Here is a 230248-nt window from a genome sequence, read left to right on the forward strand (position 1 = left end):
CATCTGGTCACATGACATCTATTGTTCATCTGGTCACATGACATCTATTGTTCATCTGGTCACATGACATCTATTGTTCATCTGGTCACATGACATCTATTGTTCATCTGGTCACATGACATCTATTGTTCATCTGGTCACATGACATCTATTGTTCATCTGGTCACATGACATCTATTGTTCATCTGGTCACATGACATCTATTGTTCATCTGGTCACATGACATCTATTGTTCATCTGGTCACATGACATCTATTGTTCATCTGGTCACATGACATCTATTGTTCATCTGGTCTCATGACATCTATTGTTCATCTGGTCACATGACATCTATTGTTCATCTGGTCACATGACATCTATTGTTCATCTGGTCACATGACATCTATTGTTCATCTGGTCACATGACATCTATTGTTCATCTGGTCACATGACATCTATTGTTCATCTGGTCACATGACATCTATTGTTCATCTGGTCACATGACATCTATTGTTCATCTGGTCACATGACATCTATTGTTCATCTGGTCACATGACATCTGTTGTTCATCTGGTCACATGACATCTATTGTTCATCTGGTCACATGACATCTATTGTTCATCTGGTCACATGACATCTGTTGTTCATCTGGTCACATGACATCTATTGTTCATCTGGTCACATGACATCTATTGTTCATCTGGTCACATGACATCTATTGTTCATCTGGTCACATGACATCTATTGTTCATCTGGTCACATGACATCTATTGTTCATCTGGTCACATGACATCTATTGTTCATCTGGTCACATGACATCTATTGTTCATCTGGTCACATGACATCTATTGTTCATCTGGTCACATGACATCTATTGTTCATCTGGTCACATGACATCTATTGTTCATCTGGTCACATGACATCTATTGTTCATCTGGTCACATGACATCTATTGTTCATCTGGTCACATGACATCTATTGTTCATCTGGTCACATGACATCTATTGTTCATCTGGTCACATGACATCTATTGTTCATCTGGTCACATGACATCTATTGATCATCTGGTCACATGACATCTATTGTTCATCTGGTCACATGACATCTATTGTTCATCTGGTCACATGACATCTATTGTTCATCTGGTCACATGACATCTATTGTTCACCTGGTCACATGACATCTATTGTTCATCTAGTCACATGACATCTATTGTTCATCTGGTCACATGACATCTATTGTTCATCTGGTCACATGACATCTATTGTTCATCTGGTCTCATGACATCTATTGTTCATCTGGTCTCATGACATCTATTGTTCATCTGGTCACATGACATCTATTGTTCATCTGGTCACATGACATCTATTGTTCATCTGGTCACATGACATCTATTGTTCATCTGGTCACATGACATCTATTGTTCATCTGGTCACATGACATCTATTGTTCATCTGGTCACATGACATCTATTGTTCATCTGGTCTCATGACATCTATTGTTCATCTGGTCACATGACATCTATTGTTCATCTGGTCACATGACATCTATTGTTCATCTGGTCACATGACATCTATTGATCATCTAGTCTCATGACATCTATTGTTCATCTGGTCACATGACATCTATTGTTCATCTGGTCACATGACATCTATTGTTCATCTGGTCACATGACATCTATTGTTCATGTGGTCACATGACATCTATTGTTCATCTGGTCTCATGACATCTATTGTTCATCTGGTCACATGACATCTATTGTTCATCTGGTCACATGACATCTATTGTTCATCTGGTCACATGACATCTATTGTTCATCTGGTCACATGACATCTATTGTTCATCTGGTCACATGACATCTATTGTTCATCTGGTCACATGACATCTATTGATCATCTGGTCACATGACATCTATTGTTCATCTGGTCACATGACATCTATTGATCATCTGGTCACATGACATCTGTTGTTCATCTGGTCACATGACATCTATTGTTCATCTGGTCACATGACATCTATTGTTCATCTGGTCACATGACATCTATTGTTCATCTGGTCACATGACATCTATTGTTCATCTGGTCACATGACATCTGTTGTTCATCTGGTCACATGACATCTATTGTTCATCTGGTCACATGACATCTATTGTTCATCTGGTCACATGACATCTATTGTTCATCTGGTCACATGACATCTGTTGTTCATCTGGTCACATGACATCTGTTGTTCATCTGGTCACATGACATCTATTGTTCATCTGGTCACATGACATCTATTGTTCATCTGGTCACATGACATCTATTGTTCATCTGGTCACATGACATCTATTGTTCATCTGGTCTCATGACATCTATTGATCATCTGGTCACATGACATCTATTGTTCATCTGGACACATGACATTCTTCTGTCCATCCTGGAGAGGGATCCTCCTCTGTTGCTCTCCTGAAGGTTTCTTCCCTTTTTCCCCCATGAAAGGGTTTTTTCTATCTCTGGGGAGTTGTTCCTGATCCGATGTGAGGTCAAAGGTCAGGGATGTCGTATGTGTACAGATGGTAAAGCCCTCTGAGGGGAGTTTGTAATTTGTGCTATTGGGCTATACAAAATAATCTGAATTGAATTAAATATACATAGTTTTGGGAGACCAAAAACTAGACTCAAAAGTTACATTGAATTAATGAAAACTGAAAAAACACAATAAATAAACAGATGTTTTCATGTTTAATTTTGCCAGTTAGTATCCAGGAAGTAAACAAAAAAGACAATCTATATAATATCTATACTATATATATATATATGTGTGTGTATGTGTATTTGTATATGAGGGCACGCAGAACGAGTAAACAGTAAAAATCTAAACCGAGCACATAGTTTAGGAGTAATAGTTTAGGAGCACATAGTTTAGGAGTAATATTGAATTACAAGTTCAGGAATATGGGAACTCCTCGTGACTGAAAGAACGAGGTTGCTGATACAAGTGAGGGAGCAAGGCTCAGTCTTAGAGATAGGGTAAGGAGATGAGTTTCATCAGGAGGGCTCAGCCTTAGAGTTGGGTCAGGAGATGAGTTTCCTCTGTAGGTGGGCCGGGCTCAGCCTTAGACATAGGGTCAGGAGATGAGTTTCCTCTGTAGGGGGGCCGGGCTCAGCCTTAGACATAGGGTCAGGAGATGAGTTTCCTCTGTAGGGGGGCCGGGCTCAGCCTTAGACATAGGGTCAGGAGATGAGTTTCCTCTGTAGGGGGGCCGGGCTCAGCCTTAGACATAGGGTCAGGAGATGAGTTTCCTCTGTAGGGGGGCCGGGCTCAGCCTTAGACATAGGGTCAGGAGATGACTTGGAGTTGAGCCGCTACTCCTTTGAGTCCAAAGTAGTCAGCTGAGCTCGTTCGGGCATCTCATCAACATGCTTCCTGGGCGCCTCCCGCTGGAGGTTTTCTGGGCACGCTCCACTGGGTGGAGACCCCGGGCTGGAGGGATTATATCTCTCTGCTGGCCTGGATCCCCCAGAATGAGCTGGAAAATGTTGCGGTTGAGAGGGAAGCGTGGTCAGCTGCCGCCGCCACCCGACCCCTGTTTAGCGGCTGATAGTGGACGGATGGAATATGCAACTGATATTCAGAATTAAAGTAGGGAATTAGGATTAATTAAAAACAAGCCAGGCTTATATATATATATAACCACTCAAATAAGACTTGTTCAGTGTCATATCTGTCGTGGTCTCTCATGTGCAGCATACAAGATGACACATCATAATATTAGGTTTTCCTAATGCTGATAATGAATCCATGCTTTTAGTGAGCATACTGTAAACAACAAGTTACTTTACCTCAAAACAATGTCACTTTTCATCAGGAGTCGTATTGTTCCCATCAACAAACTTGTTTCCTTATTTGTTTTTGCACGGTTTATAAATCCATATTATTGATTAGCTTTCGGAATCTTTTTGCTTGCTATATTCAATGTTTATTCACATACTTCAGCAGCTATAACAAATGATCTAAGAGTAAAAACAATGTACAATGTCTTTGTAAGTAACATTTTTGACCCTTTAATTTAGACTTTCTCCAATCAGATTATATAATATGTTCATAGACTGCAGTAGGGGCAGAAAAGGAGCAAGATTTACATCCAGAACAGGGACCAGGGTTATCAGAAAACAGCAAACATCTCAATTCAAACTAAAACACCAAACACAACCTTCATCATCCATTCATCTCAATATATCACAATATCTTTCACTTCTTTATACGTCTTCTAACATGAATCACAATGATCTGTTCACACATGAGGGGGTAAACTTTTACAGCAGCATGGTCATTGAGGCGTTGGGTTGGACTCGAGGCACACAGACCGCCGAGTAGCAAACATTCAGTCAAAGGAACGGAGGGACTGGCCAGCAGATCCAGTCTGAACCAGTTCAAGTACAAAACAGAAAGTCAAAAAACTAAATTATGAAACAGTGATACATGTAGAAATACATGTTCAACACACACATTGCATCAGTCATATCATGTTTATGACTTAGAACCCATCCTGAGGGGACCATGAATATGTATATTTATTGTTGTGGGAATCCACCCAAAGGTCGCTAGGATGCATCCTCTGGGGACCGAGAACATCTGTGCAACCCATCTCACAGTTAGAGATAATAATCCTTTATTAGTCCTGCAGTGGGTAATTAGGGGATTACAGCAGCATGGGGTACAGACATAGTCAAAAAGATATTTAAGTTGCTAAAAAATACATAACAAACAGCCAATTGCTGACAGGCAACACACCGACACACACAGAAGGGTCCTTCCCGTCCAGAGCCTGCAGGGAAGAGTTTAAAGAAATCTATTAGGACATAGTTTTACTTTGCAAACAATCTGTACCTTTATAAACCTGCAATGTGTTTCTCTCTCCACAGAACACAACATGGTGTGTTTGAAGTACACAGTTCAAAAGTTTGGGGTCACTTAGAAATGTCCTTATTATTCAAAGCACTGTTTTTATCAATGAAGATACATTAAATGAATCATAAACTCTCTACATGTTAATGTGTAAATGACTATTCTCTGGTGTTAATGAAGTCTCTACAGAGGTGTGTAGAGGCCCATCTCCAGTGTTCTCATGATACATTGTGTTATCGCCTTAGAAGACTAACGGAGGGGTAGAAACCCCGGGAGAACCATTTTTATGTGAGCGCAGCTGAAAACAGTTATGCTGGTGAAGCTATAAAACTGGCCTTCCTTTGAGCGACAAACTTGAAGAACAACATTAATATTTACAATAAAAATCATTATTTATAACCTCGTCAATGTCTTGACTATATTTTATATTCATTTTGTAATTCACCTGATAAATAAAAGTGAGTTTTCATGGAAAACACAACATTGGCTGGGTGACCCCAAACCTTTAAACGCTAGTGTAAATGACAGCAACGTCCAGCTTGACCGAATTCTGTGTTGCAGTCCCTGGAAACCCTTAAACCCCGTGAGAGCCTGGAGCTCAGAAGAGGTCCCGCTGACTCCCTCTGATTGCACTTGGATGTCTGTCCACACTCAAAGGCTCCACATGGTCGGAGAACATTGTTCCCTGACGTTCCTCACACACACAGCGTTGCATCCAGCCTGTAGGGTTTAAACTAAACCCACTCCTCCTGCCTGGAGGCATCAGGCTTCAGGGGATCAGTTTCCTTTATAAACATAACTGAACCCTCCGGTATGCGGCCCACTCAGATGAGAAGGGGAACTCCAAATGTGCTGCTGCTATGTTGCATGTTGTGTTTGTGTAATTGCTGCGCGGAGGCCATGTGAACCTGGCGTCTCACTCTCTGTGTCTCCAAATGACCGGTCCTATTAAAAGACGAGCTGCCACGCTTGATGTCCAGCAGCAGCTGAAGCGGTGCGAGTTTACACACAACGAATGCCTGCCGCCGTGCGACCTTTCACACTCGATGGCCACGGTGCGCATTCAAACACCTCGGCAGTGAATTATCTTATATCAATATAATCCTCTGCATCGCTGCTGAGCGATCAGACTTCACAGCTTGTGAGCGTGGATGCCTCGCCCAGGTGCTCAGTTGCAGACTTTTACAATCACATGGTGTCTTCTCCTGTTGCATGCTGGGCCACGATCACTTACCTTCTTAATGGCCTTTTCCAACTGACTACTAGAGAATTCATAAATAGACCTACTAACCTGCATTTGGGCGAGGTGTTAAATTGTCGCATGGGGAGTGTGCCACCGATACGTTATGTAATTACAGGCATGGTTGGGGTTAGGTAAGGGCCTATGGAGACACAGTGATCACAATTAATTAATGAATAGGACATTGGGGAAATTAATAATCATTCAATTCAATTCAGTTTATTTTGTATAGCCTGAATCACAAATTACACATTTGCCTCAGAGGGCTTTACCATCTGTACTTGTTTCTGACAGTCCCTGTCCTATGAAGACTTACAATGAAACTAAAATAATGCATCTTCACAACAGATGATTGTTATAAAATGTGATTTCAGACTGCAACTTTTTAAAAACTTGTTTTAAAAAACAAGTGATTGTGTTGTCTAATTTGAGCACTTTTAATCTGTATTAATTAGAAAAGAAACACTAAATTAATTATTCTCTGCATTGACCCATCCTTAGTTATTAAGGAGCAGAGAAGACTACAGCAGTGAAGATCCCAGCAACAATGTTATTGATCGAGTTTGTTGAACTCTGACTTAAATGTGTTGTTTAGAATTAAATGAATAAGATCCAGTGTGTGGGCTGCACGGTGGTCTCGTGACAAGCACTGTCGCCTCACAGCAAGAGGCTCCGGGTTCGGATCCCGGTCTGTGTGGAGTGTGCATGTTCTCCCAGTAGCAGCGTGGGTTCCCTCGGGTTCTACGGCTTCCTTCCCACAGTCCAAAGACACCAGCTCAAGTTATAAGACACTAAACTAGGTGAACCCTGTCTAGATGAACCCTGTCTAGGTGAACCCTGTCTAGATGAACCCTGTCTAGGTGAACCCTGTCTAGATGAACCCTGTCTAGGTGAACCCTGTCTAGATGAACCCTGTCTAGATGAACCCTGTCTAGATGAAATTGAACCATGAAATGAAAGCACTTTAAAGTTTGAATATATTGTAAGAAAAGGTTATTCATGCTTCTAATGTAACATGCATTTGTTATTATTATCACAAACTAATCATAAAGTAATTTTATCCACACGACACATGGTTCACTCAGGTCTCCTGAAACCTGATACTACGTACACAAGCTGAACAGACAGAACTCCTCACCTGCCAGGTGTTCATCTGTGCTCCAACACGAAGCTCATGGTGGTCCCGTCAAAAGAGGGCAGAGCTATGATCCGGGGCCCCTGCTGGGAGCCAATGCTGTTGAGGGGCTGCTGGACGCCGGAGAAGCCCTGCGGCGGCCTGTTGGCGGCGGCCTGCTGCTGAGCCCCGTAGGCCGCCATGAAGCAGGGACTCTCCAGGTACACGCCTCCGCCCTCCGGCTGCATCGACATCTGCGACTGCACCAGCGTCCGGGCCTGGATCACGGATGGCGTCGGCATGAAGCCCGGGTAGATCATGTAGGTGTGTCCGTACGCTCCTGGACTCAGGGCCAACGGTGACATGGGCATGGGCACCGGGGTCATGGCAGATTGCGGCATGGGCACGTCCACGTACTGGCCCGTTTCGGGGTCAAAGAGTCGCTTGGTGGCCGGCTGCACGGGAGTGTCCACCAGGTAGTAGCTCCCTGTGGTGGGATCCAGGAGCATCTTCCTCTGGGTGGCCTGGAAGGGGTCCAGAGTGGGATTGGGGGCGATGGCCGGAGAGAAGCAGTACACCTGAGGCTGATTGGTGGATAGGCCCAATGGCAAAGAGTGGTAGATGGCAGCAGGAGGGAACTCAGGTGAAGGTGTGTCCATCACAATGCTGGAGCGCCTAGGGGACCGGTTGAGGTCTTCTAAGACCCTGGCGCCGGATCCCAGGTGTCTTGAAGAAGTGTTTGGTTGAGTCTGATTTGTAAACGTGTACAATGGCGTTGGATCGGTCGATGAGACTTCTTGTTTTCTGCTGCTGGCGAGAGACTTTACCGGAATGGTTAGGTAGTTCTCGCTATCAGCTGAGGCCCTGGAGAGCTCTTGTGAGGACCACTCCACCTTGTTTGGTTTGGATGCTTCAGTGACACTTGGCTTCGTTCGTCCTACTTTTGAGGACACGGGCACTTTGGGGGACTTGGGGACGAAGCTCTTGGTGCTGAACGGTGTCGGAGTGACGGCGGTCGGCTGGGCCTTGAGGCCGAACATGTTTTTGTTCCCCGAGGCTTGCGTTGACCTCCCAACCGGCCGGTCCTCTCGGCTGCCGGGAGTCTCGAAGACCACGGGGAGGTCTTTGTCCTCTTGCCGCAGCGGGCTGCAGCCAGTGCCCGGGAACGTCGCTGGTGCTGGCGGAGTCTTGTTGAGAAAGGAGTCTCTCCTGGTTGTCCGGTCCATGCTGGACGCTCTCCCGCCGGCCTCCTCCAGTCCTCCATGCTCCTCACTGGCTATCAGGGAGAGCACGTGGCTGTCGGTCAGGAGATGCTGCTCCTTCTTCCTTTTCCATTCATTTCTTTCAAATGTATACATCTGCTCCATGGTTTTCACTGCAGCCTGGAGTTTTTCCAAAGGCCCCTGGTTGGTAATTTTTGACTCGAGTTTCTTATCCGCGATGTCTGATATTTTTTCCTGCTTCATTGAAGTCGCTCTGCTTCTGATTATGAACCCAATGTCTCCATCTGAGGAGTCATTGGAGACACCCAGGGGTGCTCTCCCTGTTGCTCTTTGCAGCTGGACACTGTCGTCGCCCTCTGGAGACGACCTGTCCATGTCCAACAGCTCCTCTTTAGAATGTTTCCCGTTATTTGTCTTCACAGACTGACATTTGATCACGATCGGGGACACAGAATTAGGATTCCGAGAGGATATGTGCTTATTTTGCTCTGAGGGGCAGTCGCTGTTATCCAAAGAGACGACTTGATAGGAACTTTTGACCATTTGACGCACGTCTGTCACCTGGTGAATGGGCGTCTGCAGCTTCCCTTTGTTCTCTCTGATGTCTCTGACCATGAAATGTGGCACTTTCTCTGCGGACTCACCCTTCAGTGCTGCAGCCAGCACCCGGCTCTGTGAGTGGTCCGCTCTGACGTCACATCCTATATTAGGAGCGCGCAGTCTGGACACGCCAAAAGGCTCTTTTTTATTGTCTCTAACGCTCCTTAAATTAATTTTAATTTCCGGAGATTTAGATGTGGCCGCGCTCCGCGGGTCCGCGATGTATGACGTGTTGCCAGTGCGCATATCTCCCCTGTCTCCAAATGGGGAATAACTCCTGTTCTGCAGCTGCTGTCCCGCTTCTCCGTCACCAGATAGCATTTGGATACTTGGCACAAACAAATGGGACATTTTCGTCAGTTTGCCCTGTCCCGCGGCGTTCAGCTCCCCCGCGGCCTCTCTGTCCTCAGCCGACTTCTCCGGATCGTGTTCATGATCCTCTGGCAGCTCGAGCTCCTCCTTGTCCTTCCAGCATCTGAAGGCGCTGTTATGGCTGCGGTGCAGCGGGCTTTTGGAAGCTTCCAACCCGCCTTTTTCAGTGGCCGGTTCCATCTCGTCGCGTCTCCGACTGTCGCTCCGGGAGTCACACGAGCCGCCGGCCGCGAAGTCCCCCAACTCATCCGCGCACATTATGGTGAACTCGGCGCTGCTCTCGGAGAACCTGGAGCTCTGCCTGCGCAGCTCCCTGCAGCCCTTCTCCTGGTGGCCGTCGCTCTCCGGGTGCACGGGGCCCGGGGAGAGCGTCGTATGCCGCTCGCGTATCTCCCCTCGTTCCATCTTCCGCTCCTGCTCGTACTGGATCTTTTTAGAAATTAAATTTTTGATCATGCTCGAGGCAAATGTGGCTTTCTTGTGCGTGTCTTCCATGGTGCTGGAGGGCGACTTATTGCTGGCCCCTCTCCTTGGTAAACTGTTGGTCACTTCATCCGTGGAACGTGATCCTGCAGCGTTGTGTGCACACTTAGTGATCCTTTCTCCCCCAGACATTCCTGACTTGGCATTGCAACGGAAATCCAGAGTCTCCGTGAGTGTATTCGCTCCGCTGTGGCCCTGAATGAAGTCCCCCAGCAGCTCCATTCGTTTGTATGAGTGGGGGTCTCCATTCAGAGGGACGAGCTTGTTGGAGGTGGGCGGTTTGATGCTGGCCAGCGCGATGCCCTTATAACATTTATTGTCTCTATTTTTGGCCACTGAGTTTTGATGGGAACCCACACTTTGCTCCAGCCCCCTCGGCATGTTCATGTTGACATATTTCAGGTCAACAAACGTGGCCATGCACCCGTGTATCCCTTTCCCAGCATGCTCTGATGCAGAGGACTCGCTGGAGGTGCAGACGTTGATGGCATCAAAGTACGGATATGCCAGGCTCTTGAAGGATCTGTCGGTCAGCTCGCGCACCTCCTTGTCCGCGTCGTCCGGCTCGCTGGATGCGCAGCTGGAGGACCCGGTGACCTCCTTCCCTCTCAGTCTGCGACCAAAGTGCACGCGTCCGGGCGCGGCTATGAAACACTTCGTCCTGTCACACTCCGCCTCTGCCTCCCCATCACCCCCCCTCAACACATAGCGACTCGGATCCCCGGAGCGCCCGGCATGATGGAGTATATTCCCCTGCTCGTGGATGCTGCCAGGGTCATTTATAGCTCGAGAAGTGGTCCTGATTGACAGGTGGATCTGTGCCGCGCTGTTGCCACTGCGCTGCTGCTGCTGCGGGGGCTTTGACACACTCTCATCTGAGCTGGTGAACTTGGCCCCGGCGGACGGATCACTTTCCAGCAGAGTGCTGACTGCTGCTGCTCCACCGTGAGAGCGAGGCTGGCGGGCGTGCCCCCTCTCCATCACCGCCGCGTCACCGTAATCGACAAAAGAGTACACCTGGTTGTCATTCTTCACGTCCCAGCTGGTGGAGGAGTCCACTCCCAGGTATTCTTCCTCGTGGTCAGAGAGCTCCGAGAGCTGGATTTCGTGCGTGGTGATGTAGTGAGACTCATCCTCCGTTACGCACGGGACGCAGTGGTTGGAAAGCACCAAACTATCATCGTCATCCTCCTCAACATCATCCGACTCACTTCTCCAGCTCAGATCCTTATCTCTACAGTGTAATCCATCACCTCGTGGGGGGTTGTTGCTGTCTTCTCCTTGAGACACCTCGCGCTGCGTCATGACGCGCTCGCCTCCGTCTCCAGATTCCGACTTTGCGTTAAGACATGTGAGATGTGATAGAGCAGAGGAACCCTCCTGGACATTCTCTACACATTTCCAAATGATATAATTATTTGTTGTCTTCGTTTTAATATTGGTTTTATTCTCCACCTCCTGGGTTGACTCCGTTACGCGCAGATCTCCCGCGCTGCTGCTGTAAATAAGGACAGACACGTGGTTTCTCTCACCAAAACTACAGTCCTTCTCCGGATGTGTCCCACCTGATAACTCCAAATCGACGTAATTGCTTTGGTCTTGCTCCTCCGGCGCATCCTTGTGTTTTTGGAACACGTCTTCGAACTCCTGGAGAGCCGCCGGCGTCTCCACGCAGTTTCGCTCTTTCTTCATGGCTCAACCGGCAGGTTTGACGTTACCGCGGACACGGAGCCCCCCTACACCCCCCCACCCCCCCCGGATTCCTCAGACCTTTAGGCTGATGGCGCTGCCAGGTTAGACAGACACTCTGATGACAGAGGACATTCCAGCTCAATGGAACCGAAAGCGTCTCTAAAAAGGACCAGACACATTGCTGAACAACTGTCTCCAGGCCACATGGTTCTCAAGATGGGGTTTGCTGACCAATAGGGAGTCACTGAGAGGACTCCCCTACCAAGTGAGTTCAATAAATGTAATAAACAACAAATATAAATCCCAACTAATGAGGTGCATGAATCCACTTACACACCGATTACATTAAGTATTCATTCCTGACCATGATTTAAAGGGCCAGTGTATCCTTTGGGGGGATCTTGAGCATAAAAGGAATATTATAATCATAACCTGACTCCTGTTGTTAAATATTGTTTTTATGACCTCGGAGTGTGTGTGTGTGTGTGTGTGTGTGGGTGGGTGGGGGTGGGGTGGAGCAAAGTTACAGTGTCGGAAAGTAACTAAGTCAATTTACTGTACCAATATTGACGCATTAGTCCTTTACTTCATTATTACCTTCGCATTCTGAGAATGCGGAAGGTTAGGTTTTGATCGCTGTGTATTTATTTGTTTGTGTGTTATTCGCATTACTCAAAAAGTATTAAACCGAATCGCATGAAATTTGGTGGGACGATTGGTTATTATACGGGGACTATTTGATTATATTTTGGGATCTATCGGGTCAAAGGTCAAGGTCAAGGTCATGAAAAGGTACCAACAAAGTGGCTGCAGCGAAGGTATGCGCTCTACCGAGTGCCCGTTCTAGTTTATATTAGTTTATAATACTTCATCTCCACATGTCAGAGGGGAATATTGTGTTGACAGGAAGCGTCTCTGCCGGACCGACAGGCGACTCACGGGCTGTTTTTAAAAGTACAGGCAGCTCAGATGAATCGCTGATAAACAGCTTGGAGATAAACAGCCACATCGGATTTCCTGATCCGATGTGAGGTCAAAGGTCAAGGATGTCGTATGTGTACAGATGGTAAAGCCCTCTGAGGATAATTGTTGATGTTGGGCGATACACATTTAATTAAATTGAATTGAATTGGAAGATGGTATAGGTCACATAAATAGGTCACATGTAATAAAGGAATGATTATTTTTAGAGAGCTCTGACTTGACACATCTCTGGGAACCCTTGTGTGGTTTCTTGACACTGAAAGTGTTTTAATTCTCAATTCAAATTTAAAATGAAATTAATTGATGGAATTAAAAATGCAGTATGTACAGCACGCTTTACTTAGGCGTCCAGCTGGCGTACCCTCTGAGTGAGGCAACATGGCTTCTATAACAATTAAAGGGATACTCCGGCAATTTAAGATTGCATTTCAATGACGTTGAGGAGGAAACCGGCTCTCCAGCTCGAGAACGTGCTGGATCCACTTCACATGACTCCAGACGCTACATCTCTGAACCAAAAACACAGTTCATATCAATATTTCTAAATATGTCTCTATCAAAGTAGTGTTTTAATCACTTGTTTAGGTTTAGTAAAATATTATGGATTGGGTTTAAATAAGTAGGTTGGACACCACGGACACTGTATAATATTTTTTACTGTCAGAGATCACTATTAAACCCTCTGATAAAAACATAAATATATGAAAATACAGAAATAGGTTCCCCCTAAAATAAAATAATAATATCGGAACAGTAAGACTGAATGTCAACAGAACCTCAACAGAATCTCAGCAGAACCTCAACAGAACCTCTATAGCTGGACATATTTCTCACTGTGAGTTCTTCACCTTTCACATGACAGTCATATGATCCACTGTCAATATGAGACTATTGATACGTGCAGCTTCAACCACAATTTTCACCAATTAATGCTGCAAGCTACATTGAAGATAATTCCAAATATATGATGAGAACAGGAATGAGAGTAACAATGACTTCAGTGTCAGTACATGAGGCGAATATTTAACTTCTGTAGTTTACACTGCAGGAGTCTATGGAAAATAATAACTGGGACTACTGACACTAATTAAGGGCCCTGAACTCACCACCAGGCTCCAGGCACCCCAGTCTTTGAACTCACCACCAGGCTCCAGGCTCCCCAGTCTTTGCTGCCTGCCAACAGTGTAAATACAGCTGATACTGAGTGGGAAACACAACCCTGACCAACTGTTTAATGTGAATGTAACTTCATGACAGCACATTTCAATGTGATTGTAAATTGAACAAATTCATATTTCTAGCACTGTGATATTTGTCTTATTGTCTTATTTGTCTTATTGTCATATTGTCAAATTGTCTTATTGTCGTATTTGTCTTATTGTCATATTGTCATATTGTCTTATTGTCATATTGTCATATTGTCTTATTGTCTTATTGTCATATTGTCTTATTGTCGTATTTGTATTATTGTCATATTGTCTTATTGTCTTATTGTCTTATTGTCTTATTGTTGTATTTGTATTATTGTCATATTGTCTTATTGTCTTATTGTCATATTGTCTTATTGTCTTATTGTCATATTGTCTTATTGTCTTATTGTCATATTGTCTTATTGTCTTATTGTCTTATTGTCTTATTGTCTTATTGTCTTATTGTCATATTGTCTTATTGTCTTATTGTCGTATTTGTCTTATTGTCATATTGTCTTATTGTCTTATTGTCTTATTGTCATATTGTCTTATTGTCATATTGTCATATTGTCTTATTGTCGTATTTGTATTATTGTCATATTGTCTTATTGTCTTATTGTCTTATTGTCTTATTGTCTTATTGTCATATTGTCTTATTGTCTTATTGTCATATTGTCATATTGTCTTATTGTCTTATTGTCGTATTTGTATTATTGTCTTATTGTCATATTGTCTTATTGTCTTATTGTCATATTGTCTTATTGTCTTATTGTCTTATTGTCATATTGTCTTATTGTCTTATTGTCTTATTGTCTTATTGTCATATTGTCTTATTGTCATATTGTCTTATTGTCTTATTGTCGTATTTGTCTTATTGTCTTATTGTCTTATTGTCGTATTTGTATTATTGTCTTATTGTCTTATTGTCATATTGTCATATTGTCTTATTGTCATATTGTCTTATTGTCTTATTGTCTTATTGTCATATTGTCTTATTGTCGTATTTGTCTTATTGTCATATTGTCATATTGTCTTATTGTCTTATTGTCGTATTTGTATTATTGTCATATTGTCTTATTGTCTTATTGTCTTATTGTCATATTGTCTTATTGTCTTATTGTCATATTGTCTTATTGTCTTATTGTCATATTGTCTTATTGTCATATTGTCTTATTGTCTTATTGTCATATTGTCTTATTGTCATATTGTCTTATTGTCTTATTGTCTTATTGTCATATTGTCTTATTGTCTTATTGTCTTATTGTCATATTGTCTTATTGTCTTATTGTCATATTGTCTTATTGTCTTATTGTCTTATTGTCGTATTTGTATTATTGTCTTATTGTCTTATTGTCATATTGTCATATTGTCTTATTGTCTTATTGTCGTATTTGTCTTATTGTCTTATTGTCTTATTGTCTTATTGTCTTATTGTCTTATTGTCATATTGTCTTATTGTCTTATTGTCATATTTGTATTATTGTCTTATTGTCTTATTGTCATATTGTCTTATTGTCTTATTGTCTTATTGTCTTATTGTCTTATTGTCGTATTTGTCTTATTGTCTTATTGTCGTATTTGTATTATTGTCTTATTGTCTTATTGTCATATTGTCATATTGTCTTATTGTCTTATTGTCATATTGTCTTATTGTCGTATTTGTCTTATTGTCATATTGTCATATTGTCTTATTGTCATATTGTCATATTGTCTTATTGTCTTATTGTCATATTGTCTTATTGTCTTATTGTCATATTGTCTTATTGTCTTATTGTCATATTGTCATATTGTCTTATTGTCTTATTGTCTTATTGTCTTATTGTCATATTGTCTTATTGTCTTATTGTCGTATTTGTCTTATTGTCTTATTGTCGTATTTGTATTATTGTCTTATTGTCTTGTCATATTGTCTTATTGTCTTATTGTCGTATTGTCATTTGTCTTATTGTCTTATTGTCTTATTGTCATATTGTCTTATTGTCATATTGTCATATTGTCTTATTGTATTATTGTCTTATTGTCTTATTGTCTTATTGTCATATTGTCATATTGTCTTATTGTCTTATTGTCTTATTGTCATATTGTCTTATTGTCTTATTGTCATATTGTCTTATTATTGTCTTATTGTCATATTGTCTTATTGTCTTATTGTCATATTGTCTTATTGTCTTATTGTCATATTGTCATATTGTCTTATTGTCATATTGTCATTTGTATTATTGTCATATTGTCTTATTGTCTTATTGTCTTATTGTCTTATTGTCTTATTGTCATATTGTCTTATTGTCATATTGTCGTATTTGCATTATTGTCATATTGTATTATTGTCTTATTGTCTTATTGTCATATTGTCTTATTGTCTTATTGTCGTATTTGTATTATTGTCGCTTGTATTATTGTCATATTGTCTTATTGTCTTATTGTCTTATTGTCATATTGTCTTATTGTCTTATTGTCTTATTGTCATATTGTCTTATTGTCTTATTGTCATATTGTCTTATTGTCTTATTGTCATATTGTCATATTGTCATATTGTCTTATTGTCATATTGTCATATTGTCTTATTGTCGTATTTGTCTTATTGTCATATTGTCATATTGTCTTATTGTCTTATTGTCGTATTTGTCTTATTGTCATATTGTCATATTGTCTTATTGTCATATTGTCTTATTGTCTTATTGTCATATTGTCTTATTGTCTTATTGTCGTATTTGTATTATTGTCATATTGTCTTATTGTCGTATTTGTCTTATTGTCTTATTGTCTTATTGTCATATTGTCTTATTGTCTTATTGTCTTATTGTCTTATTGTCATATTGTCTTATTGTCTTATTGTCATATTGTCATATTGTCTTATTGTCGTATTTGTCTTATTGTCTTATTGTCATATTGTCTTATTGTCTTATTGTCTTATTGTCGTATTTGTATTATTGTCTTATTGTCTTATTGTCATATTGTCTTATTGTCTTATTGTCTTATTGTCATATTGTCTTATTGTCATATTCGTCGATTTATTGTCATATTGTCTTATTGTCTTATTGTCGTATTTGTATTATTATCTTATTGTCATATTGTCTTATTGTCATATTTGCATTATTGTCATATTGTCTTATTGTCTTATTGTCATATTGTCTTATTGTCTTATTGTCATATTGTCTTATTGTCTTATTGTCATATTGTCATATTGTCTTATTGTATTATTGTCTTATTGTCTTATTGTCATATTGTCATATTATCTTATTGTCTTATTGTCGTATTTGTATGATTGTCGTTTGTATTGTTGTCTTATTGTCTTATTGTCTTATTTGTCTTATTGTCATATTGTCTTATTGTCGTATTTGTATTATTGTCATATTATCTTATTGTCTTATTGTCATATTGTCTTATTGTCTTATTGTCTTATTGTCATATTGTCATATTGTCGTATTGTCTTATTGTCATATTGTCTTATTGTCTTATTGTCTTATTGTCATATTTGTATGTCATGTCTTATTGTCTTATTGTCATATTGTCTTATTGTCTTATTGTCTGATTGTCGTATTTGTATTATTGTCTTATTGTCTTATTGTCTTATTGTCTTTTTGTCATATTTGTATTATTGTCTTATTATCGTATTTGTATTATTGTCTTATTGTCTTATTGTCATATTGTCATATTGTCACATTGTCTTATTGTCATATTGTCATATTGTCTTATTGTCGTATTTGTCTTATTGTCGTATTTGTCTTATTGTCTTATTGTCTTATTGTCGTATTTGTATTATTGTCTTATTGTCTTATTGTCATATTGTCATATTGTCTTATTGTCATATTGTCTTATTGTCGTATTTGTCTTATTGTCATATTGTCTTATTGTCATATTGTCATATTTGTATTATTGTCATATTGTCTTATTGTCTTATTGTCGTATTTGTATTATTATCTTATTGTCATATTGTCTTATTGTCATATTGTCTTATTGTATTATTGTCTTATTGTCTTATTGTCATATTGTCTTATTGTCTTATTGTCTTATTGTCTTATTGTCATATTGTCATATTGTCTTATTGTATTATTGTCTTATTGTCTTATTGTCATATTGTCATATTGTCTTATTGTCGTATTTGTATTATTGTCATATTGTCTTATTGTCTTATTGTCTTATTTGTCTTATTGTCTTATTGTCATATTGTCTTATTGTCTTATTGTCGTATTGTCATATTGTCTTATTGTCTTATTGTCGTATTTGTATTATTGTCATATTGTCATATTGTCTTATTGTCTTATTGTCATATTGTCATATTGTCTTATTGTCTTATTGTCATATTGTCTTATTGTCTTATTGTCGTATTTGTATTATTGTCATATTGTCTTATTGTCATCTTGTCATATTGTCTTATTGTCTTATTGTATTATTGTCTTATTGTCTTATTGTCGTATTTGTATGATTGTCTTATTGTCTTATTGTCTTATTGTCTTATTGTCTTATTGTCGTATTTGTCTTATTGTCTTATTGTCTTATTGTCGTATTTGTATTATTGTCTTATTGTCTTATTGTCATATTGTCATATTGTATTGTCTTATTGTCATATTCGTATTTGTCTTATTGTCATATTGTCTTATTGTCGTATTTGTATTATTGTCTTATTGTCTTATTGTCATATTCTCATATTGTCTTATTGTCTTATTGTCATATTGTCTTATTGTCTTGTTGTCATATTGTCTTATTGTCTTATTGTCATATTGTCTTATTGTCATATTGTCTTATTGTCTTATTGTCGTATTTGTATTATTGTCTCATTGTCTTATTGTCTTATTGTCTTATTGTCGTATTTGTCTTATTGTCATATTGTCTTATTGTCTTATTGTCTTATTGTCGTATTTGTATTATTGTCTTATTGTCTTATTGTCATATTGTCTTATTGTCATATTGTCTTATTGTCTTATTGTCGTATTTGTATGATTGTCTTATTGTCATATTGTCATATTGTCATATTGTCTTATTGTCTTATTGTCATATTGTCTTATTGTCTTATTGTCTTATTGTCATATTGTCTTATTGTCGTATTTGTCTTATTGTCATATTGTCTTATTGTCTTATTGTCATATTGTCTTATTGTCTTATTGTCTTATTGTCATATTGTCTTATTGTCGTGTTTGTATTATTGTCTCATTGTCATATTGTCTTATTGTCTTATTGTCATATTGTCTTATTGTCTTATTGTCGTATTTGTATTATTGTCATATTGTCTTATTGTCTTATTGTCTTATTGTCATATTGTCTTATTGTCTTATTGTCGTATTGTCATATTGTCATATTGTCTTATTGTCATATTGTCATATTGTCTTATTGTCTTATTGTCATATTGTCTTATTGTCTTATTGTCATATTGTCTTATTGTCTTATTGTCATTGTCTTATTGTCTTATTGTCATATTGTCTTATTGTCTTATTGTCTTATTATTGTCTTATTGTCTTATTGTCTTATTGTCTTATTGTCGTATTGTCATATTGTCTTATTGTCTTATTGTCGTATTTGTATTATTGTCTTATTGTCTAATTGTCATATTGTCACATTGTCTTATTGTCATATTGTCTTATTGTCATATTGTCTTATTGTCGTATTTGTCTTATTGTCATATTGTCTTCTTGTCTTATTGTCATGTCATATTGTCTTATTGTCGTATTTGTATTATTGTCTTATTGTCTTATTGTCATATTGTCATATTGTCTTATTGTCTTGTCGCATTGTCTTATTGTCATTTGTCTTATTGTCTTGTATTATTGTCCTTATCTTATTGTCTTATTGTCATATTGTCTTATTGTCTTATTGTCGATTTGTATTATTATTGTCTTATTGTCATATTGTCATATTGTCTTATTGTCTTATTGTCGTATTTGCATTATTGTCATATTGTCTTATTGTCTTATTGTCTTATTGTCATATTGTCTTATTGTCTTATTGTCATATTGTCTTATTGTCTTATTGTCATATTGTCGTATTTGTATTATTGTCTTATTGTCTTATTGTCTTATTGTCATATTGTCATATTGTCTTATTGTCTTATTGTCGTATTTGTATTATTGTCATATTGTAGTTTGTATTGTTGTCTTATTGTCTTATTGTCTTATTTGTCTTATTGTCATATTGTCATATTGTCTTATTGTCGTATTTGTATTATTGTCATATTGTCTTATTGTCTTATTGTCTTATTTGTCTTATTGTCTTATTGTCATATTGTCTTATTGTCTTATTGTCTTATTGTCTTATTGTCTTATTGTCGTATTTGTATTATTGTCATATTGTCATATTGTCTTATTGTCATATTGTCTTATTGTCTTATTGTCATATTGTCTTATTGTCTTATTGTCTTATTGTCGTATTTGTCTTATTGTCATATTGTCTTATTGTCTTATTGTCTTATTGTCATATTTGTATTATTGTCTTATTGTCTTATTGTCGTATTTGTATTATTGTCTTATTGTCATATTGTCTTATTGTCTTATTGTCGTATTTGTCTTATTGTCATATTGTCTTATTGTCTTATTGTCATATTGTCTTATTGTCTTATTGTCTTATTGTCATATTGTCTTATTGTCTTATTGTCGTATTTGTATTATTGTCTTATTGTCTTATTGTCTTATTGTCTTATTGTCATATTGTCTTATTGTCATATTTGTATTATTGTCATATTGTCTTATTGTCTTATTGTCATATTGTCTTATTGTCTTATTGTCTTATTGTCATATTGTCTTATTGTCTTATTGTCATATTGTCTTATTGTCTTATTGTCTTATTGTCATATTTGCATTATTGTCTTATTGTCATATTGTCTTATTGTCTTATTGTCATATTGTCTTATTGTCTTATTGTCATATTGTCATATTGTCTTATTGTCTTATTGTCGTATTTGTATTATTGTCTTATTGTCTTATTGTCTTATTGTCTTATTGTCGTATTTGTATTATTGTCTTATTGTCTTATTGTCATATTGTCATATTGTCTTATTTTCTCATTGTCTTATTGTCATATTGTCTTATTGTCGTATTTGTATTATTGTCTTATTGTCTTATTGTCATATTGTCATATTGTCTTATTGTCTTATTGTCTTATTGTCTTATTGTCATATTGTCTTATTGTCATATTGTCATATTGTCTTATTGTCTTATTGTCGTATTTGTCTTATTGTCTTATTGTCATATTGTCATATTGTCTTATTGTCATATTGTCGTATTTGTCTTATTGTCATATTGTCATATTGTCTTATTGTCTTATTGTCATATTGTCTTATTGTCTTATTGTCGTATTATTGTCTTATTGTCTTATTGTCTTATTGTCATATTGTCTTATTGTCTTATTGTCTTATTGTCTTATTGTCTTATTGTCATATTGTCATATTGTCTTATTGTCTTATTGTCGTATTTGTCTTATTGTCTTATTGTCTTATTGTGTTATTGTATTATTGTCTTATTTGTCTTATTGTCTTTTTGTCTCATTGTCTCATTGTCATATTGTCTTATTGTCTTATTGTCATATTGTCTTATTGTCTTATTGTCTTATTGTCTTATTGTCATATTGTCTTATTGTCGTATTTGTATTATTGTCTTATTGTCTTATTGTCTTATTGTCTTATTGTCTTATTGTCGTATTTGTCTTATTGTCATATTGTCATTGTATTATTGTATTATTGTCATATTGTCTGTCTTGTCACATTGTATTGTCATATTGTCATATTGTCATTTGTCTTATCTATATTCATATTGTCTTATTATCTTATTGTCGATATATCTTATTGTCTTATTGTCTTATTTGTCTTATTGTCTTATTGTCTTATTTGTCTTATTGTCATATTGTCATATTGTCTTATTGTCATATTGTCTTATTGTCGTATTTGTATTATTGTCACATTGTCTTATTGTCGTATTTGTATGATTGCCTTATTGTCTTATTGTCATATTGTCATATTGTCTTATTGTCATATTTGTATTATTGTCTTATTGTCGTATTTGTATTATTGTCTTATTGTCATATTGTCTTATTGTCTTATATTCGTATTTGTATTATTGTCTTATTGTCATATTGTCATATTGTCTTATTGTCTTATTGTATTATTGTCTTATTGTCTTATTGTCATATTGTCTTATTGTCTTATTGTCGTATTTGTATTATTGTCTTATTGTCATATTGTCTTATTGTCGTATTTGTCTTATTGTCATATTGTCATATTGTCTTATTGTCTCATTGTCTTATTGTCTTATTGTCTTGTTGTCTTATTGTCATATTGTCTAATTGTCTTATTGTCTTATTGTCATATTGTCATATTGTCTTATTGTCTTATTGTCATATTGTCTTATTGTCTTATTGTCTTATTGTCATATTGTCTTATTGTCGTATTTGTCTTATTGTCATATTGTCATATTGTCTTATTGTCTCATTGTCTTATTGTCGTATTTGTATTATTGTCTTATTGTCATATTGTCTTATTGTCGTATTTGTCTTATTGTCTTATTGTCTTATTGTCGTATTTGTATTATTGTCTTATTGTCTTATTGTCTTATTGTCATATTGTCTTATTGTCTTATTGTCGTATTTGTATTATTGTCTTATTGTCTTATTGTCATATTGTCTTATTGTATTATTGTCTTATTGTCTTATTGTCGTATTTGTATTATTGTCTTATTGTCATATTGTCATATTGTCTTATTGTCTTATTGTCGTATTTGTCTTATTGTCATATTGTCTTATTGTCATATTCTCGTATTTGTATTATTGTCATATTGTCTTATTGTCGTATTTGTATGATTGTCTTATTGTCATATTGTCTTATTGTCTTATTGTCATATTGTCATATTGTCTTATTGTCTTATTGTCATATTTGTATTATTGTCATATTGTCTTATTGTCATATTGTCATATTGTCTTATTGTCTTATTGTCATATTGTCTTATTGTCTTATTGTCTTATTGTCATATTGTCTTGTCATATTGTCTTATTGTCATATTGTCTTATTGTCTTATTGTCATATTGTCTTATTGTCTTATTGTCGTATTTGTATTATTGTCATATTGTCTTATTGTCTTATTGTCATATTGTCTTGTCTTATTGTCTTATTGTCTTATTGTCATATTGTCTTATTGTCTTATTGTCTTATTGTCATATTGTCTTATTGTCTTATTGTCGTATTTGTATTATTGTCATATTGTCTTATTGTCATATTGTCTTATTTGTCTTATTGTCTTCTTGTCATATTGTCTTATTGTCTTATTTGTCTTATTGTCATATTGTCTTATTGTCGTATTTGTATTATTGTCATATTGTCTTATTGTCGTATTTGTATTATTGTCTTATTGTCTTATTGTCTTATTGTCGTATTTGTCTTATTGTCTTATTGTCATATTGTCTTATTTGTCTTATTGTCTTATTGTCATATTGTCATATTGTCTTATTGTCATATTTGTATTATTGTCATATTGTCTTATTGTCGTATTTGTATTATTGTCTTATTGTCTTATTGTCGTATTTGTCTTATTGTCTTATTGTCTTATTGTCATATTGTCTTATTGTCTTATTTGTCTTATTGTCTTATTGTCATTTGTATTGTTGTCTTATTGTCTTATTTTCATATTGTCATATTTGTCTTATTGTCTTATTGTCATATTGTCTTATTGTCATTATGGTATTATTGTCATATTGTCTTATTGTCTTATTGTCTTATTGTCATATTGTCTTATTGTCTTATTGTCTTATTGTCGTATTTGTATTATTGTCTTATTGTCTTATTTGTCTTATTGTCTTATTGTCATATTGTCTTATTGTCTTATTGTCGTATTGTCATATTGTCTTATTGTCTTATTGTCATATTGTCATATTGTCTTATTGTCTTATTGTCATATTGTCTTATTGTCTTATTGTCTTATTGTCATATTGTCTTATTGTCGTATTTGTATTATTGTCATATTGTCTTATTGTCTTATTGTCATATTGTCTTATTGTCTTATTGTCATATTGTCTTATTGTCATATTTGTATTATTGTCATATTGTCTTATTGTCATATTGTCATATTGTCTTATTGTCTTATTGTCATATTGTCTTATTGTCGTATTTGTATTATTGTCATATTGTCTTATTGTCATATTGTCATATTGTCTTTTGTCTTATTGTCATATTGTCTTATCGTCTTATTGTCTTATTGTCGTATTTGTATTATTGTCATATTGTCTTATTGTCATATTGTCTTATTGTCGTATTTGTCTTATTGTCATATTGTCTTATTGTCGTATTTGTATTATTGTCTTATTGTCTTATTGTCATATTGTCTTATTGTCTTATTGTCGTATTTGTATTATTGTCTTATTGTCTTATTTGTCTTATTGTCTTATTGTCATATTGTCTTATTGTCGTATTTGTATTATTGTCATATTGTCTTATTGTCGTATTTGTCTTATTGTCATATTGTCATATTGTCTTATTGTCGTATTTGTATTATTGTCTTATTGTCTTATTGTCATATTGTCTTATTGTCTTATTGTCGTATTTGTCTTATTGTCATATTGTCTTATTGTCTCATTGTCTTATTGTCGTATTTGTATTATTGTCTTATTGTCATATTGTCTTATTGTCGTATTTGTCTTATTGTCATATTGTCATATTGTCTTATTGTCTCATTGTCTTATTGTCGTATTTGTCTTATTGTCATATTGTCTTATTGTCATATTGTCTTATTGTCGTATTTGTCTTATTGTCATATTGTCTTATTGTCTTATTGTCTTATTGTCGTATTTATTATTGTCTTATTGTCTTATTGTCGTATTTGTCTTATTGTCATATTGTCATATTGTCTTATTGTCTTATTGTCGTATTTGTATTATTGTCTTATTGTCTTATTGTCTTATTGTCGTATTTGTATTATTGTCTTATTGTCATATTGTCTTATTGTCTTATTGTCATATTGTCTTATTGTCTTATTGTCGTATTTGTATTATTGTCTTATTGTCATATTGTCATATTGTCTTATTGTCATATTGTCTTATTGTCTTATTGTCTTATTGGTATTATTGTCTTATTGTCATATTGTCTTATTGTCTTATTGTCGTATTATCTTATTGTCTTATTGTCATATTGTCTTATTGTCTTATTGTCATTTGTCATTATTGTCTTATTGTCTTATTGTCATATTGTCTTATTGTCTATTGTCTTATTGTCATATTGTCTTATTGTCTTATTGTCATATTTGTATTATTGTCATATTGTCTTATTGTCTTATTGTCTTGTTGTATTATTGTCATATTGTCATATTGTCTTATTGTCTTATTGTTTTGTTACATTCATTTTGTAGATACTTTCATCCGGCGGTACAAAGTGCATTCAACCCTGGAAGTACCAACTAAGAACAACAAAGAATACAGGAATGTGTTTCCTCAGCATAGTCGGTTCAAAGTGCCGCAATAAGACTGTTCAATTCCACTGGTGCCGTCCTGTGTTTAATCCGGGCCTGTGGTCGGAAGGTGGCGTTTTGGGCTCGGGCGCAAGACTTCCACGTGTCACAATGATATCGGTAGGGCACCGTCACAGCTTGAGCATGGCATTCAACTAATCTCGAAAATCCCGCTTATTTGTAGAATAGTCTTAAAACATAAGAAAGGCCCTCGTAATGCCAAACGGCTGTACTCATCGTAATAGAAAAAATAAAAACAACTAGGTTTCTCTTCCTTTTGTAGCCAGGCTGACAATCACAACTCTGTGAGCCGGGCATTCTATAAACTTAGTAGTAATGACTTTGGAACTTCTTTGTGAAAATTTTAACTGTAGGGGCAAAGTGTGTCTTGCCTGTAATTGTAATCTGTTTCTCAAGTGAATAGCATGAGCCGCTGTGCCTGGTGGCGCGGTTTTCTCCTATCAACCATGACCAGTAACCAGCGGTTTCGCGAACCGTACCTGTCTGCGGGCCCCATCCCGGCAGGGCTGCTTAAAGGCGTTTTGCCTTTGGTGGCGTCTGCTAGATATTATCAGTGTGTCTTCTTCAACGGTACGTACGCTCCTTCAAGGTGAGCATTATTAAGCCTCCTGAAGAGCCCTCTGGGTCCAGGTGGCTAACTGACCGATCTCTAACCTCCTTCCTCCAGATCACGAAAGTGGTAGCAAATCAGTTGCTTTCTGCATCATAATAATTTATTTGAGAAATTTCAATCAAATTTTAAACACCACCTTTTGAGCACTGTAGTACAAATGACCTCTTAATAGCAGATAAAGGACTCCTCTCTCTGTCCTGGTCTTGTTAGGACCGCTTTAGTGCTGCATCGACACCATTGGACCACATGACATCCTGTTACAGAGACTTCCGAGCAGTCGATTGGCACTTCAGGCACGGCACTAATTTGGTTTAAATCCTACTTATCAGATCCGTCTCCAGTTTGTATTTGCTAAAGCGATGGCGCCTCGATAACCACCAACGTTAATCACTTGAGTTCCACAAGGTTCAATGTGTTTGACCAATTTTATTTACCTTTATACATGCTTCGCTGGGCAATATTATCAGGAACTTGCTCATAAACTTTCATTGTTATGCAGATGACACTCAACTTTGTTTATCGATAAAACCAGAGGAGCAACCAACTCTGTAAAATTTCAGCATGTCTTTAAAGACATAAAAAAACATGGATGACCTACGCAACCTTGATGTTAAACTCAGACAAAACTGTATAATTTTAATCGGCCCTGAGCTTCCTCAGAGATCAATTATCTGGTGATGTAGATTCTGTAGACGACATTGCCCTGGCATCCAACACCACCTGTAAAGAATCTTGGCGTTATGCTTTGATCGGGACTTGTCCTTTAACCCCACGTAAAGCTAAATCACCAGCTGACTGCATTCTTTCATCTCACGTAATATTTCAAAAATCATTTGCACATCTTGTCTCAAAAGATGCAGAAAATTGTCTAATTCGCAGCTGTCACATTACTTGAGACTGGATTACTGCAGCGCTCGCCCAGCAGGCTGCTCTTAATAAACTCTCTTAGGTCCCTCCAGTTGATCCCAGAATGCTGCAGCTCGTAAGTTCTCACTAAAACTAAGAAAAGAGGATCACATCACTCACTGCACTTCGCTGCTCTGCACTGGCTCCCAGTAAAATCAAAGAATCACTTTGGCAAATTGTTCTCAACCTACAAAGCCTTGATTGGTGATGCTCCATCATGTCTTAAGGAGCTTGTCGTGACCATATTGCTCCACTGAGAGAGCTACATGCTCACCAAATCACGGGACTACTTGCGTAGTTCCTAGAGTCTTAAAAAGTAGAATGGGAGCCAGAGCCTTTGGTTATCAAGCTCCTCTTTATGTGAACCAGCTTCCAATTTCAGTTGGGAGGCAGACACAGTCACCCTGCTTAAGAGTAGAACTTGAGCACCTTCCTCTTGACACCCAGAGTTTATAGTTGGGGCTGAATCAGGGTTTGCCCTGTCCAGCCCCTTGATATGCTGCTGTAGGCTTATAGCTGCCGGGGACGTTTTGTGATGCACTGAAGTACCTATTCTCTTTTTCTCTCCTAAGGATGAATTTTCATCTCTCAATCTAATGCTACTAACTGCTCGGCTTTCGATCCCCGGAAGTGTCCTTCGACTTACGCCTCATGGGGTCATCGGACCCTATGAGGCAACGGCAGATCCTATCTGCCTGATGGATCGCATCCCAGGCCGTGGAATTCCTGCTCATGACTACGCCACTGTCCTGTTGAGAACTCCGCCTACTCCTCCTCCCCACCGCCATACCGCACCGATGGATCGTGAAATCTCATAAGTGGAATATGCCTACCCTGAACTATTCATACACTCTGTCATATTCATTGAATGTGTTTTAACTCTAAATCATCCTTCTGTACACATTACATCTATTGCATCTGTCCATCCTAGGAGAGGATCCTCTGTTGCTCTCCTCCAGGTTTCTTCCCCTTTTTCCTGAAGGGTTATTATTTGGGAGTTTTCCTGGTCCGGATGAGGTTTTGGGGTGATCTATGTGTACAGATTGTAAAGCACTCCGAGACAAATTTGTAATTTGTGAAATTGGGCTATACAAATAAACTGAATTGAATTGAATTATCATGAACATTATCTTGTACATTATCGTGAACATTATCGTGTACATTATCGTATTCAAAATCTTATACATTATCGTGTTCATTATCATGAACATTATCTTGTACATTATCGTGTTCATTATCATGAACATTATCATGTTCATTATCTTGTACATTATCGTGTTCATTATTGTGTATATCATCGTGAACATTATCGTGTACATTATCTTGTACATTATCGTGTACAAAATCGTATACATTATCGTGAACATTATCATGTTCATTATCGTGTTCATTATCGTGTACATTATCATGAACATTATCGTGTTCATTATCTTGTACATTATCGTATATCATCGTGAACATTATCGTGTACATTATCTTGTACATTATCGTGTACAAAATCTTATACATTATCTTGAACATTATCGTGTTCATTATCGTGTTCATTATCGTGTACATTATCGTGTACATTATCGTGTTCATTATCGTGAACATTATCGTGTACATTATCGTGTACATTATCGTGAACATTATCGTGTAAAAAATCGTATACATTATCGTGAACATTATCATGAACATTATCTTGTACATTATCGTGTTCATTATCGTGTACATTATCGTGAACATTATCGTGTTCATTATCGTGAACATTATCGTGTACATTATCGTGTACATTATCGTGTACATTATCGTGTACATTATCGTGAACATTATCTTGTACATTATCGTGTACATTATGGTGTTCATTATCGTGAACATTATCGTGTACATCAGTGGTCGCCAACCCGTCGATCGTGATCGACCGGTCGATCTCGGAGACGTTCCCTGTCGATCTCCAAAATAAAATGAAAATAAAATCAGAAACACATTGTTCCTCGTTCTCGAACATTTTCTGAAGTGTCTTCTGAAACGTTTGCTTCCTGACTGGAAGATCGACATCAGAAAAGATCTCCGCCTGATTTTAATGAACGCCTGAAAACGGGTTATTTCTTTCTTTTTTTCTTTTTAATGGTTTATTTAATAAGGGACAGTGCACATTGATAAAAACATTGCAGTAAATGCCAGAGTTAGCTAAGAGGCTATTTTTCATCTGTAGTCCCAATGTTGCTGATGTTAAGAACAAACCTAAAAACATAAGATTACAAATACAATCTACAGATAAAGCAAATAAAATAAGGGAGAACAATGTTAAAATGGACAGAATAAAAACATAATGTCAGAGATACAACATAAAAGCTTACAGACTAAATGTGACATATAACTGCAAACAGGTGAACGACAAGAGAAGACACGCAGGTGGAGTAAACGGCCGACCAGCAAGTCAAGACATACAGAGACCGGACAACAGACAGACAACAACTGACAGACAGAAAAAATGAAAGTCCAACCTGGGCAGATGGAGGAGGTAGTTACAGTCTAGTGCTGACAGAGCTGGCTAGTAATGTACATTTCTTTGTTTCTGCTTTAAAAGAGTTGAATGATTGTAGCTCTCTGATAGATACTGGAATGTAGTTCCAGTGAACTGCTGCTTGTACTGAGAAAGCAGCATGACTGAAAGCACTTTTCCTGAGAAGATGATACAATCCCCTCTCGCTGCACCTCTTGTGAGCCGATATCCAGTTTGTGTGGTGACAAATTGTTTGAGAGGAGGAGAGGTCAATCCATGTATGATTTTGTAAATCAGACAGACGTGCACATATTTAATCAAGTTATCCCAACTAAGCAAGTTGTATTTTTTTAGTATAGGACAATGATGTGACAGAACTTTTTTCTCTGACAGCCGTGTTCTCAGCTGTGCTCTCCGAGAGAGGGGATGCGTATAGTACAGGTGGGGCGCAGGGGAAATGCAGAAAGACCTTTATTGATAACTTTCCATCTTACACAAGTTCAAAGTACAAGGACATACAACTACGTCATCAATAAATAAATGTTGTAATGCCTGTACCTTAGTGTAAATGTTTACGTTACGGCATTAACAGGTTACGCCTGCGCATGCGCGACAGCCGAGATTCTTGGCGACTTGCCAAGTCTTACCTCCGTGAGTTGGGCTTTTCTGCTGTTGTCCTTCAAAACAAAAGCTCAACATTGAGCTTTTTTTCTTGTCTGATGGAGCAATCTGGTTTACTTGAAAGTGATTGCAATTGTATTTATTCTATTATTTGAAAAAGCTCAGATGCAGGAGTCACAAATGGTGATTCTCATATTTATTATTATTATAATTATTTAAATCTGAGGATGTCTGTAGAGCTGATGTGAACGTATTCACCAACGGGCTGACTTCAGAAGTCCCAGATGAGAAAACTTTCATGAATACCAAATTTGCCCCGAAAAACCTGTCAGTGAAGTTGAGAACATCACCAAATCAAAGACCTCGTCTTATTGTCTTATTGTCTTATTGTCGTATTTGTATTATTGTCTTATTGTCTTATTGTCATATTGTCATATTGTCTTATTGTCATATTGTCTTATTGTCGTATTTGTCTTATTGTCATATTGTCTTATTGTCATATTGTCATATTTGTATTATTGTCATATTGTCTTATTGTCTTATTGTCGTATTTGTATTATTATCTTATTGTCATATTGTCATATTGTCTTATTGTCATATTGTCGTATTTGCATTATTGTCATATTGTCTTATTGTCTTATTGTCATATTGTCTTATTGTCTTATTGTCATATTGTCTTATTGTCTTATTGTCATATTGTCATATTGTCTTATTGTATTATTGTCTTATTGTCTTATTGTCATATTGTCATATTATCTTATTGTCTTATTGTCGTATTTGTATGATTGTCGTTTGTATTGTTGTCTTATTGTCTTATTGTCTTATTTGTCTTATTGTCATATTGTCATATTGTCTTATTGTCGTATTTGTATTATTGTCATATTGTCTTATTGTCTTATTGTCTTATTGTCTTATTGTCTTATTGTCATATTGTCTTATTGTCTTATTGTCGTATTGTCATATTGTCTTATTGTCTTATTGTCGTATTTGTATTATTGTCATATTGTCATATTGTCTTATTGTCTTATTGTCATATTGTCATATTGTCTTATTGTCTTATTGTCATATTGTCTTATTGTCTTATTGTCGTATTTGTATTATTGTCATATTGTCTTATTGTCATCTTGTCATATTGTCTTATTGTCGTATTTGTATTATTGTCATATTGTCTTATTGTCGTATTTGTATTATTGTCTTATTGTCTTATTGTCATATTGTCATATTGTCTTATTGTCGTATTTGTATTATTGTCTTATTGTCTTATTGTCATATTGTCTTATTGTCGTATTTGTCTTATTGTCATATTGTCATATTGTCTTATTGTCTTATTGTCGTATTTGTATTATTGTCATATTGTCTTATTGTCTTATTGTCTTATTGTCATATTGTCTTATTGTCTTATTGTCTTATTGTCATATTGTCTTATTGTCGTATTTGTATTATTGTCATATTGTATTGTCTTATTGTCATTTGTATTATTGTCATATTGTCTTATTGTCTTATTGTCTTATTGTCTTATTGTATTATTGTCTTATTGTCTTATTGTCATATTGTCATATTGTCTTATTGTCATATTTGTATTATTGTCTTCTTGTCTTATTGTCGTATTTGTATTATTGTCTTATTGTCTTATTGTCATATTGTCATATTGTCTTGTCTTATTGTCTTATTGTCTTATTTTCATTATTGTGTTATTGTCTTATTGTCATATTGTCAAATTGTCATATTGTCTTATTGTCTTATTGTCGATTTGTATTATTGTCTTATTGTCTTATTGTCATATTGTCTTATTGTCTATTATTGTCTTATTGTCATATTGTCATATTGTCATGTCTTTGTCTTTATTGTCTTATTGTCTTATTGTCTTATTGTCGTATTTGTATTATTGTCTTATTGTCATATTGTCTTATTGTCATATTGTCATATTGTCTTATTGTCGATTTGTATTATTGTCATATTGTCATATTGTCTTATTGTATTATTGTCATATTGTCTTATTGTCTTATTGTCATGTCTTATTGTCTTATTGTCATATTGTCTTATTGTCTTATTGTCTATTGTCATATTGTCTATTGTCTTATTGTCGTATTTGTCTTATTGTCATATTGTCATATTGTCTTATTGTCGTATTTGTCTTATTGTCTTATTGTCGTATTTGTATTATTGTCTTATTGTCTTATTGTCATATTGTCATATTGTCTTATTGTCATATTTATTTGTCTTATTGTCGTATTGTCTTATTGTCATATTTTGTCTTATTGTCGTATTTGTCTTATTGTCTTATTGTCGTATTTGTATTATTGTCTTATTGTCTTATTGTCATATTGTCATATTGTCTTATTGTCTTATTGTCTTATTGTCGTATTTGTCTTATTGTCTTATTGTCATATTGTCGTATTTGTATTATTGTCATATTGTCTTATTGTCTTATTGTCGTATTTGTATTATTATCTTATTGTCATATTGTCATATTGTCTTATTGTCATATTGTCGTATTTGCATTATTGTCATATTGTCTTATTGTCATATTGTCTTATTGTCTTATTGTCATATTGTCTTATTGTCTTATTGTCATATTGTCGTATTTGCATTATTGTCATATTGTATTATTGTCTTATTGTCATATTGTCATATTATCTTATTGTCTTATTGTCGTATTTGTATGATTGTCGTTTGTATTGTTGTCTTATTGTCTTATTTGTCTTATTGTCATATTGTCATATTGTCTTATTGTCGTATTTGTATTATTGTCATATTGTCTTATTGTCTTATTGTCTTATTTGTCTTATTGTCTTATTGTCATATTGTCTTATTGTCTTATTGTCGTATTGTCATATTGTCTTATTGTCTTATTGTCGTATTTGTATTATTGTCATATTGTCATATTGTCTTATTGTCTTATTGTCATATTGTCATATTGTCTTATTGTCTTATTGTCGTATTTGTATTATTGTCATATTGTCTTATTGTCATCTTGTCATATTGTCTTATTGTCTTATTGTCGTATTTGTATTATTGTCATATTGTCTTATTGTCGTATTTGTATGATTGTCTTATTGTCTTATTGTCATATTGTCTTATTGTCGTATTTGTCTTATTGTCATATTGTCTTCTTGTCTTATTGTCATGTCATATTGTCTTATTGTCTTATTGTCTTATTGTCATATTTGTATTATTGTCTTATTGTCTTATTGTCGTATTTGTATTATTGTCTTATTGTCTTATTGTCTTATTGTCGTATTTGTACTATTGTCTTATTGTCTTATTGTCTTATTGTCATATTGTCATATTGTCTTATTGTCTTATTGTCGTATTTGTCTTATTGTCATATTGTCTTATTGTCATATTGTCTTATTGTCATATTTGCATTATTGTCATATTGTCTTATTGTCTTATTGTCATATTGTCTTATTGTCTTATTGTCATATTGTCTTATTGTCTTATTGTCATATTGTCATATTGTCTTATTGTATTATTGTCTTATTGTCATATTGTCATATTATCTTATTGTCTTATTGTCGTATTTGTATGATTGTCGTTTGTATTGTTGTCTTATTGTCTTATTGTCTTATTTGTCTTATTGTCATATTGTCTTATTGTCGTATTTGTATTATTGTCATATTGTCTTATTGTCTTATTGTCATATTGTCTTATTGTCGTCTTTGTATTATTGTCATATTGTCATATTGTCGTATTGTCTTATTGTCATATTGTCTTATTGTCTTATTGTCTTATATTTGTATGTCATGTCTTATTGTCTTATTGTCATATTGTCTTATTGTCTTATTGTCTGATTGTCGTATTTGTATTATTGTCTTATTGTCTTATTGTCTTATTGTCTTTTTGTCATATTTGTATTATTGTCTTATTATCGTATTTGTATTATTGTCTTATTGTCTTATTGTCATATTGTCATATTGTCACATTGTCTTATTGTCATATTGTCATATTGTCTTATTGTCGTATTTGTCTTATTGTCGTATTTGTCTTATTGTCGTATTTGTCTTATTGTCTTATTGTCTTATTGTCTTATTGTCATATTGTCATATTGTCTTATTGTCATATTGTCTTATTGTCGTATTTGTCTTATTGTCATATTGTCTTATTGTCATATTGTCGTATTTGTATTATTGTCATATTGTCTTATTGTCTTATTGTCGTATTTGTATTATTATCTTATTGTCATATTGTCTTATTGTCATATTGTCATTATTGTCTTATTGTCATATTGTCTTATTGTCTTATTGTCATATTGTCTTATTTGTATGATTGTCGTTTGTATTGTTGTCTTATTGTCTTATTGTCTTATTTGTCTTATTGTCTTATTGTCATATTGTCTTATTGTCGTATTTGTATTATTGTCTTATTGTCTTATTGTCTTATTGTCGTATTTGTCTTATTGTCATATTGTCATATTGTCTTATTGTCTTATTGTCGTATTGTCTTATTGTCTTATTGTCTTATTGTCGTATTTGTATTATTGTCTTATTGTCATATTGTCTTATTGTCTTATTGTCTTATTGTCATATTGTCATATTGTCTTATTGTCTTATTGTCATATTGTCTTATTGTCTTATTGTCGTATTTGTATTATTGTCATATTGTCTTATTGTCATCTTGTCATATTGTCTTATTGTCGTATTTGTATTATTGTCATATTGTCTTATTGTCGTATTTGTATGATTGTCTTATTGTCTTATTGTCATATTGTCATATTGTCTTATTGTCGTATTTGTATTATTGTCTTATTGTCTTATTGTCGTATTTGTATTATTGTCTTATTGTTTTATTGTCATATTGTCATATTGTCTTATTGTCTTATATTCGTATTTGTATTATTGTCTTATTGTCTTATTGTCGTATTTGTATTATTGTCTTATTGTCTTATTGTCATATTGTCTTATTGTCTTATTGTCATATTGTCTTATTGTCTTATTGTCGTATTTGTATTATTGTCTTATTGTCATATTGTCTTATTGTCATATTGTCTTATTGTCTTATTGTCGTATTTGTATGATTGTCTTATTGTCTTATTGTCATATTGTCATATTGTCTTATTGTCATATTTGTATTATTGTCTTCTTGTCTTATTGTCGTATTTGTATTATTGTCTTATTGTCTTATTGTCATATTGTCATATTGTCTTGTCTTATTGTCTTATTGTCTTATTTTCGTATTTGTATTATTGTCTTATTGTCATATTGTCAAATTGTCATATTGTCTTATTGTCTTATTGTCGTATTTGTATTATTGTCTTATTGTCTTATTGTCATATTGTCTTATTGTCGTATTTGTCTTATTGTCATATTGTCTTATTGTCTTATTGTCATGTCTTATTGTCTTATTGTCTTATTGTCATATTGTCTTATTGTCGTGTTTGTATTATTGTCTCATTGTCATATTGTCTTATTGTCTTATTGTCATATTGTCTTATTGTCGTATTTGTATTATTGTCATATTGTCTTATTGTCTTATTGTCATATTCTCATATTGTCTTATTGTCTTATTGTCTTGTTGTCATATTGTCATATTGTCTTATTGTCCTATTGTCATATTGTCTTATTGTCTTATTGTCGTATTTGTATTATTGTCATATTGTCTTATTGTCTTATTGTCATGTCTTATTGTCTTATTGTCATATTGTCTTATTGTCTGATTGTCGTATTTGTATTATTGTCTTATTGTCTTATTGTCATATTGTATTGCTCATATTTGTATTGTGTATTATCGTATTTGTATTATTGTCTTATTGTCTAATTGTCATATTGTCACATTGTCTTATTGTCATATTGTCATATTGTCTTATTATTCGTGTTGTCTATTATACGTGTTGTCTTATTGTCATATTGTCATATTGTCATATTTATACATTATTTGTCTTATTGTCTTATTGTCGTATTTGTATTATTGTCTTATTGTCATATTGTCATATTGTCTTATTGTCTTATTGTCTTATTGTCGTATTTATCTTATTGTCTTGTCATATTATGCATTATTTATTATTATTGTGTCATATTGTCTTATTGTCTTATTATAAATATTTATATTATTATCTTGTCATATTATCCTGTTAATCTTATTATCATATTATCGTATTTTATATTATTATATTATCTTATTGTCATATTGTCTTATTGTCTTATTGTCATATTGTCTTATTGTCTTGTCCATATTAATCGTATTTGCATTATTGTCATATTATTATTAATTGTCTTATTGTCTTATTGTCATATTGTCATATTATCTTATTGTCTTATTGTCGTACTTGTATGGTTGTCGTATGGATTGTTGTCTTATTGTCTTATTGTCTTATTTGTCTTGTTAATATTATTGTCATATTGTCTTATTGTCGTATTTGTATTATTATCATATTGTCTTATTGTCTTATTGTCTTATTTATCTTATTGTCTTATTGTCATATATTGTCTTATTGTCTTATTATCATTATCTGTGTCTTATTATCGTATTTGTATTATTGTCATATTGTCCATATTATCTTATTGTCATATTGACTTATTATCATATTGTCATATTATCTTATTATCTTATTATCATATTTATTATTATTGTCATATTATATTGTCATCTTGTCATATTATCTTATTATCTTATTATCGTATTTATTATTATCATATTGTCTTATTATAAATATTTGTATGATTATCCTAGTCTTATTGTCATATTGTCTTATTGTCGTATTTGTCTTATTGTCATATTGTCTTCTTGTCTTATTGTCATGTCTTATTGTCTTATTGTCTTGTTAATGTAATTGTCTTGTGTCTTATCGTGTTTGTATTATTATCTCATTGTCATATTGTCTTGTGTCTTATTGTCATATTGTCTTATTGTCGTATTTGTATTATTGTCATATTGTCTTATTGTCTTATTGTCATATTCTCATATTGTCTTATTGTCTTATTGTCATATTGTCTTATTGTCTTGTTGTCATATAGTCTTATTGTCCTATTGTCATATTGTCTTATTGTCTTATTGTCGTATTTGTATTATTATTGTCATATTGTCTTATTGTCTTATTGTCATGTCTTATTGTCTTATTGTCATGTCTTATTGTCTTATTGTCATATTGTCTTATTGTCTTATTGTCTGATTATTAATATTTATATTATTGTCTTATTGTCTTATTGTCTTTTATCATATTATTATTATTGTCTTATTATAAATATTTTATTATTATTATCTTATTGTCTTGTCATATTGTCGTATTGTCACATTGTCTTATTGTCATATTGTCTTATTGTCGTATTTGTCTTATTGTCGTATTTGTCTTATTGTCGTATTTGTCTTATTGTCTTATTATTCTTATTATGCATTATTTATTATTATTGTCTTATTGTCTTGTCATATTGTCATATTGTCTTATTGTCCTTATTGTCATATTGTCGTATTTGTCTTATTGTCATATTGTCTTATTGTCATATTGTCGTATTATGTGTGTGTCTTATTGTCTGTTAATAAATATTTATATTATTATCTTATTGTCATGTCATATTGTCTTATTGTCATATTATCATTATTGCATTATTAATCATATTATCTTGATATCTTATTATCTTATTATCATATTGTCTTATTGTCTTATTGTCATATTGTCTTATTGTCTTATTGTCATATTGTCATATTTTCTTATTGTATTATTGTCTTATTGTCTTATTGTCTTATTGTCATATTGTCATATTATCTTATTGTCTTATTGTCGTATTTGTATGGTTAATAAAATTTGTATTGTTGTCTTATTGTCTTATTGTCTTATTTGTCTTATTGTCATATTGTCGTATTTGTATTATTGTCATATTGTCTTATTGTCTTATTGTCATATTGTCTTATTGTCTTATTTGTCTTATTGTCTTCTTGTCATATTGTCTTATTGTCGTATTTGTATTATTGTCATATTGTATTATTGTCTTATTGTCATATTGTCTTATTGACGTATTTGTATGATTGTCTTATAATAATAATAATAATAATCATTTATTTTATATAGCGCTTCTCAAGGCGAAGTCGCTTTACAAGTCCGTGTCCTTACACACAGTCATCCCGGTGCTGGTAAACTACATCCAGTAGCCACAGCTGCCCTGGGGCAGACTGGCCAGAGCGTGGCGGCCAATCGGCGCCTCGGCCCTCCGACCACCACCAACATTCATTTCATCCATACAGGCGGGTGAGGCTGGGTGCATGTCTTTATGATGGTAGAAACGGAGTGCCGGAGGAAACCCACGCAGGCCGCAGGGAAGGAACATACGACTCACAGAAAGAGGACCTGGAACAGGACGACCAGGATTCAGACAGGACCTTCTTGCTGTGAGGCGACAGTGCTAACCACTGAGCCACCGTGCTGCCCATATTGTCTTATTGTCTTATTTGTCTTATTGTCATATTGTCATATTGTCTTATTGTCATATTATTATCATTATTTATTATTATTGTCACATTGTCTTATTATCATTATTTGTATGATTACCTTATTGTCTTATTATCATATTGTCATATTGTCTTATTGTCATATTTATTATTGTCTTATTATATTATTTATATTATTATCTTATTGTCATATTGTCTTATTGTCTTATATTATTATTTATATTATTGTCTCTTATTGTCATATTGTCATATATTATCTTATTGATATTATTCGTATTTAATATTATTATTGTCTTATTGTCTTATTGTCTATATTGTCTTATTGTCTTATTGTATAAATATTTGTATTATTATTGTCTTATTGTCCTTATTATTGTCTTATTAGCCATTATTTGTCTTATTGTCATATTGTCATATTGTCTTATTGTCTCATTGTCTTATTGTCATATTTGTCTTATTGTCATATTGTCATATTGTCTTATTGTCGTATTTGTCTTATTGTCATATTGTCTTATTGTCTCATTGTCTTATTGTCGTATTTGTCTTATTGTCATATTGTCTTATTATTAAATTTGTCTTATTGTCATATTGTCCTTATTGTCTTATTGTCTCATTGTCTTATTATCTTGTATTATTATCTTATTGTCATATTATTGTCTTATTAATGTTGTCTTGTTGTCTTGTTGTCTTATTATGCATTTATTATTATTGTCTTATTTATCGTATTTATATTATTATTATTGTCTTATTATCTTATTGTCATTATTTGTATTATTATCTTATTGTCTTATTCCATATTGTCTTATTATAATATTATTTGTCTTATTGTCTTAATTAATAAATGTTGTATTATTATCTTATTGTCATATTCTTATTGTCATAATCCTTATTATAAGTATTTGTCTTATTGTCATATTGTCTTATTGTCATATTGTCATATTTGTATTATTGTCATATTATCTTATTATAAATATTTATATGATTATCTTATTGTCATATTGTCTTATTGTCTTATTGTCATGTTAATATATTATCTTATTATCTTATTGTCATATTTATTATTATTGTCATATTGTCTGTGTCATATTGTCATATTGTCTTTGTCTTATTAATGTATTGTCTTATCGTCTTATTGTCTTATTGTCGTATTTGTATTATTGTCATATTGTCTTATTGTCATATTGTCTTAATGTCTTATTGTCATATTGTCTTATTGTCTTATTGTCGTATTTATTATTATTGTCATATTGTCTTATTGTCTTATTAATACATTATTTATATTATTACATCTGTGTCTTATTGTCATATTATCTTATTGTCTTATTATTATTCTTGTCATATTGTCTTATTGTCTATATTATCGTGTTGTATTATCATATATTATTGTCATATTGTCTTATTTGTCTTATTGTCTTCTTGTCATATTGTCTTATTGTCTTATTTGTCTTATTGTCATATTGTCTTATTGTCATTATTTATTATTATTGTCATATTGTCTTATTAATAGTATTTATTATTATTGTCTTATTATCATGTTAATATTCTTATTATTATTTATATGATTATCTTATTGTCATATTGTCTTATTGTCTTATTGTCATATTGTCTTATTGTCATATTGTCTTATTGTCATATTTGTATTATTGTCATATTGTCTTATTGTCGTATTTGTATTATTGTCATATTGTCTTATTGTCGTATTTGTATTATTGTCTTATCGTCTTATTGTCATATTGTCTTATTGTCTTATTTGTCTTATTGTCTTATTGTCGTTTGTATTGTTGTCTTATTGTCTTATTTTCATATTGTCATATTTGTCTTATTGTCTTATTGTCATATATGTATGATTGTCATTTGTATTGTTGTCATATTGTCTCATTGTCTTATTGTCGTATTTGTATTATTGTCATATTGTCTTATTGTCGTATTTGTATTATTGTCATATTGTCATATTGTCTTATTGTCTGTTAATATATATTGTCTTATTGTCATATTGTCTTATTGTCATATTGTCTTATTGTCGTATTTGTATTATTGTCATATTGTCTTATTGTCTTATTGTCATATTGTCTTATTGTCATATTTGTATTATTGTCATATTGTCTTATTGTCTTATTCATTATTTGTATTATTGTCATATTGTCTTATTGTCATATTGTCTTATTGTCTTATTGTCTTATTGTCATATTGTCTTATTGTCTTATTGTCGTGTTGTATTATTGTCATATTGTCTTATTGTCATATTACATCATATTATCTTATTGTCTTATTATCATATTATTATTATAAGTATTTGTATTATTGTCATATTGTCTTATTGTCATATTGTCATATTGTCTTTTGTCTTATTGTCATATTGTCTTATCGTCTTATTGTCTTATTAACCATTATTTATTATTATTGTCATATTGTCTTAATATCATATTGTCTTATTATCGTGTTATATTATTGTCCATATATTATCTTATTAATATTATTTATGATTGTCTTATAGTCTTATTGTCATATTGTCTTATTATTATCTTATTATAAATATTTATTTATTATCTTATTTTCATATTTATTATTATTATCTTATTGTCATATTATCTTATTATCGTATTTATTATTAATCTTTTTGTCTTATTATCGTGTTGTCTTGTCATATTGTCATATTGTCTTATTGTCTTATTTGCTATTATTGTCTTATTGTCTCATTGTCATATTGTCTTATTGTCTTATTGTAAATTATTTGTCTTGTCCTTATTGTCTTATTGTCTCATTGTCTTATTATCGTATTGTATTATTGTCCTTATTGTCTATTATATATTATCCGTGTTGTCTTATTGTCATATTGTGTCATATTGTCTTATTATCTCATTGTCTTATTATCGTGTTGTCCTTGTCTTATCTTATTATCATATTGTCTTATTATACGTATTTGTCTTATTATATATTATCTTATTATACGTATTGTATTATTGTCTTATTGTCCTGTTGTCTTATTATCATTATTTGTCTTATTGTCATATTATCATTTGTCTTGTCTTATTATACATTATTATTTATATTGTCTTATTGTCTTATTGTCATGTTGTATTATTGTATTATTGTCTTATTGTCATATTGTCATATTGTCTTATTGTCTTATTGTCGTATTTGTATGATTGTCTTATTGTCATATTGTCATATTATTATACTTGTTGTCTTATTGTCTTATTGTCTTATTGGTATTATTGTCTTATTGTCATATTGTCTTATTGTCTTATTGTCGTATTTGAATTATTGTCTTATTGTCATATTGTCTTATTGTCGTATTTATATTATTGTCATATTGTCTTATTGTCATATTGTCTTATTTGTATGATTGTCGTTTGTATTGTTGTCATATTGTCTTATTGTCGTATTTGTATTATTGTCATATTGTCTTATTGTCTTATTGTCGTATTTGTATTATTTTCATATTGTCATATTTGTCTTATTGTCTTTTTGTTTTATTACATTACATGTCATTTACTTGGATAACTTTCGTCCAAAGCGATTTACAAAATTACATTCAACCTAGAGTACCAACTAAGAACGACAAGAATACAGGAAGTAACATTTCCTCTACATATTCCCACAAAAGTACCACAATAAGAGCTATTTAAGTTCCACTGAAGTGCAAATCTGTGTTTTAATCCAGATATAGTCGGAAAAGGTGTGTTTTTAGTTCCGGGTGAGCTGTAGGACTTCTGATGTCCTGATGTCTCGGTGGGGCTCGTCCTGGCTTGAGCATGTGGGCGTTCAACTAATCTCGAAGAATCCGGCAGTTTGGTGAGGATGGTCTTAAAACATAAAGAAGGCCCTCCGTAATGCCAAGGCAGCCTGTACTCATCAATAATAGAAAAATAAAAAGCAACCCTTGGTTTCTCTTCCAGCACTGTAGCCAGGCTGACGGGAAGTCACAGCTCCTGTGGGCCGAGCATTCCCTATAAACATGAGTGGTAACAACACCGAACTTCTTTAATGAAAAATTTTAACTATTAAAGGACAAGATTAATAATCTCTTGCCCATAACCAGTATAATCTGTTCTCTCCAAGTGGAATAGCCTTGAAACCGCTGTATGCCCACTAGTAATATATTTGGAGGATTTTCTCCTATCAACCATGACCAATTATTTTCAACGGTTTCTGCTTGAACCGTCTACCTGTCTCTTGGACCCCATCCAGCGAGGCTGCTTAAAGCGTTTTGCCTTTAATTGGGTGCGTGTCTCTATTAGATATTATCAATGTGTCTCTGCTAACCAGGCCACGTACACACTCCTTAAGGTGGCTGTTATTAAACCTCCTACAAGAAGAAAGCCTCTGGATCAGGGTGTTGGCTAACTGGAACCGATCTCTAACCCCTCCTTCCTCTCCAAGATCAGAAAGTAGTGGTAAATCGGTTGTCTGACTTTCTACATCATAATAAGTTTATTTGAGAAATTTCAATCAGGTTTAGAAAACACCACAGCACCGAGCGGCAGCACTGGTGAAAAGTACAAATGACCTCTTAATGGCAGCAGATAAGGACTCCTCTCTGTCCTGGTCTTGTTGAACCTTAGTGCTGCATTCGACACCATTGACCATGACATCCTGTTACAGAGACTGGAGCAGTCGATTGGCATTCAGGCCTGAGCACTAATTTGGTTTAAATCCTATTTATCAGATCGATCTCCAGTTTGTATTTGTAAACGATGGCCTCGATAACCACCAACGTTAATCACGGGTTCCACAAGGTTCTGTGCTTGGATAATTTTATTTACCTTATACATGCTTCCTTTGGGCAATATTGTCGGAAACCTCATAAACTTTCATTGTTATGCAGATGATACTCAACTATGTTTATCGATAAAACCAGAGGCAACCAACTCTGTAAGAATTCAAGATGTCTTAAAGACATAAAAAACATGGATGACCTGCAACTACTTGATGTTAAACTCAGACAAAACCGAGTAATTTTAATCGGCCTGGGCACCTCAGAGATCAATTATCTGGTGATGTGGATTCTGTAGACAGCATTGCCCTGCCCTAGCATCCAACACCACTGTAAAGAATCTTGGCGTTATCTTTGATGATGGGACTTGTCCTTTAACTCCCACGTAAAGCAAATCTCAAGGACTGCATTCTTTCATCTGCGTAATATTTCCAAAAATCAGAGCACATCTTGTCTCAAAAGATGCAGAAAAAATTGGTTCATAGCGTTAGTTACTTGAGACTGGATTACTGCAACTCCTTATTGGCAGGCTGCTCTAATAAATCTCTTGGGTCCACTCTCAGTTGATCCAGAATACTGCCTTTCGTGTTCTCACTAAAACTAAGAAAGAGATCACATCACTCCTGCACTAGCTGCTCTGCACTGGCTCCAGTAAAATCAAGAATCCTTTTAAAAATTCTTCTCTTAACCTACAAAGCCTTGATTGGTGATGCTCCATCATATCTTAAGGAGCTTGTCGTACCCATATTGCCCCACTAGAGAGCTACGCTCACTAAATGCAGGACTACTTGTAGTTCCTGGAGTCTTAAAAGTAGAATGGGAGCCAGGAGCCTTTGGTTATCAAGCTCCTCTTTTATGGAACCAACTTCCAATTTCAGTCCGAGGAAGCGAACACAGTCCACCTCGTTTAAGAGCCAGACTTAAGACCTTCCTCTTTGACAGAGCTTATAGTTAGGGCTGAATCAGGTTCACCTGAATCCAGCCCCTTGATATCTTGCTATGAGGCTTATAGCTGCCGGGAGGCCGTTTTAGGATGCACTGAGTACCTATCTCCTCTTTTTCTCTCTCTTGAGGATGAATTTTCATCTCTCAATCACCACATTACCGCTCTGCCTTTCTCCCGGAAGTCGCGCGGCTTTACGTCTCATGTGAGGTCCATCGGACCCTATGAGGCCCGACTGCAAATCTATCTGCCTGATGGATCGTCTGGGTCGATGAATTCCTGCTCAGCGGCTCGCCCACTGTCCTGTTGAGACTCCATGCTCCTCTCCCTGGCCATCTGCCTGATGGATCGTGGAAGTCTCCATCGTGGAATATGCCTGCTATGAACTATTCCATGCTGTCATATTCATTGAATGTATTTTAACTCTAAATCTGTCGCTTCTATTACATTACATCTATTGCATCTATCCATCCTAGGAGGGATCTCTGTTGCTCTCCTGCAGGTTTCTTCCTTTTTCCCCTGAAGGAGTTATTGAATTTTTCCTGGTCGATGTGAGTTTTGGGACAGGGATGTCTATGTGTACAATTGTAAATACTCGAGACAAATTTGTAATTTGTGAAATTGGGCTATACCGATAAACTGAATTGAATTGAATTATCATGAACATTATCTTGCATTATAAATGAACATTATATTACATTATAAATTCAAAATCTTGCCATTATCATTTCATTATCATGAACATTATCTTATTCATTATCTTGTACATTATAGTGTTCATTATCATGAACATTATGTATTCATTATCTTCAATACGTGCTCGTGTACATTATCGTGTTCATTGTGTATATCATAAGTAGACATTATAGGTGTACATTATCTTGTGTACATTGATATAAATAATACAAAATCGTATACATTACTAAATGAACATTATCGTGTACATTATAGTGAACATTATCATGTTCATTATCGTGTTCATTGTAAATTGTGCATTATCATGAACATTATCTTGCTCACATTATCGTTAATGCATTATGCATTAGCATATCATCGTGAACATTCGTGTACATTATCTTGTACATTATCGTGCTTTGGAAGTATATACATTATCTTGAACATTATCGTAGACATTATCGTGTTCATTATCGTGTTCATTATCGTGTACGATATAAGTATTTCATTATACGTGAACATTACTCCGGTATCCCATTATAGTGTACATTATAAGTAGACATTATCGTGTAAAAAATCGTATACATTATACGTAGACATTATCATAGACATTATCTTGTACATTATAAGTGTTCATTATCGTGCATTATCGTGAACATTGTCGTGTTCATTATAAGTGAACATTATAAGTGTACATTATTGTGTACATTATAGGTATACATTATAGTGTACATTATCACATGGTGCTGTCTTGTACATTATAATTGTACATTATAATTGTTCATTATCGTGGCTGATATGATGGCCATCGGTGGTGCTTCAACCCGTCCGATCGTGATCGACGATTAGATCTCGGGCGTTCCCTGTCGATCTCCAAAAATGAAATGAAAATAAAATCAGAAACGCACATTGTTCCTCGTTCGAACATTTTCTGATGTCTTCACAAACGTTTGCTTCCTGACTGGAAGATCGACATCCAGAAAAGATCGCCTGATTTTAATGAACGCGCCACAAGCAGGTTTCTGCTTTTCTTTCTTTTTAATGGTTTATTTCATAAAGGGACTGAATTACATTGATAAAAACATTGCGATAAATGTATAGAAATTATCAAGAGGCTATTTTTCATCTGTGGTCCCAATGTTGCTGATATTAAGAACAAACAACATGAATTACAAATACCATCACAGATAAGCAAATAAATAAAGGAGAACAATGTTAAAATGGACAGAATAAAAACATAATGTCAGAGATACAATGTAAAAGCTTACAGACTAAAATGTGTGATATATAACTGCAAACAGGTGACGACAAGAGAAGACACTTGGTGGAGTAAAGCGGCCGACCAGCAAGTCAAGACAGCCACAGAACCCGGACAACAGACAGATGAACTGACAACTGACAGACAGAAAAATGAAGAAGTCCAGCCTGGGCAGATGGAGGTGGTTACAGTCTAGTGCTGACAGGCTGGGTAATGTGTACCATTTCTTTGTTTCTGCTTTAAAAGGTTGGCGATTACAGCTCTCAGTAGATACTGGAATGTGGTTCCAGTGAACTGCTACTTGTACTGAGAAAGCAGCATGACTGTACTTTTCTGAAGATGAAGTGTCCCTCTGCTTCACACCTCTTGTGAGCCCGATGTCAATTTGTGGTGACAAATTGTTTGAGAGGAGAGGTCAATCCATGTGTAATTTGTAGTGAACTGGACGTACCTATATTTAATCAGAAAGTTATCCCAACTAAGCAAGTTGTATTTTTTTAGTATAGAGACTAATGATGTGACAGAACTTTCTCCCCGACAGCCGTGTTCTCAGCTGTGCTCTCGAGAGGGGGCGTATAGTACAGAGTGGGGCGTGGAAATGAAGACCTTTATTGATAACACATATTACAAGTTCAAGGTACAAGGACATGCTTCATCATCAATAAATAAATGTTGTAATACCTGTCCCTTAGTGTAAATGTTTCGTTACGGCATTAACAGAATTCGCCTGCTTGTGCGCGACGGCGAATTCTTGGCGACTTGCCAGGTCTCTTACCTCCGTGAGTTGGGCTTTTCTGCGGCGTACCTGAAACAAAAGCTCCAACAGTGACTTTTTCTTATCTGATGGAGCAATCTAGTTTATGAAAGTGATTGCAATTGTATTTATTCTATTATTTGGCTTACACAGATGCAGGAGTCACAAATGGGGATCTCATATTTATTATTATTATAATTATTTAAATATGAGATGTCTGTGAAACTGATGTGAACGTATTCTTAATGGGCTGACTTCAAGTTAGATGAGAAAACTTTCATAGATAAATTGCCCAAACCTGTCCAGTGAAGTTGAAAATCACAAATCAAAAAGACCAAAAAAATAAAAAGGGTAAATTTTAAATGTCGTTCAAGTACCACAATAAGAGCTATTTAAGTTCCACTGAAGTGCAAATCTGTGTTTTAATCCAGATATAGTCGGAAAAGGTGTGTTTTTAGTTTCCGGGTGAAGCTGTAGAGACTTCCTGATGTCCTGATGTCAGTGGGGAGCTCGTCACGAAAGCTTGAACGCATATGGCGTTCAACTAATCTCGAAGAATCCCGCTTAGTTTGGCGAGATAGTCTTAAAACATATAAGAAGGCCCTCCGTAATGCCAGAGCAGCCTATTACTCATCAATAATAGAAAAAAATAAACACAACCCCAGGTTTCTCTTCAGCACTGTAGCCAGGCTGACAGAGAGTCACAGCTCTGTGGAGCCGAGCATTCCTATAAACCTTAGTGGTAATGACTTTATGAACTTCTTTAATGAAAGATTTTAACTATTAGGGACAAGATTAATAATCTCTTGCCCATAACCAGTGCCAATCTGTTCTCAAGTGGAATGGCCTTGGAAACCGCTGTATGCCCTGGTGTATATTTGGAGGATTTTCTCCTATCAACCATGACCAATTATTTTCAACGGTTTCTACTTGAACACGTCTACCTGTCTCTTGGACCCCATCCCGGCGAGGCTGCTTAAAGGCGTTTGCCTTTAATTGCGGCTCTCTATTAGATATTATCAATGTGTCTCTGCTAACAGGCCACGTACCACACTCCTTCAAGGTGGCTGTTATTAAACCTCTCCTGAAGAAGCCCACTCTGGATCCAGAGGTATTGGCTAACTACAGACCGATCTCTAACCTCTCCTTCCTCTCCAAGATCCTTGAGAAAGTGGTCGCAAATCAGTTGTGCGACTTTCTACATCATAATAGTTTATTTGAGAAATTTCAATCAGGATTTAGAAAACACCACAGCACCGAGACGGCACTGGTGAAAATTACAAATGACCTCTTAATGGCAGCAGATAAAGGACTCCTCTCTGTCCTGGTCTTGTTAGACCTTAGTGCTGCATTCGACACCATTGACCATGACATCCTGTTACAGAGACTGGAGCAGTCGATTGGCATTTCAGGCACGGCACTAATTTGGTTTAAATCCTATTTATCAGATCGATCTCAGTTTGTATTTGTAAGCGATGGCCGATAACCACCAACGTTAATCACGGAGTTCCACAAGGTTCTGTGCTTGGACCAATTTTATTTACCTTATACATGCTTCCTTTGGGCAATATTATCAGGAAACACTCCATAAACTTTCATTGTTATGCAGATGACACTCAACTATATTTATCGATAAAACCAGAGGAGAGCAACCAACTCTGTAAAATTCAAGCATGTCTTAAAGACATAAAAACATGGATGACCTGCAACTTCTTGATGTTAAACTCAGACAAAACCGAAGTAATTTTAATCGGCCCTGAGCACCTCAGAGATCAATTATCTGGTGATGTGGATTCTGTAGACGGCATTGCCCTGGCATCCAACACCACTGTAAAGAATCTTGGCGTTATCTTTGATCGGGACTTGTCCTTTAACTTCCACGTAAAGCAAATCTCAAGGACTGCATTCTTTCATCTACGTAATATTTCAAAAATCACGCGTTCGTTACTTCGAGACTGGATTACTGCAACTCCTTATTATCAGGCTGCTCTAATAAATCTCTTAGGTCCCATCAGTCGATCCAGAATGCTGCAGCTCGTGTTCTCACTAAAACTAAGAAAAGAGATCACATCACTCCTGCACTAGCTGCTCTGCACTGGCTCCCAGTAAAATCAAGAATCACTTTTAAAATTCTTCTCTTAACCTACAAAGCCTTGATTGGTGATGCTCCATCATATCTTAAGGAGCTTGTCGTACCATATTGCCCCACTAGAAGCTACGCTCACTAAATGCGGGACTACTTGTGGTTCCTAGAGGCTTAAAAAGTAGAAAGAGAGCCAGAGCCTTTGGTTATCAAGCTCCTCTTTTATGGAACCAGCTTCCAATTTCAGTCCGGGAGGCAGACACAGTCACCTCGTTTAAGAGTAGACTTAAGACCTTCCTCTTTGACAGAGCTTATAGTTAGGGCTGAATCAGGTTTGCCCTGGTCCAGCCGCTTGATATGCTGCTATAGGCTTATAGCTGCGGGGGACGTTTTAGGATGCACTGAGTACCTATCTCCTCTTTTCTCTCCTTACGGATGAATTTTCATCTCTCAATCACGTTACTAACTCTGCTTTCTCCCGGAGTCCTTTTGACTTTCGTCTCATGGTGTCATCGGACCCTATGAGACGGCATAGATCCTATCTGCCTGATGGATCGTCTGGGTCGTGGAATTCCTGCTCATGACTACGCCACTGTCCTGTTGAGACTCCGCCCTCCTCCTCCCCACCGCCATCTGCCTGATGGATCGTGGAGTCTCCATCGTGGAATATGCCTACTATGAACTATTCATACACTCTGTCATATTCATTGAATGTATTTTAACTCTAAATCTGTCCTTCTGTACACATTACATCTATTGCATCTGTCCATCCTGGCGACGGGTCCTCCTCTGGTGTTCTCCTGCAGGTTTCTTCCTTTTTCCCCTGAAGGGTTATTTGGGAGTTTTTCCTGGTCCGATGTGAGGTTTTGGGGCAGGGATGTCTATGTGTACAGATTGTAAAGCACTCCGAGACAAATTTGTAATTTGTGAAATTGGGCTATACAAATAAACTGAATTGAATTGAATTATCATGAACATTATCTTGTACATTATCGTGAACATTATCGTGTACATTATCGTATTCAAAATCTTATACATTATCGTGTTCATTATCATGAACATTATCTTGTTCATTATCTTGTACATTATCGTGTTCATTATCATGAACATTATCATGTTCATTATCTTGTACATTATCGTGTACATTATCGTGTTCATTATTGTGTATATCATCGTGAACATTATCGTGTACATTATCTTGTACATTATCGTGTACAAAATCGTATACATTATCGTGAACATTATCGTGTACATTATCGTGAACATTATCATGTTCATTATCGTGTTCATTATCGTGAACATTATCGTGTTCATTATCTTGTACATTATCGTGTACATTATCGTGTATATCATCGTGAACATTATCGTGTACATTATCTTGTACATTATCGTGTACAAAATCTTATACATTATCTTGAACATTATCGTGAACATTATCGTGTTCATTATCGTGTTCATTATCGTGTACATTATCGTGTTCATTATCGTGAACATTATCGTGTCCATTATAGTGTACATTATCGTGAACATTATCGTGTAAAAAATCGTATACATTATCGTGAACATTATCATGAACATTATCTTGTACATTATCGTGTTCATTATCGTGTACATTATCGTGAACATTATCGTGTTCATTATCGTGAACATTATCGTGTACATTATTGTGTACATTATCGTGTACATTATAGTGTACATTATCATGAACATTATCTTGTACATTATGGTGTACATTATGGTGTTCATTATCGTGAACATTATCGTGTACATCAGTGGTCGCCAACCCGTCGATCGTGATCGACCGGTCGATCTCGGAGACGTTCCCTGTCGATCTCCAAAATAAAATGAAAATAAAATCAGAAACACATTGTTCCTCGTTCTCGAACATTTTCTGAAGTGTCTTCTGAAACGTTTGCTTCCTGACTGGAAGATCGACATCAGAAAAGATCTCCGCCTGATTTTAATGAACGCCTGAAAACGGGTTATTTCTTTCTTTTTTTTCTTTCTTTTTAATGGTTTATTTCATAAGGGACAGTGCACATTGATAAAAACATTGCAGTAAATGTGCCAGAGTTAGCCAAGAGGCTATTTTTCATCTGTAGTCCCAATGTTGCTGATGTTAAGAACAAACCAAAAAACATAAGATTACAAATACCATCTACAGATAAAGCAAATAAAATAAGGGAGAACAATGTTAAAATGGACAGAATAAAAACATAATGTCAGAGATACAACGTAAAAGCTTACAGACTAAATGTGTGATATATAACTGCAAACAGGTGAACGACAAGAGAAGACACGCAGGTGGAGTAAAACGGCCGACCAGCAAGTCAAGACATACAGAGACCGGACAACAGACAGATAGACAACAACTGACAGACAGAAAAAATGAAAGTCCAACCTGGGCAGATGGAGGAGGTAGTTACAGTCTAGTGCTGACAGAGCTGGGTAGTAATGTACCATTTCTTTGTTTCTGCTTTAAAAGAGTTGAATGATTGTAGCTCTCTGATAGATACTGGAATGTAGTTCCAGTGAACTGCTGCTTGTACTGAGAAAGCAGCATGACTGAAAGCACTTTTCCTGAGAAGATGATACAATCCCCTCTCGTTGCACCTCTTGTGAGCCGATATCCAGTTTGTGTGGTGACAAATTGTTTGAGAGGAGGAGAGGTCAATCCATGTATGATTTTGTAAATCAGACAGACGTGCACATATTTAATCAAGTTATCCCAACTAAGCAAGTTGTATTTTTTTAGTATAGGACAATGATGTGACAGAACTTTTTTCTCTGACAGCCGTGTTCTCAGCTGTGCTCTCCGAGAGAGGGGAGCGTATAGTACAGGTGGGGCGTAGGGGGAAATGCAGAAAGACCTTTATTGATAACTTTACATATTACACAAGTTCAAAGTACAAGGACATACAACTACATCATCAATAAATAAATGTTGTAATGCCTGTCCCTTAGTGTAAATGTTTACGTTACGGCATTAACAGGTTACGCCTGCGCATGCGCGACAGCCGAGATTCTTGGCGACTTGCCAGGTCTTACCTCCGTGAGTTGGGCTTTTCTGCTGTTGTCCTACAAAACAAAAGCTCAACATTGAGCTTTTTTTCTTGTCTGATGGAGCAATCTGGTTTACTTGAAAGTGATTGCAATTGTATTTATTCTATTATTTGAAAAAGCACAGATGCAGGAGTCACAAATGGGGATCTCATATTTATTATTATTATAATTATTTAAATATGAGGATGTCTGTAGAGCTGATGTGAACGTATTCACCAATGGGCTGACTTCAGAAGTCCCAGATGAGAAAACTTTCATGAATACCAAATTTGCCCCGAAAAACCTGTCAGTGAAGTTGAGAAAATCACCAAATCAAAGACCAGGAGCTGGATTACTGACAGCAGCTCACAGACGGCCTCAGACTGTCTGTCTGTGCTTATGAACTAACTACAAGCTCACAGACAGAGTTCAGTCACAGCCATCACACTGACTGGAGTCACATGACTTGATGGCATTATGATGAGAGCTGAACTTACATGAGTTGCACTGACTGATCATGTTGTCAGTGTCGTGTTGTAATGTAAATAAATACAACATTTATATTGGTAGTTCATCCAGCTGCTCATTGCAAATGTGTTTTTTCTTGTTCATATTGTGTGCGGTGAACAAATATCTTACTTTTTATATTGCACTTACATTCTGTGTTCCTGGTCTCATCAATTTGAAAGCTAGACCAAAGTGTTTTGATTTCATTCAATTAGAATTAGGCCAAATAAAAAGCCTCAAGTCATAAGTCCACTCTGGACAGTCGTTTTCTAGGTATTATAGGTAGATCTTGCCGGTCATGAAGGCGGAGGTCAGGGATCTTGGGCTCAAAAAGGTTGGTGACCACTGCTTTACAGGGTTTGTTAGGCCAGACATGTGTTTATAAGACAATCAATTCCAAATGAAATGGAGCCGAATATCCTGTATTTGTCAGAGCCCATTAACACATACAGCGGCCATTAGCATACAAACCACCAGCCTCAGGACACATGCAGAGACACTGTCTTTCCCCCAAGGTTTAGGCCACACTGCTACTAATTCTCAAAAACAGCCATATATCGATAATAAAGCCCCAGGAAAAGGACTTATAAAAGACTAAAACAACAAATACAAACCACATACACCTTTTTTTAACACTTTTATTTAATATATTTGCTTAATCTCCTCATCCTCTTCCACATCCCTCGAAAAATCGTCATATATCGATAAAAAGGTAATACAAGGTTTTGATCACTTAACTAGGAGTAGGTACGCTATTATTAGTTAGCTCAACGGTGTAAAATAATAGAAAAGGGAAAACAAGGTTTTTATCACTTAACTATGAGCAGGCACGCTATTATTAGAAATTTAAATACTTAAAAGTGTCACTGAATCATTAGGCCTTCTGCTACATCATACGAGGAGACCACAAAAGTGGTGATGTCTGTAAAGTCATTATGGAGGAGCATCTAATTTTACATACACTCGATACTAATTCTAAAGGCAGCCCCAAACAGCCCCCCCCCCCCCCTGAAAAACTAAAGCGCGTGCATGAGCACCCAACACGCGCGCACACACACACACACACACATTAACATACACAGAGGGAATACAAGGTTTAACATACGCACCTCCAGTCTCAGGCCCCTGCAGACAGTCTTTTCCCACAAGTTTTTAGAGCACACAATACAGCAGCAGCACTACTAAATCTTTTAGAACAGTCATATCGATAAAGGTCAGGAAAAGGACTTATAAAGACTAAAACAACAGCCCCTTCAAATAACATACCTCTTTTAACACTTTTATTAAATATACTTATTTAATATCCCCTCCCCTCCTACTCCTACTCCTCCTCCTCACTCGAAAAAAAACACCCATATATCGATAATAAAGGCCCAGGAAAAGGACTTATAAAAGCCTAAAACAACACATACAAACCACATACACCTTAACACTTTTATTTAATATACTTGTTTAATTTAAATTTTTGGCAACAAATTAATTTGTAATTTTTTTGTGCATATACCACACCCCCATAACATGCACGCGCATCTGTGGGGGTTCTATACTACTTATATAAGAGTATTACATATATATATTTAAATATATATATAAGAGGTACATGACCAGGTTCAGTGTGAATACGTTTAATCTGTTGAGCTGATGAGATTAAAGAAATGTCACAAGTTGAAAGCTTTGAGATTGTCGAGTTATTTAATGTATAGTATTTTATTGCATCTGCCTGTTCTAACACCTGTCCGCGAGGAGGCCTACCTTGTCCAGGGAGGGCACGTGCTGCACTTCTCTGGCCATCTGCATAGCGATCTCCATCTCCTTCCTCCTCTTCTGCACACGGCCCCACTGGGCCCGGTCGGAGGAGAACCGCGCCTCCTGCTGGGTCAGCTGACTCGACACACGTCCATGATGAGGTCAGCGTGTGCTGCTGACCAATCGGTGCGTCCGCATTGTGCGTTACCTCGTGGAGGTCGGGCAGAGCGGAGAGATGTTCCGCAGCGTTGAGCAGCAACCATGACCTTTGACCTGACCCCATGTGACCTAAAGGTGCTTCTGTAGGGGCTGAGAGCCTAATGATGTGGTTCAGACCCTCTAGTGCACATGTGTCAAACTCATGGCCAAATGTGGCCCGCCACGTCATTTTATGTGGCCCGCGACGGCATGAAATAAATATGATGCCTTTTATTAAAAAAGGGAGGAAAAAAAATCTTGTGCTTTTATTTTGATGGTCTTTTTTTGTGCAGCGAACTGCGGTCTGTTCACTCTCCTTCATGCTGCGTTCAGCCAGAGGAGAGGCGAACCCTTGCGTTGCTTTCCTACATGTACTCGCGTGAGTTCACTCGCCGGACTATTTGTCCCGTTTTCTTCACTCGCGCCAGAAGCGCCGGAGAGGGGGCGTGGCTTATCGTGGCATATAACAGCTCGTTACCACCATCCACCACGGAAGAAATACACACTCTTTGTTCTGTTGAGGAAGTCCCACACACGTCGGACCATCAAGCCCTCGAGTCTGGGTTAATAATATAAATATTACATATTATATTATCTGTAGCCGTACGCAGCTTCTCGTCTGGATGACGGCTGCTTCCAGACGATCGATATCCTCCGGAGGTTCTGATTCAACGGTCTGACGCCAGTGACGTCACGCGGAGCATTTCAACAGTCTCACCTACTTTTACCGCCCGAGTTTAAAAAATCAGCCCGAATGAGGCGCATTTTTCGCGTCCTGTCATTCACGCGCCCGGCGGACATCCAGACGCGCGTGCGTGTGTGACCACATTGACTTTGTATTAACAAACATCCCCAGTTCCCCTATTATGAATTCCTCCATCAGGTCATGTCAGTGGTCACTAAGGTTGAAGTGAGTGCTGCTTCATGTTGTTCAGTATTTATAATATAGTCAGAAGAAAAGTTAATGTTGAACATGTGAATCTTTTTTAATGACCCTTGTTTAATTTATTTATAGTTTGTGTATAAAAGCTGCTCCTCAAGACTCTGACTTGTAGAGCAGCTTTATGTGTCATAGGTTCAGTGAGACATGAATTACATCTTTTGAGGCTTTTTAAAACCAGACTTTTTTATTTCATGTTTTGCATGAAAGCACTGTTTAGACATGTTTTAAAGTCTGAAGTTATTGAGTAGTAATGTATGTTGTATTACCTTGTGTCCTTAAGATTCACTTGTTGGTTCATAATTGACTGTAAAAGGGAATATTACAAAATAGTTGTGTTGTGCATACTGTGATATTCTGAACTCTCAGGTTCAAACTGCAACATCTTTTCATTAAATACATTTGAGATGTTAAAAATGTCCCTCGATTTAGGTCTCAGCTTGTCATTCAGGGGTGATAGTGCGTCCCAAAGCCAGACCAGTAGAGAACCACAGCCCCAGACCAGTGGAGAACCACTGCCCAGACCAGTGGAGAACCACTACCCAGACCAGTGGAGAACCACCTGTCTCAACTGTGACAAAGCTTTTAACAAAGTTAATGTAATAATGTTTGTTTGATCTTTGATAAAGTAATGTAGGTTAAAATAAGTATAATGAAATTAAATAGATTTATTTTATAATCTTAAATACATTTGCATATTTAGTTATACATTCATATAAGTACACCTAAATAAACAAGAAACAAATGCAAAGACAGTTATTTAACAATATGTTCTGGAGTAGTTAGAATTATACCGTGTTAGTGACAACCGGCCCTTTGAGGGCAGCCATGAGGCGGATGTGGCCCTCGGTGAAAATGAGTTTGACACCCCTGCTCTAGTGGGTCTACCTCATGTGGTTCAGACCCTCTGGTGGGTCTACCTCTCATGTGGTTCAGACACTTTATTGAAGGGGTCCCCAAACTTTTTCCTGAGAGGGCCACATAACATTTCACTTGTCTGCTGGAGGGCCAGCGGGGGGGGGGGGGGATGACAGCAATAGATGTAGCGGGCTAACATTCAAGCTCACCTAACTTCCCAAACGCTGTGGACATCTGAACGCTGATTGGCCGAGACTCGACACGTCCCATCAAAGATGTTTTATTGCGAAGAGCACCACTTCACATTTTCTCCGCGTCTCACTGCAATCTCAACGGCAGCGGGCCAGGTGAACACAATAAATAAATCGGAACACGTCTCTGATATTGTTCAGGGGGCCGGACCAAATGTGGAGGCGGGCCGTAGTTTGGGGAGCACTGGTCTAAAGTCATCGTCTAGCAGTTTCTACCTCATCTGTATACAACCCATTGTTGATCTGCCTAATGTGCCACGATAAAAGTAGCTGCCCTGAATGTATGACACATGCAACGCAGGGTTAAAACCAAATGGATACAAATTGAGTGAAGAGATGATTGCAGAAGTTCAAATTAGTTTATTCAGGAGTTTGAGCAGAGGTTAACACAATAGGCCCAGAGGAGATTTGCCTTTGGTTGATGGAGTCCGTTCCTCTTTGTACTAGAAGAAAAAAGACAAAGTCAATCACCAACTGCATGTAGTTTCAGTTGATAAATGTTTCCCAGATGTCCCTTACCCCGTTTTCTCTCTCGTCTGTAGTTCTTCTGGTGTGCAGGTTGAACACACTGGCCTCTGCATGAACCATCTGCTTGGCTGTGCGAGTCACAAATCTCTGCATTGCAGTGGACAAAGATCTGTAGACGGACAGAAGGGTTTATTACACAGCTACTATGAGATGTGGCCAATACACACAACTCATATTTTACCTCGTTCTTCAGAACCTCCTCATCTTTAGTGAAGGTGAACATCTTCATAGAGAAGCGTTTGATGTGGGATGGGACTAAAACCCTGGCATCTCTCACAACAGGATGGAAGATTGTCACATAGCTGTCATCAGGATTCTCACAACTGGGAGGGATAGAAAACATATTTGATTTATCACAAGTTTTGAGACCGCACCTAGCTTTATGCTAATCATTACCTGTCTACAATGATATCCCAGCTAGGCAGAGATGTCCGGTCTTCATCAAGTGTAGCCCAACAGTTCTCCAAGATGAGCTCCAAATTTGGGTCAGTAGCCTCAACCAGCTCTACCTCAAAATACAGAGGCTGCCTCAGATATTTTACAACTGGATAATCTTCTGCTTGGTAGAAGAGTGTGTACGATGAATCTGGAGGAGGAGAGTCCCATTAGAAAGAGGCATTGCCCAGACTGGGTACAGTCGTAAAACAAGGTTGTGATGAAGTCAACTTTACCCTGGGCTAGCCTCATTTGAACCATCAGCTGTCCTGAGCCGATCTCTGCGGTGGGTTCATAGAGTCTTGGTTTTGAGCTGAAGCCAACAGTCTGAGTCTCGTTGACCACATAGTAGCAGGAAATAGTTTGTCTTGGAGAAAAGAAAATACACTGAGGTGGACCTCTAAAAAGTAGTCGGTTAAAAGTTTGGATCAGTCCCTCTACCTGTACTGAGGACCAACTGGTGATGCTCCTTTGTTGTAAGGCAAGGCAATCTCATTTTCATACAGCATGTAGTGGTCAAAGAACTGAGGACAAAAGGACAGAGGCATTAGCATTTAACAAAATAGTGTGGAGATTTAAGGTGAACCAACACTTACTGTTCTTGTGGTTCCACAGGACGCAACATTGAAAGAGAAATATGCAAAGCGATCACCACTGAATGCCAGGTTGCAAGACTGGTCCTTTAGGGTTAGCCTACTTGGGATCATATTGGTCACAGAAGCCACCTTCACAGCCGTAGCCGTCATCGTTCCATTTGTGTAAATGCAAGTAACGGGAACGCCATAAAGATATAAATGCTACATGAGTAAAGTTCCATCTGTAAACTAAAGTGTTATCTGACAACAGTAAGTGACGAAGCAGGGGCGGGGGTAATGTTTTTACCTACATTAATTAGCGTTTAAACTAGTGCTGTGAAAAATAACGCGTTAACTCAGTTAATTAAATTACAGGATTAATTAGTTGTTGTTTTTTTAAGCATTTAACGCATGTGCAGAATGAGCTTCCAATCCGTCTGTTGTTGGTCGTCTCTCCAGCAGCGTGTCATTCTGTCTCTAGTGTCGCGTTAACACGACTCCGATCTCCGTCTCGCGCGCCGCAGAGCTCAGATGCCGGCGTGTATTTGATGACTTATGACTTATTTGATGACTCATGTCTGTAATATGAACACAACTTTCAAATAAACTTTACCTGCCAAGTTGTGGTGGGGGGCGGTCCAAGGCCATGTAGCCAGACTCCCTACATGGCCGTGCTTCAAAATCTACGTAGACGTTGGTGGTGATCCCATTTGACCGCTCTCAAGCATATCGTTTCTGATCTAGAGGAACCACAACAAGCCGCGTGAGTTTTTTCCCCCAGCGTTTGTGTTGGGAGACATGCCAGATACCCAAATTAACGTATAGAAGCACTACAAAAGTGTAATTTTCATGATATGTCCCCTTTAAGGTCTAATGTTTTGGAAGCAGAATGCCCGCCACATGACTGCCCTGCTGGACAGCTCCTACAGGGAGCTGATCGAGCACAAGAAGAAGAGGAAAGGGTAACAACAATGTAGAATGAGCTCTTCTTACGTCACCATGTGCTTTTGAACACCACCTGACTGACAACACAAGCAGTGACAGAGACCTCCACAGTCAGAGCTACTAACAGTCTAGCAAGGCCAGTGTTTCACCCAGAAGTCATAGAAGTCATAAATCAGTCCGATGGCGTCATGGTAACCCATGCTGAATACACATTAATGGGATCAATTATGAACATATTTTTGTGAAGAGGGGATGAGTGTGATAAACTAAAATGCTTTCCTTTGTTTTTAAGGTGCAGTCCTAATTATAAATTTAAAAAATGATGTTACTTAGTATGTGACAACCTGAACTTTGTATTTTCTAAACTCAGTTTTTATATATCTATCTCCCTCATCTCCCCAGACGCATAGACGATGAACACGTCAAAAACGTGGAGAAGCTGTTGCGGGCAGCAGAAGTGCTGCCAGCGATCACGCAGATGCTGAAGGAGCTCGGGGAATATGCCCGGGCTAACAAAGTCAACACGGTGGCCCTGACTGACCCCCAGGTGACCTCCGTGAGGGCCACATTTCAGTGCCTGGTCTGTCGAGGTTTGTGACTTTAGATTATTTCTGTATACACAAGCCATATTCTGCAGCATTAAATTAAAGTCATTTGTAACCCACTGATTGGCTCAGGGAGGAAACACTTTTAATTGGCTAATCCAGGACCCGAGTCCTAATACATATCCGGGTCAAGGGAGGTCACTTCCTGTTTCGTTTGGGTGCAGACAGCGGTGAGTGCAGCGCGAGTGTACCTCCATTACTTTTAAGTGAATTTTGTGTTGTAGACTGTGCAATGTGCTTACTATATTTTGTGTAAATGTTAGACCCCCATTTTGTTATATTACATGGTTTTTTCTTTTCCTTTGTATTTCCCTGACTGTCAGCGCTTTTGGTTACTGCTGTTAACATTTGTTTGTGTTTTGAATTAACTGTTTTGTGACCTTGTGTACAGGTCAGGTTTTTGAGATGATACAAACTTTGTATCGGATGAAGATGGCGAGCTACCCACGAGTTGGATGAACACAACTGCCCACTGTGACAGTTTCTTTTCATTATAAATATGTGTACTTGATTTATTTTTATGTTCAGTAAAAGCCCTTAAACTCAACTATTTGATTTTGTGTTTTTCGCACACGACTTGAGCTCCATAGCTGAACCTGGAGACATCATAGACTTTGGAAAATAAATCTTACAATTTCTAACTGCCCAGTCCCACGAGTGGGTTCATTCTTACAAACCAACTTCGCACTGCCAAGCTTTGGTCAGATATATTTATATCTATCAATGAATCCGCAGCCGGCAGACACAATGTGTATCAATATATTCAATTAAAGTCAGATAATATTGTTATCATGCAAACAAGAATAAGAATAAGGAGAAAGAATTGTCAAAATAACATGTTTGCCTTTTTGAAAATGGACCCCCTAATATTTCATCATATTCCGTTAAAACAGTAGATGGGAAAACATAAATGTTTCACTTAGCAGTGTCAACAGATATAGAACTCTTTCATGAAAAAGTGCTTTCGACTTTCATTCCATGAATGATAGATAGATAGATACTTTATTAATCCCCAAGGGGAAATTTGTCGTTACAAGTAGTAGCACCAATAAACCAAACACACAAGAATAAAAACAAAAACAAAACACAAATATAAAAAACAGGGATGAAAGATATAGAAGTATACAAAGTAAACAAAACAAAATATATATGTACATATACAACACACATGCATACACAACACACATCAATGACAAATCAAATTCAAGAATATTAAATATAGACAGTGTGCAAAATGCAGAGTGTGTATATGTGTGCAGTGCAAATGAAATGTGTGTGTATGTGTGTAGTGCAAACAAATGAAATGTGTGAAGTGCAGATCAACATAGTGTGGATATGAAGTTATTATTATTGCAGTTATTGCGATCTGGCAAGAGGTGATCTGTTATTGAGCCTCATCACTAAAATGGTTCATCTTGCAGATGTCATGACGACCCGAAGCCTCATTGGGTGCAGGGTGAGCGTTGACCGGTGGTCCGCCACCAACATACACTGCCCCAAGTGCAGGGATGAGACATTTTCCTCCAAGTATTTTGCCATCACAGGGATGAGGGAAGTGGTGGATATGTTCCGGGACACCATCGGCAATTAATTTTTTTTATTTTTAGAAATGGTTCTGTTTCTTTATCATTAGAGTTCCTTGTGTTATTGTGTTACATGTTCAATAAATGTGTTTGAACAGTTTATTATTTGACCTTAACTTGCCCTGCATTTCATTTAGTCATTTGTTTATTCTTGTGACTGAGTAACACGTTGGTTGTTATAACACACACAGCTCTGACTGACTGGTTGGAGGACTGATTCTGAAAACAATTATGTAAATCTGCTTTGTGCCGCTCAGCTGCTCAACTGCAGTGTTATTGAATGTGTTGGTCAAAACCAGATCAATCACATCAGGTATGGGCAGGCACATGCACAGATAGAGCCCTAGTGGTGCTCAAGCACCAGCCCCTTTGCCCTGGATGAGAAAAGTGCCCTTTTTGCTGGAGACACATTTTTTTCATTCATCCGTATTTCAGAATAAAAGTTACTCTCTCGGTCATCAAGTCCCCCCAAATGTGTTTTTATATCCGACGGGGCATTTATTTGAGTTATTGTGAGAATTTCGCCCGCTGCGGCGCTCACGAGCCCCCCCCCTGCCGCGCTCCTCCCTCCTTCTCCTCCACTTAGTGCTCGCGCAGTGCTCCTCGCGCCACCAAACGGGTGCACCTCCTTTTCCTCTGACCCGCAGCATCTGACAAACAGATCATGACGGTGTTTGTCCCCTGACGGTGTTTTGTGATAAATCAACCACAACATTAGCGCTGCTGAAAACATGACGTCACAACTGGTCCGACGTTTCCTAAACAAATAAACAAAAACTCACGAAATCCGTGATTTCAAAGCCTCGTCCAGCTGTTTATGTTTAGAGAATAGAGAGACGGAGAAAGAGGAGAGAGAGAGGAGAGAGAGAAAGAGAGAGCGAGAGAGTTCTTATTCCGTTAGGGCCGGGCCAAATGTGGAGGCGGGCCGTATCCGGCCTGCGGGCCTTAGTTTGAGGACCACTGCTCTTGGCTGTTATGTCCATCAATATCGCTCATTTTGAAAATGAGGTCAGAGGGCAATACGGATCCATATCAGACCAGCGAGGAGGGCAATACGTGGCTGGCATGACGACCCATTAGCCAATCAGAACGCTTGTACTGTTGTTGCTATATAATAATTCATCTTTATTCATAAAGAAAATGTAAGCTAGTGGTCTGATGCTGCCAGAGGAGATGCAGGTCAAGGACAGCTTCATCAGTGTATTGATGCTAATGCTTCAACTCTGTCAGAATTTTTTTTTTGGAATTGGGTGCCCTTTTTTTTGGTTTGAGCACCTGCCCCCCAAAATGTCTGTGCACGTGCCTGGGTATGGGTGATATGTGTGGTTACTCTTATGAACATGTGTTTGCAGTGCATATGCTACACTGCCAAACTTAGCTTTTCCGTTACTACTTAATTGACTTGGAAGCTAAATAAGCACCACATCAAATTCCACTCCACTGAGGTGTGAAAGAGCGAGGGGCGATGGCCCAACTGCTCTGGAGAAATATTACATGTTAGGGGAAAAAAGAAGAGAAAATGATATTATGGTTAACTAGTTTGGAGACATAATACTCTCCAAGTATTTGTTTGTAGCTTTCCGATCTTCGGCGTCTAAGCACTCATAAAGCCCCCCCACCAGAATCAGCTTTAAGTGTGTACAAATACAATGAAAAAACTTATTTCAAAGAATCATATATATATACTAGGGGTGGGCACGTTAACGCGTTAATCTTGCGTTAACGCATCAATTAATTAACGCCGACAATTATACGCAGGTTTTATTATTAATTTTATTATTGTAAAAGTGTGTTGTTCACATGCTTTTATTTTGTAAAAGTCTGCTACTGATTGCTGCGGAACCGGAAAAGAAAGTCATTCGCGGTTTAACAAACATGGAGAAGAGTACGGAGATTTTAAATGGCCATTTTCAATTTAAAGTTCTTAAAAACGGCGGAGTCGACAGAAACAAAGTCATATGTAACCACTGCCAAGATGAATTGTCTTATCACCGGAGTACTTCCAGTCTTAAATATCATTTAAATGCTAAACACACCGTTGATGCCAGCAAATCATACAACCAAACACAGTGGAGCGAGGCTTCGGCAGACTACGCTAGCTGCAGGGAGGAGATAAACCAAGGCAAGAGAAGAGAAGCTAACCAATGCCATAGCAAAGTGGATAGCTACAGGCCGGTTAGTTAGGGTGACCAGACGTCCGGTTCTCCCCGGACATGTCCTGCTTTTGAGACCTTAAAAATGCGTCCGGCAGGGATTCCAAAAACGTCCGGGATTTTGCTTCGTCGGATATTTGTGTTTCTCTGGGTTTTCATAAACTAGTATTTACCCCTTACAAGTTTTGGAAATGGTATCTCCCTTACGTTCCACCTTCTTGCGTGAGCTGACAGAATAGAGAACAGTCATTGGTTGACCGATCTCAGGGTTGCCAGATACACGATAATTATCCTCCAAATACAACCATTTTGAGCCTTTGGTACGATACTTCACCATCTCCAATCTGGCAACACTGAGCACCTTGCCGCCTCCACTAGTTCGTTGTTGTTTGTGCAGCATGCTCTACACTACTCCCAGCGCCGCCGCTCCCATAACGCGCTGTGCGGAGGGCACCACGTCTTGAGGGGGCTCCACAAAATAGGCAACAAAAAAATCCTCATAGTTATAATAATTATAATGCCGATATTATTTCAGTCTAGAAATATTAGGCACCTTTTAGGCATGTATTGTTCATTTTAGTTTAGTTCATATGGCAGTACATTTAAAATAAGTGTCAAGTTCTAGGAATTGACAAACTGCACTGAAAGTGTTTTCTGGTGTCTCACTCTAACAGGGACAACAAATGTTATGGCACTTTCATTCATATGGCAGAACATTTAAAATAGAAGTGCGCTATACACTACTTTTGAATTAATTATGGATTTTGCGTATACAAATGCGATTAATCAGGGAAATCATGAGATTAATCGCGATTAAAAATTGTAATCGTTGCCCAGCCCTAATATATACACATACATACGTATACATATACATACACACACATACATATCAGTGGCGGTGCGTCCATAGAGGGCGCTAGGGCGCCGCCCCTCTTAAAATTTTGAGATGAAAAAAAAAAAGTCAGAAAGAGATGCAGCACATGTTACGTTGGGTGTTTGACAGAGCAGAGCCACTACTGTAAAGACAAGTAGCCCTCCTCTCTTAAAAGTGGTCAAACTTCTCAATAACTCTCTGGTTAAAGTCAATCATGTCTGTAACCAGCCTGCTTCCATTATTCTTGAGGGAATGTGTCTGTTTTTCAGAACTTCTTCGTTGTGTTTCGATGCCAGTTCGGTCTCCTTCTGCTGCTCTGCAAACAGGGTTAGCTTCATGTTGTTAGCGAGTTAGCTCCATGCTCTTAGCTAGATAACTGCGGCAAGATTCATGCTTCTTACACTTGTCTGAAGCTCTTTAGACCCCTCACCCCGTTGTAGTCCAGAGAGTTTCAGTCCCAGGACTTTGGAACAACAGACAGGGAAAACTAAACGGCGCATTACTCACAGAGCCTCCAGCTGACCAGCTCCGTTAGCAACCTGCTCCCGTAGCTCTGTGGAGCTCTCTGGCTGAGGGAACGATACCGGTCTCTGATCTGCCGAATAGTCCAATCACATGAAATAATAAAACAATGTCATTGGCCAGAGCGCAAATTTTTGCGCCCCCAAGATTCACGTTTCATCCGCCAATGAGAAGCCGTCCTTGCCAAAACGACTGTGAAATGTTTGCTCGCTGCCGCACACAAAACGTTGGGCCGGTGCCCCGAAAATGGGGAGGGGCTTCTCTCCGTGATGATGAGTGGCGATATTTTATTTTTTCACATTAACTTAAGTGGTTGTTGTCAGGCTGATGGTCTCCCACACACATTTAGCGCGTCAACACGGTATATTTACTATTTAAATGATTTGGCATGTAATGTTTTTTTTTATCTCAACATTTTAAGAGGGGCGGCGCCCGAGCGCCCTCTATGGAGGCACCGCCACTGGTCGCTAACATATCCAGGTTTAATTATTTATTCTTTATATTGACTAATTCATATTCTTCTAACGTTAATACGAATATGTATCACTGGCTTTTATTTTGACTTTCATTTTAAGCACTTCCGTTCTGTCGTTTTTGGTTTCAGATGGCAGAAACGAAATACGGAGGTGGTATTCCGTTTTTGGTTTCAAACGGAAAACGAAAAAACCACGTGATTTCCGTATTCCGTATTTGGAATGAAACGAAAAAACAAACTAACAAAACGTTGTCACGTCACGGGCTGTCCCTAGTGCCGTCTAGGGTGGGGCAGTGCACGGGAGGAGTAAAAACAGGCAAAAGGTGAGGTTTAAAATGAACAGGAAGGTTTATTCAAACAACAGGTAGAACAGAGGCCCCTCTTTTAATCTGAAAAGAATCCAGATCTTTAAATTGATTGAAAGTATGAAAAATTAACTAAGACTGGTTTTAAGGATTGTACAAGGGTTATTGGCACGGTGACAATTTTCTCCTGTGAAGGTTTTGGAGGGGATTCCCCCCCATGACCTCAAAGTATTATATTTAGGTAGATATAATATATTTAATATAAAGCAGTAGGGTTATATCTGAGAGACAATTGGGAGGTCAAGGGTCAGTCTGCAGAGTACGTGTGTGTGTATGTATGTGAGTGTCTGTGTCTGTCATTCTGTGTGTGTGCGAGGGTGTGTCTGTCTGTGTGCGTGTGTAAGAGTGTGTTTGTGTGTAAGAGTGTGTTTGTATGAGAGTGTGTGAGTATGTGTGTGTCTCTGCCTGTGTGTGTGTGTGTGTACGTATGTGAGTGTCTATGCGTTTCTGTCAGTGTGTGTGTGTGTGTGTGAAACAATGTATTAGTTTGCATGCATATCAGTGGAAGTTGAAGGGTAAATCATGTTTTATTAACAATTCCCAAATTATTTCCCAGATTTCTCCGGGTACCTGCTCTTTTTGTTTGATGAGAAGTGAACATGCCTGTAAATATCCCCATGAAGGGTTTATTGTTTTGAGTTGTTTGACTGTTTAGCATTTTCCTTATTGATTTTGATGTATGTCTTTTATATTGTATTGTTTGAATAAATAGACGTTTTATACTACTTCCGCTTAACAGACAAATCAGACTTTTATTTTGAAAGGTTAAAAGGAAGCGCACTTTTCTTTTAGGTTAAAATGTAAACTTTATGGTTTAGATTACGGACAGATGCGCATTTTATAACAAGTTTAATAGTTGATTTGACCCGTATGGGACTAACTGTTAAGGTGGTGATAGTTTACGAGTTTTAATTAATGTACTGTCACCTAAAGAAAGAAAATAAAGGAGAGTCACCAGCAGTAAGTCTTCACTCCAATTCATATGATCCGTTACAACGCTTATTGCTGTCATAATACGCAGGCGAAACAACATATAACATAATAATAAATAAGACTAGAGGACACTTTTTACAATTCATAACAGCATTGTAGAAAAGAGAGATAACAAACGGCAAAGATACGTTGATCAGAGACGTATTTGTAATTATAATACGTCAAATACAAACGTAATCTGGAGAGAAATACGTTTCAGTCAAACGTAATTTGGAGAGATACGTTTCAGTCAAACGTAACTGCAAATTGTATTTTAAGTCTGGGGGAACGTAATTTTTGTGATACAGGGTTGCCCTGCTAAACTCAGGCATGAAAACGGGTCAGGGGTGAAAAAAGTGAGAAGGATAGGCCAGCTAGGGTGCTGGTGACTTCCACGAACATCGATGTTGGATGATAATCTATAGGTCCTCCATTCTGACACCAAGTCAGTGATCGGGCCCTATAATAATAGTAATATTGTGTATAATATGGTCATTCATGAACCAACTTCCTTTTTTGTTGTTGCCGTGAACAAGTCTTCAAGTCTTGTGCTCTGCTGAGCCATGACTCTGTTCTGCCTCTACCTGGTTGTCACAATCTTCTATACCATACCTGCCATAAATATCATGATCAAGATGAACAATACCATAAAAACAGTACACCATAAATACGATACTGGTATATTTATCTATAATAGTAATAAATAAAATATCTGTATGGTTCACTTTTTACCAACTTTTTCAACACTTAACAAATGGCAGTAATATTAGTATTAGCCTACAAGATATTAATGAAACTACATGGAGCCAACATAGCATTGATTATACACTGAGGCCGTTCTGTATCTGACCAGAGGATACAGAGTTCATCAGGATGAGCAGCTGGAGAGTTACACAACTTTACAGACTGAACTTAAACATTTCACTTCTGGCATCTTTTTTTATTTTTTATTTTTAAAGTAGAAAATTCCGCCACTTAACGCCTGTGAGCGCTGCGCAGTGTGCGCAGACAGCTTGAAACGGAGCAGCGCGTGAGCTCTGATCGCTCTTTTAATGAAGTATCGATCCTAAAAATATGCTAAATCACATCGTTTTTAACGTACGGTACTTTGTTAGTATCGCTACACCGTGCAGCGGGACAGCAGCAGATGTAGCGGACTAACATTCAAGCTAACCTAACTTCCCAAACGCTGTGGACATCTGAACACTGATTGGCCGAGACACGTCCCATCAAAGATGTTTTATTGCGAAGAGCACCAATCCACATTTTCTCCGTGTCCCACTCCAATCTCATAAACGCCGGCCGGCCGATTGACCCCCCCCCCCCTACCCCAAAACAAAATCTCTTCGGATCTACACGATTCACGTAAGTCACCTATTTTGGTTTCAAAACGGCGAATTTCGCCGAAAGGTGAGGGATTCTCATGCCTGTAAACTCCTAGATACAACGGTTAAGTCTAGCGCCGACATGTTCCCTGTGTGCACATCTAATCTAGTCCCTCTGCCATCGTTTAAACAAACCAAATTGTGTTCCTCTAGTAATTCTTCCATTACCTCCCCATTGAGATCTGTTCTTGCTCCACCCCATAATGTACTATGTGCATTAAAATCTCCACATACCACCACCTTGTTGCCACCTATCCTTTCAATTTGTGCCAATCTATTCACCTCTAATTTTTTACAGGGATTATAAAAATGTACAACTATGACCTCTCCTTCCCTTGCCCAGATCTCCAGTTACATATTCGAGCTCGGTCCCTTTCTTCACCTCTCTAAATGTGACGTCTTCACTAATAAATGTGGCACATCCTCCTCCCTGACCACCCTCCCTATCACACCTAACACACGCATATCCAGCTAGTCTGAAGTCCAAATTTGGTTTTAACCATGTTTCCTGTATGCATATGACATCTGGCTTACAAGGCATATCCCCAACATATTTTTTGAATTCTTGTCCATTTGCCAACAAACTCCGAGCATTCCATTGTAGAATTAACATGATGATTAATCCTGTGAGCATGATTCTTTGGTTAACTGCCCCTGTTTCCTAAGCTCTTCCTGTACCGCCATCCCAGTTATTCCGTGAATATTTAAGTATCTTGCTGCACTTTTTACTATTATTTCAATTTTCTCAGATCTCCCTTTTGCCTGGAATGTGCAGTTAACCACTTCTGCCATGAAAAACACAAAGTTCTCCTTATATTCTCATCTTCCCTTTGACTCCTAGTCGATAGTTGCTCACTTGGCTGTTGAGCCGGTTCCTTCCTTATTACATCTCCCCCCCCTCTTTCCCTCTGAGCCCTCTTTGCTGCTTCTCTGCATACGATATATTCATTTCCACTTTCAGCTGCTGCACTACCACTGCCTTCTTTCTCACTTCACACCCACCATAGGCCACACTGTGTGCACCTCCGCAATTTGCACATTTGAGCTCTGTCCCAGCCTCACATTTCCCATAGTCATGTTCCCCTCCACATTTTCCACATCTTTGCTTCCCTTTACACGCTGCCGCAATATGGCCATACTTTTGGCATTTGAAACACCTCAAAGGTGGTGGGACATATGCTCTTACTCTATACCTTAGATACCCCACAGTAACTGAATCAGGCAACACCCTTTCTTCAAAATCTAGCAGCATGACAAACTGTCCACCCTTTCTCCACCTCGTCTTGCCTGCAGACGTTTAATCCCTATAACTTTACCCCCTTTAATACTTGCTCTCAGTTCCTCCACATTCTCTTCCACTGGGATACCGTATATCACACCTCTAACAAAGGGCCCATCATTCAGCTTCTTCACGCTCTCAACCACTATATTGCACACTTTTTTCAGCTTCATTGCTTTCCCTCTCTGCCCCTCGTCCTTGCACTGGATCAACAATCCGCCATCAGCCAGCACCTTCGCCATCACAATCTCGCCAACTTTCTCCTTCAGCGCCACCGGGCTTATTTTCCGAATGTCATTTCCGTCCTTGAATCTCACAATTATTTTGAACCCCTCCTTCTCTGCAATCCTCTCCCTCATCCTCCTGCTTTTCTCTCTCCCGTCCCCACTACTACCAGATCTACTGCTACGACTCCTGGCTCGTTTCTTATTCCCCACTTCAGTCCAGCTATTATAATCCATATCCTCACTCCCACCCTCTCCATCACTATCGCCTCCCATCCTTAGTCCAGTCACAGGTCAGTGTATGTACACTCCGCTGAAACTAATCCTCCAAACTTTCTGTCGTTTGTCACGCTTCCACGCCAGCTACTCCTGCGATCGACTGCTCTGGTCTGCCTCGCCCTCTCTCCTCTCTCGCCAAAAACGTCCAGCTCCTTCCCTCCTTCCGCTCTCCTCTTAAGCTTCCCAGCCCTGCCTCAATTAGTTGTCCTAAGCACCTGCAGCTGGGTACGTGGTGAGGCAGTCTGGGAGCTGTAGTCTCCACCCGAGCGGCCATTTTGTCAGGTGGCCGCTGTACTGGAGTGGGAAGGTAACGTCCCTCCACTACCTGGCCCCTTGTGATGCCACAATGTACACGGACCAGGAGCAATGGCCCATTGAATAGCTTCTCTCTATGAAGGGCTGTGAGAAGCTAACGTGAGAGTCTGTTACCAGGAAACTCTCTGTGTCACGAATCTGCTGCAGCTGTCTGCCTCAAGAGAGAACACCATCCTGGGGGCGTGACCCTTCTCCTCCGCCTGGGATCTCATGGTGGAGCTGCTGAGTGGATTAAACCTTTATCCACGGTAGTGTGAGTCTCCGGTTGACTAGTTATCGACTGTATTTGATGTATTTTGGACTAGTGAGAGAAAGGACATGACAACGATGTGTTGAATGGATGCAGGTCGTCCTCAGAGATCGTCACAATTGGGAATTTACTTTCTTCCCCTATGAAATATTTTTAATATTTCTCGACTCGTTTTATTCTGGGAAATATTTTTGCAGTTTTCACATTTGTGTCATTGTGCTGAGGATGCATAATATATATAATGTGATTGTATTCCACTTTATTAACCCTGTGAAGTCTAACTCATCAAATAATATTCATGAAATTCTGATTTTGGGATATTGAAGGGTTTATTTGATCTTTAGTAAATACACATTTTAACAAAATGTCCTTTACATATATGTTTTTATCAAATTTGATACATCAGGAATATTGGTACAGTTATTGATCACGACAATATTCAGGCCACGTTTACACATAGCCGGGTATTTACAGAAACGAAGATTTCTGCCCCTCCGTTTTCAAAAATAACGTCGTACACACAAGGTCGTTTTCAAAAAAGTTTCTGTTTATATGAACCAGCATAAATACGCCCCGGGCGCCATCATAACTATGCCAAACCTGTAGTCGGCAGTGTAACGAGAAGGATAAAGACATGCAAACCAATCAGAATTCTCAAGACTCGAAACCTCCGAGGAGCTTCCTCATGTCAAGGAGGAAATAACTCGGGCGCACCTGACAACGAAAATGAAGGCAGTCGACACTGGACGTAGGAGCCAGTGTTGCCAGGTCCGCGGTTTTCCCGCGGAATTGGGCTACTTTTGAAGTGTTGCCGCGGGTTGAATTTGTTGTCTGCTGGTTCGGGTAGACCTATTTTGCATGCAAATTACATGAATATCTTTAAATAAAAATCCATATTTTAAATGAAATAATTTATTCATAAACAAATCCTACCAAACTGACTCCAGATCAGCACGTACACACATGGACATTAGACACGTCCACATACACACACTTTAAAAGCAGTGTATATGGTTTGGCACGGGCATATTTTGAGTTCTGATATTGGGCTGGTTTTGTCACACAGACCTGGCAACCCTGGTAGGAGCGGCCAAACTAACTGTAAACATAGGACGCTCACATGACGTGAAGCATTTTTAGTCGCATACTGTGACGTTTGACAACCTAAAACTCCGTTTGACCTAGTTCACACGCAAACACAAAAACTGAGTTTTCAGAAATCTCCACTTTGGCCGGAGTTTTTAGAAATGATCGTTTTCCGTGATAAAACCTCCGTTTTTGTGTAAATGAAAGGCCAAAACGCATGAAAATATATGCGTTTTCCCATCGTGTAAACGGGGCCTAACTTTACATTTCCCACAGTAGACAGAGAAGTACTTTTTGTGTGTGTGTCTTCCCTTGTGTCCCCTGATTGGTCATTCCCTTCAGCTGCCCTCAGCCACTTCTCTGCCTCCTGTGTGATTGCAAGCCCCGCCCTCATTGTTTCCACCTGTGTCTCTTCCCCTGTGTATTTAGTCTGCTCCTCGCTCTGGGCCAGATCCTCTTGGTATCCCCTCGTGTTGCATCGCCTTCCAGCCTGAGCTCCTCATGTGACGGCTTCATTTAGACTCCTCTTCTCTGCCCTCAGATACCTGACACTTACCTGTGCTTACATCTCTGCCTGGTCTCCATGTTGGAAGTGATCAATGGCTTCCTTTCTCTCAGCAGGATATCTACTAGCGTAGGCCTTTAGTGTGGGGGTTGCTTCTGGTTCGGGGGAGGATAGTGGTCTGCAGCACTTGATTCTGCTCTTCCCTGTGCTTGTGGCAACAGAAGCCTGAAACCTTCTCAAACCCTTGGGGTTCTTCTGGTCTCTTCTGGAGAGGGTCCATGCGTTGACCTCTGTGACCGTGTGCCTCCACATGTACATGAACCAACTTCTGAGCTGAACTTGTAGAGCGCAGACGGTACATCAAGGAGGTCGACACCGCGATTAACTAGCTGGAATATTTACCTCCGTGTCCCGGGGAGAAATCGAATGGGTGTCTGTTGCGTTACCAGTAAACTCCGTGTCACGAATCTGCTGCAGCGGTCTCCCTGAAGTAATCGCTGGTTGATCCAATACAAGATCAAATGTGACAATGAATACACAACTCTAGAGTACACAACAGCTACACACAGGCTGGCCTGGTCTCCGGACCTCTGCCACGTCGATGGCGGCCTCCATCCTGCGAGGCACCTGCTACCTTAGCACGTGCATTTACTCGCTGGTTAATTGTCACATCTTCTCTCTGGCCGAATTCCTTCAACTTCCAGAAGCACTGAGAAAAGAAATTACAATTCTGTATTTAACTATCATATCTTTAACTCACAATATAACCTTAAATCATAAACGCACTTGGAGGGTCACATTGTTAAATAGTCTTCTGTCATAGTTAAATATGTCACTGTTTTTGGCTGCTGGGCCTCCGGCTCAAAGTCACAGGTCCCGTTTGCTGATTCCTGGCTCTGATGAGCAGCAGGATGCTCCCTGTGCTTCAGGCGCTGTTGAAGTGTCTGTTTGAGCACATGTCCCCCTCTGGCTAATAGTAATGCTAACCAGCGCCACGTCGAGGCTGGACACCATGCATAAGCCCCAAGGGGAGTGCCATGACTGCTTATGTGCACCACAATGTTTTTGGGGCTCTGAATATCAATTGTTTGAGAATTTCAGGGTCAGTGATTTTTTTTTTTAATGCTCATTTGGATACTCACTGAGATTAAAGATGAACTAGTTCAGTGTCACATATATCTTCAATGGAAAAATATATACTAATAATGCGAAGAAGAGCTGTCACGTTATTTCTAGTCTTTCGAATTTGCTCGTTCACTGTCGATGGAGACGGTTTCTGAAGCCCCCCTGAAACGGGCCGAACGACGCCCCTGTGCAGGGCGGTGCAGTCCATGGGTCTGATGGTCCTTATGCCGAGGATCGATACTCTGGATGCAGCTGTCAGTTAGTTTTACAACTCAAACTCCTGTAGTAGATACCTGTCTCCGGGGACAAGGCGGGGGGCAGTGCAGAGAACTTTACATATTCCAAAAGTACGTGGAAATGTTTACGTTAACGGGTTACGCTTGTGACGGCACAGACGGTTCAGACCATGGAGGGAAAAGGAAGTCATTGTTGGCGCTGGTCAAGAGCGTCTCCAATGTGCAATGAAGTATAGATATGCTGTGAACTACACGAGGGTTTGATGGTAAATTTCATAAAAACAAGGTCCCTGAAAGCACCACTGTGTTCACTCCTTCAGTGGCTCTCACAGGAAACGTGTTGCCGCGTCTTAGCGCTCAGAAGAAAGCTGTCGTATGTCATACAGTACACTTGAAATTGTACACATATTATCCTGCGAAGAGGAGGTGTTTGCTAATGAATAATTTCATCAGAAATTAGCATAGTTAAGTGACATATTTGGAAAGCTGAATGAAATGTTCCTATTCCAGACCGAGCAGCTTCCTCAGACCAGGTTTCACTGAAGCTGAGATGAGGGTCAAGAGACCTGATCAAGATTATTGATTCCTTTGAGAATCTGAGTGAATTTGAACTAATACTGATCCAACTTGATGGCTCTCACATATCTGCACTCGTTAAGTTTAATGCGTTGATTTAAAAATATATTTAGTGTAAAACTCTTTATTGCCGTATATGATTTTTTTTTGTTTCACAGGTTGCACTTATCTTGAAAAGATATCGAGTGCCAAACATGATAAATGCAGCCACAATAAGCTATTTGCCTCGTGAGTTATATTTTGCACAACTTTATTTGCCTTGTTCTCTCAAAGTGATTGCACTCTTTGTTTTGGTCTGATGGAGCAATTTGGTTTAATAAAAAGTCAATGCATTTTCATTTATTCTATTTGAAAGAGCAAGGCTGGAGTCAAAGTTATTTCAATAAACATTCAGCATTTGTTCCTCTGAAGTGGGGCGGCTCGCTTTGAGCAGTACCGCATGCTGCTCGCTGCCCAACAAGGAGACGCTGTGCAGCCACAGCCCTCCTAGGAGCTAAGTTACGCAATAGTTGTCGCTCCACGGTCGTCCTGAGATTAATGTAGCCGCTTCAAGTGATGAGCTAACGCCTTGTACTCTCATGAATGAATTGGGCACGAATTTCTCTGAACGCTGACGTGTCTCTGGCTAAGGCCACGTTTACACATAGCCGGGTATTTACAGAAACGAAGATTTCTGCTCCGTTTTCAAAAATAACGTTGTACACACAAGGTCGTTTTCAAAAAAGTTTCTGTTTATATGAACCCGCATAAATACGCCCCCGGGCGCCATCATAACTATGCCAAACCTTTAGTCGGCAGTGTAACGAGAAGGATAAAGACATGCAAACCAATCAGAATTCTCAACTCGAGACCTTCGAGAAGTATCCTCATGTCAAGGAGGAAATAACTCGGGCGCACCTAACAACGAAAATGAAGGCAGTCGACATTGGACGTATGAGCCAGTGTTGCCAGGTCCGCGGTTTTTCCACGGAATTGGGCTACTTTTGAAGTGTTGCCGCCGGTTGAATTTGTTGGCCGCTGGTTCGGGTAGACCTATTTTGCATGCAAATTACATGAATATCTTTAAATAAAAATCCATATTTTAAATGAAATTTATTTATACACAAATCCTACCAAACTGACTCCAGATCAGCACGTACACACATGGACATTAGACACGTCCACATACACACACTTTAAAAGCAGTGTATATGGTTTGGCACGGGCATATTTTGAGTTCTGATATTGGGCTGGTACACACAGACCTGGCAACCCTGGTAGGAGCGGCCAAACTAACTGTAAACATAGGACGCTCACATGACGTGAAGCATTTTTAGTCGCATACTGTGACATTTGACAACCTAAAACTCCGTTTGACCTCGTTCACACGAAAACACAAAAACGGAGTTTTCAGAAATCTCCACTTTGGCCGGAGTTTTTAGAAATGATGATTTTCCGTGATAAAACCTCCGTTTTTGTGTAAATGAAAGGCCAAAACGCATGAAAATATATGCGTTTTCCCATCGTGTAAACGGGGCCTAAACTTGCACGTCCTGGAACAAGAGAGCGACGCAGGCCGTCTGCTGGTTTCTTTCCCCCTTCCTTCAGTGTCACTCTGGGCTGGCATGGAAGAGCTAGCGATATGGCTCCTTCATCAGCGGCCGATGTCACGGAGACCCCGTAGTGTCGGAGGCAGACGGTCTGATGAATCGCAACAGCGTGACGATGCATTACAATCCAAGAGGCTTTAAGATAGATATATACTTTATTAATCCCCAAGGGGAAATTTGTCAATCTAAGTGTAAATAAACAGAATAATGAATATCTACAAAACTTGCTGTATTTGTTGTTGAGTATTAAACAGACTTTTTGAAATGAAGCTACAAATTTAACATTTATTTTAATGGAACAACTTTAATTCTGATTAAATGAAAACATTTTAATTTAACGAGAACATATAATCAAACAAATACATTAAATATAAAAATACAGATTACCAAAAAAAACAAATCACTCCTCAAACAACTCGGCCGTCTCTACCCGATTACCGATTATTCGTATTTTAATTTTTATCGGCGGCGCCTTCATTTTGGCCGCGATCGGGTCCCATTTCTCCTGGGTGATGCTGAGGGTTCTGTTGTCCTCCAGGAGAACCTCGAGCTCTCCTGGACTCTCCTCCACATCCATCGCCCTGCCCACCTCCAGACTCGTGGAGCTTAACACCTGAAGAAAGACAGCATACGGTCAAAAGACGACAGTGATTCAACATGACGACCTACTGGTACAGCACTTGCTGTCAAGTCCAGCTCCTGTTCACCATTTCCAAAGGACGTGAAGACAACTCAAATTACTGACTTAATCATTCTTTTATTTTTCTTTTGTTCATTGATTGCTCTGCCAGTGAATTAGGTTGTAACCTTTAAGCCAGAACATAAATTACAATTTTAAATTAAACATTTTATACTTTTCATTTTCCAAACTCAAAATGAAATATTCTTTTACCACAAAATCAGCATTTTTAAACACCATGAAATTAAACAAATCATTTCACCATTGCCGTCTTTTGGTTGAACCGTGGAGTGACCTGAAGCGTCCTCTCTCTGCTGCTTGTTTTTGCAAAATGCGTCAGAGCATGGCCACAGGTGCTCCTAATAAGCGACACTGATTGCTGCTGCACTCTGGGAACTGTAGTCTCACACAGCTAGGCCCTCAGATTCAGCTCAACACTTGCCTTGAACATTAATTGTCTTGATTGTTAAATTGATGAAGTATATATTAATCCTCATCATTTTCCTGTACATTTTGAAAATGGAATTGTTCAGCGATGAGTGTTGACAAGGCACTCAAAGACACATAAGCGCTCCAAAATCTAAAGGATAAAATGAAGAATTTATCAAAAGAAGAAAAAAACAGCACAAGCTAGGCATACCTCGACTGTTGAATTGAGGGTTGATTGCAGCTGGGACCCGTAGTCCGACATCGCCCCTCTGAGATGGGACACCCTCACAGGCGTATTGCCAGATTGTGGATGGCTGCCTCCCTCCACAAACAGTGGCACCCGTGTGTCCCCCTGTAAATACAAAAATAGGATTTTACAATGCTGACTATGCATATTAACCCATGGGTCTTTATTAAATAGCCTACCTGCTACAGGGTGACGTTCCGCAGAGGGACCGTGTCCCTCACCACCTTCTTCGTAGAAGAAACCTGAACATGGTGGATTTGTATGTTAATTTTCACATTTCATAAAAAAACTTGAATATTTTTATGTATTCTCCAAGAATGTACTACATTTGTTTCCACATCGCAGTCCTGTTGGACAGAACATGACTTGCCTCCACCACCTCACCCTCAACGGTGAGGAGACCCACGGAATCCCTGCAGGTGCTGAGGGGGGGGTCAGAGCTGAACGCGGATTGACGAGGGCTTCTGCCTCGTCTCTCAGCTCTATTTAATATGATGTCGCTGCTCCGATAAAATTTGGTTTCTTTATTAATGTTTATTTGATACCGGGGAGATGCGCCCCGTAATCCATATCCCCGGATCACGAAGCACCCCCCCCCCTCTCTCACTTTATCTCTGAACTCCTCGCACAGAGTGCCCGTCGGAGATGGACATCATGGAATTTAATTTGGTGGCTCATGCTGTCGCACCTGCCGCCTCAAAATCCCAATTTATGACCCTGTGCTGGACTTTTATCACCACCACGCATATGTGGAGTGGTGGCGGTTTAAAATATGGCACCTGGGGCCTTGTAGAAATGATGGATTTCAACATTCGAAATAAATAAATATACATATGTTCGAAAAAGCCTCCTTTATGTTCTATATTCAGTATTCTATAGGGTCATGTATTCATTGACTATATTTTAGGCTATATGACCCTGAACGACAGACAAGAATCACTTTTTGCCTTCTCAATCTTAAAATGCTTCTCTTCACAACACTTTTAAATCTCATAGGTGCCTTTATAGACATAATTTCAGTCTTCATTAAACCATAGCTTAATTAATTTGACCAAGTTTGATTTTAAAAGGGGTTTGCCTTTTTTACACTCCCTTTTTAAAAATATAAAGACAATGGGACCTGACAAGTGCCAGCTGTTTATACAATGAGTCAAAATTAGCAATATAAAGCTTTATGAATAGTATTATCACATTTTGATGAACAGCAGAACCTACCTTGAAGTGATGGACAGCGATGACGTTTTCCCGCCGCTGGGAGCCTCTTATGTCCAGTTTGTACAAAAAAACGATGAGTCTGACGTCATCAACTCAGCGCTGTTCCATTTACAGAAAGACCGTACTCCGTCCAAAGTACACCAGTATATAGAATATATCATATTTATATATACATTTAATGATTGAATGACATTTGTAAAACATCCATAAATCATAGATCTAACAAGAAGGCCTATTACGCACACATGTGAAGCGGTTTCTGGAAGATGGCAGAATTTCCGACAGTCCCTGAAGGCATCAATACAATCGCACTGCGCACCACCGCACCGTGACTTGCATTATCCTGAAGTCTTGTCTGGTAAGGAGCTAGCTAAGCTATCTAGCTGTTAACGTTTTGAACGGCAGATATACAGGTTTAATTTTTTTAATTTCACAAAAGGGCATTGTAAGTCCAACATGAGAGGACGGGAGACATATACCCCCTGTGGGACCTAGTAAAGTCTTTAGACGATGCTATAGCATAGCTGCTAACACCGGCTTGAGTCGTTAGCATTTTATTTCCAGAGAATACCTATTAGCTGTTTCTCAAATCCAAGTACACTGAGTACTTGTGTTCTTTTGGAGTCTGGACTTTGGTCTTGGGAGTCCAGACTCCAGAGGACTGGAGGACGGTCTTTCTGCGATTGGAACAGCAGCTGACTTGATGTCACATCAGCTGTTCTTGCTCATGAGTTTACTCCAATTATTCACTGTAAATTATTTTTTACAGTCAAACAGAATATGACAACCCTGCTTTTTCATTCTTTCAATATAATTAGGGCCCGAGACGACAGAACAATAGGTCCTCGTGACTACTTCGTGGTAGAGGAACCTGTTTTTCATCAAGTTCTTATTCTCTCCAAACAAACGTCTGTCTGTACACCGCATAACAACCAAGTGAAATTTCACACGCATATCAGGACTTGTCAAAAAATATTTTCGTTTTCGTGTTCGTTTCTAAAAATGTCTCTAGCGCTCCCTCGAGTGTTTGTACGAGATGGGTCGTTTATAAGAGGAAATAAGAGATGAGTTGTCATGTATATCGCTTTTCTCTTTTTAATCATTAGATCCTTTCATTTGCATTATTTGTTTTAATGTTTCTATTGTTTGTGTGACCTTGCACTATGGGCTCTGTTGAATATTTATTGACGCCGTTATAAATAAATATATTTAATGGACTAATAGGTGAATCATTCTAGTGAACAGTAAAGAAATATTTAATTGCGATTCAAATGTTCATGAAAGGAAAACTAATGTATTAGGCTAATAAATAAGTCAAGTACTTCTTTTCTTGAACAATAGCTCTTAATCATTGACATGTGGCTTTGGCCCAACTGAGTGGAAGAAATCACATTTGGAAAGTTGGGCGAATATTTTTATTATAAACAACTTTAAACAATCAAACACAACATATTTACAATACATCTTCCTCGTCCAAAAGAGGCAGGGCGAGCATCTCCTCGTCATCAATGTCTGAGAAACGCAAGGAAGCAGATTGGTAAATGAGTTAATTGCGTATGGGATGAGCAGCAAGTGTAATATGAATGAAATTATTGTTAGAAAACCAGGTCTGATCATATTTACCATCTTGAGATGCTTCTGATTGCTTCAGCTCCTCCAGTCGGCGAATACGCTCATTCTTCATGACTATTTCTGTCACGGGAGTATTAGGGTGGACCCAAATGCACGGCTCGGGAGACAGAACTGGAAAATAATTAACTTTACTCCAAGTACCAGCAGGAACAAAACAGACGGGAGCAGATAAATACACTTTATAACGCTGGAGGGCTTGGTCAAGAAGAACACAAAACAATCTGGCAGATGACAAGTGTAAGTGAGGGAACTTAAGTAGACGGGGACTAATGAGGGAATGGGCAACAGGTGAGATGGGCATGAAGACCAGGTGAAGGGAGTTGGACTGACGAGATGGGAAGCAGGATCTGGAATGACATGATCGTTAGTGAGACGGGATGAAAACAACTAATAAAAAAGGAAGGTATGGAGCTAAACTGTTACAGATTTCATTCTGGAGGAACCGATTGCGCTCCTCGCCCTGCTCTTTAGGCGGGTCAGCACGGCAATGTGAGCGGCCGCCTCGCTGCATGTCTCCAGGCAGGACATGTATACTGGATACAGCCTCATCACTGATGGCATACTGTAGGTGAGAAAATGCAGAATATGAGGAACCATGTATCTTCAATTATCAGGTGCTATGAGGGCACAAGCCGTACTTTAACTCAATCATTGGAAGGCCTGAATTATCGCCTTGCCTTTGGCTCATTGGTCGACTGAAACTTTGAGGGCGATGGGAATGCCATTGCTATGAAAAACAGTTTATGAAGAATACAATTATCTATACATGTATGATGACATTTGCACGACTTTCCTTGCACTGAAATGATCAAAGGATTCAACAGACCATCTGGTGTGGCCTCACTATTAACATGCCCTTGTCTAACACTGAATCTATAACAGTCACTACATGTTTTACTAGATGCATTAGTGTTCTCACACGGCCGTTTACATTGTTTGTGTCCAGGTGCTACTGGGGCAGGTTACGTGTTCCACGTGGTCGCGATTTTACATAACTTTTTGTCAATACCATGAGTATTGGAGACATCAGCACTAAAATGGGTGCCCTGTCGCCACTGACTGACACATGTAGTTGCTACTAGTGAGCAACTCTGCGAGCGCTGCAGCATCGTAGTTCACACACGCCAATATGTCACTACTAGGCAAGTCTTACTGACTAGACGCGTTCACGATCCAGTTTACACACAAGGTTCTTCGATGTTGATGATAATGGCGCGGCTGTGTCCAGATGCCGTCGAGGTAGCTCCGCGGAGATTGTGCGCTCTTTTAGTTTTTGTGTTTATTTTTAATATTTTCTTTGCCACAAACACATCGGCACTAACAGCATACGACCGCAGCACACTTTTGGACATAAACTTTTGCGCAAAACAAGGGTTTTTGTCCACTTTTTCCATCGATCCAGCGTGGCCGGCAGAGATCGTACGAGCGAACCACAACAACAACAGTGGAGCCGCTACTACGGGGGACGACGAAAACATCGAGGGAAATGGAGCGAATTCGGAACAGACTGAGAGTTCAAGCCCACCGTCCACCTCTGCCCAGCATCCTTCTTGCTAACGTCCAGTCTCTGGAAAATAAGATGGATGATGTTAGGGCAAGGATCAGATTCCAACGGGACATGAGGACTGTAACATCTTTTGTCTGGCGGAAACATGGCTGACCCGCTGGTGCGGATCGAGTCATATGCCCAACCGAGTCCTTCTCTGTTTTCCGTGCAGACAGAACGGAAGAGTCTGATAAATCTAAGGGTGGAGGCGTTTGCTTCATGACTAACAACAAGTGGTGCAACCCCAAGAACAATAAGGCTCTTTCTCGTTCCTGCTCGCGAACCTGGAACATCTGACGATCTCATGCCGCCCATTCTACCTTCCCGGAGTTCAGCTCGGTCATCACCACAGCCGTCTACATACCACCACAAGCGGACACCGACGTAGCACTATCGGACCTACATGATGTGTTATGTCGGCATCAGAACAAGTATCCCGACGCGGCTGTGGTGGTGGCTGGGGACTTTAATAGGGCAAACCTAAAAAGTCATGCCGAACTTTCACCAGCACATTACGTGTGCTACCAGAGGAAAGAACGTTGGACCACTGCTATACGCCATTCAAGAGAGGCTACAAGGCTGTCTCTCTCCCTCCGTTCGGCAAATCGGACCATGCCGCCATTTTTCTGCTACCGGAGTACCGACAAAAGATCGCGGAAGCGGTAGTGACGAGGAACGTAGCGGTGGTCTGACCAATCAGAGGCTGAGCTACAGGACGCTCTGCGTGTCGCCGACTGGGACATGATCCAATCCAGTTCCAGTGACGTCAGCGAGTTTTGAAGTAGCAATGAGCCTCATAGCAACGCTAGCGGACACCATTGTCCCCACGGTAAAAGTTAGGGTCTTTCCTAACCAAAAGCCGTGGGTTGATAGATCCATCCGTGAAGCTGTGAACGCCTGTACTGCTGCCTATAACTCCGGTCTTGTATCCGGCAACATGGACGAGTACAAGGCAGCGGTCTATGGACTGAGGAGGGCGGTGAAGGAGGCCAAGAGGAGGTACCGAGACAGAGTGGAATCACAGATGGAGCAGCGCGACACCAGGCGCCTATGGCAGGGGCTACGGACTATCACAGACTACCGGAGCAGACCCCGCGCAATGGTGAGTGCCGACGCATCCCTAGCGGACGACCTGAACTCATTTTATGCACGGTTTGAGGCTAGCAACAACAGCGCTAGCTCGCCGGCTAACAACAACAACGTTAGCGTAGCCGAGGTGAGTTCTACCGCTGGGGATGAACACACACTCTGTGACCGAGCACAGTGTGAGGAGGGCTCTGTTGAGGGTGAACACCAGGAAAGCTGCAGGTCCAGATGGCATATCTGGGCGAGTACTGAAGACCTGTGCTAACCAGCTAGCTCCAGTGTTCACCACAATATTCAACCTCTCCTGGCTGAGTCCGTGGTCCCCGCCTGCTTCAAGAGATCCACTATTGTCCCTGTGCCCAAGAATGCTTCTCCAGCATGTATGAATGACTACCGACCCGTGGCCCTCACCTCGGTGGTCATGAAATGCTTTGAGAGGCTGATAAAGGACTACATCTGCGCCTTCCTCCCTTCCTCCATGGACCCGCTGCAGTTTGCTTATCGCCCAAACAGATCCACGGATGATGCTGTCTCCCAGGTGCTGCACACCACACTCTCTCATCTGGACAGCCAGAGGGGGGGCTATGTGAGACTGCTGTTCATTGATTATATTTCAGCTTTCAACACCATAGTCCCTCCAGACTGGCCGGCAAGCTGATTGAGCTGGGACTGAACACCCCCGTGTGCTTGGATCCTGGACTTCCTGACCGCCAGGCCACAGGTGGTCAGGGTGGGCAGACACAGCTCGAAACCCCTCACCCTGAACACAGGATCCCCAGGGTTGCGTCCTCAGCCCCCTACTGTACTCCCTGTACACACATGACTGTGTGGCCAGGTTCAGCTCCAACACCATCATCAAGTTTGCGGATGACACAGTGGTGGTGGGCCTGATCTCCGACAACGACGAGAAGGCCTACCTGGAGGAAGTTGCTGATCTGTCACTCTGGTGCCAGGACAACAGCCTCATCATGAATGTCACCAAAACTAAGGAGCTGATTGTGGACTTTAGGAGGGTACAACAACAGAGGACGTACTCACCACTGGGGATTAACGGGACTACTGTGGAGAGGGTGAGCGGTATAAATACCTGGGAGTCCACATCACCGAGGATCTGACATGGTCAACGAACACAGACACTCTGGTGAGAAAGGCAAGGCAGCGCCTCTACCACCTCAGGCAGCTGAGGAAATTTAAAGTTTCCCAGAGGATCCTTCAGTCCTTCTACTCTGGAGCTGTAGAGAGCGTCCTGACAGGAAGCATCACAGCCTGGTTTGGCAACTGCTCCGCTCAGGACAGGAAGGCTCTGCAGAGAGTAGTGCGTTCGGCTGAACGCACTATTGGAACTACACTCCCCACCCTGCAGGACTTGTACACCAGGAGGTGCAGAACCAGAGCCGGCAGGATCATGAAGGATCCTCACCACCCCAACAACAGACTGTTTCAGCTGCTGCGGTCAGGCAGGCGCCTCCGTAGTCACGCTGCAAGAACAGAGAGACTGAGACGGAGTTTCTTTCCTCAGGCCATCAGGACTGTGAACTCCGACCTCACCAGGACCCCCACATAGACCCACACAACTGCCCCTTTTAGGCACACACACACACACACACACTTACTGTAAATATTGTGTTTTTTATTGTAAATAGTGTGTACTTGTTGCCTTTGCACATTCCTGCTGAGCATTGCCACTTTCATTTCACTGCACACCCTGTGTGTGTATGTGACAAATAAAACATCTTGAATCTTGAATCTTGAACAGCGCTACAGGTATTCCGTTATTAACTCCCCGTCACACAATGGCCGCTCATCAGCAAGAGCGATGGAGCGGCCATTGTGTAACGGTTAGCTCTAATAAGTATTTCTTTGAGCGTTCTCACTGCTGAACGCATTTGCCGTGTAACGTGACACCGAACAAGAAAACGAATGAATCAAACACATATACATACATAATATTGACGTATTACTTACTTTTAGAAAAGATGCCGTGGAAGTGTGTTGAAATTTGCGTTCAGTTCGGAACGTGATCTTGGACCTCACGTTCCAAACTGCGCGAGACTTGCGCATGTCACGTCATGTCACTCATTACAATACACGTCTTTTAAGAACAGTTACTATAAATATATATGAGCAAGTGTACAGATAAAAGCTACACGTTGTTAGGAGCTTCTGAAATGAACTTAAATACAATTTTCTATAAAAATACGTGTAGTAAAGTATATTTCGCCGGAGGAAAAAGCCAAAAACAACTCTGGGACCCTTAAATCGAAATTACCCCCTCCAAGAAAATATTCAATTTCCCCCAATTTTAGGGCCCTTCCCCTGGGGCCACTGCTACCAAACTTGGGGGTATTCATGGTGACAATCTACTCTTAATTTAGAAAAAGGACCCAGGACTGAGTGCATTTAAAGCAATTTATTTTGAATTTACAGACGCCATTATTCATATCATCCTTTTCGACTCTGCTTTTCCTGGTCCTCCTCCATCTACTCTGCGTCCTGCTCGGCAGCCGAGTCGCCACTGTCCTGGTCCTGGGTGGTGGAGGAGGAGGCAGTCACCTCCTCAAAGTGCCCCCTCAACTCCGTTGCTTGGCTGCGGTCGAGGACCAGAGAATAGAAGCGGTCGAGGTGTTGTGACACATGAACCGGGTGAGCTGGTCCCTGGTTGTTTCATTGTGGATGTTTTTTGCCTGGAAACGGTAAAAGTGACCGTCGAGCAGGCCGATGCAGCATCGCACAGAGGGTGGCTGGAGGACTGCACTTACATGACCAGACACCGCCGTCCTCAGGTCCGTGAACGTAGGCCGTCCAGGCAGGCCCATGTGGGCCCAGACCGTCTGCATGTATCGGACCATGTTTTTCAGCAACCCGCCACCTCTGGTGCTGAACACCCTCTGGCTCTTGGAGCCCAGACGTGTCCTGACCTCAAGCCACCTCTCCAGCCAGGAGAACTCCTCGAAGGTCAGGAAAATCTGGGCTCCACCAACGTCGCTGTTGGTTTTGTGCTCCGTCAATCTACAACACACAGAGAACCGTGAAACATTGAAAATAAGGCAGAGTCGATGAGGCACTTTAGTTTGGCGCTCGGTACCTACAGTGATGACGTAGCCGGTGTCAGTCGGGAGGAGACGGTCATGTTGGTGAGTACTCCCGGCCTGTGTCCATAGATGGAGATGACAAAGGCCGAGAGGTACCCGTAGAAGTCGTCTGTGAGGTTGTAACAGCCGTCGTCCTCCATCCTGGCTGAAAGGGAGGGAGAAAAACAATTTCAGAACCCGCAAAACATGCACTCTTTTGGGCATGACAACCGACTGAAAGACCCGGTCTCTGGAGCTAAATGACTTACTCAGCAGCTCCGGGATCACCACCCTGGCCTGCTCCTGGCACCTCCTCAGGCTCTCCCTGGACACGATGTTGGCCATCTTTTTGGCCTTCACCTTCAGCTGGTGTGTAACTGGGCCTGGCCAAATTCCTCACGGCCATTTGGACCGCCCTGTTTACCCCGTGGATTTGGGCCCCCTTCAACGTGCAGGCCACGGGTGGGGTGTCCTTCAGGAACTGGAAGATGTTCTGGAGGTAAAAGCTGGCCGTCGTGACCTCCTTGCCCTCCCTCAACAGATGTGCTGCATACCTGTGCAAAGAACCACAGCCATCGAGTCACTGTGCATGTGAAACGGACGCTTACTTTGTTACCGCAGGCATGTCGTTTAGAAAGAGCCACGAGGCGAGGTTACTCTTCCCCGCCGATATGTTTTACCTTTGCTATTGTCATTTTAGTAAAACCATTCTGAGTGGAGTTTATTACGTGTAATCCTGCAGAGATCCTAAATCTTTTGTGGAAAATGAAGAGACCAGATGTGTTTTTGAGAAGGAGGGTTTTTAATCAGGAGGAAATTCCCTTGTTCCTCTTATTGTTATTATTGTGTCTACATCAAGAGGACTCAAAATGTGGCGTATCCTTTCCAAGCGGACCAGATCACACTCCCCGTCTCTGGAGACCAGTGGACTCCATCCCTCGTTGTGATCAGGTTGCCGGTTTCTATAGGTGGGATATGTTCGGGGGTTCCTTGGATCACGCTATTAAGGTGGTTCAGGTTCCGCCACTCCTTGGAGCACAGGACGGGGGAAATGTTGATCATTGAGACATGGACAACGGCCGAGGGGAAGGTGTCAAAGGTTATCCTGCGAAGTTCCAACATATCTTTGCCCACCTGGGTGTGATCCGCCGTAGACCTGTCATTCAGGCCGAAGTGTAAGATTACTACCTTGACGTGTGGGGAAACAGGAGTTTTGTGCTTCAGAAGATAGGTAGCTTGGGCAATCTTCGCCCCTGGGAAGCAGTCAACCTGGATTCTGTCGTCATCGATGAGTGGGAGACGGTCCATATTTGAGGCCCCTATTATGAGCACCGGCCTCACTGGTGTGAGGGACCAATTGCGAGCCTTGTCGCCCCGGTGTTCATGCCTCTGGAAAAGTCCTTTTGGTCTAGGGGGCTGGTGGTCCGGGATGGATTCCGCAGTCTTCCGGGATGGTTCTGTGGGTTGTTTGGTCTGTTTGATGGAGTAGAGAAGTGTCCGCGTTTCTTGTATGACACAAAATTCTTAAGGGGGGGTTGGTGTTGGTCTGGTGATACCCTGCGCGGTTGCTTCCGCATAGGTCCTGTTATGGGGAGGGGGGTCTCGGGGGGAGGGTCTTGGGGATCGAGGTTGGAGGTGGTTGGTCGTGGGTGGAGGGTGGGTCATGGCTTATGGGTGCAGTGGTCGAGGGAAGGTCTGGCGGGTTCCTTTGAGGGTCTTTATCCGTGCCGGGGAGATGGGACATGGACTCTGCTGTCGCTCCGGGTTTTGGGTCGGGGTGGTTCCCTGGTAACCTTCGTCCGTGTCAATGGGGGGGTCTCTTTGGGAATGTCCTGTTGTGTTGTAGTCACCGGGGTTGGAGAAGGTGGGTCGTGGGTGGGGGAAGGGTCCTGCTCCATGGGTGTCGTGGTAGAGGGCTGGTCGTCCGGGTCTATGGGTGTTGTGGTGGAGGGTTGGTCGTCAGGGATCCCCTGGGGGTCATTCTCCGTGATGGTACTGGGGAGAGGGGACCTAGAACCAGCTGTCGCTCTGGAACTGGGGCGGGTCTTCAGTCGTGGTCATTCCGTTGATATGGCCATAAGTGCCAACAGCGGGGTCCCCTTGGGGACCTGGGTGATCCTCAGGCTCACGTCCCTAAGGTCGTTTCGAACCCTAGCCATGACCTCTTCGTTGATCCTATACTTGCTCTGGGCCCAGCCCACTGCCACCTGCCACGCTCGTTGGTGGTCGATTCAGGTTGGTCTTTACTCCCGCAATCATGTCCTCATAATGTTTTTTGAGAATTTGGAGGTTCGTCTGCATCCAGTTGGAGGCGTTGCCCCGTAGCATGGTTGCCGTGAAGGTTGTCGGGAGGGCTGGGGAGGCCACTAGTGCCAGGAAGTTCCAAATGCCCCTAAAGGATGGAGGGACCTCGTTGGTCCTGGTCCCCCTCCTCATCTGCATTAGGTGGTGGTGCCCCCTCAGTAGGTTGAATATCAACCTAGTCCAGGTCTGGAACTCGGTCCTTGGTGTCTGCATGTCTGCTTTCCTGTTGTCTGTTCTGCGAATATAAATCTAAGTCTCATTCATATGTTACGTTTGTTCAAATGTTTCCCCTTCGTCCTTGATTAAGGTCTCCGATCCGTCCTAAGTGCTAATTAACAGTCCCTTAGTTTTGGTATAGTCTTCACGTTTTGGTCCCTTTTTTTAAACTATGTAGTTTCTCAAAAAGTGGTTCGAGTAAGGGTTAAGATTAGGGCTGAGGTAAAGGTTTTGAGATTAGGATTAAGGTTAAGGTTAGAGTTAAATCGTAGGGTCAGGGTTGAGGTTAGGTTATGGTTAGGTTCCAGAATATGGGTTGAGGTTAGGTTTATGGGTAAGGTAAAGGTCTATGGTTAGGGTTAGTTTTCGGGGGGTAGAGGTCTACGGTTGTGGTTAGGATTAAGGGTTAGGATTAGGGGTAACGTCAGGGGTTAAGGTTAGGTTTGGAGTAAAGGTAACTAGTTAGGTTTGAGGCAAGGTTGTGGTTAGGTTCAGGGTTAGGTTATGGTTAGGTTTAGAGCTCAAGGGTTAAGGTTATGGTTAGGATTTGAGGTTTAAGGTAGGGTTGGGTTTAGGGCTATCCGGTAATATACAAGAATAGTCCTTTAGGTTAGGGCAGAGGTCGAGTAAAATTGATAGGGTTCAGGTGTTTAAGTTAGGTTTAAGTCAAGGGGTGATCCTAAGTTTAGGCGTGCGTATTCGTAATCGGTGGAGAGTCCAAGATCCAAGGTTAGGTGGATTGGTGTGAACCGAGTCGGAGGTCAAAGGTTAGGTGGATTGGTGTAAACAAGCAGGAAGCAGAACTGTAAGGGGGGGTGTAGATACACCAAGAACCCTTACTCACCTAGATAGGCGGGTCTGCAAACCTACCTGTCACTCCATTAATTGGGAGCGTCAGGAGGTTGGAGGAGTTTTAATGCTAATTCTAGGATAATTTTAGCGTTAATTGTATTTATTTTGACAGCTGATTGTACTGGAGGTCTGTGTATTATTGAGTTAAAATTATTATAATAACTGCAGGTTTTGGAGGTAAGTTTTTAATTAAACCTAACGTGACCTAGTATTAATTGTGATGGTAATATGGTTTTCAGGTGAGTTATTGGTAGTGGATCTCAAGTCCGAGCGTCGTTGCCGTCATAGTTAGAGGTCAAAGGTCAATAGTGGACCCATTCTTTATTTTTAAGATCTGGGTAGTGGATCTCCAGTTTGAGAGTTATGGCCTTCATGTCCAGAGGTCAGAGGTCAGTCTTTTGACCCTCGCTTTATAAGATTAGTCCTCAAGGTTAGGGTGTTTAAGGTAGGTTTAAAACAAAGGGTAATTCTAAGTTTAGGTGGATCGGTGTGAACAAGCAGGAAGCAAGACTGTAAGGGGGGATGTAGATACACCAAGAACCCTTACTCCCCTGGATAGGCGAGTCTGCAAACCTACCCGTCACTCCATAGATGGGAGTGTCAGGAGGTGGAGGGCCTAGTTCTAAATTAAAGGATAACTTAAAGGTAAATTGGAGTAAAGCATGAGGTAAATAGCTCCTAGTCTCCCTTTGAAAATGTATTCACGTTTGACTCATGTAAGATTATAACTGTTAATTGTTCGGTAGGCGAAAGTTTGTATTCATGATGCCACATTGTATTATTGTCTTATTATATTGTCTTCTAAACTCTGCTTTTTGAATAATCTTGAATAAAATATCAAAATTAACAAGTGTTGGATTGGTGGCTAAGCCTGGTGTTTAATTCCCTAAGGGGACTGGTGTAACCGGACAGGAAGCGGAACTGAAGCGGGGGGTGTGGATACACTAAGAAACCTTTCTCACCTTGAAGGGCGAGTCTGCTTACCAGCCCGTCAATCCATTTAGGGGGAGTGCGGGAGGTAGGGCGAGATTAATACTCTTCAATTAAGTACCGAGTAACAGTACTCCTCAGATCCCAGTTGACTAGTTAGTCTTGTTGATGTCCTTTATTGTGGGCATTTTGGCATGGACCAATATGTCCTTCAGGTTAAGGTTTCTCTTGTAGGCCGAAACTATCCTCATGGTTCGTTTCGCATGGGAATTCTCCAGGATTTTCTCGAGGTTTTGTTTGGCCATTCTGGTAACTTCTGTGGAGAAGGAGGAGTAGGTGGTCACCAGAGGGATAATGGTCATCTTGTCATCGGCCTTCGGTTCCTTGGTCTCCCCTGTCTTCTTCTGGATGTTTCTGAGAGACGTCCTGTTGTAGCCCCTTTGTCTTAGGGCATTGAAGAGGGTAAACACCGCTGTGTTGTAGTCTAATTTCTGGGAGCAAATTCTTTCAAAGCGGATCAATTGAGATTTTATTACTCCCTGGAACGTGTGTGTGGGGTGGAAGCTGGAGCGGTGCAAAAGTGCGTGTGAGTCTGTAGGTTTAAAGTAAACCTTAGTGTCCAGTCTGCCTGTGGTGTTGAAGTCAGTACCTTTATAGGTGGTGACATCAAGGAAATCTATTTCCTTAGAGTTGGTTATTGCTTTAACCTTGATCGAGGGGTGGTGGTTGTTAAGTGTGTCCAGGAATGTTTGGAACTCCGACTGAGTAAGGCCAGGTTCTCCATATGTCGTCCAGATAACGGAAGTAGTGTGGGGGTCGCTTAGAGCATAAGGGAAGAATAGTTTCCTCCCACGCGGCCATGTATATGTCCGCGTATGCAGGGGCAAATATCGTACCCATCGCTGTCCCTTTGATTTGAAGATATTGTTTACCGTTAAATTCAAAGTCATTCTTAGTCAGACTTAGTTCCAATAATCTGAGGATATTCTGGTCGGGTCTTGTCAGGGAACTTGTTAAGAGTTTCCCTAATGGCTTTCATGCCCATCTCTGTGTCAATGTGTGTAGAGACTCTCCACATCCATAGTGAACAGCATGCAGGGTTCTTCCACTGAGATGGCCCTGACCTTTTGTAGGAAGTCATAAGTGTCCTTCAGGTAACTTGTGTTGGTTGGAGAGTGGATTTAAGTGATAGTCTAGAAACTCGGCTATCTGATAACTTTCACTGCCACAGTCCGATATTATTGGTCGTCCTGCGGGTGTCACAAATGGGGTTGGCCAGGTTTCCGGGGCCTTGTGGATCTTTGGAAGAAGATAGAATTGTCGTTTGCGCGGTTTTGGCGTAGTTAGGTAGCTCCGTTGCTTTACCGTTATCACTTTGTCTCGTGCCATTGAGCCCAGGATTTTGATTGATTTGTTTAGCTGTCTCCATATATATTGGGGTTTCCAGCGGGATGTAATACTTGGTGTCGTTGAGTTGTCTAAGGGCTTCCTGAATGTAGTTGCTCCTGTCCATAATCACTGTCGCGCCGCCTTTATCTGCTGGTTTTATGATTATGGATGTATCCTCCTTTAGAGTCGTTAGTGCCTGTCTCTCCTCCTGGCTAAGGTTATCCCTCTCCTGCTGTAGTGGAATGTCCTTAATGGCGTTCCGGTCTGCCTCCATCAGGTAGAGAAGGTCAAGCGGGAGTGTTGCTACATCAGGTTCCCAGTCCGATTGTGGTTGGAATGGTGGAGGTTTTGTCCTTGGTTCCCTGCTGAAGTAGGCATGGAGTTTAAGTCGGCGGTGATATTTCTTCAGTTGGGTTAGTGACTCCTGTTTTTGTTTAGGATCGGTCTTGGAAGTCGGGATGAAAGAGACCTTTTTCCAGAAGTTTTTGTTGGGCCGGGTTCAAGTGGAATGAGGTTGAAAGATTAATGACTGATTTGTTCCCCGTTGCGGTTGGGGTTGCAGCCATAGGTGTTGCTCCTAGGAGGTTGCTCCAATGTGTCCAGATTTGTTCCCCAGTTCCCGGGGTCCAGTGGATTCCATCAGTGGACGTGGTGAACCGGTTGAGGGGAGTTCTGTATAAGTGTATTCAGGTACTCTAAATTAGCTCAATCCTCTTGCGTTAATAATGGGTGCGTATTAATCAAAGGGAACCAGATCTTGGCGTATGGGAAGGTTGCTTCCGCCGTTGTTAATAGTTTTTTGAGGGTCCGTTCTAAAGAGGGTTTATCATTATTGGATCTATCATTCAGGCCAAAGTTAAGGATAACTGTGTTGGTGGAAGTGGAGGTTGGGGTTCTATTCCTTAGAAGGAACGTGGCCTGGGTCATGTTACAACCTGGGAAACTGTCAACCTGGACATTGACATCCCTAATTGGTGGTAGGCGAGAGAGGTTGGAGTCCCCAGTAATAATAATGCGTTTTGAGGGGGTGAAGGACCAATCCCCTGGTTTCTTGTCCCTAAATCCGTGATGTTTAAAGGTCCATTGTGGTGAGTGGTGGTTCTGAGAGGGAAGTTCAGGAATCCACCGTTCGTCTGTGGTTGAAGGGCCTGGTAAAACGGGTGTCACGTTTTTCTCCGAAGCTGGTGTTGGTGGTTGTTCTTCCTGGATTAGGGGTAGGCTGGTTGTTTCCCGGGGGTTTGAAGGTCGTTAGATTATATATAAACATGTGTATATATAATAACTATGTTATATACATATATATATATATTTGTATGTATATATAGTTATATTACACATGTAATTGCAAACAATTCGGTCAAAAGTAAAAAGACAGCACTAGTTCAATGTTAAAGTTTATTTAAAATATTAAGTTATGAATCTTAACCCTCAGTCAAACTGGTTTAATGTTAATGTGAATAAATAAACTCTTTGTGCTCTTATCTGGTATCCTGATATTTATGCCAGGTATCGTATAGAAGTTATAATGTTAGTATCGTGACAACCAGGTCGAGGCAGAACAGACTCAAGGAACAGAGTCATGGCTCAGCAGAGCTCACGAGTCCTTGTTGTTCAGGCCAAAGAAAGGGAAGTTGGTTTATGAATGACTTTAACCATATGATATATCATGACAACGCATATTTTTTTATTACTATCATTAGACGGTATTGCCCTGGCATCCAACACCACTGTAAAGAATCTTGGCGTTATCTTTGATCGGGACTTGTCCTTTAACTCCCACGTAAAGCACATCTCAAGGACTGCATTCTTTCATCTACGTAATATTTCAAAAATCAGGCACATCTTGTCTCAAAAAGATGCAGAAAAATTGGTTCACGCGTTCGTTACTTGAGACTGGATTACTGCAACTCCTTATTATCAGGCTGCTCTAATAAGTCTCTTAGGTCCCTCAGTTGATCCAGAATGCTGCAGCTCGTGTTCTCACTAAAACTAAGAAAAGAGATCACATCACTCCTGCACTAGCTGCTCTGCACTGGCTCCCAGTAAAATCAAGAATCACTTTTAAAATTCTTCTCTTAACGTACAAAGCCTTGATTGGTGATGCACCATCATATCTTAAGGAGCTTGTAGTACCATATTGCCCACTAGAGAGCTACGGCTCACTAAATGCGGGACTACTTGTAGTTCCTAGAGTCTTAAAAGTAGAATGGGAGCCAGAGCCTTTGGTTATCAAGCTCCTCTTCTATGGAACCAGCTTCCAATTTCAGTCCGGGAGGCAGACACAGTCACCTCGTTTAGAATAGACTTAAGACCTTCCTCTTTGACAGAGCTTATAGTTAGGGCTGAATCAGGTTCACCTGGTCCAGCCCTTGATATGCTGCTATAGGCTTATAGCTGCCGGGGACGTTTTAGGATGCACTGAGTACCTCTCTCCTCTTTTTCTCTCCTTAAGGATGAATTTTCATCTCTCAATCACACGTTACTAACTCTGCTTTCTCCCGGAGTCCTTTTGCCTTCCCGTGTCATGGGGTCGCCGGACCCCTTGACACGACATAGATCCTATCTGCCTGATGGATCATTGAGGTCTGGGTCGTGGAATTCCTGCTCCTGACTACGCCACTGTCCTGTTGAGACTCCGCCTACTGTTGAGACTCCGCCCTCCTCCTCCCACCGCCATCTGCCTGATGGATCGTGGAGGTCTCCATCGTGGAATATGCCTACTATGAACTATTCATACACTCTGTCATATTCATTGAATGTATTTTAACTCTAAATCTGTCCTTCTGTACACATTACATCTATTGCATCTGTCCATCCTGGAGAGGGATCCTCCTCTGTTGCTCTCCTGAAGGTTTCTTCCCTTTTTTCCCCCCTGAAGGGTTATTTGGGAGTTTTTCCTGGTCCGATGTGAGGTTTTGGGGCAGGGATGTCTATGTGTACAGATTGTAAAGCACTCAGAGACAAATTTGTAATTTGTGAAATTGGGCTATACAAATAAACTGAATTGAATTGAATTGAATTATATCATTAATAATATTTCTACTTCATACATTTTGTTGTAAAACTACCAAAGTTCAGCTAAAAATATTATTAGATTAATCAATTAGTTGCTTATTTTCCATGATTCTTGGTAATCGATTTGGAGTGGTTGTGTGAGATATTGGGTTAAAGTTTTCATCGTCGTGGTACAGAGTTCTTCCAGTTTGTGTTGTCCTGTATCGGGGTGGTGACTTCTCCCTCCACCCCCAATAAAAGGGGGATACCAAGAGGATCTGGCCCAGAGCGAGGAGCAGATTAAATACACAGGGGAAGAGACACAGGTGGAAACAATGAGGGCGGGGCTTGCAATCACACAGGAGGCAGAGGAGTGGCTGAGGGCAGCTGAAGGGAATGACCAATCAGGGGACACAGGGAAGACACACACACACACACACACACACACACAAGTACTTCTCTGTCTACTGTGGGAAATGTAAAGTTAATATTGTCGTGATCAATAACTGTACCAATATGCCTGATGTATCAAATTTGATAAAAACATATATGTAAAGGACATTTTGTTAAAATGTGTATTTACTAAAGATCAAATAAACCCTTCAATATCCCAAAATCAGAATTTCATGAATATTATTTGATGAGTTAGACTTCACAGGGTTAATAAAGTGGAATACAATCACATTATATATATTATGCATCCTCAGTACAATGACACAAATGTGAAAACTGCAAAAATATTTCCCAGAATAAAAGCGGTAGAAATCTAAAAAATATTTCATAGGGGAAGAAAGTAAATTCCCAATTGTGACGATCTCTGAGGACGACCTGCATCGTATTACATAATGCAGTCGCTCTACGTCCCTCTAGTGGTGTGAAGACTTAAAGGACATGTATTACATAATGCAGTCGCTCTACGTCCCTCTGGTGGTGTGAAGACTTAAAGGACATGTATTACATAATGCAGTCGCTCTACGTCCCTCTGGTGGTGTGAAGACTTAAAGGACATGACAATCAGTACACATACGACATCTCTGACCTTTGACCTCACATTGGATCAGGAAAAACTCCCCAAAAACCCTTTAATTGGGGAAAAAAGGGAAGAGGCCCCTGGAAGCAATAGATGTCATGTAACCAGATAAACAGAGTTACATAAACATTCAATGCATATGACAGAAGTGGTTAACGAGAAGACTGATAGACCTGTCCTTCCTTTCCTTGTGACACTCTGTATGTATCCATAACTAACATACTGTCACGAATTCCCCACCTTCCTAGTTAAATTCATCATGCTTACACGTATAATTAACTCTCCTGTCATTCCAGATCCTCTCATCCTCACCTGATTGTCTCTCATTCCCTTCACCTGGTCCTCACACCCTTCTCACCTGCAGCCCCTCCCCTCGTTAGTCCCTCATTCCCTTCACCTGGTCCTCACGCCCTTCTCACCTGCAGCCCCTCCCCTCGTTAGTCCCTCATTCCCTTCACCTGGTCCTCACGCCCTTCTCACCTGCAGCCCATCCCCTCATTAGTCCCTCATTCCCTTCACCTGGTCCTCACGCCTTTCTCACCTGCAGCCCCTCCCCTCGTTAGTCCCTCATTCCCTTCACCTGGTCCTCACGCCCTTCTCACCTGCAGCCCCTCCCCTCATTAGTCCCTCATTCCCTTCACCTGGTCCTCACGCCTTCACACCTGCAGCCCCTCCCCTCGTTAGTACCTCATTCCCTTCACCTGGTCCTCACGCCCTTCTCACCTGCAGCCCCTCCCCTCGTTAGTCCCTCATTCCCTTCACCTGGTCCTCACGCCCTTCTCACCTGCAGCCCATCCCTCATTAGTCCCTCATTCCCTTCACCTGGTCATCACGCCCTTCTCACCTGCAGCCCTCCCTCGTTAGTCCCTCATTCCCTGCACCTGGTCCTCACGCCCTTCTCACCTGCAGCCCATCCCTCATTAGTCCCTCATTCCTTCACCTGGTCCTCACGCCTTTCTCACCTGCAGCCCCTCCCTCGTTAGTCTCTCATTCCCTTCACCTGGTCCTCACGCCCTTCTCACCTGCAGCCCCTCCCTCGTTAGTCCTCATTCCCTTCACCTGGTCCTCACGCCCTTCTCACCTGCAGCCCCTCCTTGTTAGTCCCTCATTCCCTTCACCTGGTCCTCACGCCCTTCTCACCTGCAGCCCCTCCCTCATTAGTCCCTCATTCCCTTCACCTGGTCCTCACGCCCTTCTCACCTGCAGCCCCTCCCCTCGTTAGTCCTTCATTCCCTTCACCTGGTCCTCACGCCCTTCTCACCTGCAGCCCCTCCGCACGTTAGTCCCTCATTCCCTTCACCTGGTCCTCCGCCCTTCTCACCTGCAGCCCCTCCCTCGTTAGTCCCTCGTTCCCTTCACCTGGTCCTCACGCCCTTCTCACCTGCAGCCCATCCCTCATTAGTCCTCATTCCCTTCACCTGGTCCTCACGCCCTTCTCACCTGCAGCCCCTCCCTCGTTAGTCCCTCATTCCCTTCACCTGGTCCTCACGCCCTTCTCACCTGCAGCCCCTCCCTCGTTAGTCCCTCATTCCCTTCACCTGGTCCTCCGCCCTTCTCACCTGCAGCCCCTCCCCTCGTTAGTCCCTCATTCCCTTCACCTGGTCCTCACGCCCTTCTCACCTGCAGCCCCTCCCCTCGTTAGTCCCTCGTTCCCTTCACCTGGTCCTCACGCCCTTCTCACCTGCAGCCCATCCCCTCATTAGTCCCTCATTCCCTTCACCTGGTCCTCACGCCCTTCTCACCTGCAGCCCCTCCCCTCGTTAGTCCCTCATTCCCTTCACCTGGTCCTCACGCCCTTCTCACCTGCAGCCCATCCCCTCATTAGTCCCTCACTATTTAGCTCCCTCACTTCCACTTGTCCTCTGCCAGATTGTCTTGTGTGTCACTGCCAAACTCTCCAGCGAATTCCCAGTACTAGTTCTGATCTGCCTGTTACGACCCTGTTTGCCTGTTCACTAGTGATGGTGAGATGAAGCCTCATGAGCAGTGGCGGGCCGTGGGCCTGGGCCCTGGGCCTTCAGTGAGGTCCTACACAGTCCCACCCGAATTAATCCACCTCTTATTACTATCATTATGATGCCATGGCTCTAGACCAGGGCTGCTCAATACGTCGATCGCGGCGTAGTATTGGTAGATCGCATGACATTTAAAAAAATTGGCCCGCCCCCGTCATTTTCTCTATAGCACGTCTTTGTTCATTTATTAAACTAAACAGCCGTCTGATGTTGATCGTATCTACACAACAGCATGTCATTTCTCTCGGCTCTCCGTCTCGCCCGCTGCAGAATGCGCGCATCGGGAAGGAGAAAAAGAAGAAAAAAGTCACTTGCACTCGTTTGTTCACTAAACAGGGCATTGTCGCACCCAAAGCAGATTTCAAGTATATGCTCGACCAAATCGACATCTTCTCCTCCTTCCACCATTGTGGGTTGAAAAAACAGCTTTGTAGTCCATGATTAATTCCTTTATCAAATTCAGTTTCCTAGTTCTGAGGTTTTGCATCTACCTGCCCATAGGACCCGCCTCTCAATATTGGTAATCCAATCAAAAGACGTGCAGCACTCCGCCTGCTAGCTGGCTCCTGTGCCGGTTCTGGGGCCTTCTCGAAGGCCTAGAGGAGCCAACTCTAAAGCTGATTGGTTGACACAACATCGTCATTCCCATTCACTTCAAGCTACCAGCGCCCGCAATGTTGATTCTGAAGGCCTAAGGGCAGATTTTAGCCCCCTGGCAACACACGATGGCTGAATATGATTGGATAAAAGATCTAACATAAAGACCAGCCCTCCAAATCTCAACCTGGCGCTGGCAGCAGCGCAACCAAGAGGAACGCTATGAAATTAAGAGAATAACTCTTATTCTGGGGAATAATTGAATACATATTTGTGGGAAAATATATTTAGAAAAAAATATATATTCTGATGATGTTTAGGCCAGCAGAGAAGGCCTTGCTGGCCCTGACGGCCCGCCACTGCTCATGAGGCATCGAACCACTTCAGCCAATTGGTTCGAGAAACTGTTCATTTCTCGAAGCTTCATGTGCTCACGAAACCACCTACTGGCCAAGTGCATAATCACAGGCAGCTGTATCTGAACCACATAATGTGATGCATTGCATTTTTGTGTCTGTTATGGCTGTTGGGAATGACCATGAATTACAAAAATGTATGACTAAATCATTTCTGTACATAAATTATAACATATGTGCATAATAAAATATTTTTTAAATGTATTCTGTGTGTAAATGTTCCCAAAATGGTAGTATCATATGATATGGCAGGTTGTGTCATAATGTTATTATGTCCCTTTAGGAAAATGGCATGGGCTTAAGCAGGCAGAGGACAGTGAACGTGTGTGTGTGTAACTAGGAAGAGGGGACTGAATATGCGTGTGTAACTTGGACAGTGATGTACAGGACAAGGGACATTTTATTCATTTTTATTCAGAAATAAGTTTCTCAACAGTTCCATCTTATCACCTATCCTTCTCTCCTCACTCTCCAAACTATCTCTCTCTCTAAACTCTCCAAACTCTCAACCAACAACCCACATGTTGAATGGAGCCTGAGGGGTTTATATTGCTGTCAAACCTCCCGGCAATATCTGAACCACTTCCCGAAGCAGTCACGTGGTACAGCCGGGCAGCGAGGCTTCGGACGTCGTCATTTCTGGCTCCTCCCCTAAATGAAGCAAGCCTCGAGACGCGCTTCGAGGAAACGCCCCCTCCATTACTCGACACACGCTTCAAGCGTCGGCACATCTCGTAACAACACTACTGTTCACCCGACTTGAGATTTTCGCCTGCCCCTTTTGGATTTGATTTGTTGCCCTGTTCGACGGACCACCCGGTTTTGACCCTGCCTGAAAGATTAAGTAAACAGCTTCCTCCTGCATTCCTGTGTTTGTCGTGCTTTTGGGTTCCAGTACCTGTAACCATTACACATACATAACATATCATTAACACTTAGTCATATAATATACAGTTTACAGCTCGGAGACGTCATAAAATAGCCTGTAAAAGCAAAGTAAGACATCTTTTTTAGCAGCTAACAGACGCGTTCATGTAGCTACATGAAGATGTTGCTTCATGTAGCTTCATGTAGCTACATCTAGCTTAATGTGTCTGTGTGTGGCTTCATATAGCTTTATGTAGCTTCATGTAGCTTAATGTGTCTTTGTGTGGCTTCATGTGGCTTCATGTAGCTTTATATAGTTTCATGTAGCTTCTTGGAGCTTTGTGTAGCTCCATGTAGCTTCATGTAGCTTAATGTGTCTTTGTGTGGCTTCATGTGGCTTCATGTAGCTTTATATAGTTTCATGTAGCTTCTTGGAGCTTTGTGTAGCGCCATGTAGCTTCATGTAGCTTAATGGGGCTTTGTGTGGCTTCATATAGCTTTATGTAGCTTCATGTAACTTCTTGTAGCTTCTTTTAACTTCACGTAGCTTCATATAGCTTTATGTATCTTCATGTCGCCTTATGTCGCTTCTTGGAGCTTCATGTCGCTTCATGTGGCTTCATGTCGCTTCATCTGGTTTCCCAGGGCTCCACGGTGAGGGCAGCGCGGCTCATGTTTGCGTGCTGCGGCACATTAAAACATTAAATAGCCGAGAGTTTTTCAGCGTGAGAAATACGATGTGTGGCGGGAGTGCGTGAGTTGAGACCGAAATGCGTGAGTCTCACGCTCAATGCGTGACACTTGAGAGCCCTGGGTTTCATGTGGCTTCATGTAACTTCACATAGCTTCATGGAGCTTCATGAAGCTTCTTGTAGCTTCTTGTAACTTCATGTAGCTTCATATAGCTTTATGTCGCTTCATGTACCGTCATCGTCTCTGCCAACGATGACGGGGAGTACAGAGAACTGAACCAGGACTTTCTGGAATGGTGCCAGCGGAACCGCCTCCACATCAACTCCAGTAAGACCAAGGAGCTGGTGGTGGACTTCCGCCGTGGTAAACACACTCCTCCGGTACCACTGAGCATCCAGGGACTGGACATTGAGTACCTGGGTGTTCACCTGAACAACAAACTGGACTGGGCTGACCACGCACGCACTTTATAAAAGGGACAGAGCAGACTCTTTCTGTGAGGAGACTGAGGTCCTGAAGACCTTCTTTAACTCTGGTGGCATCCGCCATCTTTTATGGAGTGGCCTTCTGGAGCAGCAGCATGGCAGCGGCTGACAGGAAGAGGCTGAACGAGCTGATGAAGAAGCTGATGAAGAAGCTGATGAAGCGTGCTGGGGTGCCCTCTGGATGCTGTGGAGGTGGTGGCAAAGCTCTCGTCCCTGATGAACCTCCCACCCCATGCAGGACACTCTCGCTGCGCTGCACAGCTCCTTCAGCCACCGGCTGATTCCTCCCCGTGGCTGAGGAGAGGAACCACAAGGCCTTCCTTCTTGCTGCTGTCAGGCTGCACAACACACTGCCGTAGATCGCTGGAGATCCTGGCAAACTCTGCACTTTACTTTATTTCCCCCCTGTATATTTAGTATTAGTATTTAGTTTGTAGTAGGCTATTGTGTTTTGTGTTTTATATTTATTTTCATTAATGCTCTGATGTGCACCGCTGCTATGATTTTTGAAATGTCCCCAATGTGGGACAAATAAAGGAATATCATATCATATATCATATGTAGCTTCATGGAGCTTCTTGTAGCTTCATGTAGCTTAATATAGCTTAATATAGCTTTATGTAGCTTCGTGGAGCTTCATGTAGCTTCATGTAATCTCATATAGCTTAATGTAGCTTCATCTAGCTCAGGGGTGCTCAATACGTCGATCGCGATCGACCGGTCTTATAGCTTCATGTAGCTTCTTATATAGCTTCATGACTTCACACCTGAAGATCAGCAGGATCACTCAGCAGGAGAAGAAGTCACAGAGGGAGGGAAGGTGCTGTAATTCAACAACACTGTCACATCACAGATATACTTCACACTTTCACTGTCTTCACTACCAAAGACTGATTACCTTGATTCTGGTCTCTTGTTGGTTCCACCACTAGAGAGCAGTGCATTCTGTTTTATTGACAGAAGGTCAAACATCTCTCTCTCTCTCTCTCTTTGGTAGACATGTGTCTCATATTTCCTCTGCGCAGTAGAGCACCATTGTTGTCCAAAAACTATAGTTTTAGTAAAATACTGAGAATGTGTTCAGAATAAAACACCAGAGTCCAGTTTGAAGTGATGCGGCTGTGTGGTGGTCTTCTTTTAGGGGGCTGGGACTCCCACAGGGGGAAGTCCACTTCCTCCTCGCTGCAGAACCATCAGCACGAGTAAGAACTACAAGAACACAGATATTGCGACATCTCTTTCTTGCTTCCAGTTGTGAAGGAACCAGGAAGAGGCGGGTCTCTGTGCACGGGGAGGAAGCTGCTGCAAGGAGCCACAAACTCACAAACCCACAACAGGATCCAGGACCAGGAGCAGAAACCTCTTCCTGGACCTGCAACAGGAGACATCAGAGGGAGAATGTGAGTGAGAGAGAGAGAAGGAATGTTGTGCTCCTATTGCGTAATACCAGCCCATCATATACAAAGCAAAGACAAGTATTAACAGCTAAATACTGTCAAACTGACCTCGCGTTCAAATGTGTCTGACGGGTTGGTGCTTATTGTGCAGATTCATTTACACGATGTTTTAACTCTGATTGTTTTGTTTTTAATCTGCAGTCAGTTATGAAAAACTACTGTTTTGCACAGTAAATCTATATTTGCACTGATGCCGTGCAATAAAGGTTTGTAGTTCTACTCTTACAGGGAAGAGTCAGGAGTACTAGTGACAGGAGAGATTCATAGAGTAGTACACACGTTACGTTTAGGCTTTAAAAGATAAAGAAACAAGCATCATTTTAGTTTATTGATAACAGCAACATGTACGTAGAGCTCATTGTTTTGATTTTAAAGCATAACATGTGTTGCTGTTGGCCAACAAATGTAACTAATCTTCCTTAAGTAACACCTGCAACCTTTTAATTGATGTATGCCACTTAAATGAAAGTTGAATCAGTAATAATACATTCAATTGAATATTATCCATGGTTTTCTGGGTGCTCATGGATAATAGAGTTCTCTGAGTAATTGTATGGGTGACTTAAAGAGTTTGTGGTATCCTAAACAATAAGTTGCCACATCCTCTAGAAGTAAAAGTACCAATGATGGAAATACAGTAAACAAAAAACTGTACTTAAGTTAAAGTAGTGCAGTATTTGCTTTCGTGCAGAGAGTGAGACGTCCGTGCGTTAGCATAGCTTAGCATAACATCTGGCACAGGGGAAAACCAGCTCCAACACAACTACCATCACCTCTAATCAGCACATCAGTTTAATCCATACTCCAAAAAGAGAGGTACAAGTTATGAGGTATATTATAATTAAACCTCACCGTGTTTCCATCTCATCCAATCAAAGTCCAACAGTCAACAGATCCGTCTGACCTTTTGGACTTTTCCCAGTCTGCTCCAGGAAGCAGCGGTAATGATCGGTTACCAGGGAAACGGGCCAGTCACTAACAAATGGCTGCTGTGGCCGTTTCTCTGCAGGCTCAGTTTCCGGCTGGCCTACATCTTCTCGTACAACCTGTTCCAGTTCTGTGGGCACACGTGGATCCTGGCCAACACCATCGCCAGGTTCCTCATGTTTGGTCAAGGTGAGGTTCACACAGGTGAAAGGGAGAAGGATGCAATGCTGTGCAAGGTTCTTTGGGGCCCCGGATATCCATTGTTTCATATCCATAGTTTCATGTCCATTGTTTCATGTCCATTGTTTCATATCCAGTGTTTCCAATCCATAGTTTCATGTCAGTTGTTTAATATCCATAGTTTCATATCCAGTTTCATGTCCATTGTTTCATGTCTATTGTTTCATATCCATTATTTCATGTCCATTGTTTCATATCCATTGTTTCATGTCTATTGTTTCATATCCAGTGTTTCATATCCATTGTTTCATGTCCATTGTTTCATGTCTATTGTTTCATATCCATAGTTTCATGTCCATTGTTTCATGTCTATTGTTTCATATCCATAGTTTCATGTCCATTGTTTCATGTCCATTGTTTCATATCCATAGTTTCATGTCCATTGTTTCATGTCTATTGTTTCATATCCAGTGTTTCATGTCCATTGTTTCATGTCCATTGTTTCATGTCTATTGTTTCATATCCATTGTTTCATATCCATTGTTTCATATCCAGTGTTTCATATCCATTGTTTCATGTCCATTGTTTCATGTCTATTGTTTCATATCCATTGTTTCATATCCATAGTTTCATGTCTATTGTTTCATGTCTATTGTTTCATGTCCATTGTTTCATATCCATAGTTTCATGTCAATTGTTTTATATTCATTGTTTCATATCCATTGTTTCATATCCATTGTTTCATGTCCATTGTTTCATATCCAATGTTTCCGACAGTTCAATCAGAAAGTGTTGCTCTGTAGTTTTCCTATATTTAGTACAAGAGACAGAATCTCAGGGTCATAGTGATATTTTAAGCTCATTTGGTCTCCATCATTGAGATAAAGATGAATTAGTTCAGTGTCAAATATACCATTCAATGGAAACAAATATGATAATAATATATATTAATGTAAATAAAAGAGATGTTGATAGTATTTCTTGTATTTATCTCGCTCACTGGAGAGTTTCTAAGTTTCATTTGCCTCAAGTAAAGCTAAATGTAAGCAGGTAACAATCATTAACAACTACCGATATATATTATATACTGTATATAGTCACATTCTGTAACTACCTGGACCTACAGCTCACTCTGTGCATCATTTACTTTGAGCTGACCTCATTGGCTGTCTTAGGCCAGTGCAGCAGCCTCCCCCAGGTCCTAGTGCCCAGGGCACTCGGATGAAAGGCTATTGGATTGTAATTTGAAGGAGAAGACATACAAACCAGATCTTACACACATATGTAGCATGTTAGAGATATAATTAACGTGTCCATGTGAGATACAATAGTTTCATTGAATGACATAAAAATAAAAAATAAAGGAAATAAGTTCATTCTCATGAAACGACGTGTGTCCGCGTGACTTTGCAGATGCCTTAGCGGACACGTTCTACTCGGTTGGCTTCATGATGAGTCTGTGCCAGCTGCTCTCCATCCTGGAGCTCTTCCACATCGCAGATGGGATTGAGAAGGCCAGACTCCTCCCACGCTTCATCCAAGTGTGTATCAGACTCGGGAGTGAATCATGTGGATGTTATGTGGAGGCAGATGTGTGTGTGTTCAACGGTTCCACATGCCGACGGGTCTGTTCCTCAGGTTCTGGAGAAGAACCTCCTGCTCATCATGGTCATCATGCTGGAGGAGATACAGAGCAAACCCGTGGTGTGTGCCCAGCTCTTCTTGTGGAACGTTCTGGACCTCGTACGGTGAGCATGTGACTAAAGGGATCTGCATCTGCATTTTCAGGATGTTATTGAAAACTATTCACACTTGTTTGTTTTATGGTGCCTATAATTCTGAGTGTCTATTAATGATTCATATAGTTCGGTATCTTGAGTCTATTTTCAGTCATGCTTTCTGTGAATATTCATATTCCTGAGAAGATGAACTCGTAGCACAGCTGGATAAACCAGTGAGTGGCCGTTACCAGGGAACACAATGTAAACAGTTAATAAGGCCTTAAAACTACTTTCTGACTTCCAAATGACATTGAACTCATCACATGAACAGCTGAGATCTGTTCTGGAGCAAGAAGCATGAAGGGTGACAGAGTCGAATATTTCTATAACTTCTAATAAAACATCTAAACCACTTGGACCTTCAATTCCCGTAAAGCGACCTCTACACTTAACTCATGTGCAATGTGCATTGGCTGTAGCTCAGTAGAGCTGTGGGTTTGTCATGTAATCCATTATTAATATACTAAATAGTACAAAATAGATGCTTTAAATCAGATGAAAGCGTTTCTTAATCCAGGTTCACTGTCCTGTAGAGTTTAAAGAGTCTCTGAACCAGCTGCTTATTAAAGGCAGGTTGAATACATGTACATGCATATGGAGTTTATGAACACACTGGATACAGAGAGCAGTGTGTGTTGTGTGTAACAGTGTGTAGTTGTGTGGGGACAGGTACCCCCACGAGCTGCTGTGTGCCATGGACAGCCCCTCCCCCCCCATGCTGTGGACCCGCTACACCCTCTGCATCCCCCTGTACATCCTGTCCGTGGCCACTGAAGGTGAGATGACTCATCTGCATAACAACTTCATAGCTAATGACATCACAATCGACTGTGTCACCACGTTGGTAGAAAGGAAGTAGAGGGAGCGGAGACAGGAAGTGAGCCGATGATAACACACCAGGAAGTGTGTGAGGAAAGAAGACAAGGTCCGCAAACAGTGTATCAGTAACATACCCACACACACATTGAGATTAATATATATATATAGATAATCAAATTATAACAATCCAAGTACAAAATAAAACATGGTAAAGTGTTTGGCGACCCCTAGTGTGGTCTGGACCCCCATGTTGAGACCTCCTCCTCCTCTTCCTCCTCCTCAGGGCTCACCCTCTACCAGGCTCTGGCCTGTGAGGAGCCGCCAGCAGGTGACTCGTGCTCTCTGAACACAACGGGGTCAACGGGGTCAACGGGCATCGCCCACCCCCCTCTCGCCCTCATGATCTCCCTGCCCATCCTGGCTCTTGGTGAGACGTCAAGACACTCACATTAAGTTATTGGCTGAACAGTTATTCTGTCTTTTGTCATGAGGATTGTGAGATGAACCGGATGAGCTGCATGAGTTTTTAGCAAAAACTGTATTGTCTGCTGATGTATGAGGAAGATGTTTGTCTCTTTGTCTCTTTAATGTGATGTTTGTCTCTTTAATGTGATGTTTGTCTTTTTTATGTGATGTTTGTTTTCTTGGTGTGATGTTTGTCACTTTGATGTGATGTTTGTCTCTTTGTCTCTTTGATGTTTGTCTCTTTGATGTGATGAAGGACCCGTGAAAAACAAACCCATGAACTCCTGAAGGAGGTAAACACTTTAACATGTGGCACCGTGAGCTTTTAGGTTGGACAACAGCTGGCTGCAGCTTCTTCTCCTCCCTCGGGTTGCCAGGTTTGGTTGCTTAAAACCAAATTCTGGCAACCCATAATTAAAAATCCTCAGTTGCAACGGCATGACCCGCCTCCCCCCTCCGCTGATTGGCTGATATTCATACCCAAAAACAACAGTTTCAGCACGTAGCATTGTTGTTGTTTATAGCCAGGTGTCCCCAAACTCTTTCCTGAGGGCCACATAACATTTCCCTTGTCTGCTGGAGGGCCCTGTTGGGTTTGTGTAGACATTAGAGAGACAACATTGCTTTAGTGCTTTAAAGCGTCTTTGTGTATTTAGAAAAGCGCTATATCATTTTGAGTTATTATTAGAGCTTCTGGGTGTGTATTATATTCCGCCTGTGTCCAGTATTTATGCTAGGCTAACGGTCACGTGATATTATTCATTTCATATCTGGAAAGAAAGCAAAGACACGATCTACCAACTACTGAATGGCCCCTCCAGACTAACCTTGATGAAGAGGTTTCTCAAGGTTTCTAAGAAGTTTCTCAAGTCACTGGAAAGTCTCTCAAGTCACTGGTGAGTCAGACTGGTTCACGTCTGTGTTCTCAGACCAACGGAGGCTCATCGGGCCTCAACACGAGCGACAGGCTCCTGGCCGGTGACTCCACTTTGTAAACCTGCACCGTCAGCAGATATAATTCTGTGGTGGATTTGTTCTGAATGCATTTTGTGTGACGTCCTAACAGTTCTGTGTGCTTCAGGGGCGTCGGTGACCGTGTGGCAGCTGCTGCAGGAGAGACGGCAGCAACTGGACCGCTGGAGCCAGAAGATGAAACGGAAATGACACGTTCACATCATGAGGGTCATCTGGCTGTGGGGTCACTAACACTGCTTTTATTCAGAAGAACTTCAACTCTTCAAGCCAGAAACTCAACACCATAACATATTTAAATACTATCAATGGACGCGTTGAGTCTTTGACGGAGCACGTTGAGGCTGGAGAGCGACCACGACGCTGCACTGAGCCTCTCATGCCTCACGGTACCCAGGTCCAGCAGCAGATGCTCCAGCTGTGCTTTGGTGAGAACCTCTGTGTGCGTTGCCACGGTGACAGTCTCCGGGCTACCATCCGTACGCTCTAGTCCACACAGCTTTCTTCTTGAACTCGGCAGAGGACTTCAGAGCCAACAGTCCGGCTGAAACAACAACAACAACAATAATCACAAACAACTCCCCTTTAGAATCAAACCTTGTGTTTCTGTTCTGGTGTCTTCATTATGTTCATAATAACATCCATCAGTGTTTCCTCTTACACTCTTCTGTTTATATTAAGCACATTACTGACGATTATCAAGATGTTATTAATAAGTAAAATATGAATACACGTATTACACTGTAGCTCCATGGAGAAGCTTCATGGATTTTCTCCATTGTTTTGTGGGATGTGCACGGTCCCTCTACGTGGCTTCAGGTAACAATACACATCAATAATATGGTGTAAATAATTATAATAAATAATGTAATGCATACAGTTATGGTTACAGAGTCTCTCCACCTCTCTACACCAGAACAACTTAAACCATTTGAGTATATATATTTGATATCATTGTTAGTTTTAGATGTCGCATTATTTTCATAATCTGATTGATCTGTTATTGTTGTCCTGGAGCAGAGCTGCTCGATGCCTTTCCTTTCTGAAAAACACAGTCTGTACATTTTGAACCCTGCATGTCTACATAAGAGTAATATTTGACATTGTGTTGTCAGCAGTTGTACACACATCTCTTATATAATCATGTTCTGTTGATGATGCTTCCCATCCAATATGCAGCATTTGTTATTATTTTTATAGAATGCCTTAAACAACGGCTAAAGTAATTCCATTCATAATAATTTAGCAACCCTAAATATGTGCGTCCGACTCGTGGGTGTCATCATTAGCAATGCAGGGGTCAGAGGTCAGGGGTCACTCACTCAGCTGTGGTTGCTTCGCTGGTTGTTTGTGGAAGAAGTTGAAGCATCGTCTCTTATGAATGAGCATTATGATGACATAACCCTGACTCGAGAGTCGGAGCTTCCATTGAACATTTTTACTAATATATTCACATTGATATTAAATGTTTTTTAGGGGCACCGGGTGTAGAACCACAGTTCCCCACTGGGACACGTTGGCAGCATGGGATCCATGCGAATATTCGCAACGCGTTTGGTGTGAAGGCAGCATTTGTCCAGCAGAGCGTTGGAGTCATGGTAACTGACATGTTCTGTGGAAAGTGTGTGAAAGAGAAAGAGTCTCCGAGGCTCCGGAGTATTGTCTCTTTACCTTTGGCGGTGCCGACGGTCGTGGCTGACAGACTCTGTTCGGGAGCTTCTGTGATGCTGAACAGCCAGTCGATGAACTGAGACGCAAACACACACATGCACACACACAAACACGCGTCAGGTGGTCGTCTTCTTTTTTTTAAAAGGACAAATGATCAAACTCACCTTGGTCGTCTGGCTGCTCCAGGGCTCCTTGTCCAGCAGCAGCGCCAGGCTGCGGGGCATACCCAGCAGGCACTGCGGCAGGGCGAGGTCCGCGAGCGACTCCTCGCCATACAAAGCGTGTTGCAGAGCGTGGGGCTTGGAGGCGGGTTGCCACGGGAACCACGTGGCCCTGATGCCGAGGAGGAGAGGCATGGCGTGGTCGCCCCAGGAGACCACGGCAGCAGCAAAGACCTGGAACAGGAAGTCTGTGGCCTGCAGGACAGGAAGTGACATATTCAAAGAGTTTAATCCAGGAGCTTATAACACAGTAATAACAGTATGACAGATCATTAAGCATCATTCAGTGTGAAGTCTGGGAAATGCCCTCAAGTGATGTCACTCAGAAGACTACACTTGAAAATGAGCCAGAAGTAAGTCAACCATTTAATCTCTGCTGGAGGCTACATTCAATCAAGTTGCATTGTGGGTAATGTAGTGCCATGTGTTGACAAGGAGGAAGAATTTGTGGAACAAATTGTGCATACTTCTATTTATTTCTTCATATTTTTTCATTTGAATTCTCCTCAGCTTACATGTGAATTCAGATATGTTCTACATGTGCTTTTATTTTATTGTATTTTTCCATTTTAAATGTAATTTTCTTCTGATCTTTGTTACATTTTCTTGATTTTTATACTTGTATTTATTTTTAAATAATATGCTCCTATTATGTGTAGCGTAGTATGTGTACATTATGAACCAATACAACTAAATTAATTCCTACTGCTAATATTGTCAGATTGAAGCCACCATAGCCACTCATATATAAATATTCACTCTGTATGGAGGATGCCCTGACATACAGCATGTGGTGCCCCAGAACAGTGTGATCTTGTAAAGGTGACCCGACAGTACTTTAGATTTTAATCTGATAGTAATGTTTACAACCTGCTTGTCTGTTTCTTGCACCATCGGACTTCATTGTAACAACTGTGTTGCCACACAGTAAATGTCATAACTGTTATTCCTGAACCCCACATGCTGACCCATCCTCTGTGTCATGTGACGACAACACACGGCCAGCTCTAGAAACACCTCGCCGACCCAAGCGTACCAGTTTGGTGTCTCCACATGTGACGGCGGTTGCACCGTAGGCCACATTCCGGATGTGTCCCATCAGCTCCAGCAGCCACTCCATCCGTTTGGAAACGCCTGTCACGAAGAGCCAACACGTAATGTACAGACACACATGGTGCGACGTGGGCAGGAAGATAAAGATATACATAGAAATAAAAAGCTCCTGACCTGTGCTGGGGCTGGCGGCCAGGCGGCACTGGTAGAAGGTCTGGAGGAGGAGCCAGCCGACGCGGCGGCTCGGCCAACCGCGGAGCACGCCGGCGATGACGTCATTGAGCCCCAGGAGGGGAACGCGGCCCTGGGAGGTCAAGTGAGCCAGGACGAAGCAGGTCTTCTCCATCTGAGCCTGAACAGCACAGGTTCACTCACTCAGTTACACCTGGAGATGGTGTTAGCATGCGGCTAGCCACCAGCATGCTAACACCTTTTCATCTGGATCGTCTTGGTGTTCTCATATATATTTTAATCATTATTATTATTAGACATTACTTTTATCGATATCATTACTCCTTTTATTATCATTATTATTCTACTGTATACCATGCTGCTGTGATTATTAGTCGTAATATTACCATCTTTATTCTGCATGTTAATCCTGATATATGATTCACATGTCATATGTATTGAATGTGCTGTAACTGTTGTTTCTGAGGGAAATGTTTTATTTTGTGAAACAGAAAAGAAATGTAACTAAATAAAATAATAGCTTTAAGCTTGCTAGTTGAGGCTAGCTCTCCAAACTATTTTATTCAATATACCATTTCGTAATGTCACGTCCCACTGACCTCTGTGACTCGTGTGATTCTCTCGATCTCGGCATCGGACATCTCAGACAGACATTTAGAGATTCCCACGTACAAATCCACCTCATCATCCTACAACACATGAATTCATCATCATCATCATCATCAGAAGAAGAAGAAACAGGTGGATACTCTTGGTTTATGGTCTGGTGAAATCACAGCGGATTTAATACTGTTTTTACATTTGAAACTATTTAGTCTGAAGTTTGTTTGTAAACGAACATGAAGAGTAAAAGCTGAAAGCAGGGGAACTGTCAGTCATTGGGCTGCACCTCCTCTTGGCTCTGTCTTCCTATTGGCTGTTCAATCAGCATTGATGTCTGAACTGAACGCAGTTTGAATGTCTGTTGACAAATAATGTCTGAGCCCTCTGATGAGAAAACATGAATTAGTGTCAATTGATGTTTGGTAATGAAAGCAGTTATAGTGTCAGTTGATGTTTATTTATAGTTAATAGTTGATGTGTGTAGATGAAAGCAGGTGATGCTCAAGTGACAGACAGTTGAAGTGGGAGCACTGTATGAACTGTAAACATGTACTTGAACAAACATGAATATATTTAATGTGTTCATCAGTTGCAGTAAAGGAAAGTCACTTCAAGTGGAAGAGACACAAGTGATTGAGCCAGATGGACTGAAAGCAACTGACGCGTCAGCTGGCGTGTGAACATTAACAGAAGTTGAAATGTGGGTTGAAGAATAGAAGTGAAGTGTCCTGGAAGCCGGTACCTGGATCTGGTTGGGCAGCAGGCTGAAGATCTTCTCCGTGGTGGAGCTCAGGATGGTCCAGCAGCTGTTGGGGGGGTTTGGGAGCCCCATGGCCCGAGCCAGGCCCTGTAGCAGGGACCGGCACAGGGCCAGACGCTGGGGCCGCAGGTCCTCCTGGAACTGCTGCAGGCCCAGAGTCTCCATGTGGACCTGCAGCTTGTCCTCAGCTACGTGCTTCATCCACGAGCCCAGGCTGTCCAGCAGGTGGGCCCGGGTCTGGTACTGGAGGAGAGAAACAAGTCAACCTCCATTCTGTCTGGAGCAGCGGCTGTCAAGGACAACAACAGCAAAGACCACCTGGTTATACTGGAAACATTGTTTACTTATTTATTTCCGTAGATAGAAATCAGTCTGAAACAGCATTTCATGTGGCTGCATATGGAACTACAGCTTCTCAAAACCAAATGTTATAAGATTTATGACGTTGAACATTTGTGAATAAAGTCCTTGTAGATCTGTAGATTATGAATATTGAGACATATGGCTCCCCATAAAGTTCACCCACTATTGTAGCTCCGTTAAAGAGTTCCCATTACAAGCAGTAAAGTTGATGAAGAAGCGTCTGTGGCTGCCAAGCTCCGCCCACCATCCGAAATAAAAACGCTCTCTGGATCCAGATACATCACAACGATATGCGTCACTCAAGATGGTACAGTTTGCCGCGAGGTTTGCAGCTATAATAAAAGACTGGTGGTCAAAAAAGACTGGTGGCATTACATTTGATATATACAGTGCATCCGGAAAGTATTCACAGCGCTTCACTTTTTCCACATTTTGTTATGTTACAGCCTTATTCCAAAATGGATTAAATTCATTATTTTCTTCAACATTCTACACACAAAAAACCATAATGACAAAGTGAAAACAGTTTTTTGCAAATTTGTGCAAATCTGTTAAAAATAATGAACGAAAACATAACATGTACATAAGTATTCACAGCCTTTGCCATGACACTCAACATGTAGCTCAGGTCCTGTTTCCACTGATCATCCTTGAGATGTTTGATTGGAGTCCACCTGTGCTACATTCAGTTGATTGGACATGATTGAGAACACACCTGTCTATATAAGGTATCACAGTTGACAGTGCATATCAGAGCATAAACCAAGCCATGAAGTTCAAGGAATTATCTATAGACCTCCGAGACAGAATGGTATCGAGGCACAGATCTGGCAAAGGGTACAGAAAGATTTCTGCAGCATGTAAAGTCCCAATGAGCCCAGTGGCCTCCATCATCCGGACATGGAAGAAGTTTGGAACCAGCAGGACTCTTCCTAGAGCCGCCCAGCCAGACTGAGCGATCGGGGGAGAAGGGCCTTCGTCAGGGAGGTGACCAGGAACCCGATGGTCGCTCTGACAGAGCTCCAGCGTTGTTCTATGAAGAGAGGAGAACCTTCCAGAAGGACAACCATCTCTGCAGCACTCCACACATCAGGCCTGTTTGGTCGAGTGGCCAGACGGAAGCCCCATCTCAGTAAAAAGCACATGACAGCCCGCCTAGAGTTTGCAAAAAAGCACCTGAAGGACTCTCAGACCATGAGAAACAAAATGCTCTGGTCTGATGAAACAAAGATTGAACTCTTTGGCCTGAATGCCAGCGTCATGTCTGGAGGAAACCAGGCACTGCTCATCACCTGGCCAACACCATCCCTACAGTGAAGCATGGTGGTGGCAGCATCATGCTGTGGGGATGTTTTTCAGCGGGAGATGAATGCAGCAACGTCCAGAGACATCCTGGATGAAAACATGCTCCAAAGCGCTCTGGACCTCAGACTGGGGCGACGGTTCATCTTCCAACAGGACAACGACCCGAAGCACACAGCCAAGATAACAAAGGAGTGGCTTCGGGACGACTGTGAAGGTCCTGGAGTGGCCCAGCCAGAGCCCTGACCTGAACCCGATTGAACATCTCTGTGCACCGACGCTCCCCATCCAACCTGATGGAACTTGAGAGGTTCTCCAAAGAAGAATGGGAGAAACTGCCAGAAATAGGTGTGCCACGCTTGTGGAATCAGACCCAAGAAGACTTGAGGCTGTAATTGCTGCCAAAGGTGCTTCAACAAAGTATTGAGCAAAGGCTGTGACTACTTATGTACATGTTATGTTTTCCTTCTTTATTTTTAATAAATGTGCAAAAATGTGCAAAAAACAGTTTTCACTTTGTCATTATGGGTTGTTGTGTGTAGAATGTTGAGGAAAATAATGAATTTAATTCATTTTGGAATAAGGCTGTCACATAACAAAATGTGGAAAAAATGAAGCGCTGTGAATACTTTCCGGATGCACAGTATATCAACAGGTAGCTACCGTTTCTGTTGTAATGTTTACGAACAGAAACTCCGAGAGTTTATGGAACAAGTTTGTATTCGTGGAATGTTGGAATTTAGTGGGCGAGGAGTGTTGTAATGTTTACGATATCAGTCTTTTGTTATACCACTAGGTGGAGCTCTAGTATAAATTAACACCAGTTTAGCACTTCAGGAAATTCTGTATGCACGAGTAAAGTACCTGAGTATACCCTGTATTGCAACCTCTGCTATTTCATATAAAGCTTCAACTCGATATTTCATTCTTCGTGGTCCGTGTCTTTGGCTAGGTTACCACAGTTTCCTGTTTTATATCTCACCCTGGAGAGAGATCCTCCTCTGTTCCTCTCCTCAAGGTGTTTTCCCTGTTTTCCCCCTGAAAGGATTTTTTTCTATTTCTTGATAGTCTTTCCTGATCCGATGTGAGGTCGAAGGTCAGGGATGGCGTATATGAATAGATTGTAAAGCTCTCTCAGGGGAGTTTGTAATTTGTGATTTGGGGCCAAATTAAATAAACTGAATTGAAAAGCTTGTATCTGTCTGGACTGACACTTTTGTTACTTATCATCCAACATATAGAGATATATGCAGAAGCTAATATATGTGGGAGGAGCTAAAATGCACACATTTCCCACTCAAGAGGAACTTACACTGAGACTGTGCACTAGAGGCGGCGACAGCCAGGAGCCCAGGAAGAGGGAGGAGCTCTGGGAGGACTGAGCCTGACTCACTGCCAGCAGCACACACTGATGCTGGACATCCTCTCCTGTGGAGGACACACAACATGCTGAGCTTGGTTGTGCGAGCCCTGAGGCAAAGACACACACACACACATACACAGACACACACACACGTGTGTGAGAGCTCTCACCGAAGCTGAGCCTCATCAGAGGAGACAGGATGGCGCTCCAGTTGACGGGCGGGTACTGGAAGCTGGCGCCGACCGACGCCAGAGGAGTCAGAGCAGATTTAACCAGAGCCGGATGAGCAAACTCTGGGCCTGGGTCCACGGCAAGAGAGCCACGAGTTCAATTCATGTCAAACCTTATGTCGCTGAAGATATCATTGAGAAATGTGACGACAAACCTTTTTTTCCCGCCTCTGAGAGGACGTCAACGATGGATCTGATGAGGCTTTTCTCTGAGAGGTAGCTGAAGTCCTGGGGGACTGAGGATATAAAGACACGTCACACCAGGGGGCTTCTCATTGGGAGGATGGGCTCCATCCAGGGGGGCTCCTACCTGCTGTGTGGCTGTGACTGGTGGACATGTGGGCCAGATGCAGATGACCCACCAAACAGGCACTGTTGGACTGGAGACCGATGGCTGCTGAGAAGGTTACGATCTGCAAAACAAGCCAATGTGTCCAATTCATGATAGTCAGAGCAAGCAGGGCTATTTCATAGAAACATGCAGTCAATAGCATAGTAATAACACAGTAATAAGAAAGTAATAACAGTCAATAACACAGTAATAACACAGTAATAACACAACTGACGCATCATTTATTGAAATACTGCAAGCGGGACTCAAGTGTGTGACACCTTGAGAGATCTTGTAGTGTTCAGTGATGATACTGCGGAGACGGTGGGTCACATTCTCACTGGAGAATGAACTGCGTCATGTGACCTACCTGTGTGATGGCCCGGATGACCTCATTCAGACGGCTCTGCTGCTGGGCGGAAAGCTCCGACTCACTCGTTTGCTGCAGCACAGAAACATTCAAGGAAATGTATGATGGAGAAAAATAAATACTTCACCCCCAATACTGAGCCCCGCTTGTCAGACAAAAAGTACTTAAAGCGAGGAGGGATATCGCATTTTAGAAACAGGTTGGTAACAACGCAACAGCAGTCAATAAATCAAATTCTCTGACGAAAAAAGGAAGAAAAAACCTAAAAGTTAGTCATTTTGGTTGTTTACTTTCTTTGTTAAAATGTGGGGGGGTGGCTCCAGTGGGAGGCCTGAAGGGCCGGCGGAGATGCTGACGAGAGATAGTGGATTTTAGAGCGGTGCTTTTCATTGGATGAAAGGGGGGTTAAGGCCCCTCCCACATTCAACATCCTCAGATGCATGTCATAACCCTGAATGATTTAACTGGCCGCCACTATTTGGTTTAGTTGGATGGTTTTGCTACAATTTACAAAAATGTTTCATTCAATAACAATTCAAGCAATTCTCTCTGAGTCTCTATTAGAGCTGAATAACAACTTGAGAGGATGAAGAAGTAGAGCGAGGTGCAGGGTCCATCCATGTACTCATGGTTTCCTTAATGGATTCAGTCTACAGTTTACAAACGTTGTCATGTGGTCCTCCCTCCACCAGGGGTCTACTTTGTTGGGAGGAGAGCGTGTCGCAGCTCCGGGATACGAACCACCGATGAGTGGTGAGCGGTCCCTTCTCACCTGAACGAGGGACGTCTCGGAGCCGACCAGAGCCACCAGGCCGTTGACGGCAGCCAGTCGCTGCATCGTGGGACAACCCTGAAGCAAAGTCCTCCACTGAACATCCACCAGAGCAGTCTCCCCTCATGGGGTCATGATCATGAATATGAGGAGGTGTACGACTGTACTTGTGTTATTAGTGTCCGCAGGTTAAAGATAAAGCATTCAGTCTCTCTTGCTCTCCACGCAGACATTCAACCAAAGCCTGCTGCAACGTGATTGGTCAATACTACTTGGACTACAGATTCTACAAGTTTAATGCTGTAGGAACACGTGATCTACCGCGGCAAAGAGAGTGCAGACGCGGTACCTCGGCCAGTAAGATCTTGACCCAAGCAGCCAGCAGACGAGGGTGGATGTCCTCTGCTTTGCCGTGGCCGGACATCGACAGGCCGTGGATCACCAACCCGAGAGCCAGGGAGAAGCCTGGCGTCTGAGGAGAAACACCACGACGTAGAAAGCAGGAGTTAGACTGTAGAGTCAAACTCATGTCACCGTGGGCGACATCAGGGCCCAAAAGGGTTGTAACTGAAACACTCTATAAACTACTCCACCATATTGTTCAATAACTCTCTTTGCATTTGATTCTTCTTTAGTTAAGTGTCGAAATATTGTACATCAAAAAAGGTTGTCTCTAATAATATAACATAAATCCATTTTATTTGAAACCTTCAAAATAAAAGCACGGGAAATGTTTCTTCAATTTCTTTAAGAAAAGGTGATTGTATGTCTTTCAAGCCGTCAGGGGACACATACAATTATGTGGCAGGCCGAATGCGGCCCGCGGGCCTTATGTTTGACACCTGTGCTGTAGAGGATGCTTCAGAATGGTGCTTAGGACAAAATACAAAATATAATTTCTTCTCTCGCAACAAGAGACTTCACCAGAGGCCTGATTACCTGTTCTTGGTGTATCGAGTCTACTCTGGCCTGATGATTACATCATCCCATGCTTCATTGTTTCTTAATCCCGTATCAGTAAATACATGGCTTAGTAATGAGCAGTGTCGACCTGCTGGCTCTCCTCCGTCAGGGTGCGCAGAGTGGTCATGACCTCCTCCGCCTTGTCAGCGTCTATGAGTCCTCCGTTGAAGGCCGAGACGGCCACACACGCCACGGAGTACGCCAAGACCTGCACAGGCGGGCACAGTCAAAATATAATAAGCATTACACTGTTGCAATCCATTTTCCAATAACGGTTTCAAATTGATACCATGTACACTCTAAAAACTAAATGTCCCAATAAGTCAGATACATAGTGCCAATAGGTGAGATACATAGTGCCAATAAGTGAGATACATAGTGCTAATAAGTCAGATACATAGTGCCAATAAGTCAGATACATAGTGCCAATAGGTCAGATACATAGTGCCAATAAGTCAGATACATAGTGCCAATAGGTGAGATACATAGGTCAGATACATAGTGCCAATAAGTCAGATACATAGTGCCAATAAGTCAGATACATAGTGCCAATAAGTCAGATACATAGTGCCAATAAGTCAGATACATAGTGCCAATAAGTCAGATACATAGTGCCAATAGGTCAGATACATAGTACCAATAAGTCAGATACATAGTGCCAATAAGTCAGATACATAGTGCCAATAGGTGAGATACATAGTGCCAATAAGTCAGATACATAGTGCCAGTAAGTCAGATACATAGTGCCAATAAGTCAGATACATAGTGCCAATAAGTCAGATACATAGTGCCAATAGGTGAGATACATAGTGCCAATAAGTCAGATACATAGTGCCAATAAGTCAGATACATAGTGCCAATTGGTGAGATACATAGTGCCAGTAAGTCAGATACATAGTGCCAGTAAGTCAGATACATAGTGCCAATAGGTGAGATACATAGTGCCAGTAAGTCAGATACATAGTGCCAGTAAGTCAGATACATAGTGCCAATAGGTGAGATACATAGTGCCAATAAGTGAGATACATTGTGCCAGTAAGTCAGATACATAGTGCCAATAGGTGAGATACATAGTGCCAATAAGTGAGATACATTGTGCCAGTAAGTCAGATACATAGTGCCAATAGGTGAGATACATAGTGCCAATAAGTGAGATACATTGTGCCAGTAAGTCAGATACATAGTGCCAATAGGTGAGATACATAGTGCCAATAGGTGAGATACATAGTGCCAATAGGTGAGATACATAGTGCCAATAAGTCAGATACATAGTGCCAATAGGTGAGATACATAGTGCCAATAAGTGAGATACATAGTGCCAATAAGTGAGATACATAGTGCCAATAGGTGAGATACATAGTGCCAATAAGTCAGATACATAGTGCCAATAAGTCAGATACATAGTGCCAATAGGTGAGATACATAGTGCCAATAAGTGAGATACATAGTGCCAATAGGTGAGATACATAGTGCCAATAAGTGAGATACATAGTGCCAATAAGTCAGATACATAGTGCCAATAAGTCAGATACATAGTGCCAATAGGTGAGGCCTCATGGCTCGTACCTCCTGCAGCATGCGGCCCTGCCCACCGCTGTCCTGCAGGTTGGACAGCAGCCGGTCCAGAGTCAGGGTGACGTGGACGTGTTGGTCCGTCATCCCACTGCTGCAGAGCGCCGCCAGCACCAGACCCAGACCCAACACACAGCCGGTACTGAGGGACAGAGGAGGGTCACTGGTATGAACCGTTATCCCCGACTGGTTACTCTGGCTGGGTAGTACCTCGAAGCTCTTACTTGTACTCCAGGTTTGGGTTGAAGGAGCAGCTCTCCAGAGCCTCCAGAGAGCTGCGGAGGAGATCCTCCTTCTGACCCGAGGCCTCCCTGTAGGACAGGAGAGAATCAGGGTCAGCAGCGGATGGCGGGCTACAGCGCGTTTTGACCACGGACGGAGACTCTACCCCAGGCGTTGGTGGTGCAGACTGGACAGCACCATGCCCAGTGCCAGGCCCGAGTGGAACTGGACCGCCTGGGAGTCGTCGGCGGTGGGGAAGCCCGGCAGGCCGGCCTGCAGCGCCGCCAGGACCTGGCCCAGACCGTCCCTCTGCCACACCACCAGCACCGGGACCAGCAGCGACAGCGCCAGGCTTGCACAGGAGCGAGCGATGGCACTGGCTGTGTTCTCCCCGGAGTAGGACCGCTGTGAGGGGAGGAGGGGGCGGGGTCACAGACTCCATTAAAGAGTCAAAAAGACCGGTCCCTGCCGGTGTATTGATCCGAGCTGTGAGGACAGACATGGGTGACACCTACGTGAAGGAACCAGGGGAAGACTTGTCCTCTGGGTTTGTAGCTGCTGCTGCTGATGCTGAGCAGGGTGTTCACCACCATGGCCAACCAGCTGGCTGTGGGCACAAACTCTGGTCCAGCCTACAGGGGGAAGCCAGTGAGCAATATGTAGTGATATATATATATATATATTATATATCTCTCTATATATAGATATAAATATATATATATATATATATAAATATATTTAGATATACACACACACACACACATATATATATATGTTACAAATAATATTTAAATATATATATTTTTGGGGATATATATACTGTATATATATATATATATACACACACATATATATATATGTTACAAATAATATTTAAATATATATATTTTTGGGGATATATATATACTGTATATATATTTTTCTATAGATACATATGAATTTTTTATATTATTGTATATTATTATTATTAAATATATTTCCATATATATATTCCTATATATATGATATATAGAAATATATATATATTTTCACATAAGTTGAAGGTACCTGGGAGTCAGTTCAGGGTCTAATGTGCTTGTCATGTAACGGTGTGTTTTAAAAGATTATTATTACCACACTAGTCCTTTAACTCTTTAATAATAAGTCAGTGTGCCTGAAAACACCCGTTTAAGATCACCTTATCATCATAGCATCTCTTTGATTATTGAGATGATATATATTATATTATGATTCAAACTGTTAATTATAACAATAATGATATGAATTAAACCTAGATCAAATGAACGATTACGTTTTTGTACATTCAGATAAATATAAATGAATAAATATATGAACTTAATAAACCGAGTGTCCAGCATCACTTTCATGACGTTTTTAAAAGTTGGACACATAAATATATTGCATCACAGTGATGTCGTAATAGATTACTTATTACATAACGTGTTACCCCGAGGCCGCCGTCTGCATCAGCTGGCAGGTTGCTCTCATACTTAGCCAGGGCCGCCGCCAGGCCACTGAGGGCCAGGATGGAGTTCCCCTGGACGACCGGACTGTCCCTGAACACCACACAGAACACGTCTCACGTCTCATGTGAACTCAACCACTCAGATGTTGTGATGTTGTGAGGACTCACACAACTCAAATGTTCAGGACTCACTTGGTAGCAGTTTTGATGACGTCTGCCAGCTGATCTCTGGCCCTGAGAGGGACGGAAGGACGGACAGACAGACAGACAGACAGACACACAGACACACAGACACACGGGTGTTAATGCAATGTATTGATACTTTAATCGGGGTGAAAATGGAAGCAGCATTCAGAATCTGATGATCAAGCCTAAAGGTAGATAAATAAACCTAAAAACAATCATGTATTATTGTTATTATTGATAATGTACATGACTTCTTTCTGGATCATAGTAACACAGACACGTCTTCGTTCATTCAGTTCTTTGATTGCTTATAATTTAGAGCAGTTGTTGTTTACTCTCTTTGTGTGTTCACGTCTTGGGGCATAAGTAGCATGATTAGTAGCATCATTTCAAATAAAGACGAAAATAACACTGAAATGATATAATAATGAAATGAAAAATACTTAAATATATTGGTAAATGTAGCTGCGAGCAAAAATAAGAGCCGCTTGTCATAAACACAAACACACTTATATGTTGCTATTGACAGTATTTGTATGATTTTAATTCCCTCCCATTTTAATACAATAATAAAGCTGAAGCCCCTTCAGTGAGTAAACGGTCGTAGCATGTGTGTGTGTGTGTGTGTGTGTGTGTGTGTGTCTCACCACAGCCAGGCACAGTGCTGCTTGTACTGCAGCTCCTGTGGCTCCTCTTTGCCTTGTTTCTGCTGCATCTCCAGATCCGCCCGGCGACCCTGAACACAACCAGGCAACATTTAAGCTTCCCCGTTAGAAATATACAGATATAAGAATGTCACAAGTATGCAGAGTATCAGTCGGACACAAAGCAAAGGGATCAGGTTGATCCTACCGTGTCAAACGCAGAGACCAGAATCCACATTTAATAAATTAACCTTTGCAAACTATCCCGCATGGCAGCCGGTCCAGGACTCCCTCTGACAGATAGAACTAGTGGACCCAAATAATCTGGTATAACTATGAAGCAAGCAACCTACAAGATCACAAATTAATACGATACACTTAAAACATATATAAACTAGAATGGGCACTCGGTAGAGCGCATACCTTCGCATATCACAAGATTGGGCATTGAATTATGAACATTTTGGAATTAGTTGCATGCCAATTGGACAAAAATGTATCGTGCTATGGTAAAAAAAAGAGTTTGGCCTTTCCATGACCTTGACCTTGACCTTTGACCCGATTGATCCCAAAATCTAATCAAATGGTCCCCGGATAATAACCAATCATCCCACCAAATTTCATGCGATTCAAGAACATTTTGACCTGTTCATGACCTTTGACCTTGACCTTTGACCCGATCGATCCCAAAATCTAGTCAACTGGTCCCCGGATAATAACCAATCATCCCACCAAATTTCATGCGATTCGGTTCAATACTTTTTGAGTTCTGCGAAAGATTTTGACCTGTTCATGACCTTTGACCCGATCGATCCCAAAATCTAATCAACTGGTCCCCGGATAATAAACAATCGTCCCACCAAATTTCATGCGATTCGGTTCAATACTTTTTGAGTTCTGCGAAAGATTTTGACCTGTTCATGACCTTTGACCTTTAACCCGATCGATCCCAAAATCTAATCAACTGGTCCCCGGATAATAAACAATCATCCCACCAAATTTCATGCGATTCGGTTCAATACTTTTTGAGTTCTGCGAATTTTGAATCGATCCCAAATAAATCAACTGGTCCCCGAACAACATACAAATAAATAAATAAATAAATAAATACACGGCGATCAAAACATAACCTTCCGGCATTTTCAATGCGAAGGTAATTAAGTTCAGATCCCCGCTCTCCCCAAAGTTCATGTTGAAGTGTCCTTGAGCAAGGCACTGAACCCCCAGTTGCTCCCCACTGCTCCTGAATAACTAAGGAAGGGTCAATGCAGAGAAGAAGTTACCCACAAGGATCAATACAAGTGTAATTGTATTTCTTTCTATATAAATTTAAAACAATTTCTAACTTTATCTTATTTTACTATTTCATTTCTTAAAGTTATGACAGAGTTTGATCTCAGATGGAGGACAATATTCTAATCCATGCTTCTGTCCATCCTGGAGGGATCCTCCTCTGTTCTCTCCTGAAGGGTTCTGACCTTTTCCCCCTGAAAGGGTTTTTTCTATTTCTTGGGAGTTGTTCCTGATCCGATGTGAGGTCAAAGGTCAGGGATGTCGTATGTGTACAGATTGTAAAGCCCTCGGAGGATAACTTGGGGCTATACTAAATAAAGTGAATGGTAAACTGTGATTGGCCCGTGAGGCAGCAGCACAGACCTGTAGGACGGCGTGGAAAGCTCGGCTCATGAAGCCCCTCCAGGCCTGAGGCAGCAGGAGGGCGCGGTGCCACTCGGACGGCTGAATGTTCACCTGCACATCACACACAACGAGCAGGGGAGAGGAGCTTGTTGAGTCGGCTCAAAGTAGTCCAAAGTGAAGAAGAGCAGCGTGAGAGGAAGAGAGGAAGAGGGGAACTGGTCTGGACGCACTTCGTGGACGAGGGCGACCAACGTCTGCTGGAAGCTGCGGCTGCGGCTGACCAGGAAGCGCTCGATGCGTCTGCCCTCACGGTCCGTCTGCATGGGCAGCTCGTAGCAGAGCAGCAGTCCAGCTACACACACACACACACACACACACACTTATGTCTACATAGGGAGCAGGTCCTCTTCACGGATGCATCGGCGTGTTTCAGAGGGGACAAACTCAAGGTTACCTGAAGGTCGCCCTACACACAGGAACATGAACGTGCCATCTGGAACCGACAATGGTTCTTCAGAGGGATGCCATGAAGAACCATTTCTGGTTCCACAAAGAACCTTTCAAACCAGGGTTCTTTAAAGAACCATGTCCTTAAAGAGTTCTTCAAAGAACCAATAAAGGTGTCTCAAAGAACCTTAAAAGATGGTTCTTTAAAAAACCATTTCCAAAATGGTTCTTCAGTAGATGATGGTTCTTAGTAGAACCACAAAGCCTTTTAAAGAACCATGATTGTTCTGCGTGTAGCTTGTGACCCGACAGTAACGGGACCCGGTGGTCCCTGTTGCTCCTCACGTAGTGTTATTATGGTATGGATGGCCTGGAGCGAGGCTAAAGGCCTGACCACGGTTCTACACCCTGCGGCCCACTCATCGGTTCCTCCAGGTGGATGTCGTGAAGCATTCCTGAGGTATGACGTCACATTGAAGCTGCACACAGGTGGATCTGCTCACCAGCGAGTCCAGGCTTCAGCCCGGGCTGCTTGTTCTTCTCGTAGGTCTTCAGCATGAAGGAAGGGATCCCGGCCATGGTCTTGCCCTGGTCGGTACGCAGGTTGCCCGCCCTCAGGGCAGAGAAGTACACCCCCCGGGGCATCTGGCTCATCTCCTGCTTCACCAGAGAGGTGAGGAAGAGCTCGAAGGCTGAGGAGAAACAACGAGAGTCTGTAGATCCCTCACTGGCTTCCCACCACAGACACCTTCCAGTAGGAAGAACCGTCGTGATGTACCTGGGAGAGCAGACACGGGGGTGAGCGCCATCAGCTTCACATAAGATGGACCTGGGATGGAGAGGTCCTTCTCTTCCTCCTCCTCCAATGGTTCATCCTCCTCGTGGTCAGGGGTCTTTGGAGCTGGTCTGGCCTGCAGAACCAACAAGACACTGTTCACAGGAGATCAAACATGATGGGAAGTGTGATACCTTCAGGGGAAGAAAACTGATTAGTAATCTAGAGCTGGTCAAATCCTCATCCATAAATCCAGAGCAGTCGCCCCCTGGTGGTCAGGAGAGAGAATGCAGCTTCAACACATAGACTTATTATTCTGTCCTGATAAACAATTGATGCCAAACACACAACAATAAAACGTTAACCTCCTGGTTACTTTATGAGATATTGGTGGACCAAAGTGGGGCCACCCTCGCCAAGGTGAATGGAGACGATTGAAGCGATACATTCCTCAGTGGGCGCTGGATTTGTGTCAGCGGTGCCGACGTGTACCTGAATGCACCGCGCACAAGCTCCTGACGCCTGGAGGGTCCCCGCCGGTTCCTCAGCCATATACTCGAGTGAACCAGGAAGTTCTATGTTCTAGGAGTGAGAGGCTGAACAGTCTGTGGTCCTTCCTCCAAAAGCATCGTCGTCACATCCAGTGACTGGAAGTAACGGAGCACTGAGGAATGTATTGCTTCAGTCACGATCCACACTGATTGGACGACCACATAAAGAGGTTTTCCCCTTCAGTGTCCCGTGTCATACCGCACACACATAATCATTTGCATTACATACTTGGACAGAAGGTCGTGTGTGTGGAACGTCACATTATAGACTTGAGACTCTTACCGCCTCCGGGAGAAGATTTATGGTGTGGACGGCTTCAGGGAAATTTGCTAAAGCCCTGTAGCCACAGCTGGCCACCTCTGGATCCTGTTGCAAACACACACACAGTGGTTCAAATCAGTATGTACACAGATGACTAAACATTTGCCATGTGAGCCGACCGTAGGAGACGTGGATGTTTCAGGGCTCTGTAGAGCTGAATAATGATCATTCTCTAGGGAACTCAACCACAGGAGACACATTTACATTATTAGACAGTCATCTGATACAATGTTATTATAGAAATACATATAACAGCAGCTTCAAGAATGGACAAACACAATAATGGATGCACACACACACACACACACCTTGCTGACAGCATAATTCCAGAGGAGGCTGACCACCTCCTCCTTCAGTTTCTGGAAAAACAAGAGCATTTGTAAAGCAACGGTAACTTTCTTAATTTTCAGAATGTGTTCAATGTCCGTTGCTGGTGATGTCATAGCACTGGACATGTTTTCAGCTCTATTCGTTATCGATAGAGTACTTTGTTCATGTGCAAACCTGACCACCTGCTGCCAGTCTTATGCTAAGCTAGGCTAACCACAGGTATTATTTATTTGGTATTATCAGTCTTACTTTTCAAGTTGTAAACTTGTAGAATCCACAGACACTCGCTGAATCAATCACAAAGTAGGCATATTAATATAGTCGGCTATGCTATGGCCACATACATCTATCTATGTTATTATCTATTTAAAGACATATTGTGTACTTGTTTTAGAGCAAAAGTGTGATTAGTCAGTCTTTATTTTGAGCCACAATAAGAAATACACTTGGTAGCTGTATTTTGGCTTTCACGGAGTACCGGTACCTCGTATTCATCTGACTTGACCGTGAGCTGGGGAACCAGCGCCAGAAGCTCCGCTATGACTTTGACCACTAGGGGGCGCGAGTCACAGCTCAGCTCGGGTCCCAGACTCCTCCATGTTGAGACGATGTCCACTACCTGCAAGACGAGCCTCAACAAAGTCAGCACCTAGGTGTACTGTACACATGTATCATGTGTGTGTGTGTGTGTGTGACCTCTGCCTGGCACAGCTCCCGTAGTCCTTGCAGGGCAAGAGCAGCAGGGGTTGCCATGTCTGGTTTGGTGCACTGGTTCAGAGTGAGTGTGATGAGGGCCAACATGTCACTGCCATGCTGGTAGGGCCTGATACACAATCATGAAACATGATGGGAATTAAATGAATCGGTGTAATTTAAATGACCAAAGGAAAAGCATCAAACTCTGATGGCGTCCCTCAAAAGGAAGCACCATTCCCCACCAGGCCCCGCCCCTGACCTCTCTCTGCAGATGTCCCTGAGGCAGGCGGCTCTGGCCAGGATGTGCTCCCACTGGGCGTCCCTCCCCACCACCACCCTGCTGTCCTGCTGGCCCAGCAGGCGCTGCAGCTCCGGGTAGATCCGATCCTGATGGGGGGGGAATAAAGTCGGATGTGAGGAGGAGGAGGCGGACAAGAATGAGACGTGGGAAAACGGGATGATCGTCGTCACGGACCTGTTTCCTCCAAAGATCTGTCATGAGGCGCATTGCCACCGCTCGCAGCTTGGGGTCGCTGGCGAGCATGTGGAGGGTCTGCAGCACCATGGGGACACAGAGCTGCAAGGTGGAAGCACATGGTGCGTGTTATTGGTGAAGATCACAATGAGTCCTCATTCAGAACAAAGCGCTGCCGAGGTGCTCAGTACCTTGTGAGTCCCGAGGTTGGGCAGGCAGTTCAGCACCGCGTGAGCCAGGACCGGATTCTTCTCCTTCCCCAGTTTGAACAACAGAACAGGGATGAGGGAGGGCACCTGCAGACACACCGTGGGTTTCATCAGATTCACACACGTCTGGTCCTACTCACACACGCGTAAGGGCTGACGGTCTTCCAAGAAGCTTTTGCTTCTAAGGAACAAAGACCTCTTCAATGGTCGTTTAAAGATCCTATGCTTCATGTGTTCACGCTGCATTCTCTCTCCCGACCACCAGGGGGTGACTCCTCTGGTTGTATAGAAGTCTATTCTTTATGTAGCCTGATGGATCATGGAGGTCTGAATCGTGGTCCATGCCTACTACAAACTATTCATACACTGTCACATTCATTGAATGTATTTTAACTCTAAATCTGTCCTTCTGGTCACATGACATCTATTGTTCTGTCCATCCTGGAGAGGGATCCTCCTCTGTTCTCTCCTGCAGGTTTCTTCCCTTTTTTCCCCCTGAAGGGTTATTTGGGAGTTTTTCCTGATCCGATGCAAGGTTTTGGGGCAGGGATGTCTATGTGTACAGATTGTAAAGCACTCCGAGACAAATTTCTAATTTGTGAGAATGGGCTATACAAATAAACTGAATTAAATATGAATTAATTAAAGCTGCATTCTCTCTCCTGACCACCAGTCGGCGACTCCTCTGGTTGTATAGAAGTCTATTTAATGACTACTTCTCTTGATGTATTCCCTCAGTAAACATGAGTTTATGTCTCAGTCTCTAGTTCCAAGTCTTCTTCTATACAGCATGATGTCATCATTTCGTACTTTATGGTCATTTAGAGTCACACAGACCATGAAGCAGGGGATGCTTTAGGGGCGGGGCTACAGGGTGATGAACAGGTGAGTCGCCACCAGAGCCGAGCATTGCAAAAAGTAGCGCCACGGCGTAAGAGCGTGTAGGACCAGGCGTACGTAAGTACTTTATGAAATCAGTCGGCAGCGTTGCAAATGATTGAAGACAATAAGCGTCATAAAAACAGATTCATATTTGAGAGTGAATATGTATGGGCCGCAGAGAGGAGCAGAAACCACTTGTCCTCTCCACGGTCATGGACATTCGAGTCCCGGCTCATTTCCATTCAACGGACATGAGTCGGCCAGAGGATGAAGGACGGTGAAGGGTTCACGGCCCGCCGCCCCCTTTAGCGCGGAGGTCAACCTCAGAGGCCAGTCACGTCGTCAACAGCTTCTGGAGCGAAACAGCCTTTAATTAACATAAAGCACTTACTGCTGCCCGGCACATAGCAACCACCTCACCTGCTTGAGGTGGTTGCTATGTGCCGGGCAGCAGGGGGGGGGGGGGCACGGACAGAGGAAATTGAGTTTTCCCTTCAAGTTGAAGCCCTAAAAGAACCCAAAACCACAAACTTCGATCACTAAATGAAGATCGATCGTACTGGATGGATCCGTGTGTTGCCCCAGTGATGCGTTTGGTTTCTGCCCTCATCTCGTGGAACAAAGCAGACGCCATGTGATACCGGAGGAGAGAGGAAGTCCAACGCATTCTACTATGCCGATAACGTTCCACCGGCGCGTCAAACGGCCGGAGCAACAGTCACTCTGGGAGCAATTAAAGTGGCGGGGGGGTACTGGGCGGCCCCTAACGAGCCCCGGTAATGAGCAGCCTATCACACCTTGTGATATTTCACATCTTCTTCTGGAGCTCGTGACTCCATTTACAGTCCCAGAGGGTCGTGGGGGAGGAGGGGGAGGGGCTCCGTCAATTTAAACCGCCCTCTTCATGCGACTGCAGAGAGCCCAGTAGCTTTTCTGAACATTTACTCTGTTGCTTTCCATTTGAACACCCGAGGAGGAGAATCAAGACGACGGCCCGGTTTGGTTGAATTACTCCTCATATGTGGCCGTTGGTTCTATTAGGGTTCTATAAACAGGTGCAGAGGGAACCGCTTTGTGGGAACAGGCCGCCTTGAGCTGTACTTTAACTTATTTGCACAATTGATAACAAGACTTCCTGCACAGACATTTCAAAATAAAAGACTTCCAGTGGCACAATGGGCAGATTCCGTCCCTTTAAGAGTAATAAGCTTTCAATGTGAAACATCTGCAGGTTGTATTATTAACAGTCTTCTTCCAGATGTTTATTTTATTAATTTGTCTATTTGGGTCTCTAGATTTTTTCGAAAATCACCACAAATGTGTTAATACCTTATTTTAAAAATTGGAATACAAATATTTATTATCTTTATGTCAATCAAGTGGGAAAGAGTCATGGTTAAAATATCTGCCCTTCTCAAATATGTTAACTTACAGATTTATACATAAATATAAAACATAAAATTACTAAAATTCTGATGATTTAAAAACATTTTTTTTTTCGGAGTTTCTTTTTTTCTGATAAAAAAAATATTGCAATATTCTCTTCGTAAAAACCTTTAACTTTAATATGGTTAAAAATGTAGGCAATCATTCTGAACCTGGCTTTATCCAATGTTCAGATTTATGTTCTGTTAATGTACGCAAATTAGCACACTTAATAAGATAATACTTAAATACATAAAACTTGCAATAAAGAAAAAATACTGTAAGTAACAACTGGGGAAGTGTCTCCCTTCACAAAAAGAAGGCGAGCTTCACTTGTTCCTTGAGGTGAAATGAACACGAGCGTTCAGAAGTTTGAGGTCACCGAGCCAATTTGGGGTTTTCCATGAAAACTCAATTATTCATTAAATAATTTGCAAAATGAATATACAATATAGTCAAGACATTGACAAGGTTAAAAATAGTTTGATAGCTTCTCTCACCAGCATAACTGTTTTCAGCTGCGCTCACATCAAAAGGGTTTTCAACGGGTTTTATACCGCTCTGTTAGTCTTCTAAGGCGATAACACAATGTACCATTAGAACACTGGAGATGGGCCTCTACACACCTGCGAACGGTAGTGTGTATAATATAATATTTTAGTTTGGACTTGTTCTACCTGGCCGGGGTCGGCGGCGGCCAGGGCCTGGCCGGCCTTCAGGGCCAGCTGGCAGACGTCCTCCCGCCCCGTGATGACGAGGTGGGCCACGACCAGGGCCAGGGGGCCGAGCCGGCTGTGGCTGGACGACAGCGCCGCGCTGACCGACAGCAGCCAGTCGGCCGCGGCCGCCGGGTCGCTCGCCGCCTTACGCAGCGTGGACAGAGCCACGCTGAGCTCGCTGTACCAGGAGCTGAGAGGGAGAGCCAACGAGGGACCGGCCTGAGGAGGAGAAACATCGACCCGTCAGGCACTCAAATCCATGAGGAGAAAACACATCAACACAGAACTGATGCGTTTCATTCCAACACAAAGTCACAGGTGACCGAGTTATCTAATGTAGGAGTGGAGAAGGATATAGATGTGGGAGGGGGGGGATATGGATGGCTGTGTGTAGGTGTGTATATTGATGGTTGTGTGTAGGTGTGTATTGATGGTTGTGTGTAGGTGTGTATGTGTATATTGATGGTTGTGTGTAGGTGTGTATTGATGGTTGTGTGTAGGTGTGTATGTGTATATTGATGGTTGTGTGTAGGTGTGTATGTGTATATTGATGGTTGTGTGTAGGTGTGTATTGATGGTTGTGTGTAGGTGTGTAGGTGTATATTGATGGTTGTGTGTAGGTGTGTATTGATGGGTGTGTGTAGGTGTGTATTGATGGTTGTGTGTAGGTGTGTATTGATGGTTGTGTGTAGGTGTGTAGGTGTATATTGATGGTTGTGTGTAGGTGTGTATTGATGGTTGTGTGTAGGTGTGTATTGATGGTTGTGTGTAGGTGTGTATTGATGGTTGTGTGTAGGTGTGTATTGATGGTTGTGTGTAGGTGTGTATTGATGGTTGTGTGTAGGTGTAGGTGTATATTGATGGTTGTGTGTAGGTGTATGTATATTGATGGTTGTGTGTAGGTGTGTATTGATGGTTGTGTGTAGGTGTATTGATGGTTGTGTGTGTGTATTGATGGTTGTGTGTGGGTGTGTATTGATGGTTGTGTGTAGGTGTGTATTGATGGTTGTGTGTAGGTGTGTATTGATGGTTGTGTGTAGGTGTGTATTGATGGTTGTGTGTGGGTGTGTATTGATGGTTGTGTGTAGGTGTGTATTGATAGTGTGTATTGATGGTTGTGTGTAGGTGTGTATTGATGGTTGTGTGTGGGTGTGTATTGATGGTTGTGTGTGGGTGTGTATTGATGGTTGTGTGTAGGTCTGTATTGATGGTTGTGTGTATGTGTGTGTATTGATGGTTGTGTGTAGGTGTGTATTGATGGTTGTGTGTAGGTGTGTATTGATGGTTGTGTGTAGGTGTGTATTGATGGTTGTGTGTGGGTGTGTATTGATGGTTGTGTGTAGGTGTAGGTTGAGGTGGATGTGTGTGTGGAGATTCTGTACTCGCAGTGGGCGAGACTCTGGATACAATCTACTGTTGGATGTGTGCTGTTTGTTTTGTTGTGTTTATTTATTTGGATGTCAAGGATTACTCTGTTTTGATGAAAAGAAAAAAAAGTAAAGAAAAAAGAAAAAAAAGAGACCTTCTAATTATACGTTTATTTGAATTGGTCATAATAATAATAATAATTCAGACTTCTGTAGCGCTTTTCTAGGTACACAGACGCTTGTCATCATTGGAAGTAAACAACAACGTTCGGGGTGCGTTTCTTCTTCCGTCTCTCGCTGCGTTTCATCTCTGTAAATGTGAGCCGGTGTCCAGGGCCGCGACTCAGTTACATGTGGGGGCGGGGGGGGGGGGGGGGGATCCATGAGAAGAAACTGAAAGTGCTCTCAGTGATTGGAACATGACATTTTAAATGTGTTGCCTGAAGCAGTGAAGCAGTAACCGGGCGAGGGGGCTTCCTGCGCGTTCTCGTAGAAATAAAAGACGTTTTCGGTGAAAAGCCTAAAAAACGCTGACTTACAAGCCTGCTGACGGTGTTACCTGTGTGGGTTGCTCCGCCTCCCTGCTGACGGTGTTACCTGTGTGGGTTGCTCCGCCTCTCTGCTGACGGTGTTACCTGTGAGGGTTGCTCCGCCTCCCTGCTGACGGTGTTACCTGAGTGGGTTGCTCCGCCTCCCTGCTGACGGTGTTACCTGAGTGGGTTGCTCCGCCTCCCTGCTGACGGTGTTACCTGTGTGGGTTGCTCCGCCTCTCTGCTGACGGTGTTACCTGTGTGGGTTGCTCCGCCTCCCTGCTGACGGTGTTACCTGAGTGGGTTGCTCCGCCTCCCTGCTGACGGTGTTACCTGTGTGGGTTGCTCCGCCTCTCTGCTGACGGTGTTACCTGTGTGGGTTGCTCCGCCTCCCTGCTGACGGTGTTACCTGTGTGAGTTGCTCCGCCTCCCTGCTGACGGTGTTACCTGAGTGGGTTTCGCCTCCTGCTGACGGTGTTACCTGTGTGGGTTGCTCCGCCTCTCTGCTGACGGTGTTACCTGTGTGGGTTGCTCCGCCTCCCTGCTGACGGTGTTACCTGTGTGAGTTGCTCCGCCTCCCTGCTGACGGTGTTACCTGAGTGGGTTGCTCCGCCTCCCTGCTGACGGTGTTACCTGTGTGGGTTGCTCCGCCTCTCTGCTGACGGTGTTACCTGTGTGGGTTGCTCCGCCTCCCTGCTGACGGTGTTACCTGAGTGGGTTGCTCCGCCTCCCTGCTGACGGTGTTACCTGTGTGGGTTGCTCCGCCTCTCTGCTGACGGTGTTACCTGTGTGGGTTGCTCCGCCTCTCTGCTGACGGTGTTACCTGTGTGGGTTGCTCCGCCTCCCTGCTGACGGTGTTACCTGTGTGAGTTGCTCCGCCTCCCTGCTGACGGTGTTACCTGTGTGGGTTGCTCCGCCTCCCTGCTGACGCGCAGCAGCAGCCGGCGGGCCAGGTCCTGGTTGAGGCGGTGCGTCCGCCGGTCGGCCAGCGGCTCCGTCAGCTCGGAGCAGGACAGCAGCTGCAGCACCGGAAGAACCAGGACTGGACTCAGCCACGGCGCTGGCTCCGCCCCCTCAGGGATCAGACTCAGGGCTGGGAGAGGAGAACACACCTCCATGAAGGTTACATCATCCATGAGGAATTAAAGTATGAATAAATCACACTGTCTTCGCCCCAGTTCATCCAGTTAAAGGTAAATGGTTCTGTCGGCGACCGTGGTGCCTTCTTTATTTCCTGGATGGAAAAACCAACATGTATTCTGGCTCATGTATAAGATTAATAGAGTCAATGTTCTGAAACAGAACATAGAAGTATGAATGCAATTATGGGAGTTCAAAAGGGATCCATGTCATTAGTTATAGTCATGAAGTTAGAGGTGAATTTAAAATGAATAGATACGATTCACTCTTCACGTGCGTCGCCTTCTGGTCTGTGGACACGGTTTAAATGTTCAGTCACCAAATCAAAAGGAATGCATTAAAGTCGGAGCTGGTTGAGCTCTGCTTCCCGGCAGCATGGCGACGTGTGACGCCTCATGTTCCGTGTGAGATAATAGAAACACACACGGTAGTTGTATGAGAATAATCTCCAAATGAAGTGTCTGGACGTGACGTGGTGAGAGCAGACGGTCGTTTCTAAGGGAAGCTCCTGCTCATGAGGGCAGATGAATAATAATAACAGAAATGCATTTAATTCATCGAGTGCTTTTCACGGCATTCAGACATGAAGGCAGCATCTAACCAACAGGGAGAGGATGTATGAAGTGGCTCAGCAGCTCCACTCAGCCCTCAACACCTCATCGGTTAGTTAGATAGTTATAGTTCGTGAGATAGATAAATATATAGTTATATATATAGTTAGATAGTTAGTTATAGTTAGTTAGATAGATATAGTTATATATATAGTAGGGCTGTCAGCGTTAACGCGTTAATCTATGCGATTAATTTGGCCGCGTTAACGCACTAAAATATTTTAACGCAATTAACGCAAGTTTTTTTTTTTTTTTTTTACCGCAGCAGTACGGTTTGACAGTTTAACTCGTGGATGAATCAGTCGGGTTTCCTTCTGCTCCTCCTTCCTCCCGTCTCCCTCTCTGATACACGGAGGAACAGAGGGGCGACGTGTCGGGTGACGGAAGAAGAACTCGTCACGAAACCTTCACCGTGATTGGTCAATCCGTTTGTCTGTCAACATTTCGGGGGAAAAAAAACCAATGAACACTCAGTAAATCACAAAGGACCTCCCACCTCACAGGTTAGGCTCATTTAGCAGCCTGTCAGTCAGAGAACCAGAGGACACGGCGCGAGGACAATGAGGCTCATTTCAGAGCTGAGATTGTTCTGGAATGTTTGATGTATAACACGTGGGGGTGTGTCACATGCAAAAGACTTTAAACGGTGAATTTAATTTATTTTGTAAAATGTATAAAATGCCCCCAGCCTCCAGAGGGTTAACGTGACATATGTGAATGTCAGTCAGTTACCAAGGCCACTGGTTCTGCTGTGTTCAGTGTTAAAGATGACAGGACCAATGGGGTCTCAATATACTTCTTTTTTTACTAATCTGATGTTTCACTGAAGAAACAATTTATCATCCACGATATTAAATACCTCGCTGGCACTTTATATGTAGGAACCTCTTTGAAAACACAGCTCTGTGTGAAGTTTTGTCTTTAAAAAGAAGAGAAACACTTTTAACCCTTGTGTTGCCTTCGGGTCATTTTGACCCGATTAAATATTTAACCCTCCCCCCGCCTGTGGGTCATTTTGACCCGATTCAATGTTTCACCCTCCTGTTACCTTTATATTTACTAACATATTTTACCCTTTGGGTTCAATTTGACGCCAGCAATTAAAACCTCCAGAAAATTATTAGAATTAATATTGTTTTCCAAGTTTAAGTGTGAGGCACTTTATGTTTGTTTGTTGACTACCGAAAGAACACCGACATTAAACATTGAATGGGGTCAAATTAACCCGAAGGCGGCAGGAGGGTGTAATATTGATTCGGGTCAAAATGACCCGAAGGCAACACAAGGGTTAAACGGTGAATTTTGTTTTGTTTTGTAAAATGTATAAAATGCCCCCAGCCTCCAGAGGGTGAACAGGACATATTTGAATGTCAGTCAGTTACCAAGGCCACTGGTTCTGCTGTGTTCAATGTTAAAGATGACAGGACCAATGGGGTCTCAATATACTTTTTAAAAAAAAACTAATCTGATGTTTCACTGAAGAAACAATTTATCATCCACGATATTAAATACCTCGCTGGCACTGTATATGTAGGAGCCTCTTTGAAAACACAGCTCTGTGTGAAGTTTTGTCTTTAAAAAGAATGAACTTTTAACTTTTAACTTTTAATTGCTATTAATCGCGATTAATCGCGATTAATTAATCGCAATTTCAAACTGTGCGATTAATTAGTTAATTTTTTTTAATCGATTGACAGCCCTAATATATAGTTAGATAGTTAGTTATATAGATAAATATATAGTTATATATAGTTAGATAGTTAGTTATGGTTAGTTAGATAGATAAATATATTGTTATATATAGTTAGATAGTTATTTATAGTTAGTTAGATAGTCAGATCAATATATAGATAAATCTACATTATTATTATACATATAGGTAGATAGAGTTATATATAGATAGTTAGATAGTTAGTTAGATATAAATAGATAGTTAGATAGTTAGATATAGATAGTTAGTTAGATAGATAGAAAGATAAATAGATAGTTAGTTTGATAGATATATAGTTACTTTGATAGATTGTTCTAGTTAGTTAGATAGATATATAGTTAGACATAGTTAGATAGATAATTAGATAGTTATAGTTAGTTAGATAGATTGTAAGATTTATACTTGGCCAGCTAGCAAGCTAACTAATAAGATAGTAAGTTAGCTAATTAGCTAGTTAGTTAGTTCGTAGTTAATGTTGTAGAGTAATGGGGTTCACCAGTCACACATTGACACTAGCTGACAGATGGAGGCAGCGGTAGTGGAGCAGCCCGTGTTCAGTCTCAAAGGAAGGAGGTGGAGGAATCTAAAGATAGTGCCCATGATGCATTGTGGGTCCACTGACGCTGAAGAAGCACCGTGACCAGATGGACTAAAGGAGGTTTTTACCCAGACTGAGCAGGCTGCTCTGCTGAGCTGCAGGCCCCTCTAGCATGAGCATGGCCACGCCCATCAGCAGCTCGTCCAATGGCAGGGCCTGCAAGCAGAAACAGTGGCGGTTAAGACGCGCTACAGACGATGAACTCGCACGTAGCCGCGTCGCCCGGTCACCTGTCGGCCGGCGGGCAGCAGCCGGCGCAGCACGCCGAGAAGAGGGCGGCAGTCTCCGTCCAGCTGCAGGCAGCGCTGGCAGGCGACCAGCAGCTGCAGCAGCAGCACGCCGCTCTCGGCCCGCCAGCGCCGCTCCGGGGGCGGGACGAGACCCGGGAGCAGAGCGTCGGCGAAGCCACACAGCTCCATCACGGCCTCCACGCTGTCCACCTGACACAGAGAGAGGACCACGGAGACTCACAAAGAGATCCCGAGAAGACGCAGATCTCCACTTTGTGAGGCGAGAACATCTTCACCTCGTCATGAGGCTGGTTAGTTAGTGTGGCTGCTGTTTGCCCTGGTGTCTGTTATTGACACTTCCTCGAAAATCAAATCTCACAGATAGAAATAACTCCACTACGTCGTAACTGAGATGATCGTTGACGTCATATTAAAGTTCATATTCTACACATAAGCTTTAAAGGAGAATCTAATTGTTCATGATCATTGAACTAAATGAGTTGTGATTAATTTCAATGCACTTCATACATCATTTTGTATTTTTTTGCATGTTCTTAACTTTTCATTCACTGTTCCTTCTTTTCAAAGTCACATGGTCTCCCTTTGAATTCAATCTTCAATCTGACGCTGATCTCTCCCGCTCCGTGGCCCAGAGCCAGTGAGTCACCTGCATGTGTGGCACCAGCTCACAGAGGCAGCGCAGCAGGCCGTCAGAGACCGGGCAGCAGGTGTGTTCCTGGTCCTGGAGGGCGGACCCAGCTTCCCCCGGGCGTACGGGCACCAGCACCCTGAGGAGGCGGAGGCGGAGCAGGGCGTGCTGCGGCTGTCTGTGAGGCTCACAGTACAGGTACCGCAGGAAGGGGGCCAGCATGGCGACATAGGCCGGTCCACTCCTGCAGATACACGAGGAAACGGAAACATCCGATGTCAGAAAGATGTGTGAGTGTGAGTGTGTGTGTGTTCATCTGTCATCGTCATTTCAACAGCTGACGGTGGTGAGATGAGTCACGGGATGGGGTGCTCGCCACAGATGGCTTTAGAATTCATGTAGCAGTGTGTGTGTGTGTGTGGGGGGGGGGGGGGGGTTCAAGGCCGTGCTCACCTGTCAGCCGCCTGGCCGATGAAGTCATCAATCTCCAGCAGCAGCGCGGCCCAGCAGTCCGCGCGGTTCTCCAGCGCGGTGATGAATGGGTGAGGGCTGCTCCTGCAAGACAACGCCACGCAGATGTGACACAGATGTTAGGCGCTCCGGGTAATCACCGTCACGATCTGGTGGCTTTTCTGTGGTTTGCAGACTTCCCGATGCTGCTTAGTTCTCACTATTTGCCAAAAGCACATGATTTAGTTTCACAGTCCCGTCCTCTTGACTGCACAGAGAAGGTTTCAATTCCCTTCCCGACACCGTGAGAACTATGTTCTACTGGTGGAGCTGCTGCAGTGATGTACTGAAGGTCCAAACTATTACATTCATCTATTAAATTACAGATATGAAAGACGTGTGACCCCTGAAACGAGTCAACTAGAGAGAAGCCGTCTCACAAACGGACCGGTGCACAAATAAGACCAAAAGGAACCGTGTGATCCTCACCGACTGAAAGCCCTTTCTGTACGGCCGTGTTTACGACCTTGAGACGCAGTGGAGGTCATGGTGCTGTCAGGGTCCATGATCTGTGAAGCCGGCCGGCCGGCACACCCTGATACAGTGTAGAGCTTCTTCTCCTGACAGCTGACCTTTGACCCATCATAGATCTGTGCACTTTGGATCGTGGAATATGCCTACTACCAACTATGCCATGGCCCTGCTGAGACTCCGCCCACTCCTCCTGCCTGATGGATCGTGGAGGTCTGGATTGTGAAATATGCCGACTACCAACTATTCACACACTGTCATATTCATTGATTGTGTTGTTACTGTGTTTTAATTTGTGTGTAATGATTCCTTCTGTACACATGACATCTATTGTTCTGTCCATCCTGGAGAGGGATCCTCCTCTGTTGCTCTCCTGAAGGTTTCTTCCCTTTTTTCCCCCTGAAGGGTTATTTGGGAGTTTTTCCTGGTCCGATGTGAGGTTTTGGGGCAGGGATGTCTATGTGTACAGATTGTAAAGCACTCCGAGACTAATTTGTAATTTGTGAAAATGGGCTATACAAATAAACTGAATTGAAAACTTTGCCGACCTCAGTGTCTGAAGCTATAGTCGCTCACCGGCACGGTCAAATCATTTTTTCCTCATATACATCCATCCATAGGAGCTGCATCTCTCATATTCAAATGATGCCTTCTGCTTGTGGGAGTAAAACAGCAGTTTAAAGCCTCTCGGGGTCCCGTCCTCCACCTGGCCCCAACAGCCTCCATTACTCTGTCATTCACAAACCCATTAAGACCAGACAAAACACTGGGGTCACCTCCAAGGTGAAGCCCACAGACAGGCCGGAGGTCAACTCGACAGCACTTAACCCACGCCGTCCATCCATCACGTCTACGTGGAGGAAGGAAGTTCAGAGACTGAGCTGAGCATGTCTGTGCATGTGGGCAGCCTGGAGCGAGGCCCCGACATGGACTACAGCCCCCCCCCCCCCTCCTCTACATACTCTAATCTGTCCGACCATCTCAGCTCTGCTCCTCGGGCTCCCCGAGTCTCCCATCCATCAGCGTCCCACAAAGGGAGCGGCAGGAAGTCGAGGCAGAGACCGGCCTCCTCTTAGTTCAACTCCAAGTTCACCGGTGAATCAGAGTGCTGGCAGACAGATGGACCAGGTACTCAGCTTCCTGGGGAACGTCCGCCGGTTCCACCGACATCCGAGAAGAAGTCTGGCTTTGCCTCATTAACCACCGGAGAGCATCACGGCAGGCAAACGTCACGACGGCGACGTCAGCCCTCAGAAACCCCTTTAAGAGATAATGTTTGTCATGTCCAAATGTTGCACCTTCCACCAAAAAAAATTCCTCGTTTGTTTGTGAAAACATTCATTCTTTGGCAATAAACCTGTTTCTGATTCTGATTCTGATTCTGATATACGACAGCTTCCTCACAAATATACTCAATTCTCCTCACTCAACATGCCCGGCTGAGGCCAGGAAGCTCTGGTTCCTCAAGAGAAGCATGCTGATGGTTCATCTAGTCTACATTTAGACACCGGCATCAGAGCGGCACGAGTGTTACCCGACCAACGGGATCTTTTATTCACTTTAAAATCACCTTTCATTCAGTGAAATAAGACATAAGAGACAAGAGAAAGAAGAGCATAGGGTCAAACCCTAACTGAATGTAAAACAAAACTGCTTTATGATTATAGTTGTTGTTCCCAGTCGTTCTGATACGAGTCAAGTTTGGGCAGATCTGAAATTATCTTAATTTACCATTATCAGATATGCATTTGATATATTGTTATGTCATTACACAGATGTTCTGTTTGTTTTTGCTGATACCCCCCCTGGATCGTGGTCCATGCCTACGACTAATTATTCATAATGTCTGTCATATGCATTGAATGTTCATCTGGTCACATGACATCATCTTCTGTCCATCCTGGAGAGGGATCCTCCTCTGTTGCTCTCCTGAAGGGTTCTTACCTTTTTTCCCCCTCTGAAAGGTTTTTTTCTATTTCTTGGGAGTTTTTCGGGATCCGATGTGAGGTCAAAGGTCAGGGATGTCTATTTGTACAGATTGTTAAGCCCTTTGAGGCAACTTTGTGATTTGTGATATGGGCTATACACAATTAACTGAACTCAATTGAATTGCCAGTGTATAAAGTTAACATGCAATTAGCTTGTGCAGCTTTTTGCTATATTTCACTACATTTTGTTCAGGTCTGTGCTGGACAGGCCGACTCGTGTCTGGAGCCCCAGAAACAGGGTCCCAGTTACATCCTTGTTGTCCACCAGAGAGCACTGACAACAAGTGAGTTCATCAATCAGAACCGTGCTCCTCAGTTCTCTGATAACCAACGACTGAGATGATCTCAGATCAGTCCACTTCCTGTCTGAGACCTTCTCTCCGTCTGTTCAGCCCCCATCAGCACCCCTCAGTGTGAGTGCAACACGGACTGCGTATCACCTGAGCAGGCAGAAAGCCTGCAGGGGACATCCAGGACAGACTCCACTCCAGCCAGCCATCCCATAATGATCATGGTGTTGTGGCAGACCAGAGCCCTGAACCCTCCCTGGTCCTGCTGGGGGGGCGAAGTGGCTCAGAGTCTTTGTGGCAGATTGCGGCGAGCAGACGGTCGCCAATGGATGCCACAGTGTGCATCCTCCATTAATCCCGCAGCACTTACAGTTGCCCAGCGGTGCCGGGCCTCGGCGGCCAATGGAGGGCCGGAGCGCCGGGCCAACGGCGCCGCCCTGCTGGCCCCGGCACATTCATCTTCCCACCGGGGAGGTGCCGGCCGCCAGGCAGACGCAGACAGCCACGAAGACGGAGAGAGACAGAAGAGGACAATGGGGAGGAGGCGAGGAGGAGGGATAGCAATGTGGAGAAAGAGAGGTTAAGAGGGAGTGAGGTATATGGAGAGCGGGAGGGAGGAAGGAAAAAGAAGAAAAAAGCACCACAGTCTTTTTATCGCCCGCTGTAACTGATTAAGGAGGCCCCAGGGTCCTGGCAGAGGAGGAGGAGGAGGAGCAGGCACTCTATCTGCCTGGGGACATTCAACCGCTTTGACGGAGCTGAACTCCAGAGGACTGGTCCTCCTCTGAATAGGAACTGCATCGTCAGCATTATCAAATCAAGACCTTCCTCTTATCAAAAGTGTCAAAAGTAACTTTCACCTTCCTCTTCACTGAGATTTCGTAATTTTTTTTTTTAAATGCCAAAGTTTGACAAACAGCAAATAAACCAAACTGCACCCAAAACAGCAGATTTGTTAATGGTATTAATAAGAATAACACACTCGGCTATCTCTCTGGGAACATTCACACACTGATGGGAGGGGCTCAGGTTCCACAGTAGCTAACATGCTCACAGGAGATGTTTACGGTCAAGTGCCTTGCCCAAGGACACATCGACATGGGCTAGTGGAGCCAGGGATCGAACAGACGACCCTCTGAGAGATCAATAGGAGGCCGACAGGAGCCCAACCTACAGTCCAGAGCAGTGGCGGCTGGTGAATTTTTTTGGGGGGGGGGGGCGCAGTTTAAATAGCACTCAACAATGAGAAGAAACAAGGTTTTGAGTAGAATATAGTAGAACACAAAGCTTTATTTCAAGAACACAGCGTGCTCAACACTGTCCAATAACAACTATCAACACACTGTGACTTTGGGCATGAGAGGTTCAGAGCAGCTTTAAGGAACATTGGGTTGAGTTTCAGAGGTTTGCAAAATAAAAGAGTTTCACCCTCACATGAAAGAGGTTCAGACCAGAATAGAGTCAGAAAGAGATCACATGTTACATTGGGGACAGAGTAGAGCCACTACTGTAAAGACAAGTAGCCTCATCTCTTTAAAGTTGGCAAACTTCTCAATAACTCTCTGGTTAAAGTCAATCATGTCTGTGACCAGCCTGTTTCCATTATTCTGGAGGGAATGTGTCTGTTTTTCAGAACTTCTCTGTTGTGTTTTCGATGCCAGTTCGGTCTCCTTCTGCTGCTCTGCAAACAGGGTTAGCTTCATGCTGTTAGCAAGTTAGCTCCATGCTCTGAGCTAGATAACTGCGGCAAGATTCGTGCTTTACACTTGTCTGAAGCTCTGTAGATCCCTCACCCCGTTGTAGTCCAGAGAGTTTCAGTCCCAGGACTTTGGAATAACAGACAGGGGAAACAAAAAACGAATTACTCATGGAGCATTCAGCTAACCAGCTCCGGTTAGCATATCGGCTAGAGGAGAACCTCCGGGTGTACGTCCTCCCGCGGTCAGCGCTTTGCTGCAGAATTTTTAAATCCGGATGTTCGGGTCCCAACTCTTTCAGCCTCTTCTTGTCAATATCTGACCGTCGATTGAAAGGTGTTTGGTGTAGAGATACCAGTTTTCAGTCGCCGACGCCATACTAACATAAAGCTTCTGCTAGCTATGTTGCTAGCGTACCTCCGTGGAGCTCTGGGCAGCAGGGTTGCCAGGTCTGTGTGACACAACCAGCCCAATATCAGAACTCAAAATATGCCCGTGCCAAACCATATACACTGCTTTTAAAGTCCAACAGCATTGCTATCATTGCCAAATGTATTGTAATATCTACAAAGTAACAACATATGTTTAGTATGCCACCAGCATTAAAAGGTCCTAAAAGTGGCCCGATTCCGCAGAAAAGCCGCGGACCTGGCAACACTGCTCTATGGGCTGAGGGAACATGCGGGTCCAATCGCGTGCGCACATTTTTGCGACCCAAGATTCCCGTTTCATCCGCCAATGTGAAGCCGTCCTTGGCGAAACGACTGAAATGTTGTATCGATGCCGTACACACACGTTAGATCGCCTCGGAAAAGGGGAGGGGCTTCTCTCCGTGATAATGGCGATATATTATATTTTTTCACATTAACTTAAGTGGTTGTTGACAGGCTGACGGTCTCCCACACACATTTAGCGCGTCAACACGGTATATTTACTATTTAAATGATTTGGCATATAATGTTTTTTGACAGGATTTTTTTTCTTCTTCTTCTCTTTTTTTCATCTCAAAATTTTAAGAGGGGCGGCGCCCTAGCGCCCCCTATGGACGAGCCGCCACTGGTCCAGAGTCCTCTGCTCCATATGAAGTAGACCTCTGATACACAGCAGTCACATGCAAAGATGAAGACGTGTTTAACTACGCATGCCGTGTGTTGTGTGAGAGAGACGGACCTGATGGAGTAAGGGCAGGTGAAGGGCGCGTCTCCGTCTCTGCGGTCGGCCTGCATCTGGAGCAGCCGCCCGATGACCTTCATCAACCCCTGGACATTTCTGTTCACGGGTCACAAACAGAAGCAGGGGTCATCCACATGGTGACCAATGAACAGGGTACATACACATGGTGACCAATGAACAGGGTACATACACATGACCAATGAACAGGGGTCATACACATGACCAATGAACAGGGTTCATCCACATGACCAATGAACAGGGTACATAGACATGACCAATGAACAGGGATCATCCACATGGTGACCAATGAACAGGGTACATACACATGACCAATGAACAGGGTACATACACATGACCAATGAACAGGGTACATACACATGACCAATGAACAGGGGTCATCCACATGACCAATGAACAGGGTTCATCCACATGGTGACCAATGAACAGGGTTCATCCACATGGTGACCTATGAACAGGGTTCATCCACATGGTGACCTATGAACAGGGTTCATCCACATGACCAATGAACAGGGGTCATCCACATGACCAATGAACAGTGTTCATCCACATGGTGACCAATGAACAGGGTTCATCCACATGGCGACCAATGAACAGGGGTCATCCACATGGCGACCAATGAACAGGGTTCATCCACATGGTGACCAATGAACAGGGTTCATCCACATGGCGACCAATGAACAGGGGTCATCCACATGGCGACCAATGAACAGGGGTCATCCACATGACCAATAAACAGGGTTCATCCACATGGTGACCAATGAACAGGGGTCATCCACATGGTGACCAATGAACAGGGTTCATCCACATGGCGACCAATGAACAGGGGTCATCCACATGGCGACCAATGAACAGGGGTCATCCACATGACCAATAAACAGGGTTCATCCACATGGTGACCAATGAACAGGGTTCATCCACATGGCGACCAATGAATAGGGGTCATCCACATGACCAATAAACAGGGTGCATCCACATGGTGACCAATGAACAGGGTTCATCCACATGGTGACCAATGAACAGGGGTCATCCACATGACCAATAAACAGGGTTCATCCACATGACCAATTCAGAGGGTTCATCCACATGGTGACCAATGAACAGGGGTCATCCACATGGTGACCAATGAACAGGGTTCATCCACATGACCAATAAACAGGGGTCATCCACATGACCAATAAACAGGGTTCATCCACATGGCGACCAATGAACAGGGGTCATCCACATGACCAATAAACAGGGTTCATCCACATGATCAATGAACAGGGTTCATCCACATGGCGACCTATGAACAGGGGTCATCCACATGACCAATAAACAGGGTTCATCCACATGGTGACCAATGAACAGGGGTCATCCACATGACCAATGAACAGGGTACATACACATGACCAATGAACAGGGGTCATCCACATGGTGACCAATGAACAGGGGTCATACACATGGTGACCAATGAACAGGGGTCATCCACATGACCAATGAACAGGGTACATACACATGACCAATGAACAGGGGTCATCCACATGGTGACCAATGAACAGGGTACATAGACATGACCAATGAACAGGGATCATCCACATGACCAATGAACAGGGTTCATCCACATGACCAATGAACAGGGTACATACACATGACCAATGAACAGGGGTCATCCACATGACCAATGAACAGGGTTCATCCACATGGTGACCAATGAACAGGGTTCATCCACATGGTGACCTATGAACAGGGTTCATCCACATGACCAATGAACAGGGGTCATCCACATGACCAATGAACAGTGTTCATCCACATGGTGACCAATGAACAGGGTTCATCCACATGGCGACCAATGAACAGGGGTCATCCACATGGTGACCAATGAACAGGGGTCATCCACATGACCAATAAACAGGGTTCATCCACATGGTGACCAATGAACAGGGTTCATCCACATGGCGACCTATGAACAGGGGTCATCCACATGACCAATAAACAGGGTTCATCCACATGGTGACCAATGAACAGGGTTCATCCACATGGCGACCAATGAATAGGGGTCATCCACATGACCAATAAGCAGGGTGCATCCACATGGTGACCAATGAACAGGGTTCATCCACATGGTGACCAATGAACAGGGGTCATCCACATGACCAATAAACAGGGTTCATCCACATGACCAATTCAGAGGGTTCATCCACATGGTGACCAATGAACAGGGTTCATCCACATGACCAATAAACAGGGTTCATCCACATGGCGACCAATGAACAGGGGTCATCCACATGATCAATGAACAGGGTTCATCCACATGGCGACCTATGAACAGGGGTTATCCACATGACCAATAAACAGGGTTCATCCACATGGTGACCAATGAACAGGGGTCATCCACATGACCAATGAACAGGGTACATACACATGACCAATGAACAGGGGTCATCCACATGGTGACCAATGAACAGGGTACATAGACATGACCAATGAACAGGGATCATCCACATGACCAATGAACAGGGTTCATCCACATGGTGACCAATGAACAGGGGTCATCCACATGACCAATGAACAGGGTTCATCCACATGGTGACCAATGAACAGGGTTCATCCACATGGTGACCTATGAACAGGGTTCATCCACATGACCAATGAACAGGGGTCATCCACATGACCAATGAACAGTGTTCATCCACATGGTGACCAATGAACAGGGTTCATCCACATGGTGACCAATGAACAGGGTTCATCCACATGGCGACCAATGAACAGGGGTCATCCACATGGCGACCAATGAACAGGGGTCATCCACATGACCAATAAACAGGGTTCATCCACATGGTGACCAATGAACAGGGTTCATCCACATGGCGACCTATGAACAGGGGTCATCCACATGACCAATAAACAGGGTTCATCCACATGGTGACCAATGAACAGGGTTCATCCACATGGCGACCAATGAATAGGGGTCATCCACATGACCAATAAACAGGGTGCATCCACATGGTGACCAATGAACAGGGTTCATCCACATGGTGACCAATGAACAGGGGTCATCCACATGACCAATAAACAGGGTTCATCCACATGACCAATTCAGAGGGTTCATCCACATGGTGACCAATGAACAGGGGTCATCCACATGGTGACCAATGAACAGGGTTCATCCACATGACCAATAAACAGGGGTCATCCACATGACCAATAAACAGGGTTCATCCACATGGCGACCAATGAACAGGGGTCATCCACATGACCAATAAACAGGGTTCATCCACATGATCAATGAACAGGGTTCATCCACATGGCGACCTATGAACAGGGGTCATCCACATGACCAATAAACAGGGTTCATCCACATGGTGACCAATGAACAGGGTTCATCCACATGGCGACCAATGAATAGGGGTCATCCACATGACCAATAAACAGGGTGCATCCACATGGTGACCAATGAACAGGGTTCATCCACATGGTGACCAATGAACAGGGGTCATCCACATGACCAATAAACAGGGTTCATCCACATGACCAATTCAGAGGGTTCATCCACATGGTGACCAATGAACAGGGGTCATCCACATGGTGACCAATGAACAGGGTTCATCCACATGACCAATAAACAGGGGTCATCCACATGACCAATAAACAGGGTTCATCCACATGGCGACCAATGAACAGGGGTCATCCACATGAGCAATAAACAGGGTTCATCCACATGGCGACCTATGAACAGGGGTCATCCACATGACCAATAAACAGGGTTCATCCACATGGTGACCAATGAACAGGGTTCATCCACATGGCGACCAATGAACAGGGTTCATCCACATGACCAATAAACAGGGTTCATCCACATGGTGACCAATGAACAGGGGTCATCCACATGACCAATAAACAGGGTTCATCCACATGACCAATTCAGAGGGTTCATCCACATGGTGACCAATGAACAGGGGTCATCCACATGGTGACCAATGAACAGGGTTCATCCACATGACCAATAAACAGGGGTCATCCACATGACCAATAAACAGGGTTCATCCACATGGCGACCAATGAACAGGGGTCATCCACATGACCAATAAACAGGGTTCATCCACATGGTGACCAATGAACAGGGGTCATCCACATGACCAATAAACAGGGTTCATCCACATGATCAATGAACAGGGTTCATCCACATGGCGACCTATGAACAGGGGTCATCCACATGACCAATAAACAGGGTTCATCCACATGGTGACCAATGAACAGGGTTCATCCACATGGCGACCAATGAACAGGGTTCATCCACATGACCAATAAACAGGGTTCATCCACATGGTGACCAATGAACAGGGGTCATCCACATGGTGACCAATGAACAGGGATCATACACATGGTGACCAATGAACAGGGTTCATCCACATGGTGACCAATGAACAGGGATCATACACATGGTGACCAATGAACAGGGTTCATCCACATGGTGACCAAGGAACAGGGATCATACACATGGTGACCAATGAACAGGGTTCATCCACATGGTGACCAATGAACAGGGTTCATCCACATGGTGACCAATGAACAGGGTTCATCCACATGGTGACCAATGAACAGGGGTCATCCACATGACCAATGAACAGGGTTCATCCACATGGTGACCAATGAACAGGGTTCATCCACATGGTGACCAATGAACAGGGGTCATCCACATGACCAATGAACAGGGTTCATCCACATGGTGACCAATGAACAGGGTTCATCCACATGACCAATGAACAGGGTTCATCCACATGGTGACCAATGAACAGGGTTCATCCACATGGCGACCAATGAACAGGGTTCATCCACATGGCGACCAATGAACAGGGTTCATCCACATGGTGACCAATGAACAGGGGTCATCCACATGACCAATAAACAGGGGTCATACACATGGTGACCAATGAACAGGGGTCATCCACATGACCAATGAACAGGGGTCATACACATGGTGACCAATGGGTCTCCAGGACTTTAAACCAAATTTCCATGACCAAACCTTTTGTGAAATCTCGGTGAAAACATGAAAAAGTGAGAAAATATCGTATTTAAACTAACAATGAAAATTCCAAAGCATACAGTATAAACTTAAATGACACAAATGAATGAGAGACAATAGTTTGATAAAAAGAATAAACTAAAAAGTTAAGGTGCGTTCACTTTTTCACAAATGGGTGAGTATGAAAGAAGGTATGCCGGCTTATATTTTGAACGGCATTCTTTTAAAAGAATATTCATTATTTAAAACTCAGCGTAAATTAACATGAATATAACAAATTTCCAGGACTTTTGGGATTTTTATTTCAGGACTTTTTCAGGCCTGGAAATAACCATTTTAAAATTCCAGGACTTTTCCAGGTTTTCCATGACCATCTGAACCCCGACAGGACACAGAGAACCACCAAGAAAAACTCTCCACATGAGGAAGGAGCCAAAACAGAAAGCGCAAAGATCGATATCAACTGATTTGTGTGTGTTCAGTTGTTACTGATTATTGCGGCCGACGTGAGCTCATCCCTGGATCCCATGAGTAAGCGATTGTCTTAGCCGATGTTGCATAATGGCACATCATGTGAATACGGTGCGGTTCCGTCAGCCTGGTTGAGACAAATAAAGCAGCGCTGTTGCCGCTGTCTGCACTGTTAGCTCAGCCGCCGCCATGTTGAGAGCCGTGTGGAGACATATACACCAAGCGGTGCGTGGCCAGGGCCAAACGGATGATGAAAGACAATAACCACCCCGGCCACAAACTGTTCACCCTTCTACCGTCAGAGGCGATACCGCAGTATCAAGTCAGGCCATCAGGCTGCTGACCAAGGACTGAGACCCTCATTAACACTATATACCACAACATATTCTGTGAATATCTATGGCCATGGTGTATATTTTATTACATTGTTTATATATATATATATTGTATATATATATTGTATATACATATATATATATATATAGTCTCAAAAAAAGTGTATATTTTATTACATTGTTTTATATATATATATATATTGCCATGATGTATATTCTATTACATTGTTTTATATATATATTGTTAATACTTTCTTCTGTGTGGATATTGTATAGTTTATTCTCATTCTTATTCTTTTTAGTCTGCTACTGCTGTGATGTGACAATAAAAACTTGAAACTTGAAACTTGAGTCAATCCCTCAATCAGAGATGATCTCCGACTCTCGTATGGAGCTCAGTTTCAGAACAAGATTCTGGAGGTAGATCAAGGCTCATGTCGACAAAAAGGTGCACCTCACCCGAGAGAGGACACACCCATGAACACATCAACGTAAAAACTATATATACTGTATATTTAAATAGAATTATGACTGAGGATATTAGCAACACCTTGAATTTGGATGCACTTATAGGCTGTGAATTGTGAGGACATCACAGCATCTGGCAGGTGTTCTGCTTAACGAGCATTCTGATGTCTCACTATGTGGCAGCCTGCTTAAGAAACACAAGTACAACATGGAGAGATCAAGTCCCATCTTAACCCTCGTGTTGTCAAAATATATTTTGTATTCATCAAATGGTCTGAAAATAATCTAGGCTGATTATAATAGTGTGCACTCATGGTTGATGCACTTATTGTAAGTCGCTTTGGATAAAAGCATCCGCTAAATGTAATGTAATGTTATGTCATGTAATACATTACAAGTAATTTGATTGCATTATGGTGATTTATTTACGTCAGGTCTGTTGTCCTCTGGCAGCACAAAGTGGTGCAAGGGGGCAGAGTGTCAATGTGTGGGGTCAATAAAAGGTTATAACTACAAACAAACAGGTGTTTTTTTTTCAGCTGTGGGGCTTTTCACATTTTAGAGAGAGACCGGCAGCACAATGAAGCAGAAGCTCGATACCGCACAGGAGGCTGGTGAGATCATTTGAATTAAGGGGGAAATAATGACCAGGAGGAAAATACTGAACATCATGAGGAGGAATCAACTGATGAGGAGGATTCAGGGTCAGAAGAACAATCATGATGAGGTGAGAGATCCAACATCCAGACCACATGCTACTTCTTCCCCTGAAGAAGCCCCCACATCACCTGCTGCAGGAATGCAAGAAGAGTATGAAGTGAAGGAACATGAAGAACATGAGGAAGAATCTGAAATGGAAGAAGAGTCAGAAGGGAAGGAACATGAAGAACATGAGGAAGAATCTGAAATGGAAGAAGAGTCAGAAGGGAAGGAACATGAAGAACATGAGGAAGAATCTGAATCTGAAATCGAAGAAGAGTCAGAAGTGAAAGAACATGAGGAAGAATCTGAAGAAGTCTCAGAAGTGAAGGAACATGACGAACATGAAGAAGAATCTGAAGCTGAAATGGAGGAAGACTATGAAGTGGAGGACTGCACTTATGACGATGAAGAGGAAGAATCAACTGATGAGGTCAAATTTGAGGAAGAGGACCCATCGGCGATAGAAGAATATTCCCAGTCAAAGATGAAGCATTGATCTAGTCTTCCATCCCTCCAGGCAGAGAGACGAGTCACCTCGGACCAACCGCATCTTCAAGGTAAGACGAGAGGTGTGAAACAGAATGTGTTCAACATTTATAATCTACGCTTAAATACCAGTCAAACCAGATGGGGTCCTTCTTGACCCCAGAGGGCAACAGGTGTGTGTCAATTGGGAGGACATTGACCATTGGCAGAATAGTCACAGGGAGGTAGAAGAAGGCAGAGAACACCCACGAGGTCAAAAGAAAGCATGTGGGGTCAAGTGAGGCTCTCCCCGCCGTGTGCCCTGCGTACCTGGCCGAGGGCAGGAGGTTGAGGACGCTGTTGAGCACGTGGTGCAGGTCAGCGTGGCCCTGGTCCACCAGCAGCACGAGGGCGTCGCAGCAGGCCGAGCGCACCAGAGCTCCGTCGATGCAGCACTGCTGCCACAGGGCCTCCAGCGCCGGGCCCTACACACGGCACAAGTCAAGACCTGGAGCCAGACTCCGCTCCAACGGGTCTCTCACCATGCAATGGTCAAGAAGGTGCTGAATACCATATAGGGCCGGGCAGATGACTCCAAACACCAGACACACCGCACCCAATTCAGAGTGGAGGACGTTGCACATGTGTTTTCATATTAATCTTAAATGTCATCCAGAATAGTTGAATTAATAATGAACACATGAATAGAAGTATTGGGTGCTGCTGCTCCCAGTGGTCGGTGATGCTCCTTAATGGGCATAAACTCAAACCTGTGAAACCATCTCATGTTCCGTCTTTCTTTCAACGACTGCTCGCTGGTTCCGTTTCTATTGACCCCCACTGAGTCGCATGGTGCGATCCACACAGTACGTACACATGCAGCAGCAACACAGCCTCCGCAGGGACTCACCTGGGTGGAGGACTGTGTGATTTGCCCATTGACTGCGATCTCTTTGAGCACCGCGGCTACAAGATGTCTCACCGCCTGGAAGACAGACAGCAGGCCTTTAGAGAGGTCGCTCGATTGGTTCTCTTCCAATCTCTCGCTACGGTATCAAACACATCACTTCTGGTGGTCTGAAAGGGGAGCGGGTAATGCCGTTATTTGTGAGACGAGAGGATGAGAAATGAAGACGAAGATACCAGACGGTAGGAATATGGAATATATCATGTAACTTTAGCACCTCTCTCTCCTCCTCTCTCTACTTATGGACGCGTTAGTATACACTGAGCACCTCTCTCTGTCAGGTCTTTGTGACGGGGTGAGGCTCAGGCGCAGAGACAGGCTGGACGCAATATAAATAACAAAAAAGCACTCTTTAATGAGGCAAAACAGTTTACAAAAAAACAAGGTCCAAAAGGGGCAGGCAGAGGATCGTCGGTCAGGGTGGAAGCAGACAGGATCAGATACGACAGACAGGACGACGGGGAAAAGACACGGAACGAGAGACGACAATCCGACAGCAGACAAGGGAAAGACTAACACAATATATAGGGGGGGAAACAGGTGTACGACATCAGACTAACGAGACAAGAGTGGCTGAGGGCAGGTGCAGGGAATTAAACAATTAAGACAGAGAAGACACAGAGGACACATAGGAGACACGGAACACAGGAGAAACAGAACCGGGTGTTACACTCTCCTCCTCTCTCTACTTATGGATGTTTAGGATACACTGAGCACCTCTCTCCTCTTCTCTCTTCTCTCTCCTCTTCTCTCTCTTCTTATGGATGTTTTAGGATAAACCGAGCACCTATCACCTCTTCTCTCTCTCCGTATGGATGAATTTTCATCTCTTCATCACACATTACTAACTCTGCTTCCTCCCTGAAGTCTTTGTAACTTCACGTCTCATTGGGTTATAGCGTCTTTCCCTGTGAACGTTTTTTCTTCTTCTATTTCTTGGGAGTTTTTCCTGATCCCATGTGAGGTCAAAGGTCAGGGATGTCGTATGTGTACATACTATAAAGCCCTCTGAGGGGAGTTTGTAATTTGTGATATTGGGCTCTATAAAATTAACTGAATTGAAGAGAGTATTTCCTCGAAAAGGAAAACCTGTCTGCCGAGCTGAACTCCCCACATGTGGCAGCTGCTACTTTCACGTGTGCCGAGGCGTGGCTTACCTGGGCTTGTATGATGGGGCTGGGGAAGTCAAAGCGGAGCTTCAAACTCTCCGTCATACCTGCGCATCAAGCCTGATGGAGCAGAAGGAAACTCCATTAGAGGAAGTGAACTGAGCTCAGTGACAGTTCGGAGCGGAGTGATATGACGTGTAGGTGGCGTTGAAGTCGGCCTTTGAAACAGAACCGAAGGGCTTCAGAGCGCGGAGGACGACTCCAGGGCCACGCACTGCTTGGAGGTGTTCAGGGGCCCGTGCCCCTTTGAAATCCGATCGGGGGGGCATGTGTTACTAAATGATGGCCCCGTTGCCACCACAGCATTTTGCATTCAATTATTCACAAGTCATCAGTTTACCCTCTCGGGTTGCGTCCTGGGGGCGACGCGCCGTACAGGTGCTGAGCGCCGGCTGTCGGAGGCCGCAGACCACAGCTGCTCTCCAGCAGGTTCACTCGTACAGGTCAATATGTCAGATATCAGCTTATGAATAGGGCCGGCTATGGAAATACATCGTGTGGTTCTGCTCGGTATCAAAGTATGGTTCTTCAAGGATTTCCTTCTTTAAGTTAAAATGCAAAACTGATTTCAGAAAGACGACGAGTTCTGAAAACTAGTTTCACTCGTTAATGCTTGAGAATGTTTCTATAGCATATATATTGTATTTTAAGTCACATTCTGGTGTCTTGTGCTGGATGTTGTCTGATCAGTAAAATGTTGTCCTTTCACACATCACAAGTGCTTTTAAAGGCTATATTTGACATATCTGGGGATTAAAAAGGCAACAAATATCTACAAATATGAAGAACACATACCTTCAGGTAAGATTACAGCTTTTAAGTCCAACCTGGGAACATTTGAGCTCCTTTCCCACTCTCAACTCTTTTTCCCTGTTAAATATCTGTCAACTGATACATGGTTTAACATTACTATAAAGACAGGGAACAGGAGCCTCATGTGCCTGACCTCTGCAACCCCACCTCCCCAAACACACCCCCTGCTGTTATCTCACTGATAAGCCAGCCTGCCGTGCTGTACTTTCCACCAGCCGGCTCCTGCTCGCTCTCCACTGGTTCCCACTGAGGCAGGTGAGTACTGCTGTACGCTGACGATTACGGCATTACAATATGTATCGACGTTTGTGGACGATGATGCCGCCGACAGTGGAATATCTGAATATCTTTAGCTTAACAGTCTTTAAAATGAGTGTGAGGAGTTTGATAGGAGTGTGTGTGAAAGGTTGACTTGTTCTAATTAGAATGATTCTGTCATCTCTCGTCACGGTTTGAGGGACAGCTGTCATTGAGAAGGAGCTGGTTTATTCTTTCGTTTAAAAGACAAGTCGATGGTTTCTGCATCAAACTGTTCCGGTGGTTTCTACGGCGTATGTACCGTAGAGAAAAACAATATGGGCTGGCCTGTAGTGCCAGGTCTGCATTACGATAGAAGGGAGGACAAAGCGTGGACAGTGTTGAGCCAACAGCGCTTTAGAAATGACCCGCGGAGGCTTTACTGAGTGACGCTGCAGAGCGCACAGGCACGTGGGACTTCTGATGGGCTTTTCACTCTGTCACGGCCACGTTGAAGGCCTCATATGGTATCAAACAATAGAAACACATGACATCAGGTTTGAATAAAAGTGATTGGGTGAGAGCTGGTATCTTATTAGGGTTGGGCGAGTGTTTTATTTTGAACATGAAGCAATAAGTCAGTTACTGTTTCATTCAACAGTCATAGTAATTAATGATGCATTTTTTAATCATTTATTTATAAAAAATGATCGCACCCTGCAGCTGCTCAAAATGTAATGTGAAATAAATATGCTACTTTTCCATTTTTTAAAGTTAATTAATTATTTGAGGGATTTGGATTTGTTTAGTGTCAAAACACGTTATTTAAGGATGCTTTTCACTGTCTTCGACACTTGATAAAAAGGTGTTACATATCAAATTCTTATCGCTTACTGAGAGCAATTCTTGTTTCTGTGGCACATAAATATACTTTAACCGTGTTATGCAGCCAGCAGTCATTTGACCAAAGAGCTTTACATGCCATCTGAAGATAGAAAGTACCAACAGAAAGCCATACAGAATGCGACCCTTTATTCAGTCCTGTGGGACAGCTGTTACATAAAGTGTAATGATCCCATACCACGTGACACCTTACAGTTACTTTACGTCACGGCTGTGACCCGCTGTGGTGCGTTTGAGCAACCAGTTAGTTTGTGGCTGCTTTCGGCTTTCAGTGGTTTTTACCATGCCGATCGGTAGATCAAATTTATTCACACAAATTAAAGGAATCCCTCTGCTATGTCAGAAAATGCTTTCAGTATAGTGTGTTATGCGTTTCAATATGTTGCTGGTACGTTTGTGAAAATAAAGAAGAGATTTGTCAACGGGCTCTTTACTGTTGTGGGATGCTGGCTACGTGTCGAACATACCCAGCCAGAATAAACCTGCGTGAGACAAACATCTATGTAGTTATAATAAAACTAAAGACAACACAGCAGCTTGTAAATGAAGTTATTGCTAGCTGAACAGGCTAATATGAGCTACAATTGGGTCATAAACACAACAGCTGGAGAGACTCAGCTCGCCCAGCCTTCGTAACAATGAGGCCGGGTGGACGTCCCTCCCGCAGCGGACTGAAGCGTTTCAGTCTCTCGGTTCAAAGTAAATGAAACGTGTGCATGTCGCTGCCATAACTTTACCTCATTCATGCAGCATCCCGCGAACCCGCGTGTAACTACGGCGTGCAGCGAGGACCAAAATCAACGGAGCGCGAGGAGTCCCACGCCCACAGCACATAAGCTTTCGCTGCAAATAATGTTGTAATAACCTCACAGTTACAATCAGGATTGTACTGTATTGTTAAGGTTTATATAAATATGTATGTAGAATAGTCTGTTATCAGTGTAAACAGCTGTAATTGTATTGCCATTAAAGATGGACTGGGATGTTCATACAGAGTGAGACGATGCCCGTAATTCAGATATAATTATTATTGCATCCATGATTTTGTACATTTTATTAATGAATGTATCTAATTATGTTAGTCCTATTTATCACATTTTCAAGGGTGACCTGAGTAGGATATAACTGTAAACATTAGACCGCAATATAAGTAGCAAGGTAATAATAATCACGTGTCCATGTCTAATGCCATATATTCATCAAAAGAGCATGAACAGTTCTGTCTCCGTTTTGTTTATTGAAACTCTGATGTATTGTTGTCACAATAACACTTTTAATCACACCAGTCCTACATTAACCGTTGCGTAACTGCTTTCAAAGGGTTTAAACATCTCGAATACACTGTAAAAGAAATACCAATTTTGCAAGTTTTCCCTTGGGACTTGAAGGCAACATACAGGATAGTTCCTCCCTTGCCAATTGGAAGCCCGTGTGGCTGCTGCTCTCTGATTGGCTCCTTCAGTCTCGAGCTCTGTCTGCAGACCAGCCCTAGTCGGCACGCCAAGCTGCGCGTGCGCTTTAACCCGCAGGATCGTTAGGTTTGCCGAATTGTGGCAAAGAGTTAACGGAAACGAAATAACTTTATGGTCAAAATAAAAGGATGCAACATATTTGACAAGAAGCAAATACTATGAATGCCTAATTAACTCGTGCTTTATTGTAGTTACTCAATTGTTTAGCTGGTTGCAATAACACATATAAATGCAAATAATCCATGTATCCATTAATCTCTTCCAAACGAACGAGCAGCATGTCATATACATGTGAAAACAAAAGGAACTTTTTTGTGAAAAAGTCATGCTGCATATACAGTGAGATGAGTCTAAAACGGCAGATTATCTGATTTGAGCACAACATAAAAAGCAGCTATTGTATTACAGTCGTTCTGGCCAGATACAAGGTCCTTATTTTCCTCTCTCTGTTATTTAATGTAATTTAACCTCCATTAATTGTAATAGCAAGGAAAGAAAACACCATTTATTCAACACTGCTGGTAATTCAATATTGAGAATCACAAACATGCATTCATATCCACAGTGTTTCAAAAAACTCTGTCCATGGTGGTGAGCAAATAAGACTCATCGGTGCCCTAAATTCTCAGAACGGCCGCACTGCGATGGGTCTTTTATTTTGAAAGTCTGCAACGGAACTTCTTCAGGGTGCTGCGTGGCGCTTGACAGCCGGCGAGGCTTTGAAAGTCTTGAGTGTGACTTCAGTCCAGGAGAGACCATGTCCGCCGTCACAGGCACACTGAATGCACCTCTACTCTCATTTAAACCCACTTCTCCATGAAACCACAGTGACGCGGGGCCTCCAGGATGGCTAACTCGGTGAGTAGCCACTTGGAGGATTTGCTCGCCAGTCCGAGCGCGTGAAGGATATTTTTTGGGGACATTTGGCTGTTCTGCCACACCGGAGGAGTTGGTGCTTTTTCACTCCGTAACGAGGATCCTCCAGCCGGAGAGCTAGCTTGAGCTGATCCGCTGTGTCCTGACGGAACAGTGCAACCCTCCACAGCTTTTATGAGCATATTAATATGCGTCTGCTTCCTCCAGACACGCGCGCGTTCTCCGTAAACCAAGACCATTTCCAATTAAGCTTCCACTCCCATTCTTCCAGTCGGCATAATGTTGCACGCGGTGCATAATGTGGCATGTAAACGGCGGAATAGAATAGCTCAACTTTCATGTGTTTCTTCCCCAAGTTGTTATCAAATGCAATATCAGTTAACAGCCGGTAGAAACCCGTGGGAGCAGATTTCATTAAAGTTTTTAAATAATAAATGTGAAGTGCTCCATGGGTGGTACCGTCCTGCGTTTTACCTGCACGGCGCGTCACGCTGTGAACGTGGCGGAAAGAGACGTCACGAGTGTGAAGGGTGAACCCTCATGTATAGGAGTTGTTTTCCCATCCTGTCAAACAGATGTGTTGTTGTTGTCTTATTTGTTGACAACCCTCCATCACTGTGTTGTCAGGGTGCTGTTCAGGTGAAACTAGAACTCGGTCATCGTGCCCAGCTGAGGAAGACGCCCACCGTGGAAGGTTTCACCCACGACTGGATGGTGTTTGTCCGCGGCCCGGAGCAGAGCGACATCCAGCACTTTGTGGAGAAAGTGGTTTTCCACCTGCACGAGAGCTTCCCCAAACCAAAAAGAGGTGAGAGGCGGCGTTGCCGTGGCTGTGAGAGAACGCCTTTGATTTGGGTTTTCTGTAAAGACGAAGCCGAGGCCCCCCCAGGAGGTCTGCTGGCTGCAGAGCTCCAGAGCCCGGAACACCAGGCACAGAGCGGGGTCCTTAAAGCCGAGCTTAGACCGCTGACTGCTGTTCATCATGAACTTGTGCAGTCTCCTCACCACTAAAGGACATACACACACACGCACACACGCACACACACACACACACACACCAGGGGAGGACATTTACATATTTTTAGGGGGCATTTTTTTCCCCCACTGACTGAAATCCAGAGGCATTTAAAAATAAATTGGGGGCACTTTTTGAAACTTGTGAAATAACATTTAACCTTTGTTCAAAAATAATAAATATACTTGGCAATAATAAGACTATTAGGCAATAATAAGACTATTAGGCAGTAGTCTAATAGATTCTGGACCGGGTCATATAGGTTACGATGATTTTGACAAGTTCATTAAATTATCAGGATTATTAGAGGACATTATGGGGGCATTTTGTGCCCCTCTCCTAGTGATATGTGGGTCAAAATTATCTTTCTTAAGGGCAGTTTTGCCCTTTGCCCTCGTGTATTTCAGACACTGACACACACACACACACTCTGCCTATGCAACGTGGGATATTTTAACTTGAACTCTCCAAAACCCAGCTGTCCATTATCAACATAATTCCTTTTTAATCAGCTAGATTAGTTGATAATGGACAAACCGCTGCAGCTCTGATCTGGACCGCGTGTACAATGAAGCTGAAGGGCACCACCGCTGTGAAGTCAAAGTTTTCCATGCAACAGTTCACTCTGCGTAAACCTCCTGCTGTCTTCTGATTGGTCGGTTTGCACAGAGGGTTGTAGCTGTTGTCGCATGGGGTGAATTCAGTACCACGTTTCTGGGTTTTCTGATGCGGCTCTAAACCCTTCTGCCAATGGGGGTTGAGGCCCAAGTTTTTTTTGGGCCGTGCTTCCATCGCGGCTGTGAGCCTTCCTGTCGGACGGCCCACACGGTGTGCAGGGGAGGGCCTTCAGTCTTTGTGGTCACCCATGCATCGTGGGCCGTGTGAGCTGAAGGATTCCTAATGGAGCATCTGGCCCGGAAGGGATCAATTAAAATCTCCTCTGCTTCAGGATTTCTTTTTTTCAGCCCACTTCAGTCTTTTGTGAGTTCAGGGGTTTGTTGGGTGAGACTGAGGCTTGGCATCGGGCCAACATGGAGTCCTCCTGTTGCTGCTCATGTAATTACATAGTTACAGAGACATTTGATTTATAGTCCATGCTCTGCAATCATAATAACTCTCTCTGGCGGTTTTCTGGTAATTAGGATCAATGTGTCCGTCTGTCTATCTGTGGCATTTAGAAAAGAAACGTCAGTAATGCACTCTGGACACATCTGTAGTCACGACAGTCTTTACACGGATGTTTCGAGAGCTGCAGCTAATGTTTATTTTCATTATCAATCAAAGCTGACACTCACGTTTTATGTTTTAATGTCTTTGGTTCAAGAAAATGTTTCACATCCAGTGAAAAAGAGCCGTGTCATGGCTTCAGTGGGGGATTTTGCTGTGTCGTGGTTCACATGCTGACTCATCTGCTTGTTCCACAATACCAACGTGAAATGAGGGAAACACAACATGTCATTGTTTGCATTAAGTGTCCCTGACATACATATTGTATTAGTCTAGTTTGTCTTGCTGCTATTTTAACTGACCTCTGACCTCTGACTCCATCAACGCAGTTTAGTTGAAAACTTGCTGTTTAGTTGTTCCGTAGAGAGCTGAAACTATTAGTCCTTAAATCAGTCAAGTTTCTTAAGATTATAATACTTTGCTTTCTTTTACAATTGTTTGTTCTCTAGAGAAGATATTTGAAGATGTCCCCGTGGACTCTGAAAAGCTCTCCATTAGTGTCTGATATTTTATAGACTAAACAATTAGTCAAAAAAGCAATAAATCAAATGGGCAGATTAATTAGTAATAAAGTCATGAACTACCAGTTATACAGTCTGTTTAACTGTTATCATTGGCTCCTTTTAAAACGGGCCGTAAGCTGGAAACTAAACTAAGATTCAGAAAGTCAGAGTTCTTTGTTTCCCACCAGGAACATTTACATTTTCGTTGTTTACATTTACATTAAACCTGTCTCTTTCTGAACTATATCGACAAGTCCAATGTGTATTACTATGCATGGTAATATGCCTGGACTCTTGATTAAGAAGAGGATGATGTTAGCCTTGAAGGACAGAATGTAATGTGGCTAAATGCGACCAGGACGGATCTGAGGTGTTCATCAGTTAACTGGGATCTGTGGAATGTAAAACATGTGGGTTTGAATGTATTTGTTTGTGGATCGCTACACACACGTTTGTGGGTTTTTGAGACTCCCCTGCTGTGGCTCGGTTCTCAAATGCGTTTTTTTCAACAGAGACCTATCTGTAGCCAATCAGATGTCGTATAAATAAATACAAATACATATAAATCCACATTTATTACATATATATCTATATATACATATATAGATATATATATAAATGGTAATTTATTTATGTGCGCATTGGAATATATTTGAATTGTTCTGTGCACATTTGTGAGTGTGTGTTCGCATTTGCAATTATTGAAACTGATCTGCCCCCGTCGTCACCAGCATCCTCTGTGCCCAGCTCCTGATGTTTAGTAAAGCATAAAAGTCATCACGTTTAAGGGAGTTGAACTTCCCCTTAAGACGGCGTCATACTGATGATTAATCCGTTCCAGTTGCTGTTCCAGTCTTGTGACAGCCCAGGTAGCCAAAGTGACCTGGTCCAGATCCAGCTTAAACTCGGCGCGCCGGAAGAAACACGTCGGGCCGAGACTCTGGATACACGATGTCCTAGAATCAGGCCGATATACTGGCCCGATTCTGCCGTCTGACACTATAATAAAAATAACCGGGGCCAGCATCGGCCCGAACCCGACACGCCGGAAGAAACGTCAGTCCGGTCGTCGACTCGGGATGAATGAGGCCCCGGATATCGGGCCGACTAATTTCTATAATGTTAGATTTGGCCCAGATTCGGCACCCATCAACGGGCCAGAACCTGCTTTAGTGCTGGCTGTGGCCACGTCTCAGCTTGGATTGGCCCGTGACTGTAACAGCGGAATCTGGGCCAGATTTGACACGAATGAAATGGGCTCAAGCTGCCTCACATTTGGCCGGAACACAGCCGACACTCGGCTGCAACACAGTCGAGTCCGTTGGCTACCTGGGAGGAGACATGACGCCAGCAAAGTGGCTGACATTCAGAGAACCGTCAGCAGAAGTCTCCATGCAGGTCATCCAGCCATTTTCTGTATTCACATGTGGAGGGGGTGGAAGGCAGAACCCAATACATCAGTGGGTCGAATACGTGTTCCTTATGCCGAGGAAAATAACGTTGGATTCAGCTGTTAGTTCATTCTACAACCTTAAAAACTGAATTTTTTTAATAAGGGCGAATAGAGTGTTCATACTGGGGGGTTGGATCAACTAAAACGCTGTTTATAGCAGGAAAAAGGCTAAATTAATGCTGTTTTTACTATAATTTGAACAACCTTGCACCAATAATCAACGAGCCGGATTAAAAACCACAACGGGGCCATATTCGGCCTGCGGGCCATAGTTTGCCCATACCTGGTACCTTGATGTATCACCAAAGTGATGGGCCTCTGCGCTGTGGAACGGTTTTGGAAGAGGACGTGTTTTGAGACTCAGTTGGACTCGTTGCCTTGTTCATGAACCACACAGCTCCCCAGATGTGGACCCTCCGCATCTTAAAGCTTGTCCTGACAGACCTCTGGTGGCATGTGACCAGGTGGGCGTTTGTCTTCCTCTCTGGATGAATGTGATGTGTGGCTGGAACACTTGAGGCCCGGAGAGCAGCAGCAGAACTCCTAACCCTCACGGAGTCTCGCCACGAGGTCCCTCCAGAGCCGGGGAAGTCTTCGGGGCCTCGGATTGTGAGCCGAGTGCTTCTTGATCAGTGGAATACATCCGAGGGAACGATGGTTTCATTTGTTCCAGCTGTTCAGGAGAACAATTAAACTAAATTCGCCCACAGGTCCACTCTGTCCAACAGATTGGCACTAGAACAATGAATCGATCGTCGTTCGATGACCCTTTGAAAGCTCATTTTACAAATGCATGATGTCGCTGAGGAGCTTTGCCCCAGAGATAACATTTTATTTCTAGGGTTTGACCTTTTTGCTCGATAAAAGGAATTTAACAATTATTAGATTATCACTTTGACAAAAACGATTATCACTTCCCAGAAATAGAGAATATCGAATGTTGGACGGATCGCAGAGTCCTTTGAGGTGAGGTTGGGCTATGCAAACAAAACTCAACAGAATTGATTTGATCCTTTCAGCAGCATCAACCGAGATGATGACAGGAACCAGTGTTGTGGTTCACACATCTATGATGACGAAAGACTTTTCATCCGACCCGGACAAGTTGGCTGTGTTTGACACTCGCTCTCTCTTCTTTTCTCTTCTCGCCAAAGTGTTCCAGCTGTTGAAGGTTACAGTGTTTTCCTCACCTGCACATCCCTCATGGTGACACTCCATCCCCTCTAGGATGAAGCGGGAGGCGTTTAAACGCGGTGGAAGCTCAGAGCACATCTGTCGATAGCTGCCGTTTCTGTTTGACTTCGTAGCCTTTGAAAGCCGATAGTTAGTGCGCCTCACGGCCGGAGACGAGTCCGGTTGAATACGAGCCGTGTGTGCTGAGATACTTCAGGTGTACTTCAGGGTTCTGCGACGAGAGCGTTCAAGTGGACCAAAGATCCCCTCTCATCGTACACCAGGCTCCCCTGTGCACATGGGGAACGTGTCACGGCTACTTGGCTCAATGCCAGGTCGGATGGAGGAGGCGTCCATTGTTTAGTTTAGCCGGGCTCTCGTGGCCGGCTGATAGCATTTCAGAAGCGGTGGAAAACGAGCGACGAGAGCGCGACTTCCTCCCACTCTCTGTGATTTGTTGCAGCTGCCAGACAACACATTAAGATTAATGACGTATCAGTCCGTAAAGCTGCCGCCGCGCTTCGTTATGGCCACACGGTTCAACGGGCCGGCGTTGCCACGGCGACCGTCCGATGGCAGCGCCGTCTGAACAACTGGAGGTAAAGGAGCTCTTTGGAAACCAGTAAAAGGGGCTGCGGCTCACGCTGCTTAAGCACCTCATTTGGAGGCTCGGCTGCCATTTAATCTACTCTGGAGACGGCGTCGCTTCAAAGGTGTGATATTTCAGAGGACCGTCACTTTTATGGACCGACGTAAGACGGCGTAATGGGAAAGAAATGCGCCGACGTGGTGAAAAGAGTTTCAGGTCTGCCTCTCGGTGCTGTGCAGGAGAGATTCACGGGAGCTCGGCTTCTTTTTGTGCCCCGGTGGAGACCGAGGTGCTCTCGGTTCCAGAGGAGGAGAGAGAGCCTGGACCTAAAACACCTCTCGTATTCTAAACTACGGGTGATGGGATGCACACTAGCCACAGCTCACTGCATTTTTGGTATTAAACCGTCAGTCCATCGGTGTGAGAGCCACTGCTCGGTCAGTGGATGATTCCTCCTCCGCTGTAGACTGTCTTCACCTCAGAGGTCACGGTGCGGTGCACAATACGCGGTTTGTACGTCGTGATTTGAAGTGCTGAAGTTGTTATGTTATGCTGCGTTCACACCGAAAGTGCTGAGAATTCTTTGAGCGAGTAGATCCCATGCAAAGTCAGTGCACGGATGAGAATGACGAACATTTTCGCCTCAAGTTGAAATATTTATGAACACGAGGCGTTGTCGGACGTCCTCAACAAGTATAAAGCAGAACTAGTGGTTAGTTTGTCATGGTGGATGAAGGACGTGATAACTGTTTCCATGGAGTAAAGCCACAGAGATAAGCCCCGCCCCCTATAAGGTGCAAATGACGCGAGGAGCCACAGAATTGTCGAGTGAGTAAACTCACACGAGTAAAGATTTTGGTGTGAACGCAGCATTAGTCAGTCCCACGATGGAGAGCTCAAAGGACCCCCCCCCCTGTGACTGTCTAAAGGTGCATCCAAAGCAGCATGGCCTTGCAAGGCACTGTGTAATTCCTGCACGACCAATGGCTTCTGCTCACTTGTACCGGGCAGTGGGTAACTCCTGGACGTTGGCAGCACGCCCCTGTAACTTATTATAAGACATGACATCTCCCATATGATGAGAGGGTTTTCCTTCTCGAGTTTCCAGCCCGTGATATGGGCTGTACCTCCAGAGACGAGCCCAACGTGGTTCTGATCACAACTGTCCCGCTGCCAACGCTGCGGTGCTCTCTTTCCTTTGAAGGTGTTCCACGGGCGCCAAGTCACAAACCTAGTTAGAGTGCATGAGGTTACCGCTGCAGTAAATATTTGATTCACAGGGCGAACAAAACCCAAGAAAGCTGCAAACCAGGCCGAACCTCCTATACAAAACTGTTACAGATATATAGATATATTACACACCACCTCATGTGCTCTGTCCAATAGAGACGTTGTGATCTAGTTATGTGATCCCCGGGAAATCATCTGATGTATTGCCAGGACTGGCACACCGTCCCGCTGCTCTTCCTCAGGTGGACGCGTTGACCTCGTTAAGGTCTCATTTCTGTGACCTCAACATCTGAAGCTTCACGTTTTTTCCAAAAGGCCTTCTTGGAGACACAGAAAATCAGTTCCTTACACTTACTCAGAGTATCTCCTTTCCTGAGAGAAAGAGCGTCCTGTTCTGTGAGCCAGATTGGCGACAGTATAAGCCCCTGACATTGTGTACACACACACACACACAGATTGATGCCTTAATGATTGGGCCAACATGTTAGCCTCTGGCCATCTCCCTGGCTCCATGGAACGCTCCCATGAAGCCTTTTAACTCCCCTCATGCTCTGCTCAGGCTTAATTTGTGGCCTGTGTGCACATACCACATAAGTCACTGCAGTGACCTACACATCAGATTCACTTCCTCGGGCTGACGGTCTCCCAAGCGGCAGAGCATTCCTGTGCTCTCTGCTGTGGCTTTGCTAATGGGATCTGGTGATGATGCCAGTATTGATATGCTTCCCTCTGCATGTGTGCACATGCGGTTACTTTCTGTCTTGCCTGAACACAGTAACAATAGTGAGGTCGTGACCTTTGACTGAGAACGGGTTGACTGGTTTTTTTCAGTTTTAAAGATACTAATTTGCAAAAAGGAAAGCAATAAATCATCATCACATGCATTTCAGAAATGGGCAGCAGCCGGATGTAATATTTCCTAAAAATGTGTAGGCTAAATGGGTAATTTGTTTTTAGCTCTGGGCAGCTAATATCTTGGCTTGTGATTGTCAGGTGGTTAGCTTTCCTGCCACCGTCGGCTCTCCTGCTAACGTTGGCTTTCCTGCCACCGTTAGCTTTCCTCTGTCAATTTTAACACCGATGTGTTGTTCACATGTAACATTATCAGGGATCAGCCACTGAAGGCATGAATGATGATGTCCTGATCTCATATTTTAACATATTGGACTTGATGCTCCCACGCCATATTGTGTTCATGTGTTTGTGTGTGCAGTGATGGTGACTCTAGTTGACACATCAGCATTGACCACACAATGTGACGTCGATGTTAACTCTCAAAACAAAACAATCATCCAGCAGTCAGTCGGCACTGACAGCACTTTGACCGGTTCGTGTGACTGGAGATGCTTAATTCAATTCACTTTATTTTGTGTCGACCAAAATCACAAATTTGCCTCGGAGCGCTTTACAATCAGCAGAGCCCTGGCAGGAGGCATCGCGAAAGAGGCCAGACCAATGAGGCCAGGCCCTTGAGGCAGGAGGCATCGCGAAAGAGGCCAGACCAATGAGGCCAGGCCCTTGAGGCAGGAGGCACAGAGAAGGAGGAAGGGACATTGGGAAGGAGGCCAGGCCAGAGACTGGATGCAGGAACCAGGGACAATGAGTTAGGAGCCAGGACCAGCTTCAGACGCATCCAGGTCCAATGGACCCTCTCAGGCGAGAAGAGACCCCCCCCGACCCCTTTGCCTCCTCTCTACCTCCTTCTGTTTCATGGATTCTGGAGGTCTGGATCATGGTCCATGCCTACTACTAATTATTCATACATTCTGTAATATTCATTGAATGTGTTTATTTGGCCGAACAAAGTAACTAACGGTACCTGTGTGTCGGCTCATTCATTGAATGTGTAGTAACTCTGTAACTCTGTTAATCTGGTCACATGACATCTCTTCTTCTGTCCATCCTGGAGAGGGATCCTCCTCTGTTGCTCTCCTGAAGGGTTCTTACCTTTTTTTCTTCCTGTGAAAGTTTTTTTTTCTGAGTTGTTCCTGATCCGATGTGAGGTCAAAGGTCAGGGGAATTTGTGATTTGGGGCTATACAAAATAAACTGAATTGAATACATTTTTAAATGTTCTTATCTGAAAACTGAAACTTGGATAGGAGTTGGCATTTTCTCCCCTGGCTGTCTCTGCTTTCTGCTCATTACTCCCAGTTGGAGCCGGCCTGGTCAATAAACGGCAGCAGTCTGCACGTTTACATGCATTTCAGGAACAGCTCTGCAGTAATGCAATTTCTAAAACCACATGTTTTCTGTATGCGGTGGGGGAGCAGAGTAATCGGATTTTCTCCTTCGTGTTGTAGACGAAGACTGCAACTAAACAATTATTTACACTACTGATTAATATGCAGATTATTTCTATTAATAGTTGAGAGTATTCTGGTTTCTTGAAAAGGTATGGAGGGATTATGGTCTGTGCTCTCACCAACTTCAATAAAGGAGAATTTTTAATTCAAGAGTTTATCAAGTGATCAATTTGCCCAAAGTTGTTTATTGGCTGAAAAGAAAAGAAAACATTTAACGACAGAGTGTTCCTGATTTAAATTAAAATGTACTGCTACATGCGCGACATATCAATAACAACATAAATGCATTGACAATTGCTCACAGGTGAAAGGACCACGTCAGTGAGGAGCAGAGAGCGTTTCATGTGCAGGTACAGGATCTGCTCGTCTAGGGGGTCCAGGATTTAGGAGGTCCAGTTCTACTGAACACAGAACATACATCAGATGTGAGATGATCTCTGAGTGGATGGTGTGCATTCAGGACGAAACATCGCCAGGTTCGATGTAGATGAAAATAACATAAAAATAACATTTCAGGGAAAAGGCTCCTAAAACCCCCTCCCCGCCACCCCCTCAGTGTCTGGTCGAAATCAAAGTGCTGCAGGAATTTGCCAGTAATTGTTTTACGATTCCTCAGCAATCATACCTGCTTGAACACAAAGAAAGCTGCAGGCCGGCTGCTGCTGCTGGCATGAAAGGACGGGGAAGGGGAGGAGGTGCAGATAGACCACCAAATAACAGGAACTGGGCTGTAAATGGCGGCTGTCCCTCGGTTCAGTCAATGAAAGCAGGTCGGAGGAAGTGGTTTATTGAAGCATGGTTTATAAGGGCTGTCTGTCGGCAGCTCCTATACCCTTTTCTCACTCTCCTCGGCCATAAAACATTTGTCTTTTATTTACAGCACCTCCACACACACACACCAGTGCTGGGGAATTTGAGTCGGGGATTACTAAATGAGCTATGATTGGTTCATCAGTGCGATAAATAAAGAGGAGATAATGAAACACGACTGACTTTAGCTGTTCCTCTACCAGTTTGTGATGACGGCTTGATGGAATCTCAGTCCATCGACGGAGAACCTATTCAATGAGTAGAAGTTGAAGTCATTGGTCTCTGATCAGCGCCACCAGTGCATACCGAAGAACACCGAGGATTACTTTCAGCTTGTCGCTACATAACTTTCCATCATGTAATTGTTCCTTAAACATTTTTGTGAAATACTTAAAGCAATCATGTAGGGCTGCAACAACAAATCGATAAAATCGATTATTAAAATAGTTGGCAACGAATTTCATTATCGATTCGTTGTGTCGCGCGATTATTACGGCCCTCAATAAGTCACGGAGTATAAACAAAGTTGAGTTGAGCGCAGAGCAGCGCAGGAGAAACACAAGCGGAGCGGAGAGGAGAGAACGCTGCATTGTGAGAGCCAATCAGCGCTGAGCTGCTCCTCTGTTGATGAATCTAATTGGCTGCTGCTGCTCACGTGGCGCTGGATGCGGAAGTCCTTCACGTCGTCGGAGACATTCACGGAGCTGAGTGCGCCTCCGGGTGACGTTATGAACCCCGACACCAGGGCGCTACATGTCACAACGTGTGTGGCATTTCCACAAGAGTATAACGTAGAAAACGTGGTTATTTATTCCGTGGTGGATGGCGGAAAATATTTTTCCACGGAGAAAGGCAACGGAGATAAGCCACGCCCCCACTCGCTGTGAGCGCTGCGCTGCGCGTGCAGACAACATTTAACGGAGCGGAGCAGCGCGTGCGCTCTGATCGCTCTTTTAATGAAGTATCGATACTAAAAATATGCTAAATCACATCGTTTTTAACGTACGGGTACTTTGTTAGTATCGCTACACCGTGCAGCGTGACAGCAGCAGATGTAGCGGACTAACATTCAAGCTAACCTAACTTCCCAAACGCTGTGGACATCTGAACGCTGATTGGCCGAGACGCGACACGCCCCATCAAAGATGTTTTATTGCGAAGAGCACCTCTTCACATTTTTTCCGCGTCTCACTGCAATCTCAACGGCAGCGGGCCAGGTGAAAAAAATAATAAATCGGAACGCGTCTCTGATATTGTTCAGGGGGCGGGGCCACATGGGGTCCACTGCTCAGGAGAGGAAAGCTGTCAGTCTGTTTGTGACGGTTCATCACCATGGTGACCAGTGAACAGGCTCATCCACATGCTGACCAGTGAACAGCTTCATCACCATGGTGACCAGTGAACAGGTTCATCACCATGGTGACCAGTGGATCTCCAGGACCTTTCCATGACTTTAAACCACATTTCCATGATTAAACATTTTGTGAAAACTCTGTCTATACGTGACAAAGTGAGAAGATGTAGTATTTAAACTAACAATGAGAATTCCAAAGCATACCATATATATACCGTGTAAATTAACATTTGAATAAAACAAATTTTCATTACTTTTCCAAATATTTGGGGATTTTATTTTTTTCAATTACTTTTCTAGGCCTGCTAATAGCCATTTAAAAATTCCATGACTTTTCCAGGTTTTCCATGACTGTACGGACCCTGTTTTGAATAAAGGGTTGAAAATTAAAGTGTTTTTGTTTTTTTATCCGATTAATCGATAAAATAATCAACCGATTTATCGATTATCAAAATAATCGTTAGTTGCAGCCCTACAATCATGCTCGCTGCACTAGTCAATCATGGAAGCCCAAAAGGTTCTGATTAACGTTCATGGAAACGCAGAGTGGAAGGGTTCCAGCTTTAAGAGGGAAACGTGGAGGCCTCCCGTACTGGTCGACGGCACGGCACCACATCGCCCATTACTGCCACCAAGCCGTGTCCGCACGGACACTTCTGACCGCGAGAAGGATGCGGTCACTGATTAGGATAGCTTGGAGTCAGTGGGGCAGATGGGTGCCGATTGGTCAATGGTGCCCAGGACGGTACCCAGCTCCTCACATACCAACTGCCAATCCATTGGCTCAACTTGTCAACCTGTGGTCGTGCGTTATAAAGCAACAGCTGCACAGTTACTTCTCGTAACGATGGGTGGCTTTCTGAAAGAGAGGATCAAATGTCAGAGTGGTTGTCAGGGGAGGTATGGGAGTCTCACCCTTCAGCCTCCGATCTGTTTTGGGTCCCTTCAGGTGGGAGCTGCTTCACACGATGTGCTTTACTCTTTACATGCGGTGCTGGGGTGGGGGGGGAGCAGATAACCTGGTTTAACCCGGAGAAGACGCTTAACTTGATGAGAAGTGATGCGTGCATGCGATATTCAACCCCTGGTTGACATTTAACTGCCCCAGACCTGCCACCTGTTGGGCCACTTATCGATTGAGTCGGCTTACGACACAAACTTGAATGTTTCTTGCCTTCTGGTCTTTAATCTCAGCAGATTCATCTTGACTTGTTCTTAGCCGATTAGTGAGAGGTTGTTTGGGTCAGCCGAGTTCCAGAATAAAACTATAGTGTGACGTTGTTTTTAAGGGACTAATCCACTGTCATGTGATTGTGGTTTTGTATTCCAAGACTGTTTCATCAGATTTAGGCTGGAAACAAGTTTTCTTTATCCCTTTGAGTACAACAAAGACTTCAGCTTTGTAATAGAGTGCTATGTACTGTTTGTATTAGAGTGCTATGTACTATGTACTGTTTGTAATAGAGTGCTATGTACTATGTACTGTTTGTATTAGAGTGCTATGTACTATGTACTGTTTGTGTTAGAGTGCTATGTACTATGCAGTGGCGTTGCGTCCATAGAGGGCGCTAGGGCGCCGCCCCTTAAAATTTTGAGATGAAAAAAAAAGAAGAAGAAAAAAAGATAATATATCCTGTCAAAAAACATTATATACCAAATCATTTAAATAGCAAATAAACCGTGTTGACGCGCTAACTGTGTGTGGAAGACCGTCAGCCTGTCAACAACCACTTAAGTTAAATGTGACATAAATAATATATCGCCACTCATCCTCACGGAGAGAAGCCCCTCCCCATTTTCGGGGCGCCGGCCCAATGTGTGTGTGCGGCAGCAAGCAAACATTTCACGGTCGTTTCGGCAAGGACGGCTTCTCATTGGCGGATGAAACGTGAATCTTGGGCCACGAAAATGTGCGCTCATTGGCCAATGACATCGTTTTATTATTTCACGTGATTGGACTATTCGGCCAATCAGAGACCGGTATGTTCCCTCAGCCAGAGAGCTCCACGGAGCTACGCGAGCAGATAGCTAACGGAGCTTTCAGCTGGAGCTCAGTGAGTAATGCGCTGTTTAGTTTCCCCTGTCTGTTGTTCCAAAGTCCTGGGACTGAAACTCTCTGGACTACAACGGGGTGAGGGATCTACAGAGCTTCAGACAAGTGTAAAGCACGAATCTTGCCGCAGTTATCTAGCTCAGAGCATGGAGCTAACTTGCTAACAGCATGAAGCTAACCCTGTTTGCAGAGCAGCAGAAGGAGACCGAACTGGCATCGAAAACACAACAGAGAAGTTCTGAAAAACGGACACATTCCCTCAAGAATAATAGAAACAGGCTGGTCACAGACATGATTGACTTTAACCAGAGAGTTATGGAGAAGTTTGACCACTTTAAAGAGAGGAGCTACTTGTCTTTACAGTAGTGGGTCTGCTCTGTCACCCAATGTAACATGTGATCTCTTTCTGACTCTATTCTGCTCTGAACCTCTTTCATGTGAGGGTGAAACTCTTTTATTTTGCAAACCTCTGAAACCCAACCCAATGTTCCTTAAAGCTGCTCTGAACCTCTCATGCCCAAAGTTACAGTGTGTTGATAGTTGTTATTGGACCGTGTTGAGCAGGCTGTGTTCTTGAAATAAAGCTTTGTTTTTTACAATATTCTACTCAAAACCTCTTTTCTTCTCATTGTTGAGTGATATTTAAACCGCATCGCCCAACTGCGCACCCCCAAAAAAAAAATCACCAGTCGCCACTGGTACTATGTACTCTTTGTATTAGAGTGCTATGTACTCTAATACAGGGGCAGCATATTTCAAAGATGGGACCAAACCAATACCAGTGTCGGTTTCTGATGTGAAAAAAAGGTGTGAGCTATGCTAGTGTGTTTAGCTCTGGATTCAAGCACACTTGGAGTTGTTGGATGAGAAGGATACAAATATATAGTTTGTTGTACTTGTAAACGGCCTTTGGGCTCGCTGAGCAGCATTCATTGGTTCTCTATGCTGCACATGTGGACAAACGAGTAATGCTGAGGCGAACGGCTCCATCAGGGAGACAGAGGGATTAACAGTGAATCAGCGAGTGAGCCACAACCTCACGAAAGAGTTTCTTACAGCCAGTCTTGTCTTTTGTTTTATGGCCTGGCCTCATTACAAAGCAGTCTGTGTAGAAAGAGCAAATACATAGTGACTGGCATTGTTCTGTGATTGGCATCTTGGTTTAAACCAAGGCAGCGTTCATGAACGACACCGCCCCGTCCCTCTTTGAAAGCTCCTGACCGCGGCAAGTCTTCGGTTACAGGTCAGCGGTCGCATTGTGCATCTCTGCCTCTCGGACGCTCCTTCAGATGATGGTAACCTTTCCAAACTGAACTGCTGAACCCTCGACTTCTCCTTCACGTCGCGACACTATCACGAGCAAAGGGCTTCTGTCTCGTTTACGCCACAACTTGACCCGTCACTTGGAATCCGTGCAAGGTTTGCACGGATTTCAGACAGAGTTCCGTGTTTCTGCTTTTATTATCTTCTTTCTTTTTTTATTCCTGATAAAAGGCCGTTCAGGGAGGTGCTAAATGTGCAGGGTTCCACCAGGAAATAGACCTTGTCTCATGATCAATATATATCAAGCAATAACCAAACTCATTAAATATATTGCTTTTGCTGTATGAAATGAAGGTGAATTATATTTCAGGGGGTAATAAGTGTAGTTTATCAAACCACCTAAAACGGTGACGAATAAGTAAAGGCAGCTAATCCTGAGGAGGTCCACCTCTACTGCACAGCAGGGAGATGACCTCTGACTGCTGGGTTCAGAGAAGCAGGAACAAGCCACGTTCTCCCAGAGTGGTAATGAGTGCAGCGAGACGTTTCTTTAACTGTGCAGACAGGTCTGGTATGTGACACTAAATAGTTGTAAAAGGCTCTTCTACTTTACATCGATGGAGATAAGCCATCACAGGTTGGGCTGCGGATACAACGGCCGTTAATGAGCCATCGAGCCTAAAAAAAATACTTATAAAAGATTGTATTGATATTGTTGGAATGAGTAGTTTTAATGATGTATCATATAACCCGTGTTAAACGGGTCACAATGCCATCTCTAATATTTATTTTATGTTGCTGTGAAAGCATCTGGATTTGTTTAAGTTTCTCATTAGAAACTCAATTTTACAAGATTACATTTGAACACATCATAAAAACTTTATACGTGACCTTTTTACCGAACGGAGCTTGAATGCATCACAATGTAACTCTCTTAATGCAACTGGCGATCTCCTGATTACGTGTCTTTACTGATGATTGGCCGATGACTCATAAACCCGACATATTGATAATGTTTTCCGACCAGAAGCCAAAGATAATAATTGTAGTATTACATTTAGCAAAGACAAGCATCAAGTTCTTCCACGTTGGTCTGAAACCTGTGAATGTTCGGCGTTTGACATTATTAACCGTTTATGAGAATAGTTCTATTGCCCCTGTGGCGCTCCTGATTGGCTCCAGATGTCATGGTTCCTGGACAAGAATGGAAAGATTTTGTATCATAAGAACATCCCAATTAATCTGTTACAAAAAATGCAATATGTCCAAAACTTCTCATCAGACACTGATATGGATCTGTACGAAGAGCCCAATACATTGGCTCAGTCAATACTTACATTTCCCCCTGGGGATAAATAAAGTATATATCCATCTATCTTAAGGATATTTGGGCTTTTCCCTCTGTTTTTCTGAAAAGGATAACCCAAAATCTAGTGAATAGTGAGTTCCCTGTAGCTGCACTGAGAATATCTCAGCCTGACATCACGACGTCCAACAGCTATCCATGCAAACAAGAAAAATAGAGCAACATGTGCAGCGTTGATGTGCTCCAGTGTGAATTCTTCTTTCCATTATGAGGGTTCATCTCCACCTCAGTTTATATAAAGGGTGGTGGTGGTGGTGGTGAATGGGCTCTTTTAGCCGGCTGTAATTGAACCTGACCCACTTGCACAATTACCTCTAACCCATAATATTTGCTCAGCGGTGTTGGGTTGTGGATGGCTCGGCCCCAGCGGTGAGGTCGACCTCAGCGTCGTCAGCCGAGCCATCCGCCGCCGCTGCTCCATGAAAGGGGGCGGGGCTCCAGCGCCACACAAGGGAGCGCAGTGATGATTAGATTTGTGCCGGAGCTAAAGATGACTCAAGGAATTTCCCACATCACAGGGAGCCAAGTTGTCAATTTAATAACGTCTTTCCTCTGAGACCTCCTTTGTGTTGCCGGTCCGTTCTCCAGGAGTCTCTGGGTGGGGGACCAAATACTTGTCGAGTACCTGTCTGACAGGAAATGCTTGGTCAGGTTCTCCAGGCCCAAATGCACTGAAAGCCATTAGAGACTCTGCCTCCTCTCCTCTGATGGTCGTCAGTTGTTGCTCCAATGGCGCACTGCAGGCATCAGATTGTATATGCACCCCGGGGTGCTCCTCCTTTCCAATAGACGGTTTACCACGAGCACCATGTTGTTGGGTCTGAAACACTTCCTCTCTGGAGGATCGTCGGCGCATTGCCTCCTTTGACCGAACTGAACAAGCGGCTAGATTTCAGTCCACATATTGAACCAGTTGTAGGGGGCCTTGCACAGTCCCAGTCCTCTGGGTGTATTTTGATACCAGTGTGTCATGAACCAGTGTGTGCCTCCCTGTGGGGGCGAGGTTGGGATCATTGTCTTATAGGCCGGACTTGAACATTGCCTAGAGGAAAAACTCCCAAAATAAATATAAAAAAGGTAAGAGGCCTTCAGGAGAGGACCCCTCTCCAGATGTCAATATATCAATAAATACATTAATATAAGTTGGAAATACAATTCTAGTCTAACACTTTTCAGGTGTAAACTTCAACAGGAGCTTCTGTCTCCTGGTGACTGAGAGCTCTGCAGCTTCAGGTGTGTGTGTGTATGTGTTTGTGGGGTGTGTGTGCGCGCGCGCATCAATTCAATTCAGTTTATTTGTATAGCCCAATTTCACAAATTACAAATTTGTCTCGGAGTGCTTTACAATCTGTACACATAGACATCCCTGCCCCAAAACCTCACATCGGACCAGGAAAAACTCCCAAATAACCCTTCAGGGGGGAAAAAGGGAAGAAACCTTCAGGAGAGAACAGAGGAGGATCCCTCTCCAGGATGGACAGATGCAATAGATGTAATGTGTACAGAAGGACAGATTTAGAGTTAAATACATTCAATGAATATGACAGAGTGTATGAATAGTTCATAGTAGGCATATTCCACGATGGAGACCTCCACGATCCATCAGGCAGATGGCGGTGGGGAGGAGGAGTGGGCGGAGTCTCAACAGTGGGCGGAGTCTCAACAGGACAGTGGCGTAGTCAGGAGCAGGAACTCCACGACCCAGACCTCGATGATCCATCAGCAGATAGGATCTATGCCGTCTCATAGGGTCCGATGACCCCATGAGACGTGAAGTCACAAGGACTCCGGGGAGAAAGCAGAGTTAGTAACGTGTGATTGAGAGATGAAAATTCATCCCTAAGGAGAGAAAAAAGAGGAGAGAGGTACTCAGTGCATCCTAAAACGTCCCCCGGCAGCTATAAGCCTATAGCAGCATATCAAGGGGCTGGACCAGGTGAACCTGATTCAGCCCTAACTATAAGCTCTGTCAAAGAGGAAGGTCTTCAGTCGACTCTTAAACGAGGTGACTGTGTCTGCCTCCCGGACTGAAGGTGGAAGCTGGTTCCATAGAAGAGGAGCTTGATAACTAAAGGCTCTGGCTCCCATTCTACTTTTTAAGACTCTAGGAACTACAAGTAGTCCCGCATTTAGTGAGCTCAGCTCTCTAGTGGGGCAATATGGTACTACAAGCTCCTTAAGATATGATGGTGCATCACCAATCAAGGCTTTGTATGTTAAGAGAAGAATTTTAAAATTGATTCTTGATTTTATGGGTAGCCAGTGCAGAGCAGCTAGTGCAGGAGTGATGTGATCTCTTTTCTTAGTTTTAGTGAGAACACGAGCTGCAGCATTCTGGATCAACTGGAGGGACCTAAGAGACTTATTAGAGCAGCCTGATAATAAGGAGTTGCAGTAATCCAGTCTCGAAGTAACGAACACGTGAACCAATTTTTCTGCATCTTTTTGAGACAAGATGTGCCTGATTTTTTTAAATATTACGAAGATGAAAGAATGCAGTCCTTGAGATTTGCTTTACGTGGAAGTTAAAGGACAAGTCCCGATCAAAGATAACGCCAAGATTCTTTACAGTGGTGTTGGATGCCAGGGCAATGCCGTCTACAGAAACCACATCACCAGATAATTGATCTCTGAGGTGCTCAGGGCCGATTAAAATTACTTCGGTTTTGTCTGAGTTTAACATCAAGAAGTTGCAGGTCATCCATGTTTTTTTGTCTTTAAGACATGCTTGAATTTTACCGAGTTGGTTGCTCTCCTCAGGTTTTATCGATAGATATAGTTGAGTATCATCTGCATAACAATGAAAGTTTATGGAGTGTTTCCTGATAATATTGCCCAAAGGAAGCATGTATATGTAAATAAAATTGGTCCAAGCACAGAACCTTGTGGAACTCCGTGATTAACGGGGGATGCTATCTTCAAGATGTCATCACTAAAACGTTTGTAAAGCAGCAACTGTGATGTTTACAACAGCTACCTCTTTTCTCCTGTCTTCTTTTCTCCTGTCCTCTTTTCTCTTGTCTCCGGGCCTCTTTTCTCCTGTCCTCGTGTCCTCTTCTGATTCACTTTCTGCAGGTACCTCTGGTAAAGAGAGGAGGGTCTTTTGTTTACAGTCATTCTGAGTGTCAGATCAGATCTTAGTCAGGGTGCAACCCGTTGGGGTCCCGTCTAAACGCTGGAGCCCGTCAACACGGCGGTCTTGACACTGGAGCAGGACGTCTGTCCAACACGTCTCTCGCTGCAGAGCTGATAGTCTGATGAGGCTGATCTCTCCATGAGATGAGGCCTCCAGGATAGCAGCTCGTGAGCATCTGAAGTGTGCGTTAACTTCTAGGCTTTTCTCCCTCGAGGACAATAATAATAGGATGCCTATGTTATGAAGGTGCAATGCCAATATTATTAAGCATCTTAATACAAGATGATAAGAAAATAAGATATCCAATTTTATTTTAACTCTAAGAACTCGTCAGCTCAGCTGGAGATCCCGTTCCCGTTCCACTCGTCTCGTGACGTCTTAAATATCCTCCATTTATGAGTGGCGTCACAGTGGCGTTATCTACAGGACTCAGTAACACCTGCTTTCATCTGCTCCCCCTGTAAACACACTCCGGTCTCTGCATACAGCCACCTAATTGGTACTTGTCTTCCGAGTCCACAGGGGGAGGCTGACACACACACACACACACACACACACACCTCCAGGGAAGAACACCTGAGCTCCTGTAGTTTGTTTGTCTTTAAAGGCCCATGAGGATGAGGGGGTTGGGGGGAGTCTCCATCCTGTCACCAGCTGGGTGGATTCACCAGCTTTAAAGACACAGGTCCTCATTTACACCACCGTTGTTGAGACGGTGGAGGTGGGAGCTAATGAGACCTCGTGAGAGTTCATTAAGCAACCAGCCTTTTAGAAGCAGAGGTGCATGTATATTATAATACACAGACTAGGTTTTTGTGAGAAAATGTGATAATTCTAATCAGGGTGAGGACTGTGTGTTCTGTCCCCCAGCAAGTCACACACACACACACACACACACACACACATACACAGACACACACACACTGCAGTGCTGCTGTGCAACAGTGTTTGAATGGAGCTGTCCCTCTGCTTCGTTACTCGCGTCATGTTGAAGGTCCTCTCACCGCTAACGGACGCCCCCCCTCTCTCCTTTCAGTGTGCAAGGACCCGCCGTACAAGCTGGAGGAGTCTGGATACGCCGGCTTCATCTTGCCTATTGAAGTTTACTTCAAAAATAAGGTACATTTGAACATTTTGCTCAAGCTCCACGTTGAACATACATTAAATACATGTATGTTATTATGGTGTATCAAACTGGAGGTCCCTTGCTCGATATAAAATGAGAATATGAATGCGATAGATACGTTTAACAATATTTAATGGTCCAAGCAGTAAATTGAAGCTACGATCGTAGGGCCGACCGGAATATTACGCCACAGACTAAAAGCAAAGTAGCTGATAGGGAACTGTCTTGTAACCTTCCGACCGTCTAGAGAACGAACTCACCCTTTCCACCCGTATTTATTAGTAACGGCAACCACACCTCTTAATCCTAAAAGTTAGTTCCATTGGTCAGTTCAGCATGCTACACTCTAGTTGGCTTACGGCCAGGTCATAAACAGGTAATAAAACGGGTCATAAAATAGCCGGGTCAAACGTCATGATCCCGCGACCAATATTACTTCCGGTCAGCTGTGTGATGAAAGTTCCCTTTCACAATAAAAGTCCCACATGTCTCTCTCCTGCTTCAAGCAACGTCACGGACTTCAACCGGCTTCCAACTCATGTGTCAACATTGAAACAATAAACTAACTTTCATTCTCATGCGGCATGCATATAATCATAAACACACATACAATTATAAACATTACTTCTGCCATTGACATATACATAGAGTAGACATTACCCTTATGCTTCATAACACATCAACAACAATATCAATATTCTCCCTAATATTTCCTCTGAAAATATCTTGCTATATGTATTCATTTAAAGCACAAACGTTCCCTATGTACATGTGCAAAGTCAAAATGACCCATTACAACTTAACAATTTACATTATGCTGATGATGTGTGTCTTAACTCATCACTTGAAGAACACATGCAGCACTTTTACTACGCACAATTAATAGTTTATAATTAATAGATGTACTATTTTAAAAGCTATAAACTGAATTCAGAGCATGTCTATGATTCAGTCAGTCACTGCAGGGATTGGCTGGTTGCCAGGTTTGCAACACAACTGGCACACATGGGTGACTGTGACTCAGTGGTGATCAGGCTCGTCCTTCACAGGACCGGTGGTTCAAACCTCCGCTAGTCCATGTGGAAGTGTCCTTGGGCAAGACCCAAATGTTCCTGCAGTGTTTAAAGGTTAGAGTCCTGATGGGCAGATGGCACCTTGCATGTAGCTCCTGTCGTGGTCTGATGTAGTAGAGTCTGTACTATGAGTGGTCTGATGTAGTAGAGTCTGTACTATGAGTGGTCTGATGTAGTAGAGTCTGTACTATGAGTGGTCTGATGTAGTAGAGTCTGTACTATGAGTGGTCTGATGAAGTAGAGTCTGTACTATGAGTGGTCTGATTCAATTCAGTTTATTTGTACAGCCCAATTTCACAAATTACAAATTAGTCTCGGAGTGCTTTACAATCTGTACACATAGACATCCCTGCTCCAAAACCTCACATCGGATCAGGAAAAACTCCCAAATAACCCTTCAGGGGGGAAAAATGGAAGAAACCTTCAGGAGAGAACAGAGGAGGATCCCTCTCCAGGATGGACAGAACAATAGATGTCATGTGACCAGAAGGACAGATTTAGAGTTTAAAAACATTCAATAAATATGACAGAATTTATGAATAGTTCATAGTAGGCATATTCCACGATGGAGACCTCCACGATCCATCAGGCAGATGGCGGTGGGGAGGAGGAGTGGGCGGAGTCTCAACAGTGGGCGGAGTCTCAACAGGACAGTGGCGTAGTCAGGAGCAGGAATTCCACGACCCAGACCTCGATGATCCATCAGGCAGATATGATCTATGCCGTCTCATAGGGTCCGATGACCCCATGAGACGTGAAGTCAAAAGGACTCCGGGGAGAAAGCAGAGTTAGTAACGTGTGATTGAGAGATGAAAATTCATCCCTAAGGAGAGAAAAAAGAGGAGATAGGTACTCAGTGCATCCTAAAACGATGTAGTAGAGTCTGTACTATGAGTGGTCTGATGTAGTACAGTCTGAACTATGAGTGGTCTGATGATCATTTTGAACTTCTCTGTTGACTCCGCCCTGTCAGCAGGTTACGATAGCCTATCATTTAACACCGGAATGCACCGTGTTTGACTGTCTGCGTGCCGAGCACAGCAGCGGTCAGGCTGGGCGCGATGGGGAGACGGTCCCCCTGAACACGTGGAGACCGATGATAACGAGCAGCCTGAACTCAGATTAGTACCGTGACGTTGATTGCAAGTCTTAATAATAAATAATAAATTAGCCATTATATCCATGTTTAAGCTACAAGCGTGACAGTCTGATATCCCTTGATATCAGTTTTTTGTTAGTGCTCCATGAGAACGGCTTTTACAGGGAATATGGCCGAAGAGGTTTTTAATGTCATCATCGTTTAGCGTCGTTTTGTGCGGTTCAGGCACCGTTTAGGCACCGGTATCGTTTTAAAAGTACCGGTTTAGCACCGGTATCGGAAGAAGAAGAAAATGATAGCCATCCCTAGTGGTGATGGCAGGAACATAATGTTAGTCCTGATGGTGACCGTTCTCCTCTGTTCCTTCTCTGGGTGGACCACCCCTTCTCCTCAGGAAGAACCGAAGAAGGTCCGCTTCGATTACGACCTGTTCCTCCACCTGGAGGGCCACCCGCCTGTCAACCATCTGCGCTGCGAGAAGCTCACCTTCAACAACCCGACGGAGGAGTTTCGTAGGAAGCTGCTGAAAGCCGGAGGGGTAGGAGTCCGAGGGAGGCGGAGACTTGCGGGACACTTCTCAATGCAATACTGCAACTTGTACTACAGGAATTGTAATGTACACAATTAAAGAATAAGGCTGGTAATCATATGTTCAACAGCATGACAGGATTTAAACTTTACAAACAAGTCTCAAAATGACCGCACGGGAGATGGACAGGCAAAATACAGGACAACCGTTTTCACCCTGTATTTTGCCGGCTCTGCTTTCTTCTTCTTCTTTGACTCGTCTCGGTGTTTTCAGGAGCATCGCCACTCCGATTCAGCCACGACTCCATTGTTAATGATTTGAAGGCGGCAGTGGAAGACCCTCATCGTCTACCCGTCCATGTTGCGGGGGAGTAGACGATGAGGGTCTTCCACCAGGACGCTTCTCGATAAAGGTGTTGAGGTGACAATCTAACACATTACACATGGCACACATGGCCTTTGTTGTGTGACCTCTGACCTTTCTTCCTCTTAAATGTTTACAATATTTCATTTCATTGTTTGCGTGCTTTAGTTTCCGAATGTTCCCGCGGACTGGATTGTTGGTTCAGGAGCCTTTTGTGTATTTCATTATCAACAGATTTCAGAACTGTTAGTTTAATCACACAGATCACTTTAGTGTTGTAGTAGGACACTTCTACAAGCAGAATGTAGCATCACCTGATCAGCTGATGGACTCAACAGGAATGTCCTGATAAGGAGTTTGTTTGGCCTCAATCCTAGACCTTCTCATATCTTATTACAAATATAAAGTCAGACCAAATGCTAAATATTGATTAAATGTCTCAAACACCTTTTTAAATAACAGCTGCAACTAAATGCGACCCACCAATTTAATCCAGATGTGAAAAGTACTTGTTCAAGAAGGACAAACCCAACAGCGGCCATGAGTTTAGTTCTGCCTGACATCCAGCGACATGTTATCAACCCTGCCGTCATTATGTTCCATTCATTTAGTCGATGCTTTTACACAAAAGCCAGCCACGCAACTTCAGTGACCACGCTCCACTGCCTCAGAACCTACAGAAACATTTAGAAACAATGAGAGCTTGAGAACGGGTTCTTTTACTGCGGAGCCAGAAGAGCAAACCGTTGGTTTTGTTGATGAGCAGCCGGTGTTCAGTGGTTAAGGGCCACGTATCATAAGCATAACTATAGCAGGAAGGGGTTAGGGTTATGTGAGCGAAGGACCGAGATGTAACCCTGAAAGGCCCCTCTTGGGACAACAGATGGTCTCCATGTAAGTGGAGGTGAAAAGGGGAACGTGCCGAGAACTCCCAGTTATTTGAGGATCTGGTAGTTCACCATGTCAAAATGCTTCTGAAAGGTGGAGCAGCATGACGGAGGAGAAGGAGATTACTCTTCGAAGCCGACTGGCGGGTCAGGATGTGTGCAGAACAAAGTGTTGAAGAAAGACAGGGTGGGGGGACTGGTCTGTGAATCATAACATCAGAAGGTTTTGACTGAAGGTTTCTTTTGCCAATATAATGTTTGACGTTCTCTCATCTCCACTTGTCCGAAAGGAGAACAGTGCTGCAACACTTGCAGTCAAGAGATGATGCATCAGATTTTGAGAGGCTTTAATTGAGCGAATAGCGATCCATTAAAAGGTGCCCTCGTATGGTCCTCCGCATCGGCCCTGGTTACGTCCACAGTCTGTGGGCCCCGGCCAGAGGACCCCTGGCTGCAGGTTTTATGACTGGAGCTAAGTGCTCTTTTATTTACTTTGGCCTGCACCCCCTTCTCAGCCTCAAAAAGGACTTTAGTGCTGACATCGGCCATCATGAAAACTCTCATTCTCTATTAAAGATCTGAGAACATAACTGTGAGCAATTACATTAAATCCAAAGGTCTTGTACCGCACCGTGTTCCTCCGTTTTGGATATTAATAATGTAATGAGTGTTTGTGTTTGTAATTTGAGAATTAAACTGTCAACCGTTGTTGTCCTCTCTTTAACAGACACGGGATCCTCACAAACGAAGTTCAGAAGACTCAAAAGTAAGACTCGGTGGCTTAAACAAAGACGTTGCACGTTGATTGAAGCGCTTCGACCTCGTCTTAATGCTAAGCTAGGTTAACCACACCCTGACTCCATTCATACACAGTATGATATCAACTCTTCTCTTACACCACGGTCACATAGAAGCATACAGTGTAACATATAGCAGAAATGCTATGAATGAATACAGAAAACAAAAGTGGTTGAAGTCTTTGCTACTGCCTCTTAAAACACCAATCTGATCAGGGAACAAGTCAATGACTTCAATCCTTTTGGATCTGGTCCAGGATCAAAGCCCTTTGAGTGTGAAAGCCCGGCGTCCTCTCATGACTCCGGTCTGCTGCTGTTCCTCTGGCAGGTGATGGTGATGCAGGAGGGCTCCACCTCCCTGTTCGGCCAGCAGCACCTGAAGCTGCCGACGCTCCCCAACAGCTCGCTGTCGTCCACCTTCTCCGATCCAAAGAAGAGCAAAAGCTTCCACGGGTCAAAGGTCAGTGTTGTTTCCAGGAACTGGCCTGGAGCCAAACAACCGTCGTCTGTGTGTGTGTTTGTGTGTGTGTGTGTGTGTGTGTCCACTCTTAGCCCCACCCAGTTCTGAAAGCTTTTACCCCTTCACATGATCCAGGCCCTAATCCCCCACACATTTAGCAGGTTCAAAGACTTCCAAGACTTTAAGACATGCTGTGAATCTGGGATGACCTGTGGGTTAGACGATGTCCTTTTTAAGAACTTCATATGTTTTACAAAGACAATGAAAGAGGATGGGGAAGAGAGATGATGGGCCTAGAAGCTACAGGTGAGATATGAGACATTAGAGACCTGCGAGGCACTAAATCACGTGTGTCAATAAGCCAGCATGTTTCCATTATGTGTTGTTTTTAGGCCATTTTAAATAGTGTAATTTAAGAGCCAGGTTAGGGGTGTGTGTGTGTGTGTGAGATTTTGAAAATTGGGTCCCCCCGTGACACCTCCCCGTCAAGTCCTCACGGGTCTGCACATTCGATATCTTTTTAACAAATCATAACTACATGGCTCATTTCAGAATATCAGTTCTATGTATTCTAATGTGTTTAACGCTTAGATGTTGCATCTGGGAAAGTGGGGAATGACTTCATACACTGCTGCGAAGTCTAAGCTATAGTCAGAAATCATAACGTAAATAAGGCGCCAAAGTAATAACATATATCAGAAATAGTAAATTTCTAGAAAGTGAAACATATTTCAGTATCTGATTGTAATGACGATGCCCTTCAGTGATTTACATGAGCTGGCTCACCTGCTGACCTGCCCATGTCACGCTGCTGAAAGCGGTGATAAAAAGTGCCACTTCAGTGATCTCCTCCGTGTTGATGGCAGCAGAGGCACTAAGGCGGTTTAATGTGGAGGGAGACGGAGGAGTTCGCTGGAGTTTAGAGACGAGCGGACAGCTTTACGCCCCGGGGTCACCGACGGATGCACCTCATGAAAGGTTTCAGAGGTGGTGGGGACACGCCCCCGTCGTCTAGACTGCTTTGATGGGTTTACTGCATTGATGGAATATTGACTAGGGGGCTGTAGGTGGGACCCGGGGACAAACGGCCCCCGCCGTTGGAAGGAATGCATTTCCTCCTTTTCCTCCACGTTGCCCTTCGTTCCACTTTTAAGGGTGTGGTGCTGAAAGACCCCCCTCACCCCCTCACCCCACTGAGCAGCACGGTTCAATAGAAGTCCTGAGTTTGCTCTTTAAGCACATAGATGTTTTTAAGAATAGGCCGCGAGTCCCAGGCGGTAAGGCCGAGCTGCAGGGCGGCATGCATGTTTTCTCTTGTGTAAAAAGGCAGAAGATTAACCTTCAGTTGACCTTGCTGCCTGTTATTTGGTCCTGTGCATTTGAGAACTTCTACATGTAGTCTAGTGGAGTCCAAAGGCAACACGAAGAGCAAGAGGACAACGTGTTTCCTCCTGAGAGCTGAGATTTCAACCCCAAATGTGTTTCATGTTTCGGTTTATTGAGCCAGGAGTGGTACTTTCTTATATCGGTTTTTATCACAGCAATAAAAAGAGCCCATAACGTCCTCAGGCAACAGTGTTTCTCAGGAGCTAATTATGGGCTTTCCCTTTTATGTTTGCCCACTGACCTAAAGTGGGATTTCCCTCTACCCCGCTCCTTAATCCTTTGAGCTGAAGTTTATTCTTCTGTAGCTTAGATGGTTCTGTGTAACACCCTAAATATTGGCTAGAATGCCTTGTGTGTTTTTTCAGACCTGACTGAACTTGCCATCATGCAGTTCGTATATCACGATTTGGACTACCACGAAATCTAAACCTGTTGCTCATTGTCTCGATGCCTTTTGTTGCGGAGGATGTGTTGGTACAATGAAGGCTGTTTCTCACAAGTCCACAGGACGGCTCTAAGGGAAGCGGTATCACCCTTCTGACCACAACCACCAGCACCAACAGCAGCAGCTTCTCCAAACTCCACAAGCCCTCCAAGGACCACAAAGACAAGCCTCCAAAAGACTTGAAAGAGCCCAAAAGTGCCTTCAGAGACTCCGGCTGGGAGCCCAGCAAAGCCCCCAAAGAACCTTCCAGGAAACCCAAAGAGAACCAGCCCCTTAGAGATATCAATCCTAAAATGGGCTTCAAGGAACCCAAGTCTTTGACCAAGGAGCATCGGACTGAGGGGACGACCCACGGGTCGGCGCTCAACAAGCGCCTGTCGGCTCCTGATGGCGACGAGCATGTGACCAAAAAACGTAAAAAGGGATTTATGGATCCATCAGGGAAGCAGCCATCGGGGTCAGACTCTCAACATTTGGATAAGAGTCTCTTGAAGGATAAATCACTGGGGCGACCAAGTAAACCGCGACCAGAAGTTGACGAGGCGGACCGCAGGAAGGTGTCAACGCTGCCGCAATTCCGGGACCTGGTGGACCTCAATGACTCGGATATGGAGGACCAGTCGACCAAAGATGTAAGTAGAACTTCTTCTTTCTGACCGTTATCAAAACCTAAAGAATGTAAGAGTTCTTAAGAGCATGTTGGACTCTCGGATTTGAGCTGTCAGGCCATTTCACGAGAGAAGTAGTGAAGGGAAGGCTTGTGGAAAGAGGTCCAGTTCTTCCAGGGCTTTAAACGGGATGGTTTGTTGGTTTTCAGTCCTTCCACAGCGTGGAAGCACTATAAGAAAGAAGGAATCTTCTGTAATGGGAGTCCGGTGGACTCCAGGGGGCAGAAGGGGTGGCCATCATTAACTAGCTGCATTCATCTGGGTGGCCAAACAGGAAGTGAACAAAACTGGAGTAGGGTAGTGACAACATGCAGTCGTGTTGAACTATTAACAGCAGATCACAGATGTTTTACACTTTGTGCTTGGCCAAGGAGGTCATTGTGGATGTGGAATGTGCTCCAGTATTCCTCTCCAGCTCCACATCGAGAGCAGGATGAGAACATGTCTCTCATGAATAGGCTGACATTTGACTGGGTTGCCTGGTCCACAGACATTTGGTGGAGAAGCTCCCCATAAAGAGTCGACGAGAAAGATTTATGGTTTTACAACACCTGAGGAGAAAGGGGAGAGGCCGCAGTGAATGGAACAGAGTTCCCCTTTAATCCTTTTAGCTTTGGAGAGAAGAAAGGGGGTGAGCGCTTGTGGGAGGAAGGTCTAAATCCCTGAGCTTTGAGCAACTTTCTTTTATGCGACGGTGTTTTCATTTCTATTCTCTACCGCTTGTATAAAGCATGGGGGTCTTTGTGTATCTTTCTCCTTAGGGCCAGCTCGTTTAGCCAGGGGAGTTATTACTTAGCACAAGCACAGCCCGTGTTTTTGTCTGCGCTGTATGTAAATGCCTTTTTAAGTTTCCCCATGCCGAGGCTGGGGGTCGGGCCGGCTGCAAAGGGGATGTGGGTTGACAAATGCCAGGTGTTTGATTCTCCCCAGGCGAGCCTCTCCGGTGGGCGAGCGCCGGGCCGACAGAGCGCCGTTCTCATTTCTCATGCGACCGCCTGTTTGATCTCGGTGTTTTCCTCCCAGCACAAGCGCCAGAAACGGCAGAGAGGAGGAAATGTAGAGTAGGTGACGACATGAAGGGAAAGAGCGTCGGCACGGGAACCTCTTTAGCACGCTGGACGTGGCACCGGGGGACACGGCTGTGTTTAGAAACATGCTCTGTAGATGGCTGGAAGGTGCTTTGTGGTATTTTGAGGATGATTGGTTAGTATTTGTCACAAAATGTTTCATCTCTTCCACTCAGACTGAGAAAAGACTTAACCATAACGTTTTTTTCATTTCTTAGAGCCTTTGGACGGTGACATTTTATATTGTATGTCGTTTAATGTACTTTTTTTTTAACCTTTTACCAAACTTAAAATGTACAAGTGCATATTAAATATCTGCAAAATATGATTTATATTTCAAAAAAGAAATTATTAATATTTCCAGCTATAACGTGGACATTTAACCTTCTTAGAAGCTGAATAAATAGGTCAAATAAATGAGTGTGTCTTTAGGTGTCTCTGTGCGTATTTGAAGGTGTCTCTAGTAGAGATGCACCGATCAGGTTTTTTGGTGCCGATCACCGATCACTGAAATCAGTATCTGCCGATCCGATAATACCGATCACGGTGTCGATTGAAGCATTCTATTTATTGTGTAGCATTATTGCCTAGGACTATGAGGAAATACATATATAAAGCACCTCAAACATTAAAGAAATTACCGATTTCTTTAAACATTTAGTACTTTTAATTTGAAAAATCTCTTAATTGCGACAGTAAATATGTTTGATTGCCAGGCTAGGGGAAGTCAGGGACGTACTGAACACATCTGCATCAGTCGTTGCCTGGGACTCTGAGGGAAAACATATCTAGAGCGCCTCAAACATTTTTAAAATGACAGATTTCTTTAACCATTTAGGACTTTTACTTTTAAAAATGTCCTAATTGATACATTCAAATTGTTTGATTGCTGTTGTAGGGGATTTCAGATATGTATGGAACACATCTGCATCATTCATTTCCTGGAACTCTTGGGGAAATCTATATACAGGACTTTTTTTAACATACAAAAGTCTGACTTATTTTTTATAAACTCTTCCTTGGTACAGCAAAAATGTTTTAATGTTCAATTCAATTCAATTCAGTTTATTTCTATAGCCCAATTTCACAAATTACAAATTTGTCTCGGAGTGCTTTACAATCTGTACACATAGACATCCCTGCCCCAAAACCTCACATCGGACCAGGAAAAACTCCCAAATAACCCTTCAGGGGGAAAAAAGGGAAGAAACCTTCAGGAGAGCAACAGAGGAGGATCCCTCTCCAGGATGGACAGAACAATAGATGTAATGTGTACAGAAGGACAGATTTAGAGTTAAAATACATTCAATGAATATGACAGAGTGTATGAATAGTTCATAGTAGGCATATTCCACGATGGAGACCTCCACGATCCATCAGGCAGATGGCGGTGGGGAGGAGGAGTGGGCGGAGTCTCAACAGTGGGCGGAGTCTCAACAGGACAGTGGCGTAGTCAGGAGCAGGAACTCCACGACCCAGACCTCGATGATCCATCAGCAGATAGGATCTATGCCGTCTCATAGGGTCCGATGACCCCATGAGACGTGAAGTCAAAAGGACTCCGGGGAGAAAGCAGAGTTAGTAACGTGTGATTGAGAGATGGAAATTCATCCTTAAGGAGAGAAAAAAGAGGAGAGAGGTGCTCAGTGCATCCTAAACGTCCCCCGGCAGCTATAAGCCTATAGCAGCATATCAAGGGGCTGGACCAGGTGAACCTGATTCAGCCCTAACTATAAGCTCTGTCAAAGAGGAAGGTCTTAAGTCGACTCTTAAACGAGGTGACTGTGTCTGCCTACCGGACTGAAATTGGAAGCTGGTTCCATAAAAGAGGAGCTTGATAACTAAAGGCTCTGGCTCCCATTCTACTTTTTAAGACTCTAGGACAGGGGTGCTCAATACGTCGATCGCGATCGACCGGTCGATCGCGGCGTAGTATTGGTAGATCGCATGACATTAAAAAAAATTGACCCGCCCCCCTGTCACTTTCTCTATAGCGTCACATTACAGCAGAAGCATGTCATTTCTGTCTCTACGTGTCGCATTAACAGTCCTCTGCCCGCCGTCTCGCATGCGCGGAGCTCCGACACCGGTTTGCGCGCATCGGGACGGAGCAAAGAAAAAGTCACTAGCACCCCGTCGGTCGATCGCCTTGACTTGGTCACATAATAAGTAGCTCGCATGCTGAAAAAGTGTGAGCACCCCTGCTCTAGGAACTACAAGTAGCCCCGCATTTAGTGAGCGTAGCTCTCTAGTGGGGCAATATGGTACTACAAGCTCCTTAAGATATGATGGTGCATCACCAATCAAGGCTTTGTAGGTTAAGAGAAGAATTTTAAAAGTGATTCTTGATTTTACTGGGAGCCAGTGCAGAGCAGCTAGTGCAGGAGTGATGTGATCTCTGTTCTTAGTTTAGTGAGAACACGAGCTGCAGCATTCTGGATCAACTGGAGGGACCTAAGAGACTTATTAGAGCAGCCTGATAATAAGGAGTTGACTTAAGAGACTTATAGAGCAGCCTGATAATAAGGAGTTGCAGTAATCCAGTCTCGAAGTAACGAACGCGTGAACCAATTTTTCTGCATCTTTTGAGACAAGATGTGCCTGATTTTGAAATATTACGTAGATGAAAGAATGCAGTCCTTGAGATTTGCTTTACGTGGGAGTTAAAGGACAAGTCCCGATCAAAGATAACGCCAAGATTCTTTACAGTGGTGTTGGATGCCAGGGCAATGCCGTCTACAGAATCCACATCACCAGATAATTGATTTCTGAGGTGCTCAGGGCCGATTAAAATTACTTCGGTTTTGTCTGAGTTTAACATCAAGAAGTTGCAGGTCATCCATGTTTTATGTCTTTAAGACATGCTTGAATTTTACCGAGTTGGTTGCTCTCCTCTGGTTTTATCGATAAATATAGTTGAGTATCATCTGCATAACAATGAAAGTTTATGGAGTGTTTCCTGATAATATTGCCCAAAGGAAGCATGTATAAGGTAAATAAAATTGGTCCAAGCACAGAACCCTGTGGAACTCCGTGATTAACGTTGGTGGTTATCGAGGCGTCATCGTTTACAAATACAAACTGAGATCGATCTGATAAATAGGATTTAAACCAAATTAGCATAATTTAAGCTAAATCTCAGAAACGATCTATAAAGATACAAAATCAGTTCATTGTTTACTTTTATATCTTAGTGTATGATTTGTCGACATCTTATTTTGATAAACGGATGTTGTTTCACGTGGTTCTTTCCGCTAACTTTGCAAAACCAGATGTTGTCACGTAAATTCTTCCGCTAACGTTATCAAAACCCTCGCGCGCTCCCGATCGAATACGTTTACCGTGAGCATCAGGCTCTAGGGGCAGACATGTGAGAGTCGGCTGAGTTGACCCAGAGATTCAACTCGGGGGACGGGGACGCCGCTCGTGCGTGAGGATCCCCTCGTTGACCTCTGACCTCTGCCTAGGTATGTCTGGGTGTCTCTGGGTGTCTGTAGGTGTCTCTTATTTTTATTATTTTATTATTCTTTTTAAACTTTTTAAAAAAAAGACAATACATAGACATAACACCTAGAGGACAATAAACAATGCAGACGACAAAACAATGGACATAACATCATAAAGTCAGAGTATTTGTGGAAAAAGAAAAAGAAAAAAACAGCAAAAAACAAACAAAACAAAAATAATAATAATAATTAGAAGGAGAAGAAGAAAGAAAGACAGATGCATGTGTACATGTGTATATGTGTGTGTGCATTATGAATTAACTAATAAATAAGAGGAGTGGTGTCATGTTTGTAAAAATATAGTGAACGATGACCAGATGTCGTGGTGTTCTGTTGTATTGTAAATGATAGATGAGGTGAGTTGTTCCATTGAAATATATTCTGACATTAAATTTTTCCAGTGTGAGATATGTGTGTTATTCCTTGATTTCCAGTTCACGAGGATTGTTTTCTTGGCGATAGTTAGGGCCACGAGAAGTATTTTGCAGTTTGTTTTGCTCAGGTTTATAGATGAGATGTCTCCCAGTAAACAGAGTGATGGGGATAATGGGATGAGGCAGCCCAGGAAAACAGACAATGACTCAGTTATTTGTTTCCAAAAGTGTTGAACTGGTGTGCAGTGCCAGGTGGCGTGAATGTAACTATCCTGAGTATTTTGCATGCAATGTGGACAGATGTCTGTAGTGAAACCCATTTTAAACATTTTGTGCCCAGTGTAGTGAATTCTGTGACGTATTTTATATTGTATTAATTGTAAATTTGTATTTTTGGTCATAAAATATATATTAGTACAGATTTTGGTCCAGAAGTCGGCATCAGGAGTGATAGCTAAATCAAATTACCATTTTATTATTGGTATGGTTATTATTTCAGAGTGTGATATTATGCTACATATTTTTGAGATTAATTTATTTGAGGAGGTGATATTAATTAACTGTGAGGATGAGGGAGGTAATTCCAAATGTGTGGCCTTAATGTTGAATTTTGTTTGAAGGGATGATTTAAGTTGTAGATATTCCAGAAAGTGATTTTTCCCGATGCCGTACTTCTGGACCAAATGGGGGAATGAAACCAGGGTATTGTTATTTTTTATTTTTTTTTATTTTACATTTTATTTGTCAGGGACAAAGCAGCGCACATTATTACACAAAGTGTACATGTGATACAGAAGGTTTCTAGCCAATTGGCTAATTTGCAACCCCAGTCCCTGGTCAGGCCTTTCTAAAACAAAACAAAACAAAACAGAAACAAGAAACATGTCTAGATCTAAAACTAATCTAAAAGTGGTGTATGTGTGCAGACAGCTCTCCATACACAGAGAAGACCTGACAAAACATCCATGCATAGACTGAGTGTTCATACACCTAACCATACACATCATAAGATAATAAGATATATACAAGAGCAACACAGGCAGTAGATCCTCTAAACTAAACACAGTTAATACAATACAATAAAACCCGTACAATACAATAAAAACCCATTAAATTGAGTGTGTGCGTATGGTGTGTGCAGGCTGGGCGTGTGTTTCAGTGTTGACATCCCTGGTTTACTTTTAGCCAGAGTTTTACCTTGCTATTAAATGTTTTCAGTTCAGTTTGTGTTTTTAGTTCCGTCGGTAAGTCGTTCCAGAATCGGGTCCCTTTTGTTGAGAAACATGACTGACCGAAAGTGGTTTTGCGCATCTCTGCTGTGCAGTTGCCACCCACTGATCCCCTAGTGGCCACTCTCCTGGTGCACGTTTTTGTCACACTAAGACAGAGTACAGAAGGTGCTATGTTGTTTGCACATCTAAAGATGAGTTTTAGAAAGGAAAACTTAATGAAGCTGTCGAAACTTAAAAGCTTGTATTTATGTAAAATTAAACAGTGATGTGTGGTTATTGGTTTCTGGTCCATTATTTTCAGTGCCTGTTTGTATAATGATGTGACTGGTTTAACTGTTGTTAAAGATGTGTTTCAAATGAGTGATGCCTTTAGTGGACCATGTGGAGATTTAAAGGCTTATTACTGCTTAGAATGTCCGGATTGTTCCATATTGGGGTGAAATTTGAGGGTGCAAAAGTGATATTAGTGATTTTGTGGAATTTCCACCAGGCTGTCAGAGTTTCTGCTATTGTTACCATTTTGAAGCAAGGATGGCGTTTGACTGATTGGCTGAGAAATGGTAGGTCTGAAATCTGGATGTCCTTAGTTGTTTGTTCTATGTCTAACCAGGTGTTGTCTGAGTGAGTGGGGTGGATCCATTTAAGAATGTATTGAAGTTTGTTTGCTAGTGAGTAGTGAGAATAATTTGGAGCTTCAAGTCCTCCTTGTTTTTTTGTTTGTTGTAAAGTGGCCAGTTTGATTCTTGGCGTCTTATTTTTCCAGTAAAATTTAGTGATGAGTGAGTCAAGAGATTTGAACCAGGAGTGGGTGGGTTGAGATGGAATCATTGTGAATAGGTAATTTATTTTAGGAAGAATTGTCATTTTAACTGTTGCTATTCTGCCCATGAGTGACGGTGGAAGTTTCATCCAGCGGAGGAGGTCGTTGGTTATTGTTTTAAGTAGTGGAGTGAAGTTGAGTGTGAACAGCTCTGACAGCCTGGAGGAAATATGTATTCCTAAATAAGTGATGACACCAGTACAAAAAGGGATAGGTGGTGTGTGGCCTGCCCCATCCCAACTGTTACTGTCTAATGGGAGGATGGATGATTTGTTCCAGTTAATTGAGTAGTTAGAGATTTTGGAGAATGTTTCTATAATTTTAATAGTTTCCTGTAACAATGAATATGGCTTTTGGAGGAAGAGCAATATATCATCGGCATAAAGACTGATTTTGTGATGGGTATTGAGTGTTTGGATTCCTTTTATGATGGTATTCTGACGAATGGCAGCAGCTAGCGGTTCAATGAAAATGGTGAAAAGTGAGGGAGAGAGTGGGCATCTGTAGGTGTCTCTAGGTGTGTCTCGTGTCTCTGGGTGTCTGTAGGTGTCTCTGGGTGTCTGTAGGTGACTCTAGGTGTCTGTAGGTGTCTGTAGGTGACTCTAGGTGTCTGTAGGTGACTCTAGGTGTCTGTAGGTGACTCTAGGTGTCTGTAGGTGTCTCTGGGTGTCTGTAGGTGACTCTAGGTGTCTGTAGGTGTCTGTAGGTGTCTGTAGGTGTCTCTGGGTGTCTGTAGGTGACTCTATGTGTCTGTAGGTGTCTCTGGGTGTCTGTAGGTGACTGTAGGTGACTCTAGGGTCTGTAGGTGTCTCTGGGTGTCTGTAGGTGTCTCTGGGTGTCTGTAGGTATCTGGGTGTCTGTAGGTGTCTGGGTGTCTGTAGGTGACTCTAGGTGTCTCTGGGTGTCTGTAGGTGACTCTATGTGTCTGTAGGTGTCTCTGGGTGTCTGTAGGTGTCTGGGTGTCTGTAGGTGTCTGGGTGTCTGTAGGTGTCTCTGGGTGTCTGTAGGTGACTCTATGTGTCTGTAGGTGTCTCTGGGTGTCTGTAGGTGACTCTAGGTGTCTGTAGGTGTCTCTGGGTGTCTGTAGGTGTCTGTAGGTGACTCTAGGTGTCTGTAGGTGTCTCTGGGTGTCTGTAGGTGACTCTAGGTGTCTGTAGGTGACTAGGTGTCTGTAGGTGTCTGTAGGTGTCTCTGGGTGTCTGTAGGTGACTCTAGGTGTCTCTGGGTGTCTGTAGGTGACTAGGTGTCTGGGTGTCTGTAGGTGACTCTAGGTGTCTCTGGGTGTCTGTAGGTGACTCTAGGTGTATGTAGGTGACTCTAGGTGTCTGTAGGTGTCTCTGGGTGTCTGTAGGTGTCTCTGGGTGTCTGTAGGTGACTCTAGGTGTCTGTAGGTGTCTCTGGGTGTCTGTAGGTGACTCTAGGTGTCTCTGGGTGTCTGTAGGTGTCTGTAGGTGTCTCTGGGTGTCTGTAGGTGTCTCTGGGTGTCTGTAGGTGACTCTAGGTGTCTGTAGGTGTCTGTAGGTGTCTCTGGGTGTCTGTAGGTGTCTCTGGGTGTCTGTAGGTGACTCTAGGTGTCTCTGGGTGTCTGTAGGTGACTCTAGGTGTCTGTAGGTGTCTCTGGGTGTCTGTAGGTGACTCTAGGTGTCTGTAGGTGTCTGTAGGTGTCTCTGGGTGTCTGTAGGTGACTCTAGGTGTCTGTAGGTGTCTCTGGGTGTCTGTAGGTGTCTCTGGGTGTCTGTAGGTGACTCTAGGTGTCTGTAGGTGTCTCTGGGTGTCTGTAGGTGACTAGGTGTCTGTAGGTGTCTCTGGGTGTCTGTAGGTGTCTCTGGGTGTCTGTAGGTGTCTCTGGGTGTCTGTAGGTGACTCTAGGTGTCTGTAGGTGTCTGTAGGTGTCTCTGGGTGTCTGTAGGTGTCTGGGTGTCTGTAGGTGACTCTAGGTGTCTGTAGGTGTCTCTGGGTGTCTGTAGGTGACTCTAGGTGTCTGTAGGTGTCTGTAGGTGTCTCTGGGTGTCTGTAGGTGACTCTAGGTGTCTGTAGGTGTCTCTGGTTGTCTGTAGGTGACTAGGTGTCTGTAGGTGTCTCTGGGTGTCTGTAGGTGACTCTAGGTGTCTGTAGGTGACTCTAGGTGTCTGTAGGTGTCTCTGGGTGTCTGTAGGTGACTCTAGGTGTCTGTAGGTGTCTCTGGGTGTCTGTAGGTGACTCTAGGTGCCTCTAGGTGTCTGTAGGTGTCTCTGGGTGTCTGTAGGTGACTCTATGTGTCTGTAGGTGTCTCTGGGTGTCTGTAGGTGTCTGTAGGTGACTCTAGGTGTCTGTAGGTGTCTCTGGGTGTCTGTAGGTGACTCTAGGTGTCTGTAGGTGACTAGGTGTCTGTAGGTGTCTCTGGGTGTCTGTAGGTGACTCTAGGTGTCTGTAGGTGTCTCTGGGTGTCTGTAGGTGACTCTAGGTGTCTGTAGGTGACTAGGTGTCTGTAGGTGTCTGTAGGTGTCTCTGGGTGTCTGTAGGTGACTCTAGGTGTCTCTGGGTGTCTGTAGGTGACTAGGTGTCTAGGTGTCTGTAGGTGTCTCTGGGTGTCTGTAGGTGACTCTAGGTGCCTCTAGGTGTCTGTAGGTGTCTGTAGGTGTCTCTGGGTGTCTGTAGGTGACTCTATGTGTCTGTAGGTGTCTCTGGGTGTCTGTAGGTGACTGTAGGTGACTCTAGGGTCTGTAGGTGTCTCTGGGTGTCTGTAGGTGTCTCTGGGTGTCTGTAGGTATCTGGGTGTCTGTAGGTGTCTGGGTGTCTGTAGGTGACTCTAGGTGTCTCTGGGTGTCTGTAGGTGACTATGTGTCTGTAGGTGTCTCTGGGTGTCTGTAGGTGTCTGGGTGTCTGTAGGTGTCTGGGTGTCTGTAGGTGTCTCTGGGTGTCTGTAGGTGACTCTATGTGTCTGTAGGTGTCTCTGGGTGTCTGTAGGTGACTCTAGGTGTCTGTAGGTGTCTCTGGGTGTCTGTAGGTGTCTGTAGGTGACTCTAGGTGTCTGTAGGTGTCTCTGGGTGTCTGTAGGTGACTCTAGGTGTCTGTAGGTGACTAGGTGTCTGTAGGTGTCTGTAGGTGTCTCTGGGTGTCTGTAGGTGACTCTAGGTGTCTCTGGGTGTCTGTAGGTGACTGGGTGTCTGTAGGTGACTCTAGGTGTCTCTGGGTGTCTGTAGGTGACTCTAGGTGTCTGTAGGTGACTCTAGGTGTCTGTAGGTGTCTCTGGGTGTCTGTAGGTGTCTCTGGGTGTCTGTAGGTGACTCTAGGTGTCTGTAGGTGTCTCTGGGTGTCTGTAGGTGACTCTAGGTGTCTCTGGGTGTCTGTAGGTGTCTGTAGGTGTCTCTGGGTGTCTGTAGGTGACTCTAGGTGTCTGTAGGTGTCTGTAGGTGTCTCTGGGTGTCTGTAGGTGTCTCTGGGTGTCTGTAGGTGACTCTAGGTGTCTCTGGGTGTCTGTAGGTGACTCTAGGTGTCTGTAGGTGTCTCTGGGTGTCTGTAGGTGACTCTAGGTGTCTGTAGGTGTCTCTGGGTGTCTGTAGGTGACTCTAGGTGTCTGTAGGTGTCTCTGGGTGTCTGTAGGTGTCTCTGGGTGTCTGTAGGTGACTCTAGGTGTCTGTAGGTGTCTCCGGGTGTCTGTAGGTGACTAGGTGTCTGTAGGTGTCTCTGGGTGTCTGTAGGTGTCTCTGGGTGTCTGTAGGTGTCTCTGGGTGTCTGTAGGTGACTCTAGGTGTCTGTAGGTGTCTGTAGGTGTCTCTGGGTGTCTGTAGGTGTCTGGGTGTCTGTAGGTGACTCTAGGTGTCTGTAGGTGTCTCTGGGTGTCTGTAGGTGACTCTAGGTGTCTGTAGGTGTCTCTGGGTGTCTGTAGGTGACTCTAGGTGTCTGTAGGTGTCTCTGGGTGTCTGTAGGTGACTAGGTGTCTGTAGGTGTCTCTGGGTGTCTGTAGGTGACTCTAGGTGTCTGTAGGTGACTCTAGGTGTCTGTAGGTGTCTCTGGGTGTCTGTAGGTGACTCTAGGTGTCTGTAGGTGTCTCTGGGTGTCTGTAGGTGACTCTAGGTGTCTGTAGGTGTCTGTAGGTGTCTCTGGGTGTCTGTAGGTGACTCTAGGTGTCTGTAGGTGTCTCTGGGTGTCTGTAGGTGACTCTAGGTGTCTGTAGGTGTCTCTGGGTGTCTGTAGGTGACTCTAGGTGTCTGTAGGTGTCTCTGGGTGTCTGTAGGTGTCTCTGGGTGTCTGTAGGTGACTCTAGGTGTCTGTAGGTGTCTCTGGGTGTCTGTAGGTGTCTCTGGGTGTCTGTAGGTGTCTGTAGGTGACTCTAGGTGTCTGTAGGTGTCTCTGGGTGTCTGTAGGTGACTCTAGGTGTCTGTAGGTGTCTCTGGGTGTCTGTAGGTGTGTCTGTAGGTGACTCTAGGTGTCTGTAGGTGTCTCTGGGTGACTCTAGATGTCTGTAGGTGTCTGTAGGTGTCTGGGTGTCTGTAGGTGACTCTAGGTGTCTGTAGGTGTCTCTGGGTGTCTGTAGGTGACTCTAGGTGTCTGTAGGTGACTCTAGGTGTCTGTAGGTGTCTCTGGGTGTCTGTAGGTGACTCTAGGTGTCTGTAGGTGTCTCTGGGTGTCTGTAGGTGACTCTAGGTGTCTGTAGGTGTCTGTAGGTGACTCTAGGTGTCTCTAGGTGTCTGTAGGTGTCTCTGGGTGTCTGTAGGTGACTCTAGGTGTCTGTAGGTGTCTCTGGGTGTCTGTAGGTGACTCTAGGTGTCTGTAGGTGTCTCTGGGTGTCTGTAGGTGACTCTAGGTGTCTGTAGGTGTCTCTGGGTGTCTGTAGGTGTCTCTGGGTGTCTCTAGGTGACTCTAGGTGTCTGTAGGTGTCTCTGGGTGTCTGTAGGTGTCTGTAGGTGACTCTAGGTGTCTGTAGGTGTCTCTGGGTGTCTGTAGGTGACTCTAGGTGTCTGTAGGTGTCTCTGGGTGTCTGTAGGTGTGTCTGTAGGTGACTCTAGGTGTCTGTAGGTGTCTCTGGGTGACTCTAGATGTCTGTAGGTGTCTGTAGGTGTCTGGGTGTCTGTAGGTGACTCTAGGTGTCTAGGTGTCTCTGGGTGTCTGTAGGTGACTCTAGGTGTCTGTAGGTGTCTCTGGGTGTCTGTAGGTGAATCTAGGTGTCTGTAGGTGTCTCTGGGTGTCTGTAGGTGTCTCTGGGTGTCTGTAGGTGACTCTAGGTGTCTGTAGGTGACTCTAGGTGTCTCTGGGTGTCTGTAGGTGACTCTAGGTGTCTGTAGGTGACTCTAGGTGTCTCTGGGTGTCTGTAGGTGACTCTAGGTGTCTCTGGGTGTCTGTAGGTGACTCTAGGTGTCTGTAGGTGTCTCTGGGTGTCTGTAGGTGACTCTAGGTGTCTGTAGGTGTCTGTAGGTGTCTCTGGGTGTCTGTAGGTGTCTCTGGGTGTCTGTAGGTGACTCTAGGTGTCTGTAGGTGTCTCCGGGTGTCTGTAGGTGACTAGGTGTCTGTAGGTGTCTCTGGGTGTCTGTAGGTGTCTCTGGGTGTCTGTAGGTGTCTCTGGGTGTCTGTAGGTGACTCTAGGTGTCTGTAGGTGTCTGTAGGTGACTCTAGGTGTCTGTAGGTGTCTCTGGGTGTCTGTAGGTGACTCTAGGTGTCTGTAGGTGTCTGTAGGTGTCTCTGGGTGTCTGTAGGTGACTCTAGGTGTCTGTAGGTGTCTGTAGGTGTCTCTGGGTGTCTGTAGGTGACTAGGTGTCTGTAGGTGTCTCTGGGTGTCTGTAGGTGACTCTAGGTGTCTGTAGGTGTCTGTAGGTGACTCTAGGTGTCTGTAGGTGACTCTAGGTGTCTGTAGGTGTCTCTGGGTGTGTAGGTGTCTCTGGGTGACTCTAGATGTCTGTAGGTGTCTGTAGGTGTCTGGGTGTCTGTAGGTGACTCTAGGTGTCTGTAGGTGTCTCTGGGTGTCTGTAGGTGACTCTAGGTGTCTGTAGGTGTCTCTGGGTGTCTGTAGGTGAATCTAGGTGTCTGTAGGTGTCTCTGGGTGTCTGTAGGTGTCTCTGGGTGTCTGTAGGTGACTCTAGGTGTCTGTAGGTGTCTCTGGGTGTCTGTAGGTGACTCTAGGTGTCTGTAGGTGTCTCTGGGTGTCTGTAGGTGACTCTAGGTGTCTGTAGGTGTCTGTAGGTGTCTCTGGGTGTCTGTAGGTGTCTCTGGGTGTCTGTAGGTGACTCTAGGTGTCTCTGGGTGTCTGTAGGTGACTCTAGGTGTCTGTAGGTGTCTCTGGGTGTCTGTAGGTGACTCTAGGTGTCTGTAGGTGTCTCTGGGTGTCTGTAGGTGACTCTAGGTGTCTGTAGGTGTCTGTAGGTGTCTCTGGGTGTCTGTAGGTGTCTCTGGGTGTCTGTAGGTGACTCTAGGTGTCTGTAGGTGTCTCCGGGTGTCTGTAGGTGACTAGGTGTCTGTAGGTGTCTCTGGGTGTCTGTAGGTGTCTCTGGGTGTCTGTAGGTGTCTCTGGGTGTCTGTAGGTGTCTCTGGGTGTCTGTAGGTGTCTGTAGGTGTCTCTGGGTGTCTGTAGGTGTCTGGGTGTCTGTAGGTGACTCTAGGTGTCTGTAGGTGTCTCTGGGTGTCTGTAGGTGTCTCTGGGTGTCTGTAGGTGTCTCTAGGTGTCTGTAGGTGACTCTAGGTGTCTGTAGGTGTCTCTGGGTGTCTGTAGGTGACTCTAGGTGTCTGTAGGTGTCTGTAGGTGTCTCTGGGTGTCTGTAGGTGTCTCTGGGTGTCTGTAGGTGTCTGGGTGTCTGTAGGTGTCTGGGTGTCTGTAGGTGACTCTAGGTGTCTGTAGGTGTCTCTGGGTGTCTGTAGGTGACTCTAGGTGTCTGTAGGTGTCTCTGGGTGTCTGTAGGTGTCTCTGGGTGTCTGTAGGTGACTCTAGGTGTCTGTAGGTGTCTCTGGGTGTCTGTAGGTGTCTCTGGGTGTCTGTAGGTGACTCTAGGTGTCTGTAGGTGTCTGTAGGTGTCTCTGGGTGTCTGTAGGTGTCTCTGGGTGACTCTAGGTGTCTGTAGGTGTCTGTACGTGTCTGGGTGTCTGTAGGTGACTCTAGGTGTCTGTAGGTGTCTCTGGGTGTCTGTAGGTGTCTCTGGGTGTCTGTAGGTGTCTCTGGGTGTCTGTAGGTGACTCTAGGTGTCTGTAGGTGACTCTAGGTGTCTCTGGGTGTCTGTAGGTGACTCTAGGTGTCTGTAGGTGTCTCTGGGTGTCTGTAGGTGACTCTGGGTGTCTGTAGGTGTCTCTGGGTGTCTGTAGGTGACTCTGGGTGTCTGTAGGTGTCTCTGGGTGTCTGTAGGTGACTCTAGGTGTCTGTAGGTGTCTCTGGGTGTCTGTAGGTGACTCTAGGTGTCTGTAGGTGTCTGTAGGTGTCTCTGGGTGTCTGTAGGTGACTCTAGGTGTCTGTAGGTGTCTGTAGGTGACTCTAGGTGTCTCTGGGTGTCTGTAGGTGTCTGTAGGTCTCTCTGGGTGTCTGTAGGTGACTAGGTGTCTGTAGGTGTCTCTGGGTGTCTGTAGGTGTCTCTGGGTGTCTGTAGGTGACTCTAGGTGTCTGTAGGTGTCTGTAGGTGACTCTAGGTGTCTCTGGGTGTCTGTAGGTGTCTGTAGGTCTCTCTGGGTGTCTGTAGGTGACTCTAGGTGTCTGTAGGTGTCTCTGGGTGTCTGTTGGTGTGTCTTTGTGTCCTGCAGTGAGCCCACACCAGGTCTCTGGATGTGGGCTCAGAAGTCTCCGTCAGGTGGAGGAAGCTGAGAGCCTGACATGAGGACATGAGGACATGAGGACATGAGGACATGAGGACATGAGGACATGAGGACTCCAGTATCAGTGAGTTGGTGTGGATGAATCTACGTGTTTGGAAGCGTCCCGCTCAGCTGGTTCTGGTTCTCGTCGGCCGTCCTCACCGGGCCAGGAGTTGAGAGCGGAGGGTGATCAATGCCCACCGAGGACCTTGTATTGTCTTAGAGGAGGGCGGCTCAGAGCAGAGACGGACAAAAGCCCCTAGAAGGAGTCGTGGGGAGATTGATGGCCCCTGAAGAAGCGTCCCATAAAGCAACAGACCCGCTGGGGGCCGTTTGGCGGCTGTTGAAGTCGCTCCTCCGCCTTTTGTCTTCGCGTCGCTCGGTTTCTCTCCTGTTTCTTCTGCCGCTCGCATCTCGCCACATTTTAGACTCATCAGAAAGACACGCGGTGAAGCCCCGCCTCCACAGTGAAGCCCCGCCTCCATCCCACTTACTGCGGGACAACGTCAGCAGATTCTGGGAGTCTGTTCATACCACTACCTGGCAGCAACACGGGGCTCGACCTTCCTTTGAGAAGCAACGGCTTCACTAATGTGGACAAAAACACAATCTTATCTTATTGTTATTATATATTAGAGGTGGATATATCGGTTTGACTTGGCTGTGAACGATTCTGATGGTAACAATACTGCTGACAATGACTCGTACTATGATTATAGACACAGCGCTTGTATTCCCAGTGGAATCAAAGCCCAGAAGAGTTCAGTCTGTTTCAGAGGACGGGTCATTGTTCAGCCCAGAGTTACTGGTGTGCTGCAGGTGTTCCGACTCCATGGTGCCACAGTCCTTCATGTTGCATTCTCCTCTGAACGCCCTTCAGGTGTGAAGGATGTGACGCATTGACATGTTCTGAAGGACACATTATGAATACAGTGAGTTCATGTGATCATAATCATGAATGACACATTTAAAGTGTTACATCATCGGCCTGTATTTGACCTCTTACAGTGATTTTTAAAATTGTTATGTGTGTTTGTGAGTACTGTGATGGTTTGGCCACAATGATCATATATATATCATCATAATAATGGTTGTGCTGACTCCAGGAGACCGATGAGTGGCGTGTGCTCTGCTGTGTTCTGATCCTTGTTGTGTGTAGTTTGAGATCACTGGCACTCTCTCCGACCTTCCTCTCCCCGAGGCCTCTACACACCAGAGGCCTTAACCTCCGACTCCATTCATCTGTCGGCTGTGTTCTCAGTTAACCGATTAGTTATTTGTTCAATAGCATCACCTCAGAAAATTGTTTTAAAAAATGTCCATCCCTCCGATAACCAGTCCCAAACCAGAGAGATTGTGATTACTATCAGAGGAAAAGAAAACATGAAAATATTCACACATTAAAAAACTACTAGGAGTGTCTGAAAACCATGAATTCTTAATATGACATAGTTGACTCATCGATAGTTGGCTGTACTCTTGTTCATTGGGGGTATTGGTGGTAATGGGAGATGCAGGAGCAACATGTTGGGGCGCTGGCGTCCTTCTTGTTAAATGCCATCGACCAATCACGACCCAGAGCTCCTAAAGGGACCTGAGACTTGTGTTGAGCGCCACCTGCTGCTGCTTCCTCACGGAGGAACAACAGAGTAAACAAAACAACGCACACGAAGCCTTTAGAACAGCAAATACAGAAATACTGTTCAATATTCTGTTGACCGTCATGCACTACGAGGGCGTGGCCACAATTCAATGTCATGCATTGGCTTTCAATGTAATCACATCAAATTACTGAGATATTTATAAACATAAACTCAGATTTCTGAATCAAACTCTCAATCTGCATGTGTGTGCATGCATGTAAACATATGAATTATTTATGCTTTCTTTCATTTTGCACTGAAGCCGGGAACTAAAGGATAACCACGTCAGTTCTTTGCGTTTGTCAAGTAATTAATTCCCTCGGGATTAAACTAAATAGGCTTTACTATTTCATATAAACTATTGGATCTGGATATGAAATGACCTACGTAGTCGTGACGAAATATATGTTCCATATTATTTAGTTTAGTGCATCAGGAGTAAAGCTTGAAGGGAAATATTTTTTCGTATCAGTCTTGGCATTATTTTTTAGGAAAATCCTTCTTAATCTACTTTATTTAAAGAAAGAGAATATGATGTTGAATTGTATTCACGAGTGAATCAATGTGACTTGGTGGTCGTGTGAGCTCTTTGTTCCTGAGCTGGAGCTCTGTCTGAAGAGAGCAGCGCAGTCTCAGAGGGATGAGGCCACACGGCTTCACAGCTCATTCAAACAGCCACACTTTGTGTTTTTAATGTGCATCAAAAGAATAAAACTAAATTCTCATTGACCAAATGAAATGCACCACTGTCTGTAGCTGCTCAGGAATGTCGTCTGCATTGTGTGTTTCTGGCTGCTTCCCACTGTTGGAGCAGATTAGAACACGTGTGCTAATCGGAGAGATAAGTTACATGGGTATCGGCAGCTTGAATGGCCCAACATATTTTATTATGTTTAAGTTTTTAAGTTTATTGCCATCAGTTCTAACTTATTTCTGAATTATGTGTAATATATCTCGTGGAAGATAAGAATGGTGCATTGTGCTGCAGTAACACTCATGAGTCCTGGCTGCTGGTGCAGGAGCAAGCCTCACTCTTTATTTAATGTTATTCATACTCCATATCATACTCAACACATGTATCATGACAGATGACGAAAAAGGAACAGCTGTATATTAGTGTATATATACTGTCATAAAAACTTGGTAAATATTAATAGAACCAAACATTTACTAAACTGAACCAGATCACAAGCAGTCAGAAATGTGTTGGGACCTCAAATGACCTCCAGCGACCCCCAACGACTTCCAGCAACCTTCAATGGTCTCTAATGACCTCCAACGACTTCCAGCGACCTTCAATAATCTCCAGCGACCTCCAGCCGTGAGCTCCAGCTCAGCCTGAACTCAGACAACACGAAGGCCATTGTTGCAGTGTGGGGGGGTTGTTGTTCCTGGAGCTCCTCCTCCCCGACCCCCCCAATAAGGCCAAGTACCTTGATGTGTGCAGTAGCTGCATGTGCCGGTCTGGTCTCCTCCTGCTCCTCCACTGTAGGCCTCAGCTGAATGGGATTCAGTGGCTCACTGATCAGACATGAGAACGATGGTTCAGGACCTGGAACGTTTCTTAATGGATATGAAACATTGCAAATGTCTGCCAAATGACTGGATGCTGTTGTTCAAAACCTTTTTTCCAAGTTCACTGATGACATTTTGTTTTCTCTTCTCTCTCCCAGTCCGAGCAGCCCAGTCCGGCCAGTTCCAGCTCCAGCTCAGGCTTTGCTCCCTCACACCACAAACGGCAAGGTAGTTATTGGATCTCTGAGTTCTTGTCTCCTTCGGTCCATAACGGTCTGTGTAGACGTTCCGTTGCTCTAGAAATCCTCTCGGAGGGTCCGGTGAGTCTAGAAGGTGGGACCTGTTCTTGTTCTTGACCTGAGGGTGACCTCTGCTTCTGTGTGTGTGTGTGTGTGTCATTCTCTCTGGATGCAGTGGTGGACTTCATCATCAGGAAAAGGTTGGCTATTCCTGCCACCACCCACACAGGTAACTGTGAGCCACACACACACACACACACACACACACACACACACACCTTTTACATCAGCATGGAGAATCTCTTTTCCAGCTCGTCAACTCTTCATCTCTGCAGTCAGTGAGGGATCTGTGTTAGGTATCGTGGATGTGATCCACCCATCACTCCTCCTCCTGCACTCTGATGTCATGGCCACACTGGTTCCCTCTGACGCCCACATGCACTCTCCTTCTGCAAGAAATGCTCTCCAGAGCACCAAGTGAACAGGAATGTGTTTGCTTTTCATGTGTCGGACATTTTTAAAGATTTCTTAAGCAGGAAGCGCTGATCTACGAGCTGAGAGGCGGTGACGGGGTAGAGTCAGAGAGGCGGAGCAACACGGCTGTGCTTTGGGTCTTGCTGACAATAAGAAAGCTATCGAAGAAAAAGCCTTCAAAGTCCTTTAAAGAGTAAAAGTGTCCGTCAGCCTACTCGGACCAGTCCCCCAGTCCCCCCAGCCCGGCCCACTCTCCTCCAGCGGCCTCGCCCCACTAACGACGGGCCTCTGTCTCTCAGTTCTGGGCCCGCTGCAGTCGGTGATGCAGGACCTGCACTCGGACGACAACGACGACGACTCGGAGGACGGCGGCGACCACGACATGGACTCTGACGCGGAGCGGCCGGCGCACACACACCTCACGCACCACCAGCGCAGGTCAGTGAGCCTGGAGCGCGCCACACGGCGGGACTAACGGGAGCAGTGGTTGTCGGGTTGTGTGATGGGGAGCAGGTTAGTGATCGTGTCACGTCTTGACGGAGGTCAAAAAGCAGTTCCTCAGAGGCTCTGAGCGCTGTGAGGCCTGTGCAGTGCGGCTGCGTTGGTACATAGACGTACATCGGCTGCTATGAAGCGCCCTGCGCTCACGCCGAGGCTCAGCATCCGCTCCTTTAAGAGGGCTTCCCTTCTGGTGTCTTAAAGCTGCACTCATCCATAGGGTTGAATCCACACTCCATGACTGTAGGAGGGTGTCGTGCTCCTAGTCCTCACTGACCTGCAGCTCTCCACACTGAATGACTCGTGGTTGAACACAGTGGAGCAGCGAGAGCGACGTGGAGGAGACCAAAGCCGAGCTGACAGAGACGTTGGGCTTCACTGAACACGGGTAACACTTCTTCTGTTCCCCCCAGGGTCAGTTTGAGTGACGGCAGTGAGAGTGACAGCTCCTCGCCCTCCCCCCCATCTCGCAATGAAGCCCCGCCCATGCTAAAGACCACCGCTAACCAGGTAACATGTGGTGTGTGTCATCTAACCCGCCACAAGCGTGTAGCTCCTGGTCCTCCAGAGTGACTGTTTCCTGTTTCCTGTGTCAGATACTGGAGGTGAAGAGTCCCACCAAGCAGAGCAAGCAGGACAAGAGCAGAAACCTGGACTGTGACAAGGTACAGCGGCTCCTCCCTAGAGATGCACACCGTGTGGGACTCCATCCAGACTCTGTCCAAGGGGTCAACGTGTCAGGAGGATGAGGCTAGAGATGCATCATGGCGACCAGTTATCAGAGAACTCGTAGCCAGCTGACCAAGAACATGTGAGCCAATAGAAGAGAAGACCAGGAGACACGCTGCTGACTCCAGGTCAGACCCCAGCAGGGTCAGCGCTGCAGCAGCAAACAGCTCAGTGGCTCCACCCCGACCCCCGTTAGGCCACCTTTGTAAATACTGATGTGTTCTTAATGACCTGCAGGGTTCGTACAGTCATGGAAAACCTGGAAAAGTCATGGAATTTCAAAATGGTTATTTCCAGTCCTCGAAAAAAGTCCTGGAAAACAATCTTGATGTCCAAAAGTTTTGGAAAAGTCATGGAAATGTCTTATATTCATTTGTTCATTTACGCATTTGATTAAAAGAATAAACATTTATATAAGTATTTATTATTTTAATCAAACTATTGTCTCATGTACACACCAAGATTTCACAACATTTTGGTCATGGAAATGTGGTTTAAAGTCCTGGAACTCCATTAGGCAACATGTTCAATAACATGTCATGAAATCAAATCATCCGTCCGGTTGGATGGATACTCTTATTTACTTGTTCTCTCCTTCAAATGTGTCCAGTGTTTTATAGTTGCACGTGTGTCGATAAGTCCATTAATAACTTATTTGATGGTTTTTTTAAGAGAAGAGGTTTATATTTCATGATGTCAGGTGCAAAGAGAAAGTGGGAGGAGTCAGGTGTGAGTGACAGGTGGTGTTGCTGTGTGCTTGCAGGCGTACCTGGACGAGCTGGTGGAGCTGCACAAACGGCTGATGACCCTCAGAGAAGGTCACATCCTCCAACAGGTGTGTATGCGGCGCTGTGGAGGAGCCGCTCCACCTGTTTCCATCAGTGTCACTGGAACACTGACGGTGTTAGAGGAGGAGGAAACACCTCCTGCACTCCCAGGATCCAACGCTCCTCTTGTTCTTGTTTTGATTAAGACAACTTTAAATGTGTCGTATGAAATTGCCTCAAGTGACATCACTTGAGGCCCTACAGACGTTATACTGGTGGCAGTAATGGTGGCTATGTACAGGTGATGATTGAACACATGTGTGTTGTGTGTGGCTAGTAGCCAATGGGATGAAGGGAGAGGAAATAAATGACATGATCAGAAACGACTGCATTTACAGATTCACAGCATTAATAGAACTGTTGTCTTAACTGTTATATAATGGAGTGAAGTCTACCGGAGCGGGTGGTAAGCACCGCTAGCTTTAGCCATGTTGAGAGCCATGCGGAGTCAATCCCTCTCAGCGGAATGTAAAGTATGTGTTACACAACACCGTCTGCCAAGCTCCAGATAAAAAGAGTCTATTGGATTAGAGGAGGATCCGTTACTCGTGCTCTGTAATCTGCTTCTTCATCTGGCAGCAATGAATAATTTGGTTGGCCTCTGCAGCTGAGCGGGACTCTGGAGGCCGATCGCGTGGCGGTGTTAGGGGGGCTGAGCAGTAATCAAGCTGATCCAGCCCAGGTGCTTCCGGGTGAAGTGAGTGAAGCAGGAGGAGAGAGGTGACTGTACCTCCGCCTGCAGAGCGGGTCCTGGAATGTCCCTCAGGTTCTCCCACCGGACCACAAGCAGAGTCCAGACGGCTCTGAGCGTTGTTCTGAGAAAGTCCTGCGAGGTTGTTTCTGTTGGTGTGAACTCGGATGCTCTGCTGATCTGCATATGGCTCTCTCTAACCACCTTTACCAAGGCGCTCCATGTCTCTACGTAGAGGGAGATGTTCTTAAAGAGACAGGACCATCACAGCATGTAAACATGTTCTAGTAGAAACCTAAGCTGTGTGTATTAGGCCGATGATGAGCGTGGCGTGTCCCTTTAAGACAGCAGAGCGCCCCCCCCCCCTGCCTCGTGCTGCCTCTCTGCTGCTGGAGTCGTGTGTTTCTGTGAAGATGAATTGTAAATTATCTTTGGATAATAATTGTTCTGGAGGCTCACTGAGCTCCGATCTGAGTTCTCTTTAAAGACCCGTCCCCACTCTGTGCTCTCTGTTCTCCAGATCGTGAACCTCATTGAAGAGACCGGACACTTCCACATCACAAACACGACTTTTGACTTTGACCTTTGCTCCCTGGACAGAAGCACAGTGAGAAAGCTGCAGAGCTACCTGGACACCTCGGGCCTGTCCTGAGGCTCTGAGCAGCCGGCTGCTGGATCTCGGTCTCCATGTAGACTTTTTAGATTTTCCTTGATTGAACTCTGGATGCAGACGCCCCACCGCGGCCGGTCCGGTGTGCCGTGTGTCCGGCCCGCCTGTCGGACCGGGCCCTCTGAGCGAGGAGGAGGACCCGCTGCAGGACCCAGAGCCAGGGGTTGTGGGTCACGAGCCCTGTGGATCAGGAGATCACCCAGAAGGCCTTCAACCGTCACTTGACTTCTTAGAGAAAAGAGAAAGGAAGTGGTTGCTCTTAATGATGTGCTTATTGTTCCATGTATGTTCCTTTTGTTCAAATGCACGGTTCCTTTACAACGTTGTACGTCTTATTTATTGTGTGTGTGTGTGCGTGTGTGTGTGTGTGTGTTTGAAAAGGCAAAAAAAACACAAATGGGAAAACGGCAGAGTGAGACCTCCCTGCAGGATGGTCTTTGGTCAGGCATTGCTGAGGACGCCCGATTTGACGTGAATTTCAATGTGACATCACCTCTGAGTCAGCAGCAGCAGCTGTGAAGAGGCCGCTGGTCACTTTATATTCCCCAAAAATAAATCGGGAATATTGGAGCGGGCGCCTGGCAGAAGGCCTCCTCGCCAGTGGAGTGGTTTGGATAACGACGAGCTTTATTTGATCTTAATGTTATAGTACGGGGCGTGGTCTGGGCCCGGTTTAAGTTCAGTAGTCCACATGATGAAGACAAAGCGTGTGTTTTTTGTTCTGACTGGTTGAACTCTTATCTAGTTACTTACTAATAAATTGTCTGAAAATCTCCCAGATGCAAACTTAGTGTGGCCGTCGCCATCTTGGATTACGGCTGTCGTCATGGTTATCTTGCAACTCCTGAACTGAAGTTCTCATATTTAGAACGTGGAGGAGTGACATAGAGACATCTACTGCTCTGCTAGCAACCTGTCAATCACCCTGTAGCCCCGCCCCTAAAGCGTCCCCTGCGTTATGGTCTGTGTGACTCTAAAGGACCATCATGTACTAAATGATGACATCATGCTGTATAGAAGAAGACTTGAAACTAGAGACAGACATAAACTCATGTTTACAATGTTTACTGAGGGAATACATCAAGAGAGAAGTAGTCATTATATAGACTTCTATACAACCAGAGGAGTCGCCCCCTGGTGGTCAGGAGAGAGAATGGAGCTTTGAATGGACTTCCGGAGGTTGAAGTGTACACACACACACTCACACACATGTAGGTTTGATTCTTACTACAAACCAGAGCCAACGTTAAATAAAGGTCCAGCAGGTGTTCCTGTATCAGTCTGGCGCTCTCTGCTGTCGGTTCCCTTCCACGCCGCCTCGCTGAGCACAGTGTTGTTTCAGACCGGTCGTCGCATGCTGAAGTGTTCATACATCGGATTTAGAGCTAAAGAGGTCAAATCTTCGGCGAGTGCTTAAATGGCTGTCAGGATATCAAACACAGATGGATCTGACCCACAGGAACGTTTAAAGGGAGCATCACAAGACGTAAGGTTCTACACATGTTGGTTGTAAGCTCTTGAACATGCTGGTTGGTTGTGCGCTCACCGGACTAATGCAAACATCTGCACTTCCACAGGCAGAAAGGTTTCCATCACAGGAAGTGTCTTTCCAGCTGTGAGGATTGGAGCCGCCACATCAGTTCATACAGGTGCAACAACATTTGGCAGTTTGTTTTTCCCATATTGTGACTCTGTGCCAGAACCGTGACCAGATCACTGATGTTTATCTACATTCTACAAAATATTGTCATTGTCAATATTCCATGTGACTCCTGTGTTCTGCATTTCTGAAATGTGTGAATTATTTCTGGTACATGTCAACAAGAGAGACGGCCAGTGGCTGACGGGTACTGTGACGCGCGTAGGAAAGAACAACAGCGATCTTTTGTTTATTTTGTGGCTGTTTGCTCAATCAAAGCTCAGCATCCACTTCTCCAAGGAGAATGCCTTCGTTTGATTGGTTGCCGAGGCCACAGGGTTCTTCTCACCCTGCGCTCTGTCTTATGGTTTCTTGTGTATTTTGAGGACATACAATAAACATTCTTTATGATATAAAGATGAGCAACTTGTGGGTGAGCTTTAATCCTGTGTTTCTTTAATTCATCTGTTTTGTTCAGGGTACATTATAGATCAGAGCTTGTGTTCAGTCACATGACAGCAGTGTTGGTCGCTCACACCTTTACTGAGCATCCTCCAGACCTGTAGAGACTTTACTCATGGAAGGTCTAAAACTCTTTCTGGAGAAACCCTCCCGGACTGAAATTGGAAGCTGGTTCCATAAAAGAGGAGCTTGATAACTAAAGGCTCTGGCTCCCATTCTACTTTTTAAGACTCTAGGAACTACAAGTAGTCCCGCATTTAGTGAGCGTAGCTCTCTAGTGGGGCAATATGGTACTACAAGCTCCTTAAGATATGATGGAGCATCACCAATCAAGGCTTTGTAGGTTAAGAGAAGAATTTTAAAAGTGATTCTTGATTTTACTGGGAGCCAGTGCAGAGCAGCTAGTGCAGGAGTGATGTGATCTCTTTTCTTAGTTTTAGTGAGAACACGAGCTGCAGCATTCTGGATCAACTGGAGGGGCCTAAGAGACTTATAGAGCAGCCTGATAATAAGGAGTTGACCTCAGAGACTTATAGAGCAGTCTGATAATAAGGAGTTGACTATAGAGATTTATTAGAGCAGCCTGATAATAAGGAGTTGCAGTAATCCAGTCTCGAAGTAACGAACGCGTGAACCAATTTTTCTGCATCTTTTTGAGACAAGATGTGCCTGATTTTTGAAATATTACGTAGATGAAAGAATGCAGTCCTTGAGATGTTCTTTACGTGGGAGTTAAAGGACAAGTCCCGATCAAAGATAACGCCAAGATTCTTTACAGTGGTGTTGGATGCCAGGGCAATGCCGTCTACAGAAACCACATCACCAGATAATTGATCTCTGAGGTGCTCAGATTAAAATTACTTCGGTTTTGTCTGAGTTTAACATCAAGAAGTTGCAGGTCATCCATGTTTTTATGTCTTTAAGACATGCTTGAATTTTACCGAGTTGGTTGCTCTCCTCTGGTTTTATCGATAAATATAGTTGAGTATCATCTGCATAACAATGAAAGTTTATGGAGTGTTTCCTGATAATATTGCCCAAAGGCAGCATGTATAGGTAAATAAAATTGGTCCAAGCACAGAACCTTGTGGAACTCCGTGATTAACGTTGGTGGTTATCGAGGCGTCATCGTTTACAAATACAAACTGAGATAGATCTGATAAATAGGATTTAAACCAAATTAGTGCCGTGCCTGAAATGCCAATCGACTGCTCCAGTCTCTGTAACAGGATGTCATGGTCAATGGTGTCGAATGCAGCACTAAGGTCTAACAAGACCAGGACAGAGAGGAGTCCTTTATCTGCTGCCATTAAGAGGTCATTTGTAATTTTCACCAGTGCCGTCTCGGTGCTGTGGTGTTTTCTAAATCCTGATTGAAATTTCTCAAATAAACTATTATGATGTAGAAAGTCGCACAACTGATTTGCGACCACTTTCTCAAGGATCTTGGAGAGGAAGGGAGGTTAGAGATCGGTCTGTAGTTAGCCAACACCTCTGGATCCAGAGTGGGCTTCTTCAGGAGAGGTTTAATAACAGCCACCTTGAAGGAGTGTGGTACGTGGCCTGTTAGCAGAGACACATTGATAATATCTAATAGAGAGCTGCCAATTAAAGGCAAAACGTCTTTAAGCAGCCTCGTCGGGATGGGGTCCAAGAGACAGGTAGACGTGTTAGAAGTAGAAACCGTTGAAGATAATTCGTCACGGTTGATGGGAGAAAAGCCCTCCAAATATACACCAGGGCATACAGCGGTTTCCAAGGCCATTCCACTTGAGGACAGATTGGCACTGGTTATGGGCAAGAGAATATTAATCTTGTCCCTAATAGTTAAAATCTTTTCATTAAAGAAGTTCATAAAGTCATTACCACTGAGGTATATAGGAATGCTCGGCTCCACAGAGCTGTGACTCTCTGTCAGCCTGGCTACAGTGCTGAAGAGAAACCTGGGGTTGTTCTTATTTTTCTCTATTACTGATGAGTAATAGGCTGCTCTGGCATGACGGAGGGCCTTCTTATATGTTTTAAGACTATCTCGCCAAACTAAGCGGGATTCTTCCAGATTAGTTGAACGCCATATGCGTTCAAGCTTTCGTGACGTTTGCTTCAGTTTGCGGGTCTGAGGTTATACCAGGAGCAAACCTCCTCTTCCTCACTGTCTTCTTCTTCAGAGGGGCTATCGAGTCCAGTGTCATTCTCAGAGAGCCTGTGGCACTGTCAACAAGATGATCAATCTGGGACGGACTAAAGTTAGACCAGGAGTCCTCTGTTATATTGAGACGTGGTATCGAATCAAATACAGAAGGAATCGCTTCTTTAAATTTAGCTACAGCACTGTCAGTTAGACATCTGGTGTAGAAACTTTTGACTAACGGTGTACACTCCGATAGTATAAACTCAAAAGTTATGAGGTTGTGGTCTGACAGAAGAGGATTCTGTGGGAAGACCTTCAAATGCTCAATGTCAACGCCATAAGAACAAGATCAAGCGTGTGGCCAAAGCTGTGAGTGGGTTTCTGTACTCTCTGACAGAAGCCAATCGAGTCCAACAAGGAGATGAATGCAGCACTAAGGCAATCATTATCAACATCCACATGAATATTAAAATCTCCTACAATAATAACTTTATCAGTTTTAAGAACCAGACTTGATATAAATTCTGAAAATTCAGATATAAACTCTGAATATGGACCTGGTGGCCGGTACAGAATCACAAATAGAATTGGCTGTAGTGTTTTCCAGGTTGGATGTGAAAGACTAAGAACAAGGCTTTCAAATGAGTTGTAGTTTAATTTAGGTTTAGGATTTATGAATAGGCTCGAGTCAAAGATGGCTGCTACTCCACCTCCTCCTCGAGAGTCACAGCTCTGTGGAGCTGAGTATTCCTATAAACCTCAGTGGTAATGACTTTATGAACTTCTTTAATGAAAAGATTTTAACTATGAGGGACAAGATTAATATTCTCTTGCCCTTAACCAGTGCCAATCTGTATGCCCTGGTGTATATTTAGATGGCTTTTCTCCCATCAACCGTGAACAATTATCGTCAACGGTTTCTACTTCTAACACGTCTACCTGTCTCTTGGACCCCATCCCGACGAGGATGCTTAAAGACGTTTTGCCTTTAATTGGCGGCTCTCTATTATATATTTTCAATGTGTCTTTGTTAACAGGCCACATACCACATTCCTTCAAAGTAGCTGTCATTAAACCTCTCCTGAAGAAGCCCAGGGGCTGGACCAGGTGAACCTGATTCAGCCCTAACTATAAGCTCTGTCAAAGAGGAAGGTCTTAAGTCTACTCTTAAACGAGGTGACTGTGTCTGCCTCCCGGACTGAAGGTGGAAGCTGGTTCCATAAAAGAGGAGCTTGATAACTAAAGGCTCTGGCTCCCATTCTACTTTTTAAGACTCTAGGAACTACAAGTAGTCCCGCATTTAGTGAGCGCAGCTCTCTAGTGGGGCAATATGGTACTACAAGCTCCTTAAGATATGATGGAGCATCACCAATCAAGACTTTGTAGGTTAAGAGAAGAATTTTAAAAGTGATTCTTGATTTTACTGGGAGCCAGTGCAGAGCAGCTAGTGCAGGAGTGATGTGATCTCTTTTCTTAGTTTTAGTGAGAACACGAGCTGCAGCATTCTGGATCAACTGGAGGGACCTAAGAGACTTATTAGAGCAGCCTGATAATAAGGAGTTGACCTAATAGACTTATTAGAGCAGCCTGTTAAACTATAGCTGGTTGTTGTTGTTGTTGTTGTTGTTGTTGTTAATACTCTGAATTCTGTTCATTGAACTTTTTTTGTCAGCTTTGATGATTATTGCTATTATTTCTCATTCTTTCTAGTAAATGATTTCCATTTTCATTGAAATTCATCAGAAGCAGCTTCTTGTGTTTGTGGATCTAAACATTTGATTTCAGTCCATACGGGTTCTGAAGTCTCCCATGTGGGGCCCTGCTCCTGTAAATCTGAGCTGTTATTGCTCCTTTCAAGTGTTTCATCATATTTGCCTTTGCAGCCTGTTGCTTTCTCTCACATGAAGACCACCAGAGCTCCTGGTCTCCGTCCTCAGAGGGCCTCCGTCCTCAGAGGGCCTTCGGCCCCGGACCCCTCGTCTGCTTCTGGGTTGTTCTGTGGTTCCCCGGTTCCCCCTGTGGACAAATCGTGTTGACCTTCCTCTGTCGGCTCTCCTGTGGAATTATGGGTGGCTGGTGGTTCTGCCCCCCCCCCCCCCCAGAATGCATACAAATTAGCCTTTCAAATATCAGATCAAGTTATGTACAGAACAAAAGCAGAGCGGACTTCAAAGAGGAAGGATGCAGAGGCTTCAGCCGGCTCACTGAACCGGGCCGGTCCTCAGACGCCGTGGTGGATTTGATTAGTGTTTTTAACTCTGCTCCGCCCCCTCCCCCCTGGCTACCGGGACCCCCTGCACCACCAAAATGGGTCCAGCCCTTTGGAGCGAATCCCAATCCCAAAACCTGGTCTTTGATTTCGGGGGGCTTGGCACGGCTCCTTCTCCCCCTGCTTTGTTCCTCTTGATGGATCTAGGCGGGCCAGCGAACCGTGACCCCTGCTGGCCCACCCCGTCTGTGTGAGCGCACACACACACACACACACACACACCAACTGACAATGCCAAGCCACCAAAGAACCCGAGAGGAAAATGGAGGAAGAAAGAAAAATGTCGACAAATGTGCTGAAAGCGTCTGTGTCTCATCTGACGGATTACAGGCCGAGTGTCGCGGTGTCTGCTCTGATGAGTTAGCCATGTGTGATGGCGAGGAGGAGAGTCTGGAGCGCCGCTATTCAGCTGCTCTCAACCACCTGCCAGATGGACACGAGTGTGAACTTGAACAAGGAGAAGAAGGAGGGAAAAAACACTTCAGTTCCCGCCTCCTTTTCTCTCAGCCTGCGTTCTCTAACCGCTGCTGGGCGGCGGCTCCATCACTGATGTCTGAAGACCAGCACGCTTTCATCAGTATGCTGTATAGTTCACTCCGACAGTCAGAGAACACGGCAATGTATTCATTATTGGGATATTGTTTACAATTTATTACAACTCATTTCTATGATGTGGCCATTATGCTGACCATGGAGCCACGCTGACGGCTCCTTGAACAAACAAAAAAGAGAAGCTGACACAAGGGTCTACTTTAAGTGAGGGAAGGATATATTAATTCAATTCAATTCAGTTTATTTGTATAGCCCAATTTCACAAATTACAAATTTGTCTCGGAGTGCTTTACAATCTGTACACATAGACATCCCTGCCCCAAAACCTCACATCGGACCAGGAAAAACTCCCAAATAACCCTTCAGGGGGAAAAAAAGGGAAGAAACCTGGAGGAGAGCAACAGAGGAGGATCCCTCTCCAGGATGGACAGATGCAATAGATGTAATGTGTACAGAAGGACAGATTTAGAGTTAAATACATTCAATGAATATGACAGAGTGTATGAATAGTTCATAGTAGGCATATTCCACGATGGAGACCTCCACGATCCATCAGGCAGATGGCGGTGGGGAGGAGGAGTGGGCGGAGTCTCAACAGTGGGCGGAGTCTCAACAGGACAGTGGCGTAGTCAGGAGCAGGAATTCCACGACCCAGACCTCAATGATCCATCAGCAGATAGGATCTATGCCGTCTCATAGGGTCCGATGACCCCATGAGACGTGAAGTCAAAAGGACTCCGGGGAGAAAGCAGAGTTAGTAACGTGTGATTGAGAGATGAAAATTCATCCTTAAGGAGAGAAAAGAGGAGAGAGGTGCTCAGTGCATCCTAAAACGTCCCCCGGCAGCTATAAGCCTATAGCAGCATATCAAGGGGCTGGACCAGGTGAACCTGATCCAGCCCTAACTATAAGCTCTGTCAAAGAGGAAGGTCTTAAGCAGCAACAAGACTTAGCAGTAAAAACAAGTTAAAAAAGATAAAGATGGAAGCTAATGCTTCACCTGCAGAGACAGAACACAATGACAGGAACATTGTTCCCGTAAAGCTCGTCGATTTATTGACTTTTACAATCATTAGAAAGCAACATGTACACACCCAGTAGCTAACTGAGCTAACGCTACTTCATGATGTGCTAACCGCCTCTGCTAATGTTAGCGCCACCTGGTTTTTGATGTAGAAACGTTTATCACAGCCTCTCCTTGGAGAACCAGCATCATTGAACCAAGACCAGCTCCACAAAAACAGCCACAAAACAAAAGAATATCTGAAGCCAGCGAAGTCGATGTAGTCAAGTGTGGCTGGAGCTAGCTTATGCTAAGCTAGGACTTCTGCTCAGTCTGCGTTCTAGGGGTGGAACTTAGCGAAGGGTCCAGCTTTAAATACGCCGACATCACTGAAACAAAGCAGCAGTCGGACAAAATGGAAACAAGATGATCAAAAGCACTTTATTGAGGTATAAAGGGGAGGAGATGGTGAGACCTGGTGACCCGAGTAACGCCTCAGTGTAACGCCTCAGTGTTACGCCTCAGTGTAACGCCTCAGTGTTACGCCTCAGTGTAACGCCTCAGTGTAACGCCTCAGTGTTACGCCTCAGTGTAACGCCTCAGTGTTACGCCTCAGTGTAACGCCTCAGTGTAACGCCTCAGTGTAACGCCTCAGTGTTACGCCTCAGTGTAACGCCTCAGTGTTACGCCTCAGTGTTACGCCTCAGTGTTACGCCTCAGTGTTACCTCAGTGTTACGCCTCAGTGTAACGCCTCAGTGTAACGCCTCAGTGTTACGCCTCAGTGTTACGCCTCAGTGTTACGCCTCAGTGTAACGCCTCAGTGTTACGCCTCAGTGTTACGCCTCAGTGTTACGCCTCAGTGTTACGCCTCAGTGTTACGCCTCAGTGTAACGCCTCAGTGTTACGCCTCAGTGTTACATCTCAGTGTTACGCCTCAGTGTAACGTCTCAGTGTTACGCCTCAGTGTTACGCCTCAGTGTTACGCCTCAGTGTTACGCCTCAGTGTAACGCCTCAGTGTAACGCCTCAGTGTTACGCCTCAGTGTAACGCCTCAGTGTTACGCCTCAGTGTTACACCTCAGTGTTACGCCTCAGTGTTACGCCTCAGTGTAACGCCTCAGTGTTACGCCTCAGTGTTACGCCTCAGTGTAACGCCTCAGTGTTACGCCTCAGTGTTACGCCTCAGTGTAACGCCTCAGTGTTACGCCTCAGTGTTACGCCTCAGTGTAACGCCTCAGTGTTACGCCTCAGTGTTACGCCTCAGTGTTACGCCTCAGTGTAACGCCTCAGTGTTACGCCTCAGTGTTACGCCTCAGTGTTACGCCTCAGTGTTACGCCTCAGTGTAACGCCTCAGTGTTACGCCTCAGTGTAACGTCTCAGTGTTACGCCTCAGTGTTACGCCTCAGTGTAACGTCTCAGTGTTACGGCTCAGTGTTACGCCTCAGTGTAACGCCTCAGTGTTACGCCTCAGTGTAACGCCTCAGTGTTACGCCTCAGTGTTACGCCTCAGTGTTACGCCTCAGTGTTACGCCTCAGTGTAACGCCTCAGTGTTACGCCTCAGTGTTACGCCTCAGTGTAACGCCTCAGTGTTACGCCTCAGTGTTACGCCTCAGTGTTACGCCTCAGTGTAACGCCTCAGTGTTACGCCTCAGTGTAACGCCTCAGTGTTACGCCTCAGTGTAACGCCTCAGTGTTACGCCTCAGTGTAACGCCTCAGTGTTACGCCTCAGTGTTACGCCTCAGTGTTACGCCTCAGTGTAACGCCTCAGTGTTACGCCTCAGTGTAACGCCTCAGTGTTACGCCTCAGTGTTACGCCTCAGTGTTACGCCTCAGTGTAACGCCTCAGTGTTACGCCTCAGTGTTACGCCTCAGTGTACGCCTCAGTGTAACGCCTCAGTGTTACGCCTCAGTGTAACGCCTCAGTGTACGCCTCAGTGTTACGCCTCAGTGTTACGCCTCAGTGTAACGCCTCAGTGTTACGCCTCAGTGTTACGCCTCAGTGTAACGCCTCAGTGTAACGCCTCAGTGTAGTGTAACGCCTCAGTGTTACGCCTCAGTGTTACGCCTCAGTGTTACGCCTCAGTGTTACGCCTCAGTGTTACGCCTCAGTGTAACGCCTCAGTGTTACGCCTCAGTGTTACGCCTCAGTGTTACGCCTCAGTGTTACGCCTCAGTGTTACGCCTCAGTGTTACGCCTCAGTGTTACGCCTCAGTGTTACGCCTCAGTGTAACGCCTCAGTGTTACGCCTCAGTGTTACGCCTCAGTGTAATGCCTCAGTGTAACGCCTCAGTGTTACGCCTCAGTGTTACGCCTCAGTGTTACGCCTCAGTGTAACGCCTCAGTGTTACGCCTCAGTGTTACGCCTCAGTGTTACGCCTCAGTGTTACGCCTCAGTGTTAACGCCTCAGTGTTACGCCTCAGTGTTACGCTCAGTGTAACGCCTCAGTGTTACGCCTCAGTGTTACGCCTCAGTGTTACGCCTCAGTGTAACGCCTCAGTGTTACGCCTCAGTGTAACGCCTCAGTGTTACGCCTCAGTGTAACGCCTCAGTGTAACGCCTCAGTGTTACGCCTCAGTGTAACGCCTCAGTGTTACGCCTCAGTGTAGCGCCTCAGTGTAATGCCTCAGTGTTACGCCTCAGTGTAACGCCTCAGCGTTACGCCTCAGTGTTACGCCTCAGCGTTACGCCTCAGTGTAACGCCTCAGTGTTACGCCTCAGTGTAACGCCTCAGTGTAACGCCTCAGTGTTACGCCTCAGTGTAACGCCTCAGTGTAACGCCTCACTTACGCCTCAGTGTAACGCCTCAGTGTTACGCCTCACTGTTACGCCTCAGTGTAACGCCTCAGTGTTACGCCTCAGTGTAACGCCTCAGTGTTACGCCTGTGTTACGCCTCAGTGTAACGCCTCAGTGTTACGCCTCAGTGTTACGCCTCAGTGTAACGCCTCAGTGTTACGCCTCAGTGTAACGCCTCAGTGTTACGCCTCAGTGTAACGCCTCAGTGTTACGCCTCAGTGTTACGCCTCAGTGTTACGCCTCAGTGTAACGCCTCAGTGTAATGCCTCAGTGTTTAACGCCTCAGTGTTACGCCTCAGTGTAACGCCTCAGTGTTACGCCTCAGTGTAACGCCTCAGTGTTACGCCTCAGTGTAACGCCTCAGTGTAATGCCTCAGTGTTACGCCTCAGTGTAACGCCTCAGTGTTACGCCTCAGTGTAACGCCTCAGTGTTACGCCTCAGTGTAACGCCTCAGTGTAACGCCTCAGTGTAACGCCTCAGTGTTACGCCTCAGTGTTACGCCTCAGTGTAACGCCTCAGTGTTACGCCTCAGTGTAACGCCTCAGTGTAACGCCTCAGTGTTACGCCTCAGTGTTACGCCTCAGTGTAGTGTAACGCCTCAGTGTTACGCCTCAGTGTTACGCCTCAGTGTTACGCCTCAGTGTAACGCCTCAGTGTAACGCCTCAGTGTTACGCCTCAGTGTAACGCCTCAGTGTAACGCCTCAGTGTAACGCCTCAGTGTAACGCCTCAGTGTAACGCCTCAGTGTTACGCCTCAGTGTAACGCCTCAGTGTAACGCCTCAGTGTTACGCCTCAGTGTTACGCCTCAGTGTTACGCCTCAGTGTAACGCCTCAGTGTAACGCCTCAGTGTAACGCCTCAGTGTTACGCCTCAGTGTAACGCCTCAGTGTTACGCCTCAGTGTTACGCCTCAGTGTACGCCTCAGTGTAACGCCTCAGTGTTACGCCTCAGTGTAACGCCTCAGTGTTACGCCTCAGTGTAACGCCTCAGTGTTACGCCTCAGTGTAACGCCTCAGTGTTACGCCTCAGTGTTACGCCTCAGTGTAACGCCTCAGTGTTACGCCTCAGTGTTACGCCTCAGTGTAACGCCTCAGTGTTACGCCTCAGTGTAACGCCTCAGTGTAACGCCTCAGTGTAACGCCTCAGTGTTACGCCTCAGTGTAACGCCTCAGTGTTACGCCTCAGTGTTACGCCTCAGTGTAACGCCTCAGTGTTACGCCTCAGTGTAACGCCTCAGCCTCAGTGTTACGCCTCAGTGTAACGCCTCAGTGTAACGCCTCAGTGTTACGCCTCAGTGTAACGCCTCAGTGTTACGCCTCAGTGTTACGCCTCAGTGTAACGCCTCAGTGTAACGCCTCAGTGTAACGCCTCAGTGTTACGCCTCAGTGTTACGCCTCAGTGTAACGCCTCAGTGTTACGCCTCAGTGTAACGCCTCAGTGTAACGCCTCAGTGTAACGCCTCAGTGTTACGCCTCAGTGTAACGCCTCAGTGTTACGCCTCAGTGTAACGCCTCAGTGTAACGCCTCAGTGTAACGCCTCAGTGTAACGCCTCAGTGTTACGCCTCAGTGTAACGCCTCAGTGTAACGCCTCAGTGTAACGCCTCAGTGTAACGCCTCAGTGTTACGCCTCAGTGTAACGCCTCAGTGTAATGCCTCAGTGTTACGCCTCAGTGTACGCCTCAGTGTACGCCTCAGTGTACGCCTCAGTGTTACGCCTCAGTGTAACGCCTCAGTGTTACGCCTCAGTGTTACGCCTCAGTGTAACGCCTCAGTGTTACGCCTCAGTGTTACGCCTCAGTGTTATGCCTCAGTGTAACGCCTCAGTGTTACGCCTCAGTGTTACGCCTCAGTGTTACGCCTCAGTGTAACGCCTCAGTGTTACGCCTCAGTGTTACGCCTCAGTGTAACGCCTCAGTGTTACGCCTCAGTGTTACTCAGTGCGCCTCAGTGTAACGCCTCAGTGTTACGCCTCAGTGTTACGCCTCAGCGTAACGCCTCAGTGTAACGCCTCAGTGTTACGCCTGTGTTACGCCTCAGTGTTACGCCTCAGTGTTACGCCTCAGTGTAACGCCTCAGTGTTACGCCTCTCAGTGTACGCCTCAGTGTAACGCCTCAGTGTTACGCCTCAGTGTAACGCCTCAGTGTTACGCCTCAGTGTAACGCCTCAGTGTTACGCCTCAGTGTAACGCCTCAGTGTAACGCCTCAGTGTTACGCCTCAGTGTTACGCCTCAGTGTGCGCCTCAGTGTTACGCCTCAGTGTTACGCCTCAGTGTTACGCCTCAGTGTTACGCCTCAGTGTAACGCCTCAGTGTTACGCCTCAGTGTAACGTCTCAGTGTTACGCCTCAGTGTTACGCCTCAGTGTAACGCCTCAGTGTTACGCCTCAGTGTAACGCCTCAGTGTTACGCTCAGTGTAACGCCTCAGTGTTATGCCTCAGCGTAACGCCTCAGTGTAATGCCTCAGTGTAACGCCTCAGTGTAACGCCTCAGTGTTACGCCTCAGTGTAACGCCTCAGTGTTACGCCTCAGTGTTACGCCTCAGTGTAACGCCTCAGTGTAACGCCTCAGTGTTACGCCTCAGTGTAACGCCTCAGTGTAACGCCTCAGTGTTACGCCTCAGTGTTACGCCTCAGTGTAACGCCTCAGTGTTACGCCTCAGTGTATCGCCTCAGTGTAACGCCTCAGTGTTACGCCTCAGTGTAACGCCTCAGTGTAACGCCTCAGTGTAACGCCTCAGTGTTACGCCTCAGTGTTACGCCTCAGTGTAACGCCTCAGTGTTACGCCTCAGTGTAACGCCTCAGTGTTACGCCTCAGTGTAACGCCTCAGTGTTACGCCTCAGTGTTACGCCTCAGTGTAACGCCTCAGTGTAACGCCTCAGTGTTACGCCTCAGTGTTACGCCTCAGTGTTACGCCTCAGTGTAACGCCTCAGTGTTACGCCTCAGTGTTACGCCTCAGTGTAATGCCTCAGTGTAACGCCTCAGTGTTACGCCTCAGTGTAACGCCTCAGTGTAACGCCTCAGTGTAACGCCTCAGTGTTACGCCTCAGTGTAACGCCTCAGTGTTACGCCTCAGTGTTACGCCTCAGTGTAACGCCTCAGTGTTACGCCTCAGTGTAACGCCTCAGTGTAACGCCTCAGTGTTACGCCTCAGTGTAACGCCTCAGTGTTACGCCTCAGTGTTACGCCTCAGTGTAACGCCTCAGTGTAACGCCTCAGTGTTACGCCTCAGTGTAACGCCTCAGTGTAACGCCTCAGTGTTACGCCTCAGTGTTACGCCTCAGTGTAACGCCTCAGTGTTACGCCTCAGTGTAACGCCTCAGTGTAACGCCTCAGTGTTACGCCTCAGTGTAACGCCTCAGTGTAACGCCTCAGTGTTACGCCTCAGTGTTACGCCTCAGTGTTACGCCTCAGTGTTACGCCTCAGTGTTACGCCTCAGTGTAACGCCTCAGTGTAACGCCTCAGTGTAACGCCTCAGTGTTATGCCTCAGTGTAACGCCTCAGTGTAACGCCTCAGTGTAACGCCTCACTTACGCCTCAGTGTAACGCCTCAGTGTTACGCCTCAGTGTAACGCCTCAGTGTAACGCCTCAGTGTAACGCCTCAGTGTTACGCCTCAGTGTAACGCCTCAGTGTAACGCCTCAGTGTAACGCCTCAGTGTTACGCCTCAGTGTAACGCCTCAGTGTTACGCCTCAGTGTAACGCCTCAGTGTAACGCCTCAGTGTTACGCCTCAGTGTAACGCCTCAGTGTTACGCCTCAGTGTTACGCCTCAGTGTAACGCCTCAGTGTTACGCCTCAGTGTAACGCCTCAGTGTTACGCCTCAGTGTTGCGCCTCAGTGTAACGCCTCAGTGTTACGCCTCACTGTTACGCCTCAGTGTAACGCCTGTGTTACGCCTCAGTGTAACGCCTCAGTGTTACGCCTCAGTGTTACGCCTCAGCGTAACGCCTCAGTGTAACGCCTCAGTGTTACGCCTGTGTTACGCCTCAGTGTAACGCCTCAGTGTTACGCCTCAGTGTTACGCCTCAGTGTTACGCCTCAGTGTAACGCCTCAGTGTTACGCCTGTGTTACGCCTCAGTGTTACGCCTGTGTTACGCCTCAGTGTTACGCCTCAGTGTAACGCCTCAGTGTTACGCCTCAGTGTAACGCCTCAGTGTAACGCCTCAGTGTTACGCCTCAGTGTTACGCCTCAGTGTAACGCCTCAGTGTTACGCCTCAGTGTAACGCCTCAGTGTAACGCCTCAGTGTAACGCCTCAGTGTTACGCCTCAGTGTAACGCCTCAGTGTAACGCCTCAGTGTTACGCCTCAGTGTAACGCCTCAGTGTAACGCCTCAGTGTTACGCCTCAGTGTGACGCCTCAGTGTCACGCCTCAGTGTTACGCCTCAGTGTAACGCCTCAGTGTAACGCCTCAGTGTTACGCCTCAGTGTAACGCCTCAGTGTAACGCCTCAGTGTTACGCCTCAGTGTAACGCCTCAGTGTAACGCCTCAGTGTTACGCCTCAGTGTAACGTATCAGTGTAACGCCTCAGTGTAACGTATCAGTGTAACGCCTCAGTGTAACGCCTCAGTGTAACGCCTCAGTGTTACGCCTCAGTGTAACGCCTCAGTGTTACGCCTCAGTGTAACGCCTCAGTGTAACGCCTCAGTGTAACGCCTCAGTGTAACGCCTCAGTGTAACGCCTCAGTGTAACGCCTCAGTGTTACGCTCAGTGTAACGCCTCAGTGTAACGCCTCAGTGTAACGCCTCAGTGTAACGCCTCAGTGTTACGCCTCAGTGTTACGCCTCAGTGTAACGCCTCAGTGTAACGCCTCAGTGTTACGCCTCAGTGTAACGCCTCAGTGTAACGCCTCAGTGTAACGCCTCAGTGTAACGCCTCAGTGTAACGCCTCAGTGTTACGCCTCAGTGTTACGCCTCAGTGTAACGCCTCAGTGTTACGCCTCAGTGTAACGCCTCAGTGTAACGCCTCAGTGTAACGCCTCAGTGTAACGCCTCAGTGTTACGCCTCAGTGTAACGCCTCAGTGTAACGCCTCAGTGTAACGCCTCAGTGTTACGCCTCAGTGTTACGCCTCAGTGTAACGCCTCAGTGTAACGCCTCAGTGTAACGCCTCAGTGTAACGCCTCAGTGTTACGCCTCAGTGTAACGCCTCAGTGTTACGCCTCAGTGTAACGCCTCAGTGTAACGCCTCAGTGTAACGCCTCAGTGTAACGCCTCAGTGTAACGCCTCAGTGTAACGCCTCAGTGTAACGCCTCAGCGTTACGCCTCAGTGTTACGCCTCAGCGTTACGCCTCAGTGTAACGCCTCCGTGTTACGCCTCAGTGTAACGCCTCAGTGTAACGCCTCACTTACGCCTCAGTGTAACGCCTCAGTGTAACGCCTCAGTGTTACGCCTCAGTGTAACGCCTCAGTGTTACGCCTCAGTGTAACGCCTCAGTGTAACGCCTCAGTGTAATGCCTCAGTGTAACGCCTCAGTGTACGCCAGTGTTACGCCTCAGTGTTACGCCTCAGTGTAACGCCTCAGTGTTACGCCTCAGTGTTACGCCTCAGTGTAACGCCTCAGTGTAACGCCTCAGTGTTACGCCTCAGTGTAACGCCTCAGTGTAATGCCTCAGTGTTACGCCTCAGTGTAACGCCTCAGTGTTACGCCTCAGTGTAACGCCTCAGTGTAACGCCTCAGTGTTACGCCTCAGTGTAACGCCTCAGTGTAACGCCTCAGTGTAACGCCTCAGTGTAACGCCTCAGTGTAACGCCTCAGTGTTACGCCTCAGTGTAACGCCTCAGTGTTACGCCTCAGCGTAACGCCTCAGTGTAACGCCTCAGTGTTACGCCAGTGTTACGCCTCAGTGTAACGCCTCAGTGTTACGCCTCAGTGTAACGCCTCAGTGTAACGCCTCAGTGTAACGCCTCAGTGTAACGCCTCAGTGTAACGCCTCAGTGTAACGCCTCAGTGTAACGCCTCAGTGTTACGCCTCAGTGTTACGCCTCAGCGTTACGCCTCAGTGTTACGCCTCAGCGTTACGCCTCAGTGTAACGCCTCAGTGTAACACCTCAATGTTACGCCTCAGTGTAACGCCTCAGTGTTACGCCTCAGTGTTACGCCTCAGCGTTACGCCTCAGTGTTATGCCTCAGCGTTACGCCTCAGTGTTACGCCTCAGCGTTACGCCTCAGTGTAACGCCTCAGTGTTACGCCTCAGTGTAACGTCTCAGTGTTACGCCTCAGTGTAACCCCTCAGTGTAACGCCTCAGTGCGTCCAGCAGGGGGAGTTCAAACACAAAGTTGGTCTGTCCTCTCAGCTTCTCCTGTTGTTCATAATCAGAAAGTCTTGTTTACTTGCTTTGAGGACTTGTGACGTCATGATGTCATGACCTCTGTGAAACCATCCCATGAGGCCAGACGTGCTCACGGCTTCCAGAGCGACCGTCCGGCCTGAAGGTTTCACTTCCTGCACTGTGATTGCAACGACGGAGCCTCAGTTGGACCCACTGTGACTTGTTTTCCTGAGTCACCGATTCAGCGTTGTTTGGGTGAATGAACCGCGCCTAATGTGTCGCGTGAATACAAATGTCACCAGAGATAAAGAAGAAGAAAAAACAGAAAATAATTCATCAAAAAACAATCCTTGATCTATTCAAGTGTTGGATTTTAAATCCTCAATTCATCTCCAATTCATTGTCACTGTTGTTATTTGTATAATTCCATGTTTGTGCTCACGTACATGACCAATAAAGCTCATTCAGATTCTGAGATACCTGGGAGGTAATATTCAGATTATTAAAGGAATGATCCTTTAAAAAACATTCCCTTCGTAGCATGTCACCTCCCACCCTCTCCTCCTGTCTTCTGGCCGTCGTTGAATGTAAAAATGTAAAATGCCTAAATTAATAAATGTGTTTATGTACCGAGCGGCTGACGGGACGTGATTAGCCTAGCTTAGCCTAGCTTAGCATGAAGACTGGATGCTCTGTCCAGTTGAACAAAGATGCTTCAGTAAGAGTTTGACTGACAGGTGGTTCATCCCATGTGTTTCTTACCATTACCGTGGTCCTCCATAACAAACCATTCCAACATGTGAAACTGTTCCTTTTAGACTTTGAAAAGAAGCACTGAAGATATTCCATATTGTTTCACCCAATGCATGCTGGGAACATGCATGGAGCCCTGAACCAGAAGAAGTTACGCTGCGTCTTGATGCTTCAATTCAATAAAAGAGACGAGTGAGCCGACCTTTCCTTCATTAAGGACACGAGGGATCAGTTTACTAATTATTACTCTCATTGTTCCCACGTGAGGCCCGATGAGTGACCCGGGTCGGGTCTGGACTCATTTGTCCCGTTAAGGACCTCGGCCTGTGCTGCAGGTCTGATTGGTTTAGCCAGCCAGCCAGTCAGTGCTGCCAAGTCTGTGTCCCGCTGAAGAGTTTCCTTCATTACTTTTAAATGTCACATTGGATTTTGCAAACATAAAGGGAAAAGAAAACAGTTTGAAGTCCTGAAGTCCCTCATTAATGAACGAGGAGGGTACGATGTTGTTCTTCTATTCGATAGAACAACGATGCACAACGTTAGCTGAACTAATGGACCTTGGAGAACACAGAACTCCCAACTATCTGTGATATGTGACCCATGGATGACATGTTGCATTGTGGGTATTGAGAGGCATGTAGAATGGTGGAATCTAACAGACTACATCTTTGGAGTGATCTTGTACTGCAGCTTTAAAAATGAGTGACCGTCTATTTAACTGACCAATTCTGTTTATGTTGTATAGCCCAACATCACAAATCACAAACTCTCCTCCGAGGGCTTTACAGTCTGTCCACATAGCCATCCTGACCTTTGACCTCACGTCGGATCAGGAACGAACTTCAGAGAGCAACAGAGGAGGGTCCCTCTCCAGGATGGACAGAAGAATAGATGTCATGTGACCAGATGAACAGAGTTATAACACATTCAATAAATATGACAGACCACGATCCATGAGACAGGAGGTAGAGAGGGGGATTGGGGGGGCACCAGGCAGGAGGCTTCAGACGCAGCAGGTCCAATGGACCCGATGAGACGTGAAGTCATAAGGACTCCGGGGAGGAAGCAGAGTTAATGTGTGGAGAGATGTAAATGTTTCCATAAGGAGAGAGGTGCTCAGTGTATCCTAAACGTCCCCCAGCAGCCTATCAGCCTACAGCACAGTGGTTCTTAATCAGAGGTTCGCCGGGGTCAAGAGACACAGCCCGGTTCACAGAAGCAATGGGCTGCCGACAATTTGGCAACTCTTTTTCTTCAGTGTTCTGCAGATCATGGATCTGAGGTGTTGCGTAAAAAGATGCAGGTGTCAGAGTTTAACAGGAAGTTGCAGGTCATGCAAGTGTTTTGTCTTTAAGACATCTTGAAGAGCTTCCCAACAGGAAACACATCACTTCCTAAGTCCTACCGATAAAACATTCAGGGTTGCTAACATGCAGAGTTCCTCATGGTTATGTCCCACACATCTGCGATGTCATAATTTCAGCCGTTTCTAGAAGCCACACAAGTTCTGTCAGCTTGAGTGTCCTGACTGGCAGTCTGATGACCTCATGTATCAGTAACGAGGTCAGGTGGGACCTCTGGCTTGTATTGTAGTGCCCTCTGGTGGTGTCTGACAGTATGGCTAAAAAAGGAACATGGTTTATATTTCTCTGAATTTGTTTTTTATGAGTAATTGAAGTTCTGGCAACAATTACATACTTCCAAAAGCAAAGAAGTCAGTCCCTCTTTTCACCATTATCTGGATACTGCAGAGCTCATCAGTCATGGTCCCGTTCAAGGCTCCATGCAGGCCTCCAGGAAGGACTACAGGGTGTTCCCACTTCAGGATACAGTCCCCCAATTAAACATTTGAAACTACAAAAAGGGTGAAATTAATAGTTAAAGCTGGCTCGGTGCAGACGGCTGTGGAGGTGCTTCACTTGGTGGTTGAGGTAGATTCAAACCACTAAAGTACATGAGCACCATCCAGACCGGAGACATGAGAAATGACATGAAGCCAAAACAATGCAAGAATGGAGAGAACAAATGCCCAATAAGAGCTTTATTAAAACACCATTTAAACATATGAACGCCACAAAAGCAACAACAAAAAGTCAGAACGAAAACTGCAGGGAAAAAAAGCAAAATAAAAGCAAACGACACAAAAAATGAGCTTCTTTGAAGCCATTTCAAAAAAATACCCCAGGCGAGTAAAAGAAAAGCTCAACCACACATAACGGGACAGGTGTTCTAATCTGAAGACATTTAAACCACTGGCGGGGACCTCCTCCTGAGGCGCTCCACGCCCAGAGCCCTCGAGGTTATACGGTCTTCTGCTGGCCCTTCTTCCCAATCAGAGACTTGTGGATGTGAGGGATCACACCTGGAAACAAGCGGAGGAACATCAGACAAGGAACACGAGCGCTTTGAAGAGGATGGGGGATCAGACAACGCAGCACCAGCCAGACAACACTGGATGTCAAACACAAGGCCCGCCACAGCATGTTATGTGGCCCCTTACTGCTAAAGACACATCACCTGTTCTTTAAGGAAAATATCCTGTGCTTTTATTTTGAAGGTTTCAAATGATAATATTAGAGAAATCCTATGTACAATATTTCTACTCTAATAATAATAAAATGCAAAGAAAGTTATTTCACAATAGTACTTTATAGAGCGTTACAGTCACAAGCCTTCAAGACATCTGGTTATACAACTTTGAATAAATAGATTTTTGATGCTGCATTTCCATGTATCCCCACTAGTAAAATACAAGTGAAATATATAGTCTGGCACATGAGAACTCAAAATGGCACAGATGGTGCCCGATGGGCCCATTCTGGCGCCTCCTCTAAACGGGCTTCACCAACGAGGCACCAATTTGGTTCCGCTCCACTTTTGAAGTCAAACTTTGTAGAGATATTGTGCTATGATGCTGGGGTTTAAAGTTTAAACCTTTCAGCTGCATCATTCCAAGGAGATAAATATAATAAGTGCTTTTTTACAATAGGAACATGTAATTTTTTATTTGTGCCGCGTGCCATCTTCATTTACTCTTAACCAATAGCATATAAGCTGATATTTACACATCTGGAGTATTCTCACCAGTGTTTACTTGTATTCTAACACTAAAAGTATTCAAATAGCCCCTCGTGGTGGAGGAAACAGGTAAGTTTTTTCAAAAAAATAAGCCGGGGTTAAAAAAGTAAATGTATAGTTCCTCGTCTATAACCACCAATGGAACCACCCATTGTCAGATGATACGTGTGGAGCGCAATGCTCAGAACTACGGTCCTCACCTCCTCCAGCAATGGTGGCCTTGATCAGGGAATCCAGCTCCTCGTCTCCTCGGATGGCCAGCTGCAAGTGGCGCGGGGTGATGCGCTTCACCTTCAGGTCCTTCGATGCATTTCCCGCCAACTCCAGCACCTGGAACAAACAGACGTCAACACGGGGGGGGGGCAGAGAGAAACACCCGGAAGGAGGAGCAGCGCGCGCGCCTCGGCGTTACCTCGGCCGTGAGGTATTCGAGGATGGCCGCGCTGTACACGGCGGCGGTGGCTCCCACGCGGCCGTGGCTGGTGGTTCTGGACTTGAGGTGTCTGTGGATGCGACCCACCGGGAACTACACGACGAGGGGACAGCGGACATTAATGAGGGGGCTCACCGGGCCGTCAACATAGTGAGCCGGAGCACCGTCAACATAGTGAGCCACTAACCTGCAGTCCGGCTCTCTGCGAGCGCGAGATCGCCTTCGTCTTCGTCTTACCGGAGTCTTTCCCCGCTTTACCGCCGGCCTGTAACACACCGATACAGTCGCAGTCGGTCAGACCGCATTGCCGTGAAATGACATTCCCTATAAAAGATGCAGTTACACCAAACGTGTCGGTTCCCGGTGTGCTGCTCGCGCACCGCAGCCGGTGACGAGAAGTTAGCTAACATGCTAAGCTAGTACAGGAGGTAAAACCAGAACATGTTTCGCCAACAGCCCGCAAGAAGTCACAAAGAGTCGTTGAGTAATGTCACTAAATCGATATTGTACACTTACCATATTTAAAATCTACAAATAACTTCTAGAGATTCACCACAAACCGAGTGTCTCTCTATCTACTACCGACCGGTGGCTTGATTTACAATCCCCGCCCTGAATTGTCCCGTATTTATATAGCCGCTCGTCATCCGGGTACCTGCGTTGAGTGTCAGAGCCAATCAGAGTTCGCCATATGTTTCCTGACTTGGCCTTCAGCCAATGAATGAGTCAGGAGCTTTTCGGGAAATGTGCTCCATCTTGGGTCCAAGTAATGATGGGTAATGTAGTGTAGACAGGTGATTACCGTTGACTTGTTTTCTACTCTGAAAACTCGACAAACAGTTTTCTTTAAAATATTATGGATTCCTTTATTTGATTTAAAACGAAAGAAAGTATATGGGTACATGTGTTTGGGTGGACATGTATGAGGCCTATGAACTGAACCACTTAATTAAGCCTGCTCACTAATATCATAATGACAACATGTGCTCCATTTCATACACAACATATTGTCCCTTATTGAAAATATATTTTTCTTTTAACGATTAAACAATTGGCAACAACTTGTGTGCAAATCACACATTTGTGTTACTTAAATCAAGTTTCTTTATCAAATGCATTATGTCCTTTAAAAAAAAACCTCTTAATCAAATGCAGCATTAATATATTTATAAACTGCTGGTAGATGGTATTTCCTGTTTTTCTCAGAGTTCAAAACTTATTTTGCAACTCTCTCCTAAAAGGAGACACTTACTGAGACCAAAACGACCTGTTTCCACTTCACTGTACTGGTTGATGTCCTGCTGTAGTGTCTTACTGTGGCCGCACGGTGGCAGTGTGCGTGTATTCTAGTCTCTAAAGCCATTTAGTGTAGGTTTACAGCAAGTTACAGTGATACACGGTACGATCATTATGGGATGCTTTCTCTAGGGCCCAACCTCACCATGGAAAGCCAAACAATCCAATATTATAGTCCATATGTCCACGGGTGCAGGACTGAGCTCTTTATTTTTCTGTTTTTGTGTATTTACGTTGAGAAAAACACAAAACTGGAGTCGTATTTCATATATATACATGGACAATGTAGCTGATTATGATTTTATAGGAGTAATATTTGAAAGCAAATTCAGCACGTCCATCATCTTTTTCATTTCAAGACACTTCCCCTATAATAGCAATATGTGTTTGTTTTATTGTACTATTATTAATACATTACATGTCATTTAGCAGACACTTTTATCCAAAGCGACTTACAATAAGTATACAATACAATTTACATAATTAATACAGTGGAAATTAAATCATGCAGATTTTTCAATGAGAAGCATTATATGAACATATTTATATATGTATATACAGTATGGAGAGGGATATATATATGTATATATATATTGTTACACATATATATATATATTTATATATTTATATATTTATATATTTATATATTTATATATATTTATATATTTATATACAGTATGGAGAGGGATATATATATATATATAAAATCCACATTTGTGTTATTGTAGGTGATGTTGGTTATAGTTTATAGTTTAGCTGACATGTAGTTGGAGGAGTCATTAAACCAGAGAGACTCCTCTCAGAGTTAATGTGTAACAGGCTGCAGGGGGATTGATAAGACAATCTCTGTGTGTGATTGTGTGTGTGTGTGTGTGTGTGTGTGTGTGTGTGTGTGTGTGTGTGTGTGTGTGTGTGTGTGTGTGTGTGTGTGTGTGTGCGTGTGTGTGTGTCTGGGACAACGTGCACAGCTGGTGGTGGGCTGGTCACGTCTAAATCTCATACCATTCATTCCCAGGCACACTCCCTTTTCAGCACTCTCTCTCTCCCCTGACCTCTCCCAAACTTTCAGTCTCACTCTCCCTCTCCCAAACTCTCCCTCTCCCTCTCAGTCCCTCTCACTCTCCCTCTCCTCTCCCTCTCAGTCTCACTCTCCCTCTCTCTCTCTCTCTCCCTCTCAGTCCCTCTCACTCTCCCTCTCTCCCTCTCAGTCCCTCTCACTCTCCCTCTCTCTCCCT

The 230248-nt window shown here is 43.4% G+C and overlaps 6 protein-coding genes across 15 annotated transcripts; 2 read left to right on the top strand and 4 right to left on the bottom strand.

The window, feature by feature from the left end:
* Nucleotides 1-3306: 3306 nt before the first annotated feature.
* c21h4orf54 (chromosome 21 C4orf54 homolog) lies at nucleotides 3307-11593 on the bottom strand. 3 transcript variants are annotated; one of them, XR_008835234.1, is made up of 3 exons: nucleotides 7248-11593; nucleotides 6161-6251; nucleotides 3307-4789 (listed from the first exon to the last, which is right to left on the bottom strand). XR_008835234.1 is itself a non-coding variant. In XM_056443219.1 (2 exons), exon 1 carries the CDS (start codon nucleotides 11591-11593, stop codon nucleotides 7259-7261), a length of 4335 nt encoding a protein of 1444 aa, XP_056299194.1. In that variant the 3' UTR covers nucleotides 3307-4789; nucleotides 7248-7258. The 3 variants fall into 3 exon arrangements, 2 of the variants coding, with proteins under 2 accessions (XP_056299194.1, XP_056299193.1); XM_056443219.1 differs by lacking the exon at nucleotides 6161-6251; XM_056443218.1 differs by having other exon boundaries at nucleotides 3307-6251.
* Nucleotides 11594-56523: 44930 nt separating this feature from the next.
* LOC130211891 (zona pellucida sperm-binding protein 2-like) lies at nucleotides 56524-57896 on the bottom strand (the record flags this gene model as incomplete). The annotated part of the gene is made up of 7 exons (XM_056442928.1): nucleotides 56524-56621; nucleotides 56698-56815; nucleotides 56888-57029; nucleotides 57103-57292; nucleotides 57378-57508; nucleotides 57583-57665; nucleotides 57738-57896. Coding segments are annotated over 7 exons (906 nt in total), but the record flags the coding sequence as incomplete, so codon positions are not given.
* A 43173-nt stretch (nucleotides 57897-101069) lies between these two features.
* On the top strand, nucleotides 101070-107232 carry hacd4 (3-hydroxyacyl-CoA dehydratase 4). Of its 5 annotated transcripts, none has more exons than XR_008835071.1 (7): nucleotides 101070-101152; nucleotides 102219-102325; nucleotides 103730-104064; nucleotides 104753-104873; nucleotides 105200-105343; nucleotides 105638-106277; nucleotides 106463-106546. XR_008835071.1 is itself a non-coding variant. In XM_056442170.1 (7 exons), coding segments are annotated over exons 1-6 (741 nt in total). In that variant the 5' UTR covers nucleotides 101070-101150; the 3' UTR covers nucleotides 105670-105674; nucleotides 106160-107232. The 5 variants fall into 5 exon arrangements, 4 of the variants coding, with proteins under 4 accessions (XP_056298145.1, XP_056298146.1, XP_056298144.1 ...); XM_056442170.1 differs by having other exon boundaries at nucleotides 105638-105674; nucleotides 106160-107232; XM_056442171.1 differs by lacking the exon at nucleotides 105638-106277 and having other exon boundaries at nucleotides 103730-103857; nucleotides 103955-104064; nucleotides 104767-104873; nucleotides 106463-107232.
* Nucleotides 106559-154393, bottom strand: focad (focadhesin). 2 transcript variants are annotated; one of them, XM_056442165.1, is made up of 44 exons: nucleotides 154364-154393; nucleotides 151662-151733; nucleotides 150448-150522; nucleotides 149868-150022; nucleotides 142068-142166; nucleotides 136395-136496; nucleotides 135960-136185; nucleotides 135293-135502; nucleotides 135131-135218; nucleotides 131902-132095; nucleotides 129064-129324; nucleotides 126062-126166; nucleotides 125871-125972; nucleotides 125655-125782; nucleotides 125396-125522; nucleotides 125184-125318; nucleotides 124678-124728; nucleotides 124331-124414; nucleotides 123500-123632; nucleotides 123225-123413; nucleotides 122505-122626; nucleotides 122293-122385; nucleotides 120640-120728; nucleotides 119999-120040; nucleotides 119789-119897; nucleotides 118857-118973; nucleotides 118508-118746; nucleotides 118344-118430; nucleotides 118114-118261; nucleotides 116636-116755; nucleotides 115934-116056; nucleotides 115585-115662; nucleotides 114813-114884; nucleotides 114422-114524; nucleotides 114267-114347; nucleotides 114052-114174; nucleotides 113831-113946; nucleotides 110836-111096; nucleotides 110090-110179; nucleotides 109473-109650; nucleotides 109282-109379; nucleotides 108189-108440; nucleotides 108025-108100; nucleotides 106559-106897 (listed from the first exon to the last, which is right to left on the bottom strand). In XM_056442165.1, exons 2-44 carry the CDS (start codon nucleotides 151716-151718, stop codon nucleotides 106824-106826), a joined length of 5412 nt encoding a protein of 1803 aa, XP_056298140.1. In that variant the 5' UTR covers nucleotides 151719-151733; nucleotides 154364-154393; the 3' UTR covers nucleotides 106559-106823. The 2 variants fall into 2 exon arrangements, with proteins under 2 accessions (XP_056298140.1, XP_056298139.1); XM_056442164.1 differs by having other exon boundaries at nucleotides 114052-114180.
* Nucleotides 154394-155791: 1398 nt separating this feature from the next.
* mllt3 (MLLT3 super elongation complex subunit) lies at nucleotides 155792-208376 on the top strand. Of its 3 annotated transcripts, none has more exons than XM_056442167.1 (14): nucleotides 155792-155956; nucleotides 156602-156782; nucleotides 176488-176570; nucleotides 179144-179287; nucleotides 181256-181294; nucleotides 181654-181785; nucleotides 183679-184248; nucleotides 202346-202415; nucleotides 202602-202655; nucleotides 203200-203338; nucleotides 203812-203908; nucleotides 203995-204063; nucleotides 204891-204962; nucleotides 206166-208376. In XM_056442167.1, the coding sequence occupies exons 1-14, from the start codon at nucleotides 155945-155947 to the stop codon at nucleotides 206295-206297; spliced, it is 1794 nt and encodes a 597-aa protein (XP_056298142.1). In that variant the 5' UTR covers nucleotides 155792-155944; the 3' UTR covers nucleotides 206298-208376. The 3 variants fall into 3 exon arrangements, 2 of the variants coding, with proteins under 2 accessions (XP_056298142.1, XP_056298141.1); XR_008835070.1 differs by lacking the exon at nucleotides 155792-155956 and having other exon boundaries at nucleotides 156432-156782; nucleotides 206166-207801; nucleotides 207893-208376; XM_056442166.1 differs by lacking the exon at nucleotides 155792-155956 and having other exon boundaries at nucleotides 156432-156782.
* Nucleotides 208377-226213: 17837 nt separating this feature from the next.
* LOC130211469 (histone H2A.Z) lies at nucleotides 226214-228319 on the bottom strand. The gene is made up of 5 exons (XM_056442189.1): nucleotides 228234-228319; nucleotides 227905-227982; nucleotides 227697-227810; nucleotides 227485-227614; nucleotides 226214-226568 (listed from the first exon to the last, which is right to left on the bottom strand). The coding sequence occupies exons 1-5, from the start codon at nucleotides 228234-228236 to the stop codon at nucleotides 226507-226509; spliced, it is 387 nt and encodes a 128-aa protein (XP_056298164.1). The 5' UTR covers nucleotides 228237-228319; the 3' UTR covers nucleotides 226214-226506.
* Between the last annotated feature and the right edge of the window lie 1929 nt (nucleotides 228320-230248).

The sequence above is a fragment of the Pseudoliparis swirei genome, chromosome 21, assembly GCF_029220125.1.
Source record: "Pseudoliparis swirei isolate HS2019 ecotype Mariana Trench chromosome 21, NWPU_hadal_v1, whole genome shotgun sequence".
In the NCBI taxonomy this organism is placed as follows: Eukaryota; Metazoa; Chordata; class Actinopteri; order Perciformes; family Liparidae; genus Pseudoliparis; species Pseudoliparis swirei.

What these genes read in the sequence shown, in the direction of transcription:
- c21h4orf54 (XM_056443219.1), bottom strand. Translation starts at nt 11,593, where the DNA reads ATGAAGAAAGAGCGAAACTGCGTGGAGACGCCGGCGGCTCTCCAGGAG.
- hacd4 (XM_056442168.1), top strand. An exon ending in GTTCCTCATGTTTGGTCAAG is followed by an intron (nt 102,326 to 103,729) that starts GTGAGGTTCACA and finishes GTGACTTTGCAG; the next exon opens with ATGCCTTAGCGGACACGTTC. An exon ending in AACGTTCTGGACCTCGTACG is followed by an intron (nt 104,065 to 104,752) that starts GTGAGCATGTGA and finishes AACAGTGTGTAG; the next exon opens with TTGTGTGGGGACAGGTACCC.
- focad (XM_056442164.1), bottom strand. Translation starts at nt 151,718, where the DNA reads ATGACGGAGAGTTTGAAGCTCCGCTTTGACTTCCCCAGCCCCATCATA. An exon ending in GCCCCATCATACAAGCCCAG is followed by an intron (nt 150,523 to 151,661) that starts GTAAGCCACGCC and finishes TCTGTCTTCCAG; the next exon opens with GCGGTGAGACATCTTGTAGC. An exon ending in TGACGGAGGAGAGCCAGCAG is followed by an intron (nt 116,057 to 116,635) that starts GTCGACACTGCT and finishes GTTTCTCCTCAG; the next exon opens with ACGCCAGGCTTCTCCCTGGC.
- mllt3 (XM_056442166.1), top strand. Translation starts at nt 156,515, where the DNA reads ATGTATAGGAGTTGTTTTCCCATCCTGTCAAACAGATGTGTTGTTGTT. An exon ending in AAAGCTTCCACGGGTCAAAG is followed by an intron (nt 181,786 to 183,678) that starts GTCAGTGTTGTT and finishes ACAAGTCCACAG; the next exon opens with GACGGCTCTAAGGGAAGCGG. An exon ending in CTCACACCACAAACGGCAAG is followed by an intron (nt 202,416 to 202,601) that starts GTAGTTATTGGA and finishes CTCTGGATGCAG; the next exon opens with TGGTGGACTTCATCATCAGG.
- LOC130211469 (XM_056442189.1), bottom strand. An exon ending in CGCAGAGAGCCGGACTGCAG is followed by an intron (nt 227,811 to 227,904) that starts GTTAGTGGCTCA and finishes CTCGTCGTGTAG; the next exon opens with TTCCCGGTGGGTCGCATCCA. An exon ending in GGCCACCATTGCTGGAGGAG is followed by an intron (nt 226,569 to 227,484) that starts GTGAGGACCGTA and finishes GCTTGTTTCCAG; the next exon opens with GTGTGATCCCTCACATCCAC.